Raw genomic sequence first — 255082 nt, 5'->3', positions numbered from 1 at the left:
ATCACTTGAGGTCAGGAGTTTAAGACCAGCCTGGCTAACGAGGTGAAAACTTGTCTCTACTAAAAACACAAAAATTAGCCGGGCATGATGGTGCATGCCTGTAATCCCAGCTACTTGGGAGGCTGAGGCAGGAGAGTCGCTTGAGCCTGGGAGGTGGAGGTTGCAGTGAGCTGAGATGATGCCACTGCACTCCGGCCTGGGTGACAGAACGAGACTCCATCTCAGGGGTTGGGGGGAGATCCCTTGAGTCCAGGAGTTAGAGGCAGCCTGGGCAACACGGTGAAACCCCGCCTCCACGAAAAATTAGTTGGGCATGGTGGCACAGGCCTGTAGCCCCAGCTACTGGGGAGGCTAAGGTGGGAGGATCGCTTGAGACTGGGAGGTGGAGGTTGCAGTGAGTTGAGATCACACCACTGCACTCCAGCCTGGGTGACAGAGAGACACCCCATCTCAAAAAATAAATAAATAAATAGCGGCCATTTATTGTGTCAAACAAATTCCCAACACATCATTCAGTGTCCAACTTGGGGTGGGGGTGTGTTTTTTTGGGGGGGGGACCTAATTTATCACAGATCACAGAGATTCAAACCGAGATCAAAAGAGCTGGTGGTTGGTTGTTGTTTTTGAAAACTCATAGCTAGACCCTCAAAAGTTAATAAATGCAACAGGACCTAAAACTCAGCTTTGTTTTTCTTGGTGTGTTACGAAAGAATACAAGAAAAAAATTGCATTTCATCACTCCTGTGGCTTAAGAAGAAAGCGACCAAACAAGTCAATTAACTTGTAAGTGAGGGCCCAGTCACGTGGTGGAGAGACTTTCTTGCCACGCTTAATCACTTACAGAGGAGTGGAGTCAATAACAGCCAAAGATTTCACCTGATAATTGTCAACATGTTTACACCATTACAGTATGCAAACAGGACTTTATCTTCAGCTCCAAGCACATCAAAACTGCTGTTTTAATTCCAGCAGCTTATGCTTTCAAAGGAGTATTGAGTGAAGGCATACAGGGATGGGCTGAAATCTACACCTTCCCCCGGACAGATCAGCAAACCTTTCCGCTGGGCTGAATCCAGCTTCTGAACTTTTGTACAAAATCTGTAACATCCACTGTCACAAAAAACTGAAGACCTGTCTTAGGAGCAGGGATGGATCCAGGTTTTGTGGTACCTGAAGCTTAGACAATTTGGGGGAGCCTTCTTTAAAACAAATACAAAATTTTAAGTACAAAATTAGGTCTAAAAGTGAATGTTTAGGCCAGGCGCAGTGGCTCATGCCTGTAATCCCAGCACCTTGGGAGGCCAAGGTGGAAAGACAGATTGAGGCCAGGGGTTTGAGATTAGCCTGGGCAACATATGAGACCCTGTCTCTATAAAATATTTTTTTTTTTTGAGACGGAGTCTCGCTCTGTCGCCCAGGCTGGAGTGCAGTGGCCGGATCTCAGCTCACTGCAAGCTCCGTCTCCCGGGTTTACGCCATTCTCCTGCCTCAGCCTCCCAAGTAGCTGGGACCACAGGCGCCCGCCACCTCTCCCGGCTAGTGTTTTGTATTTTTTTAGTAGAGACGGGGTTTCACTGTGTTAGCCAGGATGGTCTCGATCTCCTGACGTCGTGATCCGCCCATCTCGGCCTCCCAAAGTGCTGGGATTACAGACTTGAGCCACCATGCCCGGCCGACTAAAGATTTTTAAAAATTAGCCAGGTGTGGTGGCATGTGCCTATAGTCCTAGTCACTCAGGACCTGAGGCGGGAGGATCGCTTGAGCCCAGAAAGTTAACACTGCAGTGAGCCGCGATTGCACCATTGCATTCCAGCCTGGGAGACAGAGTGAGTCCCTGTTTCCTCTTTCAAAAACATAAATAAAAAAGAAGAAGAAGAAAGAAAACAAGAAGGAAGAAGGAGGAGGAGGACGAGGAGAGGAAGAGGAGGAGGAGAAGGAAAAAAGTGAATATTTAAAGTGAGAACAGGGCCAGATGCAGTGACTCACACCTGTAATCCCAGCACTTTGGGAGGCCAAGGCAGGCAGATAGCTTGAGCTCAGGAGTTCGAGACCAGCCTGACCAACATAGTAAAACCCTGTCTCTACTAAAAATATACACACAAAAAAAATTTAGCCAAGTGTGGCAGTGTGCACCTGTAGTCCCAGCTACTTGTCGGGGGCTGAGGTGGGAGGATCACTTGAGCCCAGGAGGTTGAGGCTGCAGTGAGCCAAGATCGTGCCACTGGACTCCAGCCTGGGTGACGAAGTGAGATCCTGTCTCAAAAAAATAAATAAAATAAGAAATCACAAAAAAGCCAGACTCCAAAATGCCCTCCAGTGACCCAACGATCCTTTGCTTCTGGTGTGCCTACCTCGTGCAGTGCCCTCCTGTATTGCACCAGGGTGGTCTGTGTGACAGGTAACATTTGGCAGAAGTGATGGTGCATCATGACAATACCGCTTCTGTCTTGTTGTTTTTTCTCTCTCTCTTTTTTTTTTTTTTTTTTTGAGATGGAGTTGCCCAGGCTAAAATGCAGTGGCACCATCTTGGCTCACTGCAACCTCCGTCTTCTAGGTTCAAGTGATTCTCGTGCCTCAGCCTCCCGAGTAGCTGTGATTACAGGCGTGCACCACCATGCCTGGCTAAATTTTGTATTTTTAGTAGAGATGGAGTTCACCATGTTGGCCAGCCTGCTCTCAAACTCTCAAGTGATCTGCTCACTTCAGCCTCCCAAAGTGCTGGGATTACAGTTGTGAGCCACCACACCAAGCCCCTCTCTCTTTCTTAAAACTTCTCTCTTGGTTTCTCTCTCTCTCTCTCTTGCTTAGTGAGGGAGCCAGCTTCCATGTTAAGAGGGACTGAAACCTTCTGACCACAACCACATGAACAAGCTCAGAAACAGATCCTCCAGCCCCAAAGAGGCTTCCAGCAGCTGCAGCCCAGCCAACAGCATGACTGTAAACAGGGGCCATACCCTGAGGCAGAACCACCCAGCAAAGCCACTCCTGGATTCCTGGCTCACAGAAACTGTTAAATAAATGTTTATTGGTTTAAGCTGCTAAATTTTGAGGCAATTTGTTACACGGCAATAGATAGCTAATACAGTGGACTTCAGAGACTCATGTTCCTGTCTTCTGAGATGGTTTAAGTCATTATTTATTTACTTACTTACTTATTTTTCTAGACGGGGTCTTGCTCTGTCTCCCAGGCTGGAATGCAGTGACTCAATCACGGCTCACTACAGCCTCAAACTCCCGGGCTCAGGAGATCCTCCCACCCCAGTTTCCTGGGCAACTGGGACCACAGGCACGTGCCACTGAGCCCAGCTTTAAGTAATTTTCCAGAAGCCTTCACATACAAATGCTTTCTCTTTGCACCCTGGCTTCCATCCCTACTGAAAACTCCTTCCAATGTCCAGCACTACTGAATCTCTGCTTCCTAGAGGTGTGTGGAACACCGAGTAGGAACTCAAGCTATATTTGTTGAATACATGGATATATAAGAGCCTTGCAAGAGTGGTATTTCATCCTTATTTTTTAGATCAGGAAATGGAAACTCAGAGACATTAAGTAACTAGCTTAAGATCACACAGCTGGAGACCGACTAAGTCTTAATTCCTCAATGGAAAGTTTTTAGAACCTGTAGTGTCAATTTCTTTGATGCTTTCCGTAGGACCAAATACATACTAAATGCTTAATGCAGATTGACTGAAAAAGTTAATGGTGTGAGATGGGTGTGGTGACTCACACCTGTAATCCCAGCACTTTGAGAGATTCCGTGGTTGGATGGCTTGAGCCTAGGAGCTCAAGAACAGCCTGGGCAACATACTAAGACCCCACTTCTGCTAAACGGTGTGGTGGCTTATGCTGCACCTGTGGTCCCAGTTACTTGGGAGCCTGAGGTGGGAGGATCACTTAAGCCAGGTAGGTCAAGGCTGTGGTTAGCTGTGATCGTGCCACTGCCCTCTAGCCTCAGTAAGACCCTGTCTCTAAAAAAAAAAAAAAAAAAAAAAAAAAAAAAAAAAAATTAAGTGAATAGCATGGCACGTCTTTATTTAGTTAGGTAAATGTCTCTTTAATATAGAAACAAGAGGCTGGGCACGGTAGTTCATGCCTGTAATCCAGCACTTTGGGAGGCCAAGGTGGGCAGATCACTTGAGGCTAGGAGTTGGAGACCAGCCTGGCCAATATGGCAAAACCCTGTCTCTACTAAAAATTAAAAAAATTAGCCAAGCATAATGGTGCACACCTGTAGTCCCAGCTACTTGGGAGACTGAGGCAGGAGAATTGCTTGAACCCAGGAGGTGGAGGTTGCAGTGAGCCAAGATCGCAGCGCTGCACTCCAGCCTGGGTGACAAAGCAAGACTCTGTCTCAAAAAAATATATATATATGTGTATATATATACACACACACACACAAATATATATATACACACACGTATATATATGTGTGTATATATACATATATATGTATGTATGTGTGTATATATATGTGTGTGTATATATAATGTAAACAGGAACCCCATGGTGGGGTGGCGGCGGGGGCAGAGAAAATAATGTGTTATTATACTTTCTTTCTCACATACAGTAATGGAGCAGTGGCAGTATTTTATGGAAAAAAAAAAACAACTGACAAAACCACTTCAAAAGTGTCCAGACACTAAAATTTAAAATAATAAAGGGTTTGTATTTCATTTCATGAACAATATTAAAAAGTTAATTTTGTTGGTTTTAAAAGCCTGTGTACAACCAATTAATTTGTGGTTCATGTCCCACTCTTTTGAACAATAACAACATCTCCAGATTGACGCACACAGTTAGGGGTCTAGCCACCCAAGAGTAACCATGGGCAATCCTGGGATGGCACTTTCTTCCCTTCAAACGGTCACTGGAGTTGGTCAAGGTCAAAAGTTAACCAAGTGTTCCAGCAGCCTGGGGGTTGTGGTGAATCGCGTGAGTGCCCTGCTTTCCTTTGAACCCTCCAATTCTCTGAAATTGCAATGATTTAGAAGGAGTGCGGAGATTCTAATTAGGCCATGTGAAATTTAATTTCATAGTGGTGAAATTTGCAAGGTCTTCTAAATACAGTGTACGGAATAAACATGAAGTCTTTGAAAATTCATGGACTTGTTGGTTGAGTTATTCACAAAAGTCTCTTCAACTCCAAGCACAAAGTCTGGGACATATTAGGTGGTCAATAAATTAATAAAGTTGACATGAATGGGAGTTAATTGGATATCTAAATGAGAATCGATCACTCAGTATTTCCAGAAACTCCATCTCTTTTATCAACAAGGCCTCTGGACTCTGCTGTCTGGTCACAAGGATTTCATTCTCCTCTTTGCCTAGGAGAGTCAATATCTATTGACTCCAAATATCTGTTCTCCTCTTCTCTGGAAATAAGTCCTTAATTTATTTCTAGGATTCTATCCCTCCCATCCCTAATCCATGTGTTTTGTTTTGGTTTGGAAGACAGGGTCTAGCTCTTTCACCCAGGCTGGAGTGCAGTGGCACGATCATAGTTCACCGCAGCCTTGAACTACCCGGTTCAAGCAATCCTCCCACTTCAGCTTCCTAAGTAGCTGGGACTACAGGCACATGCCACCACACCTGGTTAATTAATTTAATTTTTTTTTTTTTTGAAACAGGGTCTTAGTATGTTGCCCAAGCTGGTCTTGAACTCCTGGGCTCAAGCAGTCTGCTTGCCTTGACCTCCCAAAGTGTTGAGATTCCTGGCATGAGCCACCAAACCTGGTCTCCATGTGTTTTGGAGAGCTGATTCCACTCCTGGCTCCAGAGATGAGCACGTACCTGAACATGACTAACCAGTGTGCTCCATTCCTCTGGCCACATTCATTAGAACAGAGACACATGACCTAAGTTGATCCATTCAGGGCCAATCCCCTCTCCTCTTAAAAAATAAACTATAGGCAAGGCACAGCAGCTCACGCCTATAATCCCAGCATTTTGGGAGGCTGAGGTGGGTGGATCACCTGAGGTCAGGAGTTCGAGACCAGCCTGGCCAACATGGCAAAACCCCATCTCTACTAAAAGTACAAATAAATTAGCTGGGCATGGGGGTGGGTGCCTATAATCCCAGCTACTCAGGAGGCTGAGGCAGGAGAATCACTTGAACCCAGGAGGTGGAGGTTGCAGTGAGCCCAGATTGTGCCCCTGCACTCCAGCCTGGGCAACAAGAGCGAAACTCCATCTCAAGAAATAAATTAATTAATTAAAATTAAATTTTAAGTTGGGCACGGTGGCTCACGCCTGTAATCCCAGCACTTTGGGAGGCTGAGGCGAGCGGATAATGAGGTCAGGAGATCAAGACCATCCTGGCTAATATGGTGAAACCCCATCTCTACTAAAAATACAAAAAATTAGCCGGGTGTGGTGGTGGGCACCTGTAGTCCCAGCTACTCAGGAGGCTGAGGCAGGAGAATGGCGTGAACCCTGGAGGCGGAGCTTGCAGTGAGCCGAGATTTCACCGCTGTACTCCAGCCTGGGCGACAGAGCGAGACTCCATCTCAAAAAAAAAAAAAAAAAAAAAAAAATACCAATATGGGCCGGGCGCCATGGCTCACACCTGTAATCCCAGCACTTTGGGAGGCAGAGGCAGGTGGATCATTTGAGGTCAGGAGTTCAAGACCAGCCTGGCCAACATGGTGAAACCCTGTCTTTACTAAAAATACAAAAATAAGCCAGGTGTGGTGGCCCACACCTGTAATCCCAGCTACTTGGGAGGCTGAGGCAGGAGAATCACTTGAGCCTGGGAGGCAGAAGTTGCAGTGAGCAGAGATCATGCCACTGTCCTCCAGTCTGGGTGACAGAGTGAGATCCTGTCTCAAATAAATAAATAAATATACTGGGTGCCATGGCTCATGCCTGTAATCCCAGCCTTTTGGGAGGCCGAGGCAGGTGGATCACCTGAGGTTGTGAGTTCGAGACCAGCCTGGCCAACATGGTGAAACCCCGTCTCTACTAAAAATACAAAAATTAACTGGGCATGGTAGTGCATGCCTGTAATCCCAGCTACTTGGGAGGCTGAGGCAGGAGAATCGCTTGAACTCGGGAGGCAGAGGTTGCAGTGAGCAGAGATCACGTCACTGCACTCGAGCCTAGGCAACAGAGTGAGACTCCATCTCGAAATAAATAAATAAATACAATAAAAAAAATATGGAGAGTTCCCATATACCCAGTCTCTTCACATGCACAGCCTCCCTGACTATCAACATCCTGAACCAGAGTGGTATATTTGTCAAAATTCATGAACCCTCATGACCCCTCATTATGAATTAACGTCCATGGTTTACATTAGGGTTCACTCTTGGTGTTATGCAGTTCTATAGGTTTTGACAAATGTATAGTAAAACGTAAGCACATTATGGTATCAGACAGAATCGTTTCATTGCCCTAAAAATCCTCTGTATACCACCTATTCATCTCCTCCTTCCTAACCCTTGGAAACTGCTGATATTTTGACTGTCTCCATAGTTTTGCCTTTTCCAGATGTCATATAATTGGAATCATACAGTTTGTAGCCTTTTCACATTGGCTTCTTTTCATTTGATAATAAGTATTTTAGGTTTGCTATGGCTTAAATACAGTTTGTCCCCACCCAAATTTATGTCCTGACTTTGTCCCAGTGAGGTAGTGTTGGTAGGTTGTGGCTTTAAGGGGTGATTAGGTCATTAAGATGGATTAAGGTCTTTCTCATTTCCTTGAATTCTCGATCCCATGGGATTGGATTCATTAGCTCCGAAGCAGGTTGTTATAAAGCGAGACTGTGGGCCGGGCACGGTCTCATCATGCCTGTAATCCCAGCACTTTGGGAGACCGAGGAGGGTGGATCACCTGAGGTCGAGAGTTCGAGACCAGCCTGATCAATATGGTGAAACCCCCGTCTCTACTAAAAATACAAAATTAGCCAGGCTTGGTGGCACATACCTGTAATCCCAGCTACTCGGGAAGCAGGAGAATCGCTTGAACCCAGGAGGCGGAGGTTGTGGTGAGCCGAGGTCATGCCATTGTACTCCAGCCTGGGCAACAAGAGTGAAATTCCGTCTCAAAAAAAAAAAAAAAAAAAAAGCAAGACTGCTTCTTGTGTTGGTCATTTTGCACATGTTTGCTTCCTCTTCTATATCATGTTATAACACAGCACAAGGCCCTTACCAGAAGCTCAATTTTTCTTTGTTCATTCATTTTTTGGTTTGGTTTTGTTTTTTGAGTCAGAGTCTCGCTCTGTTGCCCAGGCTGGAGTGCAGTGGCGCGATCTCGGCTCACTAAATCATCTGCCTCCCGGGTTCAAGCAATTCTCCTGCCTCAGCCTCCCAAGTAGCTTGGATTACAGGCATGCACCACCACACCTGGCTAATTTTTGTATTTTTAGTAGAGATGGTGTTTCGCCATGTTGGCCAGGATGGTCTCAAACTCCTGACCTCATATGATCTGCCCACCTTGGCCTTCCAAAGTGCTGGGATTACAGGCATGAGCCACCACACCAGTCCATTCATTTGTTTTTGAGACAGGGTCTCACTCTTTCACCTGGGCTGGAATGCAGTGCCATGATCATGGCTCACTGTAGCCTTGACCTCCCGCACTCAAGCAATGCTCCCACCTCAGCTTCCTGAGTAGCTGGGACTACAGGCATGCACTACAATGTCTAGCTAATTTTTAAATTTTTTGGTAGAGATGGGGTCTCACTATGTTGCCCAGGCTGGTCTTGAATTTGTAGGCTCAAGCGATCCTCCCACCTTGGCCTCCCAAAGTGTTAGAATTAAAGGCATAAGCCACCATGCTCAGCTTGCTTGTGTTTTACAGACAGGATCTTCCTGTTACCCAAGGCACCATCACAGCTCACTGCAGCCTCAAACTCCTGGGCTCAAGCCATCGTCCCTCCTCAGCCTCCCCAGTAGCTGAGACTGCAGGCCACCATGTCCACCTAATTTTTATTTTTATTTTTATTTTATTTATTTATTTATTTATTTATTTTTGAGATGGAGTCTCACTCTGTTGCCCAGGCTGGAGTGCAGTGGTGTGATCTTGGCTCACTGCAACCTGTGTCTACCAGGTTCAAGCGATTCTTCTGCCTCAGCCTCCCCAGTAGCTGGGATTACAGGCATGTGCTACAACACCCAGCTAATTTATTTGTATTTTTAGTAGAGGTGGGGTTTCACCATGTTGGCCAGGCTGGTCTCAAACTCCTGACCTCAAATGATCCCCCACCTCGGCCTCCCAAAGTGCTGGGTTTACAGGCATGAGCCACCATGCTCAGCCATTTTATTTATTTATTTTGAGATGGAGTTTCACTCTTGTCGCCCAGGCTGGAGTGCAGTGGTGAAATCTCAGCTCACTGCAACCTCTGCCTCCCAGTTGCAAGCAATTCTCCTGCCTCAGGCTCCAGAGTAGCTGGGGACTATAGGCGTGTACCACCATGCCTGGCTAATTTATTTTTTTATTTTTTTATTTTTAGACCTAGTCTCGCTCTGTCGCCCAGGCTGGAGTGCAATGGCGTGATCTCAGGTCACTGCAACCTCTGCCTCCCAGGTTCAAGCAATTCTCCTGCCTCAGCCTCCCTAGTAGCTGGGATTACAGGTGTGTGCTATTACATACTGCTAACTTTTGTATTTTTAATAGAGACAAGTTTCACCATATTGGTCTTGAACTCCTGATCTCAGGCTCTCCACCCGCCTCAGTCTCCCAAATGCTGGAATTACAGGCATGAGCCACCATGCCTGGCCTAATTTTTGTATCTTTAGCAGAGACAGGGTTTCACCATGTTGGCCAAGATGTTCTCCATCTCCTGACCTTGTGATCCGCCCGCCTCAGCCTCCCAAAGTGCTGGGATTACAGGTGTGAGCCACTGTACCTGGCCCATTTTATTTTTATTTTTGTAGAGAAGGGGTCTTCCTATCTTGTCCAGGCTGGTCTCAAATTCCTGGCCTTGCCGGGCGCGGTGGCTCAAGCCTGTAATCCCAGCACTTTGGGAGGCCGAGACGGGCGGATCACAAGGTCAGGAGATCGAGACCATCCTGGCTAACACGGTGAAACCCCGTCTCTACTAAAAAAATACAAAAAACTAGCCGGGCGAGGTGGCGGGCGCCTGTAGTCCCAGCTACTCAGGAGGCTGAGACAGGAGAATGGCCCGAACCCGGGAGGCGGAGCTTGCAGTGAGCTGAGATCCGGCCACAGCACTCCAGCCTGGGCGACAGAGCGAGACTCTGTCTCAAAAAAAAAAAAAAAAAAAAAAAAAAAAATTCCTGGCCTTAAGTGATCCTCCTGTCTCAGCCTCCTGAAGTAGTAGGATTATAGGTGCCAGCTATGGAGCCCGGCCAGAAGCTCAATTTTTAAAAGCTGAATCCCACATCCTGCAGATCTTGGACAACCCAACCTCCAGAATCTTGAGCTAAATAAACCTCTCTCCTTTATAAACTACCTAGTCTCTAGTATTCTGTTATAGTAACGGAAAACGGACTAAGACAAGGTTTCTCCACATCTCTTTATGTTTTAGCAACTTATTTCATTTTAGCACTGGATAATTTTGTTTTGTTATGTTTTGTTTTGTTTTGGTTTGTTTTTTGAGACGGAGTCTTGCTCTGTCATCCAGGCTGGAGTTTAGTGGTGCAGTCTTGGTTCATGGCAACCTCTTCCTCCCAGGTTCAAGCAATTATCCCACCTCAGCCTCTTGATTTAGCTGGGATTACAGGTGCATGCTACTATGCCCAGCTAATTTTTTTTTTTTTTTTTGTATTTTTAGTAGAGAAGAGGTTTCGCCATGTTGGCCAGGCTGGTCATGAACTCCTGGCTTCAAGTGATTGGCTGGCCGTGGCCTCCCAAAGTGCTGGGATTACAGGCATGAATCACTGTGCCCGGCCAGTACTGAATAATGTTCTATTGTCTGGATGTATCATAGTTTATCCATTCACTTACTTACTGAAGGACAGCTTGGTTGCTTCCAAGTTTGGCAATGACGAATACATTTGTTACAAACATTTGTGTGCAAGTGTCTGTGTGGATGTAAGTTTCCAGTTCACTTGGGTTAAATGCCAACGAGTGCAATTGCTGGATCATGTAGGAAGAGCATTTTAGTTTTAGAAGAAATCGCCAGACTGTCTTCCAAGGTAGCTGTGCCATTTTGCATTTCCGCAGCAATGAATGAGAGCTCGTGTTGCTCAACACCTTCACCAGCATTTGGTGTTGTCATTTTTAAAAATTTTAGCCATTAGTCATTCGGCCAGGCGTGGTGGCTCATGCCTGTAATCTCAGCACTTTGGGAGGCTGAGGTGGGAGGATCACAAGTTCAGGAGATCAAGACTATCCTGGCCAACATGATGAAAACCCATTTCTACTAAAAATACAAAAATTAGCCAGCCGTGGTGGCGGGCACCTGTAGTCCCAACTACTCAGGAGGCTGAGGCAGGAGAATTGCTTGAACCCAGGAGGCAGAGGTTGCAGTGAGCCAAGATCTCGCCATTGCACTCCAGCCTGGGCAACAGAGAAAGAAAGAGAGAGAGAGAGAGAGAGAGAGAGAGAGAGAGAGAGAGAGAGAGAGAGAGAGAGAGGAGGGAGGGAGGGAATGGAAATGGAAATGGAAAAGGAAAAGGAAAAGAAAAGAAAAAATTTTAGCCATTCTAGGCCAGGCACGGTGGCTCATGCCTGTAATCTCAGCACTTTGGGAGGCTGAGGCAGTGGATTACTTGAGCTCAGGAGTTTGAGACCAGCCTGGGCAACATAGAGAGACCCCCATCTCTACAAAAAAATTAAAAATTAGCCAGGCATGGTGGCATGCACCTGTAGTCCCAGCTATTCAGAAGTCTGAGGTGGGAAGCTCTATGTTGGTCAGGCTGGTCTCGAACTCCCGACCTCAGGTGATCCATCTGCCTTGGCCTGAAAAAAAAAAAGAAAGGAACAAATGGGGCCTGTAATCCCAGCACTTGGGGAGGCCATGGCTGGAGGATTGCTTAAGCCCAGCCGTTTGAGACCAGCCTGGGCATCATGGCAATAAACCATCCCTAAAAAAGTTAGCTGGGTATGGTGGCGCACACCTGTAGTCTCAGCTACTTGGGAGGATGAAATGGGAAGATTGCTCAAGCCTAGAGAAGTGGAGGCTGCAGTGAGTTATAATTGCAGCACTGCACTCCAGCCTGGATGAAAGAGCCAGACCCTGTTTGGAAAAAAAAAAAAAAAAAGGAAGAAAGAAAGGGAGAGAAAGAGAGAGGGAGAGAAAAGAAAGACGGAGAGGTGAAGGGAGAGGAGAAGAGAGGAGGGAAGGGGAGGGAAGATGGTTCACAGACCCAAAACCCCACAAATGGCTCAAAATCTACAAAAATAAGATCAGCTCTTATCAGAAATGAATTTAGGGCTGGGCGCGGTGGCTCAAGCCTGTAATCCCAGCACTTTGGGAGGCCGAGACGGGCGGATCACGAGGTCAGGAGATCGAGACCATCCTGGCTAACACAGTGAAACCCCGTCTCTACTAAAAAAAATACAAAAAACTAGCCGGGCGTGGTGGTGGGCACCTGTAGTCCCAGCAACTCGGGAGGCTGAGGCAGGAGAATGGCGTGAACCCGGGAGGCAGAGCTTGCAGTGAGCTGAGATCCGGCCACTGCACTCCAGCCTGGGCGACAGAGCGAGACTCCGTCTCAAAAAAAAAAAAAAAAAAAAAAAAAGAAATGAATTTAGAACTATGAAATGACACTACTTTTTCACCTGTCAGATAGGCTAAATGAAAAAATAACCGATAATACAGCATGTAGCCAGGGCTTGAGGAACATGGCACTGTCAATCAGACTCAGCTTTGGATATAGTAACAGAGACAGGACAAATTGGTGGCTTCAATGAGATAAAAGTTTATTTCTCTTCTCATGTAAAAGAAGTCTATGGATTAGTTCTCCAAGGCTGGTATGGTGGGTCCTCTTTCACCAGAAATCTTGTTGCTGTCTGTCTGCTTCATCTAGCACTCCATTCTTAAATCCACATGACTCAGGCTAGTGTCTGGAATGCCATCCATCAAATCTGCGTTCCTGGAAGCAGGAAGCAGGAAGGGAGAAAAGGCTTCTGGAAGCCTCCACTCATGTCAACTTACATCTCATTGGCCAGAACTTAGACATATGACTAAGCTATAAAGTGACACTACTTTTTCACCTATACCTAACTGCAAGGGAAACTGGGAAATTTAACCTTTATTCTAGGTGGCAATGTGCTAGAATAAAAATTGGAATCTGGCCAAGCACAGTGGCTCATGCCTGTCATTCCAGCCCTTTGGGAGGCTGAGACAAGAGGACCACTTGAGCCCAGGAGTTCGAGAACAGCCTGGGCAGCATAGTGAGACCCAGTTTCTACCAAAAAAAAAAAAAAATTAGCCAGGTGTGGTGGCACGTGCCTCTGGTCCCAGCTACTTGAGAGGCTGAGGTGGGAGGATGGCTTGAGTCCAGGAGACTGCAGTGAACTGTGATTGTACCACTTCACTCCAGCCTAAGTAACACACTGAGACCCTGTCCCCCCACCAAAAAACGAGAAAAAATTGGAGTCTCTTAACACGGAGAAGGGTGAAAAATGGATGTTGGGAAAGAACTGGCCATTCCTGGATGGGTTTTTTTTACATTTTTTTAATTTTTATTTATTATTTTATTTTTATTTTATTTATTTATTTATTTATTTATTTATTTATTTATTTATTTTTGAGACAGAGTCTCACTCTGTCATCCAGACTAGAGCACAGTGGCATGATCTTGGCTCACTGCAACCTCCACTTCCTGGGTTCAAGCGATTCTCCTGCCTCAGCCTCCCGAGTAGCTGGAACTACAGGCGCTTGCCACCACACCTGGCTAATTTTTGTATTTTTGTAGCAATGGGGTTTCACCATGTTGGCCAGGCTGGTCTCAAACTCCTGACCTCCAGTGATCCCTCACCCTCGGCCTCCCAAAATGCTAGAATTACAGATGTGAGCCATCGCACCTCCCAGACAGTGTGTTATTCAAGTTATACAAGTGACAAAAATCACGATCAAATTGGTTATGAAGAGAGAATTCACAGACTCACCTGATAGCAAGGGTACAGTTTGTACCAGCTTCAGGTATGGATGGACCCAGAGAATAACACAGTGAGATCAGTACTGTTTCCCTATTTCTTGATTCATTTCCTTTGTGTTAGCTTCATTTTTGGGGTTTTTTTTTGGGGGGGGGTGGTTTTGGGTTTTTTTCAGACTGAGTCTCTCTCTGTCTACCAGGCTGGAGTACAGTGGCGCGATCTCGGCTCACTGCAAGCTCTGCCTCCCGGGTTCACCCATTCTTCTGCCTCAGCCTCCCGAGTAGCTGGGACTACAGGCACCCGCCACAATGCCCGGCTGATTTTTTGTATCTTTAGTAGAGACGGGGTTTCACTATGTTAGCCAGGATGGTCTCGATCTCCTGACGTTGTGATCCGCCCGTCTCGGCCTCCCAAAGTGCTGGGATTACAGGCGTGAGCCACTGTGCACGGCCCCCACTTTTTCTTTTCTTTTTTTTTTTTTTTGAGATGGAGCCTCACTCTGTTGCCCAGGCTGGAGTGCAGTGGCACCATCTCGGCTCACTGCAACCTCCACCTCCGGGGTTCAAGCAGCCTACCTCAGCCTCCTGAGTAGCTGGGATTGCAGGCACGTGCCAGCACACCCGGCTAATATTTGTATTTTTTCAGTAGAGACAGGGTTTCACCATGTTGGCCAGGCTGGTCTCGAACTCCTGACCTCTGGTGATCCTCCCACCTCGGCCTCCCAAAGTGCTGGGATTACAGGCGTGAGCCACCGTGCCCGGCCTGTGTTAGCTTCATTTCTTATTTTTATTTTTATTTTTTTCAGGGACTATAGGAAAGGTAAATGCTTCATTCTTAGGCATTTCCCATATGGTAGCCCACCGAGGCTCACAGTCAACCTTACATCCCACCACAAAGCAATCATGGTAGAAGAAGAACATCTCTTTTCCAGTATTTCTAGAAAACATCTCAGAACTGACTCTCACTGGACTCTCTTAGGTCACATGTCCATCTTTCGGCCAATCACCACAGCCAGAGCTGAGCTATGTTGGTGTCCGGGTTGACCTGAGTCACCTGCTCATTCCTGGAGCCCATGGGTGGAGGTCTGCCTCTCCAGGACCACAAACACCAAGTGGGTGAAGGAAACCCCACCCAGGAAACCTAGAGCTGTTTCCAGAAGGAGGAGGGGGGGTTGCTAGGTAGACCGAGCTACAAACATCTACAACAGTCATGCAGGGAACTTAGGGGAAGGCCACCCCAGAAGCCCACAGTTTCCTAAGGCGCAGCTCACTGCGCACGCAACTACCCTAGCTCTTTCTGTTGCCTAGGAACTCACGTCTAAGAAATCACAAAATGTAAACACGGACTAAAGGAGAAGTCATCAGAGGAGAAGAGTATGCGAAGGGAAGAGGTTCAGAAGGGTGGGAAAACATCCACCTCTTGGACTTTGTTACCATATTCACCTTGTCAAAAAGTTTCTAAACCTGATGAATGACATTCCAGAGGACTGAAATAATTGGCACATGTGACAGAGGAAATGCTGGCAGTAATCTTTGAGAAAGTGTGGAGAGTGGGAACAACTGGAAGATTGGAGTTGGGCAAATGTATGTAATTTTTAAAAGCTGAATCCCAAACCCTGCAGACTGATTGGTTTGGGTGGTTATTCTTCTGCTTCCACTTCCTCTTCCTCTTTTTTTTTTTTTCTCTCTCTCTCTCTTTTTACTTTTTTTTTTTTTTTTTTTTTTTGAGATGGAGTCTTGCTCTGTTGCCCAGGCTGGAGTGCAGTGGTGTGATCTTGGCTTACTGCAACCTCTGCCTCCTGTGTTCAAACAGTTCTCCTGCCTCAACCTCCCAAGTAGCTGGGACTACAGTCGCACGCCACTGCACCCAGCTAACTTTTGTATTTTTAGTAGAGACAGGGTTTTGCCATGTTGGCCAGGCTGGTCTCGAACTCATGACATCAGGTGATCCACCCGCCCTAGCCTCCCAAAGTGTTGGGATCACAGGCATGAACCACCATGCCTGGCCTTTCTACTTTTGCTGCTTCTTTTCTTCCTTTCTCTCTTTTTTAAAAGACAGTTTTATTGCTATGTAATTTACATGCCATGAAATCCACTGCTTTTGTGTGTATAATTCGATTATTTTTAGTACATTTTTAATATAATACAGCTTTTTCATCACCTCAATAGGAACTCTCGGCCTACTTATCCTTATCTCTGATCCCACTCCCAGCTCCAGGCAACCACTAATCTACTTTCTGCCTTAATAATAGGTTTGTCTTTTCTGGCTGGGCGTGGTGCCTCATGCCTGTAATCCCAGCACTTTGTGAGGCTGAGGCGGGTGGATCACGAAGTCAGCAGTTCAAGACCAGCCTGGCCAATATGGTGAAACCCCATCTCTACTAAAAATACAAAAATTAGCCGGCAGCAGTGGCGCACACCTGTAATCCCAGCTACTCGGGAGGCTGAGGCAGGAGAATCACTTGAACCTGGGAGGTGGAGGTTGCGGTGAACCGAGATCACTCTACTGCACTCCAGTCTGGGCAACAGAGTGAGACCCTGTCCCCGCCCCACCCACCCACCCCCCAAAAAATATATATCTATAAAAATGAAAAATAAAAATAAAAGGGAAGGTGGGTTGTGATACATTTTCATTCTGATGGCCTCACCAACACAGTGTGCAGTGAGACCCAGACAGATGGGATAAGTGCTTTATTTTTGTTTAGAGACCACAGCTTTTTAAAATATTCTCTAAGAAGCAGCAAGAAAATTCGCAATTTAATTTTGAGTTATCTTAAGCCATTTCATTTTTTAAAGTCCTCATGGAATGGTCATTCAATATTAAATACGAACTTTCTATTTCTAGAAGCATGTGAAAGATTGTTTTTGTTCTTTAATTAGAACAACAATATGTAAACTGTTTATGTAAAGGACCAGATAAATATTTTAGGCTTTTTGGGCTCCCCGTCACAATGACTCAAGTCTGCCAGTGTAAGGCAAAGCAACCACAGACAGAATGCAAATGAATAGGCAGGGCTGTGTTCCATTACACTTTATTTGTGGACACTGAAATTTGAATTTCACATAATTTTCTTTTATCACAAAATATTCTTTTTTCCCCCACCCCCTTCTCAAAATATTATTCCTTTTTGGGTTGTTTTCAACCATCCAAAAATGAGAAAACCCGGCCAGGTGTGGTGGCTGATGCCTGTAATCCCAGCATTTGGGGAGCTGAGCTGAAGAATCACCTGAGGCCATGAGTTCAAGACAAGCCCGGCCAACATGGTGAAACTCCGTCTCTACTAAAAATACAAAACTTAGCTGGGCGTGGTGGTGCATGCCTGTAGTCCCAGCTGCTCAAGAGGCTGAGGCAGGAGAATCGCTTGAACCCGGGAGGCAGAGGTTGCAGTAAGCCGAGATGGTGCCACTGCACTCCAGCCTGGGCAACAGAGCCAGACTCCATCTCAAAATAAAAAAAAAAGAAAAAAGAGAAAGAAAGGAAGAAAAAAGAGAAAGAAAGAGAGAGAGAGAGAGAAAGAAAGAAAGAAAGAAAGAAAGAAAGAAAGAAAGAAAGAAAGAAAGAAAGAAAGAAAGAAAGAAAGAAAGAAAGAAAATTTGCCTTTTTGAAACCAGCCAGAGCAACAAAGTGAAATGCCATCTCTATTAAAAACAAACATACAAACAAACAAAAAACTGAACTAAAAACCATTTGTACTCACTGGCCCGGCAAAGTAAAAGTATGTGGTAGGGAAATAAATTTACTTACCTTTTCACATTTTTATTTTGTTTTCTGAATGGGTAATAATTTCAGCTTGGTTCAGAATTCAAAAAGCACAAAGGAAAATATTTTCCGACTGAGACACTGAGGCACACGGTTTCCTATCCCAGAAATAAGTAATGGGTCCACTTTCTTATGGATACTTCCAGACATCGGCTATAAATATACAAATAATTATTTATATAAATTTATATATTTTTTTGACAAATCCATACTGTTCTGAATCTTGCTTTCTTCCCTTAATCTTAGAAGTCACTGTGGCACAGAACATAGCCACCTCACTAATTTTTCAGCTCATAATATTCCATTGAATAGATCAGGGATCAGCAAACAGGCTCATGGGCCAAATCTGGCCATTGCTTGTTTTTTGTAAATAAAGTTTTATTGGAACACAACTATGCCCATTCACTTATATATGATGTATGATGTATGACTACATTTTTTTTTTTTTTAAATGGAGTCTCGCCCTGTCGCCCAGGCTGGAGTGCAATGGTGCGATCTCAGCTCACTGGAACCTCTGCCTCCCAGGCTGAAGCAACTCTCCTGCCTCAGCCTCCCGAGTAGCTGGGATTGCAGGTGCCCAGTACCATGCTGGCTAATTTTTGTATTTTTGGTAGAGACGAGGTTTCGCTATGTTGACCAGGCTAGTCTCAAACTACTGACCTCAGGTGGTCCATCCGCCTCAGTCTCCCAAAATGCTGGGATTACAGACGTAATCCACAGCACCCAGTCTGTATGACTACTTTTGAGCAACAACTGCAGAGTTGAGTCGTTGTACCAGAGCCCTCTGGGTCTGCAAACCTAGAGTACTTACTATCTGGCCCATTATGTAAAAAGTTTGCTGACTCCAAGTATAGATGTTCTTCAGTGTACTCAAACATCACTTGATAATGAACAGTTAGTGTTCATTCCAAATGTTTGTGGTTACAGATAGAGCTGTGATTCTTACCGTGTCCATGTGTAATTGTCCACGTATGCAACTTTCTCGAATGTAGGATAAATCCTAGAAGCAGAATTACTGGGTCAAAAGGTATGTGCATTTGTAATTTTGATAGAAATTGTCAAGTAATTTCTAGAGGTTATATCAGTTTACATTTACTCCCACCAGCAGCAAATCAAAGCAATCAATTTCCCAACACATTTTCTGACTTAGTCTGTTATCAGGCTTTTCGATCTTTGTCAAAGTGGCAGGTTAAAAATGGCATGTAGGTATAATTTTAATTTTCATTTCTTTTATTGTGAATATATTTGTGTCCTAGGGCTGCAATGACAAATTATCAAAAACTTAGTAGCTTTAAACAACCAAAACGTGTTATTTCGCAGTTCCAGAGACTAGAAGCTCAAAATCAAGATGTCAGCGGGGCTGGACTCCCATCTAAACTTCTAGGGAAGATTCCTTCCTTGCCACCTGTACCTTCTAGAGGTTGACAGCAATTTTTGTTTTTCCTTGGCTTGTAGATGCATTACTCCACACTCTGCCTGCATCTTCACCTGCCTTCTCCCCTTGCATGTCCATATCTCTGTGTCCCAATTTTTCTCCTTTTTCCTTTTTTTTTTTTTTTTTTTTGAGACGGAGTGTCACTCTTGTCTCCCAGGCTGGAGAGCAATGGCACAATGTCCGTTCACTGCAACCTCCGCCTCCCGGTTCAAGCGACTCTCCTACCTCAACCTCCGGAGTAGCTGGAATTACAGGTACATGACACCACACCTGTCTAATGTTTGTATTTTTAGCAGAGACAGGGTTTCACCGTGTTGGCCAGGCTGGTTTTGAACTCCTGACCTCAAGTGATCCGTCCGCCGCGGCCTCTGGGAGTGCTGGGATTACAGGTGTGAGCCACGGCGCCCAGCCTAAATTTTAAAATATTAGACATCAAGTATGACGTACTACTCAGCCTTTGATTTCAGTTGCTTATTAAGTACATTTACACTATTTATGACACGAGCCTTTTCTTTCTCTTTTTCTCCCTTCCTTCCTCTTTTCTTCCTTCTTTCTTTGCTTTTCTCTTTCCTCCCTCCCTCCCTTCTTTCTTCCCTTCCTTCTTCACTCTCTCTCCCTTTCACTCTCTCTTCTTCTCTTTCTCTTCTTCCTCTTTTTTTTTTTTTTTTTTTTTTTAATGCTCCACTTCCTCAACATTCTTCCTTTACCCCAAGTTGCTGTTTCAGATCAGGAAGATTAAGAGGCCATAGATAACCTTTCTTAACTTTTCTGTAAATTATTTTTTATTTTTATTTTTTAAGACAGTCACTCTGTCACACAGCCTGGAGTGCAGTGGCACAATCTCGGCTCACTGCAGCCTCCGCCTCCGGGGTTCAAACAATTCTCCTGCCTCAGCCTCCCCAGTAGCTGGAAAAACAGGCGCAGGTCACTATGCCTGGCTAACCTTTGTACTATTAGTAGAGACAGGGTTTCGCCACATTGGCCAGGCTGGTCTCGAACTCCTGACCTCACATGATCCACCCACCTTGGCTTCCTAAAGTTCTGGGAGTACAGGCGTGATTCACCATACCCTGCAGTTTTCTGTGAATTATTATTCTGCAGGAAGTTCAACTTGATCAGATCCCGTTTGTCAGTGCAGAAGCCAAAACGAACCAATACACAACACGCACCAGGGTTTCTTAGCGCAAAGATGAGTGACAGAGCTCTCTCAACAATCCTTCAATAAAGAGATACTATACAGAAAGTGTTTAAGCCACAGCTTTAAATAAACAGTGAGCAATTGATCATCTCCCCTACTGTTTTTACACAATACATGATGGTTAAAAAAATTAGAGTGTTTCTTGAATAACTGGAAGTCGAATAATGTACTTATGTGTTACAAGAGTTTCCAGTTTCAATGCAAAAAAATATACCATAAATCGGCCGGGCGCGGTGGTTCACGCCTGTAATCCCAGCACTTTGGGAGGCTGAGGCGGGCAGATCACGAGGTCAGGAGATCGAGACCATCCTGGCTAACATGGTGAAACCCCGTCTCTATTAAAAATACAAAAAAATTAGCCGGGCGTGGTGGTGGGCACCTGTAGTCCCAGCTACTCGGGAGGCTGAGGCAGGAGAATGGCGTGAACCCGGGAGGCGGAGCTTGTAGTGAGCTGAGATGATGCCACTGCATTCCAGCCTGGGCAACAGAGTGAGACTCCGTCTCAAAAAAAAAAAAAAAAGGGAAAAAAAAAAGAAAATATACCATAAATCCATAATTATATTTTCCTTTTAAGATATGATACACAGGGCTAGGTGTGGTGGCTCACCCCTGTAATCTCAGTGCTTTGGGAGGCTGAAGTGGGAGGATCACCTGAGGGCAGGAGTTTGAAACCAGCCTGGGCAACATAGTGAGACTCCAATATGTACAAAAAATTAAAAAATTAGCCAAGCGTGATGGTGCCTGTTTATGGCTCCAGCTACTCAGCAGGCTGAGGTGAAAGAAGGAGTATCACCTGAGCCCAGGAGTTCAAGGTTACAGTGAGCTATGACTATGCTACTAGTCATAGTAGCATATGGAGACCTTGTCTCTAAAAAAAAAAAAAAAAAGATACAATGATACATTTTCAACATTTACATATAGTTCCATGACTTGAACCTGGTTGACACTGACCAGCTTAAGCTGACCAGTTTAAGATGAAGAGCATCCAATTGTTTTACATTCCATTAATTTTTGATGTGTTGGGAGGGAGAGGGGAAGACAGGCTTTCAAGATCTTCCTAATAAATGCATTCAGTTGAATAAATGTGCTCTGAGTTAGAACCACACCTTCTGAAAATCAAGAGCAGTCACGCAGGCTGGAGTGTCTCTGCCTGTGTGACTTTGAGTAAGTTACTTAGCTTCTCTGTGCCTCAGATTTCTTACCAGTAAGTAGGTGAAATAACAGTATCTGCCTATTGATACATGATATATAATGTTATTTTATATTTATAAATATGTATGTATCTATACAATATATAACAGTAAATATAGTAATGTAATATACAGTACACATGCATCTATACAGTATATATACTATATACAGTAATATAATGTTAATATTTTACTATTAACTATTACATATATTATAAAATATATTATACGTATAATATGTATTAATATAGTATATATTTAATAATACATAAATATATATATAAGTAGGTAGTGTTTAATAGCAATGGCTCAATTAATATTTATTATTCTTTTTTATTTTTATTTTTTATTTTATTTATTTTTTTTTTTTGAGATGGAGTCTCGCTCTGTCACCAGGCTGGAGTGCAGTGGCACGATCTTGGCTCACTGCAACCTCCGCCTCCCAGGTTCAAGCGATTCTCCTGCCTCAGTCTCCCGAGCAGCTGGAACTACAGGCACGCACCACCACGCCCAGCTAATTTTTGTATTTTTAGTAGAGACAGGGTTTCACCATGTTGGCCAGGATGGTCTTGATCTCTTAACCTCATGATTCGCCCAACTCGGCCTCCCAAAGTGCTGGGATTACAGGCATGAGCCACCACGCCCGGCTTTTATTTTCATTTTTTAACAGGACAGCGTCTTGCTATGTTGCCCGGGCTGATCCTGAACTCCTGGGCTTAAGCAATCCTCTGGTCTCAGCCTTCTAAAGTCCTGGGATTGCAGGCACGAGCCACCTCACCCAGCCTAATGTTTATTATTATTATTGGCATAGCAAGAGTTCTCACACCAGATCACAGCATTCTAACCTCCGTAACTGTCCCATGATGTTAGAAATGGACCATCACGCTGAGAAATGACCTTGTCGCAACCACATACTTGTATGGGCCCATTATCTCACATCCATACTTTTATCAAAAAACAAAAACAAGGCTGGGCGCGGTGGCTCAAGCCTGTAATCCCAGCACTTTGGGAGGCCGAGACGGGCGGATCACGAGGTCGGGAGATCAAGACCATCCTGGCTAACACGGCCCCGTCTCTACTAAAAAAAATACAAAAAACTAGCCAGGCGAGGTGGCGGGTGCCTGTAGTCCCAGCTACTCGGGAGGCTGAGGCAGGAGAATGGCGTAAACCCGGGAGGCGGAGCTTGCAGTGAGCTGAGATCCGGCCACTGCACTCCAGCCTGGGTGACAGGGCGAGACTCCGTCTCAAAAAAAAAAAAAAAAAACGGTGGGAGGATTGCTTGAGCCCAGGAGTTCAAGACCAGCCTGGGCTATAGTGAGACCCCCATCTCTATGAAAAACAAACAAACAAAAAAGTTTTCTGGCCAGGCACAGTGGCTCACACCTGTAATTCCAGCATTTTGGGAGGCCAAGATGGGAGGCTCACTTGAGCCCAAGAGTTTGAGACCACCGTGGACAACATAGTGAGACCTTGTCTCTATAAAAAACAAAAATTTTTTTAAAGTTTTTTGAGCACAAAGACCTTTATGCGATCATGTTAGATACTGGTAGTTGAAATGTCTACGTGTTTGAACTTGCTGGCTGTCAACCAGTTGAGAGAATGCAGACAAGGACATCTACAAGGTATATTGCTTAAGAACAACAAAGGAAGAGGGCTGAAGTTCATGCCACTGGGTTGCACATTCTATGAATTTTTCTTCTGTTTCTTCTGTTATAGAAATGCGCATGGGGTAGGCAAGGGGGTTGAAAAGTCAGAGATCAAGGATAGTTGTATGCCGGGTGCAGTGGCTCACTCCTGCCATCCCAGCACTTTGGGAGGCCAAGGTGGGCGATCACTTGAGGTCAGGAATTTGAGACCAGACTGGCCAACATGGAAAAACAACGTCTCTACTAAAAATACAAAAATTAGCAGGACAGGCTGGGCATGGTGGCTCACTCCTGTAATCCCAGCACTTTGGGAGGCTGAGGTGGGCGGATCACAAGGTCGGGAGATCAAGACCATCCTGGCTAACACGGTGAAACCCTGTCTCTACTAAAAATACAAAAAAAAAATTAGCCGGGCATGGTGGTGGGCTCCTGTAGTCCCAGCTACTTGGGAGGCTGAGGCAGAAGAATGGTGTGAACCCCTGAGGCAGAGCTTGCAGTGAGCTGAGATCGCGCCACTGCACTCCAGCCTGGGTGACAAAGCGAGACTCCATCACACACACACACGCACACACACACACACACAATTAGCTGGACATGATGGTGGGCACCTGTAGTCCCAGCTACTTGGGAGGTTGAGTCAGGAGAATCACTTGAACCCGGGAGGCAGAGGTTGCAGTGAACCGAGATCATGCCACTGCACTCCAGCCTGGGTAACAGAGCAAGACTCTGTCTCAAAGAAGGGAAGGGGAGGGGAGGGGAGGGGAGGGGAGGGAAGGGGAGGGAGAAAAAGATAGTTGTGCTCAGCAGAGCCCAGTAATAAGGCCTTGAAGCTCGAGGCTTATGAGCATCATTCATGGAGTGAGGAGAAAGGTCACAGTCTTAGCTCCACATACAACCTGCTGTGGCACCTTTGAAAAGCCACTTAACCCCTCTGAGCCTTCATCTTGGTCTGGGGTCAGTGGTCCCACAAAACAGTCTCTGGGAGGGAGATTTGTACTAGAATATTTATTGGAGAGTGCTCTGGAAAACAACACCTATGATGGGACGAGGGAAGGAGGATTGGGCAGAGAGGAATTTGTGATGCAATCTCAACGAAGGCTGAGATGGCCCTCAGAGATATTCCAAACTGAGGTCAGGGGTCTGGGCCTTTGTGCTCCTGTATTAACCAGGCACTGGATACATCAGTGGTTCCTAATGCAGGGAGGGGGAGAATTTTGCCTCCCAGGGGATATTTGGTGATGTTCAGAGGTTCAGAGATATTTTTGGTTGTTGTAATAGGAGAAGGGGTCCAGCCTGGCCAACATGGTGAAACCCCGACTCTACTAAAAATACAAAACTTAGCTGGGCGTGGTGGCACACGCTTGTAATTCCAGCTAATTCAGAGTCTGAGGCAGGAGAATTGAATTGCTTGAACTCGGGAGGTGGAGGTTGCAGTGAGCCAAGATCACACCACTGCACTCTGGCCTGGGGGACAGAGTAAGACTGTCTCAAAAAAAAAAAAAAAAAAAAAAAAAGGAGGGGACTGCTAGCATCTAGTGGGTAGGACTGCTAGCATCTAGTGGGTAGGACTGCTAGCGTCTAGTGGGTAGGACTGCTAGCATCTAGTGGGTAGGACTGCTAGCATCTAGTGGGTAGGACTGCTAGCATCTAGTGGGTAGGACTGCTAGCGTCTAGTGGGTAGGACTGCTAGCATCTAGTGGGTAGGACTGCTAGCATCTAGTGGGTAGGACTGCTAGCATCTAGTGGGTAGAGGCCAGGGATGCTGCCATGCATGCTACAGGGCATAGGACAGTTCCCCCAACCCCTGCTACAAAGCAGTGATGTCAACAGTGCAGAGGCTTCTCAAGCAGAAAGGCTGTTGAACAAGGCAGCTTCCTTCAGCTAAGAGCAATTTCTGAAGAGGGACTCATCAGAGTGTGAGGCAGCAGCAGCCAACACTCCTGTCAGCTGGGGGAATGCATGCTGTGTCCTGCAGAGGGAAGGTGGACGGCGGATCACAGCATCCCATTTTTTTTTTTTTTTAAATCAGGCAGCCTCCCAGACCAGAATAGTTTCAGAGAGACTCCTCCCCGCCACATCATTTTTTTTTTTCAGTCCCTGTTTAATTACACAAATAATACTTGAATCCTATCTGCTTATAAAAATTGAAATAGGGAGGCCGAGGCGGGTGGATCACAAGGTCAGGAGATGGAGACCATCCTGGCTAACACAGTGAAACCCCATCTCTGCTAAAAGATACAAAAAATTAGCCGGGCGTGGTGGCAGGCGCCTGTAGTCCCAGCTATTTGGGAGGCTGAGGCAGGAGAATGGCATGAACCCGAGAGGCAGAGCTTGCAGTGAGCCGAGATCTCACCACTACACTCCAGCCTGGGCGACAGAGCGAGACTCCATCTCAAAAAAAAAAAAAAAAAAATTGAAATGATCCAGTTTCTCAACTTCAGTACCATTGCCATTTTAGGCTGGATAATTCTTTGTTGTGGGGGCTGTGCTAAGCATTGTGGACGATTTTGCAGTATCCCTGGCCTTGATCCACTGGATGCTAGTAGTACCCTCCTCCATCTCAACCATTTGTGATAACCCAAAATATCTTCAGACATTGCCCAATACTCCTAGAGAGCAGAATCAACTACTTTGGGCACACTGCCTATGGAGTAGCCCTGCTCTGCAAAAAGCAAGAGAAAAAAAAAAAAAAAGTAGAATCACCCCCACCTGAGAATCATTCTAGGTAAATCTGAAGTAGCCTTCAACTACAATTCCCAATCTCAGGCCCTTTCCCTGAAGTAACCACTGTCGTAGGTTTTAGGTAGATCCTTCCAAAAAAAAATTTTTTTTTTTTTTTGAGACAGGATCTTGCTTGGTCACCCAGGCTGGAGAGCAGTAACGTGATCTCTGCTCACTGCAACCTCTGCCTCCCACGTTTTAGTGATCCTTCCACCTCAGCGTCTCAAGTAGCTGGGACTACAGGTGCTTGCTACCACACCCAGGTAATTTAAAAAAATGTTTTTTGGAGAGATGAGATCACATTATGTTGCCCAGGCTGGTGTTGAACTCATGGGCTCAAGCCATCCTTCTGCCCGGGCCTCCCAAAGCACTGGGATTACAGGTGTGAACCATTGTGCCCAGCCTCCAACATTCTCAGTACACATTTACATAGGTACATAACTGCCCAGTAGGTTCTCCTTGCCCACTGCCCAGATAGAGCCAATTTATTTTTTTTATTTTTTTTATTTTTTTTATTTTTTTGAGACGGAGTCATGCTCTGTCGCCCAGGCTGGAGTGCAGTGGCCGGATCTCAGCTCACTGCAAGCTCCGCCTCCCAGGTTTACGCCATTCTCCTGCCTCAGCCTCCCGTGTAGCTGGGACTACAGGCGCCCGCCACCTCGCCCAGCTAGTTTTTTGTATTTTTTAGTAGAGGCGGGGTTTCACCGTGTTAGCCAGGATGGTCTCGATCTCCTGACCTCGTGATCCGCCCGTCTCGGCCTCCCAAAGTGCTGGGATTACAGGCTTGAGCCACCGCGCCCGGCCAGAGCCAATTTATTAAGACAGGAGAGTTGTAACAGAGAAAGAGTTTAATATGCTTAGAGTTGGCTAAGCAGGAGACTGGAGTTTTATTACTACTCAAATCAACCACCCCCAAAATTTGAAGGCTAGGGTTATTCAAGGATAGGAGGCAGGAGGCTAGGGAATGGGTGCTGCTGATTGGTTGGGGATGCAATCACAGGCTGTGGAAAACAGTCCTTGTATACTGAGTCTGCTTCTGGGTAGGGGCCACAGAGGAGTTGCTCATCCAGGTGGAGTTACCTGCTGGTCAGAAATGCAAAAATCTGAAAAGATATCTTGGAAAGTCAATCTTAGGTTTTTGTTTTTGGGGTTTTTTTTGTTTGGTTGGTTGGTTGGTTTTGTTTTTTGTTTTTGTTTTGTTTTGTTTTGTTGAGACAGGGTCTCACTCTGTCACCCAGGCTGGAGTGCAGTTGTTGATCATGGCTCACTACAGCCTCTACCACCCAGGCACAAGCGGACCTCCTGCCTCAGCCTCCCAAGTAGCTGGGACCACAGGTGTGCACCACCACGACTGCTATTTTTGTTTTGTTTTCTGTAGAAACAGGGACTCCCTATGTTGCCCAGGCTGTCTTGAACTCCTGGACTCAAGCAATTCTGCCTTGGCACACAAAATGCTGGGAGTACTGGTGTGAGCCACCCCGCCTGGCCCCAATCTTAGGTTTTATAATAGTGATGTTATTTACAGGACTAATCGGGAAAGTTACAAATCTTGTGACCTCCGGAACAATGGCTGGTAATTATTTAACTATGCCTACGTTTTAGCAGAATTCAGACCCCTTTTATAGTCTTAAACTTGCGGCTTTTTATTAGTTTTATAAAGGCAGTTTAGTTTAGGGAAGAGCTATTATCATTTAAACTATGAACTAAATTTCTCCCAAAGTTAGCTCAGTCCACACTCAAGAGTGACCAAGGGCAGTTTGGAGTTTAAAAACAAGATGGGGACCAGACGTGGTGGCTCATGCTTGTAATCCCAACACTTTGGGAGGCTGAGGCGGGTGGATCACAAGGTCAGGAGTTTGATACCAGCCTGACCAACATGATGAAACCCTGTCTCTACTAAAAATACAAAAATTAGCCAGATGTGGTGGTGAGCACCTGTAATCCCAGCTACTCAGGAGGCTGAGGCAGGAGAGTTGCCTGAACCTGAAAGGCAGAGGTTGCAGTGAGCGGAGATTGTGCCACTGCACTCCAGCGTAGGTGGTAGAGCGAGACTCCTTCTCAAAAAAAAAAAAAAAAAAAAAAAGGGGGATGGGACGTGGTGACTCACACCTGTAATCCCAGCACTTTGGAAGGCTGAGGCAGGCAGATCACCTGAGGACCTGAGGTCAGGCATTCAAGACCAGCCTGGCCAGCCTGGCCAACATGGTAAAACCCTGTGCCTACTAAAAATACAAAAATTTGCCAGCTATGGTGGCCCATGTCTGTAATCCCAGCAACTTGGGAGGCTGAGGCAGGAGAATCATCTGAGCCTGGGAGGCAGAAGTTGCATTGCCGGGCGCGGTGGCTCACACCTGTAATCCCAGCACTTTGGGAGGCCGAGGCAGGCGGATCACAAGGTCAGGAGATCGAGACCACGGTGAAACCCCGTCTCTACTAAAAATACAAAAAATTAGCCGGGCGCGGTTGTGGGCGCCTGTAGTCCCAGCTACTCGGGAGGCTGAGGCAGGAGAATGGCGTGAACCCGGGAGGCGGAGCTTGCAGTGAGCCGAGATCGCGCCACTGCACTCCAGCCTGGGCGACAGAGCGAGACTCCGTCTCAAAAAAAAAAAAAAAAAGAAGTTGCATTGAGCCAAGATCACACCACCGCACTCACTCAAGCATGGGGGACAGAGCGAGACTCTGTCTAAAAAGAAAAAAAAAAAAAAAAGCAAGATGGGGTTGGATAGGTCAGATCTCTTTTACTGTCATAATTTTCACATTGTTATTATTTTTACAAAGGTGGTTTCAGATAGATATGTAGTCCATAGTAAGTATAGAATGTCTTTTTTTTTTTACGTAAGTGTAAAAATGTAAATACCATACATATCTTTTTCTTTCTTTCTTTCTTTTTGAGACGGAGTCTTACTCTGTCACCCAAGCTGGAGTGCAACGGTACAATCTCTGCTCACTGCAACCTCCACCTCCCCAGTTCAAGTGATTCTCCTGCCTCAGACTCCAAAGTAGCCGGGATTACAGGCATGCACCACCACATCCAGCTAATTTTTGTATTTTTCATAGAGAAAGGGTTCACCATGTTGGCCAGGCTGGTCTTGAACTCCTGACCTGAGGTGATCCACTGCCTTGACCGCCCAAATTGCTGGAATTACAGGCATGAGCCACCACGCCCAGCCACATATATTTTTCTATAGATAGTTTTTCATTTAAAAACTTGTGATTATCTTTTTTTTTTTTTTTTTTTTTTGAGATGGAGTCTTGCTCTGTCACCCAGGCTGGAGTGCAGTGGCGCTATCTTGGCTCACCTCAGCCTCCACCTCCTGGATTCAAGCGATTCTCCTGCCTCAGCCTCCCTAGTAGCTGGGACTACAGGTGCAAGCCACCATGCCTGGCTAAGTTTTATATTTTTAGTAGAGATCAGGTTTTGCCATGTTGGCCAGGCTGGTCTCAAACTCCTGACCTCAGGTGACCACCCCGCCTCTGCCTCCCAAAGTGCTGGGATTACAGGTGTGAGTCACCACATCCCCCTTTTTTTTTTTTTTTTTTTTTTTTGAGACTGGGTCTCCCTGTGTCATCCAGGCTGGAGTGCAGTGGCATGATTATAGCTCACTGCAGCCTCAAACTCCTGGGCTCAAGCAATCCTTCCAAGTTGTTGGGACTACAGATGCATGTCACCACACCCAGCTTGCTCACTCTTACAGATACTGAGGATAGGCCGGGCGCGGTGGCTCAAGCCTGTAATCCCAGCACTTTGGGAGGCCGAGGCGGGCGGATCACAAGGTCAGGAGATCGAGACCACAGTGAAACCCCGTCTCTACTAAAAATACAAAAAAAAAATTAGCCGGGCGTGGTGGCGGGCGCCTGTAGTCCCAGCTACTCAGGAGGCTGAGGCAGGAGAATGGCGGGAACCCGGGAGGCGGAGCTTGCAGTGAGCCGAGATCGCGCCACTGCACTCCAGCCTGGGCAACAGTGTGAGACTCCGTCTCAAAAAAAAAAAAGATACTGAGGATACAGAAGTGAACAATACCAGACTTCTACACAGGGAGGGTTTTGTTTTGTTTTTTGTTTTGTTTTGTTTTGAGACAGAGTCACTTTGTAGCCCAGGCTGGGAGTGCAGTGGTGGGATCTTGGCTCACTGCAACCTCTGCCTCCCAGGTTAAAGTGATTCTCCTGCCTCAGCCTCTGAAGTAGCTGGGATTACAGGCACGCACTACCATGCCCAGCTAATTTTTGTAGTTTTAATAGAGACAGGGTTTCACCATGTTGACCTGGCTGGTGTTGAACTCCTGATCTGTAGTGATCCGCCCGCCTTGGCCTCCCAAAGTGCTGGGATTACAGGCGTGAGCCACTGGGCCCGGCCGTACACAGAGAGTTTTAATTCTTGCGCAGTAGATAACATAAATAAAATACAAAAGACAATTATAAAACATAATTTTGACCAGGCACGGTGGCTCCCGCCTGTAATCCCAGCACTTTGGGAGGCCAAGGCAGGCAGATCATGAGGTCGGGAGTTCGAGACCAGCCTGGCCAATGTGGTAAAACCCCATCTCTACTAAAAATACAAAAATTAGCCAGGCATGGTGGCACGTGCCTGTAGTCCCAGCTACTTGGAAGGCTGAGGCAGAAGAATCGCTTGAACCCAGGAGGCGGAGGTTGCTGTGAGCTGAGATCATACCACTGCACTCCAGCCTGGGTGACAGAGCGAGACTCTGTCTCAAAAAAAAAACAAAAAACAAAAACCATAATTTTGTAAAATAACAGAATGTCATATAACATACTAACATGTCCGGGCGCAGTGGCTCACGTCTGTAATCCCAGCACTTTGGGAGGCTGAGGCGGGTGGATCACAAGGTCAGGAGATCGAGACCATCCTGGCTAAAACGGTGAAACCCCGTCTCTACTAAAAATACAAAAACTTAGCCGGGCGCGGAGGCGGGCGCCTGTGGTCCCAGCTACTCGGGAGGCTGAGGCAGGAGAATGGCGTCGGCCCGGGAGGCGGAGCTTGCAGTGAGCCGAGATCGCGCCACTGCACTCCAGCCTGGGCGACAGATCGAGACTCCGTCTCAAAAAAAAAAAATAAAATAAAAAATAAAACATACTAACATAACAATATATACTACATGATAATGCAACTACTAAGTCTGTGGGCAAAATGATTGACTTTTGCCAGTCATGGTTTTCTGGACCCAAACCTCTTGCTGCTTGAAGGCCCTTTTTTTTTTTTTTTTTTTTTTTTTTTTTTTTTTTTTTGAGACAGAGTCTCACTCTTTCACCCAGGCTGGAATGCAGTGGTGCAATCTCGGCTCACTGAAACCTCCACCTCCCAGGTTCAAGTGATTCTCCTGCCTTAGCCTCCTGAGTAGCTGGGACTACAGGTGTGTGCCACCACACCTGGCTAATTTTTGTATTTTTGGTAGAGACAGGGTTTTACCACGTTGACCAGGGTGGTCTTGAACTCCTGAAACTCCTGACCTTAGGTGATCCCCCCGCCTTGGCCTCCCAAAGTGCTGGAATCACATGCGTGAGCCACCGCTCCAGGCCTGAAGGCCCTATTTTCTAGGACGAATTCAGTTGAGAAATCTGAGTATAGATAGCCCTGCTTACAAGAAGATCAAACATCCAGTTGCTTACAGCAGCCTTCGGGTTATGTTTCAGGATGTGACTGCAGGTTAAAAGCCCTGGGGAAGGTGAGATTTCCATGTCAGGTCATTAGCACTTGTTAGCAGTCTCCCTTTTTACGAAAGTGCCCAGGGAATGGCTTACTAACTCCCTCTTTCATTAAATCTGATCATCACCATTAATTAACATGGCCACTATGGAAATATAATCGGAGCATTTCAGAATCAAAGACGGATTGAAACAAGTTTAAGGAAAGGCTTTCAGACTGGAAGCCTTAATGGCTGAGAACGCACGGCCTTTACTCTAAGATGACAGGAAAATATTAATTCCAGGAGGGAACCGGTTTGGAAGCGGAGAAGGTTAAGCCAGGGCTCGCCATTCTGTTATGTTGAAAGGTATCAACATATGTCTAGGTCTGTTGCTTATTGCTTGTAATATATTACATTTTTCTCCAGGCTATTTAGCTCTTGACATTTAAAAATAGTTTAGTTTGCTCTTTTGCCTGGAAAACAATTGTGCCATCCAATCAATTTTTTTATGTTTCAGAACGTGTTCCTCCGTTCTCCCCATCAATACCATCAATATTACCCATGGTATTATTCAGGCCTTAATTGTTGTTGGAATTTTAAGTGTCATAATAAGCAACATCCTCTTCCATCACCTGAATTCAGAATAGATTGAAAGACAAATGCTTATCTCAGAGAGAGAACAAATGATCACCATTATCCCCAACAATGCTGGCTGGAGAATATGGCTTTTGGTGTGTGGACAAGCGAGCTTGCAAGCATTCCACCCCAAATGTGACTTACCTTGTTCATCATTTAGGGTACTGCCAGGGTCATGGACAGAGAAGCTCCAAATCTTGATGGTTTGATGCAATCACTTAATTCTTGCTCCTATAAATTTCACAATAGGAGTTCCTGATCAATGGAGCTCCTCCTCCACCAGGTACAGATTCAGGGATCCATGTTCCTGAACACCTATCTTGTGGCTCCACTGTATAACACTTGGCTTCCAAGGATGCTTATCTGTACCAAGCCAGAAAGTGTGTGAGCCAGCGGGAACTCTGGAGAGAGAGTGTTCTGGGCAGACAGAGGGAAGTACAGGTGCAAAGGGAATGTGTGCAAGCCAGCAGGAGACAGCGTGGGTGGAGTAGAAAGTGACTGGGAGGGTGGGAGGAGGCTTTTAGAAGGATAAGACAGAAATGGTCCCTGACTTCTCTAGAGGCAAGACATTGACACTGAACTAACACAAGGAGTGAAATGCACCAAATGGGGACCCAGAGGAGAACATGGCTCTATTTAAAAGAGGCAGTCATGGCCGGGTGCGATGGCTCACGCCTGTAATCCCAGCACTTTGGGAGGTGAGGCGGGTGGATCATGAGGCCAGGAGTTCAAGATCAGCCTGGCAGATATGGTGAAACCCCGTCTCTACTAAAAAAATAAAAATTAGCTGCGTGTGGTGGCATGCACCTGTAGTCCCAGTTGCTCTGGAGGCTGAGGCAGGAGAATTGCTTGAACCTGGGAAGCGGAGGTTGCAGTGAGCTGAGATTGTGCCACTGCACTCCAGTCTGGGAGACAGAGTGAGACTGTCTCAAAACAAATAAATAAAATAAAAAATAAAAAAGGCAGTCACTTCTCATTTCAACCAAGAGCTGCAAGGCAGGGACGTGGGCCCAATGTGGCCCGATCCTCTGATTTTCTTAAGATTAGAAATTCGGAGGAGACAGGTCTCAGAAAGTCATTTGTGACCGGGCACAGTGGCTCACACCTGTGATCCCAACACTTTGGGAAGCTGAGGCAGGCACATCACTTGAACCCAGGAGTTCAAGACCAGCCTGGGCAACAAAGTGAGACTTCATCTCTACAAAAAAATAAAATAATTTGCCAGGTATGGTGGCATATACCTGTTATCTTAGCTACTAGGGAGGCTGAGACTGGAGGATCACCTGAGCCCAGGAGTTCAAGGCTGCAGTGAGCTGTGTTCACACCACTGCACTCCAGCCTGGGCAAATTAATTAATAATTATTAATTAAATTTTTTTTTTTGAGATGAAGTCTCACTCTGTCGCCCAGGCTGGAGTGCAGTGGCGTGATCTTGGCTCACTGCAAGCTCTGCCTACAGGGTTCACGCCATTCTCCTGCCTCAGCCTGCCGAATAGCTGGGACTACAGGCATCCACCACCACACCCGGCTAATTTTTTGTATTTTTAGTACAGACAGGGTTTCACTGTGTTAGCCAGGATGGTCTCGATCTCCTGACCTCGTGATCCACCTGCCTCGGCCTCCCAAAGTGCTGGGATTACAGGTGTGAGCCACTGCACCCGGCCAATTAAGTTTTTTTGAGACAGAATCTCACTCTGTTGCCTAGGCTGGCATGCAGTGGCACAATCTCAGCTCACTGCAGCCTCTGCCTTCCAGGTTCAAGCGATTCTCTGCTTTGGCCTCCTGAGTAGCTGGGATTACAGGCACCCGCCACCACGCCTGCCTAATTTTTGTATTTTTAGTAGAGATGGGGTTTCACCATGTTGCCCAGGCTGGTCTCAAACTCCTGACCTCAAGTGATCAGCCCGCCTCAGCCTCCCAAAGTGTTGGGATTACAGGCATGAGCCACTGCACCCAGCCCTAATTATTAATTAATTTCATAAATAAGGCCGGGCGCGGTGGCTCACGCCTGTAATCCCAGCACTTTGGGAGGCCGAGGCGGGCGGATCACAAGGTCAGGAGATCGAGACCACGGTGAAACCCCGTCTCTACTAAAAATACAAAAAATTAGCCGGGCGCGGTTGTGGGCGCCTGTAGTCCCAGCTACTCGGGAGGCTGAGGCAGGAGAATGGCATGAACCCGGGAGGCGGAGCTTGCAGTGAGCCGAGATCGCGCCACTGCACTCCAGCTTGGGCGACAGAGCGAGACTCCGTCTCAAAAAAAAAAAAAAAAAAAAAAAAAATTAATTTCATAAATAAGAGAAAGTCATTTGTGGCCGGGCACGGTGGCTCATGCCTGTAATCCCAGCACTTTGGGAGGCCAAGGTGGGCAGACCCCTTGAGGCCAGGAGTTCAAGACCAGCCTAGCTAACATGGTGAAACCCCATCTCTACTAAAAATACAAAAATTAGCTGGATGTGGTGGCACACACCTGTAATCCCAGCTAGTTGGGCGGTTGAGGCAGAGAATTCATTTAACCTGGCTGGCAGAGGCTGCAGTGAGCCAGGATCACGCCACTGCACTGCAGCCTGCGCAAAGGAGTGAGACTCTGTCTCAAAACAAACAAACCCGTAGTATCTTCTACCTTTCCCTGCCTCATTTTCTCCTTCCTCCACTGGGGCCTGCTGGAACCACTTCCCACATGAACTATTGCATGGAGTCTTTGTCCCTGATCAGCTTCTGCAGGAACTCAACCCAAGACACCACCTTACTGAAGCTCCCACCTGCCACCCCAGCTGGGGGCTGAAAGTAGGAGCCAGAGAGAGGCTGCGGAGTGGGAGGAGGTTGGACTTTCCCAGCTGAAAAGCAGATGCCCACAGCACCCAGGGCCTCTCAGAGGATGAGAGAAGCCCAAGGCACTTCTGGTTTTTAAAGTTCTCACTTAATGAAAAAGAAAAAAGCAGAAAAACCAAATAGGGTTCACCAACACTGTGGGTTTTTTTTTTTTTTTTTTTTTTGAGACAGAGTTTTGCTCTTTTTGCCCAGGCTGCAGTGCAATGGCATGATCTCGGCTCACCGCAACCTCCGCCTCCCGGCTTCAAGCGATTCTCCTGCCTCAGCCTCCCGAGTAGCTGGGATTACAGGCATGCGCCACCACCCCAGCTAATTTGAGACAGGGTCTTGCTTTGTTACCTAGGCTGGAGGACAGTGGTGGGACCACAGCTCACTGCAGCCTCGATTTCTCAGGCTTAAGCAAACCTCTTGCCTCAGCCTTCTGAGTAGCTGAGACTACAGGTGTGCACCATGACACCTGGCTAATTATTTTGTTTGTTTTTTGTAGAAATGGGGGTTTGGGGCCGGGCACGGTGGCTCACGCCTGTAATCCCAGCACTTTGGGAGGCCGAGGTGGGCGAACCACCTGAGGTCAGGAGTCCAAGACCAGCCTGGCCAACATGGTGAAACCCCCATCTCTACTAAAAATAGAAAAGTCAGCTGGATGTGGTGGCAGGTGCATGTAATCTCAGCTACTCAGGAGGCTGAGGCAGGAGAATCGCTTGAACCCAGGAGGCGGAGGTTGCAGTGAGCTGAGCTCACTCCACTGCATTCTAGCCTGGGCAACAGAGTCAGACTGTCTTTAAAAAAAAAAAAAAAAAATGAAATGGGGGTTTTGCCTTGTTGCCCAGGCTGGTCTCGAAATCCTGGGCTCAAGTGAGTTTCCCACCTCAGCCTCCCAAAGTACTGGGATTACAGGCATGAACCATTGCCCTCCCAGCTCTGAGATCTTATTTCTAGTCCCTCTGTGCAGAGAGGGAGTGCTCAGAGAAGTGCAGCAGGAGGGACAGGGAAGATAAGGGTGCTGGAAATCATTCCTCCTCCTCTCTGCTTGCCCTTCCTTCTCCTAGGCCCCTCTAGTTGAGCATCTTAATCTGATTCTACAGAGTAATGTAGTTAGGGGCATCCCTCTCTTCCTGCCCCAGGTCTCCCAGCACACATCTTTCCTGAAATTGACAGAAGGAAGCAAGAGCCCATCTGGGACACAGGGCAGAAACGCACAGTGCCGTCTCCATGCAGACAAGCAAAGCCACCTGGTTTGAGTGGCCTTCGTGGTCAGGAACCACCCCTTCCCTGTATCTCATAATGTAAGCGGCCATTTTAACCCACCTGTAAGATACTGGTTAACTCATTTGGGAAACCCAGTTTGCTGCTGTGTTCTCAGCTGTGCCTGGAACAGCCCCTCTCTTCAGGTGATGACAGACGGTGGTAGTTTGGTTTTATGGCTCTGATTTAAGAACTGCTTAAACTGATGCCTGCTTTCACCCCAGCACCGCCTTCCTTTTGAGCTCCTACTACGTGGGGACAATTTGCATATTAAGAAAGAGGTAGTGTGGGCACAGCAGCTTATGCCTGTAATCCTACCACTTTGGGACCCAGAGGCAGGAGGATCGCTTGAGGCCAGAAGTCCAAGACCAGCCTGGGCAACATAGTGAGACCCCTGTCAATAAAAAATTTAAAAATTAGCCAGTTGGCTGGGTGCGGTGGCTCAAGACTGTAATCCCAGCACTTTGGGAGGCTGAGATGGGCGGATCACGAGGTCAGGAGTTCGAGACCATCCTGGCTAACACGGTGAAACCCCGTCTCTACTAAAAATACAAAAAACTAGCTGGGCGTGGTGGCGAGCGCCTATAGTCCCAGCTACTCCAGAGGCTGAGGCAGGAGAATGGCGTAAACCCGGGAGGTGGAGCTTTCAGTGAGCTGAGATCAGCCACTGCACTCCAGCCTCGGCCACAGAGTCAGACTCCGCCTCAAAAAAAAAAAAAAAATTAGCCAGTTGTGGTCAGGCGCGGTGGCTCATGACTGCAATCCCAGAACTTTGGGAGGCCTAGGAGGGCATATCTCCTGAGGTCAGGAGTTCGACACCAGCCTGGTCAACATGGTGAAACCCAGTCTCTATTTAAAATACAAAAAAAAAAAAAAAAAAAAAAAGCCAGGCGCTATGGCTCACATCTGTAATCTGAACACTTTGGGAGGCTGAGGTGGACAGATCACGAGGTCAGGAGTTGAGACCAGCCTGGCCAACATGGTGAAACCCACCTCTACTAAAAATACAAAAATTAGCTGGGCATGGTGGCTCGCACCTGTAGTCCCAGCTACTTGGGATGCTGAGGCAGAAGAATCACTTGGACCCAGGATGGGGAGGTTGCAGTGAGCCAAGATCGCACCACTGCATTCCCGCCTGGGTGACAGAGAGAGACTCCATCTCAAAAAAAAAAAAAAATAGCTGAGCGTGGTGGCAGGCATCTGTAATCCCAGCTACTAGGGAGGCTGAGGCAGGAGAATCGCTTGAACTCACGAGGCAGAGGTTGCAGTGACCCGAGATCACACCATTGCACTCCAGCCTGGGTGACAGAGTGAGACCCAGTCTCGAAAAATAAATAAATAAAAATTAGCCAGTTGTGGTGGCACATGCCTGTGGTCCCAGCTACTCAGGAGGCTGAGGTGGGAGGATTGCTTGAGCCCAGAAGGTCAAGGCTGCAGTGAGCTGTGATCACACAACTGCACTCCAGCCTGGGTGACAGAGCGAGCAAGATCCTGCCTAAAAAAAAAAAAAAGAAAGAAAGAAGGAAGAAAGGGAGGGACAGAGGGAGGGAGGGAGCATTTAACAGTGCAGGGGCTGAGGGCAGGCTGGCCAATGAGAAAGTTACCTGTGAAGAAAGAAGGGAGGGAGAGATTCTTGGTCCTGTCTGATGGTCTCAGGGCTAAGGGAGGGAGGATGCTGGGAATTAAATGGAAAGAACATCTTGAACTAGAAACATTTTATTTCCTGGATTTTCACATCAAGTGTGCATGATAAAAAAAAATGTGGATGATTATTCTTGCTGTTATAGGAACCGGAGTTCACAATAAAATGAGGGCAAACTGCCTCTTTACCACCTCCATGAATACTGTCATCAATAACTGTGGGGATTTTTTTTTTTTTTTTTTGCTTTTCCTGATCACTGTGTCATTCCTTTCCCGGGTGCATAAAGTGATGACTGTTGAGGCAATGCAGTGAGTGGTAATGTACATGGCAATGTTACTGTGCCAGAATCATAAAGGATTTGATTTTTCCTTGGAAAGGTAGTAATTATTGTGGCATGAATCATCTTTTTCTCGAACTTTTGCCTAATATTTTGGGAGGCTATTTCATACTTTTCCAAATGTTTGTATTCATTTTCCTATTTGATCCCTACTGCAAATAGGGAGAAATCTTTGTCTTAGTATAATATTCTTTGACCTCAGCTCTAGACAAAAGCACTATCCTACCAACCGGTGCATTTAACAAAGATCAGCGAGCGTTAAACAAAGACCAGCCAGCACCTTATATGATTCAGGGTCACTACCCTCATAGTGCCTTGGCTTTACTTCAAAGGGATCTGTACTTGGAGAGAAAAGTCAACTACCTAGACCTCTGTTCCTTCCTTGACAGAACAAGTTTCTCCTTCTGCCCAAAGCCAAGCCTTGCCTGTCTTTCTCTTTCTTTCTTTCTTTCAATCTCTCTCTCCTTCCTTCCTTCCTTCCCTCCCTCCTCCCCCTTCCTCCCTTCCTTCTTTCCTTCCTTCCTCCCTTCCTTTCTTCCTTCCTTCCTTCTCTGTCTTTTCTTTTTAACAGGGTCTTGCTCTGTCGCCCAGGCTTAGAATGCAGTGGCACAATCTAAGCTTACCGAAGTCTCAACCTCCCGGGTTCAAACAATCCTCCCACCTCAGCCACCCGAGTAGCTGGAACCACAGGCACAAACCACCACACAGATAATTTTTTGTATTTTTTGTAGAGGTGGTGCTTCACCATGTTACCCAGGCTGCTCTCAAAATCCTGAGCTCAAGAGATCCTCCTGCCTCAGCCTCCCAAAGTGCTGGGATTACAGGCATGAGCTGATTTCTTGGGGCTAGTTGTCAGTGCTCTTTGACCTCTGACTAGAAGAACTTTTCAAACCCCTCTTTGGCAGTTGTGTGCTGATAAACAGGCTCTCCAAGGGAAAAACAAACAAACAAAACAGGCCTGGTTTGCAGCATTTGCCAATTCCTGTGGTGTAAATACTTCCACCATGGCTAATTTCAAGCTACCTACAGTGTACAACTGACTTAAGATTCCTGACTTTTTAGGAAGTGGCTCTCGGAGCAGGGACAGGCCTATTTTGGCATTCTACTGCCTAGGTCTGAAGCATAAGCAAGGTTTTTCTCTACTCTTTTTTTTTTTTTTTTTTTTGCAACAGGGTTTCACTGCAGCCTCAAACTCTTGGACTCAAGCAATCCTCCCGCCTCAGGCTTCCAAGTAGCTGGGACTACAGGCCCACTACACCTGGTTAGTTTATTTATTTTTGGTAGAGATAGGGTCTCACTGTGTTGCTCAAGCTGGTCTCAAACTCCTGGGCTCAAGGGATCTCCCCGCCTTGGCCTCCCAAAGTGCAATTTCTTATTAATAGGCAGCTGTGCCACTTCTAATCTTTTGCCTGCTCTACTAAAGCTGTGAAGAATAACCTTGCTGTCACAGTGAAAAGGGGGTGAAGGGTGCTCCAGGCAGAGGGGAGGATATGTACAGAGGCCTACCATGGACACCTGTTGTTTTTGCTTGCCTGCATCTATTTCCCTTCTTGATTGCCAGTGTTTGTTTCAAATGGGGCAGATTCCCCAACCAGTGCTGGTGGGAGGGTGACTGACCCAAGGCTGACTGGTCATTGAAGGCTACTGTACTGATCACAGTGATTGGTTCAGGGATGGTTGTGTCACCCCAGCTGATTCAATGAGCCTTATCCACAGGACCTTTTTCTTTTTCTTTTTTTGAGAAGGAGTAGTCTTGCCCTGCAGCCCAGGCTGGAATGCCGTGGCACCATCTCAGCTCACTGCAACCTCTGCCTCCCAGGTTCAAGTGATTCTCTTGCCTCAGCCTCCCAAGTAGCTGGAACTACAGGTGTGCACCACCACGCCCAGCTAATTTTTGTGTTTTTAGTAGAGACGGGGTTTCACCAGGTTAGCCAGATGGTCTCAATCTCCTGACCTCGTGATCCACCCGCCTCAGCCTCCCAAAGTGCTGGAATTACAGGTGTGAGCCACCGCGCCCGGCCCACAAGACCTTTTTCTAGAGCAATAAAGAGGAAATGAGAGTCCTCTTTCCACCTGGGTGGCTAATTAGGCTGCAAGCTTAGAACCATCCTTCCATCCCCTTGGGAGAAACTGAGAATGAAGATAATGCGGTGGAGACTAGGGGCAGCCAAGGGAAACTAGAGCCATCTACATCTGAATCCACCTTCTTGGGACCTACCTTTCTCTTTCTTTTCTCTCTTTCTCTCTTTCTCTCTTTCTCTTTCTCTCTCTCTCTCTCTTTCTCCCTTTCTCTCTGTCTCTCTGTCTCTCTCTCTTTCTTTCTCTCTTAGAGTTTCGCTCTTGTTGCCCAGGCTAGAGTGCAATGGTGTGATCTTGGCTCACTGCAAACCTCTGCCTCCTGGGTTGAAGTGAAGCGATTCTCCTGCCTCACCCTCCTGAGTAGCTGGGATGACAGACGCGCACCACCATGCCTGGCTAATTTTTGTATTTTTAATAGAGACGGGGGGTTCACCATGTTAGCCAGGTTGGTCTCAAACCCCCATCCTCAGGTGATCCACATGCCTCAGCCTCCCAAAATGCTGGGATTACAGGCGTGAGCCACCGCACCTGGCCTTCTTGGGGCTTTTCAGTTGTATAAGCCCAATACACTCTAAAGGCTTCGGCCAGTTCGAATTGGGTTTCAGTCACTTGAAACTGAAAGAGTTCTGACTAACCCAGTACGAGGCCGGAAAGGGCTTGGCGCAACTTGGAGGAAGTGAAAGAAGGCGCAGAGACCAAGGGGAAGAGCGGTACCAGAAAACTGGCTACAGGCCAGGTCACAGAGGAACTTGTAGACCACGATGAGCATTTTGGTTTTTAACTCAGTGAACTGGGAAGCCATGGCCTGGTCTGAAGCAGGAAAGTCACATGAAAATGGCTTCTTCAGGGACGCAGGGCATTGAAACATGTAGTTATTAGCTTATCAGAGCCAACGAACATTCTAGCTTTCAGCGTGTCAGGTTGAAATTCTGCTGCGAAGAGCACCAGCTGCTGGGATTTTTGTGTCCAAACACCTGCAGTGATCTTTCTTTGGATATGAGCCATCAGAAAAAGGGCAGAATAATACAAAAGTATTTCAGGGATAATAGCTACAGGAAATTGCTGATCCCATTCCTGTTCTTTTGTTTTTGTTTTTAAAGAAAGGACAGAACTGTGTGTGTGTATTGATTATTGTGTTGATTGGACTATTACACTAAACTGGTAACAGTAATTGCAGTAGAAGAGTGGGCTTTCTTCTTTGTACATTTCTTTTTTCTTTTTTTTTTTTTTTGAGACAGAGTCTTGCTCTGTCACCCAGGCTAGAGTGCAGTGGTGCGATCTTGGCTCACTGCAACCTCCACCTCCCAGGTTCAAGCGATTCTCCTGCCTCAACCTCCTGAGAAGCTGGGATTATAAGTGCATGCCACCATGCGTTGCTAATTTTTGTATTTTTATTAGAGATGGGGTTTCGCCATGTTAGTCAGGCTGGACTTGAACTCCTGACCTCAGGTGATCCACCCGCCACGGCCTCCCAAAGTGCTGGGATTACAGGCGTGAGCCACTGCACCCAGCTGTCTGTTAGAATTTTTAAAACATATACCTTTTTCCCTTTCCATAATGTAGGTCCTATATGATAGAGCAGAGGTTAGCGAACTTTCTCTGTAAAGGGTGCCAGAGAGTAAATATTTTAGGCTTTGTGGGCCATGCAGTCTCTGAATGACTCCATTTGGCTGGGGTACTGCAAAAGCAGCTACAGACATTATGTAAATGAATGAGTTTGCTGTGTTCCAGCAAAACTTTGTTTACAAAACAGGTGCCAGGCCAGGCAAGATGGTTCACACCTGTAATCCCAGCACTTTGGGAGACCGAGGCAGGTGGATCATCTGAGGTCAGGAGTTCAAGACCAGCCTGGGCAACATGGTGAAACCCCATCTCTACTAAAAATGCAAAAATTAGCTGGGTGCAGTGGCACGTGCCTGTAATCCCAGCTACTCGGAAGGCTGAGGCAGGAGAATCGCTTGAACCCAGGAGGCGGAGGTTGCAGTGAGCCGAGATTGCACCATTGCACTCCAACTGGGGCGACAGAACCAGACTCTGTCTCAAAAAAAAAAAAAAAAAAAAAGTGCCAGGCAAGGTGGCTCACGCCCGTAATCCCAGCACTTTGGGAGGCTGAGGCAGGTGGATCACCAGGTCAGGAGTTTGAGACCAGCCTGGCCAACATAGTGAAACACCATCTCTACTAAAAATACAAAAATTAGCCGGGCATGGTGGCACGTGCCTGTAGTACCAGCTACTCGAGAGGCTGAGGCAGGAGAATCACTTGAACCTGGGAGGCAGAGGTTGCGGTGAGCCAAGATCACACCACTGCACTCAAGCCTGAGCAACAGAGTGAGACTCCATCTCAAAAAAAACAAAAACAAAAACAAAACAGGTGCCAGACTGGGTTTGGTCTTCTGTAGGCCTTGGTTTGCTGACCAGTGTTATAGAAAAGACAACATATAAGGATATATAAGGTGACTGGGCATGGTGGCTCACACCTATAATCCCAGCACTTTGGGAAGCCAAGGTGGTGGATAACTTGAACTCAGGAGTTCGAGACCAGCTTGGGCAACATGGTGAAACCCCCTCTCTACCAAAAATACAAAAAATTAGCCGGGCATGGTGGCGCATGCCTATGTTACCAGCTACTTGGGAGGCTGAGGTGTGAGGATGAGGTTACAGTGAGGGAGGTAGAAGCCGAGAAGGTGGAGGTTGCAGTGAGCTGAGTTTACGCCGCTGCACTCCAGCCTGGGTGACAGAGCGAGAACCCTGTCTCAAAACAAACAAACAAAGGATATATAATTTTATATTATAAGGATATATTTACCAAGATGTTTGTTGCCGTTTTTTGTTTTTTTGGGTTTTTTTTTTTTTGAGACAGGATCTCTGTCTGTCTGTATGATTGATGGAGATCTGTTGTTTTTCCCATTCGGCAGATATTCACCCAAATCCTGACAACAGCACCCTGATTTCCCTTCCCCACCTTCAGTCCCTGTGGAATGCATGGGGTGCCTCAACTGCCTCTGCTCAACAGGAGACACATGAGTCAGCCACGTGTTTGAGCCGGCTCGAACTGGCTCACTAGAGCTGATGGGACATGATGAGATTTCTGTAAACTGGTTGACACTACACTGGCAATTGAAACCAGCTATGGTTTCAAGCTGATGGGGGTACTTACATCATAGAAATCAGGAAACACTACGAATCAAAGCTTTTTTTCTCAAAAAGACTATTGTGAGACATTTATCAACACACCACTGCGTGTAGCTCAGATCTGGTCAATCAGAGGGCCACAGCTTCCTGGCCATAGAGCAGGACTGGGCACAGAACTCAAGCCAGGCCATGAAAGTCAGCTCAGGTGTTAGAAAGGGTGCTCTGTTCTACTGGGGCTCCTGGACTGGTAGGATTAAGCCCACAGTTGTGACAAGCCACTTACAGAGGATATAAGGTGTAAGGAACTAAAAGATGGTGAAAGTTCAAGTCCTGTTGGCATTATTTGAGGCCCTTGATTCAGCATTGCCTAAAACTAGAACGTCCCCTGTGCTACAAGCCAGTACATTATCTTTCTAGCATATGCTGTTGGTGCCCTATAGCAAATCCCCTTGGCTTGCTTCTGAGATCAGCTACAACTATGATGCACAGGCTGGAAGCTCCCACCTTACACACCTGTTTCTCTTCTTCTTCTTCTTCTTTTTTGAGAGAGTCTCACTCTGTCACCCAAGCTAAACTATAGTGGCATGATCTCAGCTCACTGCAACTCTGCCTCCTGGGCTCAAGTGATCCTCCCACACCAGCCTCTTTTTTTTTTTTATTTTGAGATGGAGTCTCGCTCTGTTGCACAGGCTGGAGTGCAGTGGGGCGATCTCGGCTCCCTGCCACCTCCACCTCCCAGGTTCAACAGATTCTCCTAACTCAGCCTCCCAAGTAGCTGGGATTACAGGTGCAAGCCACTACGCCCGGTTAATTTTTGTATTTTTGTAGAGACGGGGTTTCACCATGTTGACCAGTCTGGTCTTGAACTCCTGACCTCAAGTAATCCACCTGCCTCAGCCTCCCAAAGCGCTGGGTTTACAGGCATGAGCCACCGCATCTGACTTCTTTTTCTTTCCTCTTGCAACGAAGTCTCACTGTGTTGCCCAGGCTGCGTACAGTGGCATGATCATAGCTCACTGCAGCCTCAACCTCCTAGACTCAAGCAATTTTCTCACTTCAGCTTCCTGAGTTGCTGGGACCACAGGTGCATGCACCACCCCTGGCTTTTATTTTTTTATTTTTTGGTAGAGCCAGAGTCTCCTTATGCTGCCCAGGCTGAACACCTGTGTCTCTTAACCTAAGAGCTGTCTCCAGCACAGGATGCAAGACAGCCCCAAAAAAGTGTTAGGGACTTAAAGTCACCAGACGCTGTTCTTAACCAATGGAATATAGCAGTCAATGGGTAAGTACCCCAGCTTCTCAGTCCCCTGGAGGGACAATTCTGAGTTGGGTTTTTTGGTTTTATTTTTCCTACCTGCATCAAAAGAGGAATGCAGAAAATATGTCCACTATATATTCTATAGTTTGGGGATTTTTTTTTAAGATTGGATGAGGGCCAGGTGCGGTGGCTCACGCCTGTAATCCCAGCACTTTGGAGGCCAAGGCGGGTGGATCACGAGGTCAGGAGATTGAGACCACCCTGGCTAACACAGTGAAACCCCGTTTCTACTCAAAAAAAATATAAAAAATTAGCTGGGCATGGTGGCGGGCACCTGTAGTTCCAGCTACTCGGGAGGCTGAGGCAGGAGAATGGCATGAACCCAGGAGGCGGAGCTTGCAGTGAGCTGAGATCATGCCACTGCACCCCAGCCTGGGCGACAGAGCGAGACTCCATCTCAAAAAAAAAAAAAAGAAAAAAAGACTGGATGAGGCTCTCTAACCCAGATGCATGCTAGGTTTTGAGGCTCAGAGCTTAGTGTAACTAAGCCTTGTGTCCCACAAAATTCTGATGCTCATGCAAGAAATGTCCAACTGGAGAGGATACTCTGTCCATGGATGATTTGCCCAGGCACAAATTCAGGCTGAAAATAGCAAACTAAAGTTAGCTGAGATGTTCTGCCTTGTGGCCTCCTTCAGGAACATCCTGTCCAGAGGAAAGGATATTTAAGGAGAAAGGAAACAGCACAAGTTCGACTCAGCCAAGAAACAGAGGAAGGACATCCCAAGCACGAAGTGGGGCTCCGGTGTGTGTTCCAGCGAGAGGTGTGGGATAAACAACCACAAAGCATCTACTGAGTGTGTGTATATTCATGTATTTTACAGATCATTCTCTTCTCTCACTTTGTCCTTTATGTTTTTAATTTTCTTTAAACTTCTTTTTCTCTCTGTTCACTTACACATTGTTTTTTTGTTTGTTTGTTTGCTTTTGTCTTTGTTTTGGGACGGAGTCTTGGTCTGTCTCCCAGGCTGGAGTGCGGTGGCATGACCTCAGCTCACTGCAACCTCTGCCTCCCGGGTTCAAGTGATTCTCCTGCCTCAGCCTCTCAAGAAGCTGAGATTACAGGTGCCTGCCATCACACCTGGCCAATTTTTGTATTTTTAGTAGAGATGGGGTTTCACCATGTTGGCCAGGCTGTTCTCCAACTCCTGACCTCAAGTGATCTGCCCACCTTGGCCTCCCAAAGTGCTGGGATTACAGGCATGAGCCACTGCGCCCGGCTTACTGACCCGATCTTGGAAGCACAGTTGGTCAGTGCATTTTGCTACAATGATTTGGGGTTTGTATTAGGAAACTCATTTGCAAGAAATATAGGCACATCCTAAACTAGCCTGAACAACAAGTTTGGAGGTCAACCTGAACCCAGAGGCTCAACAACATTTCTCTATCATCTCTCAGTGCTTCTCCAAGTCGGCTTTCCTCTCCTGTAGCTTTGCCTACATGCTGGTTCTGGGGTTACTTCTCACCAGCACAGCAATACCAATGGAAAGGGAAAATACCCCTGACAATAGTTCCAAGAACAATCTGAGGAGGGCTTCATTGGCTCAGTCTGAGTTACCATAAGCCAATCACTTAGCCAGGAAGATATAATGTTTTGTTTTTTGGGTTTTTTTTTTTTTTTTTTTTTTTTTTTTTGGTGGGGAGACAGAGTTTCACTCTTGTTACCCAGGCTGGAGTGCAGTGGCGTGATTTCAGCTCATTGCAGCTTCTACCTCCTGGGTTCAAGTGATTCTCCCATCTCAGCCACCAAGTAGCTGGGACTATGCCACCACACTCAGCTAATTTTTCTTTCTTTCCTTCCTTCCTTCCTTCTTTCCTTCTCTCTCTCTCTCTTTCTTTCTTTCTTTCTTTGTATTTTTAGTAGACATGGGGTTTCACCATGTTGTTCAGGCTGGTCTCAAACTCCTGACCTTGAATGATCCACCCACCTCGGCCTCCCAAAGTGCTGGGATTACAGGTGTGAGCCACAGCACCCAGCCAAACCATTTTAAAGTATACAATTCCGGCCATATATGTGTCATAATTTGGCCATATATGTGTCAGTATCAGCTGGACTTTCTATTCTCTTCTACTAACCTATTTGTCTATCCTTCTTTATTTTATTTTTTTATTTTGAGATGCAGTCTTTCTCTGTCGCCCAGGCTAGAGTGCAGTGGTAGAATTATAGCTTACTGCAGGCTTGACCTCCTGAAGCAATCCTCCTGCCTCAGCCTCTCAAGTAGCCGGGACCACAGGTACGTGCCACCACACCCAGCTAATTTTGTGTAGAGATAGCATCTTGCTATGTTGCCCAGGCTGGTCTTGAACTCCTGGGCTCAAGCAATCCTCCCACCTCAGCCTCACAAAGTCCTGGGATTACAGGTATGAGCATCGTGCCCTATATATCTTTCTGTTACCTTTTGAAATATGTAAATTGTCCATGGATACCCAATCATACAACACAATAGCCCTTGTTCATACAAGTATTTTCTGAGTCTAATCTGTGCCAGTCATTGGGCACACAATGGTGCTCAGGACCCAGCACCTTCCCTGGCCTCATGGAGCTTGGGGTAGTAAACATCTGCTGGTTTTGCCTGCTCAAAATCCCCCTGCTTCAAGCAACAACTTCTCCCTCTCCACTGGGAAGCCACCTTCCAACTACTCTCACCCCACGTGTTCAGAGAAGGCTGACCTCAACATTCCCTTCAAAAGGTGGATGCATAGGCCAGGCGCAGTGGCTCATGCCTGTGATCCCAGCACTTTGGGAGGCTGAGGCGGGCGGATCAACAGATCAGGGGTTCAATAACAGCCTGGCCAACATGGTGAAAACCCGTCTCTACTAAAAATACAAAAATTAGCCAGGCATAGTGGTGCATGCCTGTAATCCCAGCTGCTCAGGAGGCTGAGGCAGGAGAATCGCTTGAACCCGGGAGGCGGAGGTTGCAGTGAGCCGAGATCACGCCATTGCACTCCAGCCTGGGCAACAGAGTGAGACTATCTTTTTTTTTTTTTTTTTTTTTTTTTTGAGACGGAGTCTCGCTCTGTCACCCAGGCTGGAGTGCAGTGGCCGGATCTCAGCTCACTGCAAGCTCCGCCTCCCGGGTTCACGCCATTCTCCGGCCTCAGCCTCCCGAGTAGCTGGGACTACAGGCGCCCGCCACCTCGCCCGGCTAGTTTTTTTTTTGTATTTCTTAATAGAGACGGGGTTTCACCGTGTTAGCCAGGATGGTCTCGATCTCCTGACCTCGTGATCCGCCCGTCTCGGCCTCCCAAAGTGCTGGGATTATAGGCTTGAGCCACCGCGCCCGGCCCAGAGTGAGACTATCTCAAAAACAAACAAACAAAAAGAGGTGGATGCATGACCCAGGTTTGGCCAGTGAGCAACATCACTGTTGCTTATTGAACGACTTTTGTCTAGACCTACCAGGAAGATGTAGTTTTCTATACTCTGGTTTTTGAAGTTGGGGCGCTACAGGGGGCGCTATTGCCTGAGATTCTCCTCCTGAGAAGCCAACATGGAGGACATCAGGGTCTCCAGGTGGAGATCAACAGGTACTTACCCTGTGGCCATCATTCCGGCTGTGCCTGAAGCTCACGAGGCTCCTGGGATTTCCAATTCTATGAGTCAATAAATTTTGTTATAGTTATAATTCTGTTTATCTTTTTGCTTTTTTTTTTTTTTTTTTGAGACGGAGTCTCGCTCTGTTGCCCGGGCTGGAGTGCAGTGGCCGGATCTCAGCTCACTGCAAGCTCCGCCTCCTGGGTTTACGTCATTCTCCTGCCTCAGCCTGCCGAGTAGCTGGGACTACAGGCGCCCGCCACCTCGCCCAGCTAGTTTTTTTTGTGTGTGTGTTTTAATAGAGACAGGGTTTCACCGTGTTAGCCAGGATGGTCTCGATCTCCTGACCTCGTGATCCACCCATCTCGGCCTCCCAAAGTGCTGGGATTACAGGCTTGAGCCACCGCACCTGGCCTTTTTTTTTTTTTTTGAGACAGAATCTCACTCTGTCACCCAGGCTGGAGTGAGTGGCACGATCTCCGCTCACTGCAACCTCCACCTCCCGGGTTCAAGGGTTTCTCCCTGCCTCAGCCTCCCGAGTAGCTAGAACTACAGGCACATACCACCATGCCTGGCTAATTTTTGTATTTTTAGTAGAGATGGGGTTTTGCCATGTTGGCCAGGCTGGTCTCGAACTCCTAAGCTCAGGTGATCCGCTTGCCTCAGCCTCCCAAAGCGCTGCGGTGTGAGGCATTGCACCCAGCCTTATCTTTTTACTTAACACCATTTGAGTTGAGCCTACTTGCCCTCTGCTCCATAGAAAAGAGTTAATGCAGGCAAAAAGGACAAAGGCTTGGTCAACATAGACATCTTGGGGCAATTCCTTGGCCAACTTTTGAGGCAATGGTTATGAATTCCCTCCTTTGGAGGCCTCTGTCTAGCCCCTCTATCCAATCAAATAACAAGTCCCTAGAGAACAGTATTTTTCACACTGAAGATTATGACCCACTAGTGAATCATGAAATGAATTTATTGGGTTATAGCCAGCACTTTTTAAACCATGAAATAGAAAAGAATACAAAAAAATAGAAAATATCAGAGGGCATTCCATGTTGCAAGCCTAAGTATTATTAATAAAAATTTTTCTGTTGTGTGCATGTGTGTACTGAGTCACCATGTAAAACGTATTTGTTACTGTGGGATACAGTTGAATAAACTGGAAAACCTCCACCGTAGAGCAATCCGTGGCAGACCCTGTGGGCTGCCCACCCAATGCCCCTCCCTGCCTTTCTCCTTGCCGAGAGAATTATTATTTTGTTCAGGAATGGAAGCAGCCATGTGTTTAGAGGGAGGTTGAGCTGTGTGGAATTATGGGTGGGGGCTAAGCCTCTTTATAGCCCAGGGAGTGTTGTTGATGTTGTTGTTGTTGTTGCTGTTGTTGTTGTTGTTGTTGTTGTTGTTGTTTTGAGACAGGGTCTTGCTCTGTCTCCCAGGCTGGAGTGCAGTGGCGTGATCATAGATCACTGCAGCCTCCACCTCCTAGGCTCAAATGATCCTCTCACCTCAGCCTCCCAAGCAGCTAGGACTACAGGTGCACACCAACATATCCAGGTAATTTTTTTTATTTTTATTTATTTTATTTTTTATTTTTTTGAGATGGAGTCTCGCACTGTCACCCAGGCTGGAGTGCAGTGGCACAATCTTGGCTCACTGCAACCTCCACCTCCAGGTTCAAGCAATTCTCACATCTCAGCCTCCCAAGTAGCTGGGATTACAGGTGCGTGCCAACACGCCCAGCTAATATTTGTATTTTTAGTAGAGACAGGGTTTCACCATGCTGGCCCGGCTGGTCTCAAACTCCCGACCTCAGGTGATCCACCCGCCTCGGCCTCCCAAAGTGCTGGGATTACAGGCATGAGCCACTGTGCCTGGTCCTGAGACAACCGTTTGCGAACACTGACCTAAGCCACTCGTGCTTGCTTCCTTCTACTTGCCAGTGATTTTATTAGGAATGTGATGCAATTCTAGTAAATAAGATTTAAAGTTAGCTGAAGACTTCCGAGGAAGTTTTCCTGCTAGAAAATTTTTTAAAAGAGCAGCATGGGAGAAAATAAGTTCTCTTCTACTCCACTGGGTTAATGTGTGTGTGATGTGCCTCCTGGAACAGTGGCAGCCATATTACAACTATGAGGTTACAAGGTTGAGAAAAAAGCTGACACACTGAGGATGGCAGAGTGAAGAGATGGAAAGGATAAGCTTCCTTGAAGACAGTGTTGAGCCTCTGTATCCACCAGTCCAGGACCACCTATCTCTGGATTTCCCGTTCTGTAAGATAATGAATCTCTCCCCGCAGATCGTAAAATCTATAAAGCCAGAGTTTTGCTTGGATTTTCCAGGGCGGTGGCGTTGGTCTGTTTTATTCATTGCCATATCCCCAGCACCTAGAACTGTGCCTGGAACGTAGTAAGTGATAGGAAAATGTTTGTAGAATGAATGAATGACTCCTTGAAGATATTCCTTGTTGTATTTTGTTATCCTTGTCACTTATAGCCAAAACACCGTGTGTGTGTGTGTGTGTGTGTGTGTGTGTGTGTGTGTGTGTCAGGATCTTGTTATTTCACCCAGGCTGCAGTGCAGTGGCATGATCATGGCTCACTGCAGCCTTGACCTGCTGGACTCAAGCAATCCTCCTGACTCAGCCTCCCAAAGTGCTGGGATTATAGATGTGAGCCACCACTCACAGCTCAAAACATCTTTAATTGATTCAAACGTCCAACCCTACTCCAATTTCTGCTTGTAAGAATTCTTTTCGGCCATCCTCCTCAGTAAGCCTTTCATCAAACAGTGTCTCAGCCCAAGTTGAGCATGGCCTAACTTTTTTTTTTTTTTTGAGACAGAGTTTCGTTTTTGTTGCCCAGGCTGGAGTGCAATGGCGCAATCTCAGTTCACCACAACCTCTGCCTCCTAGGTTCAAGCGATTCCCCTGCTTCAGTGGAGTAGCTGGGATTGCAGGCATGCGTCAACACGCCCAGCTAATTTTGTATTTTTCGTAGAGACTGGGTTTCTCCATGTTGGTCAGGCTGGTCTCGAACTCCTGACCTCAGGTGATCTGCCCGCCTCAGCCTCCCAAAGTGTGTGAGCCACCGCGCCCGGCCAAGCATGCCCTAATTTATAGCCTTACAACACCATGGGGTTATCTCTATTTCAGAACTTGTCACTGTTTTGGGGGAGCAGGGGGCGGAGAGTAGCTGTCTCTTTGGTCTACTTCACTAGAAGTGGAGGTCAGAGGCTTATTAGTTTGAGTAAAATCTAGGCTGCTATAACAAAGAGACCTTAAGTTTAGTGGCTTAAACAAAATCAAGTATACATCTCTCTCACTAACAACCCAAGTTAGGAGGTCCTAGGGTAGCAGGGAGGCAATGACCAGCCTCAACACACAGCTTCAATCTCTGGGTCCGAGGTACCTGCTCTAGGTTCTGCCATCACACCTGCATCCTGGCCAGGGGAAAATGGCAGAAAAAAGGGCAAAGGGAGAACATATCCATTCCTTTTAATAGCATGACCCATTAAGTGATGATAAAGTGTGTCTGAGGAAAAAAATAGCATGACCTGGAAGGAGCATTGATCATTGTTGCTTACATCTCACTGACCAGAACTCGGTCACATGAACACTTAGATCCAAAGCAGGCTCAGAAATGTAGTCATCGGGCCAGGCACAGTGGCTCACGCCTGTAACCCCAGCACTTTGGGAGGCCAAGGCGGGCAGATCACCTGAGGTCAGGAGTTCGAGACCAACCTGGCCAACATGGTGAAAGCCTGTCTCTAGTAAAAACACAAAAATTAGCCGGGCATGGTGGTGGGTGCCTGTAATCCCAGCTACTCAGGAGGCTGAGGCAAGAGAATTGCTTGAACCCAGGAGTTGCAGTGAGCCGAGATCACACTGCTGCACTCCAGCCCGGGTGGCAGACCTAGACTCTGTCTCTTAAAAAAAAAAGAAAAAGAAAAAAAAAAACGTAGTCGTCAGGGGCCGGGCATGGTGGCTGACCCGTGTAATCCCAGCACTTTGGGAGGCCAAGGTGGGAAGATCACCTGAGGTCAGGAGCTGGAGACCCACCTGGCCTACACGGTGAAACCCATCTCTACTAAAAATACAAAACTTAGCCGGGCACAGTGGCCGGCACCTGTAGTCCCAGCTACTGGGGAGGCTGAGGCAGGAGAATCACTGACCCAAGGTGGAGGTTGCAGTGAGCCGAGATTGTGCCACTGTACTCCAGCCTGGACAACAGAGTGAGACTCCATCTCAAAACAAAACAAAAAGAAATATCATCATCAACTGGATAAACATGCACCCAGCTAAAACTGGTAAGTTCTGTTATTAAAGAAAGAAGGGGAAAAAAAGAGACAGTAGTGCTGAAACAGCTATATCTGCATAATACTCAGTTTGATTCTTCCTTGTATCCTCAGAGCCTCAGACAGGCTTGGCACATAGCTTTGAGGAAATGTTTAATACGAGAAGAACAAATGAGAAAGAACGGAACCCAAGAATCTTGCTTTTTTTTGGAGGGGGCGGGGGGATATGGGCTTATTCTGTCACCCAGCCTGGAGTGCAGTGGTGCAATCACAGCTTACTGCAGCCTCGACCTCCTGGGCCCAAGCTATCCTCCCACTTCAGTCTTCTGAGTAGCTGGAGCCACAGGCATGCACCACCATGCCTGACGAATTTTTTTTTTTTTTTGAGACGGAGTCTGGCTGTCACCCAAGCTGGAGTGCAAAGCCGCGATCTCGGCTCACTGCAACCTCCGCCTCTCGGGTTCAAGCGATTCTCCTGCCTCAGCCTCCCGAGTAGCTGGGATTACAGGCACCCGCCACCACACCCAGCAAATTTTTGTATTTTCAGTAGAGATAGGGTTTTACCATATTGGCCAGGCTGTTCTCGAACTCTTGACCTCAAGTGATCCACCCACCTCAGCCTCCCAAAGTGCTGTGATTACAGGTGTGGGCCACTGCACCTGGCATTTTTTTTTTCTTTTTTCTTTTTTTGGTGGAGATGGGGTCTCTCTATGTTGCCCAGGACCGTCTCAAACTCCTGGGCTCAAGTGATTCTCCCAATTAGGCTTCCCAAAGTGTTGGGATTACAGGTGTGAGCCACAGCCCCAGGCCAAGAATACTACTCTTGATGGATATACCATTAATCTGGAGATCAAACAGAAACCAGATGAGACAACATTATCTCATGAACACAGCCAGTCGTGTTGGCTCACACCTGCAGTCCTAGCACTTTGGGAAGCAGAGAGAGGAAGACCACTTGACCCCAGTAGTTCAAGACCAGCCTGGGCAACATGAGAAAAACTCGTCTCTACAAAAAAATACTAAAATTAGCCGGACGTGGTGGCATGCACCTTTAACCTTAGGCACTCAGGAGGCTGAGGCAGGAGAATCTCTTGAAACCAGGTGGCGGAGGTTTCAGTGAGCCAAGATCACACCATTGTACTCCAGCCTGGGCAACAGAGAGAGACTGACTCAAAAAAAAAAAAAAAAAAAAAAAAAGACATTGTGCACTTTAAATATATCCAGATCCTAAGATCCTAGCACAGCTGGAGCCAGGTGCTCAAAGATGCCATCAGAATCTTCTAGTCCTTCACACTCTCAGCGTCTTCTGTGAGGCTTCACTCTCAATGTGGTGGGAGCGGCCAGCAGTCTCAAGAAAGGTGTGTCTCTGACAGTTTCAGCAGGAAGTGGTAGAAATTAATCCTCTGATTGGTCCAGTTTGGGTCATGTGCCCAGACTTGACCAATCACATTGGCCAGATGAATGAAGTCCTCCTACTGGCTAGGTCTGGGTCACATGTTCACACCAAGAGCTGAGAAACCCAGATCTAAAGTGGAAGAACGAAAGTGATTGGCAAGGGCCTGCTCAACAGGAAAAGCTCTACTATCTACTCCACAGCTCCCTCTGTGCTGTTTCATTCTCCCCATTACAAAAATCCAGGGAAACTATTGGGCAAAGGCAGAGTCTCTTCCAAGGGCCTCAGTTGCTGGGCAGGCAAAGACCGAATGCTCTTTTCTTTAAGGGAGTGGGGTGCTATAAGCACTTATATTAATTATTCAGCCACATAAATTAACTTCCGGGACTCCGGATATATTTCGGGGGGGAGATTCTAAATAATTCATATTTGACTCATAATACATACATATTCTAATACCAAATAATTGGAAAATTATACACTAGAAATACTGTTCATGCAAATATGCGTTGTTACCCTCTGCATAAAGGAGGCATCATAGGCATAATTAATAATGATGATGCCACAGTAAGTTTAATTCTATGTTAAATTCTGTTTGATTATAATGCATTAAAAGTAAGTGTATGATTTAACGGTTTTATACATGTACATGCCCATGCATATAATTTTACATAAAATCACAAAGGTGATCATATATATATTGGAGGAAAGAACGTTTCTTTTTTTTTTTTTTTTTTTTTTTTTTTGTGAAACGGAGTTTTGCTCTTGTCTCCCAAGCTGGAGTGCAATGGCACAATCTCGGCTCACTGCAAACTCTGCCTCCCAGGTTCAAGTGATTCTTCTGCCTCAACCTCCCGAGTAGCTGGGATTACAGGTGCCCACCACCACGCCAGGCTAATTTTTACATTTTTAGTAGAGATGGGGTTTCACCATGTTAGCCAGGCTAGTCTTGAACTCCTGACCTCAGGTGATCCACCCCCACCTTGGCCTCCCAAAGTGCTGGGATTACAAGCGTGAGCCAACATGCCCAGCCAGGAAGTTTCTTCTACAGAAATCTTTTTGGTTTTCTCTTTCTTTTTCTCTTGGCTTCTCCTTCCATATTTCTCCTTTTTCTCTCTCGTTCTCACCTCGGATTTGTATACTCCCTTCTTTTTCTCCGTGCCTAGGTAATTTTATACAAATACACATATACGGCCAGGCTCAGGGGCTCATACCTTTAATCCCAGCACCTTGGGAGGCCGAGGCAGGCAGATCACTTGAGGTCAGGAGTTTGAGACCAGTCTGGCCAACGTGGTGAAACCCATCTCTACCAAAAATACAAAAATTAGCCAAGCGTGGTGGTGGGCTCCTGTAATCCCAGCTACTCAGGAGGCTGAGGCAGGAGAATTGCTTGAAACAGGAGGTGGAGTTGCAGTGAGCTGAGATTGAGCCACTGCACTCCAGCCTGGGTGACACAGCAAGACTATATCTGGGGAAAAAAAAAAGGGGGCCAGGTGTGGTGGCTCACGCCTGTAATCCCAGCACTTTGGGAGGCCGAGGCAGGCAGATCATGAGGTCAGGAGATCGAAACCATCCTGGCTAACATGGTGAAATCCCATCTCTACTAAAAAAATACAAAAAAAAAAAAAAAAAGGCCGGGCGCGGTGGCTCAAGCCTGTAATCCCAGCACTTTGGGAGGCCGAGGCGGGTGGATCACGAGGTCAGGAGATCGAGACTATCCTGGCTAACATGGTGAAACCCCGTCTCTACTAAAAATACAAAAAACTAGCCGGGCGTGGTGGCGGGCGCCTGTAGTCTCAGCTACTTGGGAGGCTGAGGCGGGAGAATGGCGTGAACCCGGGAGGCGGAGCTTGCAGTGAGCCGAGATCACGCCACTGCACTCCAGCCTGGGAGACACAGCGAGACTCCGTCTCAAAAAAAAAAAAAAAAAAAAAAAAAAAAAAAAAAAAAAAAAAAACAACCCACCTCTACTAAAAATACAAAAAATTAGCTGGGCATGGTGGTGGGCGCCTGTAGTCCCAGCTACTTAGGAGGCTGAGCTTGCAGTGAGCCAAGATCGCGCCACTACACTCCAGCCAGGGCAACAGAGCGAGACTCAGTCTCAAAAAAAAAAAAAAAGTACACATATACATACATATTTGGATACACATACCTGTATATGTAAATATAGACATGCAAACATACATATATATGAATTGAATACACGGGGGTTTATATAAATAGCTTCATGTTATACTCATTTTTCTGTATCCTGCTTTTCTCATTTAACACATCACATTGACATCCCTCCAGGCCACCTGGCAAAGAGCATTTCAGTGGCTGTGCAATATTCTGTGACGTGGCTATACCGTGATCTCTTCAGAAACTCTGTATGGATGGATATTTACTTTGTTTGCCATTTTTGCCAAGATGAGCAATATTGCACAAATCTTCTTGCACACATATTCTTACACATTAGTTCCCAAGAGTGGAACTTACCCCATGGAAATGTTAAAAGGCCTTGCCCAAAGGCTGTAACAATAATGTATTAGGGTTGCCGGGGGCGGTGGCCCACGCCTGTAATCCCAGCACTTTAGGAGGCCAAGGCGGGTGGATCACATGAGGTCAGGAGTTTGAGACCAGCCTGGCCAACATGTTGAAGCCCACTCCGTACTGAAAATACAAAAAATTAGCCGCGTGCGGTGACACATGCCTGTAATCCCAGCTACTCAGGAGGCTGAGGCAGGAGAATCTCTTGAACCTGGAAGGCAGAGGTTACAGTGAGCCGAGATGGCAACATTGCACTCCAGCCTGGGCAACAAGAGCAAAACAATGTCTCAAAAAAAAAAAAAAAAAAAGCTGGGCGCGGTGGCTCAAGCCTGTAATCCCAGCACTTTGGGAGGGCGAGACGGGTGGATCACGAGGTCAGGAGATCGAGACCATCCTGGCTAACACGGTGAAACCCCGTCTCTACTAAAAAATACAAAAAACTAGCCAGGCGAGGTGGCGGGCGCCTGTAGTCCCAGCTATTCCGGAGGCTGAGGCAGGAGAATGGCGTGAACCCGGGAGGCGGAGCTTGCAGTGAGCTGAGATCCGGCCACTGTACTCCAGCCTGAGCGACAGAGCGAGACTCCGTCTCAAAAAAAAAAAAAAAAAAAAAAAAAAACCCACAATAATGTGGAGGCAGGCGCAGTAGCTCACACCTGTAATTCCACCACTTTGGGAGGCTGAGGTGAATGGCTCGCCTGAGGTCAGGAGTTCGAGACCAGCCTGGCCAACATGGTGAAACCTCACCTCTAGTAAAAATACAAAACATTAGCTGGGCATGGTGGTGGGCGCCTGTAATCCCAGCTACTTGGGAAACTGAGGCAGGAGAATCGCTTGAACGCGGGAGATGGAGGTTGCAATGAACAGAGATGGCGCTATTGCACTCCAGCTTGGGCGACAAGAGCAAAACTCCATCCACAAAAAAAAAAGTATTAGGGGTTTTTGTTTTTTTTTTTTTTTTTTTTTTTTTGAGACAGAGTCTCGCTCTGTCGCCCAGGCTGGAGTGCAGTGGCGCAATCTCGGCTCACTGCAAGCTCCGCCTCCCGGGTTCACGCCATTCTCCTGCCTCAGCCTCCTGAGTAGCTGGGACTACAGGCGCCCGCCACCGCGCCCGGCTAATTTTTTGTATTTTTAGTAGAGACGGGGTTTCACCGTGGTCTCGATCTCCTGACCTTGTGATCCGCCCGCCTCGGCCTCCCAAAGTGCTGGGATTACAGGCGTGAGCCACCGCGCCCGGCATGGGGTTTTTTTCCATATGGCCACCAGCAATAACTGTTACGGTTCTTTGATTTTCTTTCTCTCCTTCCCTTCCTCTGCCTTCTGCGTCTCCTGTCCCTCTCCCTCTTCCTTTTCCTTCTCCTTCATTTAAATTAAGGTGAAGTTCACATAAGGAAAAATTAACCAAAGTGGTATTTACCACATTCACAATGCTGTGTAACCACCACCTCTATCTAGTTCTAAAACATTTTTAGCACCTCAAAAGGAAACCCCATACCCGATTCAGCTATTCGTGCAAAGGCAAGGTCATTAAGCATTGAGTGGCAGCCAGAAGGACTTGGCAGAATACAGGCATGGATAAATTGGCTAATTTTAGTTCACGAATGCTGCATTTTAATAACCCTTAATAACTCACATAGTGAATTACTATTAAGTCGCTTGTGGATGCATATAGACCTGAAATGAGTTCTGGCGGTGTCTGTCATTCAGGGGCAAGAACTGAAAGGAGGACAAGAGATTTCAATATTCTAGAACACTGTGGCTTCTATGATCTTTCTTGTGACAGATACACCCTCCTAGCTAAGCCAACTACCATCCCTAACCTGTGACTCTTTTCTTCTTCCTATTTTATTTATTTTATTTATTTTTTGAGACGAAGTTTCGTTCTTGTTGCCCAGGCTGGAGTGCAATGGCATGATCTCAGCTCACTGCAACCTCCACCTCCCGGGTTCAAGTGATTCTCCTGCCTCAACTTCCCGAGTAACTGGGATTACAGGCATGCACCACCACGCCTGGCTAATTTTGTATTTTTAGTAGAGACGGGGTTTCACCATGTTGGCCAGGCTGGTCTCAAACTCCTGACCTCAGGTAATCAGCCTGCCTCAGCCTCCCAAAGTGCTGGGATTACAGGCGTGAGCCACCATGCCCGGCCATTCTTCTTCCTATTTTAGAAGCTGGAAAGCTTCACATTTGTTCTCCCAGGTTCCTTTGCAACTGCAGTTGCCAACTATGCTGTTGGATTTCCAAGAAATGTTTGCTTTCCTGAAAAAAGGGAGAGACACAACTGGCTCCAGCCCTTTTCCTGCCTCTTCCTGCTTTGAATACTCACGTGATGCCTGGAGCTGCAGCAGCCATCTTGTTTACCAAGAGAGAAAGCCAAGATGATCACAGAGTAGCCAGTACTGGTATTGTTCCGCCAGCAACAGCAGATACTTACCTCCAGATTTTGGGGGGGAAAAATGTAAGCCACTCTTTTTCTCCTTTCTTCTGTTTTTTGTTTGTTTTGTTTTTGTTTTTGTTTTTATGAGACAAAAGTGAATCACAGATGCAAAGGACGCTAGCCTGTCAAAAATGTCCTGTGTTGGGCTTGAATTGTGTTACTCAGGCTGGAATGCAGTGGTGTGAACATGGCTCACTGTAGCCTCGACCTCCTGGGCTCAAGTGATCCTTCCCACTCAGCCTCTCGATTAGCTAAGACTGCAGGCATGCACCACCACACCCAGCTAATTTATTTTTTGTAGAGTGTAGTCTTGCCATGTTGCCCAGGCTCATCTCAAATTCCTGGGCTCAAGCAGTTCTCCTACCTCAGCTTCCCAAAGTGCTGGGATTACAGGCATGAGCCACTGTGCCTGGCCATGTAAGCCATTCTAAATCATAGTTTCTGCTATTTAAAGCCCAAAGCCCAAAAAGTTCCTAACTGCTTGAACCTGGGAGGCAGAGGTTGCAGTGAGCCAAGATCGCACCATTGCACTCCAGCCTAAGTGACAAGAGCAAAACTCCATCTGAAAAAAAAAGCAAATCACAGGTAAGAGATGCAAAGGATACAGGCCTGTCACACATGTCCTGTGTTGTGCTTGAACTCTGGTAATTTTATTTACTTTATTTATTTATTTATTTAGAGACAGAGTCTTACTGTGTTGCCTAGGCTGGAGTGCAGTGGTGTGCTCTCCAGCCTGGCCAACATGATGAAACCTTGGCTCTACTAAAATACAATAAGCCAGGTGTGGCCAGGCGTGATGGCGCATGCCTGTAATCCCAGCACTTTGGGAGGCCGAGGCAGGCAGATCACCTGAGGTCGGGAGTTCAAGACCGGCCTGACCAACATGGAGAAGCCCCATCTCTACTAAAAATACAAAATTAGCTGGGCATGGTGGTGCATGCCTGTAATCCCAGCTACTCGGGAGGCTGAGGCAGGAGAATCGCTTGAACCCAGGAGGCAGAGGTTGCAGTGAGCTGAGATCACATCATTGTACTCCAGCCTGGGCAACAAGAGTGAAACTCCATCTCAAAAAAACAAAAAAGAAAGGAAGGAAGGAAGGAAGGACGGAAAGAAGGAAGGAAGGAAGGAAGGAAGGAAGGAAGGAAGGAAGGAAGGAAGGAAGGAAGGAGAGAAGGAGAGAAAGAGAAGAAAGAGAAGAAAGAAAGGAAGAAAGGAAGAAAGGAAGGAAGGAAAGAAGGGAGAGAAAGAAAAGCAAGCCAGGCATGGTGGCAGGCACCTGTCATGATCTGATTATCTGAAAGCAAAAGGAACAAAACTGAAGTGCAATGAATGAGCTCACATGTGTCTTGTTTAGCCTTAGAATTTATATTTAGCAAAATAAATAAGCCTGTGTTCCTCACCTGAACTCCTGGATAACTCACTGTGGGTATTTACACATCACTGGGTAGCTGTCTCTCATGTCTCATTTATTCCCACACATGAACTCATTCATTCATGCAATAAACATTTGCAGACAGCCCCTTCTCTGCTGTGCCGCCCATTGCTTTTGTGCAGTGTATCTTCATACTTTCTCTAATAAATCTGCCTTTCTTTACCAAAAAAAAAAAAAGAAAAAACAAACATTTGTCCTGTGACCTACGGTATGCCTAGCACCAGGATGGGTGGGGTTAGTCTGACTTCTTTTGCCTCTGAGTGACCTAAGCCCAACTCAAATTGGTTTATGTAAAAAAGAATTTGGCTGGACACAGTGGCTCACACCTGTGATCCAGCACTTTGGGAGGCCGAGGCAGGTGGATCACTTGAGGCCAGGAGTTTGAGACCAGCCTGGCCAACATGACAAAATCCCGTCTCTACTAAAAATACAAAAATTAGCTGGACGTGGTGGCACACACCTATAATCCCAGCTACTCGGGAGGCTGACGTAGGACAATCACTTGAATCTGGGAGGCAGAGGTTGCAGTGAGCTGAGATTGCACCACTGCACTCCAGTGTAAGCGACAGAGCGAGACTCCGTCTCAATAAATAAATAAGGAATTTATTGGCTTATGTAACTGAAAGCTCTAGAGCAAGTCGCCTTCAGGCTTGGTTGGTTCCGGGGCACAAATCACAGTATGAGAATTAGGCCAGGCGCGGTGGCTCAAGCCTGTAATCCCAGCACTTTGGGAGGCCGAGACGGGCGGATCACGAGGTCAGGAGATCGAGACCATCCTGGCTAACACAATGAAACCCCGTCTCCACTAAAAATACAAAAAAATTAGCCGGAAGTGGTGGCGGCGCCTGTAGTCCCAGCTACTCGGGAGGCTGAGGCAGGAGAATGGCGGGAACCCGGGAGGCGGAGCTTGCAGTGAGCCGAGATCGCGCCACTGCACTCCAGCCTGGGCGACAGAGCGAGACTCCGCCTCAAAAAAAAAAAAAAAAAGAGAATTAGCCTCTCTCTTTGTCTCTCAGCTATGCTTTCTTCTGCAGAGGCCTGTTTCACCATCAAGTAGCTTCTCCTCTGAGATGGGAGCAGTCCTGGCCTCCACCCGCTCCAGCTTAACCACCCACAGAGAAAGGGAAAGCCTTTTTCCCAACAGTTCCAGTAAAAGTCCTGAATTGGCTCTAATTTGATTCAGTTTGAGTCACATGCTTTCCCTGGATTGATTGGGAGGTGCTAGATGGTGGTTGGCCAGTGTGTCGTCACATGGTCACACCAGGAAGTAAGAGACTCAGTCCCATCTGAATCACATGGATTGAGAATGAGGGAACAGGTAGTTTCCTAAAATAATGCTAGGGCACAGTGACCAAAAAAAGGAAGAATGGATGCTGGCCATGCAAAAAACAACAGATGTCCAACTACAGACATGACAAAAATGAATAAAATACCTTTCATGGGACTCTAGAACCCCCACATGCACCTGGCAGGAGTGTGGGCTGGCAGCTGCTATGTGGGAGAGCAACCTGGCAGTGTTTTGCACCCACATAGCCTATGTCCCAGCATCTCCTTCCTGGGGAGAAGAGGCAGTGATGTGTGTGGAGGCGGCCATATGGGGGCCATTGCTAGGAGAGTACTTTGATAAAATATGGTGACTGCACAGAAGATGGGGAAGCCGAAGAAATGGACTAGATATTTACAGAGACCTGTGTTGAGATCTTCAAAACAGAGTGAAAAGAGAAACCAAAGGAACTCTGTAACAGGAGGCTATTTGTGTAAATGTAAAACGCATGTCACGGTGAGTAATCAAAATAGCATTGCCCTTGGAGGATGTGACTAAAAGGAAGCACAGAGCTACCCAATTATTACATTTCCCAGCTTTCTTTGCAACTAGGCGTGGCCACATGACAAGGTTCTGGCCAATGGGATGGGAACAGAAGTAATGTAGGCAACTTTCTGGACCAAGACCATGAGCGGAAAAGAGAATGCCCTCCCTCTGTCTTCCTTTCTTTCCTGCAGGAGCTAGAGTGACTCTCTTGGTCCCTAAGGTGGAAGCCATGTGTTGAGGACACTGAGCAACAAGATAGGAGGAGCCTGGGGCCCAACCAAAGAACAGGAAGTCACCCAAATAGCTCTCAATCCCTTATAGATGGACTACTAAATGGGAAATAAAGTAGATTGTTCTCTCTTGATCTTTGTACAGAATCTATGTGCTAACTAATATAGTGTTCATTGGGAGGCCAAGACAGGAGGATAGCTTGAGCCCAGCTTGAGCCCAGGAGTTTGACACCAGCCTGGGCAACATAGCAAGACCTCGTCTCTACTTAAAAAAAAAAAAAAAAAAATTTTGCAGGGCTACTCGGGAGGCTGAGGCAAAATGATGGCTTGAGCTCAGGAGCCAGAGGTTGCAGTGAGCTGATATCACGCCACTGTACTCCAGTCTGGGTGACAGGGACCCCATCTTAACAAAACAAAACAAAAAAACCATAGTGCTCAATAGGTTGATATTATCATGACTTTCTCTTCAGTTGTCATTATGATGATGATTATTTTATTGACCTAAAGCATTATGTACAGTTCAGCAAAGTCTTGTGGTGCCTTAACAAACAATGGAGGCAGTAACCCTTAGAGTTCTTGAGTTGCAGGCGTAGGAAACCACTGCTGACTCAAGGAAAAATATTGGTAGAATATGGTGTCATTTATTGACTCAGAAAAAAGGCTGGAAGCCAGGTGCGGTGGCTCACGCCTGTAATCCCAGCACTTTGGGAGGCCAAGATGGGCAGATCACCTGAGGGCAGGAGTTCGAGACCAACCTGGCCAATATGGCGAAACCCCGTCTCTACTAAAAATACAAAAATTAGTTGGGCATGGCTGCACACGCCTGTAATCCCAGCTACTCGGGAGGCTGAGGCAGGAGGATCACTTAAACCCAGGAGGCAGAGGTTGCAGAGAGCCGTGATCATGCCCTTGCATTCCAGCCTGGGCAACAGAGTGAGACTCTGTCTCAAAAAAAAAAAGAAAAGAAAAAGAAAAGGCTGAAACTAGGCTTCTGGAAGGCTCAGATCTGGGGCAAGGTCTGGAATCCAGGTGACAGGAACTCATCAGCATTGGAGTAGTAGAGATCTTCAAAACAGAGGGAAAAGTAAGTATAAATAACAGGAGACTATTTGTGTAAATGTAAAACGCATGTTATGGTGAGTAATCAAGATAGTACTGCCCTTGGGGAATGTGACTAAAAGGAAGCACAGAGCTGCCCAATTAAATATTACATTTCCCAGCTTTCTTTGCAACTAGGCGTGGCCACATGACAAGGCCACATGTGGATGTGGGGCAGAGCGGGCAGGGAGGTTGTGTTTGCACAAAAGCATCCACCTGTGACATTTAAGTTGCGACGGATGAAAAGAAACTGGCCATGTGCGGGTATCGGAAGAGAGAATCCCAAGCAATACACCGTTGGAAGGGAATCTTAGTTTGAGAAACTCAAGGGTTGCCAGTGGTGGGGGTGGTGTGGGTGTGGCAGGGGATAGACTCTTGGAGAACAAAATGATGAAGAAGGCAGAGAATGTCTGAGATGAAATCAGAGGCCAGGAAAAGATCATGGAGTAACTTGGAGGCCACTGCAAAGAGTTTGTGGCCGGACACAGTGACTCACACCCGTAATCCCAACTCTTTGGGAGGCTGAGGCCAGAGGATTGCTTGAGCTCAGGAGTTCAGGACCAGCCTGGGCAACATAGGGAGACCCCTATCTCTACAAACAAATTTAAAAATTAAAAAATTGTCCAGGCGCAGTGGCTCACACTTGTAATCCCAGCACTTTGGGAGGCCAAGGAAGATAGATCACAAGGTCAGGAGTTCAAGACCAGCCTGGCCAACATGGTGAAACCCCGTCTCTACTAAAAATACAAAAATTAGCCAGGCATGGTAGCAAGTGCCTGTAATCCCAGCTACTCGGGAGGCTGAGGCAGAGAATTGCTTAAACCCAGGAGGCAGAGGTTGCAGTGAGCCGAGATCATGCCACTGCACTCCAGCCTGGACGACAGAGCAAGACTCCGTCTCAAAAAAAATAATAATGGGCCAGGCGCGGTGGCTCACGGAGCACCAGGACGGGTGGGGTTAGTCTGACTTCTTTTGCCTCTGAGTGACCTAAGCCCAACTCAAATTGGCTATGTAAAAAAGAATTTGGCTGGGTATGGTGGCTCACGCCTGTAATCACAGCACTTTGGGAGGCCGAGACGGGCAGATCACCAGGTCAGGAGATTGATTCCATCCAGGTTAACATGGTGAAACCCCATCTCTACTAAAAATACAAAAAAATTAGCCATGCATGGTGGCAGGCGCCTGTAGTCCCAGCTACTTGGGAGGCTGAGGTGGGAGAATGGTGTGAACCCGGGAGGCGGAGCTTGCAGTGAGCCAAGATCACGCCACTGCACTCCAGCCTGGGCAACGGAGCAAGATTCTGTCTCAAAAAAAAAAAAAATTAGCCATCATGGTGGCACGCACCTGTAATCCCAGCTACTCGGGAGGCTGAGGCAGGAGAACTGCTTAAACCTGGGAGGCGGAGGTTGCAGTGAGCCGAGATCGTGGCATTGCACTCCAGCTCAGCCTGGGCGACAAGCACAATACTCCCTCTCAAAAAAAAAAAAAAAACCTCAGGCGTGGTGGCAGACACCTGTGGTCCCAGCTACTTGGGAGGCTGACGCAGGAGGATCCAGGCTGCAGTGAGCTGTGATCACACCACTGCACCTCAGCCTGACTGACAGAGCAAGACCCTATCTAAAAAAAAAAAAAAAAATTTGGTTTTTCATTCTGGTTGTCCTGGATAACAATGTTGAATTTTAAGTAGAAAACTGGCGTGACTTGATTTACTTTTTCAGATCTGCCTGACCGCCGAGTGGAAAAGTGATTCGTGGGCCAAGGGTGGAGACAGAGAGACTAAAAGATGGGAGCAGTAGAGATGGGGGTGAGGGTGGGAGCTCACAATGCTTGCTAATAGCCTGGAAGCCAAGTGGGAGGAAAAAGAGAACAAGGGCCACTCCTTACTCTCATGCTTATGAAAGCCATATGGAAGGGGCAGAGGGTGGGCCAAGAGGCAGTCAGGAGTTCTGTTCTGGACAATTGATGGCTGAATACACCAGCCAGTCTGTAGATTTGGATGTGTGTAGGAGACAGGAGACCTGAATGGGGAAGTCATCAGCATGGAGATGCTATTTAAAATCTTGGCACTGAACCAGATTATCTAGAAACAAGGCAAGACCCAGGCCCCAAATCCTGGGACCATACAAGGTGTCAACATGCACTTAAATTTTTTTTTTTTCTTTTCCAAGACGGAGTCTTGCTCTGTCACCCAGGCTAGAGTGCAGTGGTGCAGTCTCGGCTCACTACAACTTCCGCCTCCTGGGTTCAAGCAATTCTCCTGCTTGGGATTACAGGGGCCTGCCTACCACACCCAGCTAATTTTTGTATTTTCAGTAGAGATGGGGTTTCACTATGTTGGCCAGGCTGGTCTTGAACTCCTGACCTCAAGTTATCCACCCACCTCGGCCTCCCAAAGTGCTGGGATTACAGACATGAGCCACCACGCCCGGCAAATCTTACTGTCTCACCTAGCTAGACACCTCTAGAGATGTCATTCCACGGAGGGTCCTATTTCTCTACTCCTTTGTTTAGTAAAAATTCTCAAAGGCATGTTTATCGCTACCATCTCCCCTTTCTCTCCTATTCTCTCCTCAAGGGACTCTATCATGCTGAAATAAGTATTTGAGGTTTTTCTTTTCCCTTTTTTTTTTTTTTTTTTTTTGAGACAGGGTCTGGCTCTTCCTCTTAGGCTGGAATGCAGTGGTGCTATCACGGCTGTCTGCAGCCTCCACCTTCCAGACTCAAGCGATCCTCCCGCCTTAGCCTCCCTAGTAGCTGGGACTACAGACATGTGTTACCACTTTAAATTTTTAGTAGAGATGGAAGGTCTCACTTTGTTTCCTAGGCTGGTCTTGAACTCCTGGGCTCAAGTGACTTTCCCATCTCAGCATCCCAAAGTGCTGGGATTTCAGGTGTGAGTCACCGTGCCTGGCCTATTTAGTTTTTGTTTTTGTTTTTTTTTTTTTTTTGAGACGCAGTTCCGCTCTTGTTGCCCAGGCTGGAGTGCAATGGCACAGTCTCGGTTCACTGCAACCTCCGCCTCCCAGGTTCAACCAATTTTCCTGCCTCAGCATCCTGTGTAGCTGGGATTACAGGCGCTGGCCACCACTCCTGGCTAATTTTTGTATTTTTAGTAGAGAGAGGGTTTCACCATGTTGGCCAAGCTGGTCTTGAACTTCTGACCTTAGGAGATCCCCCTGCCTTGGCCTCCCAAAGTGTTGGGATTATAGGCATGAGCCACTGGGGGGATCTCCCAGAGCTACTGGGGAGGCTGAGACAGGAGAATTGCTTGAACCTGGGAAGCAGAGGTTGCAGTGAGCCAAGACCACACCACTGCACTCCAGCCTGGGTGACAGAGCAAAACTCTGTCTCCAAAAAAAGGAAAAAAGTGAGTTTATTTCAGGCCAGGCGTGGGGACTCACACCTGTAATCGTAGCACTTTGGGAGGCCCAGGCAGGAGGATTGCTTGAGCTGGGGAGTTCAAGACCAGCCTGGGCAACATAGCAAGACACTGTCTCTATAAATAAAAAAATAAAACAAAATGAGTTGATTTAATAAAAACTGTTGAATTAATAACAGGGTAAGTGGTTCTTGGATATGAAGAGATACATCCCACTCTATCATCAAGAGTCTAGTCTGGGCCAGGCGTGGTGGCTCACACCTGTAATCCTAGCACTTTGGGAGGCAGAGATGGGAGGATCCCTTGAGCCCAGGAGGTCAAGACGGTCCCCAGCCTGGGGAACGTAGAGAGACCCCATCTCTCTTTTTGGCGGGGAGGGGAATGGAGTCTTGCTCTGTCACCCAGGCTGGGGTGCAGTGGTATGATCTCGGCTCACTGCAACCTTCCCTTCCTAGGTTCAAGCGATTCTCATGCCTCAGCCTCCCAAGTAGCTGGGATTACAGGCCACCACGCCCCACTAATTTTTGTATTTTTAGTAGAGGGGGGTTTTCACCATGTTGGCCAGGCTGGTCTCCAACTCCTGACCTCTACCTTCCAAAGTGGTGGGATTACAGCATGAGCCACCACGCCCAGCACCATATTTATTTTTATTTTTTTTCTTTTTTTGAGACAGAGTTTCATTCTTGTCACCCAGGCTGGAGTGCAATGGCACAGTCTCAGCTCGCTGGAACCTCCGCCTCCCAGATTCAAGTGATTCTCCTGCCTCAGCCTCCCAAGGAGCTGGGACTACAGGCGCCCACCACCATGCCCAGCAAATTAGTAGAGATGGGGTTTCACCATGTTGGCCAGGCTGGTCTCAAACTCCTGACTTCAGGTAATACACCCCACTAGGCTTCCCAAAGTGCTGGGATTACACTTATTTTTTTAATTTAAAAAAAAAAAAAAAATGCTGGGCTCAGTGGCTCACGCCTGTAATCCCAGCACTTTGGGAGGCCAAGGCGGGCGGATCACAACGTCAGGAGATCGAGACCATCCTGGCTAACACGGTGAAACCCCGTCTCTACTAAAAATACAAAACATTAGCCGGGTGTGGTGGTGGGCGCCTGTAGTTCCAGCTACTCCGGAGGCTGAGGAAGGAGAATGGCGTGCAAACCGGAGCTTGCAAACCGGAGCTTGCAAACCGGAGCTTGCAGTGAGCCGAGATCGCACCACTGCACTCCAGCCGAGGCCACAGAGCGAAACTACCTCTCAAAAAAAAAAAAAAAAGAACTCAAACATGTTAGACAAACACACCCACGCCCCGGGGTCTTTGCTGTTACCATTCTCTTTGCCTGGAACACTTCTTCACCAGATATCTGTTCTTTCTCCTCATTCCAGGTTTTTGCTTAAGTGTCATCTCAATGACATCTCTTTATTAAGTGTCATCTATTTTTCTCCATGTGTTCTACCTATTGATTTATTCATACATTCACTGTTCTAGGGCAGGAGGGCATCCGTGAAGGCAGAGATTCTGTCTGTTCTGCTGATTTCTGTGGTCCCAGCACCCAGAATAGTACTGCACGCAAAAGCGTATCTGTTGAATGAATAATGTGTGAACGAATGCACCAGATTATGAATCGGCACCGGCATTCAGGGAGCACACCGACCTCTCATCACAACACTATAGCTTTAGTCCTGAAAATTCCTCCGCCAGGAGCGCCAGCTCACGCCTATGTAATCCCAGCACTTTGGGAGGCCGAGGCGGGTGAATCACCCCAGGTCAGGAGTTTGAGACCAGCCTGGCCAACATGGCGAAACCCCGTCTCTACTAAAAATACAAAAATTAACTGGTGCACGCCCGTAATCCCAGCTACTCAGGAGGCTGAGGCAGGACAATCACTTGAACCCGGGAGGCAGAGGTTACAGTGAGCCGACATCACGACCTTGCACTCCAGCCTCGGCGACAAAAGCGAAACACCGTCTGAAAGAAAAAAAAAAAAAAAAAAAAAGAAAATTCCTCAGCAGAAGTCTTTGGGAAGGTCAAAGATGAAAGTCCGGATTGTTCTCAGCTGTGCTTTAGCCATTCCAGCCCCCTGAGGGCCCCAAGGCCCGGTCCGCCGCCCTTCCTTTACATTCCTGAGCTCTGAAGTCCCCACCTCCTTTCAGCACCCTGAGTTCTTTCCTAGGATGGAATGGACTGAATAATATTTTCCATGTTAGTGATGGGCTCCAAGAATGCCCATGACGCATGAGACAAGAGCTCCCAGCCCGGGGAATGGAACGCTGCTCTCTCTGGAGCCACCAGGGGGCGCCATTTCTCCACGGAGTTTCGCAAAGGCCGCGCCGCAAGAAACTGCTTTCCCAGCAGGAGGCGAGGCTCTTTGCTTGCTGCAGAGTTGGGTGGGTCGGAAGGATTTGGATGTGCTCAAGCAGGTGGTGGGAGAGCTTGCTTTGATGCTCCCAGAGAAATTGCCCAGGTTCTCTCCTGCTTGTAATTAGACCAGTGTTCCAACCCAGACTTTGGCTGCAGCTGCGTGACCCTGGACAGTTCACTGTGAATGTTGCAGCCTTGGTAACCTCATCCATAAGAACACTGGGACCCCATGGGATTGTGTGAGGACCCGATGACATGAAACCTTGCAGGCACCAACCATTGCTCTGAAATGGGAGCCAGTGATGGGATCAGAGATTGTTAATTATACTAGTAATCAACTGAGCCCTGGTTCTCAAAGCCTGTTCCCTGGATCAGCAGCAGCACCTGCTGAGTTCTGATGGAATTTGATAGAAATGCAAATTCTCAGCCCCACTTCCCCCAAGCTCCTTGATTATGTTTCTTAATCTGCTGGGTGTGGTGGCTCACGCCTGTAATCCCAGCACTTTGGGAGGCTGAGGCGGGTGGATCACCTGAGATTAGGAGTTCAAGACTAACCTGGCCCACATAGTGAAACCCTGTCTCTACTAAAAATATGAAAATCAGCTAGGCATGGTGGTAAGCACCTGTAATCTCAGCTACTCGGGAGGCTGAGGCAGAAGAATTACTTGAGCCCGGGAGGTGGAGGCTACCATGAGCCGAGATGGAGCCACTGCACTCCAGCCTGGGAGACAGAGTGAGACTACGTCTCAAAAAAAAAAAAGTTTCGGCAAGGCATGGTGGTTCATGCCTGTAATCCTAGCACTTTGGGAGGCCGAGGTGGGCAGACCACCTGAGGTTGGGAGTTTGAGACCAGCCTGACCAACATGGTGAGACCCTGTCTCTACTAAAAATACAAAAATTAGCTGGGCATGGTGGCAGGCCCCTGCAATCTCAGCTAGTCAGGAGGCTGAGGCAGGAGAATCGCTTGAACCAGGGAGGCGAAAGTTGCAGTGAGCCGAGATCACGGCATTGCACTCCAGTCTGGGCAACTCTCGTTTTTTTTTTGAGATGGAGTCTCGCTCTGTCGCCCAGGCTGGAGTGCAGTGGCGCGATCTCGGCTCACTGCAAGCTCCGCCTCCTGGGTTTACGCCATTCTCCTGCCTCAGCCTCCTGAGTAGCTGGGACTACAGGCGCCCGCCACCGCGCCCAGCTAATTTTTTGTATTTTTAGTAGAGACGGGGTTTCACCGTGGTCTCGATCTCCTGACCTTGTGATCCGCCCGCCTCGGCCTCCCAAAGTGCTGGGATTACAGGCGTGAGCCACCGCGCCCGGCCAAAAAAAGAGATTCTTAATCAAAAGGCCTGAGAATTTCAAGAAATGTAGATTCTCAAATCTTTCGATTAAGAAACTTGGGGTGGGGTGAGTCCCTCAATCAGTGTTTAGCAAGCTCCCCCACGTGCTTCTGATGCCTGCTCAAGTCTGCTTAGAGAAGTAGGGACTTCTCCTGTAGGCGTTCGGAACACAATACCCCAAAATGCGGCACTTTGGCAAACTGAGCATTTGAAGCTGAAGGAATTTGAGGACGCCATAGAAGCAGGAAGGTCACTCTCTGACCTTCTCCTGCCTTCCTCTTCTGCAGTGGGCCACTCAGGTTTTCTCTGACCTGCCTGTCCTGAAAGTCGGCCCCATTCCAGAGGGATCCAGTCCTGTCCCCTGAGACCATGAAGACTACACACACGGACCTTGCTGAGTTGCCACCGTGTACTACATCACAGGATCAAACCCTTCTGTCCTCCTGTGACGCTGCTGCATTACTGTCCATAAAAACACAGGTTCCCTGGGTCACGGTTCTTCACTTTGGAAGACTCCTGAATCACTCAAAACTTTGGTTAAAGAAATTTGTTATGCTCATCTCTTGTTAATCTGTCTTCAGGGGTGTCAGCCATGAAACTTGAGATGGATGAGGAAAAGATACTTTTTCTTCCCTACAACCCTAAATAATAGTTAGGAGAGGAGCTGAAATTGAAAAAAAACAAAAAAATTAGACTTACTGCCTGCAAAGCTGCAACCCAGGATATGGTGTGCGTATATATACCATTAGTGATGGACATGCCAAAATGCCGCCCCTCCCCCAGCCTTTTTTTTTTTTTTGAGATGGAGTCTCGCTCTGTCTCCCAGCTGGAGTACAGTTGTGCGATCTCGGCTCACTGCAACCTCCTCCTCCCGAGTTCAAGCGATTCTGCTGCCTCAGCCTCCCAAGTAGCTGGGATGACAGGCGTTTGCCACTGCGCCCGGCCAAAATGCCTCTTTTTGTTTTAGTTTAAAGCTTGTAGTTTTCTAGAACAGTGGCTCTCAACCGTGGCTAAACATTACAATCAGCTGGGGCTCTTTAAAAACTATATCAAGCTGGGCGTGGTGATCACGCTTATAATCCCAGCATTTTGGGAGGCCGAGGCAGGCTCCTATAATCCCAGCTACTTGGGAAGCTGAGGGAGGAGAATTGCTTGAACCTTCAAGGGGGAGGTTGTAGTGAGCAGAGATCGCACCATTGCACCCCAGCCCGGGCGACAGAGCGAGACTCCAACTCAAAGAAACAAAACAACAACAACAAAAAAATCAAATGCTTAGTCCTCTCCCCAGACCAATTAATCCACAATTTCTGGAAGACCCGGTGCTTTTATAAATTCTTTTTTTTTTTTTTTTTTTTTTTTTTGAGATGGAGTCTTGCTCTGTCGCCCAGGCTGGAGTGCAGTGGTATGATCTCAGGTCACTGCAACCTCAGCCTCTCAGGTTCAAGTGATTCTTGTGCCTCAGCCTCCTGAGTAGCTGAGATTACAGGCGCTTGAGAGCCAGTGCCTCCTTAAGTGCCTTCCAAGTTACTTGGGTAGTTCTCATTCGCTGAAGGAGGACCAGAAACAGGCAGGCTTGTTAAAAAACCAAAATTGGCCGGGCGGGTGCAGTGACTCACACCTGTAATCCCAGCACTTTGGGAGGCAGAGGCAGGTGGATCACCTGAGGTGAGGAGTTCGAGACCAACCTGGGCAATGTGGTAAAACCTCGTTTCTACTAAAAGTACGAAAATTAGCCAGGCATGATGGAAGGCACCTGTACTCCCAGCTATTTGGGAGGCTGAGGCAAGAGAATTGCTTGAACCCGGGAGGCGGAGGTTGCCGTGAGCCAAGATCACAGCAATGTATTCCAGCCTGGGCGACAAGAGCAAAACTCCGTCTCAAAAAAAAAAAAAAGCCAATATTGTGTTACAGCAACAGAATTTTCTAAGCAGAGAACAAATTAATATATGAAAATAAAAATGCATACCAGGAAGTTAACGATTCATGAACAATTACAGAGGGCTGGTAGTGTGGCCACAGAAAGAAGTTTACATATTGGGGCTTCAAGGCAAACTGTTCAAAGTCTACACCTTGGCTGGCCCGAAGGCAGTGAGTTATCTCAATTGATTGTTCACAGTCAGTTACAGATGGACCTTTTTTTTTGAGACGGAGTCTTGCTCTATTGCCCAGGTTGGAGTGCAGTGGCGCAATTTCGGCTCACTGCAACCTCCACCTCCTTGGTTCAAGCGATTCTCCTGCCTCAGCCTCCCGAGTAGCTGGGATTACAGGTGTCACCATGCCCGGCTCATTTTTGTATTTTTAGTAGAGACGGGGTTTTGCCATGTTGGCCAGGCCGGTCTCCAACTCCTGACCTCAAGTGATCAGCCTGCCTAGGCCTTCCAAAGTGCTGGGATTACAGGCATGAGCCACCACACCTGGCCTGGAGGAGCTATTTTAAACAGAGTAGGCAGGGAGGAAACACTTGAGTGGAGACTTAAATAAAATGAGGGGAAGGGTGCCAAGAAACACAGAAGGAAGTGCATTCCAGGGAGAGCAAATGGCAAGTGTAAAGGCCCTGGGGCCCCGAGTGCTTTGCTGAGAGAACAGAACAGAAGGAAGTGCCTGAAGGTAGTAGTACTGGAGTGAACTAGGGGAGAATGGAAAGCAAATGAAGTCAGGGAAAAGTGGCTTGGGGGACAGATGTTTGGACCTGGTGGATCACAGTGAAGGGGGTGTGTGTGTCTATTTATTTGTTTTGAAACAGCATCTCCCTCTGTTGCCTAGGCTAGGGTTCAGTAGTGCAATCACAGCTTACTGCAGCCTCAACCTCCTGGGCTCAAGTGATCCTCCTGCCTCAGCCTCCCTACCAGCTTGGGCTACAGGTGTGCCCCACTATGCCTAGCTAATGTTTTTTATTTTGTAGAGATAGGGTCTCCCTATGTTGCCCGGGGTGGTCTGGTACTCCTGGACTCAAGAGATTCTCCTGCCTCAGCCTCCCAAAGTGCTAGGATTACAGGTGGTAACCACTGCGCCTGGCCTAGGATTTGTTTGTTTTGAGGCAGAGTTTCACTCTCATTGCCCAGGCTAAAGTGCAATGGCACCATCTCAGCTCACTGCAACTCTGCCTCCTGGGTTCAAGCAATTCTCCTGCCTCAGCCTCCCAAGTAGCTGGGATTACAGGTGTGCACCACCATGCCTGGCTAATTTTGTAGTTTTAGTAGAGATGGGGTTTTACCATGTTGGTCAGGCTGGTCTGGAACTCCTGACCTCAGGTGATCTGCCCGCCTCGGCCTCCCAAAGTGCTGGGATTATAGGCGTGAGCCACCGCACCCAGTCGGATGTTTTTTAAAATTGTAGCAAAATAGGCCAGGTGCAGTGGCTCACACAGGAAGCTGAGGCACAGGAATTGCTTGAACCTGGGAGGCAGATGTGGCAGTGAGCCGAGATCGCACCACTCACTCCAGCCTGGACTACAGAGTGATACTCTGTCTCAAAAATAAATTAAATTAAAAAAAATTGTTTTTAACTGTGGGAGGCCGAGACGGGCGGATCACGAGGTCAGGAGATCGAGACCATCCTGGCTAACACGGTGAAACCCCGTCTCTACTAAAAAAAAAAAAAAAAAAAAAACTAGCCGGGCGAGGTGGCGGGCGCCTGTAGTCCCAGCTACTCGGGAGGCTGAGGCAGGAGAATGGCGTAAACCCGGGAGGCGGAGCTTGCCGTGAGCTGAGATCCGGTCACTGCACTCCAGCCTGGGCCACAAAGCGAGACTCTGTCTCAAAAATAAAATAAAATAAAAAAATTAACTGTGGTAAAATATGCTTGTTGTCCCAGCTACTTGGGAGGCTGAGGCAGAAAGATGGCCGGAGCCCAGGAGGATGAGGCTGCAATGAACTGTGATTATACCACTACTACTCTGCAGCCTAGCGCAGTGGGGCAGGGGTGGGTGAAGCGAGAGAGAGAGAGACTGAGACTCTGTCTCTAAAAATTAAAAAATACAGTTGTGGTAAAATATACATAGGATGGAATTTTCCGTTGTAACCTAAAGTTTACCGTTCAGTGGCATTAAGTACATTTATGTTGTTGTGCCACCCTCACCACCATCCATCTCCAGAATTTTTCATCTTCTCAAACTAAAACTCTATAGTTTCATCTTCCCAAACTAAAACTTGTACCCATGAAACAGTAACTTCCCGTTATCCGTCACTCCCGCCTCCCGGCAGCCTCCATTTACTTTGTCTCTGCATTTGCCTATTCAAGGGACCTCACATGAGTAAAATCATACAGTATTTGTCCTTTTGTGTCTGGCTTATTTCACTTAGCATAATGTTTTCAATTTAATCTGTGTTGTCGCCCGTAGACTCTCAGGCATTTGACTGAAAAATATATCCACCCCCTGGGGTCTGAGCACTTGAGTGTTCCCTTCCTGGCAGTGACCTCCTTGTACTTCTGATTTTCTGAGTCTGTTCTGTCCTTCCCAGCTGGAGTCTCACCAGTTCCAGGAACATTTCAGGTGGGCTTTGATATCAGAAGGAACACCACTCACATCCTGATTTGGCTGGGTTTTTTTGTTTTTTTGTTGTTGTTGTTGTTTTCTGAGATGGAATCTCGCTCTGTCGCCCAGGCTGGAGTGCAGTGGTGCGATCTCGGCTCACTGCAAGCTCCGCCTACCGGGTTCACGCCATTCTCCTGCCTCAGCCTCCCGAGTAGCTGGGACTACAGGCGCCCGCCACCTCGCCCGGCTAATTTTTTGTATTTTTTAGTAGAGAGGGGGTTTCACCGTGTTAGCCAGGATGGTCTCGATCTCCTGACCTCGTGATCCGCCCACCTCGGCCTCCCAAAGTACTGGGATTACAGGCGTGAGCCACTGCCTCCGGCCCTGATTTGGCTGTTTACTTGCAGGGGGACACTGGATGAGCCCCCGTGAGCTTAGGTTTCCTCACCTGTGGATGGAGACAATTACTCCAGTCTTGGAGGTTGTTCTGACATTTACATGAGATGACACTACTTTGCTCAGTGCCTGTTACTACCAGAGAGAACAAATGCTACCTATTACTGTTAGCTTGGACATCCAAGCTTATCCACTATCTTGTAAAAAACAAACAAACAAAAAACCCAGGGCCAGGCACGGTGGCTCACGCCTGTAACCCCAGCACTTTGGAAGGCTGAGGCAGGCAGATCATTTGCAGTCAGGAGTTTGAGACCAACCTGGACAACATGGCAAAACCCCATCCCTACTAAAAATACAAAAATACTCCAGGCAGCCGGGTGCGGTGGCTCATGTCTGTAATCTCAGCACTTGGGAGGCCAAGGCGGGTGGCTCATGAGGTCAGGAGATTGGGACCATCCTGGCTAACATGGTGAAACCCCGTCTCTACTAAAAATACAAAAAAAATTAGCTGGGCATGGTGGTGCACGTCTGTAATCCCAGCTACTTGGGAGGCTGAGGCAGGAGAATTGCTGGAACCCGGGAGGCAGAGGTTGCAGTGAGCGAGACTGTGCCGTTGCACTCCAGCCTGGCCAACAGAGTGAAACTCTGTCTCAAAAAAAAAAAAAAAATTAAATTAATAAATAAAAATATTAGCTAGGCATGGTAGTGTGTGCCTGTAGGCTCAGTAACTTCGGAGGCTGAATTGGGAGGATGGCTTGATCCCTGGAGGTTGAGGCTAGAGCAAGCTGTGTTTGCACCACTGCACTCCAGCCTGGGTGTGGGAGTGAGACCCTGTTTCAAAAAAGCAAAAACAGTATTCTGTATCTGTTACCTGTTAGTAGTTAGCATAGGGACATTTTTACTGTTCTCTGGCTTGGAATTTTATCTCTCTCTCTCTGTTTTTTTTTTTTTCTTATTTTTTGAGATGAAGTCTCACTCTTGTCCCCCATGCTGCAGTGCAATGGTGTGATCTAGGCTCACTGCAACCTCCACCTCCTGGGTTCAAGTGATTCTCCTGCTTCAGCCTCCCGAGTAGCTGAGATTACAGGCACCTGCCACCACGCCTGGCTAATTTTTGTATTTTTTTAGTAGAGACGGGGTTTCACCATGTTGACCAGGCTGGTCTCGAACTCCTGACCTCAGGTCATCCACCCACCTCAGCCTCCCAAAGTGCAGGGATTATAGGTGTGAGCCACCGTGCCCTGCCTATTTTTATTTAATTGAGATGTGGCTTTGTCATGTTGCCTAGGCTGGTCTTGAACTCTTGGACTCAAGTGATCCTCTCGCATAAGCCTCCCAAAGTGCTGGGATTTCAGGTGTGAGCTACCACGCCCGGCCTGCAATTTTATTTATTTATTTATTTATTTATTTATTTATTTATTTATTTATTTTAGATGGAGTTTTCGCTCTTGTTGCCCACTCTGGAGTGCTGTGGTGAAATCTCTGCTCACTGCAACCTCCATCTCCCAGGTTCAAGTGATTCTCCTGCTTCATCCTCCAGAGTAGCTGGGATTACAGGCGTGCACCACCACACCCGGCTAAATTTTTTGTATTTTTAGCAGAGATGGGGTTTCACCATGTTGGTTAGGCTGATCTTGAACTGCTTATCTCAGGTGATCCACCCTCACTGGCCTCCCAAAGTGCTGGGATTACCGGTGTGAACCACCACCCCCGGCCAAATTTAATTCTTTGTAGAGATTTAACTTCATCTCCAGCTTGAGTTTTCTTCTTCCACTGGGTTCTAGGTTTTGTTTTTTTGTGTGTTTGCTTGTTTGTTTTTATCCCTGTTCTCAGACCTCTCAGGAATGAATGGGCTCTACGTTTTTGAGGATTATCCTTTTGCATGCTCTAAGGGCTGAGCCCTGAGCCAGAACTGTATGAATGTGATAAATATCTTTTCTGCTAATGAATCATTAAATCCTGTCCTTCCTCCCATCTTCACAGCAGGCTGACCCCAATTGTATCACAGGGAGGGGCACCTATTCCTTGGAATGCCCAGTCCCAGGCTGGAGACTTCCTCCCCAAAGTCTCCCTGAGACGTCAGGTCTGAGGCATTGTTACCCAAAATGTCCCACCCAACACACACGAAATGGAGCTCCTAAAAAATTACATTCACAGCCACGCACAGTGGCTCACACCTGTAATCCCAGCAGTTTGGGAGGCCGAGACAGGCAGATCACTTGAGGTCAGGAGTTCAAGACTAGCCTGGCCAATGTGGTGAAACCCTGTCTCTACTAAAAATAGGAAAATTAGCTGGGCGTGGTGGCACATGCCTGTAGTCCCAGCTACTCGGGAGGCAGAGGTGAGAGAATTGCTTGAACCTGGAAGACGGACGTTGCAGGGAGCCAAGATCAGGCCACTGCACTCCATCCTGGGCTACAGAGAGAGACTCCATCTCAGAGAAAAAAAAAAAAAAAAAAAAAGTTGCCTTCACATACTTTGTCTCCTCCATACATAGTCAAGAAGCCTGCACATGTCATGTGGCCATTCTATCATACTTTAAATACAGAGATACCCTTACATATACTTACACCAATGCTTTAATATACAGAGACCTATTGACCCAGCAATTCCACTTCTAGGAATTTTTCCTATAGATAATCCTTGCCCAAGACAGATGAATTAGGAGATGTATTGTTGCATTGCTCATAATAGCCAAAGACTGGAAGCAATCCAAATGTCCATCAATAGGAGATGGTTAAATAAATGATGATGCAGCTGCTTGGTGGATAGGACTCTATAGCCACTTAAAAACAATAAAACAGCTCGATGTGAATTGATACTAAGCAATTCTCCAGATATACTGACGACTGCAAAAAAGCAAGGAGCAGAACAGTGAGCACGGCATGCCAGTATTTGTGTCAACAAAACCAGGAAAGGCACGGTACTGTGCTTCTGCATGCACAGGCCATTTCTGCTACCTGGTAATAGTCATTGCTTCTGGGGAAGAGTATCAGAGGATCATGGTGGGAGGCAGACTTTGTTTTTCCATGGATAAATTTCATTTCTTTTCTTTTTTTTTTTTTTGAGACGGAGTCTCGCTTTGTTGCCCAGGCTGAATTGCAGTGGCGTGATCTCAGCTCAGTGCAAGCTCTGCCTCCCGGGTTCAAGCCATTCTCCTGCCTCAACCTTCCGAGTAGCTGGGACTACAGGTGCCCGCCACCATGCCCGGCTAATTTTTTTTGTATTTTTAGTAGAGACGGGGTTTCACTGTGTTAGCCAGGATGGTCTCTATCTCCTGACTTCGTGATCCGCCCGCCTCGGCCTCCCAAAGTGCTGGGATTACAGGCTTGAGCCACCGTGGCTGGCCCTTTTTTTTTTTTTTTTTCTGAAACGGAGTCTTGTTCTTGTTGCCCAGGCTGGAGTGCAATGGCGCGATCTCGGCTCACTGCAACCTCTGCCTCTCAGGTTCAAGTGATTCTCCTGCCTCAGTCTCCCAAGTAGCTGGGATTACAGGCGACCACCACCACGCCCAGCTATTTTTTTTTTCCTCGAGACAGAGTCTTGCTCTGTCGCCCAGGCTGGAGTGCAATGGCTTGATCTCAGCTCACTGCAACCTCCACCTCCCAGCTTCAAAAAGTCCTCCTGTCTCAGCCTCCCAATTAGCTGGGATTACAGGTGCCTGCCATCATGCCCGGCTAATTTTTTGTATTTTTAGTAGAGACAGGATTTACCATGTTGGCCGGCTGGTCTTGACCTCCTGACCTCGTGATCCGCCTGCCTCAGCCTCCCAAAGCTCTGGGATTACAGGTGTGAGTCACCACGCCCAGCCCCATGGATATGTTTCTATGCCATTTTAATTCTTTAGTACATGCATGTTTTTTCTTTTTCCTATAATTTTTTTTTTCAGATGAATATGCTATATGCATTATGTCTTGGTCAGGAAGTGGTACGGTCTTGGCCCTCAATCTAACAGGGTGCACAGCTCTTGAAAGGTTGGAAATTCTGCATCTACTCTCTGCTGAATGATGTCAGCAGAAGCTGTGCGACCTTGAGCTTTTTTATTTCAGGAGTGGTGTTCTTATAGAAATGCTCAGTCGGCAATCACCCCTGATCCTTAGAAGCCACTTCACAGTTTACAAAGCTGAGAGGCTCTTCACTTGTCGTGACCTCATCTATCCTTGACGACAGTGTCATGGGGTACCTGGGGAAGGCAGGAACTTGTCCAAGGTCACACAACTGGAAAATGCCCAAGCTGGGCTTCAACCCACATTTCCTTCTCTGCTCCTGTTATGTGGCTTGAAGGAGCAATTTTCTTTTTTTCCCTTATTTTATTGTTTGAAACAAAGTCTGGCTCTTTCACCCAGGCTGGAGTGCAGTGGCAAGATCTCAGCTGACTGCAAGCTCCACCTCCCGGATTCAAGCCATTCTCCCTGCCTCAGCATCCCAAGTAGCTGGGATTACAGGTGCCTGCGACCACGCCCAGCTAATTTTTGTATTTTTTAGCAGAGATGGGTTTTTGCCATGTTGGCCAGGCTGGTCTTGAACTCCTGACCTCAGGTGATCCTCCCACCTCGGCCTCCCAAAGTGCTGGGATTACAGGCGTGAGCCACCGTGGCCGGCTGTCATCTTTGTTGGTTCATTCTCACAGCCAAATGTACAAGCTGTGGAGAGCATCAGGGACTGGCCCTTGGACCCGATTCTTTCCCATCACCCAGAGTTCTAGGTGATCTCAGCCCATATGCGTCATGGCTTTAAATTCCGTCTAGATGTTGCTGCCTCCCACATTTATACTTCCAGCCCAAACTTCCCCTGCACTCCATCATCCAACTGCCTCCGTGACATCTCCACTTGGATGACTAATAGCTCACCCCCGCATTCATCCTCCCAGAGCCTGTTCCTCCCACTGCTGTCCCCATCTCAGCCCACACCAACTCCAGCCCCCAGCAGCTCAGGTCAGAAGATATTGAAGTCCCAGCACTTTGGAAGGCTAAGGTGGGGGGGAATCACTTGAGCCCAGGAGCTTGAGACCAGCCTAGGAAACATAGAAATACCCTGTCTCTTTTTTTTTTTTTTTTTTTTTTTTTTTTTTTTTTTTTTGAGATGGAGTCTGGCTCTGTCACCCAGGCTGGAGTGCAGTGGCGCGATCTCGGCTCACTGCAAGCTCCGCCTCCCGGGTTTACGCCATTCTCCTGCCTCAGCCTCCCGAGTAGCTGGGACTACAGGCGCCCGCCACCTCGCCCGGCTAGTTTTTTGTATTTTTTAGTAGAGACGGGGTTTCACCGTGTTAGCCAGGATGGTCTCGATCTCCTGACCTCGTGATCCGCCCGTCTCGGCCTCCCAAAGTGCTGGGATTACAGGCTTGAGCCACCGCGCCCGGCCGAAATACCCTGTCTCTACAAAAAATTCAAAATATTAGCTGGGCATAGCGGTGTGTGCTTGTGGTCCTGGCTACTCAGGAGACTGAGATGGGAAGATCACCTGAGCTTAGGTAGAGGCTGCAGTGAGCCGTGATGGCACCATTGCACTCCAGCCTGGAAATAAAACAATCAAGGCCAGTCGCAATGGCTCACGTCTGTAATCCCAACGCTTTGGGAGGCAGGTGGATCACTTGAGGTCAGGAGTTTGAGACCAGCCTGGTCAATATGGTGAAATCTCGTCTCCATTAAAAATACAAAAATTAGCCAGGCATGGTGGCACGCACCTGTAATCTCAGCTACTCAGGAGGCTGAGGCAGGGGAATCACTGGAAACCAGGAGGTGGAGGTTGCAGTGAGCTGTGATTGCGCCACTGCACTCCAGCCTGGGCGACAGAGGGAGACCCTGTCTCAAAAGCAAAGAAACAAACAAAACAATAGCAACAACAAAGATCTTGAAGTCATCCATGCCTCCTCTTCCTCCCTCCCACACTCCACAAACCCTGCATACTGGATTTCCCAAGTTGATCCAGAATCCTGCCCTTCTGTCCTCCTTCACCCTGCCCTGAGCCACCTGCATCTCAGGCCTGGAACATTCCAACCATCCCCACTGGTCTCCCTACGTCTGCCATGGCCCCCTTCCGTCGATTTGCAACCCCACGGCCAGAGTGATCTTTGTGGAACTTGTCAGCCTGTGTCTCTTCTCTACAGAAAAGTCTCCAGAGAGTGAAACATCCCAGCAATGATCGCCTTGCTATTCCTCCACCTCTCTTCTCCTTCTTTTTCTTCTTCCTCTTCCTTTTTTTCTTTTTTTTAGACAGAGTCTTTTTTTTTTTTTTTTTTTTTTTTTGAGACGGAGTCTCACGCTGTTGCCCAGGCTGGAGTGCAGTGGCGCGATCTCGGCTCACTGCAAGCTCCGCCTCCCGGGTTCCCGCCATTCTCCTGCCTCAGCCTCCTGAGTAGCTGGGACTACAGGCGCCCGCCACCGCGCCCGGCTAATTTTTTGTATTTTTAGTAGAGACGGGGTTTCACTGTGGTCTCGATCTCCTGACCTTGTGATCCGCCCGCCTCGGCCTCCCAAAGTGCTGGGATTACAGGCTTGAGCCACCGCGCCCGGCCTAGACAGAGTCTTGCTCTGACCAGGCTGGAGTCCAGTGGCACAATCTTGGCTCACTGCAACCACCGCCTCCCAGGTTCAAGCACTTCTCCTGCCTCAGCCTCTTGAGTAGCTGAGATTACAGGCGCATGACACCATTCCTGGCACTAATTTGGGTATTTTTAGTAGAGATAGGGTTTCACCATGTTGGCCAGGCTGGTCTCGAACTCCTGACCTCGTGATCCGCCCATCTCGGCCTTCCAAAGTCCTGGGATTACAGGTGTGAGCCACCGCGCCCAGCTGGCTGGGCCATTCTTTGTTATGGGGCTGTTCTGTGTGTTGTAGGATGGTTGGCAGCATCCCTGGCCTCTGCCCACTGGATGCCAGGAGCAACTCCCTGATATTTCCAGACAAATGTCCCCTGGAGGGCAGAATCACTCGTGCTGGGAACTGCTGTTCAACCCGTACTGCTCTCCCCCAAAATCCCCACGCCTCCTCCTTGATCTTATTCAGGCTCAGCTGTCACCTCCTTGGTGAGGCCTCTGTCTACACTGATGACCACTGTTACCCACCCCAACCCCCACCATCTCCCTTCTGCTAACACACTACCTATTTTATTGTTCTTATTTATTGGCTATTATTTACTTATTGTTCTTATTTATTATCTATTTATTGTTTATTACCTGTCTCTTCTTACTAGAATGTAAGCTTCAAAAAGCCAAGGCTTGGCAGGGTGTGGTGGCTTACTGTGTCTGTAATCCCAGCACTTTGGGAGGCCAAGGCGGGTGGATTGCCTGAGGTCAGGAGTTTGAGATCAACCTGGGCAACATGGTGAAACCCCGTCTTTACTAAAATACAAAAAATTAGCTGGGCGTGGTGGCGCATGCCTGTAGTCCCAGCTACTCAGGAGACTGAGGCATGAGAATTGCTTGAACTCGGGAGATGGAGATTGCAGTAAACTGAGATCGCACCACTGCACTCCAGCCTGGGCGACAAAGTGAGACTTTGTCTCAAAAAAAAAAAAAAAAAAAAAGGCAGGGCCTGGCATAGTAGGCACTCAACGAATAGTTCCTGAAGGAAGGCATAAATGCCAGCCCTTGTAACAGATGCATGAACATATGAACATGAGACCTCGGCCTCAAGAGACCTGCATTCCATCCTGGGTGCAGGGAGTAAACAGGTAAATAAATGTGTGCAGTGGCAGGTGGCTATCAGAGCAATAAAGAAAAAGAAAGCAGGTGTGTCCGTTTCCTAGGGCTGCCGAAACAAAGCAGCACAACTGGGTGGCTTAAAACTATAGAAATATATTATTTCACAGTTCTGGAGGCTGCAAGTCTCAAATCAAGGTGTGGGCAGGGACATGCTTCCTCTGAAACTTGTAGGGGACAGTCCTCCTTACCTCTTCCTATTAGCTTCAGGTGGTTGCTGGCAATTTCCAGCATGTCTTGGTTTGTAGATGCATTGCTCCAGTCCTCTGTCTTCACGTTGTCTTCCCTCTGTGTCTGTCTCTGTGTCCAGATTTCCCTTCCCTTCCCTTCCCTGCCCTGCCCTGCCCTGCCTTGCCCTGCCCTCCCCTTCCCTTCTTTTTCTTTCATTTTTGAAACAGAGTCTTGCCCTTTTACCCAGGCTGGAGTGCAGTGGTGCAACCTCTGCCTCCCGGGTTCAAGCGATTCTTCTACTTCAGCCTCCTAAGTAGCTGGGATTACAGGCACACGCCACCACAGCCTGGCTAATTTTTGTATTTTTAGTAGAGATGGGGTTTTACCATATTGGTCAGGCTGGTCTCAAACTCCCGGCCTCAGGTGATCTGCCCGCCTTGGCCTCCCAAAGTGCTGGGATTACAGGCGTGAGCTACCAATGCCTGGCCATGTGTCCAGATCTTCTTTTTTGTTTTGAGACGAGGTCTCACTCTGTCACCAAGGCTGGATTGCAGCCTCAACTTGCTGGCTCAAGTGGTCCTCCTGCCTCAGCCTCCCAGGTACATGGAACTACAGGCACACACCACCAACCTCTGCCAATTAAAAAATTTTTTTTCAAACAGGCAGAGTCCTGCTATGTTGCCCAGGCTAGTCTTGAACTTCTGGGCTCGAGAGATCCTCCTACCTCAGCCTCTCAAAGTGCTGGGATTACAGGCATGAACCGCTGTGCCTAGCCCAGATTTCTTCTTCTTTTTTGGCAGCAGGATCTTACTCTGTCACCTAGGCGGGAATGCAATGACACCATCACAGCTCACTGTGGCCTCGACCTCCTGTGCTTAAGTGATCCTCCCGCTTCAGCTCCTGAGGAGCTGTGTGCCACCACACCCGGCTAATTTTTGTAATTTTTGTATTTTTTGTAGAGACAGGATTTCACCATGTTGGCCAGGCTGATCTCAGACTCCAGGGCTCAAGTGATCCACCCACCTCAGTCTCCCAAGTGCTGGGATTACAGGCGTGAGCCACCACACCCAGCCTCAGATTTCTACTTTTTATAGGAACTTCAGTCATACTGGATTAGGGCCCACCCTAATGGCCCCATTTTAACTTGATTACCTCTGTAAAGATCCTTTTTTTTTTTTTTTTGAGGCAGAGTCTCACTCTGTGACCCAGGCTGGAGTGCGGTGGTGTGATCTCGGTTCACTATAACTTCTGCCTCCCAGGTACAAGTGATTCTTGTGCCTCAGCCTCTCAAATAGCTGGGATTACAGGTGTGTACCACCACACTTGGCTAATTTTTGTATTTTTAGTAGAGATGGGGTTTCGCTATGTTGGCTAGGCTGGTCTCAAACTCATGACCTCAGGTGATCCACCTGCTTTGGCCTCCCAAAGTGGTGGGATTACAGGTGTGAACCACCGTACCTGGCCTCAGATTTATTCGTTGTATAAGGACATCAGTCACGTTGGATTAGGGCCCACCTTAAGGACCCCACTTTAACTTGATTACTTCTATAAAGATCCTATTTCAGGCCAGACACGGTGGCTCATGCCTGTAATCCCAGCACTTTGGGAGGCCGAGGTGGGTGGATCATGAGGTCAGGAGATCAAGACCATGCTGGCTAACACGGTGAAACCCCATCTTTATTAAAAATACACAAAATTAGGCCGGGCGCGGTGGCTCAAGCCTGTAATCCCAGCACTTTGGGAGGCCGAGGCGGGCGGATCACAAGGTCAGGAGATCGAGACCACAGTGAAACCCTGTCTCTACTAAAAATACAAAAAATTAGCCGGGCGCGGTGGCAGGCGCCTGTAGTCCCAGCTACTCAGGAGGCTGAGGCAGGAGAATGGCGGGAACCCGGGAGGCGGAGCTTGCAGTGAGCCGAGATCGCGCCACTGCACTCCAGCCTGGGCAACAGCGTGAGACTCCGTCTCAAAAAAAAAAAAATAAATACACAAAATTAGCTGGGCGTGGTGGCACATGCTTATAGTCCCAGCTACTCGGGAGGCTAGGCAGGAGAATCCTTCGAACCAGGGAGGTGGAGGTTGCAGTGAGCCAAGATCGCGCCACTGCACTCCAGCTTGGGTGACAGAGTGAGACTCCATCTTAAAAAAAAAAAAAAAAATCCCATTTCTACATAAAGTCACATCCTGGGGTACTGGGGGGTAAGACTTTAACATATCATTTTAGAAGGGACACAGTGCAATCCTTAACCGCAGGATATGGATTAGGGAGTGATGCTGGGCACTCCTTTAGGGAGGGGGTCAGGAAAGGCCTCTCTGAGTTGGTGATATTTGAGCAGAGACCTGCATGTAGAGAAAAGTCCTGCAAACACCGGGGAAGAGTGTTTCGGGCAAAGGGAACAGCAAGTGCAAAGTGGCAAAATCAATGTACCTATGTCACAGTGCTATAAGCATTCAATTACCAAACAGTTAATATAAACCATTATTATTATTATTGTTCTTCTTCTTTATCCTTTTTGTTGAAGGCTCTGTCTGACTCAGTGGCTCCACGTGGGCCTGGTTGCCTTCTTGAGGCTGGGAATCCACCGTGAATAAGCCAGACAAGGCCCTGTTGTCATGCTGCTGACAGTCGGATGACATCTGTCATCTTGGTTGCAGAGATCAAGAGACCAACAAGTTAAATATAAAGCAACAGGCCAGGTGTGGTGGCTCACACCTGTGATCCCAGCATTCTGAGAGGCTGAGGCGGGCGGATCACTTGAGGCCAGGAATTTGAGACCAGCCTGGGCCATCATGGGGAAACCCTGTCTCTACTAAAAATACAAAAATTAGCTGGGCACAGTGCCACAGGTCTGTAATCCCAGCTATTCAGGAGGCTCAGGCAGGAGAACCGCTTGAATCCAGGAGGCGGAGGTTGCAGTGAGCTGACATCGTGCCACTGCACACCAGCATGGGCGACCAAATGATATTCTGTCTCAAAAAAATAAGACTGGGCACGATGGCTCATCCCTGTAGTCCCAGCACTTTGGGAGTCTGAGGCTGATGGAACACTTGAGGTCAGGAGTTCAAGACCAGACTGGCCAACATGGCAAAACCCCATCTCTACTAAAAATAAAAAAATTAGCCAGGCATGGTGGCACGTGCCTGTAGTCCCAGCTACTCAGAGGTTGAGGCAGGAGAATTAGTTGAACCTGGGAGATGGAGGTTGCAGGGAGCCGAGATTGCACCACTGCACTCCAGCCTGGGCGATAGAGTGAGACTCAGTTTCAAAATAAAATACATTTAAAATAATAATAATAATAATAAAGTAACAGGGTGTGATAGTTGATAGTCAGGAATCCTCATAGGACAATACAACAGGTAACCTCATAGAAGGTGACTGCTGGGCAGGGCTGGGTGTGAGTGTCCTCTAGATAAGGCAATCAATGAAGGCCTCTTTGAGGAGGTGACATTGCAGCTGAAGTATCTCTTCAGGCGTTACGGGAAGTTTATGGAGAAAAGTCCGCTGGATCAGGTCGAGATCCATGACTGGGCTGGCATTGACCGTGGGGGAGATGCATCAAAGGTGAGAACCTGATGAGCCTATTAATTCCCAAAATCACTTCCCATTTATAAAGAGTATAGGCCCTGATCAAAATGGTCTTGAAGTCCAAACTTCTCTCACCATCCCCATGGCCACCCTGTTCCTATAACTGAATAAAGAAAACATAAGTAAGAAATGGAAAATAACTCCTCAGTCAGATCCCAATGTTCATTTCTGACCGTGGTTCAGGCAGAAGCAATTAAAAACAGATACTGGTGGACGCCCCTGCTCTACCCGCTGGACAACCCTCAAAGATAGTTAACCAAGTGGCTCCATGTTCTCCGAGGGTTGTTTGGGTTAGAGTCAGCACATCTCTTCAAAGGCCCTAGAAAATCCTTTTCTTCGGGGAATTCCTTTACATTGTAGTTGTTTCAGGGCGATTTGCCAGTAAATGGGAGCTTACGTTAGGTGGTTTGTTTTTTTTTTTTTTTTTTTTTGAGACGGAGTCTCGCTCTGTCGCCCAAGCTGGAGTGCAGTGGCCGGATCTCAGCTCACTGCAAGCTCCGCCGCCCGAGTTTACACCATTCTCCTGCCTCAGCCTCCCGAGTAGCTGGGACTACAGGCGCCTGCCACCTCGCCCGGCTAGTTTTTTTGTATTTTTTAGTAGAGACGGGTTTCACCGTGTTAGCCAGGATGGTCTTGATCTCCTGACCTTGTGATCCGCCCGTCTCGGCCTCCCAAAGTGCTGGGATTACAGGCTTGAGCCACCGCGCCCGGCCGTTAGGTGTTTAAGGAACGCTGAATGCAACTGTGTTGAATCAGATTCTATGAAATCTCCTCTTCCTGGCTAGAAGAAAACGTGGCTGTTTTGACATTTCCATGATCATGCTGCTTTCCTTTTGAAGCTACATTTGTTATTTTGCTTCATTTGGGGAGAAAAGCCAGAAATCTGCCTTAAGCGTCATCCTCTCCTTCTCCCCACCATGTAGCCATGTAGTTGGGGCTATGGAGACAGCACAGAAAGACAGACCTGGGTTCAAGACCCAGAACATGGGACAGGGTAGACGGGTGCAGGGCAGAGAGATACAGAGAGAGAGAGAGAGAGAGAGAGAGAGAGAGAGAGAGAGAGAGATTGAGAGAATGGGCCTGACCACAAGTGTGTGCTCTATTATCAGGTCGTCGTGGAGACTCTGGTGGATTTGTATTCGTTCTGCAATTATTTCTTTCTTTCTTTTTTCTTTTTTTGAGACAGAGTTTCACTCTGTCGCCCAGGCTAGAGTGCAGTGGTGTGATCTCGGCTCACAGCAACCTCCACCTCCCAGGTTCAAGCGATTCTCCTGCCTCAGCCTCCTGAGTAGCTGGGATTACAGGCACCCACCATCACGCACGGCTAACTTTTGTGTTTTTTTTTTTTTTTTAGTTGAGATGGAGTCTCGCTCTGTCACCCCAGCTGGAGTGCAGTGGCATGATCTTGGCTCACTTCAAGCTCCGCCTCTCAGGTTCTCACCATTCTCCTGCCTCAGCCTCCCGAGTAGCTGGGACTACAGGCACCTGCCACCATGCCCATTAATTTTTTTATTTTTTTATTTTTAGTAGAGACGGGATTTCACCGCATTAGCCAGGATTGTCTCAATCTCCTGACCTTGTGATCCACCTGCCTCGGCCTCCCAAAGTGATAGAATTATAGGCGTGAGCCACTGCGCCCGGCCAACTTTTGTGTTTTTAGTGGAGACGAGGTTTTGCCATGTTGGCTGGGCTGATCTCGAACTCCTGACCTCAAGTGATCCACTTGTATCGGCCTCCCAAAGTGCTGGGATTACAGGTGTGAGCCACCACCCTTAGCTCCTCTGAAATTATTTCCGGAGCACCTAGTAAGTGCTAGAGCACTGTGCTGGGATCCAGAGTCCATCGGTGAAGCCACAATTAACCTGCCCTCATGTGGCTTATAGTTTCCTGCACATTCACATCTGACAGACTCAAGAAGAGCTTTAGCAGCAGAATCCCAAAGAGCAGGACTTTTCTTCTTGGCCCTTCCACCAATTAGCAGGCCCTCAGTTTTCCGCCTCTCTGAAAAGCGTTCAGACATCCATGCCATGTATCTCACAAGGACTTGCGAGAGGCCCCTAGGTGACCATAGAGTAGAGGATGGCTGTATGAAGTTGCTTTTTATGGAGAGTGTATTCTGTGCTAAGCACTGGGTAGGTTGCCAGGCGCGGTGGCTCTGTAATTGTAGCACTTTGAGAGGCTGAGGTGGGCGCATCACAAGGTCAGGAGTTCAAGACCAGCCTGGCCAACATGGTGAAACCCCATCTCTACTAAAAATACAAAAATTAGCTGGGCATGGTGGCGGGCGCCTGTAATCCCAGGTACTTGGGAGGCTGAGGCAGGAGAATCACTTGAACCCAGGAGTCGGAGGTTGCAGTGAGCCAAGACCACACCACTGTACTCCAGCCTGGCGACAGAGCAAGACTTCGTCTAAAAAAAAAAAAGAAAGAAAAGAAAGAAAAAGAAAAAAATAACTGGGTAGGTCATTTATTTTTCCTTTTTTTCTCAGATGGGGTTTTGCTCTGTCACCCAGGCTGGAGTGTAGTGCCATGATCATAGCTTACTGCAGCCTTGAACTCCTGGGCTCAAGCAATCCTCTTTCCTCTGCCTCCTGAGTAACTGGGACTACAGGTGTGCACCACCAAGCCCAGTTAATTTTTAAAATTTTTCGTAGAGAAGACATCGTGCTGTGTTGCTCAGGCTGGTCTGAAACTCCTAGCCTCAAGAATCCTCCCAAGTCAGCCTCCCAAAGCACTGGGATTATGGGCTTCGGCCACTGTATCTGCATTTTTTTGTGGGGGTGGCGGTCCTTACCCCACCCTGTTTGGCTGGTGTTGGTTTCTCCCTTACCCAGAGGTCAGAGGGGGCCAGTTTATCTTCCCAGGAGGCTCAAGACTCTGAGCAGCAGAAAGGTAACTGTGAAAGGACATTGCTGGGGAGAGTATGAGGGGAGCACACAGGCAGAGGTGCCAGATTGATACAGGATATACTTACACTAAAAATGATTCCTTGTTTATCTGAAATTCAAACAGAACTGGGAATCCTGTATTTGTATTTGTTAGACTTGGCCACCCTACAGAGTTTCCGACATCAGGCTGGTGGTGGCTTGGGCTGTAGCTGGGATGAGAGGCATTGGAGTGAGTCACTCTGTTCCCAAGGCTGGTGAGCCGAAGGGTTGGGGGCAGGCAATTCGGGTAAGAGAGCAGTGAGCAGGGGCAAGGGTGGGATGGATTCCTAGAATCTGGGCGATGTCTGTAGCTGGAAGCCTCCCGCCCCCAGGGTAATCCACCACTTCTGCCTTCAGCTTCGGGCCTTTGGCCTTCAGCTCCCTGTGGAATTCGTCCCTCTCCTCTCTTTGTTTGAGCTGCTTGCTCTGAATACCAAGTAGTCAGCTCTTAGGCTAACCCAGCCCCTGCACTGCAGCTCTCTGGGCCACGCTCCCAGTTTTGCTTTACATTGGAATCACTGCAGCTTCCTTTTGTAACCCAGTTACCCCCAGCGGGCTTCAGTTTTTCTGCACCCTCATTAAAAGCCAATTTTTCTAATTCTTTAACTTGAAAATTGGGGATTTGGGCTTCTCTGCAGCTGATTCATTCAGCTACTCTCTTGTCCAATATTCACCAAATTATTTTTGACCACCTACTATGTGCCAGAGTGACACAGAATTGAACAAAACAGACAGTAAGAACTCGACCATAGGAATTTATATCCGCCCGGCGCGGTGGCTCACATCTGTAATCCCAGCACTTTGAGATAGTTCAAGGCAGGTGGATTGCTTGGGTCCAGGACTTCGAGACCAGCCTGGGCAAGTGGCAAAACCCCATCGCTACAAAAAATACAAAAATTAGTTGGGTATGGTGGCGTGCACCTGCAGTCCCATCCCAGCTACTCAGGAGGCTGAGATGGGAGAATCGCTTGAACCTGGGATGGAGGTTGCAGTGAGCCAAGATGGCGCCACTGCACTCCAGCCTGGGAGACAGAGCAAGACTCTGTCTCAAAAAAAATAAAACAAAATTTGTACCCAGTGATTAAACATATATAAAATATTAAATTATGATTGCCATGGGCACTATGAGGACACCATATAACTGGAGGATCTGATTTTTTTTTTTTTTTTGAGACAGAGTTTTGCTCTTGTCGCCCAGGCTGGAGTGCAGTGGCGCGATCTCCCTCACTGCAACCTCTGCCTCCCTGGTGTAAGCAATTCTCCTGTCTCAGCCTCCAGAGTAGCTGGAATTACAGGTGCCCACCACCACACCCGACTAATTTTTGTATTTTTTAGTAGAGATAGGGTTTCACCATGTTGGCCAGGCTGGTCCTGAACTCCTGACCTCAGTTGATCCACCCACCTCAGCCTCCCAAAGTGCTGGGATTACTGGCGTGAGCCAGCGTGCCCAGACTAGGATCTGATTTTTTTGGGAAATGAGTCTGAGAAGGTTGTCCTGAAGAAATGAATTTTATGTTGGGTTTTGAAGGATGAGCAGGAGTTACCTGATAGCAGTAACAATAGCAATAGCTAACTGGGTGCCAGATGCTGTGCGGTGGCACAGTGAGTGAAAGGCAGAGACAAGATTTGAACCCAGGCAAACTCGCTCAGTCTTCGAAGCTGGCTGGAGCTCAGACCTGAGCAAAAGCTGGAGAAGAGAAGCCTACAGGCCCCCTAGGGCTCGGTGAAGAATTTGAGACTTTGGCCTGAGAACAATGGGAAACCTGTGAAGGGTTTTAGAGGTGGGGGTTGGGGGATGGGGATGTGATTTGGTCCAAATTGAAATTTCAAAAGATCCTACCAGCTGCTGAGGGTGGAGGATGGGAGCAGAGTCAGGGTGAGGAGGCTGTTCCCTTCCAGCCCAGATAGCAGATAATGGTGGCTCTGGAGCCGAGCACCTCTGCAGAATGGAGCTACGCCGCCGCAGTCGGCAGTGGAAGGCGCTCAGAAGGTGAAGCCACAGGGCTTGGGATGGGAGATGGGGAAGCGGCGGTCAAGGGTGATGTCCAGATCTGGGGCTTGAGGAACCAGGTGGATGGGAAACACAGGGAGGTTTGGGGGGGCCTCAGAACACGAGATGAGCTGTGATTGAATCGCCCTTTCTGGAATTTCTGTTTGTGTTTGGTCTATTTTTTGCTGCTGTTGTTGGTAAATTGGTTCCCGATCGCCTGTAAGTGTTGGTTCCCTTTCTCCATAGTTTTAGCTTCTTGAAATTTTTGAGGCCAAGTGGGCTGAAGTTTCATTTTTCTTAGGAATGTTTTCCTTTTTTCAGATATGTAAATTACTTGATCTCTCTGCACCTCAGGTTTCTCACCTGTAAAATGAGGGTTATCCTTGTACCTGCCTCATAGGGTTGTTGGAGGGATTAAATTAATTAATACGTAAACTGTGTTTGGAACAGTGCCTGGCACATGGCACCTCAATAAGTGCAAGCCACTCTTCCAAGGTAAAGATGAGGCGGAGGAAATGTCGTCATGACAACGAGGAGGGCGATGGAGGTAGTGGTGGCAGCAGGAGGAGCTAAAGCCCATAGAAGTCACTCCAGGAACTTAGCAAGGCCACATTAAGCCTATTGTACCCAGTATTAAGCAAATTGTTTTAAAGCATTTGTACTGAGTCCCCAGGAATTGACGTTCCTTCACTCAAATCAACATACTCCCCTGTGCAGGACCTACTCTAGGCTTTGGAGATGAACAGTCTTATCAAGTGCTTATAAGATTGCTGCCCTGAAAAGCAAATATAACGCATAATTTTTTTAATTTTAATTTTTATTTGTTGAGACGGAGTCTTGCTCTGTCGCCCAGGCTGGAGTGCAGTGGCGCCATCTCAGCTCACTGCAACCTCTGCCTCCCGGGTTCAAGGGTTTCTCTTGCCCCCCTGCCTCAACCTCCCGAGTAGCTAGGGTTACAGGCATCCGCCACCACGTCTGGCCAATTTTTTGTATTTTTAGTAGAGATGGGGTTTCGCCACGTTGGCCAGGCTGGTCTCAGACTCCTGATCTCAGGTGATCCACGCGCCTCAGCCTCCCCAAATGCTGTGATTACTTGTGTGAGTCACTGCTCACGGCCAAAATATATTATTTTATTTTATCTTATTGTATTTTATGTCTTCTTTTTTTTTTTGAGTCTCCCTCTGTCACCCAGGCTGGAGTGCAGTGGCGCGATCTCAGCTTACTGCAACCTCTGCCTCCCGGGTTCAAGTGATTTTCCTGCTTTCCTACCTCAGCCTTCCAAGTAGCTGGAACTACAGGCGCGTGTCACCACGCTCGGCTAATTTTTTTTTTTTTTTTTTTGAGACGGAGTCTCGCTCTGTCGCCCAGGCTGGAGTGCAGTGGCGCCATCTCGGTTCACTGCAAGCTCCACCTGGGTTCATGACATTCTCCTGCCTCAGCCTCCAGAGTAGCTGGGACTACAGGAGTCTGCCACCTCGCCCAGCTAATTTTTTGTAGTTTGTTTAGTAGAGACGGGGTTTCACCGTGTTAGCTAGGACGGCCTCGATCTCCTGACCTTGTGATCCACCCGCCTCGGCCTCCCAAAGTGCTGGGATTACAGGCGTGAGCCACCGCGCCCGGCCCCGGCTAATTTTTGTATTTTTTGTAATGATGGGGTTTTCACCATGTTGGCCAGGCTGGTCTCAAACTCCTGATCTCAAGTGATCCGCCTGCCTTGCCCTTCCAAGGTGCTGGGATTACAGGCGTGAGCCAACATGCCTGGCATTTCCTTTTTTTTTTTTTTTTTTTTGAGAGGGAGTCTCGCTGTGTCGCCCAGGATGGAGTGCAGTGGCCGGATCTCAGCTCACTGCAAGTTCCGCCTCCCGGGTTTTTACGCCATTCTCCTGCCTCAGCCTCCTGAGTAGCCGGGACTACAGGCGCCCGCCACCTCGCCCGGCTAGTTTTTTGTATTTTTTAGTAGAGACGGGGTTTCACCGTGTTAGCCAGGATGGTCTCGAACTCCTGACCTCGTGATCCGCCCATCTCGGCCTCCCAAAGTGCTGGGATTACAGGCTTGAGCCACCGCGCCCGGCCTCCTTTTTTTTTTTTTGAGACGGAATCTCGCTGTGTCGCCCAGGCTGGAGTGCAGTGGGGCAATCTCGGCTCACTGCAAGCTCTGCCTCCCGGGTTCACGCCATTCTCCTGCCTCAGCCTCCCGAGTAGCTGGGATTACAGGCGCCCACCACCACGCCTGGCTAATTTTTGTATTTTTAGTAAAGACGGGGTTTTGCCATGTTGGCCAGGCTGGTCTTGAACTCCCGACCTCAGGTGATCGCGAGGTATTTTCACATCTATTAATTCATTTACTCTATTTACTATACAACCCTATGAGATAGAGAGTAGTATTCCTATTGCATACGTGGAGGATCAGGTGTAGAGAGTTATGGAAATTATTTGGGGTTCTGGAGCTACACAGTGCAGAGTCACAGTCCATCTTAAGCTTGTGTGTACATGTCTAGCTACCCTTTTATAGGGCTGTCATTTGGGGTGGGTTCAGGGATGGTGTGGATTAGATGTGGAAGAGAGTGGGGATGGGAAGGTAAAGAACGTTGTGGAATATTTTGAGTCTTAGTAATGGAAAGATGGTAGAGGAAATGGTGACCTTGTCTCTGACCTTATCTCCATACTTAGGTCCTCTCGATCTTTTTCTTTTTTTTTTCTGAGACGGATAGAGTCTCTGTCGCCCAGGCTGGAATGCAATGGCGGGATCTCAGCTCACTGCAACCTCTGCCTCCTGGGCTCAAGCAATTCTCCTGCCTCAGCCTCCTGAGTAGCTGAGATTACAAGAGCCCACCACGCCTGGCTAATTTTTGATTTTTTTTTTTTTATTTGAGAAGGAGACTCGCACTGTTGCCCCGGTTGGAATGCAATGGTGTGATCTTGGCTCACTGCAGCCTCCTCCTCCTGGGTTCAATCGATTCTTCTGCCTCAGCCTCCAGAGTAGCTGGGATTATAGGCACTCGCCACCAGGCCCAGCTAATTTTTTGTAGTTTTTACTAAAGACGAGGATTCACCATATTGGCCAGGCTGGTCTCAAACTCCTGACCTCTTGATCCACCCGCCTCGGCCTCCCAAAGTGCTGGGATTACAGGTGTGAGCCACAGGGCCCGGCCAATTTTTGTACTTTTAGTAGAGATGGGGTTTCACCATGTTCACCAGGCTGGTCTCTAACTCCTGACCTCACGTGATCTGCCCGCCTCAGCCTCGCCTCCTAAAGTGCTGAGATTACAGATGTGAGCCACCGTACCTGGCCTGGTCCTCTGCGTCTTATTATTATTATTATTATTTTATTATTTATTTATTCTTTTGAGACGGAGTCTCGTTGTGTCGCCCAGGCTGGAGTGCAGTGGTGCAATCTTGGCTCACTGCAACCCCCGCCTCCTGGGCTCAAGAGATTCTCCTGCCTCAGCCTCCCGAGTAGCTGGGACTACAGGTGTATGCCACCACGCCCAGCTAATTTTTTGTATTCGTATTTGTATTTATTTATTATTATTATTTTTTATTTTTTAGACTGAGTTTCACTTGTTGCCCAGGCTGGAGTGCAGTGGCACGATCTTGACTCACCACAACCTCTGCCTCCTGGGTTCAAGCGATTCTCCTGCTTCAGCCTTCGTGAGTAGCTGGGATTACAGGCATGCACCACCATGCCTGGCTAATTTTGTATTTTTAGTAGAGACAGGGTTTCTCCATGTTGGTCAGGCTGGTCTTGAACTCCCGACCTCAGATGATCCGCCCGCCTCGGCCTCCCAAAGTGTTGGGATTACAGGCATGCACCACCGCGCCCGGCCAAACACAACCACCCTTTTGTATTTTTAGTAGAGACGGCGTTTCACTGTATTAGCCAGGATAGTTTTGATCTCCTGACCTCATGATTTGCCCGCCTCAGCCTCCCAAAGTGCTGGGATTACAGGCATGAGCCACCATGCCCGGCCACTTTATTTTATTTTATTTTATTTTTATTATTTTGTTTTGAGACGGAGTCTCACTCTGTCGCTCAGGCTGGAGTGCAGTGGCGCGATCTCAGCTCACTGCAAACTCTGCCTCTCGGGTTCACGCCATTCTCCTATCTCAGCCTCCCGAGTAGCTGGGACTATAGGCGCCCGCCACCACGCCCGGTTAATTTTTTGTATTTTTAGTAGAGACAGGGTTTCACCGTGTTAGCCAGGATGGTCTTGATCTCCTGACCTTGTGATCCGCCCTCCTCGGCCTTCCAAAGTGCTGGGATTACAGGCGTGAGCCACCGCGCCCGGCCTATTTTATTTTTTGAGACAGAATCTCACTCTGTTGCCCAGGCTGGAGTGCAGTGATATGATCACCACTCACCGTAGCCTTGAGTTCCTTGACTCAAGTGATCTTCCTACCTCAACCTGTTGAGTAGCTAGGACTACAAGTGTGCACTACCATGCCTGGCTAATTTCTTCTATTTTTTGTAGAGATGTAGTCTTGCTTTGTTGCCCAGGCTGGTCTCGAACTCCCGGGCTCAAGCAGTCTGCTCACCTCAGCCTCCCAAAGCACTGGGATTACAGGAGTGAGCCATGGGACCCAGCCTCTTTGCACCTTATTTGGCGTAGCCATACCTGGCCTTTTTTTGTTCCTCTGAAACATCAAGCTGCCAAACTCAGCCCAACTTAGAGCCTTCCTACTTCCTGTTCCCTCCACCAGGAAGGTTCTATGTTCTTCAGTTCTATGTTCACAGCCTCCTTGAAGGGTCTCCCCACCTCCTGCCTACACTATCTAAAGCAGATACCTGCAGGCACTGTGGCTCATACCTGTAATTCCAGCACTGTGGGAGGCTGAGGTGGGAGGATCATTTGAGCCCAGGAATTTGAGACCTGCCCAGACCACATAGCAAGACCCCTGTCTCTTACAAATAAAAAATTAAGTCCGGTGCAGTTGCTCATGCCTATAATCCCAGCACTTTGGAGGGACGAGGCGGGCGGATCACAGGGTCAAGAGATTGAGACCATCCTGGCCAACATAGTGAAATCCTGTCTCTACTAAAAAATACAAAAAATTAGCCAGGCATGGTGGCGTGCGCCTGTAATCCCAGCTTGGGAGGCTGAGGCTGAGGCAGGAAAATTGTTTGAACCCGGGAAGCAGAGGTTGTAATGAGCTGAGATCTCGCCACCACACTCCAGCCTGGCAACAGAGCGAGACTCTGTCTCAAAAACAAACAAGCAAAAAACTAGTAAAAAAAAAAAAAAAAAAAAGATAAGCTGCGTGTGGTGGCACACACTTGTGACTCCAGATACTCAGGAGGCTGAAGTGGGAGGATTGCTTGAGTCAAGGTGGTTGAGGCTGCAGTAAGCTGTCATCTTGCCATCACACTGCAGTCTGGAAAACAGAGTGAGGACCCCCTCTCTTAAAAAAAAAAAAAAAAAAAGCCGGGCGCGGTGGCTCAAGCCTGTAATCCCAGCACTTTGGGAGGCCGAGGCGGGCGGATCACAAGGTCAGGAGATCGAGACCACAGTGAAACCCCGTCTCTACTAAAAATACAAAAAATTAGCCGGGCGCGGTGGCGGGCGCCTGTAGTCCCAGCTACTCAGGAGGCTGAGGCAGGAGAATGGCGGGAACCCGGGAGGCGGAGCTTGCAGTGAGCCGAGATCGCGCCACTGCACTCCAGCCTGGGCAACAGCGTGAGACTCCGTCTCAAAAAAAAAAAAAAAAAAAAAAAAGCCAGGCTTGATGACTCATACCTGTAATCCCAGCACATCGGGAGGCCGAGGAGGGCAGATCACGAGGTCAAGAGTTCGGGTCCAGCCTGACCAACATGGTGAAACTCTGTCTCTACTAAAAATACAAAAATTAGCCAGGCATGGTGGCATGTGCCTATAATCCTAGCTACTCAGGAGGCTGAGGCAGGAGAATCGCTTGAACCCGGGAGGCAGAGGTTGCAGTGAGCCGAGATCATGCCACTGCACTCCAACCTGGGTGATAGGGTGAGACTCTGTCTCAAAAAGAAAAAAAAAAAAAAAAGAATGGGACTGTTAGTCCCGACCTCAGTTTACTCATCTAGGAGTGGGGTTGATAAGTATAATGGCTCCTGCTTTATAGTTCTGAGGATAAATGGGTTAGTTCATGTGAAGTGTTTATTTTTTTTTTGTTTGTTTTTTTTTTTGAGACAGAGTCTCGCTCTGTCGCCCAGCCCAGGCTGGAGTGCAGTGGCGCGATCTCGGCTCACTGCAAGCTTCGCCTCCCGGGTTCACGCCATTCTCCTGCCTCAGCCTCCCGAGTAGCTGGGACTACAGGCGCCCACAACCGCGCCCGGCTAATTTTTTGTAATTTTTAGTAGAGACGGGGTTTCACCGTGGTCTCGATCTCCTGACCTTGTGATCCGCCCGCCTCGGCCTCCCAAAGTGCTGGGATTACAGGCGTGAGCCACCGCGCCCGGCCGTGAAGTGTTTAAAAATCATATCTGATGGCCAGGCACAGTGGCTGAAGTCTGTAATCGCAGCACTTTGGGAGGCTGAGGCAGGCGGATCACTTGAGGTCAGGAGTTCGAGACCAGCCAGGCCAACATGGTGAAACCCCGCCTGTACTATAAATACAAAAATTAGCACGGCATGGTGGCACGCACCTGTAATCTCAGCTACTCTGGAGGCTGAGGCAGGAGAATCTTTTGAACACAGGAGGTGAAGGTTGCAGTGAACTAAAGTTGTGCTGCTATACTCCAGCCTAGGCGACACAGCGAGACTCCATCTCCAGAAAAAAAAAAAAAAAAAAAAAAAAAAAAAAAAAAAAGCCGGGCGCGGTGGCTCACGCCTGTAATCCCAGCACTTTGGGAGGCCGAGGCGGGCGGATCATGAGGTCAGGAGATCGAGACCACGGTGAAACCCCGTCTCTACTAAAAATACAAAAAATTAGCCGGGCGCGGTTGTGGGCGCCTGTAGTCCCAGCTACTCGGGAGGCTGAGGCAGGAGAATGGCGTGAACCCGGGAGGCGGAGCTTGCAGTGAGCCAAGATCGCGCCACTGCACTCCAGCCTGGGCGACAGAGCGAGACTCCGTCTCAAAAAAAAAAAAAAAAAAAGAATTAGCCAAGAGTGAAATAGTAACAGCAACTAAATGAGTGCTGACTCTGTGCAGTGTTGCTGCAAGCTCTTGGTAGAGATGATTTATTCAATGATTCCAGGTGCTTATTATTATTGTTCCCATTGTACTGATGAGAAAATCAAGGCACAGAGAATTTAGTACTTCAAGCAAGGCTGCACAGCTGGCAAGTGGGGTGGCTGGGATCCACCCCTCTAGAGTGTGGCAGCAGCAGCCACACACTGAATCACTGCACAGTTGTGGTTCTTGATGTGGGGAAGAGAAAGGAAAAAGGTTACAGGTGCAAGAGAAATGGGGCTAGTTGTTAAGCCAGGGCTCAAATGGGAAGACATCTGATGGAGGGTGCAGCAGGGGAGACGCCTTGTTGGCTGTGGGGAGTCCTTTCAGAAGCAGGAGGGAAGATGCAGACATGTTGAGGCCCCGCAGAGGAAATGGCTTGCTGCTGGGTGGTTTGGGGAAGTGGGCAGATCTGTTGATTGTAGGAAGGATCAGAGTAGAAGATCAAGTACCACAGCTCCAAGGAGAAGAGAACAAGTTAGAGAATGGAAGGAACAGGTGGATGATCTGAGTGGCCGGAGCAGAGCGAGCCGCAGGAGGGTGGAGGGAGATGGTCAGAGATCAGAAGGGCACAGCGCCATCCGGGAGGCTGGTGGGTCATTTTCCGGACTTGGGCTGTTACTGAGAAATAGGAGTCATTGATGGATTTTGAGCAGAGGAAGGACAGGAGCTGACTTGTGTTTTGAAAGGATCACTGGCAGGCTGGGCACGGTGGCTTACGCTTGTAATCCCAGCACTTTGAGAGGCCAAGGTGGGCAGATCGCTTGAGCTCAGGAGTTCCTGACTAGCCTGGCCAATATGGTGAAATTTGAAACCCCATCTCTACTAAAAATACAAAAAAAAAAATTAGCCGGGTGTGGTGGTTCGCACCTGTAATCCCAGCTATTCGGGAGGCTGAGGCAGCAGAATCACTTAAATGCAGGAGGTGGATGTTGCAGTGAGCTAAGATGACACCACTGCACTCCAGCCTGGGCGACAGAGTGAGGCTGTGTCTCAGAAAATAAACAAACAAACAAACAAACAAACAAATAAATAAATAAAGTAAGTAAGTAAGTAAGTGGCTGGGCACAATGGCTCATGCCTGTAATCCCAGCACTTTGGGAGGCCAAGGCAGGCGGATCATGAGGTCAGGAGATCGAGACCATCCTGGCCAACATGGTGAAACCCCTGTCTCTACTAAAGACACAAAAAAACTAGCTGGTGTGGTGGCATGTGCCTGTAATCCCAGCTATTTAGGAGGCTGAGGCCGGAGAATTGCATGATCATGGGATACGGAGGTTGCAGTGAGCTGAGATTGTGCCACTGCACTCTAGCCTGGGCGACAGAGTAAGACTTTGTCTCAAAAAAAAAAAAAAGGAGCGAAAAATAAAATAAAATAAAAGGATCATTCGCAGCCTGGGTGGTATGGTGCGTATGTGTGTGTGAGTGCATGTGTACAAGTGTTTGCAAGGGCAGAAGCAGAGAGCTCAGGTAAGATTCTTGCAACCATCCGGATGGGAGATGGCGTTCTACTGAGCTCTAATATATGTCAAGTGCTGTGTTCGACTCTTGAGGGCATGATGGTGAAGAATTCAGACAAGGTCCTTCCTTGCCTTGTGAAGCGCTCAGCCTGGTGCACAGCTTCTCAGCCTCTGTACTATTGACATTTGAGGCTGGCTAGTTCTCTGCTGTGGGGTCTTGTCCTGTGCATTGTAGGATGTTTAGCAGTACTAGATGCTAGTAGCACTCCCCACTTGCCTGAAAGATCTTACAACCCAAAATGGAAACAACCCAAAATGTCCCTAGACATTGCTAAATGTCCCCTTGCAGGGGCAAAACCACTGGTCTAGTGGGAGGGAGAAACACAGCGAATAAATCTATAGTCTTCTGCCCATAAAAGTAATTGCTAGGAAGAAAAAAGGGTAGGGCCTGAATTTTCCTGCTTTTATTTTCCTTGTGCTCCTGCATCCCTTGCTCGGCGCCTCACCCGCGCTGTGGCCATCTGCCTGATGAGGCGCGATCATTCACCGCCTGCCCTTTCCACCAGCCCTTTTTGTTTTCCCTCCCGCCATTTGCCTAATCCTGCCAGTCCCTCCTAGAAAGAGGTAAAAAAACATAACAAAACAAAACAAAACCCCACACCCCTCTCCTCGTAGGCATCTTCAGCAAGGGAGGGAGGCTCCTATCTGCCTCTTTGTGGCTGTAACATGTGTGGCTGTAACATGATGCAATCAGCTCCGGGCTCTGAAGGTGAGCCCTTCTGACACCGTGCCCGAAGTTGGCCTCAGTTCTAATTGGCCAAAAAGGAACAAAATAAAACAAGATATTTAAAACACGTCCCTGCCTCAATCCTGTCCATTTCGTGTAACGGTCAGAGAGGCCTGCTGTAGCTGGAGGCTGATAACTGCAAGTGTGCTTATTTTCGGAGACAGCCAAACAGGCTATCTCGGGATGCAGCTTGTGGGGCCGCTCCTGCCGCTGCTCGCCTGGCTGGAGGCCAGCGGAACGGGCGAGCCATTTCAGGGAGGCCAGGCCTCAGCTCATAAGGTGCTGGGGGAAGGGAGCTGGGGCCAGCCCTTCCTCTCCCTCGAGACCAGCATTGTTACTGTGACACTCTGCCTGGCTCCCTACAGCCTGATTCTGTACCCCGATCCTCTCTGTACCCTGGGAACATTAAGAGAGACATGTTTTAATCTATTTTTATTAGCTCATTGCTTATTAATATCACCAAGGAACCTGCTTGTTTAGGCCTGTGCTGGCTTTTCTAGCCAGAGGCAGAATGATTGGACTTTTGTCTTCACTTTCCTTAAAGGGCTGAAAGCCAGGGTTTCCCAACCTTGGACATTTTGGATCAGATACTTCCTTGTTGTGGGGGGCTGGTCCTGTGTACCATAGATGTTTTGCATCATCCCCGGCCTCTACCCACTAGATACCAGCAATACAACCTCCCTAGCTGTGACAACCCACATGTCTCCAGGCACTGCCAAATGTCCCCTGGAGGGCAAAACCCCCCATGGTTGAGAACCACTGGTTTCATGGAATATAAAAGCCTAATTTTAGAGATGGCAAAGTGTTCTCCCTTGACATCTTGCATCTTGCTGGAGGTTGGGAGGGCGAGGGTCGCTTCCCCTGGGCCTCAGTCTGTAATGAGGGGCATTTGAATAAGTCTAATCTAAAAGTTCCCTTCAGCGCCATCATTCAGTACTGAAAACCCACCTCAATAGGGTTGGTCTTCTTCAGGTTGCAGCACTGAGTTGTGATCACGCCACTGCACTCCAGCCTGGGCAACAGAGCGAGACACTGTATCGAAAAACAAACAAAACTGGTCTACCTCCTAAAATAAAACACAGATTATGCAGTTGCTGTTGGTAGGTTTTAGCCTCATTGTTTCTGCTGTGCTCGGTTCAGCTTTGCTTTTGCTCCTTTCTTTAGAGGCAGGTGAAAGTACAGAGTTTAGGGATGTGAAGTGCTAACGGGGATGGACGTCTGATCTCTGGCACTTCCCAGCTGTGTGACCTTGGGCAGCTCACTTCACCTCTCTGGGCTTAGTTCCAGGTTTCTAACAATGTCATCTACTTCAGGAATCAGTCTATGTAAAGCACTAATTTAGAAGTAGCTGCTGGGATACTCACTGCAGTGGGGCTTTAAGAGGAGCTGCTGAATGGATTTCTAGATTGAGACCTGCAACATTTGGTTTTATTTCCTGCTTATCAGCCACATTCCATCAAGCCCAGGACCAGCCCTTCGTAGGCCTCTGCCCCAGGCTTTCTTTTCAATCTGTGTTCCTCCCAGGATTCCATCTGCCACCATACTTTTGTGTCTGTCCCCAGTCGAATTACTGTTTTCCAGATAACCTCAGACCTACCCGAATGCCAACAGCATTCCTCAAACAGAGCAGAGCTGCCAGAATAAGCCAGCAGCTTCCTGCTCTTTGCCCCAGAAAACATTTCAAGTGATCAAGTGATCAGAGAGAGGGAGGGAGGCGGGGAGGATGCTGTAGCTGCTTATGCAACAAGCTTTAATCCCAGGTTAAAATCCACCACGCACACCAGCGGCATATTTTATTTCCTCATTGGTTCGTGGAATTAGCCGCATGCCAGATCTGCCACCAACCCCACAGTCCTGTTTGTTCCCCTCAAAGCAGCACCCGCAGAAACAAACAGCATTCCATATGGGATGGTGGTGGAGGGCCGCTGCCCACACAGCTAGGAGGGCGAGCACCGAGCACGCACTGCTTCACTGTGGCCTCCACCTCTCGCCTCCTCCCATTTGGTCTCCCCATGCAGCTTTCTACCTCCAGGAAGAGCAGGCCCCTCCCTTCTGGTGAGGCCCAGGCCTGCTGTCCTGAGCGCTGGAGCTTTGTCAGGTTGGGTGGCCATGGAACTGTCCCTCCCTGCAGCTTGGCCTCAGCAGTCTAAAACAGTAACAACAGCAACATCCTGTCCGTTTTCATAAAGCCTGGGTCCTGCCCTGCAGTACAGCGAGTTTCAATTCCCAGCTCGTTCCTGAGCCTGTTTGATAGGAGATTCCCGGCCAGGAAGAATTTATGTACAAGCAGTGGGCATCTGTTGTCCATGTGGGGGTTGGAAGGGCAGGGAAAGCAAGCCATCAGCTCTTCGTTTTCTTTGTGGGAACCGTGTGGGACAAGAAAGCCCACAAGTCCTAATTTTAGGAGGAGAGGGGAGACTTTATTGCTCCAGAGTTATGCCTCCTGGCATATGGCTGCGTTAACTCTGGAAGCTTTCTCCAGCCTCTAAAGAATGGTGTTTATTTAGCTTCTGTGGTTCCAGCTTGCTGTTTTAAAAAATCCTGTTAATTAAGCACCTTGTCATTTAAAATGCTGAAGAAGGAAAGCAAGCAAGAAAACTTGGACATTTTAAGGTCCTTTTCGATCTCCGGGTACGGACCAACTGCAGAGGCAGCTTTAGGGAGGAGACCGGCAAAGACCTCCTAACGCAATTGAAGTGGGTAGAATGATAAGCAGCTCTGAACAACCAGTTAATATTTTACTGGGGAGTGGTGCCAGAGATGGGGGTGGGGGGGCTGCCAAATGGAGGGCTGTGTGTGAAATCGCTGCTCCATCTGCCTTGGGGGACGAAAAGAAGCCGTTCTCTGTGCAAATAAATGGAAGCAAGAATCCTTAGGAAGCCCAGGGGATTTGTCTGCCCACCGAGGAGGGCCCAACTCCCCCAGGCACACACATACAGGGATGATTGTGGCAGGAAGGGCTGACCTACGGGGGTAGGCCTGACGCATAATGGGGGCTCTTGTTTCCGGGCTGAGCGTGCCATCTTTCTGTCTCCCTCTGGATTGAAATGGCTTCTCAGCCCGAGAGGCACTGCCTGTGCCCTGGATTCACAAGGTACACGCCTCCCTGGGAAGCAAAGGCTGAGAGACTGCGGCTCTCTCTCTCTCTCTCTCTGCATCTGCCGGGAGAGCTGCAGCTGGTATTTTTCCACAGGCCTTTGCTGCGATCTCAAGGCCTAGTTTTTCCCAGCCAGGCCCGGAGTCCGAGAGAGGGTTAACAGGCAGGAAGCCGAAGGCATCGCAGGCTAATACGGAAGTCAGATTTGTGTTTAACTGACAGGTTTAGCAGGCCTCGGCCGTGGGGGAGGGGCCGGGAGGCAAGGGAAGTTTGTAGATCCAGGCATGTGGCCTGCGAGGAGGGCTTTGGGTTTTTCTTAGGGTAAGGACGGAGAGGGGTCCCCCTTGGCATCGTGGCAGGGAGGCAGGAACCCACGTTGATTTTGCACGCAGGACTGGCTAAGCAGGGCGAGAGGCCCACGGCTCTCTGGCCTGCCTTGCAAGGAGGCATGGGGACAATGACTATGCAAACTTGACCACTCTGCTCCCCTCCTCCCCTCAGCAGCTACTCCTCGCTCCTCTGAGAAGCCAGGGCTGCTCTCTGCTGATTTTTCGTGGCTCCCCCGGTCTGCCTGCTTCCCCAGCTCCTCAGAGGCCTGCCTCAAGCCCCTTTTTCTGGCCCCCTTGGCTGTTTCCGTGGGACTCCCCACTCCCCAGCTTCCCCTTCCCCTTGGAGAGCCACCCTGCTGGACTGTTCTAGAAAACGGCTGGCCTTCCTCCCTGGACAAGGGCCGTTTCTCTGGGGGCAGGTGAGGGTGAGCCGTTCCAGCCCACTCCAAGAAACTCCCTTCCCAGGGGCCTCCAGTCCTCAGGCTTCCCTGGAGCAGGTCAGGCTGGCTGCCCTGGCCGGCCCGTGCCGGGAAATCTAGCCACGGTGCAGGAGAAGTGCGTGTGGGGGCCCCTTTCCCAAGTTTTTCTTGCTGCAAAAGGCCTAGCTTAGCCTGTCTTTTTCTATGCACAGGATGGCTCTTGCTCACCCGAGCCTCACAAAGATAATCGCTCAGGAAGTGTTTCAGCCAATCCGGGGCGGCTTTACACTCCGATTTGCCAGGGCAGCCAATCGGGGATGAGCTTTTATTAGGCGGCCAGATCATCAGCCGAAGTGCCAAACCCTTTTTCTGTGAGAACTAGGAGCCTGTCCTCCATGTTTTATAAGTATTGACATTACACAGTGTTAACAATGCATCCACAGAGGTAAGCTCGACTTTTTAACCATCTTTTTTCCCCCTCCCTCTGAGACATCCGAATTGTGGGCGAGCAGTGTGATTTCTCTGTGGCTGGCCGTGCCACACTCACCCCCAGAGCACTTATGTTAACTTGGAACTGTTTAGAGAGAATTTTTTTGCTTTCTTGGGTCACATGGCTCAGTAGCCATTAGCCATAGCTTGATTTTGCAAACTGGCAAGGGCCTGGCACACCTTTCCTTCCACCAGGGCATGGTGTTTCTGGAAGAGTTTGAAGCTAGATCCTGGTATGCCAAAAAAGAAGCTTTTTTTTTTTTCTTCTTCTTCTTCTTCTTTTTTCTTTCCCTCTTCCCTCTCTCTTCCCCTCTCTCTCTCTGAGCAGTCCCCCCCCCCACCCCTGCACTATTGTCTTCTCTTTTGCCACATGCCCTGCTGGGGGAAGAAAATGGAAGGTAAGCAAACAGGCTCCTCTCCAAGGAGAGCTCATGGCAGACAGCAGAGCAGGCAAGTTTGCCTCTCCAAAGAGGTTCTGGGAAGGCTGGATAAGTTTTGACAAGAGAGGAGCGTGTTTGCAAAAGAATTGAACCCTCAGCAGAGCAGTGCTAAGGAGAGTCTAGCTCCTGGGGCCTAGGTGGGTGGTGGTGTCTGTACACGGTCTTCTCTTATTCTACAGAGCTTCTGCACTTGAAACTACATTGTTCAGCCTGTTTTCCTGACTTAGGTTGCTACAGAGTGTTCTGCAAGCCAGCCTACAGCCAGCAAATGTTTCTGAAAGTGTTTTCTAGGTTTTGGAGGAAGTTTTTGGAGTAGGGATGTGGACTGGGGGCTGTGGGGAGAGAGATCTTGGACAACATCCTGCAAAAAAAAAAAAAAAAAAAAAAGAAAAAATCTGCAAGGATTCTGAATCCCTTAGTTTTCTACTCTTGCATGATTTTCAAGGAACTAATGTTACCTTTTATCCTTGTTTTCATTTTCCTGTCCCTTTTATACATTGTATCCTCCTCTCTTCTCCTGTGTGATGGAGTGTAGAGGAAATAAAATCATGTCTGTGGCTCATGACAGCATTCCATATTCAGTTGTTGGGTTGTGTTGTTGTTGTGTGTTTTTAATAATACCATGTAACTGTTTAAAAAAATTTCCTTTTTGATCAAGTCCCAAATCTGCCAGCCTGTTCTCTCTTCCTAACTGTGGAAAAATGAGACGGTTGCTTGAACATTTGTTGGGTAAGTAAAGCAATCCATTTCCTCTGTGACCATGTTTGAAGAGTTTTGCGAACATTTGGGGTCTGTTTGTAATAGGGGGTCTTGGCTGCAGGAGTTGGGGGCTTCATTAGCAGGAACAAAATAAGGGCTTTTTAAAGAGTGTCTTGATTTTAGGTGACTGTTTGAATCCACTGTTTTTCCTGATAACCTGCAGCTAGGATTGAAGATTATACTTCCTGTTTACCCTGAGTCAGGGGAGAAGTGTTTAGTTCATTGTGACTTGACTCTAGACCTTTAATGGGGTTTGTTTGGATATTCAAACTGTGAGTAGGTGATGTGCTTGTGAAATGTAATGAAGCTGCTTGTTCTTAGAGTTGCAGAGCCCTAAAAACATTGGTGGGGCAGAAGCTGGTGGTGGTGGTGGTGGTGGTATGTGTGTGCTGGGGGGGGGGGTGGTGTCAGTGTGCTCATGCTTTAGGACTTATGTATAGTGCAAAATCTCATCTGCCACCAGACTGGGGTTGGATTCAGGACTCACTGACCAACACATTTTGGCCTTTTTTCAGGTCTCATCCACACATCTGTATGCATGCTGACCCCACATAAGATTTGTCACTTTTTACATTTCCCTTGACCTCTTAAGGCTGCAGCTAGAAGTTAAGTGGGAAAAGTAGAGTCTTGTTTAGCATTACCTTTAGAATTTCCCTAGAAGTTCAGTACGTAAATTTTCAGCTTGGAGACCAATCTGACATGACTGTAAATGCAGGAAATATATTCAATTGCTGTGTTATGTCAACTTTATGGAGTCAGTAATCTTTTTTCTTTCAAATGAGTGTCCAGTAGCCCACTTTCTGACACCAAATTGGAAAAAGGCTCATTTAATCAGGAGAAACGTTTCGTACCACATTCTAAGTTGAAAAAAGTCTGTGCAAGGCAGGCCAGCTTAGCTTCTTAGAGTAAAACTGCAGGCAGTTAATGATGTTACATACTTAAAACTGAACAGTGCCACTGCCCCAAACAAGTAAGTTTAGACACTCAGCTATTTTCTTTGTTCTTATCTCCTTGCTGTAAATGGAAATTACATATTGAGGTTCTTGTGGCCTCCCTAGAAGCAGTGTCTAATCATAAGACTCCTGGTTTGGTGCCTTCAACGTTTGCATAATACTGTGTTTGTTGGGCTGGAAGGGAACTTAAGGGCAAGGCGTTTGTCCTCTAAAAGCTTGCATTAAAATGGCTCCCACAGGTTTGGAGAGCCAAGATGTGTTCTCAGATGTACAGCCCCCAGCAAGTTGCCAACACTGGACCAAGCTAGCCACTTTTCCTCTGGTACTGTGACCCCTACCAAGCATGAGTCTGTAAAAAGTTAATTGCTTTCAAAGTAGCATTATTTTCCAGTTTCAGGAAAGGGGAAAAAAATGTCTGCATTGCAGCAGGACTAGGTAGGGACGGCAGTACTGGCTCCCAGAGCAGCCCAATGGGGTTCTTCTCCTCTAGCTTTTAAACCAATAGACTTGGAGGAAAGGTTAAAGATTGACAATTACAGTGGCCGAACTAAGAACAAGCCTTCTGGAAATTTCTACCATCTTTGTTCCTTTTAGGAAAAGCGGATCTGCCAAACAGAAGAGTCTCCTACCTTCCATTCCTAGGTCATCTCCCTTCCCTTCTTCCCCCCACAACCCCCCTTCTTTTTCTCATCAAGGTATAATGTTCTCTCTGCCACATTTGTAAATTGCAGAGGGAGGAACAGAATGTTGGGCTGTTTTCCTTTTTCCTTCTGCCTCCTCAGTCCCCAAAGAGGATACACAGCTGCAAGGAGCAAACACAGACACACTGAAGCTTTTGATTCCTCTTTTTTTTTCCTTCAAGACCCTCCAGGATGGGTTCACTTTCTGCTTTGGGAAATTAAGTGGCATTCACGTGGGGGAGGGGGAGTAACTGCTTTTATTAGCTCCAGAAAATGGTCAGTGTTCAGTCTGTAACTAGGAATTAATTATATATAATCACTCAGTAAACTTTCTACAGAGTTTTTCTAATTGCTGAGCCTGATCATAGTTAGCCCGTTGGCGCCAAGTCCAGTTACTTTTATAATTAACAGCTCAAAGATTTGAGTCAGAAAGAAACAATTGGGGGCCTCTTGGATTATAAATTAGGGATGAAAACAATAGCTTTTTTTCCTTTCTTTCTTGTAACCTCTTTTATTTTAAACAAAACATTCCCCCTTTTCTTTCCCTGGGAGAACCAGTGGGGAGACTGCATCAGGTCTTAAATATGAGGACGGGAGACACTTTTTAGGAAGTGGGGTGACAGTAACCTAGAAAACCCTGAGGCAAAGGTAGGTTTTTAAAAGTCCAGCCACTTCCAATGTGTGATGTCTTTGTTTCTTTTGCCCTCTTTCCCCTTCTCTCTCCTGTGGCAGAGGCAGCAGACATTTGTCAGCCTGGGAACCCTCAATCTGGCTTTGCCTCTGGTTGACTCTGGAAAGAAAGATACATTCAAAGGGGCCTTCGCTACTGAACAGCAGAGATTTAAAAAGGGAATATGTTTCGAAGCCCTTTGGTTACTCTTAAAATGCAAAATCTGAGCAAGGGTTCACCCTTGGCTCAGGTTGCTAAGATTATGGTTGCCCTCCCCCCTACTTCCCACTCTCCTTGCAGACAAACAAGCAGGCAGTGGCCATGCCAGCTCTGCAGCCAGTGTGCTGCCAGCCTGCCCCCCCCATCCCGATTACCTACCTACCGGCCGACGGGGGCCAATGGCCTGTCCTTGCCCTGGCATGGCCTTGGGCACTGTGCCCTCCTTTCTCCCCTGGAGCTAAAAAGCAGTCACCTTGAAACTCCTCACTCCCAGCACCAGAGGAGTTCTGAGGCCAATGCTCAGACCTGTAACAGTAAATGACGTTATCCACTCAGGCTGTTAGTTCGGCCTCTGAAAGCGGGTTTTGCAAAACCCATTGTTAATTCTCAGGCTCTGTTGGGGGTGGTCAGAAATCTAATTTGTGAGTATCCTGTGCATTGGATAAGGGAGTGTTTTCCTTGTGTTTCTCCTCTGCAGACTCGGATTGTCTTTCCTTGATGTTGACTGTCTTAGGACTGGCTGCTTCAGAGGGCTGGGTATTTGGTGGCTGTTTGCAAGCTTATAAACAGCCTTTTTATTTTACCTTGGCTGTAGACTGAGGTGCAGCCCTTTAGCTTGGCTTTTCAGATGCCTGCTGTCCTTGAAGCACTTTCATTTTACCTAGCACCTTTTTGGTATGGATGCAAAGCTGGTTTCTAATAGACTGAGAAGAGAAGGGGGACCGGGCTTCGTCCTCGCCTCCCCCCAGCCTGCTCCCTGGGAACATTTTTGTGTTTGCACAGACACCTGTCCGTCTGCAGTCTGTGCCACGGGGCTGCACAATTCCTAACCTTCTACCCACCTAATTCGAGGGCAAGGGGGCCTCATCACAGAGCCTCATGTTGAAAGCTCAGGATCTACAAGAGAAGGCTTTTCCTTAGGAACCTGTGACTTCACAAACTCTCCCTGTCATTGCAGAGTTTTTTTTTAAGCTTCTAAACGTTGGGTTGTTGGTGTCCTTTGGTTCAGCTTTTCCTAGTTCTGGTATTTAGGAAGGTGGCTTTGAAACTAGCAGGGCTGCTTAAACAAGAGCTACAGCTATTGAACAAACTGCTACCATTTTAGCTTCAACACAGGAATGAGGCAGTGTTGCCAGACGCCATTTTAAGAATCCTGCATAAATAGCTTAGCTACCGATGACTCTGCCTGTTTTAGGTGAGTGCTTATATAAAGCTGCTCTGCTAACCATTCCCCCCCACCCCAATTTCTTAAAAAATTAATTGCAGATTTAGGGAAGCATGGTTTTTAATTTTGATGTTCACTATTTTATAATCTAGAAGAGGAAGATGTTATGCCTTGGGGATTAAATATTTCTTACAGCCTGGACCATTTTGGTATTTTGAATGAAAGTAAAAACCTGGAAAAGTCCTTTCGAATGATGCATGATTCTTGAATTGCTGTGCGATGATCCTCATCTGTAGAACCAGAGTCTTGTGCATGTTGGTTATATATTCTAGATGGCTTAGATATTCTTCTTTAAAAGTCAAATAGTAGGGGCACTTGGGGAAAAGAAATATGTGGGCATTGTGTATCCAGGCATTTTTCTGTCAAAACTAGATGCTTGCTTTTTTCTCTCTCTTGGAAGTGTTGAGGAGATGAGATTCCTGGGAATTACGGACCATCCCTGAGTCCTCAGAATTAATAATCAGAAGGCTTAAAGCATCCTGGAGGTGCAGTAGTAGTTCATCTGCAACTTTTAATTGCTCTTTTTTCAGTGCATGCAGGTTAAGAAGTAAGCATAGGTTTTCTTGCTCAGGCATTGGGAAAGAAATCTTTTATTCTTTTTGGGATGGGATGGGGTGGTCTTGGTTATCTTTGCAGGTACTGTTATTTCTTTGAATTGCCTGAAATGTATCAGTTTGTGAAATCTACAGGCAAATGACTTGGGTAAATGTGAGTGTAAGAGGTGGTAGTGTATACAATGTATCTAACTAGTTGATGGTGTGTTTTCCTATTGGAGTGAGAAATTGTTTTTCAGCTAATTTTACCCTTTTTCTTTAGCGGGCCCCCAGTTTCCTCAACAGACCTTTAAAGGGAGAAAAGTAATGTCAGTTTGAAACAAGAGCTTGTTGTCCCATTGTTTTTGATTTAAATCATCAGGGTTGCTGGAAGCTAGCAGATATGGAAGGAAATAAGCTGTCTATGTTCTAAGACTTTAATGTATTAATGACAGAAGTTCAAAGTATTTTCTCCAGATGCAGCTGCCTTTTCTTTTTAACAATTATTTGACTGTTTTTCTTCCCCCAAATGACTGAACAGTTCTTAACCGAAATTGACCAACATCAGTGGGGCAATTCAGACAGGTACAGATCTTTTCTTGCCATTACTTTTGATGTAATATTCATGTTTTTTTTTTTTCCTAATAACATACTAGTTCTTAACACTAAACCAAAAAAAAAAAAAAAAAACAAACAAAAAAAAACACAAAAAACACACACACAAAAACCGAAATCAGTGGCATAGGAAAAAGGAAGTCCCTTTAGATGTGGCTATTCAAAATGACTAATTTTGCATTCTGGTCTTTGCTTTTGTAAATGAAGGTTTTTTTTTTTTTTTTTTTTCCTCTCTCCTTTTAATGCATAGACACTGCAGTTTCCTTTAGCCAAATACAGGTTATTGTGTGCGTGCATGTGTGTGCATGGGTTCCTTTTGAAAGGATGGTTTGCTGATCTGTGAAAAAGATGGTTTTCTTAAATTGTTGTGCTTGAAATCTTGTGCTAAAGCTGGTGGTGCTATTGCTAAAGTTGGGTGATTATGGTGCCCACTTGTAATGCTTGGAAAGATAAAACAACTTAACTTTTTTTTCCCTCTCTCTTTTGCTCCAGCATTGATTATCTTAAAACTCAGAAGCAAATACCCACCACATAACTAGTTTGCATTTTCCTCGTCTCTCAGCAGCATTCCTGCCTGAAGTATTCAGCTCCTCTAGGCTGTTACAAGCCAAATAATTGTTCCCTTGAATGCAGCCTTCCTCCATGATCAATACACCTTTGAATGTTTTCATCGCTGCAGAAATCCTTCGAGTGGGTTTTTTGGGCTCAGTTCTGCATAATTGTTTCCCTCACCACTGTAGATTTCAGTTGGATCACAGATTAGCGTTTTCTCTATTACTCAAAATATGGGATCGGTTTCAAGAAGTTTAGAATTTCACATACTTCATGCTAGAGAGGGAAACAGAATTCTAGTTGCTAGAAAAGATCAAGGTTGCTATTTGTTCCTTTGAAGTGAACTGTCTACCCATCTCCGAGGGCTGCATGGGGCTTTTTGTTAAGATGTATTTCCAGTCACCCCAAGCCAGAACTCATCAACAGCATCCAGTTGGACAACCTGTGTATGTTTCAGGCGGAGTGTGTTTCTGAGTTGAGAATGTTTTCTCCTTAAGTTGGGATAGAAAGCATTAGTGCTGAAATCACCTTCAATAAATCACCGTTGTATTATTGCATATAAGTGATGTGTTTAAATTTAGCAGGCTGCTTCCTCCTGATGAAAACCATTTGTGGCAACATGTCAGTTGTTTCTTTGGTGATTTGTGTCGCAGGCTTTCTTTACAGATGCTGTGTAAATGAAATTGTTAACGGGGCTCAGCATCAGAGTGCTAAATGTGTGAATATTCTCATTTAAAACCAACTACCTTTCTTCATCTCCAAGCTCCTATAATTTAACTCTGAACTATAATCGTTTCCTTTCTATCTAGCTCCCATCCCAAATCCTCTCCTCCTAACACGGAACTCTCCTAAAATCTTCCCCTTATACTAGGGTTCGAGACATGAGGCTGTCTTTTTGGGCCTTTTGCGTTGTCACAGTCCCAGACCACGGAACACAAGCAGGACATTCTCTCTTCCCCAGCCTCCTTCCTGTCCTGGCTTTGAGTCTTCCAAATGGAAAATTCCAGCCATATCAATTGGTGATGCACCCATTTCTTCCTGTGGAACCACAGTCTGATGGAATTGCTTCTGGAGTAAATCCCTGGCTTCAGTGTCAGCCTGAATGTTCGGAAAGTTCTAGCACCTCAAACCATTTGCATCTATGAAAAGCATAACTCTATTTTTTTCCTTTGGTTTAGCTTGTGAGTTCTCTGTAGGAGGAAGATCTCATATGGCCGGCTCTCTTTCAACTCCAGTTCCAGCAGAGAGAGAGAGAATGTTCTGGGTGACAGACCCTCCCAGCAAAGGGGCTTGCTTTATTTGCTTCTCTCCCCAACCCTCCACTCTTAGCCTTTGTCTTTTGAATAATCCTTCCTCATTCCACTTTTGTGGTGGGGGATAATTAGTCACAACTCAGTAGTAAGCCGTGCCTGCTGTAGAGAGGAAGCATTCAGGGTGTTGGAAGTGTGGAGACCCCGGTCTGATTCCTGGAATCAGTGCTCCTCGGTTCAGTGTTTTGAGACCAGGTCTTTAGCTTCTAGCTGGGCATATTCTTCTGCTTTGTAATTTAACCTATATCTTTTTTTTTTTTTTTTTCATGTTCCTGCCTCATCAGGGAATTGTAAGATTTAGGGGGAGGTGTGGGAAATCTTAATCTTTGCCCTAAAGTATTCAGAGATCAGAATTCTGGATACCCTGCAGAACACCTCCAACCTCCCTGCCTTTGAACCCTGTGTTAACAATGAGAAGCTTGTTTATTTGAAGGCTGGGTTCTCATTGGCCCACAGGGGTAGGTTGTAATTGTGTGTCTAAAAAATTGCCTTTTGCATTCCCCAATAGCATGACAACTGGAATAGTAATTTGACTTAAAAAAAAAAAAACAAACAACCAACCAACCTAGTGTCTTAAAAAACTCCTTTAGGACTCTTCACACTTTGTTGAAATCAGGTGTGGGTTTCCTTCCCCGAGCCCTGGATAAGGATGAGGGAATGTCTTTAAGGTGGGTTTGTCACTAGAACTTCCCAATAGCTGCCCCCATGGGGCCAGTTCTCAGCCTTCCTAAACATGAACATAATTTGCTCTGTTTCAGCTTGGCTGAAGAGGAAATAAAAACAGAACAGGAGGTGGTAGAGGGCATGGATATCTCTACTCGCTCCAAAGGTGAGTAAAAATCTTGGTTTATCTATTCTAGAGCTAAGGAGGAAATTGGAATTTCTTTTTGTTGTTGTAGAGCAGTGAAGTGTGGCTCTCTGAGCCGACGTTGTAACTCTTCTTGGATTTTCAGATATAAGATTTTTTGATGGATGAACCTAATTTATGGAGAACTCTCCTTCTTTTGGTTTTCTTTCCCTGGTGCCTGTGTCAGTGTCCTGACAGTGAATTTTACCTGTGTGTCATGACGGAGGGTGGCTGGCTACCTCTTCGCAGGGTGACTTTCAGAAGCCACGGTTTAAATAAAGCATGTTCTGGAAGCCACCAGAGCCTCTAGCTGCCGCTTGTTTTCTGATTTTAACAACAGGCCTCTTTGGAATCCCAGAAGTGGGATGAAGTCAGCCTGCTTCATTGGAAAGTGGTGGTCTTGGGTTAGAGATAAAAAGCAAATGTAGAGCTTGCTGGGATGCTGGGGCCAGTGTTTGCATTTAGTTCAAAATTTAGCAAATTAGGGCAAACACAATTTATGCGTTTATTCACAAGCCTAGAGTAGACTCCTGAATATCTTCTAATTGAGGGATTGGTACTTTTCATTTGGTCTGTGTGAAAGAGGTTTTATGAGGCTTCCCAAAAGGAAGCAGTTATTCACTTTTACCTTCAGGGTGCTTTTACAAATGAGCTACTGGAGTGTTTTTTCTATCTTTGGTTGATGAAAAGGCTCATCTCCAAACTTACCAAGGTGTTTTCATTCCTTCAACAAGTCACTGTGTGCTTGCTTGGAACACACAGCCTTGCACTGGGGGTTATGGGGAGGGAGGAAGAGGCTGGACAGGGTTATTGCAGACTACCGGAAGGAGGTTCTCATATGGCTGCAGAGTGTTGCACAAAGGGACTCCCTAAAGGCGTCTGAAACCAAAAGCATTTTGAAGATTGTTTTAAGACAGCATGTCACCGGGCATGGTGGCTCATGCCTGTAATCCCAGCACTTTGGGAGGCCAAGGCGGGCGATCACAAGGTCACGCGTTTGAGACCAGCCTGGCCAACATGGTGAAACCCCCGTCTCTACTAAAATACAAAAATTAGCCGGGCATGGTGGCACACACCCGTAATCCTAGCTACTTAGGAGGTTGAGGCAGGAGAATCACTTGAGCCCGGGAGGCGGAGGTTGCAGTGAGCTGAGATCGTGCCACTGTGCTCCAGCCTGGGCGACAGAGCAAGATGCCATCTCAAAAAAAAAAAAAAAAAAAAAAGACAGCATGTCATTTTGGGGCAAAGTTGGGGGTCCAGTAGTCAAGGCTGGGACCCGGGAAGTGGGAGCTGGCTGCTGGTCTCTGGCAGTGGTCACAGGAGGGGAGGCACCCCAGGTGGGAAGGCCTGGCTTACTGGGTGGGTGCTTTATGCTGGGGAGCAGCAGGAGGAGGCTGGGTGGAGGCAGAGAGCTGCTGCCCCCTCATCACAGCGCGACCCAGCCTGTGTGGGGTGGCAGGAGGTTTCAGATCCATTGATGGTGAAGAGAGCTGAGCCACCAGGGACTTGAGAGCAAGGAAGGTACCTTCTCGCAGAGGTGTTTTTGATGTTGCAGGAGCACGTGCCTCTTAGCCACTTCTCAGCCCCCTTGTTGTGGTCAGAATCAAATGTGGTCCAGCAGGAGACAGGGACTGAAGAGAGGGGGCCAGGAGGTGGAGGTCTTGTCCCTGTTCTGCTGCTTACCTTCCCCAGGGGGCTTGGACACTGTCTCTGTCCCTTCATTTTTGTACTTGTGATGTGGGGTGTTGGATTAGATTCTATCCAAGCATGACCAAGCTGAATGACCATTGTCTCTTTCTCTCTTCTCTCCTACTCCTATCCTCTCCCCTCAGCAGCCAGAACACGCTTCAAAAACGTGAATTGGGGTCAGGCACAGTGGCGCATGCCAATCATCCCAGCTACTTCAGAGACTGAGGTGGGAGGATCAGTTGAGGCCAGGAGTTCCAAACCAGCCTGGGCAACTTAATGAGACCCCTCCCCAACCCCATCTCTGTTAAAAAAAAAAAAAAGTGGGCTGAGTGCGGTGGCTCACACCTGTAATCCTAGCACTTTGGGAGGCTGAGGCGGGTGGATTGCCGGATCTCAGGAGTTCGAGACCAGCCTGGGCAACACGGTGAAACCCTATCTCTACTAAAATACGAAAAAATTAGCTGGGCATGGTGGCATGTGCCTATAATCCCAGTTACTTGGGAGGCTGAAGCAGGAGAATTGCTTGAACCTAGGAGGCGGAGGTTGCAGTGAGCCAAGATCACGCCTTTGCATTCCAGCCTGGGGGACAGAGCCAGACTCCGGCTCAAAAAAAAAAAGTGGATCGGGTTCTGTCTCGTTTTGCTAACTCCTTCCAATGACTTTCCAGTACCCTTCCACTCAGGTCTGAAGTCACCGTGACCTGCCTACCTGGGCCAGCCCTGTTTACCTTTGTTTCCTTTGTGACGTTCTGTTCTCTTTGTGCCATTTCTTCACTTGAGCTCCTTGGCCTCCTTCCTCTTGGTTCCTTCCTTGGGGCCCTTGTGTGTCTTTTGCCGGGAGCAGGCTGCCCATTTCTCATTGTGATCTCAGACTTATCTCAGATGGTGGCTCCTCAAGGAGGCTTTTGGTGGCCACCTAGTCTGAAGGAGTCATTTTGTCATTTTCTGTTTTATATATATACATATATATATATATGTACATATGTATTTTTTCTCTTTAAAGACAACGTCTTATTCCATTGTCCTGGCTAGAGTGCAGTGGTATGATCATAGCTTACTGTATCCTTGATCTCCTGGGCTCAAAGCTCACTGTAGCCTCAATCTCCTGGGCTCAAGCTTTCTTCCCACCTCAGCCTCCTGAGTAGCTGGGACTACAGGTGCACGCCACCTCACCTGGCTAATTAAAGGTTTTTTTTTTGTAGGGATGAGGTCGCGGTGGGTTGCCCAAGCTGGTCTGCAACTCTTGGCCTCAAGTGATCCTCTCTCTTTGACTTCCCAAAGTGCTGGGATTATAGGCATGTGCCACCATGTCTGGCCAATTTTCTATGTTTTTAAAATGAACTTTTAATGTGAGAGTAGTATTAGATTTCCAGAGAAATTTTGAGGATAGTGCCAAGAGTTCCCATGTTAGCCCCTGGCTCCACACACACAATTTCTTCTATTATTAACATCATACACTAGTGTGGTGTAATTGTCACAAATAATGCATCAATTTTGATATGTTATTACCAACTAAAGGCTATCCCTTATTCAGATTTCCTTCGGTTTTCCACGAAAGTCCGTTTTCTGTTCTAGAATCCCACTCAGGATTCCTTGTTACATTTAGTTGTCTGCCTAGGCTCCTGTTGGCTGTGACAGTTTCTTAGGCTTTTCTTGTTTTTGTTGAACTTACCGGTTTTCAGGAATACTGGTCAGGCATTTTGTAGATGTCCTCTCAGTTGGGTTTTTTATGATGTGCTTCTCGTGATTAGACTGGTAAACTGTGATTATGGGTTTTGGGGAGGAAGAAGACTACATAGGGTAAAATGCCATTTTCATCATATCACATCAAGGGTATGTGTTATTAATAAGAGCTATTGCTGTTGGCCCAGCGCAGTGGCTCACACCTGTAATCCCAGGACTTTGGGAGGCCAAGGCAGGAGGATCATCTGAGGTCAAGAGTTTGAGACCAGCCTGGCCAACATGGTGAAACCCCGCCTCTACTAAAAATGTAAAAATTAGCTGGGTGTGGTGGCAGGCACCTCTCGTCCTAACTACTTGGGAGGCGGAGGCAGGATAATCACTTGAACCCAGGGTGGAGGGTGTGGAGGCGGAGGTTGAAGTGAGCCAAGACCGTGCCACTGCACTCCAGTCTGGGAAATAGAATGAGACTGTCTCAAAAAGAAAGAAAGAAAAAAAAGATTTATCACTGTTGATGTTGACCATGACCATCTGGCTGTGGTAGAGCTTTCTCCTCTTTCCGTCCTTTGCTCTTTGGAAGGAAGTCACACGGTGTCACCCACACTTAAAGAGTGAAGAGCTATGCTCCACCTCCTCGAAAGTAGAGGCTTGACATAAATTATTTCGGGGCCGGGCGTGGTGGCTCATGCCTGTAATCCCAGCACTTTGGGAGGCCGAGGTGGGCAGATCACTTGAGGCCAGGAGTTGGAGACCAGCCTGGCCAACATGGCAAAATTCCATCTCTACTAAAAATACAAACATCGTATGCCTATAATCCCAGCTACTTGGGAGACTGATGCAGAAAAATCACTTGAACCCAAGAGGTTGCAGTGAGCCAAGATTCCACTACTGCACTCCAGCCTGGGTGACAGTGAGACTCTGTCTCAAAAAAAAAAAAAAAAAAATAAATAAAATAAAATAAAAAAATAAAAATGTAGAATTCTTCTGTATGGGGTATTGGTCTCTTCTCCCTTATGTATTTATTCAGTCATTTATCTCTATCAGTGTGGACTCTGGGATGGTTACTTTATACTGTGGATTGTAATCCAGTACTACTTATTTATTTTATTGCTCAAATAATTCCAGCTTTGGCAGTTGGGAGCTCTTTCTGTTGGCTCTTGTGTCCCCTTGACAGACTCCATCGTTGTGGGGTTTATTTGTTCGTTTGAGACAGCCTCGTTCTGCTGCCCAGGCTGGAGTGCAGTGGTGCAGTCACAGCTTATTGCAGCCTTGACCTGCTGGGCTTAAGCAGTCCTCTCGCCTCAGCCTCCCCAGTAGCTGGAACCACAGGCATGCATCACCACAGTTGGCTTTTTTTTGTTCTTTTTATTTGTAGAGATGGAGTCTCTCTGTGTTGCCCAGGCTGGTTTTGAATTTCCCAGGCTCAAGTGATCCTATCACTTTGGCCTCCCATAGGGTTACAGGTGTGAACCACCATGCCAGGCCAGCCTATTTATTTATTGAGCACTTGCTTTTTTCTTTTCTTTTTTTTTTTTTTTTTTTTTTTTTTGAGACGGAGTCTCGCTCTGTCACCCAGGCTGGAGTGCAGTGGCCGGATCTCAGCTCACTGCAAGCTCCGCCTCCCGGGTTCCCGCCATTCTCCTGCCTCAGCCTCCCAAGTAGCTGGGACTACAGGCGCCCGCCACCTCGCCCGGCTAGTTTTTTGTATTTTTTAGTAGAGACGGGGTTTCACCGTGTTAGCCAGGATGGTCTCGATCTCCTGACGTCGTGATCCGCCCGTCTCGGCCTCCCAAAGTGCTGGGATTACAGGCTTGAGCCACCGCACCCGGCCTTCTTTTTTTTTTTTGAGACGGAGTCTTGCTCTGTCACCCAGGCTGGAGTGCAATGGCACAATCTCAGCTCACTGCAAGCTCCGCCTCCCAGGTTCACGCCATTCTCCTGCCTCGGCCTCTCGAGTAGCTGAGACTACAGGCGCCCGCCACCACGCCCGGCTAATTTTTTGTATTTGTAGTAGAGACGGAGTTTCACTGTGTTAGCCAGGATGGTCTTAATCGCCTGACGTTGTGATCCGCCAGCCTCGGCCCCCCAAAGTGCTGGGATTACAGGCTTGAGCCACCGAGCCCAGCCATTATTGAGCACTTTCTTGCCTTCTGGCACTGTAAGATGCTCCAGGCTGGTTTTGTATGTCTTTGCCTCAGCCCTAAAATCATCCATTTCTCTATGGATCCTGCTTTCTTTCTTTCTCTTTACTTTCTCTCTTTCTTTCTTGCTTGCTTGCTTTCTTTCCTTTTTTTTTTTTTTTTTTTTGAGATGTAGTCTTGCTCTGTCGCGGAGGCTGGAGTGCAGTGGTATGATCTCAGCTCACTGGAACCTCCACATCCCAGGTTCAAGCAATTCCTCTGCCCCAGCCTCCCGGTACCTGGGATTACAGGCGCGTGCCACCATGCCTGGCTAATTTTTTTATATTTTTAGCACAGAAGGGGTTTCACCATGTTGGCTAGACTGGTCTCGAACTCCTGACCTCAGGCAATCCACCTGCCTCGGCTTCCCAGAGTGCTGGGATTACAGGTGTGAGCCACCGCACCCGGTGGATCCTGGTTTCTTTTATTGGAGAATAATATTAGAAGCCAAGATCTGGGCACTAAGTGTGCTCATTTTTTTTTTTTTTTGTTGGTTTGTTTTTGAGATGGAGTTTCCCTCTGTTGCCCAGGCTGGAGTGCAGTGGCACACGATCTTGGCTCATTGCAACCTCTGCCTCCTGGTTTCAAATGATTCTCCTGCCTCAGCCTCCTGAGTAGCTGGGACTACAGGTGTGCACCACCACACCTGGCTAATTTTTGTATTTTTAGTAGAGATGGGGTTTCACTCTGTTGGCCAGGCTGGTCTCGAACTCCTGACCTTCTGATTCTCCTGCCTTGGCCTCCCAAAGTGCTGGGATTACAGGCATGAACCACTGCACCTGGCCAATTGTGCTCATTGCTACTGGAATGTCTTTGTTCTAGATTATCTCTCTCTCTTTTTTTTTTTTGAGATGGAGTCTCACTCTGTCACCCAGACTGGAGTGCAGTGGCACACTCTCAGCTCACTGCAACCCCTGCCTCCCAAGTTCAAGCAATTCTCCTGCCCCAGCCTTCCAAGTAGCTGGGACTATAGGTGTGCACCACCATGCCTGGTTAATTTTTAAATTTTTAGTAGAGATGGGGTTTTGCCATGTTAGCCAGGCTGGTCTCGAACTCCTGACCTCAAGTGATCTGCCTGCCTCGGCCTCCTCCCAAAGTGTTGGGATTATAGGTGTGAGCCACCTTGCTTCTAGATTCTCTCAGTGGACAACAAAGAAGGATATATACACATACTGTGTAAACATTTTTACGTGTCCATCTGTGTCTATATCAGCTAAACATGAGTTCATTCTCTAGTTCGACCTTTCCCCATTACCGCATGGATCATTCTAGCCTTCTTCCCTGGTTCTCTGTAACGTCCTAATCCAACAGTGAGAAGGCTGGCTTCTACTGTCCACCGTTCGTTTACTATTTTGTGGTACATTTTAACCTGATCTACAGTGTACAGTCTGATGAACTTTAACACACGTTCACGCTCGTGGGACCATGACCCAGATCAAGATAATTAAACATTTCCAGCATCCAGAGGGTTCCTCCGTCACTCTGATTTTGTTTATAGCCTTTGTCCTCACTTTGTATTTTCTTATTTGTTACTCTGCTAGAATGCCGGCCGCTGTATTTTTTTTTACATTAAAAAAAATATTTTTTGAGACAGAGTCTTGCTCTGTTGCCCAGGCTGGGGTGCAGTGGCTCGACCTTGGCTCGCTGCAACCTTCATTTCCCGGGTTCAAGTGATTCTCCTGCCTCAGCCTCCTGAGTAACTGGGGCATGCGCTACCACGCCCGGCTAATTTTTGTATTTTTAGTAGCGATGGGGTTTCACCATGTTGGCCAGACCGGTCTCAAACTCCTGATCTCAGGTGATCCACTCGCCTCAGCCTCCCAAAGTGCTGGGATTACAGATGTGAGCCACCGTGCCCCTGGCCTTTGTTTTTTTTTTTTTTTTTTTTCCCAAAATACGTGCAATCTCATTGAGTTGCCCCGGCTGCAGTGCAGTGCTCTTGCCATCATAGTACACTACAGCCTCTAAATCCTGGGCTTGAGCGATTCTGCTGCCTCAGCCTCCGGAGTAGCTGGGACTGTAAGTGCGCACCATGGTTTCAAGTTCCCTCTTTAAGCACACCTGGACCACCTGGACCACCATGCCTTTGATTTGAGAGGCCGGTGCCATTGAGATTTAAAACACCTGTCTTCTGACTGGGTGACTTACGCCTGTAATCCCAGCACTTTGGGAGGCCAATGCGGGCGGATCATGAGGTCAGGAGTTTGAGACCAGCCTGGCTGATATGGTGAAACCCCATCTCCACAAAAAATAGAAAATTAGCCGGGCGTAGTGGTGGGCACCTGTAATCTCAGCCACTCAGGACGCTGAGGCAGGGGAATCGCTGGAAACCAGGAGGCAGAAGTTGCAGTAAGCTGAGATCATGCCACTGCACTCCAGCCTAGGTGACAGAGTGAGACTCCGTCTCACAAAAAAAACATCTGGCTTCTAGAGCCAGATTTCCTGGTTCTGTCTTGCCCCCTTTCTAGCTGAGTTATTACTTGTGGCTAAGTTTCCTTTTGTAAATGGAGATGATAAAGATAGAAAGTTAAGGCTAAGATGAACTTTTCTTACAGAGTACTCAGAATGGTTCCTGGGACAGGGTGGCCGCTCAAAAATGTTAGCTGGTTTGCATCAACTTAGAGACAATGAATTTTTATTGCTACGTCTGTCAGGTGGTGAGAATGACTGTGTTCTGCCGTTTCCCCCACTTGCAGCCTCTAGGAAGAAGGTCTGGAGGCAGATGAGGAAACCATGCCCGGAAGACCCCCTGCTCAGAGGGGGCACAGTGAAGAATTGCGGGCCGGGCGCGGTGGCTCACGCCTGTAATCCCAGCACTTTGGGAGGCCGAGGCGGGCGGATCATGAGGTCAGGAGATCGAGACCATCTTGGCCAACATGGTGAAACCCCGTCTCTACTAAAAATACAAAAAATTAGCCGGGCGTGGTGATGGGCACCTGTAGTCCCAGCTACCCAGAAGGCTGAGGCAGGAGAATAACGTGAACCCGGGAGATGGAACTTGCAGTGAGCCGAGATCGCACCACTGCACTCCAGCCTGGGTGACAGAGCGAGACTCTGTCTCAGAAAAAAAAAAAAAAGGGAAAGAATTGTGTAGGGTTGCCCAGCAGGCAGGCTCGGGACCAGATAGGAATTAGCTTCTTTCCATCTAGTCCGGTGCTTTGCACTTCCCTGCAAGCTTCCTGTCCTGTTGGCCTCTGCAACATTTGAAGAAGCTGTTCTGCAGGTATTTGGAAGAATTTTCTCAGGTGCTTGGGAATTCTTGCTTTGGTAGGGAATCATTGAGGGGTCACCCTGTTTTGAGGGAGAACTTCCCCAAGGAATCCCTGGGGTGATTGTCATTATGTGAAACCGAGCTCTTGTGGCATTTGGTGGTGGTAGCTTCTGTTTCTGGCGCACCTTTGTGTGGAGCCACTTGGCTTAATATGCAAAGGCCTGGGGTTAAGATCGGGGTTGCTGAGGTTCCCAGAGCTCAAGTCTACGTGGTGAAAATACGATTCTGTGAAGCTGACCGGGATGAAGCCTCATCTCTTGTTCAGTCCCAGTGATCTCAGCGTCCACAGTGGGATGATCTCCAGGCTCAGTGAACATGTTTTTTTTCCCCTCCAGCCTGCTTTTCTTGGGAAGTTGAGGGACCCTGTTCCCCCGTGACATAGCCCAGGTCAGGGTCCTTCGGTTCTGAGCAGGAAAGGGATGGACTGCAGGTGGTCTGTTGGTGTGAAGCTGCTCCCACGGCATTGGTGGGAAGGCTGGAGGTCCAGGCCGCTCTTGGGAGTAGAGCCAGCCCGGAGCCTCCTCAGGGACAATAGCGCAAAGTCCACGTGCACGTCTCTGCCCTCTGGCCAGGGAAGGGCTAATATCCTGGACCCCTGGACCCACCAACGCTGTCCCCACTGGGAAAGAGTTGGTTCCTCAAAAGGAGATAAGGTGACCTCTCTACCATCTTATGAACCTGGCAACGTGTTTTTCTTTACTTGCAGTTAGAAAACAGGCGCTGAGCCGTCCTCTCCTTGGGAAACTTAGAAACTGACAATAATTGGTGCGCAATTCCTCAGTCCTATTCCTACATCTAGTCCCTGTGACCTTTCAGTTTCTCTAACTGAATTTCAATTTTTATGCCCCTCTCCCCTTGACATGTACTCACTTATTAACTGAGTAATTCCCAAGCCAGTCATTGCCATTATGCCAGCCTTGGCATTTAGTAGAGCGTTTTAGCTCTCAGGAGACGAAGTTTTGAAGCTTTCAGGATGTCAGGTTGACATTTGTGTCCGAGGGTAATGATCCTGCTGAAAGATGCTCCTACATGAATGGGAAGTGCCATCTCGATGCCAGGTGTGTTTGTGTGGCTGATATTTTCTGAGTACTTCATGGCATGATTTGCTAATTACTTCATTTAATTCTCATACTAATTCCATGATGTGGGTATGTCATTCCCATTTTACAGTTAAGGAAACTGAGGCTCAGATGAATTAAGGAAGTGTCAAAGTAGGGATGGAACTAGGGTCAGGTTTTATCTTTATTTATTAATTATATAGATGGGTTATTGCTGTGTTGCCCAGGCTGGTCTTGAACTCATGGGCTCGAGGGATCCACCTACCTCGGCCTTCCAAAATGCTAGGGTTACAAGCGTGAGCCACCACACCCTGCCCTTTGGTTTTTAAACCTTTTTTTTTTTTTTTTTTTTTTGATAAGAGTGTTTACGGTCCCTAGATTTTAAACCTTTTTTTTTTTTGGTAAGAGTGTTTAAGGTCCCTAGATTTCAAACCTTTGTACTTAACCATGACCTGTATTCCAAGGGTTGCAAGTCAAATGCCTGAAGGGGCCCAACAGGTAGATCAGTGATTGTGGCTGGCATCTGGGGATGCAGGGGGAAGGGGAGCTTTGGTGAATGGGAGAGTGTGCCAAAGTGGGGAGGGTGCCTCCATCTGATTGCTGACCAGCAGGAATATCACCTGCTGTGGCTAGCTGGGATTTTCTTTTCCCCTGTAAAACTGCCTGATTTAGAAATGTGGTGTATGTAGACTGGCTTCTCTAAAGATCATGCGTGAACCCAACAAAACACATTTCTGGGTCAGAAGAAGCCGAGGGCTGTCATTTTGCATTCCCTGTGCGACACTGGCCATGGCACAATTCATTGCAGAATTTGGCCTCACCATGTGTGAGTCAGAACAAGCGCCTTGAAGACCAGGGATTTGCAGCCTGAGAAATGATGTACTCTGCGGGTTGAATTCACGTCTCCATACAAAGGCTCCCCTGTTTGGGCTGCTTGCATCTTGATCCTGCCATGTGTGCGTTTTGTGGTAATGCTTGTGGTGTGTGGATGCCAGCCTGCCAAAGCTGAAACCATTTTTAAAAATGTCTGTGTAATGTCACCGGCACAAGGGAATGAAAGACTTGGAAACACGCACAGATGCAGCGGAAGGAAGCCCAAGATATTAAAATCTTGAACAGTATCATTCTTGCTGAGATTTGCCGGGGTATGGATGTGTTTTCAGAGACAGGATGCTAGAGAATATACAATTATAGCAATTTGCTAACCAGCCCCAGACCTTAATTAGCACAGGATCCTTGTTCTCACTGTTGTATGTAAATTAAGATTTTCACAAAGGGATTGTTTATGAGGACGGCTGTGAGATAGAGACCTTCTGTCATTTTTCAAGGAAACTCTTTCAGAAAATATAACCACAAACACTTTTAAATCACAGCGCGATGCAGAAGTGCTGAGAATTTTTCTTTCAAAAAATGAGCATCAGTATTTTTAACCGTATTTTGGCTCCTCTCTATCTCCGACAGCCCAAGAAGTGCCATCCATGTACTGTGCAGTGGAAAGAATTTATTTGTGAGTTAGATGACTACCAGATTGTTCCTCTCCTAACAAGGTCTAAAATATCCCAGAACTCTGAAGATGTCTGATTATGGTTTTGCAAATGAGAAATCATCTACCTTCTCTTGGCCAGCATCGTCTCTACTGTGCATCTGTTCAAGGAATCCTGTCGGCAGTGTCTGTGCAATTTAGCTTTGTGGTTCACTCATGCAAACCTTGTGTTTGCCCCATTTTTGAAGCATGACCCACGTTATATGTTTATGTGGCTATTATTATTCTAGAAGACTGTGATCTAAAATCGACTGTTTCAAGCTTAGTTTAAAAAGAACCATCTCTTCTTTTTCCTCTCTAAATGCCTGTAGAGTAAGAGTATCAGGGCTGAGGCCTTTTAGAGATCTGGGTACTTTTTATTGCCTGAGAGTTTAAAATAGTCATTCCTTCATTGTTCTCCATTGGTAATGGATCCTTTACCAATGACTTGAGGTTATCAGTTTGGAAAGACCAGGTGTCATGGCGGTGGGGCGGGTGAGTGGAATGATAATAAGCCCCCTTCAGCTTCCTGTGACTTCCCTCACCTATCCTGGGCTTTCCTGGGAACCTAAAGATCCAGCACTTTACAGACTTAAAAAAAAACCCAAAACCTTTATTGACATATAATTCACATACCATACAATTCTCCTTTATTTTTGTTTGTTTGTTTGAGACAGGGTCTCTCTCTGTCGCCCAAGCCGGAGTGCAGTGGGGTGATCTTGGCTCACTGCAGCTTTGATTTCCTGGGCTTAAGCGATTCTCCCACTGCAGTCTCCCGAGTAGCTGGGACTACAGGCGTGTACTACCACCCCTGGGTAATTTTTATGTTTTTTTGTAGAGATGAGGTTTCACCATGTTGCCCACGCTGGTCTTGAACTCCTGGGCTCAAGCGATCCTCCTGTCTTGGCCTCCCAAAGTGCTGGGATTACCATTGTGAGCCACCACCCCTGGCCTAGTTATCCATTTAAAGTGAATAGTTTTATGGTTTTTAATATATTTTCACGGAGGCTGGGTGTGGTGGCTGACGCCTGTAATCCCAGCACTTTTGGAGGCCGAGGCGGGTGGATCACCTGAGGTCAGGACTAAGGATCAGCCTGGCCGACATCATGAAACCCTGTCTCTACTAAAAATACAAAAAATTAGCTGGGTGTGGTGGCACGCCTGTAATCCCAGCTACTCAGGAGGCTGAGGCGGGAGAATTGCTTGAACGCGAACGCGGGAGGTGGAGGTTGCAGTGAGCCAAGATTGCGCCACGGCACTCCAGCCTGGATGACAGAGCAAGACTCTGTCTAAAATATATATATATATGTATTTTTTTTTTGGTTGTTTTTTTCACAGAGTTGTGCAGCCAACATCACAATCAGTTGTAGATTTTCATCACCCCCAGTAAGAAACTTCATACTCATTAGCAGTCACTTCCCATTTCCCGCTTACCCCAGTGCCTGGCAAGTACCAGTCTACTTTCTGTGCCTGTGGATTTGCTTATGCTAGACATTTCATATAAATGGAATCATACAGTATGTGACCTTTTGGTCTGAGTTCTTTCACTTTGAATAATGTTGTCAAGGCTCATCCACATTCTTGTAGCATAGATCATCAGTACAGACTGTCCCTGACTTACAATGGTGCGGAAGTGATACTTTCAGTACAAACAGTACTTGGCATTTTGGATTTTTGATCTTTTCTCTGGCTAGCATCAGTATGAGACTCTCTTGGGGTACCAGGCACCTCCCAGTCAGCCACATGATCACAAGGATAAACAAACAATCTATACGACTATTCTGTTTTCACTTTCATTATGGTATTCCATAAATTACATGAGAGAGTCAATACTATTATAGAGTAGGCTTTGCAGATGATTTTGCCCAACTCTTTTTTTTTTTTTTTTTTTTTGAGACAGAGTCTCGCTTAGTCGTCCAGGCTGGAGTGCAATGGCACAATCTCGGCTCACTGCAAGCTCCACCTCCCGGGTTCACGCCATTCTCCTGCCTCAGCCTCCCGAGTAGCTGGGACTACAGGCGCCCGCCGCCTCGCCCGGCTAATTTTTTGCATTTTTAGTAGAGACGGGGTTTCACCGTGTTAGCCAGGATGGTCTCGATCTCCTGACCTCGTGATCCGCCCGCCTCGGCCTCCCAAAGTGCTGGGATTACAGGCGTGAGCCACCGCGCCCGGCCGATTTTGCCCAACTCTTAACTGTTCTGAGCACATTTAAAGTAGGCTAGGCTAAGCTATGGTGTTCCCTAGGTTAGGTATATTAGATGCCTATTTATTTATTTATTCATTCCTCCCTCCCTCCTTCCCATCCTTAATTTCCTTTTTTTTTCTCTTTTTTTTTTGAGATGGGGGTCCCACTTTTACACCCACACTGGAGTGCAGTGGTGCAATCTCAGCTCACTGCACCCCTCTGCCTCCTGGTTCAAGCGATTCTCCTGCCTCAGCCTCCCGAGTAGCTGGGACTATAGGTGAGCACCATCACGCCCAGCTAATTTTTGTATTTTTCTTTTTTTTTTGAAACGCAGTCTCACTCTGTCACCAGGCTGGAGTGCAGTGGCACTATCTCGGGTCACTGCGACCTTTGCCTCCCAGGTTCAAGCGATTCTCAGTCTCCCGAGGAGCTGGGACTACAGGCACGTGCCACCATGCCCAGCTAATTTTTATATTTTTTTAGTAGAGACGAGGTTTCACCATGTTGGCCAGGATGGTCTCAATCTCTTGATGTGATCCACCCGCCTCGGCCTCCCAAAGTGTTGGGGTTACTGGCATAAGCCACCGTGCCCTGCTGTGTATTTTTAATAGAGACGGAGTTTCACCATGTTGGCCAGGCTGGTCTCAAACTCCTGACCTCAAATGATCTGCCTCCCTCAGCCTCCCAAAGTGCTGCCCGCCTTACTTTCTGATGGGATCTCACAATGTTGCCCAGGCTGGAGTGCAATGGTGGGCTCAAGGGATCCTCTGGTATAGCTGGGACTACAGGAGTGTACCACACTATGTCTGACTTAAATGCATTTGTCTTTTTTATCTCTCTCTCTCTCTCATATATATATAAAATACATGTTTTGTAGACACAGAGGTCTCACTGTGTTGCCCAGGCTGGTCTGGAACTCTTGGGCTCAAGTGATCCTCTGGCCTTAGCCTCCTGAAGTGTTCGGATTACAGGCATGAGCCACTGTGCGTGGCCTCGTTTTTGACTTCCGGTACTTTGATTTTATGGGTTTATCATCTGTAACTCCATCATGAGTTGAGGAGCATCTGTAGTTCATTTCCTTTTATGACTGAATAATGCTGCATTGGATGGATATGCTATACTTTGTTTATCTATGTATGTGTTGATGGATGTTTGAGTTGTGTCCACTTTCTGGCTAGTAGGGATAATGCTGCAGAGAGTGTTTGTGTCTGAGTTTTTGTGCAGACACCACACATTTTCATTTCTCTTGGGTATAGATTTAGGAGTGAAATTGTGGGGTCATAGGGTAACTCTTAACCTTTTGAAGAATATACACATTTAAATTTTTTGTGTTGTCTTTATTTGTTTTTGTTTTTTTTGAGATGGGAGCTTACTCTATTGCCCAGACTGGAGTGACTGGAGTGCAGTGGCATGATCCCAGCTCACTGCAGCCATGAACTCCTGGGCTCAAGTATCCTCCCATCTCAGCCTCTTGAGTAGCTGGGACCACCTGTACATGCCACCATGTCTGACTAATTCTTTAATTTTTTGTAGCGACAGAGTCTTGCTATGTCCCCCAGGCTGGTCTCCAATTCATGGGCTCAAGTGATCCTCCTGCCTTGGCCTGCCAGCGTACTGGGATTATAGGTGTGAGCCACCATGCTTGGACTCACAGACTTTTAAAGGCACTTGTCTCCCCTCTCTGCCGTCTTGACCCCCACATCTTTCCTACTATGGCAACTGCCGTATTTCTGTACTCTTTCTTCAAAACCAAACTTTTTTTTTTTGAGATGGAGTCTCACTCTGTTGCCCAGGCTGGAGTGCAGTGGTGCAATCTCAGTTCACTGCAACCTCTGCCTCCCGGGTTCAAGCGATTCTCCTGCCTCAGCCTCCTGAGTAGCTGGGATTATAGGTGCGCGTCACCATGCCTGGCTAGTTTTTGTATTTTTAATAGAGACGGGGTTTCACCATGTTGATCAGGCTGGTCTTGAACTCCTGACCTCGTGATCTGCCTGCCTCAGCCTCCCAAAGTGCTGGGATTATAGGGGTGAGCCACTGTGTCCAGCAAGCCAAACTTCTTAGAAGCGTCTGTATTTATGTCTTTGTTCTGCCGGCTCCAATGTGGCTTCCACCCTGACCTTCCACATTCACATCCCCACTGTTCCTGGAGACTCTGTGTTGCCTTTTCCAGGGGAGGTTTTCCATCCTCATCTGCCGCACTGTCTCTGCAGTACTGGAGATGCTGATTATTCTTGTGGACACTCTCTTCCTTTGCCTTCTTTGCCACCACAGTTCTGATTTTCCTTCTATTTCCCTGGCACCTTCTCCTCCTCTCTCCGGCCATTAAATGCTGGAGTCGCTGAAAGCTTGGCACTGTCCTTGTCTCCCCTAGCATATTCCTTCTCTGGGTGATCTTGCCCACATCTGGAGTTTTATGACTCAGACATTTATGTTTCCAACCTAGATTGCTTCTGAGTCATGGTACAGAGGGCCAGCTGCCTACCTGACCGCCTTGCCTGTTCATGGGCGTCTCTAACTCAAGATGTCCACGAGAGATTTCACATCTTCACCCCCAGAGATACGGACTCATTCCCCATTTTTCTGTTCTTTGCCCTTTTGTGTCATTTTCTAAGAATATCTTATCCTAAATGTCACTCCACTTCAACCAACCTATCACCATTGAACTACAGGGGCCTTGTAGTTGTTCTCAGTATCTCCATCTGTCCCACCCTCCCAGTCTTTTGAAAATAACATCTTCCTGGCTATCCCTTACTACTTTAAACTCTTAAGTGTTTTCTCCTTGGCTTTTAGATTCACAATCCCAAAACCCTCCTATGCTGGCCTCTGCCCATCTTGCTAGTCTGCGTTCTCTCCGTGTTCCATTCTCTCGGTGTTCCCCTTCTCTCTTCTCCAACCACACTGTGCAGATCCATCAGAGAGTCATTTATGGCCTCAGGGCCTTTGCTCATACTTTGAAGGTCCCCTCCTTGCCTTCCTCTCCTTACTCCCCATCAGTTCTAAGGCTCAAAATGAGGATGAGTTCTGCCTTTCGTTTTTGTTCATCCTGTTTTACTACCACCTTGCCTGCTGCTGGTGAGCGTATAATAAATATTTTTTTAAATGAACGAATGACTTGGCTCTGTCTCTCAGATGGGTAGAACTTCTGTCCTAGAGACTGAAGTAAAAGCAGCCTTTCGGCTAGAGAGGATGGCTTTGTTTTCAGCATTAATCCAGTGCCTGGAAATAATTACCCAGCTCAAGTGTCTGTTCTCTGCAAAGCCACTGGTGGCCTTTCTATTCCCTCTAGGGATATAGTACTCTTTGAAATGGCCTCTTCCCCCGGTTTCTTTCCTTTCTGAAATATTAGTATAACTTCTAATGGGCGCCTTCTAAAACACAAGTCAGATTGTCCCACTCTCCTTTACATTTGCAGTGGCTCCTTAAGAACACAGCCTTAGGGGCATGGTGTCTCATGCCTGTAATCCCAGCACTTTGGGAGGCCGAGGCAGGAGGATAGCTTAAGCCCAGGAGTTCGAGACCAACCTGGGCAAAGTGGCAAGACCCTGTTCCTAAAAAAAAAAAAAAAAAAAAAAAAAAAAAAAAAAAAAAGCCAGGCACGGTGGCTTGTCTCTGCAGACCCAGCTCCTTGGGAGGCTGAGATGGGAGGATAGCTTGAGCCCAGAAGGTGGAGGCTGCAGTGAGCTATGATCTTGCCACTGCACTGCAGGGGCCCTGCAGCATCTGTCTCTCCTGGACAGCCTGCCCGGCCCTGTGAGAGTCCTGTGATGTGCACCTTGCTGAGACACACTTGGCACTGCCTTCCAGACTGACCTTCATGAGGACCATCCTCACTGTGTCCATGGACAGCCAGGCCCTCTCTTGGCCTGAACCCTTTATTTACAGTCTCCCACAGAGAAGTTCTTTTAGGTTACAAAGTCAAAAATCACTCTTCAAAGTACCTTGAATTGCCCGTGAAAGTATTCAGCTTTGATCAGAAATTTGTATGCATACTAAAGGGTTAACAACGGCCAAGCTAGACTAAAGGAGGAATGAAAGGCAAATCCATAGTCACATTTCTGTGCATCAGGTGCCTTGAATTCAGCTGCTCAGTCCCTAGAGGCAAATTGGGATGAGTGGATGATTCCGCAGTGTCCTGCTCGCCTGCCAGGCGTGCTTCTTTGTCTTAATATTAAGCTTCTGCAGCTGTGCCAGCCAACACAGTAGCCACTAGCTGTACGTGGCTCTTTAAATTTACGTTAACAAGCCAGGCACGGTGGCTCGTACCTGTAAACCCCAGCACTTTGGGAGGGCAAGGCGGGTGGATCACCTGAGGTCAGAGTTTGAGACCAGCCTGACCAACATGGAGAAACCCTGTCTCTACTAAAAATACAAAATTAGTTAGGCATGGTGGTGCATGCCTGTAATCCCAGCTACTCAGGAGGATGAGGCTGGAGAATCGCTTGAACTCGGGAGGAGGAGGTTTTGGTGAGCCGAGATCATGCCATTGCACTCCAGCCTGGGCATAAGAGTGAAACTCCGTCTCCAAAAAAAAAAAAAAAATTACATTAACAAAATACAGTTCATTCCTCAGCTGCCCTGGCCACGTGTCAAGTGCCTGACAGCCACAGGTGGTTAGAGGCTGCTGTTATTAGACAGCACTGATAGAGAACAGATCGAGAACATTGCCATCATTTGAGCAAGCTTGATTGGATCACACTGTTCCATAGCCTTAGTAGATTAATGGATTTGTTGTGCGTGCTGTGCTGAATGCTGCAGGTGAAGCTACGTCGCCAGGGGACACAGCACTGAACATGTTCCACGTATGATTATTGAGTTTAAGTTTTGCTTGGTCATTACCTCCTGAGCTTGCGTATTCTTTGAAAAGTTTTGCAGAGAACGCAGTCCTCTTTCTATCTTTGCAAGTTAGTGTTTTTTATCCAGGCCCTGCTGAACTCCCTTTTTGCCAGGCCCCCTTGGCACCTATACCTGACTGGGGTAAAGTTCCACAGGATGTGTCAGGGAGCTGGGCAGTCCTCCCTCCACCCTTCAACATGCTTTACCGTAATTCTTCATTTACCTGTGTGTCTCTTCTAGACTGATAGACCAAATAACTCTCACCTCTTTAGACTAACAAGGGACTGGCATTTCATGGTAGTGCCCATTAAATGCTTTGTGAATGAAGGATCTCTTCCAGTAACTGGAAACAAACTTGTCTAGGCGCGGTGGCTCACGCCTGGAATCCCAGCACTTTGGGAGGCCGAGGTGGGTGCATTACCTGAGGTCAGGAGTTCAAGACCAGCCTGGCCAACATGGTGAAAATACAAAAATTAGCTGGGTGTGGTGGCACGCGCCTGTAATCCCAGCTACTTGGGAGGCTGAGGCAGGAGAATCGCTTGCACCTGGGAGACAGAGATCCCAGAGAACCTGGGAGACATTGAGCTGAGATCATGCCACTGCACTCCAGCTTGGGCAACAGAGTGAGACTCTGTCTCAAAAAAAAGAAACGAATTAACTTTTTGCGGGGTGGCAGGGGGCGGGTGGGGGTTAAGGTTTATTGGATTTTCCTTTCAAATGATAAAAATCAGTGTATCTCCTTGACAACAAGCCAAAGTGTACAAAGAAAAAGCTAAAAGTCTTCTCCTGCCCAGGTAACCAGTGATAACAGTTTGATATGTTTTTGTCTATACTACCCTCCCCATGCTTATAAAAATGTCAAAAAACTTATGCAATACCTGTATAACAGGGTTGAACTTTCTAGAACCTGGCCATCCTAGCAAAACATCCCTTGTCTCTGACCCCTCTCTTTACCTTATTATTTTTCTCTGCTTCCCCTGTCCTGTTAGACCCTTCAAGGGCCTTTCAAGGTTAGATTTATTGATCTGGGGTAGGCATGGTAGCTCACGCCTGTAGTCGCAGCATTTTGGGAGGCCAAGGCAGGAGAATCACTTGAGCCCAGGAGTTCAAGACCAGCCTGGGCAACATAGTGAGACCCCATCTCTAAAATAAAAAAAAAAATTGCTGAGCTTGGTGGCACCCACTTGTAGCCTCAGCTACGTGGGAGGCTGAGGCTGGAGCATCACTTGAGCCCAGGAGGTCAAGGGTACAGTGAGCCGTGATTGCATCACTGCACTCCAGCCTGGGCGACAGAGCAAGACCTTGTTTCCGGAAAAACAAACACAAAAAATCAATAAGTTATAGATTTAATTATCTGAAAGTTAAGAATAATGGAGACCTTGGCAAACAGGGATTCTAGAGTTCTACCCAAAGTGGGCAGGCAGGAGGATTGTTCCATGTGGAAACAGGGGGTCCTATGTGGAGGGATCTTGTGATTTTTCTTTTCTTTCTTTTTTGAGTCTTACTCTGCTACCCAGGCTGGAGTGCAGTGGCACAATCTCTGCTCAATGCAACCTCTGCCTCCTGGATTCTAGCAATTCTCCTGCCTCAGCCGCCCGAGTAGCTGGGACTACAGCTGTGTGCTACCACACCTGGCTAATATTTTTGTATTTTTAGTAGAGACAGGGTTTCCCCATGCTGACCAGGCTGATCTCAAACCCCTGACTTCAAATGATCTGCCTGCCTTGGCCTCCCAAAGTACTGGGATTACAGGTATGAGCCACCGTGCCCGGCTTATTTTTTCTGTAACCCCTTGTTTCATCTGTGAATGACCTTATTCTAAAAGAGAAGCTAGAGCTTCTCTTTAAAGGCAGTGGCTTACGTCTGTAATCCCAGCATTTTGGGAGGCTGAGGCGGGTGGTCAGGAGTTCGAGACCAGCCTGGCCAACATGGTGAAACCCCATCTGTACTAAAAATACAAAATTAGCCAGGCGTGGTGGTACACGCCTGTAATTCCAGCTACTAGGGAGACTGACTGGTTTCCTGGCCACTGATTGCTTCTTTTCCAGATCACTGGTTCATTGCATCAGCTATAAGTAGTGCTGTCTTCTAATAAGGCTGACCTGGGTTTGTGCCCTACCTCCTTAATGACCCTCCCATAACTCCCCATCCTCAGACTTCAAGTTTGGGTACGGTCATTTCAAACCAGGTTGCTGTTTCTTGACTTGGGACCAGATACAGTAGCAGTTGGTAAGAGCCGAGGGACTGTATTGTAAGACAAATATGTATCCTTGAAAATCTAGACCCATCTTATGCCTGGTGAGATGCTGACACTCCAAGAAGCCCGAGGGAACTAGATGGAGACAGGAAGGAGCAGATTGAATTTCTCTTGACTCATGTCCATGGGATGCAGGGAAGATGAACTTGAAAAATAATTTTTTGCTTTTCCCAGTCGAGGCTAAGCCTGTCTGCACATAGATTAGTACCTGTATCTGATCCTTGCTTCTTGGAGCAGGGGCAGGCTTGGAGAACCCAGAGGGAGACTGAGGATCTGTGGAGGTTTTGGAAAAAGAGATCCTCAGACTCAGACGTATAAGAAAAAAGGCCCAGAACCAAGGCTGAAGATTTGGTTAAATGGCCATCTCAGTGGTGGGTCTCCTAGAAGGGAATATGTTTTCCCTGGAGAAAGTCATGCCTCTTTTATTTTTATTTTTTGAACTGTTAAATAATTCTGAAACAATAGCCCTCCTCAAGAGTAACTGGGAGGCTGGGCATGGTGGCTCATGCCTGTAATCCCAGCTGTTTGGGAGGCCAAGGCAGGCGGATCACCTGAGGTGCGGAGTTCGAGACCAGCCTGGGCAACGTGGCGAAACCCCATCTCTACTGAAAAATACAAAAATTAGCCGGGCATGGTAGCGGGCACCTGTAATCCCAGCTACTCAAGAGGCTGAGGCAGGAGAATCGCTTGAACTTGGGAGGCAGAGGTTTCAGTGAGCTGAGACTGCGCCATTACACTCTAGCCTGGGCCACATGCAAGACTTCGTCTCAAATAAATAAATAAATAAATAAATAAATAAAATAAAATACAATTAGCTGGGTGTGGTGGCATGTGCCTGTAATCCCAGTTACTCAGGAGGCTGAGGCAGGAGAATTGCTTGAACCAGGAGGTGGAGATTGTGCCATTGCACTCCAGCCTGAGCAACAAGAACGAAACTCCGTCTCAGAAAAAAAGCAAAACATAATGAAAAAAGAATTATTGGGAGAACGAGGAAACTGGTTGTCTTAGAAAACCTCCTGAGATATCCCCCTTTGATTTTTTCAGTAATTGCATTTAGCTGAATGGCCCCATCCCATTCAAGTTATACATATTTACTTGCTCCCCTACTTTTCGGGGAAATGGGTTCTTTAGGCAAGAGAATGACTGAGTACCTGTTGAAAGGGGAATGTCCTGTTCTGGGGTCCCTTTCAGAGGCTGACATGACCAGGCTCCCATTTGTGTAATCTTCCCTGTTGACTTTGCCACCCTGCTGCCTTCCTGATTTGCTGGAAGAAATTCTGAGACTGGGGAAGAAAAACTGGAATTTGCTGTGAGTCAGGTTGACTGGCCCACCTTAGGGCTTTGTTAACCCTGTACAGTCACTCAGTTAGTCGGTCCAATATGTACTTTGGGGCACTTCTGAGCCAGGCCATGGGCCTGGCGCTGGGATACAGCAAAGAAGGATGGATAAGCTGAGATTGAGTTTGTCAAGCTGAGACTGGGTTCACACTCTGGAGGAGAGACACAACAGAGCAGTGAACCAGCAAAAGAGGAAAATAATTTTTGATAATTTTCAGCTATGGGCCAGGTGTGGTGGTGGCTCATGCTTTAATCTCAGTACTTTGGGAGGCCGAGGTGGGTGAATCACCTGAGGTCAGGAGTTTGAGACCAGCCTGGCAAACACGGTGAAACCCCATCTCTACCAAAAATACAAAAATTAGCTGGGTGTGGTGGCGCACGCCTGTAGTCCTAGCTACTCGAGACGCTGAGGCAGGAGAATGGCTTGAACCCGGGAGGCAGAGGTTGCAGTGAGCCGAGAACGCACCATTGTACTCCAGCCTGGGCAACAGAGCGAGACTCCTTCTCAAAAAAAAAAAAAAAAAAAGGTAATTTTCAGCTATGTATGAGTGTAATAAAGGGAAAAAAAACAACTTCAGGATTATATAATAAGGAGCCTGGAGGCTGGAGGCTGGGGTGGTCAGAGAAGGCCTCTCTAGGGCAGTGAGCCAAAAGATGAAGTGGCAACTATGGAGAAGACTGGGCACAGAACATTATAGATGAAGGGACCAGCCACATGCGAAGGAGCTTGGCTTGTCTGAGGAGCGGAAAGGAGGCCATTGGGGTTGGAGCTGAGTGAATGAAGGAGAGAAGGTGGGCAGCACCAGGTCACCAGGGGCACTGTAGGTCTTCATAAGACATTAGGTGCCTACAGTAAGCTCCTTGGAGGGTTTTAAGCAGGGAGTGCACTGTCTTACTTAGGTTTTATTTATTTTTGTATTTTTTGAGACAGAGTTTTGCTCTTGTTGCCCAGGCTGGAGTGCAGTGGCTCAATTTTGGCTCACGGCAGCCTCCGCCTTCCAGGTTCAAGCGATTCTCCTGCCTCAGCCTCCTGAGTAGCTGGGATTACAGGCACCCACCACCATGCCTGGCTAATTTTTTGTATTTTTTAGTAGAGACGGGGGTTTCGCCACGTTGGCCTGTCTGGTCTCGAGAACTCCTGACTTCAGGTGATCCGCCTGTCTTGGCCTCCCAAAGTGCTGGGATTACAGACGTGAGACACTGCGCCTGGTCAAGGTTTGGCATTCTTTTTTTTTTTTTTTTGAGATGGAGTCTTGCTCTGGCGCCCAGGTTGGAGTCCAATGGCTCCATCTCGGCTCATGGCAACCTCCGCCTCCTGGGTTCAAGTGATTCTCCTGCCTCAGCCTCCCGAGTAGCTGGGATTACAGGCGTCCACCACCACGCCCAGCTAATTTTTATATTTTTAATAGAGACGGGGTTTCACCATGTTGGCCAGGATGGTCTCGATCTCTTGACTTCGTGATCCACCAGCCTCAGTCCCCCAAAGTGTCGGGATTACAGGTGTGAGCCACCATGCCTGGCCAGGTTTGGCATTCTTTTTTTTTTTTTTTTGAGACGGAGTCTTGCTGTGCCCCAGGCTGGAGTGCAGTGGCGCGCGATCTCGGCTCACTGCAAGCTCAGCCCCACCGGTTTCACGCCATTCTCCTGCCTCAGCCTCCCAAGTAGCTGGGACTACAGGCGCCCGCCACCTCACCCGGCTAATTTTCTTGTATTTTTTTTAGTAGAGACGGGGTTTCACCGGGTTAGCCAGGATGGTCTCGATCTCCTGACCTTGTGATCCGCCCATCTCGGCCTCCCAAAGTGCTGGGATTACAGGCTTGAGCCACCGCGCCCGAGGTTTGGCATTCTTAATAACACTTGTCAGATGACTAGGAATCTGAGGCTCAGAGAGGTGAAGTAACCTGTTGAAAGACACACAGCCATGTGAGTCCAGACCAGCTCTCTCCTTGGCTTGATGAGCCTCATTTGAGTGGAGAGGGGAGTGCAGTTGGAGGAGCCCTGGGGGAAGGTCAGTGGGGGTGGGGTGGGGCTGGGATTGTGGGCCACCTGGAGAATTCTGCTTTGATTTTTAAGGAAGTTCTAAGCCCTGGAGGGATTTTGAGCCTGGCTTCCTTGAATTCCTGACAGCCTGAGGGGGTTTATTGTAAATGTTTGTGTTTCTTATCTGCGAACCCTTTTTAAAAACAGGCTTGGAAGAGGTAGTCTGAAGGTACAGAAAGATTTGGGGGCCAGGTGCAATGGCTCATGCCTGTAATGCTAGCACTTTGAGAGGCTGAGGTGGAAGGATCATGGAGCCCAGAAGTTTGAGACTAGGAGATCCCATCTCTACAAAAAAAAAAAAAAAGAAAAAGAAAAAGAAAAACAAATAGCTGGGTGTGGTATTGCATACCTGTGGTCTTAGCTACTTGGAGGCTGAGTTGGGAGGATCACTGGAATCTGGGAGGTCGAGGCTGCAGTGAGCCATGATTGTGCCACTGTACTCCAGCCTGGCTGACAGATTGAGACCCTGCCTCCCCCCACAAAAAAAAGAAAAATTGGGGGAAATTTTTTTGAGTTTGAAATTTCTTGGTTATTGCCTTTTTCTGTGCCCTAGCCTCTCCTTTCCCCCAGGAGAATAATGGTAATGAAGTATGGTGCTTTGATGTGCCAGATGCCTTTCACTTTGTATGCATTATCTCATTTAATCCTCACAATCCTTTTGGGAAGAGCCTAATAGTTCCAACTGAATGACTGAGTCACAGAGAGGCTAAGAAACTTGCCCAAAGTCACACAGCTGGCAGGTGCCAGCACTTGGATTCAGACCTAGTAGTCTGTCTCCAGAGCCCACACACTGAACGACAATGCTGTGTTGAAATTGGCCAATGCCAAGCATGCCCTTTATGATGGAGAATTACCAGGTGGCACTTACAAGCCTAGGAGAGACAGTTGACCTGTATAGTGAAGGGCTTTGGAGTGATGGCGGTGGGGTGTGCTGCATCAATCTACTTGCCTTGGAGCACATAAATGACTTTGCCTCTCTGAGCCTCACCAATAAAATGGGTACAGAAATGCCATCCTGGTTGGGTGTGGTGGCTCACGCCTGTAATCCCAGCACTTTGGAAGGCCGAGGCAGGGGAATCATGAGGTCAGGAGATAGAGACCATCCTGGCCGACATGGTGAAACAGGTATGGTGGCGTGCACCTGTAGTCCCAGCTACTTGGGAGACTGAGGCAGGGGAATCGTTTGAACCCGGGAGGTAGAGGTCACAGTGAGCCAAGATCGCTCCACTGCACTCCAGCCTGGAGACAGAGCGAGACTCTGCCAAAAAAAAGAAAAAAAGAAAAAAAAAAAAAAGAAATGCCATCCCAACCTCTTGGGATTCTTGGGACAGTTCGTAGCTTCTCCATAAACAATAGCTGTGAACTACATGAAACCCTTCTGCAAAGGAAATAGAGGACTATTTCCCTGTCTACCCTCACACCTGCTAGGTGTATTCACAAACTCCTGATATTTTTCCTGTTCAGCGGTTTGTCCATCTGTAATCAGTTTCTCAATCATTCTGTACTTAATAGCCGCTTTACCATGAGCCTGTTTTTCTCTGGGATTTAGTTACCTTATCAATGAAATGGGGAGGCTGGGCGAGGTGGGTTGGTCACACCTGTAATCCCAGCACTTTGGGACGCTGAGGCAGAAGGATTGCTTGAGCCCTGGAGTTTGAGACCAGTCTGGGCAACATGGCGAGACCCTGTCTCTACAAAAAATACAAAAATTGGCCGGGCATGGTGACCTGTGCCTGTAGTCCTAGCTACTTGGGAGGCTGAGACGGAGGATCTCCTAAGCCTGGGAGGCTGAGGTTGCAAATGAGCCGAGATTGTGCCGCTGCACTCCAGCCTGGGTGAGAGAGTGAGACTCTGTTTCAAAAAAAAAAAAGAAAGTGTGGCGAGTTTTAAATAAATTGATATTTGTATTTATAACAATGCCTCCCAGATAATAAGTGCTCAATAAAAGGTAGCTGTCACGACTGTATTTCTAGCTTTCCTTCCATCAGGGCAGAGGCCTTCCTGGAACAGTTTTGCTGGTAGCCCAGATGTCTAGTTGTTGCCTAGTGACTATTTGTTAACTGGCTGGTCCCATTGTTTTCTTCTCTTTGAAATCTGAAGTCAGGGCCACCAGGTTAGGAATCATTTTCCTTCTTAAAGAATACATGCGCCTCTGTGGGTGGTGTGTTTACATAAGGTGAGACCTGCCTGGTAGCTCACTGAAGTTTCTTTCTACCAGGATTTCTCAGCCTTGGCACTGTCGACTTTGGGCCTGATCATCCTTTGTCTTGGAGCTGTCCTGTGCATTGTAGGATGTTCGGCAGTATCCCTCACCTCTACCCACTAGATGCCTGTCGCAACTCCTCTTCCTGCCCAGTTGTGACAACCAAAAATGTCCCCAGATATTGCCAGATGTCCCCTGGGTGTGCTGATTACTGCTTCCCACTCTTCTAAACACCTGAGCCCTGTAAAAGTGTTTGTTTGATAATGGGAGCGTGTACTGAGCTCCTGCTGTATGCTGGGTACAAGGGATACAGACGTGATCCCTGGCTGGGCAGTGCCTAGAATGCAGTGAATGTTCCATAAATATTGTCATTATCACCCAGTTTCCCCAAAGCCATTAATAAATACTTTCGTTAAATACGTAAACATGATCAGAAATAATTCAGAGGAGTCCAGTGTTTACTGGGTTTCCTGGTTGTTCCTCCATCTCTCTGCAAACCCAGAAGCCTCAGAGACCAAACTTTCACCCTGGTCCTGTTTCTGGTCTCCTTTCACTTGGATTTTGGACCATGCCCGTCTACACAGACGGGATTCCGTCTTCATTCCATTTTATGGCTGCATCACGATGTTTCGCATATGGGCATCAATGTTGCTTCCTGTCTGGTTTTTCTACAAAACCCTGTTGCAGTGGCTACCCCTGTCTGTCCTTCTGTGCACCCATGAGCCCTGCAGACAATAGGACATGTTCTTAGAATCATCCCACTACTATCTGAGTGATGTTAAGCATCTGTCTTTATTTATTTATTTATTTTTGAGATGGCATCTCGCTCTGTCGCCTAGGCTGGAGTACAGTGGCGCAATCTCAGCTCACTGCACTTCAGCCTCCTAGGGTCAAGCGATTTTCCTGCCTCAGCCTCCCCAGTAGGAGTAGCTGGTACCAAAGGTGTGCACCACCACACCCAGCTAATTTTTGTATTTTTAATAGAGACAGGATTTCGTCATGTTGGCTAGGCTAGTCTCGAACTCTTGACCTCAGGTGATCCGCCCGCCTTGGCCTCCCAACGTGTTGGGATTCCAGGTGTAAGCCACCATGCACAGCCACAGCATCTTTACGTGATGGTTGGCCAGGGTAATTTGGGTGACATATTGGGTCTGAACTCTTTGCTTCCTCAAAGGAATGTGACAAGGTGACTGTGGAGGGCCTGTTCCTTTATCCCTGGCGTTTCAGTAGAGAATTTTGCCTTCTTTTTTTTTTTTTTTTTTTTTTGAGATGGAGTTTCGCTCTGTCGCCCAGGCTGGAGTGCAGTGGTGCAATCTCGGCTCACTGCAAGCTCTGCCTCCCGGGTTCCCGCCTTTCTCCTGCCTCAGCCTCCCGAGTAGCTGGGACTACAGGCACCCGCCACCACGCCCGGCTAATTTTTGTGTATGTAGTAGAGATGGGGTTTCACCGTGTTGGCCAGGATGGTCTCGATCTCTGACCTTGTGATCTGCCCACCTCGGCATCCCAAAGTGCTGGGATTACAGGCATGAGCCACCGCGCCTGGCCGAATTTTCCCCCTTCTTTAGGTGACTTTTAGAGATAGCACCCAGGGCAGGTGGGGACCTTGGTTGGTTTGCAGTGGCGTCTCTTCCTTCATCTGCCCCCTTTCTGAAGCTAATTTCCCTTTGCTTCTCCCAACCCACTTCTGTGGTTCAACTGCTGCCAGCACAGAACTGTCTTTTTGTTTCTGAATTGCCCTCTGATGCCGTGATTCCCCATTGCAGTTTGGAAGCCACCATCACTGGAGATTTCTAGAACCCAAGCCAGGCAGGGGCTGGATAAATAGTGCCAACGGGTGCCAGCCACCAGAACCAGCTCCTCAGCCAGCCACAATGTAAAGGCCAAAGGCAACCGGTTTCTCCACATTCTTTGTGGTGTTCTGGTCGAGTTTGAAGGGCCTCATGTACACATGTTGGAGGGAGCCTTTGGGGCCTGGGCCTGCTGAGGGGGTGGGTGGTGGGCAGTGCGTTCTCATAGGGAGTCGGGCCCTGCCTCAGTAAAATTGGAAAGAACTTGGCATTCTTGATCCAGGAAATTCCTGTTGCGATGTTGTCGTTTTTCCAGAGGGCCTCATCCCAGCTGGGGAGGAGAAAGGGCCGCGGTTGCAATTGCCTCTAGTTGTTGAGGGCTAAACACTGAATTCATTTGTAAATCAGCCTCTTTTCTGTAGATTGAAGCAATTTCTGTCCTGCCAGGCGAGTTTGGAAGTTCGCCTTTTACATATGAATGTGCCCTTTAATCACCACTTCTGCATTATTGAGAGAGGGTGGAGGAGGCTGTGTCTAGTGGGAAAGGATTATACCTCGAGTATAAAAGATGGGTTTTCTCATTTCTAGGAGAGGGGCATCAGAACTAAAGAGAATCTGAAACAATTACTAAAAATATTAAAAACACCTTCAAAATGCAAACCACAGCTGTTTCCCTCCCCCCAGGCTCCCTTCTGATATTGTCACTTCGGCCAGCAGAACAACTCCAGTTCCTCGTATTTATTCACAATCCCAGGAAATAAATGGCTCTTCGGTGCCCTGCACCGAAGACTTTCAGCTCAGCCGAGCTGCTGTCGAGGGTGATAAATTATAGGTGAAAGCCCGGGGACATGAAGGCAAGTCGCTGGGCTTCAGACTGCCTGATTGCAAAGAGGTGACAGTGTCCTTGCCCCGCCGGGCGACCTAATGTGTACAAGACCGGGGCTGGCCTGGTAAGTGGTGACTCTAAGCCTGTTCTCTTTGCTTCTTCCTCCTCCCCCTGGGAGAGGCCGCCGAGGATCCGGAAGCAGGAATGTCTGCTGTGGGTGAGCCTCTGTTCTCTTTTGAACAAGAGAGGCTAGGCCCTCTGAGCAGCCACACTTTCTCAATGGCAGGTAAGTGCCTCCTCTTGGCGTTCCCTGCCCCTCGCATGTTCTGTCTCCGAGGTGAAATGCCATTTTCCCCAAGTTGAGAGTGACCTTTCATTCCACGGCCTCATTTCCATTCCAGCCCTCCCTGTCCCGGCTCTGGATAAGAAGTTCCTGTTGATTTGCAGAGATTCTTTAGAAGCACAGTTCAGGCCAGTGCAGTCCTCCGGAGAAGTAGGCTCAGCCCGGCAGCTCTGGCAGGGCCAAGTCAGCCAGGGTGCATACCGGTCCTCAAGTTTCTGTGGGTCTAAGAGATGGTCAGCGTTGGAGGAAATAATCATTTGCTTATGCGAGCAGTTTTCATTTACAAGTTCCTCCTGGCTTAGGCATTATCTGCTGCGAGGACAATTTTGCCTCCTCCCCACCCTCCAACCTTTGCTCCTGATTTTTTACTTTTGTTCTCCGCCAGGAGGAAATTCCAGACTTTTGTCTCTTTATGATGTAATTACTGGTTGGGGAGGGCCCCAAAGATTCCTGGGGAAGGGAGGCCTGTTTGGGTACCTGCTCTGTGTCTTTGGGAAACGCTTTGAAGTGATTAACCGTGCTCTGCTTTGCTGCTTCTGGGAGAGCAGCAGTGTGTGGTCATGTTTGAAGTAGGCCAAGGGGAGAGGACTGGTGATTACGAAAAGTGTTGCAGAGCAGGCCTCTGCTTCTGACCCTGCCTTCACAGTTCCTGGAGGAAACCTGGAATTTTCAGTCTGATTGAAATGCAGAAATCATGTCCTGGGCTGATTCTGGTCTCCAGTCTACACAGGCCGGCATTTTCCATAGCTTTGAACTTGTGGAATTGATTTAACATGCTTCTTCCAGAAAGCAAGCTGTGTTTTTGGAGTGGGGGTGGTAGTCGGGGAGGAGGTGGAAGAGAAGCAAGAAAAGGAGGAAGAGTGATTGGTTAAAAAATAGAGTTACCTATTAGTTACCATTGAATGGGTGCTTACTATTTGCCAGGTATTATACTAAGAGCTTTACATGAATTAACTCATTGACTTACTCGATAACTTTACAAGGTACCATTATCTCCATCTCAAAGAACAGAGCACAGAGAGGTTAAGTCGCCTTTTTAAGGTCACACTGCAGGGGAGAGCACAGCCAGGTTCTGCATGCATTTTGACACCAGAGAGCTGATTCCCCACCACTGTGGCATCCTGCCTCTCTGTCGTTTGCAACCTGGCCCATCAGAGCATATGCCCTTGACCTATGGGTCCTGGTCTGCCCGGGACACAGCTAAGCACATGGTTGGTTGCCCTACTCCTGTGGCTGGTCATGCCTGTCTGGGCCTGTGGACCAAGCTTCTCTTTCTGTTCAGGCCCCAGCAGGCTTGCTGTCGACATCATTAAGGAAATTAAACACCCACAAAAACACAAGAAGCTCCTGGCCTTTCAGCTGTGGCCCTTTCCCTTGAGGGAGGAGACAATTCCTTGTAATGGTGTGTCATTTCCTAGCCCCTGGAGAACAGCATGTGCTGTGACTCAGGCGCCGGATGTGGGGGCAGGAGTGGGGTGGGGGGCGGGTACCTGACGTGGCCTGCTGGGGAGGCCTAGCCTTGATGGAGGCTGGAAAAGGGGAGGTAAGATGGCCCTGGAGCCTCCAGACTATTTCAGGGACTGATGCCACCATTTGGAAATAGGGAGGTGAATATGCTTTCTGGGGACTGCCTTTGAGAGAACGGTGTCATCAGTGAATGACATGATTTTCCACCTTCTCCCAGTTCCTGGAACTCTTTGTTGGACCTTCCCCACCCCCATACCTCCATCTGCAGTTCAGGGGAAAAAAGGCAAAATGAGAGTGTACTCTTAAATCATAGACCCTAAATTAGGGAGTCCTCTTGCTACAGAGCTGAGGATGAGGCCCTCCTGGTGCGAGGCCTTGTGGTGCAGAGGTTAGAAGCTGGCCCTTGGAGTCCCATTGCCTGGGTTCAAATCCCAGCACTGCTCCTTGGTAGTTTTGTGATCTCAGTCTAGTGACTTAGTGGGAACTACAGGAAGTGCATTTTGAACAGTTCCTAGAATATCGCATATAATCAAAGAAACTCTTAGCCCTCTTTGTTTTTTTTTTTTTTTTTTTTTTTTTTTTTGAGACTGAGTCTTGCTCTGTCGCCCAGGCTGGAGTGCAGTGGTGTGATCTCGGCTCACTGCAACCTTTACCTCCCTGGTTCAAGCAATTTTCCTGCCTCAGCCTGCTGAGTAGCTGGGATTACAGGTGCATGCCACCATGCCCGGCTAATTTTTTTTGTATTTTTAGTAGAAATGGGATTTCACCACGTTGGCCAGACTGGTCTTGAACTCCTGAACTCAGGCAGTCTCCCGGCCTCCCAAAGTGCTGGGATTGCAGGTGTGAGCCACCACGCCCGGCCAAAACTCTTAGCTCATTATACTCTTGGCTCAGAAAAGCTATAAGCCTGAGTTATCTTGAAGGAAGATGCCCCTTAAATCAAAGACATCCAGGAAATGCTGAGCTCCGGGATGATTTCTGGTGGATCACAAGACATAGGCCTGGGAAGGATCTCCTCACATGCTTGGTTCCTTTTTTTTTTTTTTTTTGAGACAAAGTCTCGTTCTGTTGTTCAGGGTGGAGTGCAATGGCATGATCTTGACTCACTGCAACCTCTGCCTCCTGGGTTCAAGCAATTTTCCTGCCTCAGCCTCCTGAGTAGCTGGGATTATAGGCTCCCACCATCACACTCAGTTAATTTTTGTATTTTTAGTAGAGATGGGGTTTCACCATGTTGGTCAGGCTGGTTTCGAACTCCTGACGTCGTGATCTGCCCACCTTGGCCTCCCAAAGTGCTGGAATTAGAGGCGTGAGCCACCGTGCCCGGCCTCGTGCCTGGTTCTTAATACCCAGTAGACCTTCCCATATTGTTACAATTTCAGCAAAATGTCACAAGGAGGGGAAAATTCTGCTGCTTTCTGCTCCATGCCAAGCTGTTTTCCTGAGTCACTGCTCTGTCCTCTCCACAAGGCTGCACTCCTCCCTCACCCACATTAACTCATTCAGAACCACTCATTTTTGTTAGAGGATAGGTGGGAGGCAGAGGGTTGTGAGTGAGCCAGCCCAGTGGGGTCGCAGGTCCTATTCCCTCAGAAAGCAGCAGAAAAGTCTTTCAGATCCAGGGTGAACCAGTGATTCAGTCGACAGTGGCTGTTTGTCATTGTTCCAAGTTTATAGATGAAATGTGCTGAGCAATACATCTTGTCAGAATTAAATCATTAAAGAAGAAAAAATTGACTCAGCTTTCTGGAAAGGGTCCTTATAGAGCCTGGTTACCATGGCTACAGTCGGGCGTACACCCACCAGTCCATCACCACCAGAGGCCCAGCCCCCACTGGAGTGGGGGGCAGTTAAGTCATAATGCCACCCTGCTGTCTCATCCCTCCGAAGGATACTGAATCCAGCAGTCATTTCCTAATTCTTCTCCCTATGAGCCTTCATTGAAATCCCCTGCTGTTGACTGATGTGTCTGTTGTTTGGAACCTATCAAATTTCGACCCCTTGGATACAGCCACTGAACTCTCATCAACTCCAGGGGGAATTGGTGTGTTTGTAACAGCGAATAGAATTGGGGTTTTTATGTTTTGCTGAAGCTAGAAGGTTTGGAATACTCTCAGATGTGGGCATCCTTGGGCTAGGACCCACCTCCCCCTACCTCTTGCTGAGCAGAACCTCAGTTTCCCCCTTTGTTTCCTGGTGGGCTTGGGTGATATTCCCTTGCCAACTCTAAATCGCTTACAAGTATATTAATTTCTAGTGATTTTTTTCCTCTTTCTCATTAAATTAAATAATTTTAATGTTCAAGAGGGACTTTTACATCTTATGGGGGCCCTGAAGTTTTTATTCATTGGAGCTGAGGACACCTTTGCAAAGGTGAAGTAAGCTATGGCTCCATGTACCTAGAAGCTGCACTCCTGTATACAATGATGGCCTGTTCAAGGGTCCCTGGAGCACTGTCTGGCTGTTAAATGAGAACTTCCAGTCTAGTCCCTTTCTCCCCCTCTCTTCCCATTTTGCAGGTGAGGCCCTGAGGCCCTGAGAGGTGGAGACTTGCCTGGGGTTGTTTGCTGTTTAGCCTTATTCTCCAGCCTGGCCCCCTTGCTTGACCTCTATTCCCTGAGTCCTGGACCAACCCCTCACATAGTGTCTGGAAGGTAGAGGCCATTGGCTCTGGCTTGCCAGTGTGGAACAGGATTGTGTAGAGTTGAGAACTCAGACCCAGTCTCCTAAACACATACACATACTCTAGCATTTCTCAAACTAGTGTACCTCCCAGTCTTTGGGAGGACTTGTTAAAACACAGATTGCTGGGCCCTACCCCAGAGTTTCTGATTCTGTAGATCTGGTGTGGGGCCTGAGAATTTGCATTCTTTTTGTTTTGTTTTGTTTTTAAAGATAGAGTCTCTCTCTTTCGCCCAGGCTGGAGTGCAGTGGTGCACTCTCGGCTCACTGCAATCTCTGCCTCTTGGCTTCAAGTGATTCTCCCACTTCAGCCTCCCCAGTAGTTGGGACTATAGGCGTGCACCACCACACCTGGCTGATTTTTGTATTTTTAGTAGAGACAGGGTTTCACCATCTTGGCCAGTCTGATCTCGAACTCCTGACCTCAAGTGATCTGCCTGCCTGAGCCTCCCAAGGTGTTGGGATTACAGGCGTGAGCCACACCGCCTGACCAATTTTCTTTATTTTCCTAACGTCATCCAGGCACATGATAAATACAGTACAAAAGGGTATAGAGTGAAAAATCATCCTTCCCTGGTCTCCCTGCTGGCAGTCCTCCCAAGGCAACTAGTAGTCCCCAAGTCGAGCTTTGTTGTAGTTTTGTGTTCATCCGGGAATATTCTAGGTTTGTGCAAACATTGATGTGTATATTAAATCTTTTTTGGGGAGGAATATTGGTCCGTTAATGGTGCTAGATACAGTTTATTTATTATTTATTTTTTTGAGACGGAGTCTTGCTCTGTCACCCAGACTGGAGTGCAGTCATGCAATCTTGGCTCACTGAAACATCTGCCTCCTGGGCTCAGTCGATTCTCCTGCCTCAGCCTCCCAAGTAACTGGGACTACAGGCAAGTGCCACCACACTCAGCTAGTTTTTTGTATTTTTAATAGAGATGGGGTGTCACCATGTTGGCCAGTCTGGTTTCGAACTCCTGACCTCAGGTGATTCGCTTGCCTCAGCTTTCCAAAGTGCTGGGATTATAGGTGTGAGTCACCACCCCCAGCCTAATTTTTATATTTTTTGTAGATACAGGGTTTCACCATGTTGCCCAGGTGTTTTTTAATCTTTTTAAATAAGTTTTACATTTTTTTAATTAAAAAATTTTTTTTCAGAGACAGTGTCTCTCTTTTTCACCCAGGCTGGAGTGCTCCGACATGATCATAGTTCACAATACCCTCGAACTCCTGGGCTCAAGCAGTCCTTCCTCCTCGGCCTCCCAGAGTGCTGGGATTACAGGTGTGAGCGCCGTGTCCGACCATGTAACTGTAATCTATTCTTAGAGCAGTCCTCTGTTTGCAGACGTTTGTTTCAAGCGCTTTGGGTACAGCCCACAGTGCTGCAGTGCAGTCATCTTGCCTTTGCTCCTTTTCTACTATTTTGTAGAATGTGTTTCTAGAGGAGATTGTTGGGTCAAAGGCCAAGTGGAGAAAAAGTTTTCAGGAACAGTGGTGGAAGTCGGGTGAGGACCCATGTGGGAGGTTTCTCTGGGGGAATGTGCTCACCCCGGGCTGCACCTCTCTCTCTCTCTCTCTCTTTTTTTTTTTGAGAGGGAGACTCGCTCTGTTGCCCAGACTGGAGTGCAGTGACGTGATCTTGGCTCACAGCAACCTCTTGACTCCAGGGTTCAAGTGATTATCCTGCCCTGGCCTCCCAAGTAGCTGGGATTATGGGCATGCGCTACCACGCCTTGCTAATTTTTGTATTTTCAGTACAAAAGTACGGGGTTTCGCCATGTTGGCTAGGCTGACCTCTGTGTCTCTTTTTGTGAGTTTTCCCACTAACTAGCTGCTGTGTGCCTTTGGTCCAGTGCTTTGGGCTCTCTGGGCCTCCCTTTTGATGTCTGTGGTTTGATCTCTGGACTCTCAGGTCTGTTCACTCTCAAGGTACCTGTTGTTAGCATTTAATTTCTACTCATGACTGGGTCTCCACACAGCACCCTGAATATTTGTTCAGGATTGTCCAGAAGCTTTCACGGTGAGGCTGGAGAGTTCCATCCCGTGGATTGGGTTTTGAGAAAGAGTTCTCTGTCTTCCTTTGTGAATCTGCTGGAAGATGCTTTGCCTTTTCACCAAAATCAACCACTAGGAGGCCTTGCGTGAAGCACATTGGATGCTGTCAGTCTGCCGTCCGCGACTGCTGCAGGCAGGGAGACAGGTGCACCACGCAGCCTACATGCTGAGTGATAAAACTGGGGCAGGAGCGTCTTTGGTAATTGACATCTTTCCGGATTTCACATCCCATCCCACCCCATCCTCCTGTGGTCTTGGCACAGCTCACCCCTCTTGTGGTATTCGTAGCTTTCGTTCCTCAGGATGTCAGTTGCACCAGGCTGTGTCATTACGTCGTCCCTAAGTTACCAAGACCACCATGCGGCATGGTGGATTCAAGTCCTTGGAGGTGAAGACTGAGTGGATGGTAGTAGAAGTGTACATGTGTTTTTTTTTTTTTATTATCATTTTTGAGACAGAGTCTCACTTTTGTCGCCCAGGCTTGAGTTGCAATGGCATGATCTCAGCTCATTGCAACCTCTGCCTCCCTAGTTCAAGGGATTCTCCTGCCTCAATCTCCCAAGTAGCTGGGATTACATGCGTTTGCCACCACACCCAGCTAATTTTTTTTGTATTTTTAGTAGAGACGGGGTTTTACCATGTTGGCCAGGCTGGTCTTGATCTCGTGACCTCCCGCCATTGTTCGTGAAAACTTTTTCTCCACTTGGCCTTTGATCCAACAGTCTCCTCTAGAAACACTTTCTACAAATACAGTGGAAAAGGAGCAAAGGCAAGATGACTGCACTGTGGGCTGTACCCAAAGCACTTGAAACAAACATCTGCAAACAGAGGACTGGTTTTACTATGTTGGCCCAGCTGGTCTTGATCTTGTTACCATGGTTTTACCATGTTGGCCAGGCCGGTCTTGATCTTGTGACCTCAGATGATCCGCCTGCCTTGGCCTCCAAAGGTGCTGGGGTTTACAGGTGTGAGCCAGTGTGCTTGACTGAAGTGTACATGTGTTTAAATGAAATGCTGAAAGATGAAAACAAGGGGTGCATGAACAAGAGTGGGGCTGGCATTTTCCAGGTGAGAATCCACAAGGATGTAATTTGTATTGATCTTTTTGGAGGAGGGTCTCAAACACAAGGCCCAGTGGCGGTGGGGCCACGGAAACCTCCCAGTGGGTGGGGTGTGTTCTTTTCACACAGTTACAGTACATAGCCTATTAAACACGAATAAATGATGTTGTTTTCCACAAAGGAGAATGTGTGCCTTCATTTCCTTGAAGTATGTAGCCTTCCTGATCTATCTTCTTTGGTTTCCTGTTTTTGCAATCAGGCGTGGGCATGGAGAAGTCATGTTTATCTGGGGTAAGAACAACACTGGTGCCTGTGTGACTCTTGGCAGGTTGGCGTCGGTCTCATCAGCAGGGACATAGTGGGGAAGAGTGGTGATTGCGCATGTTTCCATCTAAAAGTGGGGTACTCAGCTCTATCTGGTGCTTTGGGGCCCTGCAGGTCCTAATTTGTTTTTTTTTTTTTTTTTCCGAGTCGGAGGCTTGCCCTGTTGCCCAGGCTGGAGTGCAGTGGTGTAATCTCGGCGCACTGAAACCTCAGCCTCCCGGGTTCAAGCAGTTCTCCTGCCTCAGCCTCTTCAGTAGCTGGGATTAAAGGCATGTGCCACTACACCCGGCTAATTTTTGTACTCTTGGTAGAGATGGGGTTTCACCATGTTTGGCCAGGCTGGTCTTGAACTCTTGACCTTGTGATCTGCCCACTTTGGCCTCCCAAAGTGCTGTGATTACAGGTGTGAGCCACTGTGCCCAGCCCTCCTAATCTGTTTTTTTAAGAAAAGCGAAAAATCTAGGTTATTACACGAAGTTTCCTGATTTTTGCATCTTGGCAACAAATTAAGATTTTTACAAAAATGTTATATAGGTCGAAGAAATGCTTGTCTGACTGTTGAGGCAGACAGCCAAGAAGGGGGCACGTATATTCTGGGAGGAGGAACACTGAAGTGGCTTCGGGTTTGGGGGACAGAATGCACTCTGTTCCCACACTCTGTTCCTCCACACCTCCTCGCTGTGGGGCCCAGGCCTCCCTGACTGCTTTAAAACGTGTGGTCCTGTGTCTCTTTCAGATCCTGGCTCTGCAGAGAGAACAGCCCAGAAAAGAAAGTTCCCCAGCCCTCCACATTCTTCCAATGGCCACTCGCCGCAGGACACATCAACAAGCCCCATTAAAAAGAAAAAGAAACCTGGCTTACTGAACAGTAACAATAAGGAGCAGGTAAAGCAGCTGCCTGGAACAGAGTCCTCACTGCCGGGACAGAGGCCAGCCAGTAGCGCTGAACCTCTCTGGGTCCTTGTAAACGCCAGCTTTCTTGGCATTGAGCTAGCTGCCTTGCACTGGCTGTCATTTGCCTTGGAGAAAAAAAGGTGGCTCAAAATGGGCCTGTGTAGAAATTTCCAGTGGGTTTTCAGATCTGTTTTGGGGACGGAGCAGGGACCCAAGATGTGATGAGGGTATATAATTCTTTAGGGTTTGGGGCATTTCCTTGTATTAGTTTTTTTTTTTTTTTTTCATGCTTTTAGGACTGTTTCTCCCATGTGGCCTGAGGAGTTTTCCCCTCCTGGGCCATGTCCATAGGACTAGTTCTCAGCTCTATCTGGAAGTGGTTGCTTGGCTGAGGCAAGTTCCCTTCTGGCCTCAGTTTTCTCATCTGTAAAATGAAGGGTTTAGAGGCCGGGCGTGGTGACTCATGCCTGTAACCCCAGCACTTTGGGAGGCTGAGGTGGGTGGATCACGAGGTCAAGAGATGGAGACCATCCTAGTCAACATGGTGAAACCCCGTCTGTACTAAAAATACAAAAAAATTAGCTGGGTGTGGTTGCCCGCGCCTGTAGTCCCAGCTACTCAGGAGGCTGAGGCAGGAGAATCGCTTGAACCTGAGAGACGGAGGTTGCAGTGAGCCAAGATCGCGCTACTGCACTCCAGCCTGGTGACAGAGCGAGACTCCATCTCAGGAAAAAAAAAAAAAAAAAAAAAAAAAAAGAAGGGTTTAGGTCTCCGTTAAGAGGCATTGCCAGGGGCAGACTTAGGTAATTGGTCACAGTTCCTTTTCATGGAAGCACACGGGATTCTTTCCAGAACCCACCCTCCCTTGGCAGCTAGCACCAGTCCGCTAGATAGGAAAAATCCGTTCACTGTTTGGATCTTTTCTAAGGGACCTTCCGGCTTTAGAATTCTCTGGGGCAGGCTAGATACTCTTCCGATTACAAAAATGGAGAGGCATTTTAGTGGACTTACTGGTGGATTGTATCTATCCCCCTGGACTATGAAGTCAGATCTCATAGCACTGAAGGAAACAGTGTCCCACTGGTTCTGATGCCACTTGTTCTTCAGCAGTGATTCCTAGGGATGCATTCATCCATTTTGTGCATTATTGAGTAGAGGAGTGGGCCCTGGGGATGGAAAGTTGAATTAAACAAGATTGTTGCTTCCATGGAAGGAGACGTAGCAACGGTTAAATACCCAGGCCTGTGAGAGGTGTGTGTTTCTGAGCATGAATCTATTTTCACTCTCAAAATTACATAGTGAAATGCCAGCCCTGCTTTTGCTGTGTGGCTGTGGGCAAGTTAACCTCTTTTGTGCCTGGTTTTCTCATCTACTGAAATGGGGATAATGATACTACTACCATGAATTTCACAGGGTTGTGAATATTGAGCTAAATGCCATAAATAGCAATATTAAAAATGAAACATAAAGTCAGTTTCTCTGCTAAGTAGAATAATCATACAATCTATATATGAAATAAACAATTCCTGTAAAAATGCTCATGTCCGGCCGGGCGCCGTGGCTCATGCCTGTAATCCCAGCACTTTGGGAGGCCGAGGCGAATGGATCGCCTGAGGTCAGGAGTTCAAGACGAGCCTGGCCAATGTGGCAAGAACCCCGTCCCTACTAAAAATACAAAAAATTAGCCAGGCGTGGTAGCGTGCACCTGTAAATTGCTTGAACCTGGGAGGTGGAGCTTGCAGTGAGCTGAGATGCCGCCACTGCACTCCAGCTTGGGTGACAGCGAGACTCCATCTCAAACAAACAAACAAAAAAAACCTCATGTCGAAGATGGTAGCCACAGGTCACATGTGGCTCTTCAGTACTTGAAAATGGCAAGTGACTGAGGAACTGAGTTTTCCAATATTTTTTTTTTGAGATGGAGTCTTGTTCTGTCACCCAGGCTGGAGTGCAGTGGTATGATCTTGGCTCACTGCAACCTCCACCTCCCAGGTTCAAGCAATTCTCCTCCCTCAACCTCCTGAATAGCTGGGATTATAGGCATCTGCCACTGCACCCAGTTAAATTTTTTATTTTTAGTAGAGATGGGGTTTCTCCATCTTGGCCAGGCTGCTCTCGAACTCCTGACCTTGTGATCCACCTGCCTTAGCCTCCCAAAGTGATGGAATTACAGGCGTGAGCCACCGCGCCTGGCCTTATTTTTTTTTTTGAGACGGAGTTTCACTCTTGTTGCTGAGGTTGGAGTGCAATGGCGCGATCTTGGCTTTCTGCAACCTCTGCCTCCCAGGTTCAAGCGATTCTTGTGTCTCAGCCTCTGCGTAGCTGGGATTACAGGCGCCTGCCACCATGCCCAGCTAATTTTTGTATTTTCAGTAGAGATGGGGTTTCACCATGCTGGCCAGGCTGGTCTTGAATTCCTGACCTTAGGCGTAAGCCACTGTGCCTGGCCTACCCTCTTTTAAGAGATGGGGTCTTGCTATATTGCTCAAGTTAGACACTCAAGTTATCCTCCTGCCTCAGCGTCCTGAGTACCTGGGCTCTCCGGGGTTCCTTTATTTATTTGTTTATTTTTTGAGACGGAGTTTCTCTCTCATTGCCCAGGCTGGAGTACAATGGTGCAATCTCAGCTCACTGCAACCTGCGCCTCCTGGGTTCAAGCGATTCTCCTGCCTCAGCCTCCTGAGTAGCTGGGATTACAGGCATGCGCCACCACACCTGGCTAATTTTTTTTTTTGTATGTTTAGTAGAGACGGGGTTTCGCCATGTTGGCCAGGCTGGTCTCGAACTCCTGACCCTAGGTAATCCACCCTCCTCGGCCTCCCAAAGTGCTGGGATTACAGGCGTGAGCTACTGCGCCTGACCAAGTTCCGGGGTCCCTTTTTATAAGGGCACTAATCCCATTCATGAGGGCAGGGCCCTGATCACTTCTCAAGGCCCCACTTCTCTAATGCCATCACCTTGGGGTTAGAATGTCAACATAGAAATTTGGGAGGCACACAAGCATTCAGACCATAGCACTCAGCAAAATCTAGCAACAGCTGGAGCTAAGTCAAGCCTGCCCTTTTAGACACAGGCCTGTGGTTGATTGTTTGCCACACTCCCCACCCTTCCCTGTCGTCTCTGAATTTCTTGCCATGTCCACGTTCTTTTGACTTTGGCATATGTGAAGATTCTCCACTGTCTTCCTCTCTTTCTTCACTTTAGTTTCTCTTCTTCGTTCCATTGTTCTAGAAAGCAAGCCAATCGCACCTTATAAAGAGCAAATAGGCTGGGCGTGGTTGCTCAGGACTATAATCCCAGCTACTTGGGAGGCTGAGGCAGGAGAATCCCTTGAACCTGGAAGGCAGAGGTTGCAGTGAGCTGAGACTGTGTCACTGCACTGCAGCCTGGGCGACAGAGTGAGACTCTGTCTCAAAAAAAAAGAAAAAAAAAGACAAATAATTCATATTCCATTTGGATAGAGATGTTTTATTACCATGTGGAAATATGGGATGAGTTTTAAGTTTGGTCCCTATTCCACCCATTTATCATATATTAGGAATTAATTTTAGGGAAGTTTATTTTTATTTTTTGAGACAGGTTCTCACTCTGCTGCCCAGGCTGGAGTGCAGTGACATGATCATGACTCGCTGCAACCTCAACCTCCCCGGCTCTGCAGCCTCGACCTCCCCGGCTCAAGCAGTTCTCTCTTCCCTCAGCCTCCCAAGTAGCTGGGACTTTCAGCCCCTTTTGGCACACCGGGTTGGTTTTTTGATTTTGTTATAGAGATGGGGTCTCACTTTCTTGCCCAGGCTGGTCTTGAACTCCTGGGCTGAAGTGATTCTCCTGCTTCAACTTCCCAAAGTGTTGGGATTACAGGCGTGAACCACTGCACCGGGCCAGAAGTTTAAAGAAGAGCTTTAAAACACATTTTATTTTCAGGGTTTAAAAGCATCCTAAGGTTTACCATGCATTTTCTGAAGACCTTTGGTCCAGTGTTTTCACCCTTTGGAGGGTTTGAGAATGTATGGGAAGATGCTCCCGGCGTTTTGTGAAGGAGGGTCAGGTTGCTAAATGGATGTCCTGTAGTATATGGGGCAAGAAATACCTTGCCTAAAATGACGTCAGGGTCTTTACAGATAAATACCACTCTGCTCTTTAGTTCTGACACATTTGAGTTCAAACGTCCTTTTGGGAGGTGTTTTGGTTTTTTCCCCTTGCATTAAAGGATTGAGAAATAACGTGCCAGCAGATTTGTACAGAATGGCCTTAGGTGTGTCTTTGATCAAATACAGCAAAGAAATGATGGGGCCCCTCTTCACCTTCTCTGAGTATAGGGTGTCTACATATCATGAATGAGTGGCTAGTACTTATTTTCTTGGGCCCACACATTGTCCTAAAAACTAGGACATTTCACAGAAGTCTTTCTTTTCTTTCTTTGTTTCTTTCTTTTTTTTTTTTTTTTTTTTAAGAGACAAGGCTTTGCAGGGCCAGGCTTGGTGGCTCATGCCTGTAATCCCAGCACTTTGGGAGGCTAAGGTAGGCGGATCATCTGAGGCCAGGAGTTCGAGACCAGCCTGAATAACATGGTGAAACCTTGTCTCTACTAAAAATACAAAAATTAGCCAAGCGTGGTGGTGCACACCTGTAATCCCGGCTGCTCGGGAGGCTGAGACACGAGAATCACTTGAACCTCGGAGGTTGTAGTGAACCAATATCACACCACTGCACTCCAGCCTGGCTGACAGAGTGAGACTCTGTATCAGGGGAAAAAAAAAAAAAAAAAGAGACAGGGCTTTGCTCTATTGCCGAGGCTGCTGGAGTACAGTGGTGTCATTGTGGCTCACTGCAGCCTTGACCTCCTGGGCTCAAGCAGTCCTCCCACCTCCGCCTCCCAAGTAGCTGGGTCTACAGGTGTGCCCCACCATGCCTGGCTAATTTTTTTTTTTTTTTTAACTTTTTGTAGATACAAGGTCTTGTTGCCCAGGCTGGTCTCAAACTCCTGGGCTCAAGCTATTCTCCCACTTCATTCTCCCAGATTGGTGGGATTCCAGGCGTGAACCACTGCACAAGGCCCACAGAAGTCTTTTGTTTGGCTGAGACAGTGTATTAACAGTTGAGACAGTTCAGGGGAGTGCAGGGATTGCCAGTTTCTCCCCAAGGTCAGGCAACACTAGGAGTGTGTGTGTTTGCCCAACTCGCTGGATCACTGGAGCTGAGTGGGTGCTGCCTCTGTAAGTTGGGTCTGAGCTCTGCCCAGCCCTGCTGTCTTCCCCACTTTGAGGTTGAATGCCAGTGCATCCTCACACTCCAGGGCTAGGTGGTTTTTTCTTACATACTTCACAGTATTCGTGCTTTTACCAGATGTAGGAGAATGAGAGGTGAAGCTATGGTTTTTTTCACTCAGGTATGGCCTCTGTGTGGCCTCTGTAGGAACTGGAGTCTATGGTCCTCATACTCCACACATGGACCTTGTGTTCACACACAGCCAGAGAACCCATACTCTGGTTTATGTAGACCAGGTGTCTGCAACTACAGACTGTGGGCCAGATGCTGCCTGAAGCCTGTGTTTGTAAAGTTTTATTGGCACACAGCTACAGTCATTCACTTATGTACTATCTGTGCGTGCTTTTGCGCTACAGTGGCCAAATTGAGTATTCGCAATAGAGACCTAATGGCCTGCAAAGCCTCAAGTATTTACTATCCTTATAGAAGCCTTTATAGGAAAAGTTTGCCGTTTCCTGGTATCATTGAAGGTATTCCAGAAGCAAATAGACAGGGCCTTTTCTATTTTCTTGTTAGCCAGCCTGTGGAAGGAGTAGGGAAATAAGAAGATTTTCTCTTCTGCAGTATCCCATAATAACCTGCAAATATTCCATGATAACACAGGTTGCAACCTGTTTCCCTAGTTATCAGACTGGTAACACATACTATACATGTAGGGGAAAAAAATAATAACTCAGAAATGATTTGCTTTCCCTTTATAAAATGTTCCATATTTGTTATCAGATTATTTTTATGGAACAGGAAACACTTACAAGCAGCAGATAAGGAAAATATCTGATTGATAAGGAGATTAACCAGGCATCTAGCTCTCAGCAACTGCTGCTGCTTCAGGAAAGGAGAAAATCTTCTGAAAAGAGTATGGAGCAGCCAGGCTGTCCTCAGGATCCTCCTAGGGGCACCCAGCCCCAGCCAGAGGGTAGTGGGGTTGGGAGGGGAGCACCAGGAGAAACTTAATTCTGAAGGATCAGTACCTCGGCTAATATCAGACAGAGAGGACTTGAGTTGCTGGTTAGGGAGATGAGCAGTCATATTTGATTCTTCCAGCTTCTCTTTTTTTGTGACAGTCTCGCTCTGTTGCCCAGGCTGGAGTGCGATGGTGCGATCTTGGCTCACCACAACCTCTGCCTCCTGGGTTCAAGCACTTCTTCCTGCCTCAGCCTCCTGAGTAGCTGGGACCACAGGCACCCACCTGTAGTTTTAGTAGAGACGGGGTTTCACCATGTTGGCCAGGCTGGTCTCGAGCTCCTGACCTCAGGTGATCCACCCGCCTTGGCTTCCCAAAGTGCTGGGATTACAGGCGTAAGCCACTGCGCCTGGCCGATTCTTCTAGCTTCTTAACAACTCTTCCTATCCTATTATTAACTTACTGAAAAGAAGTCAGATACTGAAAATACAGCTTAGTGTTATCTTACAAAAACCACAGTAGCATCCTTGAAGACCCCACTGAGGTTAGAAATAGTTCTGAAAAAAAGAAAAAGAAAAAAAAAGAAAGAAAAAAGGGAAATAATTCTGCATGCTTGGTATGTATAGTTTATCTTTCAACAGGAATTCCCCGCCCTCTCTTCCCCTTCCTGCTGCTCCTCCCCCATCTCCTCTTCAGCATCCGCATACCCCTACAATAAATTCAAAGCAACCGTTTTCCTAGGCAGATAGCAGACCCTCTACATTAGTGGTTCTCAACTAGGGACAGTTTTGCCCTCCAAGGGACATTGGGCAAAGTCTGGAGACATTTTTGGTTGTCCTAATTTTATGTGTGTGACAATGTTAGAGTGTTACTGGAATCTAGCCAGGTATGCTATCTGCCCTGCAATGCATAGGACGTCTCCCACAACAAAGACTTTTCTGGCGTCCAGTGTCACCAGTACCAAGGTTGAGAGCCCGTGCTCTGGATGCTGTTCATGTCCCCTTCTGTCAGGTTTTTAGTAGTCATCTTATATTTCAGATGTTTTTTCCCTCTAGGTTTGTGCATTAAGCTGAACTTAGTTTGCATTACAGATAATGTTCTCTGAGGGGGTCTCTAAGTCAACACAGGCTCTCCTGGATTCAGCATTGTCTTGTGAGGGCTATAGGGAAGAGAGGGTGTGCTGGGAGACCCAGGTTTGAGTCTTTGCTCTGGGCTCTAAGGTCAGATAAATCTCTTTAACCAAGTAACCAAGTTTTTCTACATGTCAAGTAAGACTAGTACGGGCTGGGTATCCCTTATTCATGCTTGGGACCAGAAGTGTTTTTTAGTTTTTATTTGTTTATTTTTAAATTTGGAATATTTGCATATACATAGTGAGATATCTCAAGATGGGACCCAAGCCTAAACACGTAGATATATATTTTTTTGAGATGATGATGTCTTGCCCTGTCACCCAGGCTGGAGTGCAGTGGCCTAATCTTGACTCACTGCAACCTCTGCCTCCTGGGTTGAAGCAATTCTCCTGCCTCAGCCTTCTGAGTAGCTGGGATTACAGGCATGTGCCACCATGCCTTAATGCACAGGTTTGTGCATTAATTTTTATATTTTTTGTAGAGATAGAGTTTCACCATGTTGCCTAGGCTGTTCTGGAACTCCTGACCTCAGGTGATCCACCCGTCTCGGCCTCCCAAAGTGCTGATGTTACAGGCGTGAGCCACTGTGCCTGGTCTAAACTTAAAATTCATTTATGTTTCATACATACTATATTAGTTTGTTTGTTCTCATGCTGCTAATAAAGACATACCCGAGACTGGGTAATGTGTATAAAGGAAGGCAGTTTGACTCACAGTTCAGCATGGCTGGGGAGGCCTCAAGAAACTTAAAATCAAGGTGGGGAAGGGAAGCAAACACGTCCTTCACATGGCTGCTTCAAGGAGAAATGCAGAGAGAAGAGGGGGAAAAGCTCCTTATAAAACCATCAGATCCTGTGAGAACTATCACCAGAACATCATGGAGGTAACCACTTCCATGATTCAATTACCTCCCACTGGCTCCCTCCCATGACATGTGGGGATTATGGGAATTACAATTCAAGATAAGATTTGGGTGGGGATGCAGCCAAACCATATCACATACCTTATACATATAGCCTGAAGGTAAATTTATACAATATTTTAAATAATATATGTGACTCATCACAAGAGGTCAGATGTGGAATTTTCCACTTGTGGCTTCATGTTAGTGCTCAAAAACTTAAGGATTTTGGAGCATTTTTGATTTCTGATTTTCTCATTAGGGAGTGCTCTTAGTACCTTTTTGGGTGATTGTCAGGATAAAATGAAGATGGTGTGCAACAGCATGCTGAAAATGTAACATGAAAAAATATTGTAGCAGTGATATTGGTATTCCCTGGAAACCAAGTAGAGCTCTATCTTAAAAGTTGATATGACACAGGGAAATAACTGGGCTAAAGAATTATGCGATCGGGAGCAGCGGCTAACGCCTATAATCCCAGCACTCTGGGAGGTAGAGGTGGGCAGATCACCTGAGGCCAGGAGTTGGAGACCATCCTGGCCAACATGGTGAAACCCTGTCTCTACTAAAAATACAAAAAATTACCTGGGCGTGGTGGTGGGTGCCTGTTATCCCAGCTACTCAGGAGGCTGAGGCGGGAGAATCACTTGAACCTGGGAGGCAGAGGTTGCAGTGAGCTGAGATTGCGCCATTGCACTCCAGCCTGGGCAACAAGAGCGAAACACCATCTCAAAAAAAAAAAAGGGCCGGGCGCGGTGGCTCAAGCCTGTAATCCCAGCACTTTGGGAGGCCGAGACGGGCAGATCACGAGGTCAGGAGATCGAGACCATCCTGACTAACACGGTGAAACCCCGTCTCTACTAAAAAATACAAAAAGCTAGCCTGGCGAGGTGGTGGGCACCTATAGTCCCAGCTACTCGGGAGGCTGAGGCAGGAGAATGGTGTGAACCCGGGAGGCGGAGCTTGCAGTGAGCCGAGATCGCACCACTGCACTCCAGCCTGGGCGACAGAGCGAGACTCTGTCTCAAAAAAAAAAAAAAAAAAGTAACGTTCTAGTTTTAGACAGGAAAAGACAAAACCGGTGTTACTTAGAGTTATATGATTTTCAGTCAATAAACTATTGGAACTGTCTATATATGAGGTCGGTATTAGAAATCTGACAACATTTCTATGTATCAATGATAACCGTTTAGTAAATCCCCATTCATAGTATCATCAAAAAGTATGCAGTATCTCAACAACATAGAAGATATTTATGGAGGACACCATCATGTTTTACTGAAGGACAGAAAAGAAACGTGTTATACAGTGAGAGTTATTTGAGGGTGGGGAATATGGTTGTGGCTAAACTGTTCTCCATGGTTTTATTGCCAGGGAATTGAGGCTCAAAGTGGGTTGAGTCGCTTTCCTAAGACCACACAGCTAGTTACCATGTCGTTTTGACCCTTCCCACTGGACTTACACATGTACTTCCTAAATAGGATTTCGTATTCATTTCTGATAGACATTTTCATTATGAGTTTCTCCTGAGTGACTTTTTGTGTTCAAGTGTGGCTTTGCTGGATTCCATAATATAACATAATATTCCATAATATACCATAATATACCAGGAAGAGGTCGAGCTCCCATGAGTTGGCCACCCATCTCATCTTTCTGCCATTGCTGATGTCAAATAAGAGATATGGCTCCCTGGCAAAAACAAGGACCTACCATGTTCAAGAATTATGGCTTTAGGAAGCCTCTTGTTGGCTCATAAACACTTTATGTATTGGGGGTAAACTTAAAAATTAGATAACTGGCCGGATGCAGTGACTCACGCCTGTGATCCCAGCACTTTGGGAGGCTGAGGCGGGTGGATCATGAGGTCAGGAGATGGAGACCAGCCTAGCTAACATGGTGAAACCCCATCTCTACTAAAATTACGAAAATTAGCCGGGCGTGGTAGCATACACCTGTAGTCCCAGCTACTCGGGAGGCTGAGACAGGAGAATGGCTTGAATCCGGGAGGTAGAGGTTGCAGTGAGCTGAGATCACTCCACTGCACTCCAGCCTGGGCGACAGAGCGAGACTCCATCTCTGAAGAAAGAAAAAAAAAAAGATAACCATTTTTTGGTGACTCAAACCCTATTGATCTGTTCTCTAAATGTCTGCCATTTAAAGAATCCCGGGGCAAACTACTGCGCTTTTATTGGCTTTGTAAACTGGGACTTCCGTAAGCTGGGCTTCCAACCACATTAGCACTGTTAGTATGGTGGCATTTTGATCAGTAGGCATAGATTATATCACCCCATTTAACAGCAACACAGTACCATGAAGTAAGTGTTAGGTATTATCATCTCCATTTTACAGATGAGAAAATTGAAGCTGAGAGGTTAAGAGACTTGTCCAAGGTCATGCACCTGGTTAATGGTAGAGTTAAAATCTGAACCTAGGTAGATCTGGGTTGTAGGCAGTGTGCCGTTCTGCTAGGGCTGCCTTGTGACTCTTAGATACCAGCTTTTAATCGTGGCCTCTTAAAATAGAAAAAAGAAAAATCTTCATAATTTTAACAACTTGCTAATGCAGTATTTAGTAACGTAAGATAGTTTGGCTTTTTAATGAATTTGTGAAATACTGTAATTTTCTTTTGTTGTTATTGATGTACTTGTTCAAATTCCTTTTGAGAATGCACATTTGTTTTGAAACCAAACCTGTCTTTCTTGCCTACATTTCAGTCAGAACTAAGACATGGTCCGTTTTACTATATGAAGCAGCCACTCACCACAGACCCTGTTGATGTTGTACCGCAGGATGGACGAAATGATTTCTACTGCTGGGTTTGTCACCGGGAAGGCCAAGTCCTTTGCTGTGAGCTCTGTCCCCGGGTTTATCACGCTAAGTGTCTGAGACTGACATCGGAACCAGAGGGGGACTGGTTTTGTCCTGAATGTGAGGTTAGTTCCTGATGAATGAATGCATTACCTGCCTCGTTTCCTCTCCTTTCTCTTTCTTCCTTTTATTTTTAAATTTACAAATAATCCAGATAGATGGAAAAGAGAAATTTCTTGCTTTCCACCTGTTCTATCCGGGTCACCTGCTTCTCGACCACCACCGGCAGTGGCTGCAGTACTGCAGCTCTTGGAAAGACAATTGCACGGAATATTATTTCTGGTTTCTCATGAGTCCTTGGATTCCTTGGAGATCTGTAATCATCTCTGCATCTTCTATGAGGAACTTTTTGAACGTTAACTCCTAAATCATGAATGGCTCACACATTTTGAAAAGATCTCGTGCTGTTCTTCTCTATCTTGGATGTTGTTGCCTGCCTCATCATCGAATCATCAGCAGTAACTAAGCTGAGAAGACCACGTTTGGTTGCATGTTCCCTGTGGTGGCCATCTGATGCTTTCTTTTGTGCAACAAGTATTTCTTGAGTGCCTGTTAGGTGCTGGGGATTCGACAGTGCACAAAAACAGGCATGCATCTTTTTTTTTTTTCCCCCCAGCAGAAAAGGACAAAAACCAAAATAAATAATGTTTCATATAATGAGTTAAAAGAAAAGTGCTGTGAAGAAAACAAATTCAGGATGGGAATAGGAAGTCCAAAGGGGTGCGAAGTGTTTTCATTTTGAATGTGGTGGTCTGGGAAAGTCTCACTAAAGTTTGAGAAAGACTTGATGAAGGAGAGGAGTGAGCCATGCAGCCATTTGGGGGACACCTTCTAGGCAGATGGCCGGAGGCAGCAGTGCACGGGTGTAGTCGGGCACTGTGTACGCCTCCTATGTAGCAAAGCCCAGGCACCCTTTATTAAGCCAACTATTAGGGTTTCCACCATTCTGAGGTGGCTCCTGTTCTTGGAGACCCCCAACTCTGATGTTTGTTTTGAATTGCTGAAAATAAAAATGTCGTCTCCACAATTATTTAATGTGGAATGTCTCTTGGATTCAAAGATGCATCGGAGGCTGAGTGTGGTGGCTCATGACTGTAATCCCAGCACTTTGGGAGGCCGAGGCAAGAAGATTGTTTGATCCCAGGAGTTGAAGACCTGTGTGGGCAACATAGGGAGACCCCCGTCTCTACAGAAAGTTTTAAAAAATTAGCCAGGCATGGTGGTATGTGTCTGTAGTCCTGGCTACTTGGGAGGGTGAACTTGGAGGATCACTTGAGCCCAGATGGTTGAAGCTGCAGTGAGCTGTAATCATGCCACTGCATTCTAGCCTGGGCAATAAAGTAAGACCATGTCTCAAAAAAAAGAAAAAAAAAAAGGTACATTGGAGTTTGATCTCAAATGAGGAAGCTTTCTTTTTTTTTTTTTGAGACGGAGTCTCGCTCTGTCGCCCAGGCTGGAGTGCAGTGGCCGGATCTCAGCTCACTGCAAGCTCCGCCTCCCGGGTTTACGCCATTCTCCTGCCTCAGCCTCCCGAGTATCTGGGACTACAGGCGCCCGCCACCTCGCCCGGCTAGTTTTTTGTATTTTTTAGTAGAGCCGGGGTTTCACCGTGTTAGCCACTAGGATGGTCTCGATCTCCTGACCTCGTGATCCGCCCGTCTCGGCCTCCCAAAGTGCTGGGATTACAGGCTTGAGCCACTGCGCCCGGCCATGAGGAAGCTTTCTATGTGTGAAATGGAAAGATCATCCAGATGCCTTTAGTAGGGAAAAAAGCAAGCTATAGGACAGTGTCTGTCATGCTTTTGTGTAGGGAGAGGAGAAAAATAAGAAATATACAAAAAAAAAAGTAGACATCAAATCAATATGATGACGATGATGCTGTAATGGTGTCCTCTCTAATATGGCAAAAGGTGGCTGCTATTCTCTTTGGGTTACTCTAGATGGAGAAATATGTAGGGTTTGCATCGTACAGCGGCGTTGTCCTCTGCACTCAGAGGCTGACTCCATTCTACTACATTGTCATGGGATCTGGAACCTTCACCGATTTTCTTTGGTCTTGGCCAGCTTTTTCCAGTTGTTTAATGATATTGCAAAGATGACAGCAGCTCTGATAGGATGCTTTTGCTGCAAATAATAGTTCTTTTATTTTTATTTGAGACACGGTCTTCTTCTGTTGCCCAGGCTGGAGTACAGTAATTAGATCATGCTCACTGCAGCCCTGACCACCTGGGCTCAAGTGATCCTCCCACCTGAGCCTCCTGAGTACCTGGGACCATAGGTACACACCACCACACCTAGCTACTTACTAAGTCTTTTGTAGAGACAGAGTCTTGCTATGTTACCTAGGCTGGTCTTGAACTCCTAGGCTTAAGCGATCCTCCCACCTCGACCTCCCAAATTGTTGGGATTACAGGTGTGAGCCACTGTGCCCCGCCAACAAAAAATAGTTATTAATGCAAGCACTAGTTCCTGATGGAAGGGGGCTGAAACAATATGGATTTATTATCATCAGAACCCAGAGGCAGGGCCAGGCCAGAGTTTATTTAGAGCCAGACGCTTTCCATCTCATTGTTGAGGTGACACGTTCTCCAAGCCATAAAATTGGCTGCTGGGGTTCAGGTATTATGTGTGGATAGACAGAAATTCTCCCAAAAGGAGGGTGTCTCTCCTTACATCTCTTTTTATCCAGCAGAAAGATTTGTCCATCATCCCCCAGCTGATTTGCCCCTGGGCTCATTGGTCAGTATTGCATCACGAGTCCTTGCACAAAAAAGCCTTGAAAATTGCTTATGTGGTGCTTTTTGTGTTGTGGGAACCAGGCACTGCCAGCCAGGAAGAAGGAGTGTGGGGCGAGAGGGAATGAATGATAGTTCGGCAGGCAGCCCAAGTGTTTGCCATGGATAGGTTACCTGGAAACAAACCAGATTCAAACAAACAGGTGCTCTGTGTTTGAGATTCAGGGCCCTGAATTTCTTCCAGGGAAGAGTTGTTATGGCAGTCAACTGGGAAGACTGAATGTTGCAGGCTCTGGTAGCTAAGCAAATAGATGCGTGCGTCATGCACTGTTTTCAGCTTCCGAGTGACTCTTGTGTTGGCCTTTTCCTCGACAACCAACGAGACACATCTGAGAGTTCCTTTTGGAGGCCCCAGAGATGTGAAAAATGGAAACTGAATCCAAATTAATTGGAGAAAACTTTTCTCAGCTCTCCCTACACAGATGGTTAAAGAGTGTTTCCTGACATGATCAGAATTTGCTATTTTTGTTGTTGCTGCTACATAAGGATTCTGAAGCCTTAAGATATAGTACCAGATTTACATAGCAGAATCTGGTTTCAGACGTTCCTCTAGGTCTCTTCTTTGATGGGAGTTTCCTTTATGAGCTGATATCTATTGCCCATGGAGATAGACGGTTAGGTTAGGTTGTGCTTCTTTTGTAGTTTGACACAGCGCCTTAGGTGGGTTCAAAGTAAGGGAGATGGACAATGAAGTCATAGGTATTATTAGTCCACTGCTTTCCCTTGTAATCTTTCCGCAGGGAAGTCTGTCCCTTTCCATCAGTGATGCCATTGAATTAATGCGTTGTCAGTTTCCTGAATGACAGCCCAGAACCTTAAGAGGATCAGGATAAATGGTTGATAAGTGTTAATCCTGTGAAGTAATCACCCTGAAATCATCCATGGCCTTTACTTTCTTTTTTTACGCATATATATTTTTGAGACAGGATCTCACTCTGTCACCCAGGCTAGAATGCAGTAGTGCAATCATGGCTCACTGCAGCCTCTGCCTCCCAGGCTCAAGCCATCCTCCCACCTCAGCATCCCAAGTAGTTGGGACTATGGACGTGTGCCACCATGCCTGGCTAATTTTTGTACTTTTTGTAGAGATGGAGTTTCACCATGTTGCCAGGCTGGTCTCCAACACCTGGGCTCCAGCAATCCACCCACCTCAGCCTCCCCAAGTGCTGGGATTACAGGTGTGAGCCACCATGCCCACCTGGCCTTTCCTTTCATATCCCATTCCTGAAACCTAAAGGTTATAATAATGATGATTTTTCAGGCCCCTGTCTACCCCACATCTTTTCTCAGATCATGTCATCTTCCTGAGCTAAAAATGCTTCCTGATAAGGAAAGAGATTGATAGGTTTTTTAATAGTTACCCACTGATATGGTACATTTTGTTCCAGTAGATCTGTTACATTTTGTTCCAGTAGATCTGTTACATTTTGTTCCAGGAGTCTTTGCTAAGTGAAACAACAAGTCTCATTTGGATGAGAATTGCTTTTTGTCCGTGAGTTGGCTGAAAAAATAGAAATCAGTACATGGATGGTAATTTCTTTTTTCTAACCGGACATTTGTGTATGACTTTGACTTGTAGAAAATTACAGTAGCAGAATGCATCGAGACCCAGAGTAAAGCCATGACAATGCTCACCATTGAACAGTTATCCTACCTGCTCAAGTTTGCCATTCAGAAAATGAAACAGCCAGGGGTAAGAAGAAAGTTCCTCTTGGTATAAGCGTAAATGAATGTAATGACATATGTTTTGTTCTGTTAATAGCTTAGCTTTTTAGGCACCTGACGTATTCTTTGGGCCTCCTTGTGTCCCCAAATTCAAGTATGTGTAAATCACACATGAGGTATGATGCCATTCAGTTAATTCTCTGTAGTAGTAATTGTATGTCTCAAAGGAGTTTAATTGGTACATTAGTCTCTTTCCACACTATTGTAAAGATATTACCTGAGACTGAGTAATTTATGAAGAAAAAAGGTTTTTTGTTTTTTTGTTGTTTTTGAGACAGAGACTTGCTCTGTCACCCAGGCTGGAGTGCAGTGGTGTGATTGATCTCGGCTCACTGCAACCTCCATCTCCCAGGTTCAAGTGATTCTCATGCCTCTGCCTCCCCAGGAGCTGGGATTACAGGCTCCCGCCACCACGTGGGCTAATTTTTTTTTGTATTTTTAGTAGAAACGGGGTTTTATCATGTTGGCCAGGCTGGTCTCAAACTCCTGACCTCAAGAGATCCTCCAGCCTCGGCCTCCCAAAGTGCTGGGATTACAGGCATGAGCCCCTGCGCCTGGCCAGAAAAGAGGTTTATTTGACTCACAGTTCTGCATGGCTAGGGAGGCCTTAGCAAACTTACAGTGATGGTGGAAGGTGAAGGGGAAGCAAGGCACGTCTTACATGGCAGCAAGAGAAGTGGGGTGGGAAGTGCCAGACACTTTTAAACTACAAGATCTTGTGAGAACTCACTCACTATCACGAGAACAGAATGGGAAAAACCACCCCCGTGATCCAGTCACCTCCCACCAGGTTCCTCCCTTGACATGTAGGGATTAAAATTTGAGATGAGGTTGGGTGGGGACACAGAACCAAACTGCATCATTTGGGCAATGACGTAGTAAAACATTGAGGGGGATTGAAAATTCTGATTGGTTGCAAAGTGAAACCTTGTACAGCACCCAGCAAGGGGAGCTTTGTGCTCCTTCCCATGGGAGTTAGGAAAATCCATTTCAGTGAGGAAGCTGAGCACAACACAGTTTATGTATGTCCCAGATCTGATGATGGAACTTTCAAGGAAAACTCAATCAGTGACTTTTCCATAGAGGGTGAGATTTTGGTTAGTTCCTTCAATTTTGAGATGGGATTTGATATACAGCCTTTGCCCCTTGAGGAAAATCTGCATGTGGGGCAGGGCTGGCCAGTTGTGTACCTCACATAGGTGCCCCACCTGTTTTGAATCCCAGGTTATACCATAGCCACTGTGGTTTGTATATGTATCATAATACTTTTCAGGAAAATGGCAGAAAAATAACTTGTTTTTGAAAGTAATATTATTTTGACAATATAATAAGCATATTATGACATTTTTTTCTATAGATGAATATTTTCCCTCCCTCCCTCCCTCCCTTCTTCCTTCTTTTCTTTTTTTGGAGGCAGACTGTTGCTTTGTTGCCTAGGCTGGAGGGGGCAATCATAGCTTACTGCAGCATCAACCTCCTGGGCTCAGGCAATGCTCCCACCTCAGCCTCTCAAGTAGCTGGAACTATAGATGCACACACCGCCACACCCAGCTAACTTTTTTATTATTGGTTTTTTGTAATGACAGGGTCTCGCTATGTTGCCAGGCTAGTCTTAAACTTCTGGCCTTAAATGATCCTCCTGCCTCAGCCTCCCAAAGTGCTGGGATCACAGGCGTGAGTCACTGCGCCTGGCCCCTACAGACGAATCTAGAGAAACTTGCGGATGTGGCGCCCCGTACCTGATTTGCACAAAGGCACCATAGGGGCTAGTGGTGACCCTTTGTAGAACTCCTGAGAATTTGCTGTCTAAATCCATTACTGTACAAAAGTGTAGATTCTTGGGGCTAAATTTAGATTTTTTTTTTTTTTTTTTTGAGACGGAGTCTCGCTCTGTCGCCCAGGCTGGAGTGCAGTGGCGCGATCTCGGCTCACTGCAAGCTCCGCCTCCCGGGTTCACGCCATTCTCCTGCCTCAGCCTCCCGAGTAGCTGGGACTACAGGCGCCCACAACCGCGCCCGGCTAATTTTTTGTATTTTTAGTAGAGACGGGGTTTCACCGTGGTCTCGATCTCCTGACCTTGTGATCCGCCCGCCTCGGCCTCCCAAAGCGCTGGGATTACAGGCGTGAGCCACCGCGCCCGGCCTAAATTTAGATTCTTGGGGCTAGTCACTGTGTTTTTATTTCTTTAATAAAAAAGAGCCGGGCGCGGTGGCTCACGCCTGTAATCCCAGCACTTTGGGAGGCCGAGGCGGGCGGATCACAAGGTCAGGAGATCGAGACCACGGTGAAACCCCGTCTCTACTAAAAATACAAAAAATTAGCCGGGCGCGGTTGTGGGCGCCTGTATTCCCAGCTACTCGGGAGGCTGAGGCAGGAGAATGGCGTGAACCCGGGAGGCGGAGCTTGCAGTGAGCCGAGATCGCGCCACTGCACTCCAGCCTGGGCGACAGAGCGAGACTCCGTCTCAAAAAAAAATAAAAAATAAAAAAAAAAAAAAGAAGCTTTTGCTTTGAGATTATATTCTGAAATTTTGATGAGATGATAAAAAAAAATTTAGAGCATGCCAATTGGATACCCTTCAATTGAGAACCTTTAACAAATTAGGCTTTTTAAATACAATCTCAATCAGTGGAAGCACTAGTTTGCTTAGTTTGGTTTGCACAATTTTTTTTTTTTTTTGCTATGGTATAATTTTTATGTTGAGTGTGGCAAGGAATTACTTTCGATTTTTCTTTTTTTTTTTTTTTTTTTTTTTTTTTGAGACGGAGTCTCGCTCTGTCGCCCAGGTTGGAGTGCAGTGGCCGGATCTCAGCTCACTGCAAGCTCCACCTCCCAGGTTTACGCCATTCTCCTGCCTCAGCCTCCTGAGTAGCTGGGACTACAGGCGCCCGCCACCTCGCCCGGCTAGTTTTTTGTATTTTTAGTAGAGACGGGGTTTCACCGTGTTAGCCAGGATGGTCTCGATCTCCTGACCTCGTGATCCGCCCGTCTCGGCCTCCCAAAGTGCTGGGATTACAGGCTTGAGCCACCGCGCCCGGCCTACTTTCGATTTTTCATAGGCTAAATTATATGTGCTAATGACTGTTTACAAAAAGAATGAGTCATGTAGACTTGTCAATCCATAGAATTAAAGACCAAGAAGAAAAATTGAAGAAGGCATTAATTTCTCAAATAAATCGTTGAACGTCAAACCAGTCAGGAGAAAGTTGCTGATTTCGTTAAAGCATCTTTTTAACTTACAGCGCATATTGTAATTGTCAATCTTTTTTTTTTTTTTTTTTTTTTTTTGAGGCGGAGTCTTGCTCTGTCGCCCAGGCTGGAGTGCAGTGGCCGGATCTCAGCTCACTGCAAGCTCCGCCTCCCGGGTTCCCGCCATTCTCCTGCCTCAGCCTCCCGTGTAGCTGGGACTACAGGCGCCGCCACCACGCCCGGCTAATTTTTTGTATTTTTAGTAGAGACGGGGTTTCACTGTGTTAGCCAGGATGGTCTCGATCTCCTGACCTCGTGATCCGCCCGTCTCGGCCTCCCAAAGTGCTGGGATTACAGGCTTGAGCCACCGCGCCCGGCCTGTAATTGTCAATCTTAATGTAAGAAGACAGGATCTGTTTCTTGAGTGTGTATTGAAAACCAAGAATAAAATCGGATCACAGTTGGGCTCTTTATTATCAATAACCAGGCAGAATTAGAAGGTAGACAATTTGGAGCTCCCCAAGGTCATCCTTTATGGAAACCTTCAGAACTTTATTATCTGAAAAGTTGTCTCCGTTTTTCAAGCCGTTTGTTAGCATTAATGCTTGGTTCTCCATAGTAATGATGGGTGTGCATATCTTCTCTTTTGTAGACAGATGCATTCCAGAAGCCCGTTCCATTGGAACAGCACCCTGACTATGCGGAATACATCTTCCATCCAATGGACCTTTGTACATTAGAAAAGGTTGGCCTCCATCAAAGAACCTCACCATTGTAGCCCACAGCTGAGACGCCTAAGGCTCTTCCCTCATTGCCCATGCTGTATCTCAAGTTGGACATAACAATCTTAAATTGTTTCTCTGCATTTTCATTGCTCCTTTATTTGGATAGAAGAACTCTTGATTCTCTGATGTCTTTCTTTTGTAACATTCTTCCAAGATTGCAGTGGAATGTTGAAATTCTTTGGTAATACTTTCACGAGTGATTCTAGCTTTTTACCTGCAAAAGCTATAGCTTCTAAGAGTTAGTGATTTGATTGAGTTGAACGTTACCTCCTCTTTCTTTCGGAGGTGCTAATGAGAGCAGCAGGAAGGAAGAAGAGAAAATTAAGTGTCTGGGAAGCCTCCAGATTAGCAATAAAGATGTGGCTTCTTAGAATTTGACTTATTCTACTGATCAGGATATTTCTTGAATGCCTGAAGGTTTTTTTTTTTTTTTTTTTTTGAGACGAAGTCTCTCTGTCGCCCAGGCTGGAGTGCAGTGGCCGGATCTCAACTCACTGCAAGCTCCACCTCCTGGGTTTACGCCATTCTCCTGCCTCAGCCTCCGGAGTCGCTGGGACTACAGGCGTCTGCCACCTCGCCTGGCTAGTTTTTTGTATTTTTTTGAGTAGGGACAGGGTTTCACCGTGTTAGTCAGGATGGTCTCGATCTCCTGACCTCGTGATCCGCCCATCTTGGCCTCCCAAAATGCTGGGATTACAGGCTTGAGCCACCGCGCCCGGCCAAATGCCTGAAGGTTTTAAAAGTTGATGCTGAAATTCCACGCTGAAAATTATACTTGGAACACTTTAGATTGTCCACATCAAACTGATGCTGATTTTCAAACTGTTTGCAGCAAAATATGGGCAGTGAAATGCATCCATGAGGAAGAAACATTACTTCATATTGTCTTCCCTGATAACTCCCAAACCATAAATCTAGTCTGTTTTTAGGAAATTGCACATACCTTCATGGTGTGGTGGAAAAAGGAGGCATTCAAAAGAGATGGAGTTGGAAACCTAACTTTATAAGTTAAGAGCTGTGGAATTTTAGATAACGTTCCTTAACATTACTGTACCTCAGTTTGCCTTTCTGTAAAATGGGTATGATAATAAGTACTTCATTAAATTATTGTGAGGTTTGTGTGAGACCATAAGACTAATAATAAATAATGTAAAAATATATGAAATGTCCTGTTTGGCCGGGCGCGGTGGCTCACGCCTGTAATCCCAGCAGTTTGGGAGGCCAAGGCGGGCGGATCACCTGAGGTCAGGAGTTCAAGACCAGCCTGACCGACGTGGAGAAACCCTGTCTCTACTTAAAATTAGCTGGGCATAGTGGCACATGCCTCTAGTCCCAGCTACTCGGGAGGCTGAGGCAAGGGAATCGCCTGAACCCAGAAGGCGGAGGTTGCAGTGAGCCGAGATTGGGCCACTGCACTCCAGCCTGGGCGATAAGAGCAAAACTCCACCTCCAAAAAAAAAAAAAAAGTAAATAAATAAACTACCCTGTTTATTGGAAGATGCTACATGATAAATGACAGCTACTATGAGAAAGTTCCAGTTATTGTGATAAATTCAAAGAGTGCATTTTTATAGGGTTATAGATCTAAAAATTAAAAGCATTCTTTAGTCGGTGTGTGGTAGGTTAAAAAGAAGCATCTTGGGAAATGAGTGGAAGAACACTAATTGATTTGGCAAATGACTGCTACAAAAATTATGTGGGGACACAAGAGTCACTGACTGTGGCTTGTCTAGACTCACTGATTATGCTCTATCACTTTTCTTCCCAGAATGCGAAAAAGAAAATGTATGGCTGCACAGAAGCCTTCCTGGCTGATGCAAAGTGGATTTTGCACAACTGCATCATTTATAATGGGGGTGAGTGGCTTAGATGACTCCTAAGAAAGAGAGTATGCTGTATATGTGTTGCACAAATTCCTGCCCTTCATCAAAAATCAGGCTCGTAATTCATACTGAGAATACTTGTGTATCGGTTGTGCTAATATGTGTGAATAGGAGGCAGTGACCAAGTTCATTTTAAGGTATGAGCTGACATCTAAAGTGGCTCGTGGCTGCATGGTGCTGCTACCTTTTAGTGTTGTTTCTACAAACCCTGTTTTAATGGAAGTATAATTGCATAAAATAAAACACAGATTTTATGTTTACGTTCGTTGAATTTGACAAATGTGTAACCACAAGATCCAGAACATTCCTATCAGCCTGTTGGATTCTCCTACATGCCCTTTTCTAGGAAACCCACTCTCAAGAGGAACCCCTCTCAACAGTTCTGCTTTGTGTTAGGGTAGATTAGCTTTGCTTCTTGTAGAATTTCATATAATTGGAGTCCAAGGTAGTGCTCTTGTGTGTCTGGCTGCTGTCGTACAGTGTAATATTTTGAGGAGTCATCTGTGTTATGTGTTATTAGTGGTTCCTTTTTTTTTTGTTGCTGACTGATTTTTCTTTTCATTCGATCAATATGCCGCCATTCATCCATTTACCTGGTTGATGCTGATGGATATTTGGGTTGTTTTCAGCTTTGGGCTGTTAGGAATAAGCTGCTGTGAATCTGCTTGTGCAAGTCTTTGCATGGACATAGGTTTTTCTTTCTCTTGGGTAAATACCTAGGAGTGGTGTTGCCATCTCAGGGAGTAGGTTTTTATTTAACTTAGTACGTTTCACCAAACTGTTTTTGCAAAGTGGTTCTATCATTTTACATTCTGCCAGCAGGGTACATTAGATTTTTCTTTAGCTCCACACAATATAAGGCGAACACTTGATATTGTCTGCCTTTTAAATTTTACCTGTTCTTGAAGGTGTAAAGTATTATGTCATGATGGTTTTAGTTTGCCTTTTCCTAATGATCAGTGTCTTTTCCTGTGCTTACTGGTAACTTGTATGTCTTTGTAAACATCTATTCAGATATTTTGTTCATTGCAAAAAGAGGATTATTTATTTATTTATTTATTTTGAGACAGAGTCTCACTTAGTCGCCCAGGCTGGAGTGCCGTGGTGTGATCTTGGCTCGCTGAAACCTCCATCTCCTGGGTTGAAGTGATTCTCGTTCCTCAGCCTCCTGAGTAGCTGGGATTACAGGCATGTGCCACCACACCCGGCTAATTTTTTGTATTTTTAGTAGAGATGGGGTTTCGCCATGTTGGCCAGGCTGGTGTCGAACTCCTGACCTCAAGTGATTTGCCTGCCTTGGCCTCCCAAAGTGTTGGGATTACAGGTGTGAGAGACCATGCCAGCCTGTTTGCTAGTGTTTAAGGAAAGATATATGTATATCTGCTTTACGCACACATACTGCATTATTAACTATAGCAGGGCTGAGAGTGAAAGGAGGGGAAAAAGGTGAGGCACTAGGCATTAAGAATGTGTGGGCCGGGGCAGTGGCTCACGCCTATAATCACAGCACTTTGGGAGTCTGAGGCGGGCGGATCACTTGAGTCGGGTTCAAGACCAGCTTGGTCAACATGGTGAAACCCTGTCTCTACTAAAAATACCAAAATTAGTTGAGTGTGGTGGTGCATGCCTATAATCCCAGCTCCTCTGGAGGCTGAGGCACAAGAATCACTTCAACCCAGGAGGCAGAGGTTGCAGTGAGCTGAGATCTGCGCCCCTGCACTCCAACCTGGGTGACAGAACGAGACTCCATCTCAAGAAAAAAAAAAAAGAATTTATGTAAAGATTATATACTCAAATATATAGAAAGGCCCAGCCTATCAGATTATATAAACAAGTGGATGAGGTCAGGTAGAAGAACAAAAACATTAGCACAAGCCAAGAAGGCTGCAGGTCAAGTGATGTGCTGTGGATCATGGAGAACAGAGAACTCCTACCTGGACTGGAAAGGTTGCTGTTGGCAGCTCCAGTGCTCCATTGATTATAGTTATCGGATCTTCTGAGTTTTCAAGGCAAACCAGAAATGTAGGTATATTGTGTGTTTGTGTGTGTGAAATCTTGATGTCAACAAATTTACAACTTCTAAAAATACCATAACGTTGAAAGAAGACATGACTTTTGGACCATCTTGTCCTCTGTTTTAGTGTAGAGTTAGACCTGGGGCTAGATGGTTACTTTTTTAGCTAAGTAATGTAAATTATGACTCCTGAACCTTGGCTTACTCATTCATTAAATGGGCACATTTTATTCCTGCTTCCTAATATGGCTTCTTGAGGAGCTGAGAAGAAAATGTGTGTGTGTGTGTGTGTGTGTGTGTGTGTGTGTGTGTGTGTGTGGCTTTTTTCTAGAGATGGGGTCTTGCTAAAAAGTTGCCCAGGCTGGTCTTCCACTCCTGGGCTCAAGTGATCTCTCTGCCTTGGCCTCCCAAGGTGTTGGGATTACAGGCATGAGCCACCACATCTGGCCCAAGAAGAAAATGTGTTTTGAAGCACTAGCCACACCAGAGCTATTCAAGAAATGTCTCTTCTTCTTTCTCTTGGATTCTTCTTGGACTGGCATCTGGGACAATGCGTAGAATAAGGCCTTTTTTCATTAATTCGAACCTTTGGAGTGTCAGAGCATTTGAAAAGTATTAATCTATGATCTCTAGAGAAACCCACATAAATTGCTCAGTTGCAGAGAAGATGACATCGAGGCGCCAAAGAGTCATCGACATTGATGGGAAGAATCACATAATGTGAATCACTATTAGAAGCCAGTAACTTCTGGTTTTAGCCTTTAAAAGCTTAATCCTGGGGGAAAAGCAAGTAAACACGTTGTTAGTGCAAGTAAAATCCCCAGGCCTGGTGTTGCAGCATTTCCATTAGAATTAATCCTGTTTTCTTATTCCCTTAGGAAATCACAAATTGACGCAAATAGCGAAAGTAGTCATCAAAATCTGTGAACATGAGGTATGTGTTTCCCACTGTCCTGTTTTAGATGCACCCAGAGGGAGGGGATGGGGCAGTGAGGTTTCCATTTGCAGAATCTCCTATTAGGTAGCCAAGGTGATTTTGGAATTTGTTGAGGCCGTACCCCTACTCTTCAAGGAAAGTAAAAAGAACAAAGAGCGGCCCCAATGTATTATAAAACACCCTTACTGTAGCAGTGATCTAAGGGAGATGGAAAGGATTTTTTGTTTTTTACCCTTGAGTCACCAGGAAGCACTGGGCCTCCTGTCTTTTCCTGATTGCCTAGATAGAACTCGTAATTTCTGACCTTGGCCTCACAGCCTGGTATTGTGTCAGGTGCCTTTTGGTCCTCTTGCAGAAGAGGATTTGATATCTGAGGGCATGGCCTTGACTGCTTCTGGGAGAGTGGCCCAGGTGTCCAGGAGAACCTGTTTTCTTACAAATGCCCATAATTGTGATAGTGTGGATGGAACAGACATCTCAGGCATGTGAGCCATGAGGCGCTCTGGTGGTTGTGGGACAGGCTCACAGCCAAAATGGTATGAGGGAGGCTTTCTTTATCAGATCTCATTGTGAGAATAAAAAACTGAGATGGGATGACCTTCAACGTGTCAGTGTGCTCTCATTCATTCATAAAGAAAAACTGTTCAGATAGCATTGGGACCCATCCATGTCTTTTTATATAAGGATATATAGATCTAGATCTAGATATATCCAGATAGATAGATAGATACCTGGCCAGGTGCAGTGGCTCACACCTGTAATCCCAGCACTTTGGGAGGCTGAGGCAGGCAGATCACTTGAGTCCAGGAGTTCGAGACCAGCCTGGCCAACATGGCAAAACCCCGTCTCCACTAAAAATACAAAAATTGGCTGGGTGTGGTGGAACACGCCTGTAATCCTAGCTAAACCAGGAGGCTGAGGCAGAAGAATCACTTGAACCTGGGAGGCAGAGGTTGCAGTGAGCTAAGATAGCACCACTACACTCCAGACTGGGTGACAGAGTGAGACTCTGTCTTCGAGAAAAAAAGAAAACAAGTTATCTATCCATATAAATTTATATATAGATATAGTTATCTATGTATTTTTTGAGGCAGGGTCTCAAATTGTACTGGGTACACCATCACACTCAGCTAATTAAAGCCTGGGTAATTTTTTTAAATTTTTAATAATTTTTTTTTTTTTTTTTTTTTTTTTTGTAGAAATGGGGTTTTGCCATGTTGCCCAGGCTGGTCTCAAACTCCTGGGCTCAAGCATTCCTTCTGCCTCAGCTGCCGAAGATTCTGGGAATATAGGCCTCAGCCACCAAGCCCAGCTTATGTCTGTGTATTTATATAGAGAGAGTTTTATAAACTGCTTTTTCACTTAGTTTATTTTATGTATTTTCTCTGTTTCCTAGGTAATTAAACTCGTAGGAAGAACAGATTTTTTCATGGCTGTATAGTATTACGTACAACTCATGGACATTCATTTAATTACTCCTCTTGTCATTAAGTAGTACCCAGTTTTATCAGCATTTTAAGTAACAAGGTGATGAATATCATTGTGCGTTTAATGATTTCCTTAGTTTAATTTTTAGAAATAAAATTACTATGAGGCTGTGAACATGTCAGATGTTCCAATTACAGTGAGGGTATGTCCTTTCCAATATTGGGAGTTGTAATTACAAAACTGTATGTATATTTGTGCCCCCTTGCCCCAACGATGTAATTTGTAAAAACAGTAGGCATCTGGCTGGGTGTGGTGACTCATGCCTGTAATCCCAGCACTTTGGGAGGCCGAGGTGGGCGGATCACAAGGTCAGGAGATCGAGACCATCCTGGCTAACACGGTGAAACCCTGTCTCTACTAAAAATACAAAAAATTAGCCAGGCGTGGTAGCGGGTGCCTGTAGTCCCAGCTACTCGGGAGGCTGAAGCAGGAGAATGGCATGAACCTGGGAGGTGGAGGTTGCAGTGAGCCGAGATCGTGCCACTGCACTCCAGCCTCGGCGACAGAGTGAGACTCTATCTCCAAAAAAAAAAAAAAAAACAGGAAACAAACAAACAAAAATAGTAGGCATCTTACTGTGATTTTAGTTTTCATTTCCTTGACGACAAGTCATACGGGCTATTTTGGATATGTTCCTTTGGAACAGCCCAGAAGTAAAGTAGGCTAGAAGCAGGAGGTGTACTTTGCCATCCATGCATTTGTTCACACATTCATTCACTGACTTATTCACTGACCTGTGAAGTCTGTTAGTCTTACAATTATTGAGCACCTATTACATATATGGCACCTTGCATGATGATAAGAGTTAAAGAGAAGAATAAGGCTGATAATGGTAGAAAGGAATAACAAATATCAGTGCAGTGGTGACCTGCATGGATTTTGGAGCCCGACTGCCTGGGTTCAAATCTTGACCGTGCCACTTTGTTGCTGTAAGACCTTGGGCAGGTTACTTAACTTTTTGGGGCCTCATTTTTTTTTTTATCTCATGGGGTGTATGGGATAAATGAGTTAATACTTACAGAATTCTTAGAATGCTACCAGCACACTCTTAAGTCTTCAATAAATGTTAATGGGCGAAATTGATTACTCTGTCACTTGAAGCACTTTACATTTATCTCATTTAATTTCTTATAACAGCCCTTTGTGGTGGGTGCTGCTTTTTTTTCCTCTTCAATATATCAACAAGTTGGGGCTCCGAGAAGAGAAGCAGCTTACCCTAAAGTCACAGAGCTAGTAAATGGTGGAGTCTGACTTGAGATCCAAGAAGGGAGCTTCTGGGGTCTTTGGCTCTAAGCCACAATGTTACTCTAGGGGAATGTACTTTCTTATGAGAGAAAAGGACAATAAGTTAATTGAATTTTCAGATTGTTGTCAGTGAAGATGAAATAGGGCAACGTGGTATTAATTAGCTACTGTGGACATAGAATTGAGCTTGGCAAGCAGAGCAGGCCACAGTGGCTGGAAGGGGTTGGGGAACGGAGCTGCTGCAAGGTGAGCCCAGACAGGTGGGCTAAGGCCCGATCACATGTGGCTTTGAAGGAACCTGTCAGGTCATTAGACTTCACTGTTAGTTTCTCAGCTTGGTACTGCTGACACTTAGGGCTAGAGAATTCTTAGTTGCAGGGACTATCGTGTACCTCTTAGATTCCAGTAGTCCCCCCTCCCTCCTTTGGCCCACTTGTCATTGCTGTGTGATCCCTGTGGGTGGGGGGAATGGTTCAAGTGCTCTGACAGAGAACTACTGGGTATAATGGGAAGTCACTGGGGGCTTTTAAGCAGGGGAAGGACAGGATCAGTTTTATTCTATAAAAGGTGGCTCTGGGTTGGGCCCGGTGGCTCACACCTGTAATCCCAGCACTTTGGGAGGCTGAGGTGGGTGGATCACTTGAGGCCAGGCGTTTGAGACTAGCCTGGCCAACATGGTGAAACCCTGTCTCTACTAAAAAATACAAAAATTAGCTGGGCGTGGTGGTGTACACCTGTAATCTCTGCTACTTGGGAGGCTGAGGCATGAGAATCACTTGGACCCGGGAGGCGAAAGTTGCAGTGTGCCCAGATTGGGCCACTGCACTCCAGCCTGGGCAACAGAGTGAAACTCAGGAGGAAAAAAAAAAAGATGGCTGTGGCTGCTCTGCAGAGAATGTCTATAATGGGGGTAAAAGTGGAAGCAGGTGACATGGGGAGTTAGCTGTTGCACTGGTCCGGAGAGAAAGGACTATGGCTTGGAGTGGGTGGAAGCACTGGGAGTGATGCATAGCGGTTGGATTCATCTCCAAGGTGTTCCCTTTGTGGAACTTTAAAACATCGTAACCTTCAAAATCATCAAGCATGGATTGAGGTCCACAAGGTATCCACCTCTGGGGTGACACATTCTAATGTATTTTTGCTTTACAGATGAATGAAATCGAAGTATGTCCAGAATGTTATCTAGCTGCTTGCCAAAAACGAGATAACTGGTTTTGTGAGCCTTGTGTAAGTTGGATTTACTTTGCTTGTTTCATTTACGGAACCCTGTGCCTTGGATGACTACCCCGAGACAGCTTTTTCCAGGTGGCTTATTAGATGAAACTTTGGATGGAGTTTTAAGATAATTTTTTGCTGATAAAGTTATGGCAGAGGGAAAGCAATCCAGGTAGGATAAACCTCTTAGGCTGAAAGTTCATGTGCCAGAGATAGCATCATGGTTTCCTGGGTTGATTAGCCTGGGCAGACTGCAAGATGCAGCATAAAAGGGAGCTCATCAGAGATGTGGGATGCAGCAAAGCTGTTCAGATAATATGAGCTTAAATCAGTGTGTGATTTACAAATCATGTTGGTTCTATTTTAAGAGGTTTGAAAATACTTCCCTGGATTAACTCCATAGTTCCTCCAAAACATGGTTCCTTGGGGAAATAAAGTCACCCTAGTTTCCCCATGTATCTGCCTTTTCCAGACTGGGGTACTGCAGAGAGAAGTACGTTGTTGGGATGCACTGGTGTGTGTGTTAGTGGGGGTGGCGGGTTGGTATGGGTTCGGAGGCAAGATTAGGCAAGGAAAGTTGAGAAAATACACTTTGCATCTCTTCGTGTCTTTGGAGATTAACATGGGAATAGCGAAGGCTCTGCATAGCCTTCAATAAAGAATAAAGGTAGCAAAATACTGCCCCTTATCAGACGCTAGGTATGATGCACATTTAATCCAAATGTGACAGAAGGTACTGGCATCATTGTCTCTGTGTGTTTGTTGCACAGTAAGGTGAAATGTCTTGCTCGTGCCTGCCCAGGTAATAATGGTACAGCTAGGACCCAACCCTGGTTTAGTCATTGTTCTTTTTTTTTTTTTTTTTGAAGTGGAGTCTTGATCTGTTGCCCTGGCTGGAGTGCAGTGGCGTGATCTTGGCTCACTGCAACCTCCACCTCCTGGGTTCAAGTGATTCTCTTGCCTCAGCCTCTTGAGTAACTGGAACTAACAGTGCTACCACATCCGGCTAATGTTTCTGTTTTTAGTAGAGATGGGATTTCACCATGTTGGCCAGGCTGGTCTCGAACTCCTGACCTCAGTGATCCACCGCCTTGGCCTTCCAGAGTGCTGGGATTACAGGCGTGAGCCACTGTGCCTGGACTTCATTCAGCTTTTGATTTCACCATTTAACTCCGTTTGCAGTTTTGTCCAGGTGTCTTGGCCACACACCTTTTAGGGAATACCACACGGGCCGACCCTGCTCGAAACTCTTTTTCCACTCATGGCCTATGTCCCACAATCCTGCTTCATCCTCACATACCAAACTTTGGTGGGCATCTTGCTGTCAGATATGTACAAACTCTGGATCTTGTTTTTCTTTTCCTAGAGCAATCCACATCCTTTGGTCTGGGCCAAACTGAAGGGGTTTCCATTCTGGCCTGCAAAAGCTCTGAGGGATAAAGATGGGCAGGTCGATGCCCGATTCTTTGGACAACATGACAGGTGGGAGTTAATAACAGGCTTGGAACATGTAGCTTTCACTGAACTTTGATACTGTTATTAGGTAAGAAAAGAATTGGAGGCTGTAGCTACTATTCTGATTATTGTCATGATACCAACCATTGATCTTGTTGTAGAAATAAATTTCCTGTGGTATGTTAAGCTTGGTAATGGTGTGGACTAGTTTTCTCAGGTGTGTTAGAAAGTCATCTTACTTTACTGGGTCTGTTGATGAAACCAAAATTGGAATGGGTTCTGTGGCTGTTTGAAGTGCTGCTCTTCTTTTTTGTTTTGTTTTGGTTTTTGGGAGGGGTTTCTGAAGTAAATTAAACCTCCATGGAAACTGCTTTCCAAATCATTTTTTCAAAGATTAGAAGTAGTTTCCTAGATTGCCAGTAAATGAATCTCTTATGATCATGCTGAGTAGTTCTCTCCTGTTCCCTTTTCTCTGAAGCTACAATGGGAAATTATAAGGGGTTGCTGTTTTGACAGGTGTGAGCCCTCCCTCCCAGCCTTCCTGCCCTCCCCTTCCCCTCGGCACGCGGCAGAGTGAATTATTCCAGCTAATAGCAGTTCCCTGTAGAGCAGAGCCCTCTGCGTGCTTGAGAACAATAGGTAGGCAGAGATGAGCAGTGGTTAATATCTTAGTTCTTTTTTATCAAGTTATGATTAAGTAAGGCAAAGACCCTTTTGAAGCCCTACCGATTGGTTTGAGAAAGCGTGTTAGTGTGTAGGGGAGACTACTTAAGATACATATACTACAAATTATGTACACACACAGAGTGTCCAGAAGCTGAAATTTGTTTCCCCTGCTAAATTTTGCTAGTCGTCTTGCAGACCAAAAGAGTGAATTCCCAAAGCAAACTCATGTACTAGGAATCCCAACAGTCTACTGTCAGAAGACAAAATGGAAGTTATTGAGATAGTGCTGGATTTGGTAGGAAGTATTGCACCTTGACTTTAATTCCTTTATTCCTTCATTCAAAGAAATACATATTTGATGCCTGCTGCATGCCAGGCTGTGTAGTGGAGGCTGGTGATTCAATGTTGCTGCCCATGTGAAGGCTGACATCCTAGCGGGGAAGAAGGATGATACACAAGTGAACTAATAGGCAAGATAATCTCAGATCAGGAGGTAGTGGTGGGGGCCTGGTACGAAGATCTGGGATGAGGGACCAGGAAGAGCAGAGGCTTGGGAGGGGAAGGGCTGAGGCTGAGAGGGTTCAGGAAATGCTGGGAGGATAGTGGGATTTAAACAGGGTCAGGGGAGGAGAGGATGCTTGGAGCTGCAGTTAGAGGGCTAGGCAGGAGTTTCTTTTTTATTTGAAGAGCAGGAGTAATTGGTGACAGGCTGTACATCCCTCCTCTTCATCAGAGCATAACAAATGTGACCATCTTGATGATGTGGGATTCTTACTCTATAGGTTGATACAGTATGAGTAGATATACTTAGGACACAGGCAGGATCGGAGAAAATAATACCTACCCCCTTGTACCCAGTATTCCCAGACTCTTAGGGTTGATGGCTCTAGTCTCTCAGCTGTGACTGCTCTGCAGGGACCTCTCTCTCTCACCCGTCAGACAGCCACTGAAGGTGGCTTACAGAGCATGAAGAGCGGTGTGTGAGTTGGTCAGCTCTGTGTGCAGAAGCTGTTTCCCAAAAGCTTTTGTGTGTTTAGGTCTTGGTTCTGGATGAGAGCTGTCGTGGAAGCTGACCCCCTTCTGTTTGTGAAAAAGAAAGCAGCATGGGTCTGATGGTCACCAGTTTCCTAGCCCCTCTTAGCACCTGCTTTAAGGGAGTATACCGCATTGTTCGGCTTGTTTTGGGTGAGGGGATCCCTTGTAGGGAGTTGTTCAGGACCTTCCACAGTGGTAGAGAAACAACTTTGGAGGTCTTGGGATGTTTTAGTAGGCTTTGGGCAGGGAGTCTCTGACCACCATTCTTTTTTTTTTTGGAACAGAGTCTTGGTTTGTCACCTAGGCTGGTGTGTGCAGTGGTGAGATCTCGGCTCACTGCAGTCTCCCCCTCCTGGGTTCAAGCCATTCTCCTGCCTCAGCCTCCCAAGTAGCTGGGTCTACAGGCATGTGCCACTATGCCCGGCTAATTTTTTGTGTTTTCAGTAGAGACAGGGTCGCCATGTTGCCCAGGCTGGTCTTGAACTCCTGGATTCAACTGATCCAATCTGCCTTGGCCTCCCAGAGTGCTGGGATTACAGGCGTAAGCCACTGTGCCTGGCCTAGTTTTGTATTATAGGTGCACAGTTATATAAAAATATAGAAAATATTTTATTAAATGCCTACAGAGTAAAAAAAAAAAAAAAAGCGGACACCAACCAATTGCCTACTATGTACTGGGCAGTGTTTTAAGAGCTTTTTTGTGGAAGCTGCTTTTATGTCTGTTTTATCAATAAGAAAACTTAAGGTCAGAGAGTGCCTAGGGTCACATAGCTAGGGAGAAGCCATCATGGGGTTAGAAACTGAGATAATGTGAAGCTGGATATTGTCCCTTGCAGAGACTCATTTTGTCAAGCAAATCTAATTTCCCTTGAAATACTTCCTGGGCTTGTTTTTATTTATCTATTTATTTGAGAAGGGGGTCTTGCTCTGTCACCAGGCTTGTTTTATTTATTTATTTATTTATTTATTTGAGGCGGGGGCTCGCTTTGTCGCCCAGCATGGAGTGCAGTGACTTCTTCAAGCAATTCTTCCAGCTCAGCCTCCAGAGTAGTTGGGATTATAGGGGCGTGCCGACACATCCGGCTAATTTTTCCATTTTTAGTAGAGACGGGGTTTCACTGTGTTGGCCAGGCTGGTCTTGAACTCCTGACTTCCACCTCTGCTTCCCAAAGTGCTGGGATTACAGGTGTGAGCCACCATGCCCAGCCCTGGGCTTGTTTTAAAGAAAAGAGACTCTTTTTTCTTCCCTGCCAAGCAATTTCATGGAAAATACTTGCAGGGAGGGGACAGTGAGGGCCTTGGATAGTGGGCAGAAGTGTGTGGGTGAGGTGGGTGTGGAGCAGGTGGGGGGTTCGAGGTTATGATACCAGGACCATCTGGTGATAAGCTCCTGGTGGCCCTGCCTCTTGATTCTCCAGTTAAGGACTCACTCTCCTTTTTCTCAGTGACAGAGCTGAGACTAGCTCAGGAAGGGGGAGTCATTTGCCCTGGGACAGCCCTGGAGACCCCGATGCCTTCTCAGATCTGTCCTGTCTAGTAGTCCTGATCTGTGCCCACTCACTTTGAACGCAGAATCTCACCGTGAGGCAAACTCTTACCTTGAGGGCATCTGGCTTCTGTTCTGCTCTGCCCCTCTTGCTGGAGGTATGGTTTTTCAGGTTTCAGCAGAAAGACAGCAGTCAGAATGGATGAGAAGCTGGTGATTTCCAGCACTCTGATAGAGCAGATCGATATTTTTGGGGTGTTTAGTTTTAGTTTGTGTTGTGATCTGGTATCCCCAAACCTTGCGAACAATCCGCCTGTATTCTGAATTCTGTCCCAGGGATATGCTTTATTTCTCCTGGGTTGTTTTCTCTTAGATGCCAACTGTTGAAATGGGGGTAAAATGTAACATAAGAAGTCTCTTTTTCCTTCTTCTCTTTAAAATGTTGGAGGACGTGACAGTGTTGGGTCCAGATTCCTATATGGTTGCTTTGGACAGCAGCTGAGTAGTTACCACTTTCTCCCTTTCCACCAGACGTGAGTTTTCTGCTTCTGCAAAGTCCCCTTTGTTCCCTACTGCTTTCTACCGGGCTTGAGTTCGTGGTCTGTGAAATCTAAAAGGCCACCTTGGAGGTTGGGTGCGGTGGCTCACACCTATGATCCCAGCTCTTGGGGGGGCGAAGGTGGGAGGATTGCTTGAGTTCAGGAGTTCAAGACCATCCTGGGTAATGTAGCGAGACCCCATCTCTACAAAAGTATACAAAAATTAAAAATGATCTGGGTGTGTTGTGGTGTGTGCCTGTACCCCAGGCTACTTGAGAGGCTGATCTGGGAGGATTCCTTGAGTCCAGGAGTTCGAGGCTGTAGTGAGCCTTGATCATGTTTCTGCTTTACAGCTTGGGTGACAGAGGGAAACCTAGTCTCTTAAAAAAAACAAGCCAAAAAGGCCAGGTGCGGTGGCTCACACCTGTAATCCCAGCACTTTGGGAGGCTGAGGTGGGTGGATCACGAGGTCAGGAGTTCAAGACCAGCCTGGCTAACATATAGTGAAACACCATCTCTACTAAAAATACAAAAATTAGCTGGGCATGGTGGCACACACCTGTAGTTCCAGCTACTTGGGAAGCTGAGGCAGGAGAATTGCTTGAACCCCAGGAGGCGGAGGTTGTGGTGAGCTGAGATAGTGCCACTGCACTCCAGCCTGGGCGACAGAGCGGGTCTCCGTCTCAAATAAATAAATAAATAAATAAATTATAAACCAAAAAATCCCCCACGAAAGCCCTCCTTGGAAAGCTTATTCTCACCAGTTTTCCCAGCCAGGAACTGTGTTGAGGCCAGTGGGGTATGGACGTTAGGAAGATGGAACTGGCCTGGGATTGGGGGTGGAAAGTATACGCTTGGAGGCTAATGGGCTCCTTTTTCAGTGATTTTCTATGTGAATTATCTCACATTCAAAAACATGTGCCTTCTTTTAGGAATGCAGTATTCCAGAGTTTCCTTCTGGTCCTATTTAGAATGGCAGTGGGAAGAGGAAACTCTTTATGTCTGAGTGCGACCTGAGGAATAAGTCTCTTTTCAGAAGTGTTGTCGGATGCAGTGGCTGATTTATTTTTCTCTACCAAGAGAAAACCAAAGAGGATTGTTTCTTTAATGGCTCACAATGACTAAGTCTATTGCACCTTTAAATGTTTTAGCTGAAGTTTTGTTGTTCATGTTCTGTTATGGTAGAACTTGCTTGTTAAATGGATCAGTAATTAATCCTTCAAGTTTTTTTTTTTTTTTTTTTTTTTAATAGAATAAGAATCTTGGCAAACATGCTTGGCTAATTTGGTTCACATCAAGAAAAAAGCAGTCTTCGAAATTACTGAAGTTGACTTAAACTCTCTCTATCTTTTGCCCTCCTAGGGCCTGGGTTCCAATAAATAATTGCTACCTCATGTCTAAAGAAATTCCTTTTTCTGTGAAAAAGACTAAGAGCATCTTCAACAGTGCCATGCAAGAGATGGAGGTTTACGTGGAGAACATCCGCAGGAAGTTTGGGGTTTTTAATTACTCTCCATTCAGGACACCCTACACACCCAACAGCCAGTACCAAATGCTGCTCGATCCCACCAACCCCAGTGCCGGCACTGCCAAGATAGACAAGCAGGAGAAGGTCAAGCTCAACTTTGACATGACGGCGTCCCCCAAGATCCTGATGAGCAAGCCCGTGCTGAGTGGGGGCACAGGCCGCCGGATTTCCTTGTCGGATATGCCGCGCTCCCCCATGAGCACAAACTCTTCCGTGCACACAGGCTCTGATGTGGAGCAGGATGCCGAGAAGAAGGCCACATCCAGCCACTTCAGCGCGAGTGAGGAGTCCATGGACTTCCTGGATAAGAGCACAGGTCAGCTCCGTGCGGGGAAGTGGGGAGGAGGCCCCTTGGACACGGGGGTTTCCCATGGGTACACACCTGGTGGGCCCAAGCAGGTAAGCATTGAACAATCGTGGGGAACTGTAGGGGACCACAGAGCAGATTTTCAAGAAGTCACCAGATGGAATTCTTCCTGCTAGGGACCCAGAAATGAGAAAAGTGTCTCCAAAAGGCCACCTGGAGGTTATACCTAGAAGTAGATGGAGATGGCCAGAAATCTTTTGGCGTTCTGTTCAAATGTCACTGCATTTTGGATTATTGACTTTCCATAACACAAATAATTTTTAGTTGAAATTGCATTTTTCTATCAAAACCCTACAGTCACACTAAATGGCACAAATGTGAGAGAAACACATATTATAAAAAATAATACTTGACTAGGCGCTGTGACTCATGCCTTGTAGTCCCAGCACTTTGGGAGGGCAAGGCAGTCAGATTGCTTTAGCTCGGGAGTTCCAGACCATGCAACAACATGGGCAACATGGCAAAAACCTTGTCTCTACCAAAAATACAAAAATTAGCTGGTCATGGTGGTGTGTCTGTAGTCCTAGCTACTCTGGGACTATAGTTGAGGTGGGAGGATTGCCTGAGCCCAGGAGGTTGAGGCTGCAGTGAGCCATGATTGCGCTACTATATTCCAGCCTGAAGGTGAAGTGTGACCCCTTGTGAGACCCTGTCTCAAAAAACAAAACAAACAAAAAAAGGTAAAAAATAATAGTGCTCTGTCTTCCTAGCGTGATCCCATTCCCTTAAAGGTCATATCCTTTAGTAGTTGTGTCATTGTTCTGTTGGTTATTTTTTTTTGAGATATAGTCTCGCTCTGTTACCCAGACTGGAGTGCAGTGGCACCATGTCAGGTCACTGCAACCTCCACCTCCTGAGTTCAAATGATTATTGTTCCTCAGCCTCCCGAGTAGCTGGGATTACAGGTGCGCACCATTGAGTCCAGCTAATTTTTGTATTTTTAGTGGAGATGGGGTTTCACCATGTTGGCCTGGCTGGTCTCGAATTCTTGACTTCGAGTAATCCACCCGCCTTGGGCTTCCAAAGTGCTGGGATTACAGGTGTGAGCCACTGGGCTTGGCCCAAAGTCTGAGTTTTTAAGTAAAACCTCTAATTCTTAAATGTCAGGTTTTTAAGTAGAATCTCCAATTATTAAATGTCAGGCTAAAATGTCTTAGAAGATTTTCTAGAATGAATAAAGCAGGTTGGAGTACCAGGTTTAGGCTTCTGGCCAAAGACTTAACCTTGGACAGCCTTTCACACTCAACTTCCTTCCTTAGTCTCTCTCTCTCCCTCCCTTTCTCCCTCCCTTCCTTCACACAGGAATTCTTTAAGGAGCAAACATCAGTTCTTTAAGATACCATGAATGTCCCCAAAGGTTAAAATAATAAGGACTTAGTCAGTTGTGAACTCAAATAATTCTTCTGACTTTGCTTGTGTTGTTTCTTGGGACTTTTTTTTTCTTTTTTCTTTTCCTTGGTTTATTTTCAAGAACTGCTTCTAGCTGCTCCCCAGATGGTAGTAGGAGGGGTAGAGAGAGCCTGTGGCTTTTGGTTCTGTAAAATAAAGGCTGCAGTCTGTCTTTCTGTCGTTCTGATTCATAGCCGTGTGGTCCTAGATACTCATGGTTGAGTCGTAGAGTTTTGTTTTGGAATTGACATAATTTGTGTTGACACAGTTTCAGAAAAGTCTTCCTTTTTACCCCCTTGTTTCTGACCAGAGTCCTTAAAAGCTTACTTTGTTCCATGACACAGTTCCATTTAAGCCAAGTTCACAAAACATGGTAGTTAATTACACAAACCCTTGGGCACATTAGTTCCCATAAAGAGCATGCTTTTCAGGAAATGTTTTAAATTTTAACCTTGGCAGCGACTTTGTGAATTAGTGTTGCCTAAACTTTCATTGCCATGGTTTTCTGCCATATTTTATTACATACTTAAATATTAAAATTGTAATGCAGCTTTGTCCTAAGCTAAACACAATGTATAGGCTCATGTGTTTAAATTGCTTGTTGTGGTTTTTCCTAATGTATGTGAAATTAATACATAACTAGTAAAATGAAATGTGGCATATATACGACTATTGGTTCTCCTGCACCACATTTCAAAAAATTCAGTTTTATAGGAATATAAGAACAGGGATAATGTGTTTAATTTAGCTTTTCTCTTCGCTTGGGAGGTACCAAAGGAGAAAGATAATGACATCAGACTTCCTGGAAAAATACCTCATTCTTTGAGTGGCTTTTTAGGTGAGAAGTTAGTGGAATCCCCCATTTGAGTAGACTTTAAAGTCCCTTTCCTAAAATATAATCTCCTTGCTGGTATGTGCTTAGGTCATTTTAGTAATCATGAATTAGCCAATGTGTAGTGTAGGAAGAGACAGTGATACTGAAAATTATTTTACAAATTGCCCCCTTTTCTGTCAGGGGCCAGATAGTATGTATTTTAGGCTATTTGGGTCTTTTTTCCAACTCTGCAACTATTCAGTCATTGTTGCACTAAAGTAGTCACAAGCTGCTGTAGTCCCAGCTACTGAGGAAGCTGAGCTGGGAGGATCAGTTGAGCCTAGGAGCTTGAGGCCACAATGACCTATGATTGTGCCACTGCACTCCAGCCTGGACAATAGAGTGAGACCCCAGCTCAATAAACAGATAGCTAGCTAGATAGAAGAAAATAGAGCAGCCATAGACAGTGTGTGGCTGAGTTCCATTAAAACTTTTTTAATGGATACTGGAATTTATTTATTTATTTAAATTTTTGTATTTTTTGAGATGAAGTCTTGCTCTGTTGCCCAGGCTGGAGTGCAGTACCATGATCTCGGCTCACTGCAGCCTCCAACTCCTGGGTTCAAGTAATCCTCCCACCTACCTCAGCCTCCCGAGTAGCTGGAATTACAGGCGTGTGCTACCATGCCCAGCTGTTCTTTGTATTTTTAGTAGAGACAGGGTTTCACCATGTTGGCCAGGCTGGTCTCAAATTCCTGACCTCAGGTAATCCGCCCCCCTTGGTCTCCCAAGGTGTCCAGACACTGGAATTTAAATTTCATATAAGTTGCATGTTTCATGAGCTATTAATTCTTTTCCCCCCCAACCATTAAAAAAATGTTAAAATACCTTTCTTCGCTTGCAGGCCAGGCAGGAACAGGTGGTATGCCCAGTTTCACCCTTGAGCTGTAGTTTGCCAACCACTATTACAGACTAAGAGGATTGGAAGAAACTGAGTCAGTCTCCCCATTTTACAGAAGGCAAATTGAGAGCCATGCAGAGTGTAAGGGAGGTGTGAAAGTCCCCACAGCCAGATTCTGTATCCAGACTGGTTTCCTTTCTCTGCACCCTACTGCCCTCTGCTGTTAGCAGTGATAATAGTATTTAGTGGAGGGAGACGGGAAATTTGTATTTAAATGCTTCCACAGTCAGGATAATATAATTGAGATAAGGCAGTAGTTCATCCAAAATCGTGTAAAAAAATTGCAGTGTCGTAGAATAGAAAATAATAGAAGTAGCCTCACTAGTGAAAGTTTTGTAACCAGCAACATAAAACTACAGATTGAAATGTTATTACGTAAAACTTTTACAACAGTGTAGAAATCTTGTTTTTGTTTAGAAGATTGGAGAACTCAGAGCTGTGTGCCTATAATCCTTAGAACTGGATATTTAGCTTTCTAAGGAGCACTTTGCTCAGCCAGAAGCCTTTAACTCACAGTGTCCTATAATCTTGCTAGCTAGATGACCTAAGTGGTTAATATTTTCAGTGATTTTTGTAGTTCCCCCTTTATGTAGACCTCCTGGCCAGAATGGTTACCTTCAGTGGTATTTGCTTGCACGATCTCAGTGTAAGTTATTAATATCTATTACAGTCAAAGTCGGGGGGCCTGACATTCACCACCCTCTGGGCTAATGGTCCTTTGGTCTCGTAGCTACACTGCGGGTTACCATTTAAGAAAGGAAAGAGGGTCTGGGTGTGGTGGCTCACACCTGTAATCCCAGCACTTTGGGAGGCCGAGGCAGGGCGGATCACTTGAGGTCAGGCGATCAAGACCATCCTGGCTAACACATCTCTGCTAAACCCCATCTCTACTAAAAATACAGAAAATGAGCTAGGCATGGTGGCGGGCGCCTGTAATCCCAGCTACTCGGGAGGCTGAGGCAGGAGAATTGCTTGAATCCGGGAGGCAGAGCTTGCAGTGAGCTGAGATTGCACCACTGTACTCCAGCCTGGGCAACAGAGTAAAACTCTGTCTCAAAAAAAAAAAAAGAAAGGAAAGGTTTCATAAACTCCCTTTTTAAAATAATTATGAAATCAATATGTTTTTCTCGTAAAATAGTTCTTAATTACAGAATTTAAAGTCACTGATGGCCGGGTGCAGTGGCTCATGCCTGTAATTCCAGCACTTTGGGAGGCCAAGGTGGGCGGATCACTTGAGGTCAGGAGTTTGAGACCAGCCTGGCCAACATGGTGAAAACCCATCTCTACTAAAAATACAAAAAATTGGCCAGGTGTGGCGGCACACACCTTTAGTCCCAACTATATACGACACTGAGGCAGGAGAATCACTTGAACCCGGGAGGCGGAGGTTGCAGTGAGCTTGACATGGCGCCACTGCACTCCAGCCTGGGTGACAGAGCAAGACTCCATCTCAATCAATCAATCAGTCAATAAAATAAAGTCACTGATAATCCCACCTCCCACAGCCAGCCCTTAGATTGTGTTTCCAGAGCTTTTTCTATGTTGGTTTATAAGTCCTACTGTTAAACTGAAAGCTCAAATACAGGGATCAGGCAGATACGGCAGTGAGTGAGGTTGGGGAGTGCTAGGTAGAGACTGGGATGAATGAAAGCAGACATACATTTCTCACCATACCTGGTACACATCCTGTGCTTGTGTGTGCACATGGGTGTATAACACTTAACTCAAGGGGTAGGGACTCTTCTGATACATAGTGCATGCTAGAGGTACTACAGCAGCTTGTGGCTACTTTAGTGGTACAATGAGCTCTTTCATAAGGAAATACAGTAGTGCAAATGCTAGCACGCACCATGCATCAGAAGAGTCATTAGCTCTTGGGTAAGTTTTACACACCCATGTTACCCGTAAGTGTTATACACGGCTAATAGGTCACGAGCTCCCAAGACGTTGAGCTAGAGAGTTGTGCCTTTCTGAAAGGGACCAGAGACCTTTTCCTCCTGCTGGTTCTTGCCACATAGGAGTATGGGCTCCGTATTGAGAGATTTCTGGTTTTTCTTTTTTTTTTTTTTAGATAGAGTCTCACTCTGTTGCCCAGATCTCGACTCACTACAAGCTCCACCTCCCAGGTTCATGCCATTCTCCTACCTCAGCCTCCTGAGTAGCTGAGACTAAAGGCGCCCGCCACCATGCCCGGCTAATTTTTTGTATTTTTAATAGAGACAGGGTTTCACCATGTTAGCCTGGATGGTTTCGATCTCCTGACCTCGTGATCCTCCCACCTCCGCCTCCCAAAGTGCTGGGATTACAGGCGTGAGCCACTGTGCCCGGCCGATTTCTGGTTTTTCAAGAGAAGCTTCAAATTAAAAAAAATGGGAACTACTCCAGCTTTTTTTTTTTTTTTTTTTAAAGAGACAGGGTCCTCACTATGTTGCCCAGGCTGGCCTCAGACTCTTGGGGTTTAAGCAATCCTCCTGCCTTAGCCTCCTGAGTAGCTGGGGCTATAGGCACATACCACCACACCCAGCTATCAACTTTTATGTACTGGCTCATATTTTTAAATAAATAAAAGCTACGTCACATTAAATGCACCTGTGAACTGCTTGGTTCATGGATCACCTGTTTGCAATGTCTGGTGTAGACTGTAGAATTTATTTTTTTAAAGCTTAACCTTGTATTCTTTTTTATTTTTTATTTTTATACATTAAAGAAAGCTTTTTTTTTTTTTTTTTTTTTTTTTTTTGAGATCGAGTTTCACTCTTGTCTTCCAGGCTGGAGAAAATGGCACTATCTTGACTCACTGTAACCCTCCACCACCTGGGTTCAAGCGATTCTCTTGCCTCAGCCTCCCAAGTAACTGGGATTTTTTTTTTTAAGAGACAGGATCACAGTCTCACTCAGGCTGGAGTTCAGTTGTGTGATCATGGCTCACTGTAGCCTTCAACTCTTGGGTTCAAGCAGTTCCTGCTGCCTCAGCCTCCTGCGTAGCTAGGAGTACAAGTGTGTACCACCACACCTTGAGGTCTCCATTTCTCTTCTCACTACTATGGTTATGATAAGCAATAAACAATGACGAGGCTGGTCGCGGTGAGTCACTACTGGTCCAGCATTTTGGGAGGCGGAGGCAGACGCATCACTTGGGGTCAGGAGTTTGAGACCAGCCTGGCCAACATGGTGAAACCCCATCTCTATTAAAAGTACAAAAATTAGGCCGGGCGCGGTGGCTCAAGCCTGTAATCCCAGCACTTTGGGAGGCCGAGGCGGGCGGATCACGAGGTCAGGAGATCGAGACCATCCTGGCTAACACGGTGAAACCCCGTCTCTACTAAAAAAAAATACAAAAACTAGCCGGACGCGGTGGCGGGCGCCTGTAGTCCCAGCTACTCGGGAGGCTGAGGCAGGAGAATGGCGTAAACCCGGGAGGCGGAGCTTGCAGTGAGCTGAGATCCGGCCACTGCACTCCAGCCTGGGTGACAGAGCAAGACTCCGTCTCAAAAAAAAAAAAAAAAAAAAAGTACAAAAATTAGTCGGGCGTGGTGGTGCCCATTTATTTAAAAATCTGGCCAGCGCAGATCCTGCTTTTTCAGGGCAGGGGAAAGGGGAAAAAAAATTTTTTTTCCCCTGTAGAGATGATGTCTTGCTGTGTTACCCAGGCTAGTCTCAAAACTCCTGGGCTTAAATGATGTGCCTGCCTCAGCCTCCCAAAATGTTGGGATAATAGGCATGAGGCACCATGTCTGGTCCATATCCTTGTATTCTGAATATGTTTCTGTGTTAGTGAATAACCCTTCAAAACAGCATTTTTACCAACACCTCCTGACCCATCCTAGACCATCTGGCCATGCTCTGCTCATCTGTGCATGGCACCATAGGAGTTGCGCAAGGTGCGGCACTTTGAACGTACAGGTTGTTTCTGAGGTTTTATAAGTGGGGGACGTTTAGCATGAATCATTCACTCCACCTCTCCACCCTGCCCAGAGTGCTGGGGTGCATGGGAGGGAATGGACATTTTTTTCCTAATTTAATTTCAAGGCTCATGTTTCCTACTGTAGTCAGAAAAGCCCTTCACGCAGGCTAGGATTTTATAAATGTAGATAATAAATGATGTGTTTTAGCCCACACTTGTGAATTGTACATCAAAGTATGAAATCTGGTTAAATTATTTGTGACTTCAAAGGCAATTAGTTCTTCCTTTGGGCAAGATGTATGGCTTTATAAAAGGATTGGCATCTGTTTCAAAGTTTAATTGAAAGAAGCATTTCCAAGTCTTTTTGCTTTTGAAATGTCTGGAGTGATTCGAATCAGGTTTTTCTCAACCTCAGGACCATCGACATTTAGGGCCAGGTAATTCTCAATTGTGAGGCTGTTCTGTGCACCTAGGATGCTAAGCACCATCTCTGACCTCCATGCCAGTACCACCCACACCCTCATGTATATTGACTTGGATTTTTTTGTGATCTGCTTAGTCATACCTGTTTTTTTTTCCCCCCCGCGAGATGGAATCTCGCTCTGTTGCCCAGGCTGGAGTGCAGTGGCGTGATCTTGGCTCACTGCAACCTCCACCTCCTAGGTTTAAGCAGTCTCTTGCCTCTGCCACCCAAGTAGCTGGGATTACAGGCATGTGCCACCACACCTGGCTGATTTTTGTATATTTAGTAGAGATGGGGTTTTGCCATGTTGGCCAGGCTGGTCTCGAACTCCTGACCTCAGGTGATCTGTCCTCCTTGGCCTCCCAAAGTGCTGGGATTACAGGTGTGAGCCACTGCACCAGCCCTTGTCATATCTCTTCTTCGGATTGTTAATCACTCTCTTAGCAAGCATTTTGTTTTTAGTTGATGTATAACATTGGGGAGCTTGTTTAATATGATATTTTTTGTATGAAAAAGGTTTTATCTGGTTGTCATTGTTTCTGGTTTTTTTTTTTTTTTGTTTGTTTGTTTTTTTTTTTTGAGACGGAGTCTCTGTCACTCAGGCTGGAGTGCAGTGGTGCAGTCTCGGCTCACTGCCACCTCCGCATCCCAGGTTCAGGCGATTCTCCTGTCTCAGCCTCTTGAACAGCTGGGGTTACAGCTGTGCACCACCACGCCCGACTAGTTTTTGTATTTTTAATAGAGATGGGGCTTCACCATGTTGGCCAGGCTGGTCTCAAACTCCTGACCCCAAGTGATGCGTCTGCCTCCACCTCCCAAAGTGCTGGACCAGTAGTGACTCACCGTGACCGGCCTCGTCATTGTTTATTGCTTATCATGACCATAGTAGTGAAAAGAGAAATGGACACCTCCTTTTTCAACTATTTTATGCACTGCTCATTCAATAAATATATTAGGCACCTGATAAGCATCCAGAGGTATCCTGGACGCCTGCTGGCCAGCGCAGATCCTGCTCTTTCAGGGCCATTTTATTCTGGGGAATGAGGTGACTCTGGATGGTTTTAGGTGATGGAGCAATATGCCGTCATTTCAGGGGTTCTGCCCTGGCTGCTGTGTGGAGAGTGCCCTGGGTGAAGGGTGCCGTGCACGTGGTGGGGAGACCTGTGGGAAGTGCTTACGGGGTCTCTGTGGGAAATGATGGGCAGGGCAGTGTTGCCTAGTGTTTAAATTGCCGCGCCGGCCCCCCCTCCCCCGCCCCACACCATTTTAGACATTTTCTTCGTAATTACTCCTCTTGAGATCTTTTAAAAAATTGAGGTCAAATTCACATAACATAAAATTTACCATTTTAAACAGATCAGTGGCATTTAGTGCATTCACAGTGCTGTGCAGCCATCACCTCTATCTAGTTCTAAAACATTTCTGACACTCCAAAATAAAACCCTGTACCCACTAAACAGCCACTCCCCGTCCCCCACAAAATTCCACCACTACCTCTCACCCCACAGCCTGCCCCTGACAACCACCAATTTTTGTTCTGTTTGAATTAACTTACCTATTCTGGGTATTTTGTTTCAGTGAAATGAAAGAACACGGGCCTTTTGTGTCTGGTTTCCTTGACTCAGCATCATGTTTTTAAGTCAGCCATACTGCAGCACATATCAGAACTTCGTTCCTTTTGTGACTCAGTAACATTCGATTGTGTGGCTACCTCAGTTTGTCCATTGATGGACAGTCGGTTGTTTCTGCCTCTTGCCTATTGTGAATAGTGCTGCTGTGCACATTCGTATCCAAGGATTTGTTTGGGTACCTATTTTCAATTTTGGGCAGATACTTACCTAAGAATGGACTCTCATGAAATTTGAAAATATTGTAGATCTGTTTATGTACTGTCTATGCGCGCACACACACACACACACACACACACACACACACACACGTGCTTTGTACATAAACGGAATAGTAAGATTTTTTCACCGCCCCAAGAATTATTTTTGCCCCATTGGGGGCCACACGGTCCCTGTTGAGACTGCATGGACTAGGGTGATAGCAGTGGAAGTGGAGATGAGCGCAGAGATGTAGGATATGTTTAGGAAGAGGAGTGCAGAGACCTTGCTGAAGAGTTGGGTAGTTCAGGCATGAGAGCAAAGGAGGAATTAAGAATGGGCTGGATGTAGTGGCTGACACCTGTAATCCCAAGCACTTTGGGAGGCCGAAGTGGGTAGATCACCTGAGATTACCAGTTCGAGATCAGCCTGGCCAACATGGTGAAACCCCCATCTCTACTAAAAATACAAAAATTAGCTGGGCATGGTGGCGGGCGCCTGTAATCCCAGCTACTTGTGAGGTTGAGGCAGGAGAATCGTTTGAACCCGGGAGGTGGAGGTTGCTGTGAGCTGAGATCTCAGCATTGCACTGCAGCTTGGGCAACAAGAGTGAAACTCCATCTCTCCCCCCGCCACCCTTCCCGTCCCCCAAAAAAAGAATGATCCAGGTATGCTTGGCCTTGAGTCACTGGGTGGGTGGCCATGGCATCCATGATATTGGGAGGACAAGGAAGGTGCAGGGTGTTTCACAGATGAGGGAGGTAGGATTGGTGGCACTAGGAGGTAGACATAGGAGACCTGTTTCTCAGGGAGATGCAGAGGAGGGTTTTGCGGTGTGAGGCTTGTGGGTTGCTAGTGATTGTCATCTATGTCCTTTTCCTGACTCCATGAAGCTTTGCAGTCCCAGATGCCTTAGGAGAATGGGCCCTGCCCTTTACTGGCTAGGGAGCATGAACCAGACCCATCTCCATGGGAAGCCAGTGTTTTCCCGCCACGCTTGTTCTTGCCATATCCAAGTGCTATGCTTAAAACCATTTTTTAATATTTAGAACATACCTCTTAAATCTCAACACTTGTTTATTAACAAAGGAAATATATCTCAAACTAAAGGCTTGTTCTAGTTACTATTTTTTTAGCACACATGAATGTATATACAGAATTATAAAAATAGGCTGGGTATGGTGGCTCACACCTGTAATCCTAGCACTTTGGGAGGTCGAGGCAGGTGGATCACCTGAGGTCAGGAGTTCGAGATCAGCTTGGCCAACGTGGCAAAACCCCGTCTCTACTAAAAATACAAAAAGATTAGCTGGGCATGGTGGCGCACACACCTGTAGCCTCAGCTACTTGGGAGGCTGAGGCAGGAGAATTGCTTGAACCTGGCAGGCAGAGGTTGCAGTGAGCTGAGATCGCCCCACTGCATTCCAGCCTTGGCAACAGAGCAAGACTTGTCTCAAAACAAACAAACAAACAAACAAACAATCAAACTTGACCTGTCGAGCAGGAAAATGTGGATTCACTTGGCTGTGTTCTATGTGGATTCACTTGGCTGTGTTCTATGCCCAACGGCATCTTTGCTTGCTTTTGTTTGTTTATTTGTTCCTGCTACCCTTTAGGGTTTGGCGTCCTTGTCAAAGTTCTCTGCAGTCCCAAGCAGGGTACTCGATAGTATAGGAAGGCCCTTCCTGTTAGACCTTGCTAGCTTGCTTACGGGAATACAATTAGGAATACAATTAGAGAAGCCACGATCTTGAATCCTCAAGGGAAATGTATTACACAGATATTTGAGCAGCTGCAAATTGCTTTTGGAATGAGGTAGAACATAAATGAATTGATAATGTTAAAAATTCGAATGCTAAAGATTTTATTGGTAATACTTCTCTTAAAATGCCTTTATTTTCATATATTCTCTTTTTTTTTTGAGACAGGATCTCCCTCTCTGTCCCAGGCTGGAGTGCAGTGGCATGATCACGGCTCACTGCGGTCTTGACCTCCCAGGCTCAATGGATCCTCCCATCTCAGTCTCCCAAGTAGCTGGGTCTCCCAAGTAGCTGGGACTACAGGCATGTGCCACCATGCCCGGCTAAATTTTTTGTATTTTTAGTTGAGACGAGGTTTCGCCATGTTTCCCAGGCTGGTTTCGAACTTCCGACTCAAGTGATCCTCCCACCTCAGCCTCCCAAGGTGCTGGGATTACAGGGGTGAACCACCACAGCTGGCCTTTTCTTGTTTCTTTGTGTAACAAACACTTCAGTTCTACTTCTTACAGTACCAGTGATAGGACTAGTAATAATAGCAACCCCCCAGTGAAGGAATGTGGCATGCCGTGTGCTAGGCCAATTCTATTAATTCTTGCAGTAAAACAGATTTATTGTTTTAAAAACTTAATTCTAGGCTGGGCACAGTGGCTCATGCCTGTAATCCCTGCACTTTGGGAGGCTGAGGTGGGCGCATGGTTTGAGGCCAGGAATTCCAGACCAGCCTGGCCAACATGGTGAAACCCTGTCACTACTAAAAATACAAAAAATAGCTGGGTGTGGTAGCAGGAGCCTGAAATTCTAGCTATTCAGGAGGCTGAGGCAGAAGAATCACTTGAATCCAGGAGGCAGAGGTTTCAGTGAGCCGAGATGGCACAACTGCACTCCAGTCTGGGTGACAGAGTGAGACTCCATCTCAAAAAAAACAAAAACAAAGAAAACTTATTTCTTAAAACAATTTCTCATATTTATTGAGCACTTGCTGGGCACCAATTGACATAGATCAAAGACATTGATCCTCACTCCCTTCTCATTTCCGGATGAGGAAGAGGATTCCCAGCTGCATGCCTACTTCATCCCTATGTGGTGTGTCAGTTTCAGCACTGTTGATGTTCGGGGCCAGATAACTCTTTCTTGTTGGGGGCCGCTGTGTGCATTGTAGAAGATTTAGCACCTTTTTAGTCTCTAGCTCCTAGATGCCAGTAGCAACCCCCCACTCTCTTAAAACGTCTGGATGCAATGCCCAGTGTGCCCTGGAGAGAAGAACTGCTCATAGCTGAGAATCAGTGGTTCAGAGGATAACCCCAAAGCCCTGGAGGTTAATGGGAAAATAGAAAATAAAACCACTTTAATAGCAAGTAACAGAGTACTTACTGGATGCCAGGCACTGTTCAGATGATTGATTTAATCCTCACAGCAGCCTGATGAGATGTAGCTACTGTTATTGTCCCTTTGTATCATATTATTAGTGTCTCTCTTTGCTGTTGCCAGGAAGAGAGAGGCAGAGGTGCCAGTAACTGGCCCAGGGTTACACAGCAGGGCAGCAGCTGAGCCAGAGCTTGAATCCACGGTGTCTGGCTTCTGATCCGTGCTTGAATCCAGGCCTCTTTACGTCTGGAGTCTTTCCCACTATATTACATTAACAGTAATGCAGGCAGGTCCTGGCATCAGAGCTGCCTAGCTCACTTGGATTCACCAGCCGAGTGATGTGTGAGTTTTAACACACTGAAGCCTTGTTCTGAGTTTTCTAATTTGTCAGGTGAGGAAACTGAGGCAAGTGCCCACACAAGTGTCCCAGCATTTTCGAAGACCCTGGGAAGTCTCAGTTCCTAGCTCCAATTTGCCATCCAGAAATTTCTTTCAAGCACCAGATCACCTCAGAATGTTTCTTGCTCTTCTTGGAAGAGTTGGCTGTCATTGTTGTCAGCGATGCCTTTAGTCCCAGCTGTTTTTAAATGGACCTAAGAGGCATTAACAGGACAGTCCCACTACCATGGAGGGGCAAGGGCAAAGGGGCAGGATTTGAAGGATCTTTGGGACGCTCGTTGGCCCCTATGAATGCTTGCTTTTTTAAACGTAAGTGGTTTCTTGTCCTAGCCCTGTGACATAAGGCAGAGGAGAAGCAGGTTGTAGGTCATTTTAAGGTATTTTTAAAAGCCTTAGGCATAGGTACAGTTCTCTCTCCTCCCGTAAAAGTTTGAAATACGGTAAAGAAGGACATAATTTACCAACGTCTCCCTCACTGCATCTGGTACTGGGTTTGGCTTTACACAGCCTCAAGAACTTTTGAAATGGGAGCTGGAGATTTCCCAAGGGACCAAGTTGGTCCCTGGCAGGTGCAGCGGCTGCATGCGAGCTGGCCATGGTGTCTTTCCACAAACGAATGACAAGCATTTGTAAGTCTGGCTCCCGTTTTCTGCATCTGGACCATGTGGGGGTTGGTTTAATCGCTATTTATGTTGAGATTTATACCCGTGAATGGGCCAAACCAATTTCAGTGGCAGCTTAGCCGATTTGTCTTAGAGCTTTGTGCTTAATAGAGTAACTGGGGAGACCGTCTTCATTTGTGGCTTTAACGGTTTCATGTCGGGTTAAAGCCCTTTGCTGAAAATGAATGGCCAACCTGCCACGCCCCACTCCACCCCATCCGTGATGCTGTAGCGGCCTTGTTGAAATCAAACACAATTTCATAATCTCTCCATTCTCTCCCTACGCCACACCTACGCATTTTACTTATTTGTAAACCTGTCTTTTAACACTGCCATACTTTTTCAGCTTCACCAGCCTCCACCAAGACGGGACAAGCAGGGAGTTTATCCGGCAGCCCAAAGCCCTTCTCTCCTCAACTGTCAACTCCTATCACGACGAAAACGGACAAAACCTCCACCACTGGCAGCATCCTGAATCTGAACCTGGGTCAGTTGGAATTTTTGCCAGCATCTTTCTGTGGATATTTTTGCAAATGACGTATCCTCTTTTGTATGTGGTTCTTGAACCTTCAACTCTTTTCTGTATGCAAAAAATGCAAAAGTTTCAGTGGATGAAGGTGATAAAAGATCTGTGAAAAGAACAAGGACGGACTTTCCTGGGGCTTATTGACATACAAATTACTTTTGTTTTTTGAGAAGGAGTTTCGCTCTTGTTGCCCAGGCTAGAGTGCAATGGTGCGTGCGATCTCTGCTCCCTGCAGTGTATGCCTCCTGGGTTGAAGCAATTCTCCTGCCTCAGCCTCCTGAGTAGCTAAGATTACAGGAATGTGCCACCCCACCTGGCTAAGTTTTGTATTTTTAGCGGAGACAGAGTTTCACCATGTTGGCCAGGCTGGTCTCAAACCCCTGACCTCAGGTGATCCACCCACCTCTGCCTCCAAAAGTAATGGGATGACGGGCATAAACCACCATGCCCGGCCCAAAGTGCTTTTATCCAGGCCAGTGTTTCCACCTCATTTGCCCTTGACCACATTAACCCTGTTCTATTTGTAAATTATACCCATGGCACAGAAGCAAGTAGGAGGAATCAGTACTTACCTTTCCTACGTGCAGCATACTCTGATATTCCTTAATTCTCTTCTTCTAATTCTTACACTCTGGTCTTTATTCCCTGGATGATGATGATGATGATGGTGATAATAATAATAACTCTTTTTTTAGAGATGGAATCTCACTGTGTCACCCAGGCTGGAGTGCAGTGGTGTAATCATAGTTCAGTGCAACCTTGAACTCCTGGGCTCAAGCTATTTCCTGCCTCACCCTCCCTGAGTAGCTAGGACTACAGGCCTAGCTAGTTTTTAGCTACATACTCAGCTAATGGTTTGTAGTGGTTGGGTCTTGCTGTGTTGCCTAGGCTGGTCTTGAACTCTTGGCCTCAAGCAGCCCTCCCACCTTAGCCTCCCAAAGTGCTGAGATGACAGGCATGAGTCACGGCACCTGGCCCATTATTGATTCCTCCTTCTTCTTCTTATTTTTTTGGAGATGGAGTTTCGCTCTTGTTGCCCAGGCTGGAGTGCAATGGTGTGATCTCAGCTCACCACAGCTTCCACCTCCCAGGTTTAAGCGATTCTCCTGCCTGAGCCTTCCGAGTAGCTGGGATTACAGGCATGCGCCACCACGCCAGGCTAATTTTGTATTTTTAGTAGAGACGGGGTTTCTCCATGTTGGTCAGGCTGGCCTCGAACTCCTGACCTCAGGTGATCCACATGCCTCAGCCTCCCAAAGTGCTGGGATTAGAGGCATGAGCCACTGTACCCAGCTGCTATTGATTTGTTATTGATTGATTCATTGCATCCTCAGTGCTGATTTTTCTTGAACATCTATTATGTGCTGTGCACTATTCTAGGCATGGAGATAGAGTGGAAAGCAAGTCAGCTAAGGACCTGCTCTTGTAGAGGTTGGGTTTTTAGAAAGATAGAGAAAATAATAAAGACAAATAACAAGGCAGTTCACAGTATGAGAGACAGTTCACACCAAGACAGACAGTTCACACCACGATGGATGTCTGGAAGGTAATGTGGTGAGGTGAGAGATGGGCAAGTTGCGAGGCAGATGTCACAGTTCCTTAGGTGGAGGGGTTAAACAGGGCCTCTTTGAGAGGTGATATTTGAGCTGAAGTTTACATGACAAGAAAAATCAGCCATGCCAGTATCAGTAGGAAAAAGATTGTAGAAGGCGTAAGAGATTTTAAAGACTCTAGGGTAAGGATTAAGTTGGTGTGCTTATAGGAGTAACTGGGTGCGTTGTAGGATTAGCAAGGAGGCCAGGGTGGCTGCATCCCAGTGAGTGAGGGTGAGGCCAGTCCATGGAGTCAGAGACAGTACAGACCTTACAGACCCTGGCGTGGAGGGTTCAGCGCAGGAGGGATGTGAATGGACTTCACATCTCAGAGGAAGCCGTCGGAGCTGTGTTTCAAATAGTCCACATCAGTCAGCCATTCTCATCTGGGGATAATTCTGTAATACTTCCCCACCCCCTGGCAATGTTTGGAGACATTTTTGGTTGTCACATCTGGGGTTGGGGTGCTCCTGGCACCTAATGGAGAGAGGCCAGGGATACCACCAAACATCCTACAACATGTAGAACAGGCCCCACAACAGAGAATTTCTAGATTGTGTCAGTAATTGTGCTGACAGATCTGGGTATGGCAGGATAAGTCAAGGATCCAGTTTAGATTCTGTAAATTTGAGTTGCTGTTACACCCCTAGGTGGAGAGGTCAGTAGGGTAGCTGGAGGCAGGAATTAGGGTGCCCTGTGGCCGGGTTCAGGCAGGAGGTATAATTCTGGGAATCTCGATGTGTACCTGGGATTGGGTTAGAGTGGTAGTTCTCATGACTTTGAGGGGGTGATGGGGACGCTGCTGGCATCTAATGATTGGTGGCCAGAGTTTCTGCTAATTATCCCCCAGTGCATAGGACGGCTTCACTCAGCAAAGACTCCAGCCCCATTGGCTTACTGAGGTTGCGAGTCAGGAGTAGAGCAATGAGCAGCAGTGAGGCCCTGAATTCTGGTCGAGGAGGAGAAGCAAAGCAAGGGGTGGAGGAGCCACACCAGGGGAGTGTGTTGCCCTGAAGCTCCAGTATGGGGGTTTCAGAAAGAAAGGGCGGCCACCTGTGCCCAGTAACGCTCGTGTGAATTCCACGCCTTTGGTGGTTGGTGCCTTCCAGGTCCATCTTGTCCTACAGTGCCATTTTCAGATGGAGAAACTGAGGGAGGTCTGGAGAGGAGGCATGGGGTGCCCAGGATCCCAGAGGCAGCAGGGCCGGAACACAGCCTGGCTCCAATCCTGGCTCATCTGTGAGTACAGCCCAGGTGTAATAGAATAGTCAGGGCAGTTGCTTTCAGGGCTCCAATTCAGATCAACCGGTTGGTTCCTCACTTGAGTGAAAAGGGACCCATGTGCTTCCTTGGGAACATTCATTGTTCCCAAGTATGTGGTTTGCTTTCTTATACCCTCCTTCCACCTCCACACCCCGAAAAGAAATGCTGTTTGGAGGCGTTCTCACAGTGACATTTCCTCTCTGCCAGTCATGCTTGTCAAGAATAGCTCTTTCCTGAAACCGGGTGGTCATTGGGCTTCCTCGTGACACTGTGGGTCTTTCAGTTTGGCTTGATCTGTTGTGAGAGTGAAAGTTTTCTTCCTGTCATGTGTCTTGGTGGGCAGGCATGGTGGTGTGTGGGCACCAGGGGAACCGAGGCCCTCTTGTGTCTCCCCTGGAAGCTCTTCCGGTCCCAGGACACACTTCTTATCTTCGTCAGCAAGAACAAGAGCATTGGGAATGTGGGCGCTTTGTGGGCTGCGATTGCAATGACCTAACGGGAAGAGGATCAGCCAGGGACTGATGGAAGTGCTGTGGGTGGGGAGGAGATCAGAACCAAGAGGGCAATGTTAAGGAATTCTCAGTGACTGCCCAGCTTTATGGGAAAATGCTATGGGCAAATGACTGAGCAAATGCTTTATGGGGCTTGATTCTGTCTGTCAGCCATGGAAATACTTTCCACAGACAGGGAGAATGAAAGGGAGCACCCTGGATAATGATGAAATTATTGTAGCTAACAAAACAGGATTTAAAAAATATATATATCAGAAAAGGCAGAATTACAGAGATAGGGAACAGATCAGTGATAGCCGGGGGTTGGGGTGGAGGAGGGTTTGCCTACACATTGGGAGGGGATTCTTTGGGAGATGGACTTGCTCTGTGTTTTGGTGTGGTGGTGGTTACAGGAATCTATGCAGGTGTTATGACTCATAGAACTTTATTCCCCCAAAAGTGAATTTTACTCTCTGTAAATTAAAACTATTTAAAAAAAAAATTACAACAACCTTTTAAAGTAGGTGATATCTCTGCTTCACAGAAGTGTAAACTGGGGCACAGAGAAGCAAGTTACCTACCCAAGGATCAACCATGGTTTGTGGTAGAGTTCGGCCTTTGGGCCCAGGCCTGTCTGCTGCAAAGCTTGAGCTCTTAGCTGAGATACCTAAATGTCTCCTGTGCCTATTGGATACGTCAGCTTTTTTTGGGGCCAGGGAATAGGGTGAAGTTTTGGAATTTGTAAAGGATATGGCTTTTGCCAGCTTAACCCGCATTGCCAGACTGAATTGTCAAGAAAAACAGGACTCTAGATTATTACAGGAACTCTCCTAGTTTTTAAAAGCTGGCAGTCAATTTCATTAGAAACAAAAACTGGCTAGGCTTGGTGGCTCATGTCTGTAATTCCTGCACGTTGGGAGGCTGAGGCAGGAGGATTGCTTGAGCCCAGGAGTTCAGGGTTGCAGTGAGCTATGACTGCATCACTGCATTCCAGCCTGGGTGACAGAGTGAGACCCTGTGGTACAAAAACAAAAACAAAACCCCAAAACTCTATCTGGGCCAGACAAACACATACAACCAACAATACAAAAACAATCCATAGGTTGTTAGTTTTTTATTTATACTATACTATAATTATATTATGCTGTTATACTGTAATTAAGAATATACAGTATATAGGTATATGGTATTTTAGTATATGTATGTGTGTATATGGTATATGTATGTATATTGGCTATATGGTATGAGCATATGTATGTGTGTATATGGTATGAGAGTATATGGTATATGGGTATATTGGGTATATTTGAGTATATGTATGTATGTGTATGGTATATAATGAGTATATGGTATATGGGTGTGTGTATATACTGGGTATATGTATTATACGTATGTGTGTATGGTATATGAATATATATGTATGTGTGTATTGTATTTGCATGTGTGTATATGGTGAGCATATGGTATATGGGTATATGTATGTGTATATGGCATATGAGTATATGGTGTGTATATGGTATGTGAATATATGGTATTTGTATGTGTGTGTGTATATGGTGAGCATATGTATGTATTTGTGTATATGGCATATGAGTATATATATGTGTGGTATATAGTATATGGTATTTGTGTGTGTGTATGGTATATGACTATATGGTACAGGATGGAAAGGTTTGTACAGAGACCTGGTGCTTGCCCTGGTTGCTAATTCACTGTTTCCCCTCATTTGCTCTCTGGGGCCTCTCCTCTCCTCACTAAAAAACAAGGAGCTGAGCCCAGTGTATTATTACGAGCACCCTGTATGACTCAGCAGTGATTATAAATAAGCCATAAATAGAAATGAGTTTCTGAGACTAGAAGAGAAGAGGTGGGCCCGGTCCTTTTCTTCTTCCAGACTCCTGTTTGCTTTCTCTGCTGATCCCATCTCCTCTTAATTCACAGAGGGTGTTTACTTTGAACTGAACAAACTCAGCAGTCAGTAGTTCTGTTAGTGAGAGAAATGCACCTTGATGCTCTGTTGAAGATGCAGGCAGGGCCAGGGAACATCGTCACACCCCAAGCCTTTCTGTTTATTTCTCCACTGTTACTGACAGGAGGCCTCCTTTCTTTTTGTGCACAAAGCGGCATCTTGGAAGTCGGGCCTTCTTTGAGAGCATACATGGTGTGCCTGGGCCCAGATTTTTCAGATGTTGTCTTGATTTTCTTTAGAGTGAATGAAGTGGGGAAGATCTCTGTTTGGCTTTGCCTGAAAGATAGTGTCTGCCAGGGTCTCTCTCTCTCTTAAATAATATAGAGACAGGGTCTCGCTCTGTTTCCCAGGCTGGTCTCAAATTCCTGGCCTCAAGCAATCCTCCTGCCTCAGCCTCCCAAAGTGCTGGGATTACAGGCGTGAACCACCACACATGGCCAGCTAGGGTCTCTTGTCTAAATGATATTGCTCCCTTGAAGGAGCTGCCATTTTGTAGTTCCTGGAAGTCCATCCATTGTAGTTTGTGTTCAGCTTTAGAACAAAGATCTGTCTTTTTTTTTTTTTTTTTTTTTTGAGACAGAGCTTTGCTCTTGTTGCCCAGGCTAGAGTGCAGTGGTACAATCTCAGCTCACTGCAACCTCCACCTCCTGGGTTCAGGTGATTCTCCTGCCTCAGCCTCCCAAGCAGCTGAGATTACAGGCATGCGCCAGCAGGCCCAGCTAATTTTTTGTATTTAGTACACCATGTGGGCCAGGATGGTCTTGAACTCCTGACCTCAGTATATGGTATATATATGCTGAGTAGATGTATATGGTATATATATACTGAGTATATGGTGTGTGTGTGTGTGTGTATATATATATACACACACACACACACACACACACACACACCCCCGCCTCGGCTTCTGGGGTGTGAGCTACCACGCCCGGCCCTGTCTCTTTTTTTTTTTTTAAATGGAAAAAGAAGTGCTTAAATTTTTCTTTTATAGAGTTTGTTTTTATAAGTTATGAGTACATATGGTAACAAAAATTTCAAAGCATAGAAGGACATTTCATGAAAGGCCAGTGTGTCTATAACCTCTGACCACCTGTCTCTATACCCCTCTTCCCACATGTCACCACTGTTGCAAGTTTTTAGTTTCTAGAGCCCTTCTAGATAATACAGCATGAGTTCTGAGTGATTTTTATCTCCCAGGTGACATTTGGCAGTGTCTGGAGATATTTTTATTTTTCTTTTATTTATTTTTTTGAGATGGACCATTGGTCTGTTTGCCCAAGCTGCTGTGCAGTGGCACGATCTCGGCTCCCCGCAACCTTTGCCTGATTCTGCCTCCTGAGTAGCTGGGATTACAGGCGCATGCCACTACGCCCAGCTAATGTTTGTATTTTTAGTAGAGATGGGGTTTCACAATGTTGGCCAGGCTTGTCTCAAGCTCTTGACCTCAAGTGATCTGCCCACCTTGGCCTCCCAAGATGCTGGGATTACAGGCGTGAGCCACTGTACTCGGCCTGCAGATATTTTTATTGTCACAACTGGTACATAGGTGCTAGTAGCATCGGGGGTAGAGGCCAGGATGCTGCTAAACATCCTACAACACACGGGACAGCCTTTCAACCCCACCCCACCCCCACCACAAAGACTTATCCAGGACCCAAATATCAATAGTGCCACTGTTGAGAAACCCTGAGAATGTATAGTATTCCCAGCTATGTTCCATTTCCTTCTTGGCTCCCCTACAGCAGTGCTAAGGTGCTCCACCAGTTGTTGCTTTTTCATGAAACAGGTTGGCTTTTCATATCAACACACAGAAATCAGCCTTCGTTTCATTTTAGCAGCTGTATTTAATTCCATTTAAAGGTAAACTGTAACATTTATTCAGGCGCCTTACTTACTGACGCTACACTTCTTTCCATTTTTGCTATTGAAGACAACTGCAATGAAGAACCCTTTTGCCCACGTGGGAGGGTAATCCATAGGATAAATTCCTAGAAGTGGAATTGAGCATCAGAGGCCACATGCGGCGACATTTTGAGAGGTATCGCCCAACTGCCCTCTAAAGAGGTGGTTCTGATTTATGTTCCCTCCAGAAATATAAGATCGTGCCTTTTTCTCTAGCGTGAGTATTTTTCATCCCTGGTTTCCATTTATAGCCTAAGCTGTCTTCATATCAGCTGAAAAGTTCAAAATGTTGGCAGCAAGGGTGGATTCTGAAGATATTCCCGATATAGAAGGGCAGGGGTGGAAGAAGTCCCGATAAGCTACATGAGCTAAATGAGAAAGTGAAGCTCTTCTTTTCTCTCCGCGGAGGAGAGGAGCGTCAAATGCAGCTGCAGGTTTGGAGAAAGATTATTACATTTGGTTAAACTCCTGAAGGTCAGCTTCCAGGGCCTGGGCCGCCCAGCCATTTGGTGGTTTATTCTAACAAGAATAAACATAACAGCAGCTTATTGACCAGAGAAACCTTAGTTTGTAAAATGAGGTAATTTACCTTTTTTGCATTTTTCTTGATTATGAACATTCCAGTGCTCAATCTTTTTAGGCTAAAGTTAATGGGTCGCATTTACTGTAGGCATATGTGTAGACGTGCAGGTGCACACACACACAGAGCTCAGTTATTCAGGTGAAGTCTTAGGTCTCTTTATGGACCCTAAGGTTTAGAAAGGTGGTCCTGTTAACACAGACACACAGGAGTTAAGGCAAATGGTGAGTTTTCTGTACTCACATAGAAGATTGGTCTGATACAGGGGTTCTCAGCCTTAGCTGCCAATTAGGATCACCTGGCAAGTTTATTGTTGTTTTTTTTTTTGTTGTTTTGTTTTGTTTTTTTTGAGATGGAGTCTCACTCTATTGCCCAGGCTGGAGTGTCATGGTATGATCTCGGCTCACTGCAGCCTCCTTCTCCTGGGTTCAAGTGATTCTCCTGCCTCAGCCTCCCAAGTAGCTGGGATTACAGGCATGTGCCATCACGCCTGGCTAATTTTTGTATATTTAGTAGAGACGGAATTTCACCATGTTGGCCAGGTTGGTCTTGAACTCCTGACCTCAGGTGATCCACCCTCTTTGGCCTCCTAAAGTGCTGGGGTTACAGGCATGAGCCACTGCGCCTGACCTCCTGGCAAGGTTGTCAAAGGCATCATGATGCCCAGGCCTTCCCCCCAGCCTGTTGAGTCAGAGTCTCTGAGGATGGGGCTCAGGCCTCAGGAATTTCTAAAACTTCACAGGCAATTTTGGTGTGCAGCCAGGGTTGGCAGTCACTTGACTAGTATAGAAGATGGCAGATTTTACGGCTTTCAGGCCAAATCTGGCCCCCACCTGTGTTTGCAAATAAAGTTTTACTGGAACACATCCACACCCATCTGTTTATGTAGTGTTCATGGCTGCTTTTGCAACAGAGCCTGTATGGCCTGCAAAGCCTGAAATATTTACTCTCTGGGCTTTTATTTTATTTTTTTGAGATAAGGTCTGGCTCTTTTGCCCAGTCTGGAGTGCGGTGGCGTGATCTCGGCTCACTGCAACCTCTGCCTCTTGGGCTCAAGCGATCCTCCCACCTTAGCGTCCTGAGTAGCTGGAATTACAAGCATGTGCCACCATGCCTGGCTAATTTTCATATTTTTAGTAGAGACAGGGTTTCACCATGTTGCTCAGGCTGGTCTCAAATGTGAGCTCAAGGGAACTGCCCACCTCAGCCTCTCAATTGCAGGGATTACAAGTGTGAGCCACTGTTCCCGGCCGTCTCCAGGCTTTTACAGAGAAAGTTTGTTCTCTTTTGTAAATTTTTTCAGTAACTGTGTAATCTAGTAGTATATAGGAATATTGAGGACACTGATGAACGTGTCACTTGGGTAGCCATGGAAAGTATTTTTGTGAGATACATTTCCATCTTTATTCTTGAAAAGGCTGGCTTTTCCCTTTGGAATCTAGCACGCTTCTTCATTTCTGAAAGTGGAAATTCTGAGGGAGGCCTCAAATCCCTCCCGCTTTGCTGTCACATTTGCATGCAAGTCAGCTGTTAAGTCCTTGATTCCTGCCTACTGGAACTCTTTAATCTGGGCTTTCTCTTTTTTTTTTTTTTTTTTTTTTTTTTTTTGAGACAGAGTCTTGCTCTGTCGCCTAGGCTGGAGTGCAGTGGTGCGGTCTCGGCTCACTGCAACCTTCGCCTCCTTGGGTTCAAGTGTTCTCCTGCCTCAGCCTCCTGAGTACCTGGGATTACAGGCACCCACCACCATGCCTGACTAATTTTTAAATTTTTAGTAGAGACGGGATTTCATCATGTTAGCCAGGCTAGTCTTGAACTCCTGACCTCAAGTGATCCTCCCACCGTGGCCTCCCACAGTGCTGGATTACAGGTGCAAGCCCTCATACCTGGCATTTTTCTTTTCTTTTCTTTTTTTTTTTTTTTAATAAACTTTTAATTTAAAAGTAAACTTTAATGTCGAAAATGCAGACTTGGGGAGGGCACACACAAGGCTGCCACTTCACACCTGGAGGGTTGCACAGCGGCCAGACAGAGGCACTCCTCACTTCCCAGACGTTGCGGGGGCCGGGCAGAGGTGCTCCTCACTTCCCAGATGGTGCAGCGGCTGGGCAGAGACACGCTCCTCGCTTCCTAGATGGTGGGGCGACTGGGCAGAGGTGCTCCTCCTTTTTCTTTTAATGTTCCTCATTCCTTGTTCTTTTTTAAAATTATTTTACTCCATAATTTCTCTTTGTTAAACTACTTCAGATCTCTTGCCAGACAGAGACAGGTATAAAGAGTTTTCTAGTTCTTTCTCCAGTAAATTTTTTTTTTTGGAGACAGGATCTTGCTGTTACCCAGTCTGGAGTGCAGTGATGCAGTCATGGCTCACTGCAGCCTCAAACTCCTGGGCTCAAGCAATCCTCCTACCTTGGCCTCCCAAGTAGCTAGGATTACAGGCATGCACCACCAAGCCCAGCTACTTTTTGTACTTTTTGTAGACATGGGGTCTTGCTATGTTGCCCAGCCTGGTCTCGAACTCCTGGCCTCAAGCAGTCCTCCTGCCTCTGCCTCCCAAAGTGCTGGGAGAGGTGTGAATCACTGTGCCCGGCCCCACTGCAGTAAAGTTGCACGTTCTTCTCCCTCTCAGAGGTGGCTGTGTGAATGTCTGCAGTCCTGTCTCTAGTAGCCTCTCTTTATAGCCATGATCAGTGCACATGTACATACATATGCACACGCGTGCATACACACATGCATGCACACACAGATACTATTTTTGGTATTTTTCTTGAATTACAGGGAGAGTGTCTCTGCTTGCTTTGAGCACTCACCTTCTGGAATCTCCCTGGGTCTGGGAGGGGCAGTCTGTAAGTGTGATTTGGGAAAAGACCAATCTTTTCCCTCCTTTAAAAAAAAATATAAGTCTTGCTTTGTCGCCCAGTCTAGAGTGCAGTGGCGTGATCATAGCTCAGTGTAGCCACTAACTCCTGACTCAAGCCATTCTCCCGCCTCAGCCTCCTGAGTAGCTGGGACTACAGGTGCATTCCACCACAACTGGCTGAAAAAAGACCCCTTTCTAATCTTATCCTGGGGGCTGATAAAATTAAGTTGGAGCAATTTATTGCTTCTGGTCACCTGTGAGTGGATTGGGTGGGGCTTTTGGGAGGCTGCTTCTGGTCACTTTGAAGGAGCTAATTTCTGGGTATGCAGTGTTTGAGAACTCCCCTTACTGCGTGAACAGGAAAGTAGTTGGGTCAGGCCAAAGGAAAAAGGTAGGAGAGAGTGATGGCTTTAAACAGCACTTCCAGCCCAGCTCTCACACTAGATTCCGGGGCCTCTTTCATAGCCTAGTGACCGGAGGTGGCCTGAGGTGTGGCGGGAGCAGGGAGATGAAGCGCGAAGTCCGGGGAGCAAGCTGATGGCTGTTGGGAACAGGCTCAGAGGTGGCTTCTCCTCTTTGCGGGTTGATTGGATGCCACTTGCTTTCTGACTTATTTTCTGGGATCGGCTGGGGTAGGACAGATGCCCCACACTTTGCTTTGGTTGGGTTGGAGGGGATGCCAGAGGGTTGCAGGCACAGTGGAGGACAGTAGGCCCCACCTGCAGAGTCGCTTGTGTTTTTGGGACCTTTGCAGCCACTAAAACTCTTAATAGGGGGCGCTGGAGTAGGTGGGAAAGGAATCCAAGAAATGTAAGCTCTCTGACTCTTTGGAATCTGTCCTGCTGGTCCTACAAAGAGCCCTCACAGAAGTGAGGGGACAGGACCTCCGGCCTGAGTCACCCCCCAGAGACCTCTGCCTGTGACTAGGCTGAGGACCTTAGAGCGAGACCTGTTAGAGAAAGGTTGAGTATCCAGGGCTAATCTGTTCCCCTTGCCTCACGTAGATGCTGTGAGCCACAGAACACTGGCTGGAAGGTCTGCCTATCTTGTATTCCCCACTCTTTCTAGTTTCCACCCCAGACTAGGTCCACTGAGAATGAAAACTGAAGCCTCCGTGGCAAATAGGCATCTAGGGCCCCCAATTGTCAGGGTGTTTTCGAGGGGGTCGCCATCTTTCTTGGGATACAAGTCCTCTTCAATCTGGACCTGAAGTTATAAGTGCACCCTGACCAGGCTCGGTGTTGCTTTGTTCACTGAAATTGAGATTGAATATCTGCCCGTAACCTTTGTCTTTGGAGGGTCCCTACTGGTGTTGACTTCCACACACTGAGCCATCTGGCTGGGATTGTCCATTTTAAATATTGAAAGTCACCCAGACGATTGTTCAGTGGACTGTTTAAACCTGCCAAACATGTTCACGCGGGCCATTATCTTCATGTCACCCCATGTGGTTGAGCAGATGATATTGTTGGGACGAATGACAAAAAAAGTATCCCCCCTCCCCATGTTCTAAAATGTGTGTTTTGCTCTGACTTTGCAAGGACAAAGCTCCGTGATGAGCATGGTGTGTGCCTGGTCTTACGAGGGTGTGATGGTCTCTTTCAGATCGAAGCAAAGCCGAAATGGATTTGAAGGAGCTGAGCGAGTCGGTCCAGCAACAGTCCACCCCTGTTCCTCTCATCTCTCCCAAGCGCCAGATTCGTAGCAGGTTCCAGCTGAATCTTGACAAGACCATAGAGAGTTGCAAAGCACAATTAGGTATATCTTTGGTTTTTTTTTTTTTTTTCCCAGCAGTATCATTGTTATCATTACTGGTAGGGATACTACCCTGATGAAATCAAGGTTGAATCCTGGCTGCTTTTAGCAGCTGCTTTAACTTTGAACGATTTGCTCAGCTAAAATATATTTCCACTCATGGCAAAAGACTTCAGACTTGATAGTTAATTCGGGGCTCTTTGAACTCATCAGTTTATTCTTTGGTGAAAGCAGCCTGGAAACTCAAGATACAGGTTTGAAGCATCAAGGTTTACGAGCAGAATGAGGATCTTCTGAGTTTGCCTCTGCTCTCCTTCTCAGTACACATCAGTGTCTCCACACGAGTAGTCAGTGTGTTCTGCAGGTGTCTGACACGAAACCCTTTCCCTCCAGACTGGTCTCCTCCCTACCTGGTAAACCCTGCTTCTGTAGCTGTTGCCTTCCTTCCTCTTCCCTGTGCTGCCTGCCTTCATACTGCCTACCTGAATCCTGCCTTCTGTGAGGCTGAGCTCAGATCTCACCTCCTCCAGGAAGTCTTCCCTGACTGCCCTCCCCATCTGCCCTCCTCCTTTGGTACTTTATTGCTCAGAAGTAGCAACGTTCCCTTTGTGTGGAGGTGTCCCTCCCAATCTAGACTGGAAGCTCCTTGAGGGCAGGGAGGCTGTTTTATGAGGATTTGCCTTCTCTATGGTACTTGGTCTGTGCACATGGTAGATGCTCTGGAATGTTTGTTGAATAAGTAAGTAAAGCTAGGAGGGCATTTGTAAAGAAGTTAGGGATGGCTGGGCCCCTAGAGAGCAAGTTTCTCTGAGCATCTTCAGGTGAGAAAGCAGCTAGAGTTAGGGACCATCTGGGGCTGTCCAGAGGACACCACTTCCCATTGGGTTGCCTGTTTGGTGAGGACATTGGGTGGCATGGGTGAAATTTGGCATGCCATTTAAATTATCCTCTTGGGTCCTTCCATGCAGCTGGTCCAGCTCTTGATTTATTTTTATTGCTAATAAGAATTGTATTATTTCTATTTACTGAGTGTTTCCTTTGACACTATGCTAAGCACTGCATATAGATCGTCTTGGGAGGTTGATACTTTATCAGTCCCATTTTGCAGATACAGAAACTGAGGCTCAGAGAGATAAATAACTTGTTCAGGGTCAACCAATAATAAAAACAGAAGAGCAGGATTTGAATTCATGTCCTTTGGACTCCAGTACCCAAGCTTTTCCTATCACATATGTGGTTACACTTTTCGTTCTTGTTTCCAATCATTAGCTACCAGTAGCGCAAGCCTAGGATCCCAGACTTATACCAGATCTGGGTGTTTGTATTTTGGCTTGTGTTCTTCCCGTGTTGCCCTGGCTAGCCTTGAACTCTTGGGTTCAAGCAGTTCTTCTGCTTCAGCCTCCTGAATATCTGGGACCACAGGTGCACACCATTGTGCCTGGCTGGACTTGTGTTTTTGATTGAACCCTGGTGGAGGCAGATATATTCCCCAGTGATCCTGGTGATCCCCCGTGCCCTGGGCTGTTCATGGCTCTGATACTTTTGCAGGTTTCTTTTTGGTGTGTCTGGGTCGGACAGTGGCACCATTCACAGTGGCCATTGCTCTGGAATGAAGAGATTGCACAGACTTGATTGGGTTTTCTTTCCTCTTTCCAAAAGTTTAGGATATAGTATTATCTCCTACAGTATGATGGCATAACATATGGTTGGGAGCAGGAGCCATAAATGGGTTAAATGGAACTATTGTTAGAAATGTGCTTTTGCCCATTTTGTTTGTGAAATACCTGCTAGTTTGTGCTTCTCCCTTTTGAAAGAAACAGAAGTATGTGACTTTTCTCCTGACTCATTTACCAGTGGAAGAGCAGTGCACACCGAGTGGCAGTTGACTTTCCACATGAGTGCAGGGAACAAGAGAGAGGGCCGGGCACCCGGGTCACCTGGAGACAAGTGTGTCCCCTGCCTAGTGGAGCGATTGGCTTTCCTGTCCCAGCCAATGCCTGGCAGGCCGGTGACCCAGAGCAGCTAGATTTTCTGCTCTTTCATCAGAAGCCCCTGCTTTGATTTCTATGTGAAATTTCCTCATTTGTGAATTGGACAACACATTTATAAATTAAAAGCAGACAAGATACCCTGTGGAGCAAACCAGTGCCTCTCCCATGAAACATGTCTGCAAGCTAGATGTGGCTTGTGGGCTGTTTGCAACCTCTGCTTTAAGGCTTTGGCTTATTTTCTTTGGCCTAGACACAAAGGATCAAGAACTTTAACGCTTTGGAAACCCAAGGGAAGAGTGTTGGTGGGGAGCCACGAACGCAGGGTACTGGCCTGGCCTCTGTCTTGTGTCCTAGGGCAGGTGATATCCCTGGGCCTCTGTTTTCTAATCTGTAAACTGGATCAGTTTGAACAGCTTATCCCTGCTGTTCCCTTCCAGCCCTCTCATTCTCAGTAATCCCAATTAGTTATCAACGTTGCGAAAATTTGGCACCACATATTTAGCGCCATATAAATTTAAAATTTCTGTTGGTAGGTCCTGTGTCTCCTTTGAATGTTAACACCCAAAACCCTCTCCAAAGGCAAGTGCAGCCATAGCCAGTTGCCACTTGGGTTTATTACTGGCCCCATTCAGGCCAATGTGATATGATTTGAAATGTGCTTTTCTTATTCCAGCATTTGCTGTGGAAAGTGTTTGCATTTTTCGTCCTGCTCTTTATTTTGTGACTACGCCACATGCTGGGTTTTCTTTTTGAATTTAGGCATAAATGAAATCTCGGAAGATGTTTATACGGCCGTAGAGCACAGCGATTCGGAGGATTCTGAGAAGTCAGATAGTAGCGATAGTGAGTATATCAGTGATGATGAGCAGAAGTCCAAGAACGAGCCAGAAGACACAGAGGACAAAGAGGGTTGTCGGATGGACAAAGAGCCATCTGCTGTTAAAAAAAAGCCCAAGCCTACAAACCCAGTGGAGATTAAAGAGGAGCTGAAAAGCACATCACCAGCCAGCGAGAAGACAGACCCTGGAGCAGTCAAGGACAAGGCCAGCCCTGAGCCTGAGAAGGACTTTTCTGAAAAGGCAAAACCTTCACCTCACCCCACAAAGGATAAACTGAAGGGAAAAGATGAGACGGATTCCCCAACAGTCCATTTGGGCCTGGACTCCGATTCAGAGAGTGAACTTGTCATAGATTTAGGAGAAGACCATTCTGGGCGGGAGGGTCGAAAAAATAAGAAGGAACCCAAAGAACCGTCTCCCAAACAGGATGGTAAGTGATTGTATCCATTTCCAGTTTTCTTAATTTGGTTTAGAATCCTACCTCGTACACTTACTATCAAAACTTATATGACCCTTAAACAAACAAACCAAAAGTTATGTGACCCGCTAACACACTGAGAGAGAGGCACAGTGAAGCTGTGTTTGGTTTAAGGTTACCTAGCTAGTCACAGAACAGGACCTGGACTCAAACACGGGCCTACCTACCTTTAAGCTGCTCGGTATCCAATATGATTGACTTTGAGTACAGAAAGAGAAGTCTCTTAGAAAATGGTGGTTACTTTTAGTGACCAAGTCATTTTTAGTCTGAGCAGCTTCTTCTCCAATATGCTCATTTATTTCCTCAAAGTGTTTGGTAACATTTGGATCTTGTCAAATGGTCCTTCATTGCTCCATTCCACAGACATCTCGTTCTCTTTTGACAAGTCTTAAATGGTTAGAAGTGTTCATTTCAAACTGGGCATGGTGGCTCACGCCCGTAATCCCAGTACTTTGGGAGGCCAAGGTGGGTGGATCATTTGAGGTCAGGAGTTCAAAACCAGCTTGACCTACATAGTGAAACCCTGTCTCTACTAAAATATAAAAATTAGCCGGGCGTGGTGGCAGGTGCCTGTAATCCCAGCTACTAATGAGGCTGAGGCAGGAGAATCACTTGAACCCAGGAGGCGGAGGTTGCAGTGAGCCGAGATTGCGCCACTGCACTCCAGTCTGGGTGACAGAGCAAGACTCCTCTCCAAAAAAAAAAGAAGTGTTCATTTCAAAGGTTTTGACGATTGCAGTATATCTTTCCTCCCCTCATGCCACCTAGGCATCTCCAAGTATATTTTCTTACAATAGTAGGACACTATTTGGGTGGGGTGCCAGAATACTGAGTGCTTCTTAGGGCACTAGAAAATGAAGTATGGTAGATATGTGTATTGGCTTTTTTGGGGAGACAGACAGAGTTTGGCTCTTGTTACCTAGGCTGGAGTGCAATGGCCCAATCTCAGCTCACTGCAACCTCTGTCTCCCGGGTTCAAGTGATTCTCCTGCCTCAGCCTCCCAAGTAGCTGGGAGTAGCCTCCCACCACCACGCCTGGCTAATTTTTGTATTTTTAGTAGAAACAGGGTTTCACCATGTTGGCCAGGCTGTTCTCGAACTCCTGACCTCAGGTGAGCCACCCAGCTCGGCCTCCCAAAGTGCTGGGATTACAGGCATGAGCTACTGCGTCTGGCCATATTGGCTGTTAATCTTTTAATCTTACTGCATCTACCTTAACTGAGTCCAGAGTTTCACAACCTTGCACTCTGACAGTTTGCCCTGGATAATTCTTAGTCCTGTGTATTGGAGGATATTTTCCTGTATCCCTGGCCTCTACCAGCCAGATGGCAGCCTTACCTGCCCAGTTGTGGCAGTCACAAATGTGGCAATCAATTATTGTCAAATATTCCCTGAGTCTCAGAGGCTGCTGTTATATTCTGAACCAGCAGTGACTACCCCACAGCGTAGTGCAGCCTGGGCATGTTAACAAGCCCTCAAAAGGGGTGTGTGAATGATTGGAAGGATGTCCTTCCCACTGACAAAGTATTCAGCACATTTTTCGGTTGGCTTGGCAGGTAGGTTAGAGGATTCAACATGCTCAGTAAAGACACTGAAGAATTAACTGAGGGCCTAGAAGAAACATTGCCCAAGGACAGATGACAGGTTGTAGCCATAAAACCTTATGTACGTGGCGAGTGACTTAAGGGATAGCCAGGTTTAAATCTTGACTGTGCCTAACTTCTATCAGGAGCTAACCTGTCAGTCAAACCCTTGAATAAGATGTAACTCCATGTCCTTTGGGATTTCCGTAGTCTGGTGGCTTAAAGCAAGTCAGGGATGGGCCTTGAGAATCTTTCTGCTGTGGTTATGGTCAACCTGGAATTGACCATCCATGGTCAATTCTGGAACCTCAACTGTCAGAGTGAGAGAGGATTCCTGCATTTCAGCTAAAGAGAATGTCCGTGAGAGATGCAGTGGAGGAAGAGAGAGATGCAGTTACATAAGGGAGGGAGGATAGGCCATCAAACCATCCTGACCCATCTGTTAGATTTATAGATGGCCTCTGAAAAATATGAGTATGTCGTGGATTGGGGTTTGAGAGACTGTCTCTGTTGTTGCAGAGAACAATAGGAGTAGGAGTAGTATTTATTTCATGAGGATTGTAGGAATATTTGGGTGCAGATGGCAGTGCTCCTACAAATGACATATTTATACTGATCTTTCTTTTTGGAACTGATCTTTTGATTGATTGGTTTTATGCGTCCTACCTCTTCCAGAAAGAATTTGCAACAGATTGACAAGGATACATAACCATGTGAAACAAGATGAAAATAAAGACATCCATGTAAAAGGAAAGTGAAAGTAGAATAGCAAGTGGTCTGGGGAAAGGTTTTATACAGAAATCTGTACTATTTCAACCTTCAGAGTTAGGGAAGTTGGCTCTGAAAGCAGAATGGGAAACAGAGTACCTTAGAAGATCTCATACTTTCCGAAAAATAAAAAACCATTCTAGTTGATTAAAAGAAGTAGAGCTCTTCCTCACACTGATGTCTGAAGGGAATTTCTCCAGGAAGCTTTAGTGGACAGTGGACAATTAAGCTGAAGATGATTCTAAAACACAGTTCAGTTAGAGCAGCTTCCTAAGGCTTGGGGCAAAACCAATTGATCTTAAATTCAGAGCTGATGGTGGTTTGGGTCTTGAAAAATTTTCATGTCGGGCTCTGCTAGAGAGCATCTTTTCAATGATGTGTTTTCACTTAAGAGTTTAGTAAGTGAAGGGCATTTTGGATTGCGCTGTTGTGACCTCCAGCTCACCTTCCACTAGGGATGCAGCTTATGGGTAGAATATGAATCTTCAGATGGCAAAATAGCTTTTATAGCTAGTAACCTCAGAACAGAAGCAAAGAGAGTACACTGAAAGACTCTGCTGTGCTTTCACTGGCACATTAGTAATTTCCATCCTTCTACAAAGGGGATGCTAATTTTTCTCTTAAAAAGTCGTTGCTTTATAAATGAAAAACAGTGACCAGTGACAGATTCAGGAATAAGTAGGTTAATTTGATAGGGCAGCTTCTCAGGTGCTGACCCTTTAAAAAAATTTGCCCTTTTTTTTTGCTACAGGTGATTGATTATGTACTCCAAATTTCTGGGACAAATGAAATTTCCTATAGCCTCATTTTGTCTCCATAAACCATCAGGATTCCTAGAAATTTAGATATTTTGGTATCTAAATAACTCCATACAATTTTGAGCCTGGAATCTTATCAGATTGTATACTCCAGTTCTTTATTTGGCAGAGAGCCAGCTGTGATCACTGCAGAGCAGTAAGCCCTCTGCCCTGCTGGCTGTTTCAGGAGAACAAATCAGGAGAGAGAAAAACGACCATTTTGAGGTTGCCCTTACAGTGGGGAGACAGGCTAGCTAATCAACAATAACAGTATATTTTTTGGTGATGTGGCAGGAAAAAAAGGCATTGAAGGCACTTATGCAGGCTAGAAGCTCTGCTAAGGCACTGCCCCCGTGCCCTCCTCTTAGAAGGGCCCAGTTCAACACCTCATCTGCACCTGGAAGAGGTGGGGACAGTGCCCCATATCTGGCAGGTGGCCCTGGAAGCACCGGAGTTCTTCACTGCAGGAAGCCCTCCTTCTGGACCCACCCTGGGCTCTTGTCGACCAGCTTGGCTGGATTCTCCTCTCTGGGGAAGTAGGAGGGCCAGCAACAAGTGATAACCATCGAGAACTCCCCCTGAAGTCAGAATAGTCAGCTTGTCTCTTCTCCTCCTTGGCTTCTTAAAACCCACAGCTTACTGAATGAAAATCCTTGGAGTAATTAAGCTCATGTCTTTTTCTGGGTAATACTGATCTTAAAAAGACAGACATAGGCCAGGCACAGTGACTCACGCCTGTAATCCCAGCACTTCGGGAGGCTGAGGCAGGCGGATCACGAGGTCAGGAGATCAAGACCATCCTGGCTAACACAGTGAAACCCCTTCTCTACTGAGAATACAAAAAATTAGCCGGGTGTGGTGGCGGGCACCTGTAGTCCCAGCTACTCTGGAGGCTGAGGCAGGAGAGTGGTGTGAACCAGGGAGGCAGAGCTTGCAGTGAGCCGAGATCGCGCCACTGCACTCCAGCCTGGGCAACAGAGTGAGACTCCGTCTCAAAAAAAAAAAAATAAATAAAAAAGACAGACATAATCCTTATTTAAAGGAGTTTGATGTCAGGGAGCATAGTCCAAGATCAGGGGTGCTAGCTTGTACCTGGGTGTGGTGTGTGTTCCCCAGATATCCTCTCTGGAGCACAGGCTCACCTAACTGGGGGCTGAGGCCTGTGCATCCATAACTGAGCCACCTTTACAAATAAGCACCCATGTGGTCATCCCCTCTACCTGCTGCTGAGTGCTTCTGGCTCTAACCTGCCTTCCAGCCCCTCCTCCTTGCCTGCCCTCACTTACCCAAATGCTTTCTGTTCCTACACATATCTTGGCTGATGCTGTTCCCTCTAGATTCTCACTTTCCGCCTGTTGAAATCCTACCCTTTATTCCTTACCAGCCCAGCTCTTCCAAGATGACATACTCCATATGGCAGTATTTTTCAAACTTGAGTCATTCACATTCATTGTCTTTCCCGTTCTCAAGTCCTGCTTGTATAATTTTTGACTTAATATTTTTATTTAAAGAATCTGTGTTTTTTTTTTTTTTGAGATGGAGTCTCGCCCTGTCACCGAGGCTGGAGTGCAATGGGGTGGTTTCGGCTCACTGCAACCTCTGCCTCCTGGGTTCAAGCGATTCTCCTGCCTCAGCCTCCCGAGTAGCTGGGATTATAGGCACACACCACCACACCCGGCTAATTTTTTGTATCTTTAATAGAGATGGGGTATCACCATGTTGGCCAGGCTGGTCTCAAACTCCTGACCTCGTGATCTGCCCGCTTCGGCCTCCCAAAGTGCTGGGATTACAGGTGTGAGCCACTGCACCAGGCCAAGAATCTCATTCTTTAAACATATAATTAAGCACATTTAAAACGGGACACGGTAGCACGTCCCATATAGTCCCAGCTACTCGGGAGGCTGAAGTGGCTCACTTGAGCCCAGCCTGGGTGATACAGCAAAACTCTCTCTCTTTAAAAAATAAAATAAAATAGGCCGGGCATGGTGGCTCACGCCTGTAATTCCAGCACTTTGGGAGGCCGAAGTGGGTGGTCATGAGGTCAGGAGTTCAAGACCAGCCTGGCCAAGATGGTGAAACCCCGTCTCTACTAAAAATAAAAAAAATTAGCTGGGCGCAGCGGCAGGCACCTGTATCCCAGGTACTCAGGAGGCTGAGGCAGGAGAATCGCTTGAACTCAGAGGGCGGAGGTTGCAGTGAGCCAAGATAGTGCCACTGCACTTCAGCCTGGGCAACAGAGTGAGATTCCATCTCAATAAATAAAATAAAATAAACTCTTTATTTATTTTTCATTTATTATTATTTTGAGACAGAGTCTCACCTTGTCACCCAGGCTGGAGTGCAATGGCATGGTCTTGGCTCCCTGCAACCTCCGCGTCCCGGGTTCAAGCAATTCTTCTGCCTCAGCCTCCCGAGTAGCTGGGATTACAGGCATGTGCCATCATACCTGGCTAATTTTTGTATTTTCAGTAGAGACGGGGTTTCACTATGTTGGCCAGGCTGGTCTCGAACTCCTGACCTTGTGATCCACCCACCTCAGCCTCCCAAAGTGTTGGTATTACAGGCATGAGCCACTGGGCCCAGCCTATTAGTGATGTTTTTTGAGAAGGAGTTTCATTCACTCTGCCTCACAGGCTGGAGTGCAGTGGCGTGATCTTGGCTCACTGCAACTTCCGCCTCCCGGGTTCAAGCAGTTCTCCTGCCTCAGTTTCCCAAGTGCACCACCACGTCTGGCTAAGTTTTTTGTATTTTTAGTAGAGACGGGATTTTGCCATGTTGGTCAGGCTAGTCTCAAAATCCTGACCTCAGGTGATCCGCCCGCCTCAGCCTCCCGAAGTGCTGGGATTACAGGCGTGAGCCACCATGCTTGGCCTCAATTTATTTTTTTATTAAAAAAATTCCCCCTGAAAAAACCATCTGCAAGTATAAAACTCATTTTAGACTTGAACACCACCCAATAAGAACAGTAGCGCACAGTATACATAAAAGCTGGTGACAGGAATAAATCCAATCAAAACCAAAGCAATGCTACTCAATCCTAGATCAGTACCATTACGTTGGGGGAAGGTTCTGGCCTTGGGGCAGAATTTATGTTCCTGGTATTGTCATGGCTATCAGTACCGCCTTCAGACTTTGTCCTGGAGGGAATCAGAAGAGATAAAAAGAATGCTTTTCTTTCTGGGTGATTGAGTGTTACTTACTTCTTTGACCATTAGGAGGCCATCTGGTTCTTTGGAGTATTGGTTTCTACCTTCTCTAGCCAAAGAATTTCTGTTCATCTCTCGATTCACTTCCGCTGGGCCTCTCTCAAGGTGCCAACTAGATTTTAACTTTGCGAAAAGGGCGTGAACATAGATTGAATCTGTTCGCCCACTGCGTTGTCCACTAGGTGTAGGGGAGCTTGAGCATAGGAGCCGGGTCTTGTTTGCCTCATTGGCCCCCAGAGGTGTTGACTTGTATCTCAGATGTGAGCCGGCGCTCAGTAAAGGAGGCCGGTGCTCGTGGAGATGGAAGACGCAGCAGAAGTGGCCTCAGCGTTAGGTGAGACTGTACTCCTCCAGCGCGGTGTGCGTGGCACGTCGAATTGGTTCGGCTTTCCTGGCTTTCGTAGGTTTTACCCAGAACTTGCTGGCGTCAAGACCCTGCAGGCGAACCTGAGTGAAATCGCGGTTTTTGTTTGTTTTTTCTTCATGCATTGGCTAGTTGTAGGTAAAGCTCCACCATCCACGACGGCGGGCAGCCAGTCTCCCCCGGAAACGCCGGTGCTCACCCGCTCTTCCGCCCAAACTCCCGCGGCTGGCGCCACAGCTACCACCAGCACGTCCTCCACGGTCACCGTCACGGCCCCGGCCCCCGCCACCACAGGAAGCCCGGTGAAAAAGCAGAGGCCGCTTTTACCGAAGGAGACTGCCCCGGCCGTGCAGCGGGTCGTGTGGAACTCATCAAGTAAGTTTCAAACGTCCTCCCAAAAGTGGCACATGCAGAAGATGCAGCGTCAGCAGCAGCAGCAGCAGCAGCAAAACCAGCAGCAGCAGCCTCAGTCTTCCCAGGGGACGAGATATCAGACCAGACAGGCTGTGAAAGGTACCGAGCCTCCCCTTCTGTTCTCCGTGGCGCCCGCTCCCATTTTGCCACATCGACAGGAGAAAGTCATTGCTCTCTTGTTTTTTTTTTTTTTTTTTTTTTAGTTCTCGTTTGTTTCCTGGCCATTGTATCTTGAAGGCCTTGCACATTTCATTTGGCATTATTTTTAAAAAGTGTTTTGCTACTTGCTTTTTTACTTTCGAAAAGTTTTTTTGTTCATTTTATAAATTATACATGCATATATTCTCCTTAAAAGGGGGGCAGAAAGTTTTACATAAAAGTTTATTGTCCCGTTTACCTTCCATTTCATTCTCTCCCTTCCACAGTGACCAGTATCAACCGTTGTAAAGGCTTTTCTATGCATGTATGCATGTATATGTATATATACATATCTGTATGTATATATGTGCGCGTCATGTATATGATGCCATAAAATTAGTCCTTTTCCCCCCCTTTTTTTTCTTTTTTAAAACGTAAAAATGGTACCATACTTGCTTTTTTTTTTTCCCCCACCCATTAGCATGTTTTGGAGGTCCATCCATGTCAGCACATACAGCCCTGCCTTGTTCTTTCGGACTGCTGCGTAGTATTCCATAGTTTATTTAAAGCATTCCCCTCCTGATGGGTATTTAGGTTGCTTTCAGTTTTTTTTCCACTGTGAGCAGTGCTGCAGTGAATATCTTTGTATAAATTTCCTTGTACACATGAGGGAACCTCTTGGAATTATTTTGGAAAAAGTACAGTGCGAGAAGTTGATAGCGAAGGTTACCTTAGTAACTGGAAATTCGTCACGCACAAAAGATGAGCCAGCCTCGAGAACCACTTGCTGAAGTTGCAGAATCAGAACTCCCACCAGCCCTACAGGAGGCTCCATCTGGAGCTGAAATTAGGCCAAACACAGTGCTGATCTGACTGGTTGATACCAGTTTGTCTGGCTTTTGTGAGCATTGATGTAGATCTCTTTCTATCAGGAAACCTGCATCTAGATCCTCAAAGGCTGGGTTCTTCAACGGAAGCTCATAGTGAGTGCGCCCCTGTGAGTGGGGTTCGTGAGCAGCAGGACGTGAGGTTGAAAGGTGGCCAGGTCTTGAATTGGCCCCCAGTGAAACACTTCAAAGATGGCAAGGGAGTGGGTCCTGAAAAATTGGCCAGGCAAAATTGAGAGTACAGTTGGAGTAATCTTGCTGTTTAAAAAGTTGGTGGGGCAAAGCCAAGTCTAGGATATTTGAGATTGGGATTGCTGCTTCCTGTCTTCTGTCTTCATATCTCGTAAGCAGGAGGCTTCCCCAGGGGAGTTTAATTGCTACCAAGAAGAGGGTTGGGCGCGGTGGCTCATGTCTCTAATCCCAGCACTTTGGGAGGCCAAGACAGGCAGATCACTTGAGGCCAGGAGTTCAAGACCAGCCCGGCCAACATGGTGAAACCCCATCTCTACTAAAATGGAAAAGAAAACATAAAACTAGCTGGGCACATGCCTGTAACTCCAGCTACTCAGGAGGCTGAGGTGTGAGAATCCCTTGAATCTTGGAGGTGGAGGTCGCGGTGAGCTAAGATTGCGCCATTGCATTCCAGTCTGGGCAACAGAGTGAGACTGTCTCAAAAAAAAAAAAAAAAAAAACCAGAGAAACAAACAGACAAAAAAAACCAAAAAAGAGTGCTGCCAAAAAGAGGCTCATTGCTTCAGATAGTCTTACACCAAAGTAGGGCCTAGTTAAAAGGGTAAAGACAGATTTAAATCGGTAATACACTACTGTAATGGGGCAAGAGTCTAACATAAACTGAAATTAACTTTGATTTGTACAGAGGTGACTGGGCATTTTAAAGGGAGAATGAGGGAGTAGGGATGGGAGCAAGTCGTTGAAGTTAAACATCACAGAAGCAAGATGAGGGGTTGGTCTTTGTGAAACCCATCTCGATTTGCTAACGGGCACTTCATGAAGTTGGGCCCCTACTCTCCCATAGAGACTGGGATGCTGAAGTCCTGTCTTCAGGTGTTGGTTGGAAGAAAACTGTCAGTTCTTTTGCCAGCATTGAGTTTTCCCAGGCAGGTGCTTTAAGTGGGGGTTGGGGTCATCCTAGCATGCACTCTTGAGCTCTTAGAAACTGTCAGTGTTTGCTCAAGTCTTTCCAGGCCAAGGTTAGGGCCTAGTCGAGAAACCTGGATAGAGTTTGGTCAAGGGGAGCATCTTTGTCATTTAAAAGTAGAAAAGTTCTCAGGACGTATATTAGGGGCTTTGCTTCTACACCACAGCTCTATGCTGGGACGGGTCCTTCCCACGTGGGATAATCAGGATGCTTTGCCTTCCTAGCTGTCCAGCAGAAGGAGATCACACAGAGCCCGTCCACGGCCACCATCACCCTGGTGACCAGCACACAGTCATCGCCCCTGGTCACCAGCTCGGGGTCCACGAGCACCCTTGTGTCCTCAGTGAACGCTGACCTGCCCATCGCCACCGCCTCAGCCGATGTCGCCGCTGATATTGCCAAGTACACTAGCAAAGTGAGTGGATGGGAGAGCTGCCGCAGAGACGGCAGGCATCTGGCAGGTTGCCAGAACCTTGGCCTTGCAAGGGGAAGCATGAGCGTCTTAACCTCGTAGGCTTTAGGGAGTGTTTAGGAAGGAAGACCCTTTTTATTTTTTAAACAGAATCTCCAAGACCACATTCTTTCATTTGGGTCTAACAGAGAAACATTGGAATGGACTGAATCTTAATCCAAGTGGGCTTAGATTCTAAAGTCAGTTTATGAAGTGCAAATGACATATAATCAGAATTACCTTCGAGAATTCAAGTCACTTATAAAGGCACTGGAACACATGACTGATCCTTCAGTGAACAACTGACCAGGGGTTGGGTTTGCATTTAGAGCTTTGCATGTGGAGCAGAAGTGACAGAGTCTTAAACATGACACTGGCAAGGTGAAAGCCCACACTTTAATTTTTCCAGGAATCAAGATGGATGAGGAGGGGGACCGAGGGGACCCCCTCTCCCTCTTCTCCTGCCCTCTGGGGCACAGTCCCTATTAAGTGGCCTGGTGGGCAGGATTGCCTGTTGTGGGCAAACTCATGGTCACTGTCTCAGCACAGGCCCCTTCTTTTTTTCTCTTAATTTGCCAAGTGCTTTTTTTTTTTTTTTTTTTTTTGAGATGGAGTCTCACTCTGTTGCCCAGGCTGGAGTGCAGTGGCACGATCTTGTCTCACTGCAACCTCCGCCTCCTGGGTTCAAGCAATTCTCCTGCCTCAGCCTCCCAAGTAGCTGGGACTACAGGCATGTGCCACCATGCCTGGCTAATCTTTGTATTTTTAAAGTACAGATGGGGTTTCGCCATATTGACCAGGCTGGTCTCAAACTCCTGACCTCGGGTGATCCACCCACCTCGGCCTCTCAAAGTGCTGGGATTACAAGTGTGAGCCACCACGGCCGGCCTGCCAAGTGCTTTTATGGTCATTGTTGAATTCAGGTAGATACCATCTGCGGTTCTCAGCGTCATGTGAGAGTGCCCTGGACTGATGTACTGTGTACCTTGTCATTAGACCACATTAGTAATAATAACCATCAGAATGTCAGCTCCGCAAAGGCAGGGATTTTGGTCTGTTTTGCTTACTGCCAAGGCCTAGAACAGTGCCTGGCATGCAGTAAGTGCTTAACACATAATTGGGCTTTCTTTTTATTGGCCTCAGTTATTATCAATAACTTAACAATAGCTATTGATTTATAATCTACTGAGATTATTTAGTAAATTACTAAGTAGGTAATAATTTACTCTTTACTGATGAGTAGATTATTAATACTGATGAGTAAACAGTTCTAGTTTTCAGAGAGAATGGATGAAAATAATTGAGGATGGTTGTTTCTAGAATTCTTTCTCTTTTAAAAATGCAAACAGGGTCTCATTTTGTTGCCCAGGCTGGTCTCAAACTCCTGGTCTCAAACTCCTGATCTTCCTGCCTAGGCCTCCCAAAGCATTGGGATTACAGGTGTGAGCCACCACACCCAGCCTATTTCTAAAATTCTTATAGTCTTACTGATAAAGAATAAGCTTTATTATATTGAGTTAAGGGAAGAGGAATCTTTTTAAATTCTCAATGGTGAGAGAAATATATACGAATTTTTTTTTTTACCCAAATGAGTTTTCATTGGTCATGTTTCTTTTTGTTGCTTCTGTGTAGGTGTAATTGTTATCTATTGCTACAGAACAAATTTCCACAAAACTTAGCAACTTTAAACAGCACACACCTTTATTATCCTACAGTGTTTGTGGGTCAGGAATCTGGGCCCGGCTCCACAGGGCTCTCCGCTTCAGGATCTCTTGCAGTTGCAGTCGTGGTGTCTGCAAGGGTTTGGGACTCACACAAAGGCTCAACTGGGATCCACTCTCCAGGTCATTTAGGTGGTGACTGGCAAGATTCACTTCCTTGAGGGCTGGTGGTCTGGGCCACCCTCAGTTCCCTGCCATGTGGGCCTCCCCAGCATGGCAACTTGCTTCATCGAAACCAGCAATGGAGACTGGGCACTATGGCTCACACCTATAATCCCAGCACTTTGGGAGGCCGAGGTGGGTGGATTGCATGAGCTCAGGAGTACAAGACCAGCGTGGGTAACATGGTGAAACCCCGTCTCTACTAAAATACAAAAAATCAGCCTGGCATGATGGTGTGCGCCTATGGTCCCAGCTACTCAGGAGGCTGGTACACAAGACTTGCTTGAACCTGGGAGGTGGAGATTGCAGTGAGCCGAGATTGTGCCACTGCACTCCTGCCTGGGCGACAAAGCGAAACTCTGTCTCAAAAGCCAGCAATGGAGAGAGCCTGCTGGCAAGACAGAAGTCACAGGCTTACTTAGGCCAATCACAGAAGTGACACCCCATTACCTTTGCTGTATTCCATTGATTAGAAGCAAGTTGCTAGGTCAGAGGGAGGGGATTACAGATGGGCACAAAATAGTACTAGGTTGGGATCATCGGCAGCCTTCCCACCACATAAGGTAGCAATATGTCTGCATAGTATTTACTCTGGGCTAGATGCTGTCCTAAGCACTTTTTTATGTTACTTACTCAGTCTTCTTGACAAATTGATGAAGTGTAGGTACTGTTATCACCCCAATTTTATAGATGAGAAAACTGAAGCCCAGTGAAGCTACACAGTGTGTCTAGGGTCACAGACTAGTGAATGGCCAAGCTGGACTTTGAATGATAGCAGCCAGGCCCTAGACAGCGTGCACTTAACCTGGCTTTGAGTTGCTTTGTGCATTTCAAACAAGCCTGCTGATCACAAATGTTCATGCCACAAACTGTTGCCACACGACTTTTATAAGCAACTGCTCTTAGGATTCAGTGTGGCTGTTTGAGCCAGTGGCTGTAACCACAGCACTTTGGAAGGCTCAAGTGGGAGGATCGTTTGAGGCCAGGAGTTTAAGACCAACCTGAGCAAGACATGGAGATCATGTCATGTCTTTACAAATAAAAAAAATTAGCTGGGCATGGTGGCATGTGCCAGTAGTCTCAGCTATTAGGGAGGCTGAGATGGGAGGATTACTTGAGCCCAGAAGTTTGAAGCTGCAGTGAGCTCCGATTGCACCATTGCACTCCAGCCTAGGTGGACAGAGCGGGACTGTGTCTCAAAAAAAAAAAAAAAAAGAAAAATAAAAGGCCTGGTGCAGTGGCTCACGCCTGGAATCCTAGCACTTTGGAAGGCCCAAGCGGGTGGATCACCTAAGGTCAGGAGTTCAAGACTAGCCTGGCCAACATGGTGAAACCCCATCTCTACTAAAAAATACAAAAATTGGCCTGGCGTGGTGGCAGGCACCTATAAACCCAGCTACTCAGGAGGCTGAAGCAGGAGAATTGCTTGAACCCAAGGGGTGGAGGTTGCAGTGAGCCGAGATTGCGCCACTTCACTCCAGCCTGGGCAACAGAGCGAGACTCTGTCTCAAAACAAAACAAAACAAAACACGGGGGAGGTTGTCACGAAAGTGTTCAAGGCCTAACAGTACCAAACTGAGACTTCTTGCTAAAGCGATCTGTAGGATTCTGTAGGATTATTAGAGAATTGAAAGGGGGTAATTTTCTCGTTAGTGATTTAAGTAGGTGTCTGGTTTTGCCTGAATGATCTCTTGTTCTACCTTACGTTGTCCTTACATCACCTTCCTTTGATTTGGTCCCAGCTGTTGCTCATGAATGGGAAAGCTGAGGTCTGCTGAGTGGATCTGATTAGTGGTTTGCAGGAAGGCTGTTTTCTCAGCTCCTGCAACCATTTTAATTGTTACCTTCTGCATCCCCTTTGTTCTTTAAAAAATTGTTAAAAAAAATTTTTTTTTAAGAGATGGCGTCTTACCCGGCTAATTTTGTATTTTTAGTAGAGATGAGGTTTCACCATGTTGGCCGGGCTGATCTTGAACTCCTGACCTCAGGTGATTCACCTGCCTTGGCCTCCCAAAAGTGCTGGGATTATAGGCATGAGCCACCGTGCCTGTCCAGGAATGATTTTTTTGATAGGTGTTTTCTTTGAAGTTAAAAAAAATGAACACAGTGACATTTTTTGGGAGCCGATAAACTTTTCCTGTCTCTGAGGTGACCTGGAGTGGAAGACGCAGTTCTGTGTGTTTTGGCAGAGTGGTGTTCTTTACTGATGTTGAAGTCTTTGCTATATTTGGAAGTTTAGAGTAAAAGGCAGTCCACGAATGCATGATATCTTTGAAATGGAATGTGACCATTGCATTAGCGATGTATTGAATTTCGCCCACTTTCTAAAGTTTTCTTGTAAAGCCATTTAGTTGTAATTTTTAAAATGGACACGGTGGGTGCAACAGAGCAAGGAGGCAAGTGCAGGAGGCTGCAAAGCTGTGGAAAGTGCACAGTGTTTTCGCTGATAGTGGCCTGGTGTGGACTCCACAGCAAGCTGAGCGTGGAAATCTCAACAGAGGTTTTATTCATTTTACTCCATTTTGCGGCGAATTTGGGCCTACTATTTTGGGGCTTGGCAGCAATTACGCAATTGCATACTTGTATGAATATCTTTTTCTTTAAAAATAAGATGAATGGGTATTTCTTTATGAACACCTGCTCCATGGCAGGTAACGAGACACAGTCCTTGCGTGGTTTTTTTCATTTAATCCTCGTGCACACCCTACCGGGGGGCATGCAGTTCCTGTTTTTTTGTGGGGAAACCGAGGCTTAGAGGCCATGGATAGTGAGGCATCAGATACGAGGCTGCTCTTTGTCCCGCCTTCTCCCTGAATTGGGGCATCTAGAAGGCGCTGGAGAGGCTTCATACCAGTCAAGCCGGGCCTGAGACAGAGCCTGATCTCTTGTCCCCTCCTCTTTCTGCTGTGATGGGGGAAGGGTCAGCTGGCAGGTGGGAGGTAGAAGAGAAATTCATCCTACGAACATAGTCAGAAAATCCCTGGGTGCCTGCTTCATGGACCTTAGCTGATGTCACCAACTGGCTGATGCCTTCAAGGGTCAGATAGTTAAAGAAAAAGAATATGGGAAATGAACTGCAAAGACAATGTCTTGACTGAAGGCATTAAAATGACAAACCAGCCATATCTATAAAATGGACTATAAAAAGGAATGAAGTTCCGCTGCCTGCTGCAGCACGGATGCGTGAATCACAGAGGACCTTGAGTTGTGTGATTCCATTTATATGAAATGTGCAGCCTGAGCAAATGTGGAGAGGCAGAAGGCAGATCAGTGGTTGTCAGTGTCTGGGGGAGGGGGGATGGGATACCGGGAAGTGAAGACTAAGGCTGGGGGAAATGGGATTTTCTTTCTTTTTTTTGTTTTTGAGACGGAGTCTCACTCTTTCGCCCAGGCTGCAGTGCAGTGGCCGGATCTCAGCTCACTGCAAGCTCCGCCTCCCGGGTTTACGCCATTCTCCTGCCTCAGCCTCCCGAGTAGCTGGGACTGCAGGCACCCGCCACCTCGCCCGGCTAGTTTTTTGTATTTTTTAGTAGAGACGGGTTTTCACCGTGTTAGCCAGGATGGTCTCTATCTCCTGACCTGGTGATCTGCCCGTCTCGGCCTCCCAAAGTGCTGGGATTACAGGCTTGAGCCACTGCGCCTGGCCTGGAGTGGGATTTTCTTTACGGGATAATGAAAATGTTGTGAAATGATTGTGGTGATAGATACACAACTCTGAGGTACTAAAAGCCATTGAATTGTATACTTTAAATGAATGAATGGTGTAGTATATGCATATACCTCAGTAAAACGGTGCTGGTTTTTTAAGGGGAAATAATGAAAACTAAAACAGTAATCCCTCTCTTGAACCTACCGTGCTGGCCAAATAAAAGACATCTGGGGGTTGGGCACGGTGGCTTCAGCACTTTGGGAGGCCGAGTTGGGTGGATTACTTGAGGGTCAGGTGTTCAAGACCAGCCTGACCAAATGGTGAAACCCCGTCTCTACTAAAAATAAAAAAAAAAAAATCGCTGGGCGTGGTGGTGTGTGCCTGTAATCCCAGCTACTTGGGAGGCTGAGGCGGGAGAATCGCTTGAACCAGGAGGCAGAGGTAGCAGTGAGCCAAAATCGCGCCACTGCACTCCAGCCTGGGCGACAGCGTGAGACTTCCCTTAAAAACAAAAAAACCAAAAACAAACGAAAAAAAAAAACACCACACATCTGGGGGCCAAATTTGGCCTCTCCAGTTTCAGCCAAACTGTGGTATAGAAACTAGCTTTATGTGGGTATGGAAACTAGCTTTATGGTTATGAAGTGGCACCACAATGCAATACATGAAATTTCTTGGAAATTTTTACCCTGTTAATATTGGGGTTTCTTAACCTCAGTGCTGGTGATTTTGGACTCAAAGGTTTTTGTTTTTTGTGCGGGGTCCTTGTGTGCATTTAGCATGGTTTAGGTAGGAAGTTTAGCAGCGTCCCTGCCTCCACCCTCCAGATGCCAGTAGCAGCCCCTTCTCCTCGCTCCTGCACCTGTCACGACAACCAGAAATGCCCAGTGTCTCATGTGGGACAAAATTGCTCTGAGTTGAGAACCTCTGCTTTATACAGATAGATTTTAGGTATTTGTCTCCAGGAAAAGCCTCCAAGAAGTGATCAGCTGAATTGTTTCTGTTTTTATCTTTCAGATGATGGACGCAATAAAAGGAACAATGACAGAAATATACAACGATCTTTCTAAAAACACTACTGGAAGCACAATAGCTGAGGTCAGAGGTGACACATGAATTCCTTATTTGCTAAGAGTGTTTTATGGGCTGCTTTAAAGGTGATACCCTGAAGAAGCTTCTCTGGAAACCCCTCTTGGATCCTGACTTGGTCACTAAGCTGGCTCTACTGATTGTGATTGTCGATGAGGGTATTTTTTCTTTTAACCAGTCAGCTGGGGCTGTGGAGACATGCCCTGCTTTGTGTGATCAATTCATTTCTAATAAAACAGCCAAAACCAGAGCTTCAGTTAACCTACTGGTGAAACTGGACACCAGTTCTTTTTGCTTCATGTAAAACTGGCTCCTGAATCTTCTCTGTAAGTTTGGACTTTTTAATACAAGTGCTTCTTGTTGTTCAATACTTTGTGTACTGGAGTCTCCATAATTATGTAATTGCGTAGAGAAGAAAGTGGTTAAGACATTTCATTGGCTGGGTGTGGTGGCTGTAATCCCAGTGCTTTGGGAAGTTGTGGTAATCCCAGCACTTTGGGAATCCTGAGGATTGCTTGAGGCTAGGAGTTTGAGACCAGCTTGCACAACATAGTGAAACCCATTTCTACAAAAATTAAAAAAAAACAAGCAGGAGATGGTGGTGTGTTCTGTAGGAAGCTGAGGCAGGAGGATTGTCTGAGCCTAGGAGTTTGAGGCTACAGTAAGTTGTGATTGTGCCACTATACTCCAGCCGGGGAGACAGAATGAGACCCTGTCTCTTAAGGAGAAAAAAAAAAAAAATTAAGCTATCCACTTATAAAGTGTCCACCTATAAAAATATACCTCCCTGAACTTCCCCTTTAGGCTAATTCCCTATCAGGGCTTGGAGAGTGGGCCACTTCCCGGTTGTCTGTGGATGGTACAGTGTGGGCCAGATACAAACAGGTTATCAGATGAAATGACAAGTGGCAGGACTTATAGAGGTCATCTAAGGTGATGTTGGAGAACTGTGGGAATCCTTTGCAGAGCTATTGACCTTTTAGGACTTGGCAGCATTAGGCGGGTGCTCAGATGAAGAGGAGAAGATCTTCAGGAAGGCAACCTTGTGGTTCCTTAAACAGAAAACATTGTGAATACAAAGATTTAAGAGAGGCCCCAAGAAAAATCAATGAATCCCCTTAATAGTTTTGCAAATATGACCTTTATGATTATGCTTCAGACATCAAAGAAGAAGGGAAAAAATAATGCTTTAGAAATAACTTCATTCTTGTTTGTATACATCGTAAGAATTGGTGTGTGGTTGAAAATACGGGTTCATAATATCTCACCTGAAACCTTGGGTCTGGATGTATGCCAGAAGTTTTTTGGATTTTAGAGAGGTAATATGCAACCCCCCACAATTAGAGACACCATTTCTGCAATGAAATGTGATTGTTCACACTACGTGAATAAATCATGTTTTCTCAGCCTTAGCTATACTGACGTTTGCACCAGGTACTTTTCTGTTGTGGGGCTGTCCTGTGCATTGTAGGATGTTGAGCAGCATCCCTGGCCTCTACACACAGATGCCAGCAACACTGCTCAACTGTGACAACCACAAATGACTCCAGATGTTCTCATGACAGGGGAGAGTACTCGAAATTGCCCCGGTTGAGAACTACTGTGATAATTAAACACTGTTTATTATTATTTTTTAAATTAATTATTTTTTTTTTTTTGAGACAGAGTCACGCAGGTTGCAGCGCAGTGGCATTATTTTGGCTCACTGCAACCTCCGCCTCCCGGGTTCAAATGATTCTCGTGCCTCAGCCTCCCAAGAGCTGGGATTACAGGCGTGCGACGCCATGCCCGGCTAATTTTTGTATTTTTAGTAGAGATAGGGTTTCTCCATGTTGGCCAGGCTTGCCTTGAACTCCTGACCTCTGGTGATCTGCCTACCTTGGCCTCCCAAAGTACTAGCATTACAGGTGTGAGCCACCGCACCTGGCCGAAACACCGTTTAGTTAGTTTCCTATCAGATCAGGTCGAGTTTAGTTTCCCTTCAAAATGAGTTTGGCCCCAAAGCCACACCACCCCTGCCCAGAAATACCCTTTGGTTTTCAGAGATGTCAGGCTTTGGAATTTCAGGTGAATAAGTGTGGATCGCACCACCTAAATGTTGTTATGTAAGAGCGAAAATCCAGCTATCTTTGTATTTGTTTCATATTTATAGACCAAAATCCTAATCAAACCCTTACTATATTATTTATATGAAAGTCTGGTCCTTGTCACTTTAAGTGGCTTTCTCTCGTGCCAGTATTTCTTGGAATCAATGGCCTGTTTATACTTGGTTTTCTGAACCAGTGTTTCTGGTAAATTTGGGTTCACTCACTAGTACTCACCTCTCTGAACTATAGTTGTGGGAAGGTTAGCGTGATTCCCGTACCCCTCACAGCCAGCCATGGTTGAGCTTCTGAAACCTGCTGGTGAACTGCATGAGACAGCTTTTGAAGATGCTCGCTCTCCCTCTTCCAGATTCGCAGACTGAGGATCGAGATAGAGAAGCTCCAGTGGCTGCACCAGCAAGAGCTCTCCGAAATGAAACACAACTTGGGTAAGGCCTGACACATTGGTCTGGACTGAGGAGGGTTTTGTGTGTGAACTTGTTTGTACCTCTGGAGTCAAGCCCAGATGTGAGTGCAGTTAAAACTAGGCTAGGATTGTATGACTTGTAGGAGACCACAGAATCCTGAGAGTCTGGCCTGGAGAAACCAGGTATAAGAGCGGGTATTGGTGGGAGCCCCCCTTTCCTCTGTTCAGAACACCAGCCTCAACAATAAAATAATGAGGGTTGGTCAGCTCACACTGTAATTCCAGCCCTTTGGGAGGCCCAAATGGGAGGATCACCTGAGCCCAGAAGTTCAAGGCCAGCCTTGGTAATCTGGCGAAGCCCCATCTCTACACAAAATTTTAAGCCATTAGCTGGGCCTGATGGTATGCTCCTGTGGTCCCAGCTGCTTGGGAGGCTGAGGAAGGAGGATCACTTGAACCTGAGAAAAGTTGAGGCTGCAGTGAACTTAACTAATTTCATCACACAAACTGTTGTGATAAAGGGATCTGTTATACCCCTGGTTTTCCTTTTCTTTTTTTCACACTCTGCATGCTGTGGATATATCCCCAGTTTTCAAGGGAGGAAACTGCCGTGTTGAGGAAGTTATTCAAAGTGACATGGCCACAGTTCAAGTCTGGGCACTCTTCACCCTGTTCATCATTGAATGCCGGGCCCTTTAACAATATCTGGATGCTTCCCGTGCACTGTTCAGTGTGGAGAAAAATACTTTATTGGTCCCTGGGTTAGATTGACAGATGTTTTGGCTCATCATTCTGTATAGATAAGCTTTTCCCCAAAGGTAGGAGTGATTGCTTCAGATCCTCACATAGCATCAGATGGGCTGCTGGCAGCAGCAGAACTCTTAGGTTGAGGACCCATGCCCAGATGCGCCTACCTGCTCACCTGTGATCTGCATCGAAGTCACAGACATGAATCCTTTCAGAGCCCCCTGGAGAGGAGCCCTTGGTTCATTCTTTCTGGACGCGTATTTGGGTGTTGTTGCTTCTTCTCGTTTTCCTTTTTTTTTTTTTTTTTTTTTTTTTAAAGACAGAGTCTCACTCTTGTTTCCCGTGCTGGAGTAGAGTGATGTAATCTCAGCTCACTGCAGCCTCTGCCTCCCAGGTTCAAGTGATTCTCCTGCCTCAGCCTCCCGAGTGTCTGGAATTACAAGTGTGCGCCACCATGTCTGGCTAAGTTTTGTACTTTTAGTAGAGACGGGGTTTCAGCATGTTGGCCAGGCTGGTCTCAAACTCCTGGCCTCAAGCGATCCACCCACCTTGGCCTCCCAAAGTGCTGGGATTATGGATGTGATCCACCGCCCCTGCCACCACTTCTTGTTTTTCTAATAAAATCAGGGAATCTTACTTTCATAAAATCCTTTTCTTTTTATATGTTGACTATACATTTGAAAAAATTACCTGTGGGCTGGCCAAAAGTTAGCTATGGTTTGCAGGCCCATAGTTAAAGGTAGTTTGATTGACTCAAAGGTTCTGTCTGGCCACAAGTAGTTAACTTCTTTATGAGGGGTTAATTTTCTTTTATAAAGTTCAGGAAGAGTATTTGAAAGAATTGAGGGACCATTTCCCTTCCCTCCTCTCCCCTCCCCTCCCCTTCTGTCCCTTTCCCTCTCTTGTCAATGGAGTTTCACTCTTGTTGCCTGGGCTGGAGTGCAGTGGCATGATCTCAGCTCACTGCAACCTCCACATCCTGGGTTCAAGCAATTCTCCTGCCTCGGCCTCCCAAGTAGCTGGGATTATAGGCACTCACCGCTGCCCCCAGCTAATTTTTGTATTTTTAGCAGAGACAGGGTTTCACCATGTTGGCCAGGCTGGTCTCGAACTCTGACCTCAGATGATCCATCTGCCTTGCCCTCCCAAAGTGCTGGGATTATAGGCATGAGCCATCGCACCCGGCCTATTTTTCTTTTATTACAGCCTGCAGGTCACTCCTAAATGAATTACCAGTGGACTTACTGAAGTAAAATTAGAGAAATCTTGGTAGACTGAGTAGGTTCATAGTTGTCCTGTTAGTATAATCTTCAACCACAGTCCCATCTGGATCCAGTGCCACAAGAGATGCCTACAAGAAAGCATGCCTGAGTTCTAGGCCCAGCTAGCTGTGTGCCTCAGTTTTCTCATCTGTGAAAGAGGTAGAATAGTAGTACTTACCCCGTAGGATTATTAGGATGAGGGTTACTTGAGTTAATATTTATGAAGTTCTTAGAACAGTGCCTCCATGTAGTGGGTGCTATATAGGTATAGATTGATAGGGGGGAAACGGTTTATGTTAATGAATAATAGGATGGAAAGTGAGTTTTGGTGGCAGTTGTTTCAAGGGTTACTTTGAGGAATTCCCAGAATGTAGTCTGGTGTTGAAAATCCTCTGGGGCTGCAGTTATCTCCACACTGGGCGCCTCATATCCACTCTCAACAGGCAGCACCATCTGGTCGCTATGATGAATGCCCTATTTATAGATGAAGACTCGGGCTAGGTTATTGCCCATGGGCACACAGCCAGGGCTTCTCCCAGCCAGGTCTTGCACCCACATCTGCCTGCATCTGGGGGCAGGAATAGCCCCACAGCCTGGGCTGGGGTCAGGTGATGAGCAGTGTTCCTTCCCCTCCTCCACCAGAGCTGACCATGGCGGAGATGCGGCAGAGCCTGGAGCAGGAGCGGGACCGGCTCATCGCCGAGGTGAAGAAGCAGCTGGAGCTGGAGAAGCAGCAGGCAGTGGATGAGACCAAGAAGAAGCAGTGGTGTGCCAACTGCAAGAAGGAGGCCATCTTTTACTGCTGTTGGAACACCAGCTACTGTGACTACCCCTGCCAGCAAGCCCACTGGCCTGAGCACATGAAGTCCTGCACCCAGTCAGGTAATGCACTGTGGGACTGCCTCCCATCCTGGGCTGCAGTGGCTGGGCATTGGTCTCCCCTGTGGACCTCAGGGTCTCAGGGCTAATTGACAAGGGAGGTTGCCTGGTTTCTGGTCACTTTCACTCAAAAACAACTGTGTCTCTTACACATAGGTGAGCAGCATGCAGGCTCATAGCTAAGACTGAGCCAGGGACATTTTGAACCTTTGATTTTTGCAGAACCCTTGATCTCTTCTCAGGCCTAAGATGTCAGTAGTACTGAAGTTGAGACACTGTGGTTTTTTTGGCGGTAATGGACTTGTGGCTTTAGACAATATGGATTCCCAATTTCTTTGTTAAGTAAAAAGTGTTGGTATGGAACTAACCTGTCTTTGACACTGCTGTAATATTTGTAATTACCCTTTCCAACATAGAACAAGCAGTCCCTAGGCCTACAGCTTCCATGAGGAAGCACTATCTAGTTAGAATTTATCAATTCTTTTTTTTTTGGAGACCGAGTTTCACTCTTGTTGCCCAGGCTGGAGTGCAGTGGTGCGATCTTGGCTCACTGCAACCTCCGCCTCCTGGGTTCAAGTGATTCTCCTGCCTCAGCCTCCCGAGTAGCTGGGATTATAGGAATAAGCCACCACGCCCGGCTAATTTTTTGTATTTTTAGTAGAGACGGGGTTTCTCCATGTTGGTCAGGCTGGTCTTGAACTCCTGACCTCAGGTGATCCGCCCACCTCGGCGTCCCAAAGTGTTGGGATTACAGGCGTGAGCCACTGCGCCCGGCATCAATAATATTTTATAAATTATTATTATTTTGAGACAGAGTTTTGCTCTTGTCCCCCAAGCTGGAATGCAATGGTGTGATCTCGGCTCCCTGCAACCCCGCCTCTTGGGTTCAAGTAATTCTTCTGCCTCCGCCTCCCGAGTGGCTGGTATTACAGGCACACGTCACCATGCCCAGCTAATTTTTGTATTTTTAGTAGAGACGGAATTTCGCCATGTTGGCCGGGCTGGGTCTTGAACTCCTGACCTCAAGTGATCTGCCCGCGTTTACCTCTCAAAGTATTGGGATTATAGGCGTGAGCCACCATTCCCAGCCAATAGGTGATTTTTTACAATTAGCTTTAATTTGTGGCAAATGGTACTAGCTTTGTATGGTTGGAATTAAACGCTTCCATTTTAAAGAATTTCAAGTGTCACATAAATAATACAATAAGGTAGTATGTCTACAGATTGGCAAAATTTGCAAGATGGTACGTAAATGACTCAAGGGTGAGCTTGACCAGGGGTTAGTAAACCTTTTCTGTGAAGGGCGAGAGTGAATATTTTAGGCTTTGTACACCATGTGGTTTCTGTTGCTACTACTTAACTCTGCTGTTGCAGTGCAGAAGTAGTCTTAGATGATATGTAAATGGATGGACGTAGATGATATGTAAATGGATGGATGTGGCTGTCTGCAAATAAAACAGGCAGCACTAGCTTGCCAGCTCTTGCTCTAGACAAATCTGTCTGTTTTTTAATTATTTTTTAAAAGGCATTATTGGAGCATACCTTGCCCTGTTCTTTAGTCTTTAGGGAGACGTCTTCTTTGTAGAGACTTTTGGTCTCTCACTGGAGTAAAGTCTCTTTGTGGTTTCCCTACGTTCTGGAATGTGTCTGATAAGCCTTTTGCTGTTTTGCCAAGATGGCCAAAATGTCCTTCGGCTTTCCTTTTTTTGTGATATAATTACATCTGTTCTTCCTAAATTCCTCCCCAATGCCCTGTTTTTCTATGTGTCCAAGTTTCTGCCATCTCCAGATGCTCTGGGCCTCTGACAGCGTGTCGCCTTTCATGTGGTTTTCCTGTCCCACCTTAGAAGGAAGCAAGCCCCTGGGGCTAAAAATACAGGTCTCCACCTAGAAATTACTAAATAGAGTAACCCTAAATTGGCAGTTACAGGTTGGCTCTTGTTGATGGGCTTTGTTTGTTCCCAGAATGATTTAATAAAACTTGAATTGCTAACCATTAAAAATCAACGTGTTGGCTAGGCGCGGTGGCTCAAACCTGTAATCCCAGCACTTTGGGAGGCTGAGGTAGGTGGATCACCTGAGGTCAGGAGTTCAAGACCAACTTGACCAACATGGTGTAACCCCATCTCTACTAAAAATACAAAAATTAGCCGGACGTGGTGGTGTGCACCTGAGTCCTAGCTACTTGGGAGACTGAGACAGGAGAATCACTTGAACCCGGGAGACAGAGATTGCTGTGAGCCGAGATCATGCCTCTGCACTCCAGCCTGGGTGACAGAGCGAGACTCCGTTTCAGCATGTTTATGTTAAAATTTGGAATTCCAGCTTCTGGAAAACTCTGGCAATCCGGCCCCCTTGAGCCTACACTTTTATGCCCTGGGTGGGGCTGAGCCTTGGGTGCCACTGGGTGCAGGGCGGGGCTCCATGCATGTTTCAAAATCATCATACTCTGTGTATATGTGGCATCTCTTTCTCCTTTGTCCCCAGCTACTGCTCCTCAGCAGGAAGCGGATGCTGAGGTGAACACAGAAACACTAAATAAGTCATCCCAGGGGAGTTCCTCGAGCACACAGTCAGCACCTTCAGAAACGGCCAGCGCCTCCAAAGAGAAGGAGACATCCACTGAGAAAAGCAAGGACAGTGGCTCGGTGAGGATCCCCCTGTGCCTTTGGCTAGTGACATCTACCCTTTGTGCCAAGTGGACTTAGGACCCCCTGTCTGCCGCCCTGAAAGTTGCATGTTTTGGGAAGCTTGTCGTAACAGTGTGCCAGAATTTCCAGTGGATGTGTGGGAACATGGAGCCTGAGCTGGTGTGTGTAGGACCTGGCAACTGCTCCCTAGTACTTTCCCCTGGGGCCCTCAAAGTGTAGAGTAGTGTCGCCCAGGAAGACTTTCTGCGATGATGGAAATGTCCTATACCTCCCACCCAGAATGGTAGCAGCTAGCCACATGCAGCTTTTGAGCACTTGAAGTGCAGCCAGTGTGACCCAGGACTGTATTTTACAATTTTATTTAATTTTAACTAATTGAGATTTCAGTAGCCACATGTGGCTAGTGGCCGCCACATTGGGCCACGAAGGTTTCACCTCCTTGTTTGCCAGGGTGTGATGTATATGTATGTGACATCGGTGGTATGCGAAGACTATTTTCATGAGTATATAGTTGTTTACATTTTTAGTCATTGTTCGTCTATTTTAGTGCATGTTAGGAAAAAGATAAATCGTTAGACTGTCAGTTAAAACACATTGGTTTAACTGATAGTATTAGCTAGTCAGAGGCTAGCATGAATTAAAAGCAGACTGATAGAAGTTTGAACTCTCTTCTTAGATATGGCAAAAATCTGGAGGGGAGTCTGTTAGTGAGTGGAGTTTAGGAAACAGTGGATGTTCTAGGGTAGAATGAGGGGCCACCCTGGTGCTGTGTTCCAGCCTGTTCAGTGTGGGAAATGGCACCCGGGGTTTGGCCACCTGGCCGCCCTGTGCCCATCACTCCCACCTGACCGTGCCAGGCAGAGGGCACTGAGATGCTTTGGGGGCAGCGATGAGCACCCCCATGACTCCCTGGATTTCCCTGTGGGGGCGACATTAGCCTCAGTGCCTTGAGTCCATCTTTTTCTTTTTGTATTTCTAGACCCTTGACCTTTCTGGCTCCAGAGAGACGCCCTCCTCCATTCTCTTAGGCTCCAACCAAGGCTCTGGTATGTTGCCCCCTGGTGGGCGAACGGTGCTTTCACATTTCAGATGGGCAGATGGGGAGCCATTTTGTCAGGGAGAATTTGAAGAGTTTATTCCAATGGTTTCCAAATGATCATGGATCCTTAGAGGTGCCTGGGGTGGGTCAGTGGGGGTGAGTGGGTAGCTGAGCATGTTAACTTTCAGGTACCTCTTCAAACTGATTGGTATTACCTGTTGTATTTACTGGGATCCACATAAAACTCCATTTGGACAGAGGCCTCTGTTGCTGACCTGGGGTAGGGTAGAAGAAGTGCATTTGAATTGGGGAGTTTTTTTTTCTCTCAGGGAAATGAGCATGGTAAATGACACTGTGTAAGATTTTATTCTGAGGTTCTAACACTTGCATATGGTGGATGAAGGTGCTCAAACCTTTGAGAATTGAAGGCAGTACTCAGGTGGATGATCTTTCTGTAAAATCCTTTCCTTTTGGAAAATAACCTGACAGGCAGATTTGGGGAAATTTTCTGAGACTTGACATCTAGGGTTTTTCTTCTGTGGAGTTTGAGCTGTCTTCCTTCCCTAGCCCAAAGAATCTTTTTCTTGCACTTTCTTAAAGCAGTTTTGGGTCATTCCATAAGGGTTCAGAGAAGGTGCCTTCCTGGTGGAAGACAGTTTTATTTCATTCAAGGTTTTTGCCTGGCACCACAGCTCCAGTACCTTTCTGGTTGCTGATTGATTGATTGATTGATTGATTGATTGATGTTTTGAGACAGAGTCTCGCTCTGTCACCCAGGCTGGAGCGCAGTAGCGTGATCTCAGCTCAGTGCAACCTCCGCCTCCCATGCTCAAGTGATTCTCCTGTCTCAGCCTCCCATGTAGCTGGGACTATAGGCACACACCTCCACGTCAGGCTAATTTTTAAAAAAATGTTTTGTAGGCTGGGCGCAGTGGCTCATACCTGTAATCCCAGCACTTTGGGAGGCTGAGGTGGGCAGATCACAAGGTCAAGAGTTCGAGACCAGCCTGACCAACATGGTGAAACCCTGTCTCTATTAAAAATACAAAAATTAGGTGGGCGTGGTGACATGCGCCTGTAATCCCAGCTACTTGGGAGACTGAAGCAGGAGAACCTGGGAGGTGGAGGCTGCAGTAAGCCGAGATCGTGCCACTGCACTCTAACCTGGGAGACAGAGTAAAAAAAAAAAACTGTATAGATGGTGTTTGCCATGTTGGCCAGGTTGGTCTTGATCTGTTGACCTCAGGTGATCCTCCCGCCTCAGCCTCCGGAAGTGCTGGGATTACTGGCATGAGCCACTGATGATTCTCTTGAGCTGAAAAGCAAACATTTCATTTCACTTCTGCATATTGAGTGCATGGAGGAAGAAGTGATGTCCATTGTTAGGGGGTTGGGAACGCTTTCCTGAAGGGGCTAGGCCTTGAAAGTTGGGTGGGATTTGGGGGCACAGTCAGAGGGAGTAATACGAGCTTGCTTTAGGAGGGAGGATATGAACTTGGCATTAAATATGACTGAATCACCTATTGAAAAAGCAACTCCCTCCTCACTTCCCCTTGTAACAGGCTCAGTTTAGTGCTAAGATGTCTTTAGCATCTCTCATATTTCCTAATTCTCTTTTTAACAAAGACTGAGCAGACTCGAGATTTTAGCAGCATGCTCCCCACCCTAGAACTTTTAATTTAAGGTTTTCATTACATTCATTTTTGGAGTTGCCTTTGACAGCAGATTTTATTGGTTTTGTGCTTTTTGTTGGCTAACAATAAAAGTTTATTTATTGACCTAAGTTATAGAAGTTTAAAATAAAAACTTGAACTAAGCAATATGTAAGAGGACTATGGATGTGTCGGAATGGCACAGGTGGTGTGAGGAAGCTCCAAGTTAGGGAAACACTGTTTCAGACAGAGGGGCACTGTTAAGGGTTTGGAGCCTCAAAGTGGCTTGATCGATATGGCATCCGAGAAGATGAATGATGCTGTGGTGGGATGAATCTGGCAGGAGTCCATTGGCCTCAGGAGGGTGGCGTACAGGAAAGTAGTTGGGAGAGGCATTGTATTCCATTCTGGGCTGGAGGAGTATTACCTAGACCAGGGTCAAGGAATTTTTTCTGTAGAGGGCTATTTAGTAAGTATTTTAGGCTTTGCAGGCCACATGGTCCCTGTCCTAGCTGCTCACCCTGCCATTGTAGTGTGAAAGTAGACATAGATAATATGTAAACAAATGTATGCCCTGTGCCAGTGAAACCTGAATTGCAAAAACAGGCATTGAGCTGGCCATAGTTTGCTGACTCCTGACCTGAGGCACACTATCCCAGGGAGTGGAAAGGAGAGGAGGCAAGAAGCCCCAGTAAATGGTGGGAGGAAGAGAGGGGCCAGCAGGGGGTAGGAAGGGGCAGTTTTTCTGAATAAGGCAGATAAATCCCTGTCTCCGTGGAGTTTCAGAGGAAGTCAGAAGAGCAGCTGTTGGTGCTACTGAACAGCATGAAGCACTTACACACCGTATCATGTTTCTTCCCAATGTCCGTGAGAACATAGTTAGTATTTCCGTTATACAGATGAGCAAGTTGAGGTCCAGATGTGTTAACTCAGATGCCCAAGTAACTCAATGAGTAATTGTGAGAGCCAAGACTTAAGTTCAGATCTCGCCAGACTCATGCTTTGAAAGGTGAGTGGGATTTGGGGGCACAGCCAGAGGGAGTAACATGAGCTGACTTTAGGGAGATATGAACTTGGCTTTAAATATGACAGAACCACCTATTGAAAAAGCAATTCCCTCTTCACTTCCCCTTCTAACAGGCTCAGTTTGATGCTGAGATGTCTTTAGCATCTCTCATATTTCTTGATTCTCTTTTTAACAAGGACTGAGCTTTGCAACCATATGTAACTAACTGAGCTTTGCAATCCAGACTCGTGCTTGCAACCATATGTCAGGTATACTTAGGTGGACCCCTATAAAATTGCTTTTGTAACTCAAAAATGGCTGAGTAATGGCACTTGTGTCTGGCTCTACTAATAAGGCACCGATCTCTGGGAAACGTCAGGGTGCAGATGTGGCCTTTTTTTCCTCATCCAAATCTACTAACTCTCTTGTTTATATACCTCCCTCCTTCCTACCTCCTTACCCAGCTCCTACCCAGCTTAATTGCCATGCAGTACCCTTGCTAATACAACCCAATCTCCCAGGCCCGGAATGTTTTCCTAACATGTCCATCTGGCAAAACCCCACCTTAGAACAACCCCAGCTTTCCACTTTTGATTTACCTGCACCTGAGCCTCAGTGCTTAACTGGAGACTGTTATACAAGAACACAAACTCATCTCATCACACATGCAAATCTGGGTCACTGACCTCAGAAGCAAAGATTCTCTTCTGCCTGGTCATCTTTCCAATATCTGTTTTTCTTTTATCAATACTTTTTGTCCTCAGAGACCTGTGTTCTTTTTTTATTTTATTTTTTTGAGACAGAGTCTTCACTCTGTTGCCCAGGCTGGAGTGCAGTGGCATGATCTCGGCTCACTGCAGCCTCCACCTCCTGGGTTCAAATGATTCTCCTCCCTCAGCCTCCCGAGTAGCTGGGATTATAGGTGTGCACCACCGTGCCCGGCTAATTTTGTATTTTTAGTAGAGATGGGGTTTCACCATGTTGGCCAGTCTGGTCTTGAACTCCTGACCTCAGGTGATCCACGTGCCTTGGCCTCCCAAAGTGCTGGGATTACAAGCTTGAGCCATCGCGCCCGGCCCTGTGTTCCTTTTTTTTTGGAGACGGAGACTTCGCTCTGTTGCCCAGGCTGGAGTGGAGTGGCATGATCTCGGCTCACCTCAACCTCTGCCTCCTCAATTCCAGCGATCTCCTGCCTCAGCCTCCTGAGTAGCAGGGATTACAGGTGTGCATCACCATGCCCAACTAATTTTTTGTATTTTTAATAGAGACAAGGTTTCACTGTGTTGGCCAGGCTGGTCTTGAATTCCTGACCTCAAGTGATTCACCCACCTTGGCTTCCCAAAGTGCTGGGATTACAGGCGTGAGCCACCGAGCCTGGCCAGAGGCCTGTGCTGTAATCCAAGTTTTTTTTTTTTTTTTTTCCTTTTCAGGATTTTCCATCGTCCATACTGGCCATTTCTCAAGTTTTCTGCTCTGTTTTGGACCTCTCTGCATCTCTCCCTGCATCACCATCCCTGGGTGCTCAGGGCTGCTCCTTTGCCCTCTGCAAGGTGTGCTGTGTCCTTCTCTCCTGCCATTCAAAGGCATCTGCATCCTTTGTTGTAGCCAAATTTCTCACTCTGTACTGCTTTTCTTCCTAGGCACTTAAATATCCTCATCTATCTCCAAGTGCCTTCCTTGACACCTTGCATCTCCAATAGAACGTTCTGTGACGATGGCCATATTTGCGCTGTCCACTATGGTAGCCACTAGCCACGTGTCGCTGCTGAAGCCTTGAACTGTGGCTAGTGTGACTGAGGAATGGAATTCAACGTTTTATCTTACTGTAGTGGTTACCATATTGAATGGCACAGCGTAAGACCTGTCCTGTCTCCTTCCTCAACCCAGTTAGATGTCTCTTCTAGAGTTGTTATTCTAGAGGGAGGGTGCACCTGTAGTCCCAGCTGCTTGGAGAGGCTGAGGCAGAGGGTCACTTGAGCCTAGGAGTTTTGAGGCTGCAGTGAGTGCCTGTGAATAGCCACTGCACTCCAGCTGGGCAACAGAATGATACCTCATATTTAAAAAAAAAAAAAAAAAAAAGTCATTTCATTTTGTCTCCATTTCCCTTTCTTTACACACTCTGCCGCTGATATGATACAGTTTCTGTTCTGATACTCCACCATCCCCCTAAGCCATTAACAGTCATGGACATTTTAAATTATTATTATTATTATTATTATTACTTTTTGAGACGGAGTCTTGCACTGTTGCCCAGGCTGGAGTGCAGTGGTGCAGCCTTGGCTCACTGCAACCTCCGCCTCCCAGGTTCAAGTGATTCTCCTGCCTCAGCCGCTCGAGTTGCTGGGATTACAGGTGCACACCGTCACGCCTGGCTAAGTTTTTGTATTTTAGTAGAGATGGCGTTTCACCGTGTTGCACAGGTTGGTCTCAAACTCCTGAGCTCAGGCAATCCACCCACCTCGGCCTCCCAGCGTGCTTGGATTACAGGCATGAGCCACCACGCCCAGCTGACATTTTTAATTCTAAATGTTGCTTTGAAACCTAAGAGACAGGATCTTGCCTTGTTGCCAAGGCTGGCCTTGAACTTGGCCTGAGCTCAAGCGATTCTCCCACTGCAGCCTCTTGAGTAGCTGGGGTCACAGGCCTGTGCCACCGTGGTCAGCAGCAGAGACTTTCTTCTTAAAAGACGACCAGATTGGCTAGAATCATGGTATCTTCATGTCAGAAAGGGCCTCCTCTCCAGGGTTTGGATGAAGATTGAGGTACACCCAGGGATACACTAAAAGAGATTTAGCCCCACATTTAGGTCAGGTGTGGTGGCTCATGCCTATAATCCCAGCACTTTGAGAGGCCAAGGTGGGCGGATCATTGGAGGTCAGGAGTTCAAGACCAGCCTCACCAACATGGTGAAACCCTGTCTGTACTAAAAGTATAAAAAATAAGCTAGGCATGGTGATGCACCCCTGTAATCCCAGCTACTCAGGAGGCTGAAGCAGGAGAATTGCTTGAACCCAGGAGGCGGTGGTTATAGTGAGTTGAGATCACGCCACTGCATTCCACTCTGGGTGACAGAATGAGACTGTGTCTCAAAAACAAGAGATTTAGTCCCACATTTAGGACTTGGAAAGAGTCTGGGCACTGTGAGAGCACCGTGGAGCCCATGGTCAGAAACTGGCAGGAAAAGTGCGTTTTGCAGTCAGTGCCGCAGTGATTCTGAGAGTGTGAGTGAGAAGCTGCAGGGAGGCCACAGGGGTCTGTGCGGGAAGGCAGCCTTCGGTCTTCTCAGTCTTCCCGATTTTCTCACCAAAGCAGTTTGTGTTGACAGGTCACGTCAAAGCAGAAAGACGTCCTCAATTTTGATCCCCTTCTAATTAATTCCTCATCCGTCTCACTTTACTTCTGCCAGCACTTGCTTTCTGGTGACAGCGCACGTGACATATCTAGAAGGAGCATGGGTTTTAAAAACATCAAGGCTCCTGTGCTATTTATGTGCATCAGGTACTAGGACAGTACATCTAAGTTTAGTTGGAAGGGAGAGAATTTTAGTAGGGGTATGAGCTCCCTTAGTATGTGGGCACGGGCGTCTCCTGTTCGTCTTTTCATTTTAAGCTTTTAGTTAAAGATACATATGCACAGAGTTGCAGAGAATAAAATAGTGCAGGGAAAAACTCTTCCTAGTTCCAGTTTGCACTGCTCATTCTGGTCCTCCTGTTACCTCCTTACTAATAAATAATGTACTTGCCTATACCTCTATTTCTTGACTTTATCTTTAGATATTACTTGTTGACTTCCAGCTTTAAAAGGTGAGAGTTACTCTTCCTCTTCCCACACTACTGAGGTTACTATTTTATGTGCTACCTTGCTCCAATGAAACACCTGCCTCCTTAGCCCTTTTGTTTCATCTGCTACAGATATCTCTTGACCCCTCTTTTGGCAGCCCATCTTCTCCTCACCTCTCCCACCCCTGTCGTAGCCAGCCTTCCCACCTGCCCTGTGACTTTCCCGTTGTCAAGGTTGAGAACATGTGCATTCTGTTCTATAACTGCAGTTAAGCCTCACTCTTGTCTGTTGGCTTAGTCTAGAAAGTTGCAGTGTGACAATTCTTACTTACATGATTATGACCATATCATTCATGGCAGAGTCACATAGTGTACTGTGATTATATTTCCATTCTTTTACAGCCTTACTTTTTCCTAGAGTTTCTGTTTTTTCTCTTGATCTTACTTTCAATTGTTTTCCTATGAAACTTCTCACCATATCAGTTATTTATGGAGACTCCTTTCATATCACTGTTTTTTGACTCTTTGATTTCAGAGGTGATTTGTTGGTGTGCTACCATCATAGCTGAGAATTTAGCTTACTTGCCACCTCATCTGGAGCCCCTTCCTCAGTCCTCCTCATAATGTATGCCTTCTCCATCCTCTCCTCCCTATTCTGTTATCACTGTGGGCAGTTGATGTTATTACTTGCCTTAAGTTGTCTGGATTTCTGGGATGGTGCCTTCAACCTTAGCATGTTTCTAGTGCCCACCTCCGTTTCCCATGGTTGAATTAGGCTATTGGCAGAGCTAGTGGTTCTGAGAATTTGTGGCTTACAAAATGCTGAGTTGCTTTTATGTCATTGTATACCTTATTTCCTACCTGTAATGCTGTGCTGTGTCCAGTGATCCTGTTTGTGGTTTGATATGCATTTTTAAAGAGCCTTAGTCTCCTGTGCTTGCATTAAAGTTGGACAATGGTGACGTGAATGAAGGTGCCAACTGGTTCTAATAACAGTAGCCTGTTGATGAACAAAAATAGTAAGCACTCGGGGTTGTGCGGAATTCCAGCTCTCTGACAGACTCTGAGGCTACCTGTGCTATCTCTTCAGTTAGCAAAAGGTGTGACAAGCAACCTGCCTATGCCCCAACCACCACAGACCACCAGCCGCACCCCAACTACCCCGCCCAGAAGTGTAAGTATGACCCTGTCTCACGGAAGCTGCCGGGGCTTCTTCCTGGCATGCAGAAGGCTCGTTCTGTGTGTGTCTGTGTGTGTTTTTTCTTTGTGGGTGTGTCTTCTCCTGTTCTTTTGAGTGGTGGGTCTTCCTTTGCAATGTTTCTTCTTTGCTGTGCCTCTGGTCGCCATCACAAACTGCATTAGGAAATGAGAGCGAGCATGTGGCCTGGCTTCTTGATGGAGATCGTCCTCGCTCTGTTCATAAAGGGTCCTAGATGAACACTGATTCCCTCCTGTGGTGATTGGCTATGGCAGCCAGTGTCCCGTGTCCTTTCCATATGAGGAGTGAGGGCCTGCAGATCCCTCCATTGGCCAGCCTGGTTCTGGGAGAGAGAGACTGAACTCAGCTTGGCCCTGGTCCCATTTCTTCTAGTACCCGCCGGTGGTCTCTGCCCTTACCAGAGCTGGAAGGACTTGATGTGGTTTCACCACAATACTGTAGGATATTCTCACGGATCGGGATGACCAACTGGATCACTCCCCAGAGTCCTTCCGAAGAACTAAAAGCATAAGCTTGGCGGCTAAGGGAAGAAGGCATAAGAAGGCAGATTGAGGATTGTTAAGAAGACTCTGCCTTTGCCCCCAGCTCCGCCTGCCATAGTATTGCTCCCTTTTGGTCACTGATGCAAGTGACTAAGAAGAGTTCTCTCCTGAGTAACTACATGACTTTGGAGATCTTTGTCATTCTCTTCACGGCTTATCTTCCAGAACTCATGATTACCCACACACGCCTTTTTACCAGGCAGCAAGAAATGCAGCCCCGCTAGGTAGTAGCGTGGTCCCCTCCTTGGCCCACTCCATTCATTCCCTCAACCTCTTTCAACCAAACATTATCACCCACCTTAAGAAATTGAAAAATAATTCTGTCCCAGTCTGTCTGAACTTAGTAAATGATCCAGGATGTGATGGGATCTTAGGGCTTGGCTGGAAGTTTCTCCCAGTCAGCCGTCCAACGGAGCCTGCAGACCTGGGCTGTTGGCTAAAGTGCTCTTCACAGACACCTCATTTGGCTCTTCCTTCAGCTTCTTCATTTATTTCTTACTTAGTCACTACTCAGCTCCTTGTCCATGTGTCCTTGAAGCCATCCTAGGTCTTACTCTGGTTCTGAATCCTTCAGTCACCCATAAGGTTGTCCTTACCAGGAGTCAGTGGGTCTGTGTTCCCAGGTGGACTTACCCATTCTTCTCCTTCATGATCCTCTCCCTTGGGTGGACAAGTGTGATTTGGTTGTAAGTCCATTTTCAAGTAGCCTATACATGGATAAAAGAAATCCCACTGACGGAAGTAGACTGCATGCCAAATTTCGGTATCTTTCTCCAGGAGCCAAGGTTGGACCCAGAAGTGCATGGGGTGCTTGTGTCGTTCAGTGATGTAGTAAGGGTACACGGTTCCAGACACGGCACAAGAAATGCCTTCCTTGGCAGTTCACAAATCTTTATTCTCTGTGAGCATGACACCCTACTGTTTTTTCCAACTGACTGTTGTTAAATCCTAAAAAATAAGTTGTGCTGCCTTTCTGTTCTCCAGACCCACAGATGTAGGGCAGTCAGTGGTGGCAGTGTTTGAACCATCAGTGGGGAGGGGAAGGTGGTTTCCTATGCAGGAAGGGCAGGTCAGACTGCAGGATAGTTATGCTCAGGCACAGGTGGGCAGGCATGCTAAACACATTGGTTTTCCTCCTCAGACCATTCCCGGAGTAGTAAATCCAGTTGGAGCAGCAGCGATGAGAAGAGGGGATCGACACGTGCCGAGCACAACAGCAGTACCAGCACGAAGAGCCTCCTCCCGAAAGAGTCTCGGCTGGACACCTTCTGGGACTAGCAGCGAGTCGGGACACAAACCACCCACCCCACTGGAGAAAAACCCAGACGCCAGGAAAAGAAGAAACAACAAAGGGAGGAGAACAGCCACTTTCAGACTTGAGAATGACAAAACCCTCAGTTGAGCCTGAGCCCCCGGCGCAGGGGCTGCTACACTACAGGACACCCGGCATCGGCTTTGACTGCGAACTGTTCACCCATACGAGCCCTGTGCTTTAGGTGTAAATAATGTATAATTTGTGGATGTCATTGAAACCTAGAGGACCTTCCCCTTTTTATATTTGTATTAACTTTAACTTATAAAAAAAAAAAAAGAAAAAGAAAAACAATTAAAAAAACCCAACCAACCCCAACAACAAAAAGAATGTTTTGGTATTAGAGAAGGGATGGTCAGTTAGCCTGTCAGTCACACAATGGAATGGATACTGGGCCCGGGGACCACTTTCACACTCAATGTCCTCATCCTTGGATACCCAGGGGAGGGCGAGCCGTTTTTCACTCATGTGTCTACACAGCATGTTGGGATCGGGAGTTTCGGCACAGACTCTATCCTGTCAAGCCGTTAGCCCCTTTCAGCTACTACGTTACAATGTTCCTAAAACGCAAGCTCTCCGGACCAGACGGACACAGGGAGAAGCTAGTTTCTTTCACGTGATTGAAATGATGACTCTACTCCTAAAAGGGAAAAAACTATGTCCTTGTTTACAGAAGAGAAACTGAAACAAGCCCCACTCAGCTCAGTCACAGAAGAGGAGAACATAGAAAGTGTTAGGATCATGAACTCTGAAAAAAAGAAATCTTTGCTTTGTGGTTCCTTTAAACACACTCACACACACTTGGTCAGAGATGCTGCACTTCTTGGAAGCAAGGACTCAAAGGCAAGGTGCACGCAGAGGACGTTTGAGTCTGGGATGAAGCATGTACGTATTATTTATATGATGGAATTTCACGTTTTTATGTAAGCATGAAACACAGGCAGTATGAGAGAAAGCAAGGCCCCATCATGCTGTCCGTACACTACGTATGCTGTAGAGCCATTTTGTATGTTGTGTAAAACAAAAAGCATTGATCAAAAAGCAAAAGGTGATGTATGTATATGAGAAAATTAATTGTACGATATCATTCCAGTACGTTTTGTTGTACATTTTAGTCTTGTTTACTTTCTCTTCATTGTTGATAAGAGGATGCGAACTGTACAGTTTCCAGCTAGTTACCCATATTAGAGAAGAAATAAGAAGAGAGTATTAGAAGAAAACAGGAGAGAAAGAACATTTGTGAATTGCAGTTGTCAAAAAAACAAAAAAATAGCCTAGCTGGCCTTATTTGTGAAGCATAATTGCTTTTAGCATATGGAAGTATTTTTTCACATTTTCTTTGTATAAAATTTGTATTAAACTTAAATATCTTTTTGATGGTGGTGTTTCTTTGTCACTGAGCCAGTAGACTCACACGGTATGCTTTTTTGGGTTTTCCCATTCCTTCCCCCACCCCCCGATTTTTTCAGATTTCTTTACCTTTTTTTAATTAAACTGTTTTGGAAAAACGCCGTGGTCGTCCTCGAATTTGCAGTTTTCCATTTGGTCGGGATGGCTGTGTCAGGTTTGCACGACCAAACCCAGAAGGGGCCGTGAGAGGTCACGAACACCCCCCACAGCCAGGTGGTGGGCACACTGGAGAGAATGGTCCCTAGTGGGTGCTTCCCACGCCAGTCCTCGTCAGACAGTTGGGAGAGGAGGGAGTTGTCTTCCTGAGGCCAGCAGGGAGGCTGAGCTAACAGGCCTCCCGTGGGCAGCAAGGATCCCGGCCCTGCACAGGTGCCCTGGTCCATGGCTCTGGGCCTGGCTAGAAGTGCACAGGGTATGAGTAGAATGAAGCCGGCTTGCAAGGCTGAGGTTTGGTTTCCTGGGCAGCAGTGTTCCTTCTCTGGAATCCAGTAGCTCCCCAGAAAAGATCTCCACAAACCCCTTCCTGTGCCCAGGGCCAAGATGTGACATGGCCGGCAGGGGAGGTTGACCTTCATGGGTATAAATGCATTTGTGCCCATCAGCAAACACGCATGGCGTCAGGCACTGCCCAGGCACTGAGGATCCCATGGTTCTCAAGGAGTCGGGTCCCTGCCTTCATCAAACTTGTCCCCTAATGGGGACAACGATCGCTCAGTTACTCAAGTAGTATAGGAGACCTGTCATGAGCCATGCACCATTTCAGTTACTGGGGACAGATGGTGAGCAGGGCATAGGAGCCCTGTCAGGGTGGGCCTCTCATTCTTCACAGGAAGACAAGACTGTCTACAAATTTATTTTTATTTTTTGAGACGGAGTCTTGCTCTGTCGCCCAGGCTGGAGTGCAGTGGTGCAATCTCAGCTCAGTGCAACCTCTGCCTCGCGGGTTCAAGCGATTCTGGTGCCTCGGCCTCCCGAGTAGCCGGGGATTCAGACGCGCACCACCATGCCCGGCTCATTTTTTTTGTATTTTTAGTAGAGACGAGGGTTTCACATATTTCCCAGGCTGGTCTTGAACTCCTGACTTGAAGTGATCTGCCTGCCTCAGACTACCAAAGTGCTGGGATTACAGGTGTAAGCCATGGCACCTGGACGTTCGTCTTTTTTGTGGAGGGAGGGTCTCCATTGCCCAGGCTGGAGTACAGTGGCGCGATAGCTCACTGCAACCTCTGCCTCCCGAGTTCAAGCGATTCTCTTGCCTCAGCCTCCCGAGTAACTGGGATTATGGGTGCCCACCACCCATGCCCAGCTAATTTTTGTATTTTTAGTAGACATGGGGTTTTCGCCGTGTTGGCCAGGCTGGTCTTGAACTCCTGGTCTCAGGTGA

The 255082-nt window shown here is 46.9% G+C and overlaps 1 protein-coding gene and 1 long non-coding RNA gene across 51 annotated transcripts; one reads left to right on the top strand and one right to left on the bottom strand.

Moving 5' to 3' along the window:
- Positions 1 to 17760: 17760 nt before the first annotated feature.
- On the bottom strand, positions 17761 to 36547 carry LOC144332186 (uncharacterized). The gene is made up of 4 exons (XR_013400017.1): positions 36373 to 36547; positions 32379 to 32465; positions 18713 to 18766; positions 17761 to 17919 (listed from the first exon to the last, which is right to left on the bottom strand). It is a non-coding gene; the product is annotated as an uncharacterized LOC144332186 (long non-coding RNA).
- A 68936-nt stretch (positions 36548 to 105483) lies between these two features.
- On the top strand, positions 105484 to 253662 carry ZMYND8 (zinc finger MYND-type containing 8). Of its 50 annotated transcripts, none has more exons than XM_077951926.1 (24): positions 105484 to 105557; positions 114316 to 114386; positions 143131 to 143396; positions 151935 to 152083; positions 163010 to 163228; positions 167538 to 167651; positions 171525 to 171617; positions 173426 to 173513; positions 176433 to 176488; positions 180374 to 180451; positions 181806 to 181921; positions 186983 to 187464; positions 201405 to 201545; positions 213844 to 213996; positions 216744 to 217253; positions 224152 to 224532; positions 226842 to 227032; positions 233618 to 233698; positions 236144 to 236222; positions 238852 to 239091; positions 241576 to 241736; positions 242719 to 242785; positions 250306 to 250389; positions 252118 to 253662. In XM_077951926.1, exons 5-24 carry the CDS (start codon positions 163040 to 163042, stop codon positions 252252 to 252254), a joined length of 3441 nt encoding a protein of 1146 aa, XP_077808052.1. In that variant the 5' UTR covers positions 105484 to 105557; positions 114316 to 114386; positions 143131 to 143396; positions 151935 to 152083; positions 163010 to 163039; the 3' UTR covers positions 252255 to 253662. The 50 variants fall into 50 exon arrangements, with proteins under 50 accessions (XP_077808052.1, XP_077808053.1, XP_077808037.1 ...); XM_077951927.1 differs by lacking the exon at positions 143131 to 143396 and adding an exon at positions 106700 to 106770 and having other exon boundaries at positions 163085 to 163228; positions 224152 to 224394; XM_077951911.1 differs by lacking the exon at positions 143131 to 143396 and adding an exon at positions 106700 to 106770 and having other exon boundaries at positions 163085 to 163228.
- Positions 253663 to 255082: the final 1420 nt, after the last annotated feature.

The sequence above is a fragment of the Macaca mulatta genome, chromosome 10 (assembly GCF_049350105.2).
Source record: "Macaca mulatta isolate MMU2019108-1 chromosome 10, T2T-MMU8v2.0, whole genome shotgun sequence".
In the NCBI taxonomy this organism is placed as follows: Eukaryota; Metazoa; Chordata; class Mammalia; order Primates; family Cercopithecidae; genus Macaca; species Macaca mulatta.
The sequence above is the reverse complement of the archived record's forward strand: the minus strand, read 5'-3'. Positions and strand labels throughout refer to the sequence as shown.

Excerpts from the sequence above, each read along its gene's own strand:
- ZMYND8 (XM_015148871.3), top strand. Across the intron at positions 241,737-242,718 it reads AAAGCAAGGACAGTGGCTCG|ACCCTTGACCTTTCTGGCTC; the intron begins GTGAGGATCCCC and ends TTGTATTTCTAG. Across the intron at positions 242,786-250,305 it reads AGGCTCCAACCAAGGCTCTG|TTAGCAAAAGGTGTGACAAG; the intron begins GTATGTTGCCCC and ends CTATCTCTTCAG.